Genomic DNA, 243,793 nt, shown 5'->3' with positions numbered 1-243,793 from the left:
CCGGCGCCCTGCTCACTGAGCCACAGGCACTGCCCTAAACCTAACCTTTAAATAGAAAAGGGGTAGCAAGTCCAGCAGCTCCCACCTGTGATCCCAGCACTTTGAGTGGCTGAGATGAAAGCATTACTTGAGGCCAGGAGTTCCAGACCAGCCTGGGCAACATAGCAAGACTTGGTCTTACAAAAAAAAAAAAAACATGGTGGAGCACTACTGGAATGAGGCAGGAAGATCACTTGAGCCTAGATGTTTGAGGTTGCTGTGAGCTATGGTACTCCAACCCGGGTGACAGAGCAAGACCCTGTCTCGGGGCGGGGGGGGGGGGGGAGGAGGGGGGAGGAGTAGCAGTAATTGAAAAAATTGAACCTGATCCTGAATCTAGGGACCAGGGCCTCTAGAGTATCAGTTAGGTTTGGGGGTATGATAAACTACATCAAAACTTAGTGGCTTAAAATAACACTGTTTTTCACAATTCTGTGCATCATTTGGGCAGACAGAATTAGTTCTTCTCATCTAGGTTGGCGTGGCAGATCCCCGAGGTCTGTAGGTAGCTCAGCTGGGGCTGGCCTCCCTTTCATACCTGGAGATTGACAGGCTGGCTGGTCAGGGAGAACATAGCTGGGGTGGCTTATCTCTGCTCCCTGTGACTGCTCATCCTCCAGCAGGCTCCTCCAGGCTTCACATGCTGTTCTCAGCACAGTGATCTCAGGGTACAAAGCAGAAGCAGGGGAGTGCAGCAAGCTTTTCCTGTCACTTTTGCTCTTGTCCCATTGGCCAAAGCAAGGTACATGGCTAAGCCTTGTGTGGAAGGTATTACCCAAGGATGTGGGTACAGAGAGGTATGAACAGAAGAAATTAAGGGACAGTGTTGCAAAAATCTACTGAATTAATTGGATTTCTCCTATCTCAGTTTTTACCAAAATGATAATACTTCTTGACCTCCTGCCTAGGGTTGAAAAAAGAATAAACGCATTTAACCCGCTACCTCCGGCATATGGGACCTGCGCCCTACTCCTTGAGCCACAGGCACCGCCCAGAATAAACGCATCGAAGAGATTACTGTATATCATTCAAGGAAGGACAACATAAATATTATTTATCTTACTTCAGTGTATTCATCAACCTTTTTCATGTCTCCTCCATAACATGGCTCATCTATCCATGGGGCAATTAGTAATCCCACTTTGTGGAAATTCCTATCAAAAGTAAGGATAAGAAAATTTTGATTTGTTTTCACAATTTTCACCTGTAAATAGGTACATTTTTATGGGCAGTGTGTAAGGATGCCCACTAGGTATTACCAGAACTGTTCAGCAGCAGAGACCCAGGAATGTCTAGTCACACAACTAACTTTTGCAAATGCCCCTTTATGTTACATTTCGCAGATACTTTTTTTTTTTTAGAGACAGAGTCTCACATTATTGCCCTAGGTAGAGTGCCGTGGCGTCACAGCTCACAGCAACCTCCAACTCCTGGGCTTAGGTGATTCTCTTGACTCAGCCTCCCAAGTAGCTGGGGCTATAGGTGCCTGTTACATGCCTGGCTATTTTTGTTGCAGTTTGGCCAGGGCTGGGTTCAAACCCACCACTCTTGGTACATGGGGCAGCACCCTACTCACTGAGCCACAGGCGCCGCACGACGTTTTGTAGATTCATTTTATTTCAAATAAACACTGTGCAGTTTGACCACTTAAAGTATCTAATCAGATAAAGAGAATGAGCAGAAGATTAGAGTATCTTTTCTCATTCCTTTTTTTTGTTGTTTATTATTATTATTTATTAATTTTTCGAAACAGAGTCTCACTTTGTCATGCTTGCTAGAGTGCTGTGGTGTCATAGTTCACAGCAAACTTGAATTCTTGGGCTCAAGCAATTCTCTTGCCTCAGCCTCCCAAGTAGCTGGGACTACAGGTGCCTGCCACAACGCTTGGCTATTTTTAGAGATGAGGTCTCACTCTGGCTCAGGCTGGTCTCGAACCTGTGAGCTCAGGTTGTCCACCCACCTTGGCCTCCCAGAGTGCTAGGATAACAGGCGTGAGCCACTGCTGTTTTGTTGTTTTTGGAGACAGGGTCTTACTCTGTTGCCCAGGCTAGAGTGCATAGCTCATGGCAACCTCAAACTCCTAGGCTCAGGCAACCCTCAGCCTCCTGAGTAGCTAGGACTACAGGTGCTGGCCTCAACACCCGGTTAATTTTTCTATTTTTAATAGAGGTAGAGTCTTGCTCTTGCTCAGGCTAGTCTCGAACTCCTGAGCTCAAATGATCCTCCCAAAGTGCTGGGATCACAAACATGAGCCACCATATGCCTGACCCTTATTCCTAGTTGCACGTTGCCTAGTATTAGTGGAGATAATATCATATATTTACACTTGATCCTACTGGAGCCGAGATTGGCCCAGAGCATTACTTCATCCTTTTTTTTTCTTTAGATACAGAGTCTCAAGCTGTCGCCCTGGGTAGAGTGCCGTGGCGTCACAGCTCACAGCAACCTCAAATTCTTGGGCTCAAGCGATTCTCTTGCCTCAGCCTCCCAAGTAGCTGGGATTATAGGCTCCCACCACAATGCCCAGCTAACATGACTTCATCCCTACTAGTGACTTCTTTTTCCTACATTTTGTGATCTCTATCATTTAATTTGATGAATAAACATTCATTGAGCATCGACTATGTTAAAAACTGAGCTAGAGATAGAGATACAGATGAAACACAGCTGTCGGCTCTCCTGGTGACAAACCACAAGGCAAATTTGACAGATAAGTGTGCTCGGAAGCACTGGGGAAGGAGTTATTTATACTCATGATCGTAACTATTTTAGAAACGTCATTCTGGCTTCTGGGTTCTGAAAAATGACAACCCAACAGGAGCTACTAGCTGTCTCAATCCAGGCCTGGGAGTGCTTCTAGAGGCACAGCAAATGGTTGGGTACCAGGGTATACATTTATGTGACTACAGACTACAGGGGACAAGGGAGAGTGCCACAGGTGGGAAAGCTTTTATCTTGGGGGTCAGGGTCTACTCTAACCCCACTGCAAGACAGAACAGAATCACTGGTCCTGCATGGACAGGAGATGGAGCCTGTGGTTACATCAGGTAGGCTTAATCCCAGGGGATAGAAAGGAAATCCTAGTGCAGACAGAGCCACCTTCCTTCTAAGAACTGCCACTACGGAAGGTCCTGGGCAATAGGATAAGAAGAAGTAACAGGTGTAAGGACATAAAAGGAAGTAGAAAAATTTACAGGTGTAAATAAAAAATTATTTACAGGTGATCTGACTGTCTACATAGAAAACCTCACTGACTTAATAGAAGAGCAACACTCAACCAGAAAACCTTATAGAAAATTTGATAACTTTCACAAAAGCAACAAAACTATGAAGTACCTAACAATCAGCTTAAAATAATTTTGAATTCAAAATAAATTTTTGCAGAAAAATGTAAACCTATTACAGGATTGAACATAAGATTTGAATAAGCCAAGAGATAGGTCATATCGGTAGACAAGACTATTGGACATGTAAAGATATCAATTCTCCTGAAATTAATCTAAAAAGTCAAGGCAAGTTCAATATACAAGTTTTTGAGAGAATGGAAATGTATACTCAACATTTATATGGAAGGAAAAAAAGTTCACAACTAGTTGAGTCAATTTTGAAAAAAGAGTAAAGAGGAATGACTTGCTCCCAGTATACTGCGGGAGTACGCAATGAAACACCCCGGGCTGTGCAGAAGCACGTTGGCAGAACAAGGGTGAGAGAGTATGCAGAAACGTACGTGTGCGTGTTTATGTGTGTGTGTGTACCTGCTGTATGCAAAACAAGCCAGTGGGGAAAGGAGGGGTTGCTTGGTAGACAGTATAGGGAAGCCTGGCTCACTGCACAGAGGAACATTAAGTTGGATCCCTCGCATCATAAACAAAGGTGAACTTCATATGAATTAAAGATGTAAATGGGCCAGGTGAGGTGGCTCACACCTGTAATCCTAGCCCTCTGGGAGGTCGAGGCAGGTGGATTGCCTGAGTTCATGAGTTCGAGATCAGCCTGAGCCAGAGTGAGATCTCATCTCTTAAAAATAGCCAGGTGTTGGGCGGCGCCTGTGGCTCAGTGAGTAGGGCGCCGGCCCCATATGCTGAGGGCGGCGGGTTCAAACCCAGCCCTGGCCAAACTGCAACAAAAAAATAGCCAGGCGTTGTGGCGGGCGCCTGTAGTCCCAGTTGCTCGGGAGGCTGAGGCAAGAGAATCGCGTAAGCCCAAGAGTTAGAGGTTGCTGTGAGCTGTGTGATGTCATGGCACTCTACCTGAGGGCAGTAGAGTGAGACTCTGTCTCTACCAAAAAAAAAAAAAAAATAGCCAGGTGTTGTGGCGGGTACCTGTAGTCCCAGCTACTTGGGAAGCTAAGGCAAGAGAATTGCTCGAGCCTAAGAGTTTGAGGTTGCTGTGAGCTGTGACACCATAGTACTCTGCCAAGGGAGACAAAGTAAGACTCTATCTCAAAAAAAAAAAAGATGTAAATGGGAAACACAACCCTATAAACATGTACACACACACAGACTCCCCCTATATCTCAATCAGAATATTTAGATTCTGACTTCCCTTAAAACAAGGGGAAGAATTTTGGGAGGGGGGTTGATAGAGGGAGGGTTAGTAGGGGGATCACACCTATAGAGCACACTGCAAGTACAAGTTGGATCTATCAGGTATAGAACACAAATGTCTTAATGCTGTAATTGGGTAAATGAGGTGAAGGCTATGTCGATTAGTAGGATGTAAGCACTCCAATTTGTACAAATAATCAACACATCGAATCCCATAATGGCATAAATGTATTTATGATCTATGTACAAATGACTTAATAAGAAAAAAAAGAAGATCTAAAAAGTACAACCATATTTCCCCCCAAAATTGATGGATTTGTTTTTTCTTTGCGGGGGTGTCTTTTCGTTTTTGCTTATTGAAGACAGAGTCTTGCTTGGTAGCCCTGGGTAGAATGCAGTGGCATCGTATAGCTCACAGCAATCCCAAACTCCTAGGATTAAGTGATCCCCTTGTCTCAGCTGCCAGAGTGGCCAGGAATACAGGCACACACTGTGGCACCCAGCTAGTTTTTCTATTTTTAGTAGAGATGAGGTCTCCTTCTTGTGCAGGCAGGTTTCAAACTTGAGCAATCCTCCCACCTTGGCCTCCCATAGTGTTAGGATAACAGGCATGATCCACATGTGGTGGACAAGATGGATTTGACTATGTCAAAATTAGTGATAATGATGGATATTGTTATCAAAATGAACTGATAGGTGACAGCCTGAGAAAAAATATTTGAGACTTTCAAACCATCAAGGGTTTATTACCTAGAAAAAAAAATTATCAGAAAAAAAATACAGTAGGAAAATGGGCAAGGATATCTAACTCACCAAAGAAAATCCATTAGTTCTGCCCAACCTCACTAATTATTAGATAGATGAAAATTCAAACAACAGCAAAATAGCTCTTTTTACCCCCGAGACGGGCAAAATTAACAAATTGGATAATACCAAACTCTGACAGATTGTAGGGAAACAAACAGGCAGAGAGCTGTTCTGGGGCTTGTCAATAACAAACAAAGCCAGACCCTAGTAAAGGCAGCCAGGACAGGTTTTATTCAGCCACTATTGCAATGGGGGAAAAGAGTACAGCATGAACTGAGCTCAATTTATTACCCATGTTAGACACTGTGCTTAAGCTGGGTATACTCCTTAGCTCCCTTACAACCCTATAAAGTAGGTACTGTTATTAGCTGTATTTTTGTTAATTAGGAAACTGAAGTTTACAGAAGTTAAGTACTTGCCCAAGGTCACAGAGTTTCTGATTCCTTAGCCCTAATATGTTAGATATTATGCCCCATAGGCCTAATTTTTATATAATTATCGAAGAATTCCATGAATGGGCTTATTATCTTCACTTTAGAAATGTAGAAAATGAGGCCCAGAGTACTTAAGTAAATGGTAAGGCTGGGATCCCAACTCAGTGCTGGTGCTCTTTCTGTGACCCCTTTCTGCACACCTCTCTAAACCAATGCTCCGACTATTTCTCACGCTGCTAATTCAAACTCTACCTATTGATGAAAAGAACATAAAGACATATATTCACCAATTGTAATGCAATGCACAGACCCTGTTTGGATCACAGTTCAAATAAATGGTTAACAAAACTACGTAGAGGACGATTAGGAAAACACGATATAAAAGGCATTATTATTGGGCGGCACCTGTGGCTCAGTGAGCAGGGCGCCGGCCCCCTATACCGAGGGTGGCGGGTTCAAACCCAGCCCCGGCCAAACTGCAACAAAAAAAATAGCCGGACGTTGTGGCGGGCACCTGTAGTCCCAGCTACTCGGGAGGCTGAGGCAGGAGAATCGCCTAAGCCCAGGAGTTGGAGGTTGCTGTGAGCTGTGTGACGCCACGGCACTCTACTGAGGGCAATAAAGTGAAACTCTGTCTCTACAAAAAAAAAAAAAGAAAAAAAGGCATTATTATTGATTTTTGTGTGTGATGGCAACATCCAGATTATGTTGAAATAGGATAGTCTTTTTTCTTTTTTCTTTTGAGACAGAGTCTCACTTTGTCGCCCTGGTAACCTGGTGTCATGGCTCACAGCAACCGCAGACTCCTGGGCTCAAGCCTGAGTAGCTGGGACTATAGGTGCCCACCACAATGCCTGGCTATTTTTAGAGACACAGTCTCGCTCTGGCTCAGGCTGGTCTCGAACTCGTGAGCTCAAGCGATCCACCCTCCTTGGCCTCCCAGAGTGCTAGGATTACAGGCATGAGCCACTGTGTCTGGCCCTTGGACAGTCCTTTTCAAAAGGGGAATTGCGTGCAGATGAAATAATACAGTGGTTCTCAAAGTGTGGCCACCAGACCAGCGACATCAGCATCACCTGGGAACTTGCTAGAAAAAAAAAATCCTCAGCCCCAGTCCAGACCTGCTGAATCAGAGACTCTGGGGGGTGGGCCCAGCAATCTGAATTTTAACCATCCCTCCACGGTCTGCCCGCTGAAGTTTAGAGCCACCAAAATAATGTGAATTATTTCAATTTGTTTCATAATAATTTGGGGGAGGGGTGACGGGTCTGTAGGGGTTCGTTATAACTGTATTGTTTACTTTTTTAATGTGCTTGGACGTTTCCTATAATAAAGAGTTTTTAAAACTCTTCAGTGTCACCTAACTCCTCTCTCGCTGCTCTCGTTCCACTTATTTGCCAGCTGTCCTCCATCAGAACTTCCTCCTGGCTTCAGAAACAGCCACTCTCCTAACTCTCCTGCCTTGTAACCTGCTCTTGCCCTCTCTCCTTGTCCTCTCTGCTAAAGTGGTCTTTTCTTTTGAGACGATTTTTGTTGCCCTCGGTAGAGTGGTGTCATAGCTCAGCAACTTCAAACTCCTGGGCTCAAGAGATCCTCTTGCCTCAGCCTCCTGAGTAGCGGGGACTATAGGCCCCTGCCACAACACCTGGCTATTTTTAGAGATGAGATGCTGCGCTAGCTCAGGCTGGTCTCCAACTCCTGAGCTCAAGCAGTTCACCAACCTCGGCCTCCCGGAGTGCTAGGACTACAGGTGTGAGCCACACATCTGTAAAAAGTTTTCAAACGACCCCTCTCATCCAGTCCCTGTTTCTCCCCCTCCGTGCTCTTTTCCCTGGCTTCCTCCAGTTCCTGTTCTCTCTATGGTTTGCAGAACCTGTTGTCCAAGGCCTTGCCGCTGCTTCTGTTGGTACTACTGACAGCTCCTTTTTTTCTCTCAGAAAACATTCCCCTCTTTCACTCTTTAAAAATTTAATTTGCTACATATTTGCCATTAAAAATATGCAAATAAAGCCGGGCGCTCTGGGAGGCTGAGGCGGTTGGATTGCCTGAGCTCATGGGTTGAAGACCAGCCTGAGCAAGAGCAAGACCCTGTCTCTAAAAATATCTAGGCACTGTGGCGGGTGTAGTCCCAGCTACTCGGGAGGCTGAGGCAAGAGAATCGCTTAAGCCCAAGAGTGTGAGGTTGCTGTGAACTCTTGGCACTCTACCGAGGACGACACAGTGAGACTCTGTCTCAAAAAAAAAGAAAAAAAAAAATCCTAACAATACAGAAATGGAACACGTGAAAATGTCACCTGTTTCTCGGGACACTATCTTCCTTGTGAACCTCCTAATGCTCTTGCCAGTCTCTCGGCAAGGTCTGACTTGATTCCTCGTCTGACGTCTGCCTTAGATCCCCTCGGGATAGTACTTACCATGTGGAACCGGAAGACCACAGCTCACTGAATCTTTAGGCTGAAGGATAAAGGATGTTACAGGGAGTGGAGTCAATGAAATAAAGCAGAAGAGAGAGAAGGGAGAGCCAGGAGTGAGTGGGAGGAGGGTAGTTGACAGAGCCTGGAAGTGAGACAGGAATTAAATGTCCAGATCTGATGACTTCCCCCAACCTTTTCCCTCAGTGAAGAATCTTTTGTCTTGGTTCTGGCTCTTGAGCTCTGTTAGGAGCTGTGAGATCTAGAAACTTCTTTAGAGAGACTATTGATGAAACACCATTCAGCATGCTGACTTAAAGACTTGTTGACATGCATGCACTGTGACTGCCTCTGCCCTTGGCTGTGAGCTTGGATCCATTCTAGAGGCCATACTTCCCCACGTGGCCAGCAAGATGGGTGCACTCACTTCCTCTGGTCCCAATCAAGTCATCAACACTGACTTCACAACAGTCTACCCATCGCCATATTTATCTGGATCTTTCAGAAAATATGTATCTTTGCTGCTCTTCTGGGACTTCCCCCACCATCTTGAGGCAGTCACTCAAGAAACATGACTCCTGTTTTAAATCATGAGTCTTGAAATTTGTCTTAAGAGTTTGTTGATGTTACAGTAAGACTATATAGAAATGTGGGGAAATGTTTATAATCCAATGTTATTTTTTATTGTTGTTGTTTGTTTTGAGACAGAGACTCACCATGTCGCCCTGGGTAGAGTGCGTGGCATAACAGCTCGCAGCAACCTCCAACTCTTGGGCTTAAGCAATTCTCTTGCCTCAGCCTCCTAAGTGGCTGGGACTACAGGGGCCTGCCACAACACCCGGCTATTTTTGGTTGTTGTTGTTGCAGTTGTCATTGTTGTTTAGTTGGCCTTGGCCGGTTAGGAACCTGCCAACCTCAGTGCATGTGGCTGGTGCTGTAACCCCTGTGCTATGGACCCTGAGCCCCAGTGTTATTTTTTTTTTAAGTAGTAAACAATATGGTATATTTTCTCCCTAGTCACCGGATAAAATTTTTTGTTGACATGGGCAAGAAGAATGGGACACGCAAGATTGAAGAGTTATTGTCCGGTAGGATGGATTATTGGGCCTTTTGTTTTCCTTTTAAAATTTTACTCTGAATAATTTTGTGTATAAAAATCATTTGGCCGCAATGTTTCCCTATTCCAGTTCAACATTTAAAGTTCTGTTTCCAGTCTTGGCCAGGCATGCTTTGCCCGGCATCAGACTCTCTGCATTGGATCTTTTTTTTTTTGTAGAGACAGAGTCTCACTTTATGGCCCTCGGTAGAGTGCCGTGGCCTCACACAGCTCACAGCAACCTCCAAATCCTGGGCTTAAGCGATTCTCTTGCCTCAGCCTCCCGAGTAGCTGGGACTACAGGCGCCCGCCACAACGCCCGGCTATTTTTTGGTTGCAGTTCAGCCGGGGCCGGGTTTGAACCCGCCACCCTCGGCATATGGGGCCGGCGCCTTACCGACTGAGCCACAGGCGCCGCCTCTGCATTGGATCTTTACAAACCCCCCATGTTGCTCTTCCCTGGTGGAGGCCCATGGAGTCATCGCTCCTTCCTCCCATTTTGTCTGGACAACAGCTACAAGATAGTACTGCTCTTTCTATAAGTTTTCTCTGCTCTCTTCCCCAGCTCTTAGCATTTCCCTTCTGCTGACAGCTAGGTATAGAAGACCTGTTGGGATGGGATTTCTCTCATTTATTATCTCTGAATTTATTACTTTCCTGTAAACTGGGTCTGTGTTGACTTGTTTTTCTTCTCTCAGAGGTAAAATGAACCCAGGAACTTACCTTATCACAGACAGGTCTTACGTCCCCACTAGAAACAAACAACTATAGTTTCAAGCACCGATAAACTTTGTAATTATGGACTATGATGTGCTTCCCGAACATTTCAAAAGAATTTTACCAATTTTCACTGGGTTTAAGTGACACAGTTCCTGTCATAAAAATGGAATGGCTGAGGTATTTCTCTTTCCCCATTACCCCCAGGGGAAATGGAATTTAAAGAGAGCCCAAGTCTCTGGGTGGTTCAAAGTTTCTGATTCTTTGAACATTTTGTAAGAACCCTAATTCTATCTTGCCATCCTTTCTACCACCTGCAAAATGCTGGCTAGTAGGAAAAATAGAGGTACGCAATATCAAAAACAAGTTTTACATATCTGTGTTAAAAACTGAGATGTCTGCATAGTCAAGTTATAAACATTGTCAAGTGAGCCCCAACCCTGATTTCAAGTGCGAGGGGCAGAAAGAAGTAATTCCCTAGCTCAGATTTTGTTCACTGGGCTTGTGAGCTTGTTATGGAGCTTCTCCTGGGGGAAGTGCCTTGAGTCTGCTAGCTGAGTTGCCTTGGCTGCCCACCTGTGTTGCTGGCCACTGGATACACCTGAACCCTTTCTAAGGCTCTGCAAAGAAGCTGGATCCAGGCCAGGGCTGGCCAGAGATTCAACTCAACTCAATTGGTCTATCTGGAAGCTCACCGGCTTTCATCTGTCAACACCACAAAGCCGGCAATGTTAACTGCTCCGGTTCTCAGCCCCACTGAGCTGTTTGTCAGGCACCGGAGCCTAAACAAGACGGCCCAGCTCAGTGTGCAAACTCCAGCTGGGAGAGAAGCCAGAAAGTCACGGTGTGGGCTCCTAGCACCCTCTATCCAGGGGAGACAAATGCAACCTGAAATGCAAGCAACTGGGGGTTGCTTCCCAGTTTTTTGAAAACACCTAAAATGAAGGGGTCAGTTCATAAATTCCTGAAATCGTAGAGAACTGAAGTGTCCAAGCAAGAGGAAATTACCAGCCTATTCCAATGGTATGTGGCATCTCTGAGTACAAGAATACCTCCTACCTCCAAAATTCCACTGACCAGGCATTTCCTGGGCAAAGTGATTCTAAGTCTACTTGCTTAGAAGGCATCTTCTCAACTTCAATAGTAAGACGATGTTTGTTATGGCCAAAGTTACGTTCTGTGAGAGAGAAACGTGTGGAATTATGGGGGAAAGCAATAGATATACTCTTTTGTCCCTGATAGTTCATGGAAGCTGGTGAGGTTGCCCAAACCAGGGTTGGAACTTTGGGAGAAAATAGCTCCCCCTCCTCACCTCAGCCAGTCAGGACCTTTCACAGAAGACAATTACTGTGTACTCAGAGCTCATTATGTGCCACCATGCTGAGGTCGGCACACGCCTGGCTTATTAGATTTATTCCTGCCTATCTTCCTTTGGGGGCATACTTACTCTGTGGCCCTCATCCCTTTAACCAGGAGGAAACTGAGACTCTGATAGGTTAAGTGATTTGTCAGGAGTCATACAGGGCAATCAGTGGTGGAGTTGAGTTTCAAAACCCAAGTTCACGCAATGCCAAAGCTCTTTCTCTATAGCATTCTGCCTATCTGACTGGGTAGAAGTTATCAGATTTGGTATCATTTGATGTTGGCACTTGTGAGCTTGTTGGAATGTGGCTTGTGAGTGCAAAGACAGGAGTGAGGGGGACAGTGCTTCAGATGGAGAACAAGAATAGGATATGGACCAAACCTCTAAGGTTAGAGGTGAGTAGATCCAACCAGCAGATGTGAAAAGAGGGATGGTTGTTAAGTGCCTTAAGCTAATATAGTCTAATGATATTAGTTAAGTGTCCTGATGTCAGGTAACCATGGTGTTCCAGGTAATTTACCTAAAAAGAAAAAAGAAGTAAAACTATTGCACTAAGGTTTACTTCACTTTTTTATGCATACAGGGCAGTAGTTCTCAACCTTCCTAATGCCTCCTAATGCTGTGACCCTTTAATACAGTTCCTCATGTTGTGGTGACCCCCAACCATAAAATTATTTTTGTTGCTACTTCATAACTGTAATTTTGTTACTGTTATGACTTGTAATGTAAATATCTGATATGCAGGATGTATTTTCATTGTTACACGGGGTCGCGACCCACAGGTTGAGAACCACTGATATAGGCTCTTGTGCAGGCTGGAGTGCAGTGGCATCATCATAGCTCACTACAGCCTCTAACTTCTGGGCTCAAGCAATCCTCCTGCCTCAGCCTCCAGAGTAGCTGAGACTACAAGTGTGCACCATCATGACTAGTTAATTTTTAAGTTTATTTAGAGACAAGATCTTGCTATTTCTTTCTTTCTTTCTTTTTGTTTTGGGACACAGTCTCACTTTCTCACACTTGGGAGAGTGCCATGGCTCATAGCTCATAGCAACCTTAAATTCTTGGGCTTAAGCAATTCTCTTGCCTCTGCCTTCCAAGTAGCTGAGACTACAGGCGTCTGTCACAACGCCCGGCTATTTTTTTTTTTTTTGTAGTTGTCATTGTTGTTTAGCAAGTCTAGACTTGGTTTGAACCTGCCTGTCCCAGTGTATGTGGCCAGCACCCTAACACTGAGCTATGGGTGCCGAGCCAAGGTCTTGCTATGTCCCAAGCAGGTCTCCAATTCCTGGGCTCAAGCAATCCTCCTGCCTTGGCTTCCCAAATGCTAGGATTACAAGTACAAGCCACTTAGGGCCCATTTCTTAGATTAGTAACCAAGGCTGGGATAAGACACACTTCCTCTCTTGTTTCAAGCACATTCTTAGGAGTGATATCTTACGTAGGTTAAGTGCTTTTTTCCACCACCACCCCAAGCACTTTCACATATATGGCCTTATCCCTTACCCAACCCTGTGTGCAGGTAGACATTCTAACTTCTAGATCAGAAAACAGAGGCATGCACAGGGTTGCTAAGTGAGGTCCCAGGGCTGGTTCCTGGCAGAGCAAGGAGTCTGGCATTCTTTCCCCCGTGCTTCAATGTTCTCCAGCTGATCCTGCCTGAAACTAAGCAGGGTAGCTCGGGTTCATACAGAGGTTATGACTCCATGCCATTGCTGTGAAGGTGAAGAAGCAGATGTGAATAGAATTACAAAACTGTATCTTGAAAGACTGGACACTTGTATCCGGATCGATGGGTCCATGCAAGTCTTAGCCTAGAGGTTCCCTCAGACACTGTGTAGTCAAAGATGAGGCTTGGCCTTTTCCTTCCTTTCTCCCCTCCTCCCCCTTCACCCCTTTCCTTGGTCAAAGCAGAGCTCATTAATATGACAAGGACCTATGTGGCAGGGTTCACGTTCTCCTCCTTTGCTGGAGAACCATGGCAATCAAAGCTCTGAGGTCTCCTTTTGCCAGATGCTTTCTGCACTGATCAGAGTGCAGGGTCCCTCAGTCATCCCATGGGGCTTGGAGAGGAGGACAGAGCCATCTCCTCTGCTGAGAATTACTTGACTGCCAGAACTGGCACAGTGTGCCTGTGATCAACAAATAAAGGATCACAGCATCTAGAAAACTGGAAAATCCACATCTCAGAGGAAGCCAGTAATAAAAAGTCCCCATCTAGGCATTTGTGCAACAGCCATGGAAAGAGTCTGTCTGGGGCTTCGAGAATCATCTGGGTTCTTTGTGAATTTGGGCTAGGAAAAGATTTAACTTCTCCATGCCTCAGATTCCTCATCTCTAAAATGGCAAGCTTAACCCTATCCCTACAGGTTGTTATAAGAATCAATTGCCTGGCAAATAGAAGGAGCTCAATAAATGTTAGTTTTTTTCCCAGTAGTCTTTTTTTAGATCTATATAAAGGTGTATTCCCAACTGAGTGATACTGTTTGAAGAGTCCATTAAGAAATAAAATTCCTTGTGGCTCACACCTGTAATCCCAGCACTCTGGGAGGCTGAGGTGGGCAGATCACCTGAGCTCACGAGTTCAAGACCAGCCTGAGCTACACCGAGACCCTGCCTCTAAAAATACCTGGGTATTGTGGCAGGTGCCTGTAATCCCAGCTACTCGGGAGTCTAAGGCAAGAGAATTGCTTGAGCCCAGGAGTATGAGGTTGCTGTGAGCTGTGATGCTACAGCACTCTACAGGGGGCAACCAAAGTGAGACTCTGTCTCAAAAGAATAAGAAATCAAAAAAATTAAAAAAAAAATCAAATTCCTGATACCCTAACCTTTATGCCAGAAAGGTGAAGAATTAGCTATGTCAGGGCAAATCCTACCAAATGGCACCAGGTTTGGGAAAGAAGAACCTGGTATGAGCTGTGCATTTCGAAGGCTTTATGAAGTCGTAGAATGTCATGCTCACACTGATGGTGTTTTCCTTCATGGCCCAGGACAAGAATGGGTCCCTTCTGGTTGTATATCGACCTTCCATTGCACTTACTATGATTATAATTATAAAGTTATTCGTGAAATTGTTTTATGTTTGTGTACTCTCCAAAAGCCTAGCACAGTTACTAGCACATAGAAGATGAATGAATGAACAAAAACATGTCCACTTGCCTTATCTCTTCCCAGCCATAAATCAGTTCTGTTGTGATCCGAGAGCTGGGATCACCACTTTCACTTTACAGAAGGACGCTTGTACCATTGTCAAGGTCATCCAGTGAGTAACTGGTAGAGCAGGCACTTCAGCTCAGATTTCCTGACACCAAATCCAGTTCTTTCCTGCCCTTTGACTCAGCAGCCTCACCCTCATGTCTATCCAGATGGTAATATTCCAGAGGAGCCCCGTTCCCTGCAGCTTCTGTCTGCATGTATCATTTGGTGGCCAGTTGCCACATTTGAAGGGTGGAAGACCCACTTTCCACCCTAACACATTGAGGAAGGGATTATTTATTGGCTGAAGTCAGTCCTGTCTGATGATGGCACAGCAAGCCCTTACATGTTCATCCACATAAGCCGCAGGAAGCAAGGGGAGGATTCTCAGATTTGGGGACTGTGTTGCATGTTGGGGGGACCCTTGACATTCCGCTTGAATACTTTTGGTCATTCCATCCATTTATATATTTTTTACCTCTCTGATTCCCTAACATTGATGATGATGATGATAATGATAATAAATTCACTCAAAGCACTTAAAGCATTTGGTTCTCAGTTTATATTCTCAGTTCCCTTTTAATTGCTATCCAGTCTTTACTCATTAACGAGGTTTCTACTGTAGACATGCAGTAACCATCTCAGCTTTCTTCTTTCCTTCTAGGAAGCACTTCACCATCTAGCCTTAGTGGTCTATTAAGTCCACCTTGCTTCCCCCCTCTCTAGGGATCCAGGGAGAACACTTAGAGGTATATGTTTAATGTAAAATTGAACTTATGTTTAGACAAGACCCAATGAAAAAACAACTGGTGTGGGAGTAACAAAATGTGTGTGTATGGCCCAGTGTCTCTTTCAGTAGTTGTGAGATGTGGGGCAAGTGATTTCACCTCCATGGGTTCAGTCCCTGCATCTTTGAACCTGCAGTGATTTTTTTCCCCAAGCTCTTGTGTTTCCAAGTTAGTCCATTTCATCTTGTAAACAGACTGCTCTTGATGACAAGTCAGAGCAAGAGAAACACTCTTTCACTACACCAGAGCTCACTCAAGGCTCTTTATAAGGCAGAAAATGTCATGCTTAAGCCTACTGTGGTCTGGAAATGCTTGTAACAAGATTGCTTTTTATAGTAACTTCCTTATGGAGACAAAATCCTCTATTAACCAACACAATAGTTGAGCTGATAGAGATAAAACCCCTTGCGACATGGTGGAGCACTCACTTCCTGGTGGATCTCAGCAGAGAAACTGCTGCATCCCTCCAAAACCTCCAAACCCACTGTGGACACCTGGCTTCATTGGTCACGAAGGCCAGCCTGAGAGTCTTCTTAGAATCAGCACAGATGTGAGATCAAAGAGGCCAAAAGAGGAAGGCATGATGGGCCAGGTCACCCACCCAGGAGTCGTGGAGCAGGGCTGGAGTAGGCACCCGTCAGCAGCCCACGTGGTCTAAGCAGTGTGTGCAGACGGCAGGGGGTAGGGTCTGGAGCAATGCAGAGATACTTGGAGCGCCTGAGGGAGTTGGAAGCAAAGACCCTCCAGTGGGAATAACGAGTGGCAGCAACAGAGAGGGCTAATTTAGGGAATATCACGGACACCAGGTTAATACGGTGTTTGACACAAGAACAGCCCATAAGCTCAAAAAAAACAAAGGTCAGATCCACACGTATATATAACTACATATGTGTATGCACATATATGAGAAAAGTAGACAGAAATGAGCACTAAATAGGTGATGGTGATAGGCACAATGCCCCGTATAGCATGTAGGGCAGCGGAAGGGTGTGATTCCTTTCCCCACCCAGGATAAGGGTCATAGCCAACACTCAAAGAACAAAAGACAGGTTAACAAGAGATAAGCATAATGAATTTATTTAAAGTTTTATATGACACAGGAAATGAAGACTCAAAGATGCAGGGAAAACTGTTTTTATGTTTAGGTCATGAAGAATGGACAGCCAGGTAGAAATGCAATTGGGCAAAAGGGTGTTATCTACTGGTAACAGATGGGGGTCCAGCAAGGCCTGTCTGCTCAGATTCTCCTGGGCCTCTCTTTGCAAAAGTCCTTCTTCCCAGATATAAAACAGGAATTCTCGGGAAAGAGGGTCTTCAAGAGAGAAGGGAGAGAGTGACCTTGCCAGGTTTTATGGTCTTTCTTAGGGGGGTCAGGGGTTCTAGTTTCTATGACCCACCTTGGGGAAGAGGAATTCTGGTTTCTATGTGGGCTTAGGGGAAGAAGAAGTGGGAATAGGATACAGGAGGATGGGGGAAGGCCAGAGAGACCTTGGCTCTGAAGCCTTTCCAGTGTCCTTCAGTTCAAAGCACTCAGCACACCAAGGTGCTGTACTTTGGGTTTTGTATTCTGAGCCTGGAAGAAGTGCCTGACACATGGTAGGTGCTCAGTAAATAATGTGAGTCCCTCTCTTCTGCCCCCACCCCAGAAGAGAGATTCTCCCCCAGCTTCCTAGTGAGGGAGGATTGACACTATGAACTAGCACCATCCTTGTCGACTAGTAGGGGAAATCCTAATAAACTGTTCTCATGCACCCACTGAGTGGTTTTCCTATTCTCAATTAATTTCTTTGCATCTAAACTTGGAAAGTAAGAACCTAATCAGGTGCGGTTTCCAGAAATCCTGACCAGCACTAACCCTGGTCGGCGCAGGCACACACTGGTTCCTGAAGGAGGTTTTCACCCATATGGCATTGTCCTTGGGAGGTTCTGAGTTGGGTCAGGGAAGAACCAGAGCCCGCCACTGAAGGGATCTCCAGATACACCCTTCCAATCCGGAGGAGGCAGGCGGCTCTCACCCAGGCCTGCCGGCAGCTCCCACGGAGACCAGGGTTCCAAGGTCCACCCCAGCCCTGCCCTGAGGAGCACCAGGGGCCATGGAGCGGGGCTCAAGTCAGGGCTACAACTCACCTCGGAACCGGGGCTCCAGCCCTCAGGAGGCAGGGCGTTCTTCCCCCTGCACGATGACATCATGTGTTTGGGGCTGAGTCGCTCCATAAAAGCGGCCGGGGGAGCCAGGAGCGGACGTGCTCGTCCCAGCACCGGCACGGGGCAGAGCGCACGCGGTGCCTGTGCGCGGCAGGACCGCCGAGATGGCCCGGAGCAGCCTGCACGGGGCCGCCATCCTCCTGCTGCTGATCTTAAAGGAGCAACCCGCCAGCCCAGCCTCACCGAACGGTAAAGTTCCTGCCTGCCTCTCTCCCCAACAGTTCCCAGCGCTCAGCCACACCTGGACAGAAGGATTTCCTGTGAGGCTCTTTGATGATAAACTCAAGTCATTAACCGAGGGAGCAGGGAAGGCGTTGTGCCAAGGAGCACTTTGGAAGAGCTCTTTTAGAAAGGATGCTTCTATTCATGGCTGGGGCGGGGAGATTCTTGTCTCTTCCTTCTAATGGGGCTTAGCTCAGAGAGGGGATGTTACCATACATGTTCTCTGAGCGCCCCCAGTTCTGGAGATGTAGCTTGGGAACTTGCTAACCAGGGAGGAGAAAGGAAACCAAGATTTAAAATACTGCACAAGTGAAAATGAAAATATTGATCCAGGTGCAAATAGCAGAGAAGTGACGGTGGCATTCTGAGTGGTGTAAGCACAGGGCAGGGATTGCTGTTGCCCAGTGCAGAACCCTCAGTGGTAAGTGCTTTTCCTCCGAGGAGAGACTCTTTACCATCCAGTCTTACCTCCAAGTCAGAGGGACGGTGCACTTCATCCTTAATCACTGCTTTTCTCCAGCCTCTCTGCTATGCTGAATGTACATGTGTGCACACACACATACTTTATTTCTGATTGTAATTAGGACACTTAACTCTGAAGAGTAGGAGGCTGAGGATGCTGAGTGGGTTGGCAGGAGGAGATGGTGCCGGGGACCTGAACTATGGGGCTGGTGCTGGATGGGGTCAGGCCGGTGAATTACTGTGAGCAGCAAAGTCTGGTCAATTCATCTTTCACAACAAGAAAAGGGTGCCAAGCTTTTGCCTGCCTCTCCCACAGCTGGGTGAGCACTTTTCCAGAGGAGTAGTAGGTGGTGATTTTTGTGAAGGCTGCCTGACTAACTGATCATGGGCTGCCACTCTTGACAGAGTTTGCTCCATGTGGTAGAGACATTCTCGTGGGTGCTACCGTTCCTGGAGCCAGGTTGGGTTGAAACAAAGACTGAAAGTGGTTATAATGGCTGAAAATTGATTCTTCCTGGCTAGGCAGTGACGGTGGGAAACCATTCCTGCTCTGTAGTAACAGCTCTGAGCCTCCTTCTCTCCTGGAGATCATCGTGCCCGTGGGGAAGGGCAGGGAGCCAACTGGAGGGGCTGTGGATTGCTCTTAATTAAATCTAGTCTCCTAGCTGGCATGGTGTGCTTGATGTTATCTCTCTCAGCTGGTGGGGGAAACAGAAGGTGGGTAGAAGAAAGGATTACATAAAAGTGAAAATTAATTTTTAAACTACAAACTCTGACATGTGTTCCCCTCTCAAGAAAGATGCTGAGACAGAAAGTTAAGACTACTCAGACAGAAGTTTCACTGGAAATCTCTTTAGTCCTAAGCACTCCAAGACACAAGAGATAAAACAGCCATTCATTAGCCCTTTTTCCAAAAGCTGGGTCCTCCCCTCACTCTGGGACAGCACCCTCCACGGCACCCCTTCCTCAGCTGTCCACTGTCCTCCCTCCCTCCCTTCTCCCCCTCTGTCCTTCCCAGCCCTCTAGGACCCCCCCCAACCACCTCTCTCTTCTCCTCTTACCTATTCCCAATTCTCCCAGTTTCGTGGAGGAAGCTTACAGTAAAAACCCCACTTTCATCCCTCCTGGGTAGCCAGTCTGCCTAATCCTAGATTCTCAGAACAGAGTTTTTATTCTGTTATTTCTCATATAGATTTTTGGGGCATTTTAACTGCCTCAGGGGACAAGGTCAAAGCAAAAATCACTGAGGTGTAGAATGTCAGTATTAACCCAAGGTTAAGGGTTGAGAGGGGTTAAGCTGAATAATGAGGTCAAAGTGTGGTCTGTCTTCTGCTTGGATCATTTAAACTCCTAGAAGTTGGCACTGGAGGATGTTCAAGAAAAATGTCTGAGGTTGGGGAGGGAGGGCATATAATAAGGTGAAGTTGAGCGTCTTCTGGAGAAAAAACCTTTGAACTCTTAGTTGCTGTGGCTGTTCCAGGGTGTGTTACAGTGAATTCTGTGGAGCCTTCTTTGCCCAAACCTGGTGTGGAGAACTGGGCGGTCTTGGGCTGCTCAGATGATGGTTACTCAAGGAAGGTTCTAGCACCCAGGTCAGGAAGCAGGTAGGGCCAGGAATTCTGACTTGTATCTTGATGAATACCATTTCCTCAGGGCATCCTCCCTTCCCAGTGCCAGCTGGGTCTGCAGGTTCTAACAGATGTCTGGCTGAGCCTCCCTAATCTCTCAGGTGGAACAGACGACCTTATTTGGGAAGGGGACTGTTCCCCACCACTAAGGTCTTGTTCCATTCAGGAAGCTACGGAGGCCGCTGTCTCACCTGCCTTGTGGGATCACTTTAATTCTGTTAAGACTTCTGTTCTTACAGGTAGAGGTAGGGAACCAGGAGGTGCCATCCTGAATAAAGCAAACACACACACACACTTTTAGAGAGTCTTCCTGAGGTTAGATTTGAGCTGACAATGCCCCAGGGTGAGCCCTGATGAACTCTTTTGACTCACCGGCCTCATCTTCATTTTGCAATGCTGCTTCTCCCCAGACCTCCAGCTCCTGAGCCCCTCCAGACATTGCCATTCATATCCAATGCACTAAGTCTGGAGAACCAAGCTGGCTTGCTCAGAAGAAGGAGGGCAGGAAAGGCTATTCTGGATGCTGCTACTAGGGGAAGTATCCTTAGCAAGCTTTGGAGAGGACAGCAGAAGTAAGGCAGGAAGGCATGATTTGAATGGGAGCAGGTGTAATGAACACTGCTGGCCAGGGCAGTAATGCTCAGACGTAGCAGATGCTTTTCTGATGGCCTCCAGGATTCCCGTCTGTTCCTCCCCAGGGGAAAAGTAAGAATGAACTGTCCTGTTACTTGTGGCATTTTACATGCTGGACCTCCAAGGGCTCTGCCCTGCTAAGTGGCAATAATCTCCTTATGTCTCTGAATCCATCTTTGTATTTTAATAGTGAATCTATCACAAAAAAACACTGGGAGAAAATGTCCAGAAAAGAGGTTTGGTATCTTCTATTGCTTGTTCCTAAGGTGATGCTTCATTACTTTTCACTAGTATTTCAGCTAAGAAGCCAGTAGGAAACTTGGGAGTCACTTATATAACTTTGGTTTCTCCATGGCTCTGAATGACTTCATACAATGGCTAATTCAGGGGAGGTTAATCTTAGAACTATTAACTCCTGTAGGGTCCGTCCGTAGCAGATTTCATGGGGTCTGTGTACCTTCTGAAATTAATTGTACATGACAAACTGTGTGTCTAAGCTTATGGGCATTTTTATAGAGAAAAGGCTTATAGTACTCATCAGATACTCTAGGACAGTGGTTCTCAACTTTCCTAATGCCGTAAGCCTTTAATACAGTTCCTCATGTTGTGGTGACCCCCAACCATAAAATTATTTTCATTGCTACTTCATAACTGTAATTTTGCTACTGTTATGAATTGTAATGTAAATATCTGATATGTGGGATGTATTTAGGCGACCTCTGTGAAAGGTCATTCGATCCCCAAAGGGGTCGAGACCCACAGGTTGAGAACTGCTGCTCTAGGGGGTCTGGATTCCTCACTCCACTACTCTAAAAATTAAGGAGACTCAACAATGCCCTAAGTTCATAGAAATAAGGTCAAATTAATGGTCAGGGTGAAGAGACTTTCCTTAGCAGGTACATGATATTGTGCAGGTCACTTCCCCTTCCCTCTCATTTCCTCACCTTTAAAAGGAGGAGATGGGCCGTGGGTGTGTGAAAGAGACCTACATATTTCTCTTACAGGATGGGATGCCAATAAATAATGCCTAAACCTAAATAACCAAGAGGGAACGACATAAGCATGTTTTATATCACACCATGAGAGGATCGTAGATGTGCCTTGAACATTTTTAAGATCATTAATTAAGCCGGGCACGGTGGCTCATGCCTGTAATCCTAGCACTCTGGGAGGCCAAGCTGGGTGCATTGCCTGAGCTCATGGCTTGGAGACCAGCCTGAGCCAGGCAAGACCCCATCTCTAAAAATAGCTGGGCCTTGTGGCAGGTGCCTGTAGTCTCAGGTACTTGGGAGGCTGAGGCAAGAGAATTGCTTGAGCCCCAAGAGTTTGAGGTTGCTGTGAGCTATGATGCCACAGCACTCTATTGAGAGCAACAAAGTAAGACTCTGCCTCAAAAAAGAAAAGAAAAGAAAAAAAAGATTATTAATTAAATTATTTTTAAAAGAAGTTCAAAGCACAGTAAGTATATATTTTTTACTTTTTTTTTTTATCACCATAATTTAAGTGTGCCCTAGAAGTTTAACTATAGGTTCAAGTGTAAGGTGAGACAAAAAGGTTGAAAACACTGTTTTATATTGATACAGAGATAATAATACCAAAAGAATCACATAAAAAGACTCAAGGTAGTTGCCCTAGGGAGCAGTAAATAATTAGGGAGTGTCAGGGGACTGATATTTTTGCTAAAAAACCTTGTAGAATCATCTGACTCTACCATGTGCAAGTATAATTTGATGAAAAGTACCAATTGCATTCAAAAATAAAACCAAAATTATTAAAAACACCAAGGCAAAGAAATGAAACAGAACAATAAAAAACATGAGATTAAACCAGTTTAAAAAAAGAAAAAAAGCAAACTCCACTTTTAGCTTTTACAGCCACCATTGACTTGGGTCGGAAATACCTAGTTGTGATAAGTGACCTGATTACGCATCAGTTAAGTTTTACTGCAAGCTAATTCCCAAGAGAGAAAGGGGATGTGAGAATCTTCCTTTTCTAGCTGTACCCTTGTGGGCCGGGAGCCATGGTGGCACCAGGAGGTGCTGGGAAGGAGGAATACAGTGGCACAGTTGTATAGGCCCCCCATCAGGCCCCCCCATCTCTGCCTCGGTCCCATGCAGAGATGAAGAGGAAGGTGTGCAGGCAGGTCACAAGAGCACAGCTCTGCAGCGACTTTTGAGAAAAACCTGTTTGATTGAGGAACGAAGGACCTTTACGCATGAAGGGTGGGGAAGTGGGAAGCAGTAGGTGACTTTTGACATATTTCTGGCAGGACTTCCCTACACTATCCTACTACCTCTGGAATCCTAAGTCAGATGAGGGTGTCAACTTCCTCAAAGAAAAACTTTTGCCCTATTGAGATTGGTTCTCTCCTCTTTATGTACCAATGTGAACTGTTCTCCAGGGTATGTTGCTAAGTGGGGAAAAGCCAGATGCAGAAGAGCTCCTCCAGCGCGCCCACCTTTGTTCATGCGAGGGAAAGGGGAGGTGACATACATGTAGGTGTGTGTAGTCACACTGTGAAAGGGCTCCCTCCCCGTCAGCTGCTAAACTAGTTGTGAGATGGAAGCGGGGAGAGAGGGAGAGAGGATGAGCTTCCATCTTATTTACTCTGACGACCTTTGGTTTTTGAGCCCCGAGAAATCATGACCTGTTCAGACACTAAAGCTCGGCCTCTCTGAGGTGCCTGGGAGGCATCTGTACAAGAAGCCTGTTCCAGATCCATGAGCTCTGGTGTGCACTGAGAAGCTGTGGTTCTGCCATAGACTCAGAAAAAGTTTCAATTTCTGTGCATCCACCTCCTTTTCAGTCTCATTCATTTCAGTCTAACATCTGTAGCGTTTTCCCTGACTCATTCAGTTCAGCAGTACTTATTCACTGTGTTTTGTTTTTTGCAGGATCCAAGTGGACCTATTTTGGTAAGTAGAGATTTCAAATACTTTTTTTTTTTTTTAAGGAGATAGTTGTATTTAATGAGAAACTCCCAAAACATTCTGCTCTGTGGAGGTTATTTAGTGGGGGTCAGAAGAGTAGGTCTTGTCTTGTTGAGTGAGGGAACAAAGGCAACGCCAGAGAGCTGGGTTTGTGCTCTGCGCTTTCCCCAGGCAGGCGGCCTGCTCCGTGCACCCCAACTGTGAGTCATCAGGCTTCCAGATTCCAGCAAGGATTTCTGCCAAAGCCCCAGTTACCTCCAGGCTGCAAGGGCCTAGGGCAGGAGAGAGCCTTTCTCCCTTTCAAGACATTTGTACCACAATAAACAAAGAATAAAGGGCTCCTTTCTGAAAGTTTGGCTCAGGCCCCAGAACTTAAGCTGTCAGCATGTCTGGAATTAACTTCTTGTTGCCATGTTTGTAAGCAAGTGATGAAGAGGTGATGGTTGGTCCTTAGGGAAAGATGGATGATTGTCCTAAATGGAGTGCTTCAAGTGTGCCTGATCCACACGGTTTCCACAGAACTGGGTCAAGAACATGCTTAGCCACCCCTGGTGACCTGCAAGATAAGCAGCTCAAAATGGGCTGAGTTGTAGTGGGTTGGAAATTTGGTCATTGTCAGGCATGAGACTGGAAAGCCAGGCACCTGGGTCCTCTGGCAAGTATAGGAATGTGAACAAATGTCTTGAGAGTCACAGAAGATGCATAAGATAGATTGTTCCAGAAAGCAGGAGGGTAGAACTGACTTCCCAGGCACAGGAGGCATTTGAAGCAAGTCAGGGACGTGACCAAAGTTAATGTCATGGGACATGTGGTGGTGACAGGTGGGGAAGTTGATTACTACAGTGGAAGCACAGTCTAGAGAGAGATCTGACCTTCATTTGCAATAGTTGGCCTGTGGATGTTCACTGGACTTGAAGGCACAGAGAAGTTGCTGAACTGACCGACCAGTTATGTGCATGGCACATTGCTGAGGAGGAGGGTAATTAGAACGGGAGGTGTGCTCTGTAGCTGGGAATTACAGCTCATAATTCAAAGCACAACTGAGTAGGCAGCAGTAACCAATAACAGACAAATGCTCCTCACTCCGCCTGCTCAGAGGAGGAGGAGAGTGCTAGGGCCGGATGGTCAGGGAAGGCCTCCTGGAGGAGGAGGGCATTCAGCTGGGTCTTGGAAGATGGGAAGGATTCAGAGGGAGCAGGAGGTAGCTGTTGGCCAAGGTGAAGATGGCATCCAGGAGTTAAGGCCAGAAAGAGCCGGGTGGTATTTGAGGAAAGCGTGTGGAGAAGGTTTTACAGGGGAGAGACAGGCTCTGGGGTAAGGCAGGGAGTAAATCTGTGCTTCCAGAAGAGCCACATGGTGGTAGGAGATAGGAGGGAGGCAGAAAGGTGTTGACCTTCATAGACACCCCATTGTGCGACTTCACTTCCAGTTCACAGTGACAGCAGTGAGTGGGAGGAAGGGCAAGGGACAGGATAAAGGAAGAATCAGAGTCAGGGCTGCAGGTCCCTTAGGCAGGTTCCTTGTGTGGGAGGTGACAGGCATGGAAAGAAACTGGCCCTGGGGTCCTGGGCCTTACTCTGACCAATTCCCAGTAAGCCCTTGAGCCCTCTGGGTCTCACATTCCCCATCTGCAACCTGGAGGAGAGGTTGTCTGGATGAGAGTTCCTCAAACTATGGTGTGGGGTCACCCATATCGTCGGCACCTGGAACACTTTCCAAACCAGATGTCTGGGCCTCAGCCTGTACCTGGGAGAGAAAGGGAGCCTGAAAATCCTGCATTTTTAATGCATTCCTCCAGTGATTCTTATGCACCCCCTTTTAGGGGACCACTGACCATGTGGTTCCCAAGATCTGCCTGGCCCCAGAGTCAGAGGCAGCTTGCCCACTCATCTACTGGCCTGTCAGGTGTAGTGGGAACACATATCAGGTTCGACAGGGCTCTCTGCCTCTCTTCTTACAGTCTTCCCTGGGGAGAATGAGATGGTCAAGGCAACAGAAAGACATTGTGTCAAGATGTGGGAGGATAATCTTAACTGCCACTCGGTCATGACGTGGTGTTCCCCGAGGGAGGACTTCTCTGTGCAGCCATACTGACCAACCAAGAAGCATTGCTTTCCTGACCAGGAGCTCTGACCACTAGCCCTCTGTCCCTCCCACCCTGCACATTTAGAGCAGCTCTTTGCTGAGGAAGCAGAGAGCAGAGTCTAATGGCACAGAGGCAAATCTAGTTTTGTATTAGTGAAATGGGCACACGTGATGTAGAGTCAGTCCTCAGAGGGGTCAAGGGGGGGAGGACAGAGGGAGGAGAGCTAAGGGGGCAAACAGGTCCAGGCTGGCAGGCGGCACCTAGTTCAGAGTCACGCAGGTAAACAGAGGGCCCGGCACAGGTGCTGGGAGGAGATGGTTTCCAAAAAGTAAGGGCTGCACCAAATGGGGCAAGTCCAGCCAAATGCCTCATGCTGGTTTTCCTGAGGTGCAGAAGTCAGCTTCTCCACGCACGTAGACACTGCTGAGTCATCCTGCTGCTGGGGCCTAGTGCTGCCTGGCGCACATGGTAGGACTTCTAGAAGTGCAAGGAAAGGGAATCGATCCCCGCCTCCATTGCTGAGTCAGCAGGCTGACCTCAGGGACGGCCCCCTGGAGAGAGGAGAACCATCTCATAGCTAAGACGGTGGGGGGGGGGGCAGCCCTGCCCCTCCAGCTCCTTCCAGCTGGCTGAAGCAGCAGCTGGGTATCTGCTGTGCTTAGACTCATGAGAGAGAGGATGGGGCAGCTGTGATGTGGGCCCTCCCTGCTGGAAATCAATCCTAGTCACTCATGTGAGCTAAGGAGACTTTCCAGCCTGATAAAGAAAATCTATGCTGCTAAAAGTTAGTATAGCGGATGCACTGGGGAGTGGGTGGGAGGCAGGAGTGACCGGAAGGAAGGATGATGAGGTCTCAGGTAGGTTTAGGTCTCTGATGTAAGTGCTGTGGCCTGTTTGTGACTATTCATCAAGCTACTTGTGGCACATACACTTTTCTGTATGTACGTGATATTCAATAAAAGAGTTGAAAATTCCAGGGTGGCGCCTGTGGCTCAGTGGGTAGGGTGCCGGCCCCATACTGAGGGTGGCAGGTTCAAATCCAGCCCCGGCCAAACTGCAACAAAAAATAGCCAGGCATTGTGGTGGGCGCCTGTAGTCCCAGCTACTCGGGAGGCTGAGGCAAGAGAATCGCCTAAACCCAGGAGCTGGAGGTTGTGGTGAGCTGTGTGACGCCACGGCACTCTACCAAGGATGATACAGTGAGACTCTGTCTCTATTAAAAAAAAAAAGAGTTAAAAATTCCAGCTGTCTTGGAAAGTCATCCCTTACCCTGACAGTTTTTTGTTTTTTTTTTTAGCCCTCCCCAAGGAAAACTAAAATAACTCCAGTGTGTTCAGAACAACAGAGCAACCAAAAAGAGTGTCTGTGTTGGAACTAGACCCAACAGCACATCATGTGAGCAGAGAATGGGTGTGGAGCTCCATCCCCAATGAGATCAGACATTAGTTTTTTGCTCCTTGATGGGAACTGGTTCAGAAATAGACAGATACCACTGTGCTTGAGCTCTGGGGCAAGCAAGACAAACCTTAAAGGAGATAGGATGGCAGGGGATGCCAAGCCCCCTCCTGGAGGGTTCACAGACTTCACCTCTCCCCAAGCCACAGTCCCACAGGGCATCCATGAGATCTGCCCCTTCGCCCTGGTTCAGGGAACTCTGGAATGGTGGTGGCTTGGCCCAGGGTAATGGGAGGCTGGACATAGCCATGGCTGGGCAGCCCTCAGCTCTGACGCTTTGACAATAGACTGTCCATCTTTTAATGAATTCCCTTTGGAAATTAGGATGGGGTCCTTCATTAGGAAAACCTCATTGCCACATCCCTCAGGCCTCCACCCGCCTTCTGTCCTACTTCTGCTGGAAAATTTTGTTGCTATAATGAACTTTTCCTCGGGCCCTGGACACCCTTTCCAATGCCTTCCCAAACACTAAGAACTAGAAATGGAACACAGGGAAGGAGGGTAGGAGACGAACTCTGTACTTTCTGTTCTTTAGCGGTGATAAAGGCCCTGTATGACTCACCCCTGACTTGCAAGATAAAAGGCAGGCTTTAGTTAGAGCTAACGGGGGAACATGAAAGGGGATTAGAGGGCACGTGCAGGAGGAGGCGGGTTTAACTAAGGAGCTCTCCAGTCTTCATCAAAGGCGGACGGGGTTGGCCAACTAGGAACACCCCAGCAACTTCTCCCTGCTCTCAGCTGCCATCCTGAGAACGAATAGCAGGAGAGAAGTACTTTTTTTTGCAGTTTCTGGCCAGGGCTGCGTTTGAACCCGCCACCTCCGGCATATGGGGCCGGTGCCCTACTCCTTTGAGCCACAGGTGCAGCCCAGTACTTTTTTTTTTTTAAGAGACAGAGTTTTAAGTTGTTGCCTTCGGTCGAGTGCTGTGGCATCGCAGCTCACAGCAACCTCAAACTCTTGGGCTTAAGCGATTCTCTTGCCTCAGCCTCCCAAGTACCTGGGACTACAGGTGCCCGTCACAATGCCCAGCTATTTTTTTGTTGTTGTTGTTGCAGTTGTCATTGTTGTTCTAGCTGGTCTAGACTGGGTTTGAACCTGCCAGCCTTGCTGTATGTGGCCAGCACTCTACCCACTGAGCTACTGGCACCGCCCAAGAAATACTCTTGGGAGAGTCAGAAAAGGCTTGACATGGTTTTCATACCAGGACACTGACTTCCCATCCCTGTGACCCAAGGATTTCCCTTGAGGCTGGTTATTCAACCTCCTCTCATTTATTAAATCTGTGCTGTAGTTCCAGTTACTTCTAATTGAAGTTGTGACATCCAGAGACTTTGGATCGGGAGTGGTCTGCCTGCTCATACTTATTTCTCATCTTTCCTGAGTTGCAGAGTTGGGGTTTGTATGTGCCCTAGAGGATCTTGGCCTGGAGCTGCCCAAATGTCTACATTTTACTGTTCACAACTGAGGGAAAAGATAGGGCGGCTAGTGTTAGTCCACAGGCGGTAAGGCAGAAAACGAGGAGGCAGGAGTGGAGAGTGTACGGACCTCTGAGGAAATCTCTGTTGGGCCACTCTGCGGCTGGCTGGCTTTAGGAAAGTAACTTAACCTCTCTGAGCCTCAGTTCCTCCCGCCAAGTGGGAGTGGTTCTCGAATCTGGTCCTAGCATTATCAGCGTCATGTGACTGTTAGAAATGCAAATTCTCAACCCCACCCCGGCCTACCTACTAATCAGGAGCTCCTGGGGGTGGGCCCAGCAATCTGTTTTAACAAGTCCTCAGGAGATTCTGGTGCACTCCAGTTTGAGAACCACTGCTCTGCTTCACAGGGTTGTCAGGATCAAATAAGGTGACACTTGGAATGAGGCTAACTTGGGACTGGCACGTAATCGGCTCTCACAAAGCTAAACCTCATTTCTTTCCATTTACCTCACAGAGCTACAGGGCAGATTAAATTAGCTAATATGTGTGTGTGTGGGGGGTCTTGTAAACTCTACAGCAGGGGTCCTCAAACTGCGGCCTGTGGGCCACATGAGGCGGTGTGATTGTATTTGTTCTCATTTTGTTTTTTTACTTCAATATAAGATATGTGCAGTGTGCATAGGAATTTATTCATAGTTTTTTTTTTTAAACTGTAGTCTGGCCCTCCAACAGTCTGAGGGACAGTGGCCCCCTGTTTAAAAAGTTTGAGGACACCTGCTCTACAGCACCAAACACATGAGATCCTATGACTGCTAGGAAAAGTTCTGCTTCACACTTTTCTGAATTGTGAGTTTTTACAGCCAGGAAATGCTCCTTTTATGTTCTGAATAACAAAGGGTATTTCCCTTTTGTGAAGGAAAGTGATTAAACACAGACTCCAAGCTCTTGTCCCTCACAGGCCAGAAGGTTCTTTCTAACCTTGTGCTTCAGACCAAGGAGAAGTCAGATCTAATCTCTCTGGTGCTTTCCTGGCTTCCAAGGACCAGTTATCTGGTTCCATGGTCATGGCCACCTGCACCATGTGCCTGAAGTCACCCAGAGAGCAGGCACATGCTCTGTTTCCCTGCCAGAGAAGGGAGGCTGAGCCTTGGCACGGAGACCTGAGGCTGGTAGTGCTCTGAGCTATATAAGCCTCGTGCAGGGCTTCTCCCCACTGGATGCAGGGTCAGGTCGAGTCCTGGAACAACGGAGTACACTGGCTGGCAGGAGAGGGCCCAGGAGGAGCATGCTGGTATTTACCTGTGTTCAAAATTGACCCTTCTGCTTCCTGTTGGTCTCCAGGCCTAGGCATTCTGGAGGCAGGTACAGCCTCTTTTCCAGCCTTATCAAAAGCCCTGGAAGCCCATTCCAGCACCAGGAGGGGAGGAGGAGCCACAGGCTTCCTGTGAACGCACTCAGTAGAAAGCTTTAGAGCACTGGTTCTCAACATCCTGCATATCAGATATTTACCTTACTATTCATAATAGTAATAAAGTTACAGTTATGAAGTAGTAACAAAAATAATGTTATGGTGGTTGGGGGTCACCACAACATGAGGAACTGTATTAAAGGGTCACGGCATTAGGAGGCATTAGGAAGGTTGAGAACCACTGCTTTAGAGTAAAAAAGCCTGAATCTAAAGCAGGTGTCTGAAGGTGACTCCAGGTAGGAACTAGAAAGTCTGGTTTTCCATGAGGAAGACAATAAATCAGAGAATGTTTCAGTAGGATCCCACAATCACAGAGGGAGCAAAGGCCCCTTTCCCAGCCTGCTACTCTCGCCCTCTGCAGAGCCAGCTATGGGTCCAGGGGCCATGCCACATGGCCAGGAAGGAGAGACAGCACGGGTTGCAGAAACCCATTTTTTTTGGTTCTAAGATGCCCACTTTCCCCACATTTCAGCATCTCTGAAATTGGGATATATCTTATAATCCATGGCATTGAGAAGCAATGGAATATGGTAGTTGTTCCACAAGTGCTGAGAAGCACCGTGTTGGGTGCTAAGAACTCACTGAAGGTACTGAAGGAGTAGTTCTAGCGATTGGGAAAACAGTGGAGGGAAAAAGGTATAAAAGTGATGACTAGTATGCACCCTGTCTGATATCACATACAGAAACAGTGGGGGGTGACATTCATAGGAGATCTTGAATTATAGCTTTTCCTACTTTCAGTCAATTTACAGTTCGTGTGTACTGTTTTGGTGGTGTTGGGTCAGTATTATGAGTATTTATAAACAAAGTAATTTGGGCACTGTTTTTTTTAATTTAATAAGTATTTCTTTAAGAATCAAGCTTTTCAGTTACCTGACAAGCATTTGATTTATGCCAAGCAGGAAGGGACAAACACTGGCGGCCACCTCCTTGTGTCTATAAAGATTGACTCAGAACTGGTATAATGCTAAATAAAATGGTTCATTTAGCTCTTCTCTAGATGATTTTGCAATCATTAACTTGCGACTAGATCAACTGCATGACTTCTGGGTGAAATGGATGAAATCCGTCCAGCTCTCATAAAGACGTCTGTTGATGGAGGGCACAAGGTTCATGCTATCTCCTCCTCTGGGGCATATGGCTCAGCAACTTCTCCTCAGTCCCCACAAGAATGAGATTTACTTATGGAAGGCCGCGATGACATTGGCAGGTGGGGCCAAGGTGGCACCTCCTTGGTATTCCATTTGGGGGGCATTCCCTGAAAAATGGAGAAAAGAGAAAAGGTGATTCTCAAGGTTGTGGAGTTTTTCAGGGAGCCTGAGGCAAATGGCTGTTTTCTCTTTTGGCTGCTTTGGCCACCAGGAAGCCCAGAGGCAAACAGATACTTCCAACTTGAATAAACGTCTATTATTTTATTTTATTTTTATTTATTTTTTTTTTTTTGTAGAGACAGAGTCTCACTGTACCACCCTCGGGTAGAGTACCGTGGCATTACACGGCTCACAGCAACCCCCAACTCTTGGGCGTACGCGATTCTCTTGCCTCAGCCTCCCGAATAGCTGGGACTACAGGCGCCCGCCACAACGCCCGGCTATTTTTTTGTTGCAGTTTGGCCGGGGCTGGGTTTGAACCCGCCACCCTCGGCATATGGGGCCGGCGCCCCAAACGTCTATTATTTTATGACCTGCACATCTAAAGAATCCCCTTTGGTGCTGCCCTTCTAGTTTGTGGATATTTTTTCCTGATCCTGAGCCAAAATGTTTTAACAAATAGATTTCTAGAATTTTTATCTAAAAGAGAACTTAGAATAGCGGTACCCTACATTTCCACTACTCTTTTATGTTGCTCCTCCCCTATCACCATGAATACCATGGTTTAAACAGTTTGTTTGTTTGTGTTTTAATTTAATTTTTATTTATTTTTTTGCAGTTTTGGCTGGGGCCAGGTTTGAACCTGCCACCCTCAGTATATGGGCCTGGTGCCCAGGCACCACCTAAACAGTTTGTTTTTAACAAGTTAATATAACAATGAAATAGTCAAATTTTTCCCACTTTTTATTAATCAAAGGCAGATGTAAAAATCAGTCAATGTTTTGAATTTGCCTGAGGTAATTGGCTCACATTCATTCCACAAATATTTATTGAGTGAATACTAAGTGCCAAGTCTTGGATTAAGGATATGGACAAGAACGATGCCAAGAAAATGATGAACAAGGCACAGTCCCAGCCAGAGTGGCACTGAGACTCTGGGGCGACAGCAAGTAGTCAGGGCCTTGTAATACAGAGGAGAGGGACCTCGCCCAGGGCTTGGGGAAGAAGATCAGAGGAGGCTTCTTGGGGGAGGTAATGTCCAAGCAGAGACCTGAAAGATGCATAAGAGCTAGCTGGGCAAAGGGCAGGGCATGAAAGGGCATTTGGGACAAAAGGACATCCTTTGCAATGATCAGCTAGGAAGCTGGAATGTTCTGGGATTACCAAGGACCTCACTGAGGAGGGAAGGGGCTGGGAGCCAGAACTTCAAGAGCTGAGCCAGCCAGTAAGGAGCCGGGAGCTCATTCTGGAGGCAGCACAGAACCTCTGGACATTCTAAGTAGGAAAGTGACACGTTCAGATTAGCATTTTAGAAGGATCTTCCTAGCTGTAAGGTGGAGAGTGGATTGCGTGTAAAAGACAGGAGGAAGGAAGAACAGAGGGATGGTGGGGAAGTGGAGGGGAATCTGACCCAAGGGAGGGGTGACAGGGGTCCTGACCTTTTAATTCATCCAAAAATGCAGACACCTAACATTGAAGTTGGCTAGTGTGGCCTGATTGTGGATGAGTGTCTACGCTGGGCTTCACAAAACAATCACACAGGCCCCCAAACCGCCATCATTGCCTAATGGGCCCTGCGTGGGGGAGGGGATGCTGATGTAGCCAAGGGATTAGCCAGCCCTGCCCCTGTTTACAAATGAGGTCAGGAAAACTCCAGAGTTGTCAAATGGCCCAAAAGAGTCTGACAGCAGAGCAAGAACTTGGGTCTCCTGGTTCCCACCTGATGTTCTTTCCAGGTCATTTGGCAGATGCTTATTTTAGGCCAAACATTGTGTGCCCTGCACTGCACGTCGTGCTATTGAGGAAATGCAGGGATTTTTAAAAAAGTAAATAACGTAGATTTGTCAGACACAGATTGTTCCAAATTGACTTGCTGTTCTTCCTCTCATCTGGATAAAAGGCTTAGCGGTTAAAGAAAACACAATAGACTTAATACTGTGGACACAGACAAATATTTGATACGGTTGTTGTGATGCGCTCATAGGAAATGTGGATCAAAGGCCAGTGTGGTTGCTAGGAAAAAAGGAAAAAGTGGAATCAAGTCATTGATGCCATTGGCAGTGCAAGGCTAGAAGGGTGTCAGGGCCTCTCTGGGGACAATCCTGGAAATACCTCTTAAGAAGAGGGTGGACAGCCGAAGGAGTGTGCTGATTAGAATTGGAAAGAACCACATTGGAAGGGAGAACATGGAGGAGAGAACATATGAATGAAGCAGCACGCCAGGAAAGAGTGTCAAGGTGGGCAGGCCTGGCCCGCGGGGACAGGACGGGGACAGTGAGCAACAATGGGAGAGCCCTGCCTGCAGAGACGGCTGGCAGGGGCGCACTCGCATGCCCACCTCTGTACGCTCTGTGCAGCTTCGTTCTCAGAGGCGTTTGTACCCACGTGCGCTCACACCCCCACCTCCCATCCAGTTCCCTCAGAGTGAGCCGCACCGCTGCTTTCCAAGGCACCTGCGTGTGCACTGACAGCTCAGGGCGTGTGGCTGTGCTTAGGTGGAGTCTTAAAGCAGTCCTTCTTGGCAGTTCCCTCAGAGTCTCCCACTCTTGATAAACCTCTTGCAGAGCGCTTACCTTGTCTATCAGCAAGAGTGTAGGGATGCTGCCATCACACAGCGGACTGCACGTGTGGGGATGTCTGGTCTGACAACGTGTTATGCCTGGGGGAAAAAACTGTGAACTGCAGGAATTGAACGCTTCTTTCCACATAACTGCCCCATCAAGCATGGGTACATCTTGGCTTAATAACCAACCCATTTGCTTTCCTTCAAAGGCTAATTTGTCAGATTGTCCCTGCCGAATTTTCCCCCCACGATGCTGATGTTTGAGCTCCAGCCTGCTGCAGGTGGAGCAGGGTCTCCAGGGGGAAACAAGGAGTGAACAGGGAGCCACTCTACTCTCAAGAAGGCAGGGCGTAACTATCTAGGAGGAAGGAGTGAGCGTGCATTGTGTGTGTGGCCACAGGCAGACAGAGGCACACAGCCCAGCCTGGAGAAGTGCTTGGGAAACATTTGTTGATGAACAGAGAAAGGATGGCTTTTTTTTTTAAAGCTCTGAGAGTCAGGGAGGGCACTAGGGAGAAGGTGACACTTGATCTGGGATACTAGGGTTTCAGAGGTGAAAGCAATCTGAAACAAGATGCCACATCGCCTATGCATAGCTTATTAGAAGTAAAAGGAGACACACCGGGAACCCTAGATTTATTTTCAGTGAAGTGAAAGGGAAGACATGCTCTAAAAGGTTGGAAACCAGCCCCTGAGTGGAAAAATCCAGACTGTTCCGCACAGGCTAGTCTGAGAACCAGCATGTGTGAGAGTCTAGAGCTGAGTCCAGGCACTCCTGTGCTATGATGCCGATTCCTTGTGGCAGCTACTTGGGTATTGCCACTTCCATTCTGTAAGTGAAGTCCAGAGACTCTAAGAATCATGCCCAAGGTCACACAGCTGGTAGGTGGCAGAGCTGTGATGGGCAGCTTGGTCGGGTGTCTCCAAAGCCCTTCTCACTGCTCTTCCTGACTCTCGAAAAGAAACAGAAGTAGCCCGGATGAAGGTCTTCAGATGTGAGAAGAACTCTCAAAAATCAAGTTTTCTAACTATAAGGGAAGATTTTAAATAACAGCCATTTGGGGTGGTGCCTGTGGCTCAGTGGGTAGGGCACTGGCCCCACATACCGAGGGTGGTGGGTTCAAACCCGGCTCTGGCCAAACTGCAACAAAAAAATAGCCAGGTGTTGTGGCGGGCGCCTGTAGTCCCAGCTACTTGGGAGGCCGAGGCAAGAGAATCACCTAAGCTTAGAAGTTGGAGGTTGCTGTGAGCTGTGACGCTACGGCACTCTACCTAAGGCAACAAAGTGAGACTCTGTCTCTAAAAAAAAATAAATAACAGCCAGAGTGCTATCTCAGACATCAGCTAGGACTTCAGAAAGGACTTCTTCATTGTGGAAGCTGTTCAGTGAAACACTGGGTTAATATCAGGTCAAAGTTCAGGGGCCAGCCTTCATTGTAGTTCAGGCTTCATCTGGGGAACTGTAGGAAGTTCCCATCTTTTATCAGATCCCCCCCTTTTGGTTATTCCCAGAGTCCCTAGGGAGTGTTTACAAAGTCACAGACCCTCCATTGCAGCTTCTCATCTGCAGCTCTGGACCATGCACAGAGCTTGTCTGCTGATCACCTCTTGCCACTGCCCGGGCTCTGGACTCCACAAGAGCATGGAGGGACTGTTGTAATGGGGAATTTGAATGGTCGTGATTCAGAGCTCAGCCTTGCTACTTATTGGCAGGATGACCACTGGCGGCTTTTGTTTGTTTTTCATTTTTATTTATTTATTTTTTGAGACGGAGTCTCAGTCTGTTGCCCAGGTTAGAGTGCCATGGAATCAGCCTCACTCAGAGCAACTTCAAACTCCTGGGTTCAAGCTATCCTCCTGCCTCAGCCTCCTGAGTAGCTAAGACTACAGGCGCCTGCCATAACACTCGGCTAATTGTTCCTATGTTGTCAGCTTCAAAATAATAGTTTATTCATTGATTTGCTTATTTTTTTCAACCAGTCTCTAATGATTCCCTTTGTGGGCTGGTCATGGGAACACGTGGGCTCACGGCAGATGTGTGGACATGTGGACAGGTGACTACAGTGGAGCAAATTAAGTTCTATGACAACATGTGGTGGTGTGGGACACAGAGTGGGATTAGTAACCTCAATTTGGGGTCAAGTATGGCTGTCAGCAAAGGCCTGGCTGAGGAGCTAACACTGAAAGACAAAGGAGCTAGCAGGACAAGGAAAGTGTTTATTTTTGTGCCTGGGTGGTGTATCTTTTAGGGATAAAGGATAGCATCCCATCACAAGTGACAAAGGACCTCAAAATCAGGTGACAGCATGTGGTGCAGTTAGAGAATCATATGGCAACAGCCTAGTATTTGCACTGCGGTGCTGGGAGACAGTTTTCCCTGGGTCTCTCAAGTTTCAGCACTTCTGTGAGCAGAGACACTGACAGTTTTACTCCAGGCTCATTTTTCAAGAATGTTTATGTAGCAAACAGCCTTGGGTGATAGTGATAGTGATAGTATCTTTGTCCCTCCAGGGCAAAGAACAGATTTGTTTGCTGTCAATATAATAAAGATAACGTCTCCTTCGGGGGCAAATGTTGGGCAGATTTGCTAGCCACCCTCTTTGAAAGATTAAAGTTTCCTAAACTTTGAGTTCCTTAGCCATGGTGCTGATCAGGTTGTTCCTGCTGGTGTCCCCTGGCCCTCATTATGTCCTTCTGTGGAATTGGAGCTTGGGAAACTGGTAAGAGGGTAGTTATGAAAGTTTCGAAATACACAAAAATCAAGAAACATAAAATCCACTTGAAAGGAAACAAAGGAAGCCCTCCCAGCAACACAAACAAGTTAAAACTTACATGGGTGAATCAGAAAGGACACTATTGGCTGTGTTTCTTGGAATTAAAATAATGGACCATATAACAGCCTGTCTCAAAACTTTCACAGTGACTTAAATGTTACTTTGGCTACTGTTATGACTATTAAATTATCCTTTGTCCCTGATCCAGGAGCCTTGTGTTTTCTGTTAATATCCATGAAACTATGGCAGACTAACTTGTTAGCCTTATGGGATTAAAATCTCCTGCCCTCCACAGTTTTTGGAAGGTGGTTAGTGGGGAAAGCAAACCCTGGAGAGGTGGATGTGATGACGAAGGTTGTGTATGCTGCACTACAGAGCTCAAGATTTGTCCTGGAGGCCTGATGAGTCACTTAAAAAGTTTCAGCAAAGAGCAGTCTGGATCTGGTGTGCATTGGTGTGGAGGGTAAAGGACTGGAGGGTGAGCTTGGATGAACAAGGCCAAGAAGCAATGGAGCTGTGGGTCTGGGTAAGGGCTGTGCTGGGGGAAAGAAGGAAACCAAGTTTAAGACAAACTTCACACTACTGATAGTGTTTTTTCTGATCCAGGACTCAATCTTGATAACCTACTACATTTATTTGTGGTATCTCTTTATTTTATTTTATTTTTTGAGACAGAGCCTCAAGCTATCACCCTGGGTAGAGTGCTGTGGCATCACAGCTCACAGCAACCTCCAACTTTGGGGTTTAAGCAATTTTCTTGCTTCAGCTTCCCAAGTAGCTGGGATTCCAGGCACCCACCACAACGCCCAGCTATTTTTTGGTTGTAGTTGTCATTGTTGTTTGGCAGGCCCGGGCCAGATTCAAACCCACCAGCTCTGGTGTATGTGGCTGGAACCTTAGCCGCTTGAGCTACAGGCGCCGAGTTTCAGGGGTCCTCAAACTTTTTAAACAGGGGGCCAATTCACTGTGCCTCAGACTATTGGAGGGCCGGACTATAGTTAAAAAAAAAAAAAAAACTATGAACAAATTCCTATGCACACCGCACATATCTTATTTTGAAGTACAAAAACAAAACGGGAACAAATAGAATCACACGGCCTCATGTGGCCCGCGGGCCGCAGTTTGAGGATCCCTGCACCTTTCATGCACTTGACATTTCTGAAGCACGTAGACTTTGTAGCGTTCGTTATAGCATATATAGAATGTCCTTGGGTTTGGGGTATTCTGAGGGTGTCTCCTGATGAGAATTAGAGTGAATGTTTGGGCGTGAATACCCAGAAGTAATGTGTCCTTCAGGGTGCATCACATCAGGACCCACATGACGTCTGTTGTCCTGTTTTTGGTGACAATTTTGATCATGTGGTTTGGTTGAGAGGATGTCTGATAGGTTTCTTTATGTTAATGTTGTATTTCCCTCTTTATAAATAATAAGCAATTAGGGGGAAGATCTTTTGAGACTGGGTATATAAATTTGAATATTGATTATATATTTGATAATGGTTATTATATTGTTAAATCTCCTGACTTTGGTAATTATATTGTGGTTATATTAGAAAGTATCCTTGTTCTCCTGAGATACACATCCAAGTATTTAAGTATGACAGGGCATGATGTTTATAGCTTTCTCCCAAATAGTTTAGAAATAATAACAACAGCATTATATGTAGAGAGGCAGAGGGAGAGAGAGAAGGCACAAGTGTGGCAAAATATGCTGGAGATTCTAGGTGAAGAGTATATGGAAATTCATTGTGCTATTGTTATAAATATTCTGTACATTTAAATTATTTTTTGAGATAAACACGTTTTTTAAAAAGCCACCTAAAGGGGCGGCACCTGTGGCTCAGTGAGCAGGGCGCCGGCCCCATATCCCGAGGGTGGTGGGTTCAAAGCCAGCCCCGGCCGAACTGCAACCAAAAAATAGCCGGGCGTTGTGGCGGGCGCCTGTAGTCCCAGCTGCTCAGAAGGCTGAGGCAGGAGAATCGTGGAAGCCCAAGAGCTGGAGGTTGCTGTGAGATGTGACGCTATGGCACTCTACCGAGGGCAGTAAAGTGAGACTCTGTCTCTACCAAAAAAAACAAAAAAAACAAAAAGCCACCTAAAAGGTAAAACTGTTAAGTCTCAGATGCCTGAAAGTGGGGGCTGAAGGAGAGGAAAGAGCCGATTGTGAGTCTCAGGTTTTTGGTGGGGGGGAGGTAGTAGCCCCATCTGAGAGAGAGCTTGGAAGGAGCTCTGCAGGGAGGGCAGGGGAAGAAAAGTTCATGAGTTTGGTTACTTAAAAAAAAATTATTTGTAGCTGGGCATCGTGGCGGGTGCCTGTAGTCCCAGCTACTTGGGATTCTGAGGTGGGAGGATTGCTTGAGCACAGGAGTTTGAGGTTGCTGTGAGCTGTGATGATGCCATAGCCTTCTCTTTACCCAGGATGACAGAGTGAGACTCTGTCTCAAAATTAAAAAAATTATTTGTCTGCCCATCTGACTCCCTTCCAGCCATGTCTGATTTCAGGGTCCCATCCAGTGGGGATGTCCAATAGGGCAAGTGGTCTGAGGCTCAGAGGAAATCTGAGCAGGGGGCAGAGCTGTTGTTGAAGCCCTGGGAGGGGACAGCATCATCCCAGGGAGGGTGTGTAAGGAGAAAGGGCCAAGGACAAGATCAGGGGGGCAGCTGGCCTTGAGAAGCAGCCACAGAGCGCTCAGAAGGGACAGGAAGAGAGGTGTCGGAAATGGGGGCAACGCGTCCAGGGTCAAGGGATGTAAGAAACACGAGAGAGACAGCTCTTGTGAGGACTCAGTGGATGTGGGTGTGGAAGTCAGGACACAGAGCAATGAGGTCTGCCTGGGATGTGAAGACTAGACCTGAATGCACCCTGACAATTCTTTTAAAATGCCCCACTGGGAAGATAAGAGCGAAGGAATCCAGAGCGACGCTGAAGTCCACAGCTGATAGTTAGCTCAAGGTCACCTTCAATTTAGATATCCAGATTTTCTCTGACCTCCTGTCTACACACCAAATCTAGTCATGACTTTTCACCCACAGCCACACACTCTGAACGAGGATGGGTGCTGGGAAGGCGGTGGGGAGGGGAGCCAGCAGGGTTGTCAGCGGGGGAGACAGGCGAACCGACCGTGAAAGCACCTGTGACTTCCAAGTCTCCAGCCTCTGCCCAGGTGTTCGTTCTCCCACGGGTTTCCTCTTAGAGCCAGGGAAAACACGACAGGCCTTTATGGTCATGATCATTTGGTTCTATCCACAGCTTATTTTCTAAAAGCCAACTAGGAGAGAAATACCGTTGTTTTATTTCAGTCAACAACTATGTTACACCAGAGAATCCATAGCAATTTAACAGAGTCAAATATTTAAACTACAATAAAATGCAACCCTATGAATAGCATAGTGACATAGTCATAGACTGGGATATTTTTCAGTCCTACAAAGGAATGAAGTTCTGATCTGTGCTCCAACATGGGTGAACCTTAAAGCGGTGCCACCTGAAAGAAGCCAGCCACAGAAGATCGCGTATTGTGTGATTCTGTGTATGTGAACTAGGAATTATCCAGAAGAGACAGATCCATACAGACAGAAAGTAGATTTGTGGTTACCAGGGGCTGGGGGGCGAGGGAGGGACAATGGGAAGTGGCTTCATAAATATGGGGTTTCCTTTTGGGGTGATGGAAATGTTCTAGAACTAAACAGGGGTCATGCTTGCACAACATTGTAATACACTAAATGTCCCTAATAGATTTTATAGTATGTGTATTTCACCACAATAAAAAATTAAGTGAAAAAAAGCAACTTTGCCCTGATACCCAGAGAGCAAAATGCTGCAGCAAGTCTCTACTTTGAATATGAGGATTACCTGGGTGGCTTTTAATTGATCTCATCTCAATTAAAATATCTTAGGGGCCAGGGACAAAGTTAGAAGATCTCAGAGATTCCAGTGTTCTCAGCCACCATTGAGAAATACTGCTCTAGCCCAGTGGTTCTCAAAGTGTGGTTGGCAGCCCAGCAGCATCAGCATCGCCTGGGATCTTATTAGAATGGAGACTAGACGGACACAGTGGCTTACAACCTGTAACTCCAGCGTTTCGGGAGGCCGAGGAGGGAGGATAGCTTGAAGCCAGGAGTTTGAGATCAGTTTGAGACCCTGTTTTACAGAAGAATAGAAAAATTAGTCAGAGGTGAGCCTATCGTTTCAGCTACTCGGGAGGCAGAGGCAGGAGGATGGCTTGAGCCCGGAAGTTCAAGGCTGCAGTGAGCTATGATGACACCACTGCACTCTAGCCCAGGAAATAGAGTGAAATCTTGTCTCAAAAAAAAAAAAAAGGTTTGGGGGCTCTATCCCCAAAGTACTGAATCAGAAACTCTGAGCGTGGGGCCTGGAAATCAGTGTTTTTAACAAGCCCTCCAGGAGATTATGTTGTGCAGTCAAGTCTGACAACCATTATTCTGAATCCAGACCAAGTAAAGGACAGAAAGCCAGTGAGTGTTTCCTGAGCACCTGCTGTGACTTTGTTTCTATAGTAGGTGTTGTGAGCATACAAAGGCCTATCCCAGCTCTCTGTAAGCTTCTGGTGGGTTTCCTTTCCTTGGAAAGGAAATTGTACATTCAGATGAGATGAGCCTTTTTATGCTGAATAATGTTCTAGTGTATGTCTACAACACATATCGTTTATCCATTCATCCATTGATGGACACGGGTCATTTTGGCTATTATAAATAATGCTGCCATGAACATGGGTCTGCAAGTACTACACAGCTCTCCGTGTTCCTGCTTTTTATTCTTTTTTTTTTTTTTGAGACAGAGTCTTACTATGTTGCCCTCAGTAGAGTGCTGTGCTGTCACAGCTCACAGCAACCTCAAACTCTTGGGCTTAAGTGATTCTCTTGCCACAGCCTCCTAAGTAGGTAGGACTACAGGCACCTTCTACAATGCCCAGCTATTTTTTTTTGGTTGCAGTTGTCATTGTTGTTTAGCTGGCCCGGGCCGGGTTCCAACCTGCCAGCCTACCACTGTAACCACTGTGCTACGGGTGCTGAGCCCCTGCTTTTGATTCTTTTGGGTATAGACCTAGGAGTAGAATTGCTGGATCATCTGATAATTCTATGTTTACCTTTCTGAGAAACTATTTCCACCAACGATGCATATTTAGGATGATAAAAAAGTTTACTTGTATATACAGTGAGTACCTATATATATATACACACACACTTTAATAAAGTAAAAAGCTATTAAAATTATAATACTCGATTACATTTCAATAACAAAAGATGAATACAAATCACATCGAGCCTCTTGTAATTGCAGAAGTCAAACAAGACTTGAGTATTACAAATTTAATAGTTTTTTTTTTCTTTCTTAAAATGTGTATACATTTTTTGGCACTCTCTGTATTTCATTACAGTTTACAAAATATTAAGGAAATGACATGAACCATGAAAAGAGGGTTGGAAAAGAAAGTTGTGTTTCTGATAGTTGATGCTGAATAAAAATCCCATCAACACCGTGTTTAATTACGAAAATGTTACACATGTAACAGTGCTTTAAAAAGATGGCTCTGAAAAAAAAAAAAAGAAAACAAAACCCAGGAGTTGGAGGTTGCTGTGAGCTGTGTGAGGCCACGGCACTCTACCCAGGGCCATAAAGTGAGACTGTCTCTACAAAAAAAAAAAAAAAAAAAGATGGCTCTGCAGTCCTTTCTATTCAGAGTCCTTTCTTGCCTGGGCCTGGAGCTGCCTATTTTGAATGCTGTTTTTAAGAAGGATAGAGCAGCATGTCTGGCAAGCCCTGTGGCTACAGGGCTTTGCTGTGGACTTAGCATTTTCACATCAAGCAGGATTCTTTTGTCGAGGAGTTAAAGAAGATCAAAGAAAATAACTTGTATTGCACCCTGACAGGTGACTCAGGCCTGGGGTTAGGTTGTTGGGACCTCAGCAGCTTGTTTAACTTGTTAGTGGTTGATTGGTGTTGCTTAGTCCTGGAATCCAGAAGCATTTGTTGAGCTCTTCCATGTGCCAGGATCTGGGTAGGAGTCAGTGAGACACAGATTGATAAGGTGACAGTCCAGGGCACAGGTTCTCAGCCCTCAGCGAGCAGCAGCGTCACCTGGCTTGTTCAACAGCAGATGTCAGGCGTCTGCAGAGTGTCTCGCCTCAGCCTCCCCGGAAGCTGAGACTACAGGCACCCGCCACAACGCCCAGCTATTTTTAGAGACAGGGTCTCCCTCTTGCTCAGGCTGGTCTTGAACTCGTGAGCTCAACCCCCCCACCTTGGCCTACCTGAGGGCTGGTATTACAGGCATGAGCCACCGCTCCCGGACTTGAGAATCTGCATTTCTAACAAGTTCCTCCATGATGACAATGATGCTTGTCTAGGACCACACTTTGAGAACCACTGGACTACTGGGGTAGGAAGACATAAAATATTATTTTGATGGGGTGCTGCAAGGAAAGGGACATGGAAAGGTCTCAATGGGAGCACAGAGGAGAGGGAAACACTTTGTCCTGCCCCAGGGGTGAGAGGGTGTTTCAGAGAGATGTGAAGCAGCTGAGTGGGTCTGTAGGATTCAGACATCTCAGCACTGCTAGAATAAGAAGGGAGCAGGCACAGAGAAGTCCAGAGAAGTGGGCAGAGCTTGTCCACAGCACACATGCTCTCATGCCTTTGGGGTCCTCAAACTGAGGCGGTGTGATTGTATTTGTTCCCGTTTTGTTTTTTTACTTCAAAATAAGATATGTGCAGTGTGCATAGGAATTTGTTCATAGTTTTTTTTTAAACTATAGTCTGGCCCTCCAACAGTGTGAGGGACAGTGAACTGGCCCCCTGTTCAAAAAGTTTGAGGACCCCTGGAAGGCATGAGAATGGGAGAGGGTAGCAGAGATGAAGGAAGAAAAGCAAACAGATTGTTGCCCATTTATGTTTAGTAGTCTGGAAACCCCACCTTTCTCCCTATAAAAACCTTCCCTGGACGTTGTGGCAGGCACCTGTAATCCCAGCTACTTGGGAGGCTGAGGCAAGAGAATTGCTTCAGCCCAAGAGTTGGAGGTTGCTGTGAGCTGTGATGCCTTGACACTCTACCAAGGGCGACATAGTGCGACTCTGTCTCAGGAAGAAAACAAAAACAAAACAAAAAAAGACCTTTCCTCTAGAAGGAACCTGACAGTGGCCTTGACAACAGTGTGTAAATAACTGTGGAGCCTTTCTGATCCACCTTGAGCTCCCGCCCAGCAATATTGGAGCAGTGTTATTGCCAGGGTGGAGGGGAAGGACTTCAGGGGGCTGGCAGAGAGCTGAGCCAGCAGGCCCAGCCTTATGGCTCACCCCTTCCCAGCTCTAGCATGACTGGCCACCAAGGGTACAGTTGGACCAGAAATGACGGCAGAAAAGGGTTTGTAGGGATTTTACCAACCCTACAAACAAAAATCGAAATAACAAAAAGTTTGACATAAAGTATGTGTTAAATTATCTTCATAAAACTTACCTTTTTATATTTGTCTATAATGTAAAACCCTGGGAAGAGTGGGCCTACTATGACAACTTCAAACTTTATAAGTCATAGGTAACCCTAACCCACTAGCCCTTGCTCACTATCCTGGGCCCATCTCTGATTCATTGGTAAATTACCAAAGGAAATGTTTCAATGACATTTGATTCCTTGCCCTCTGTTTGTACATAATAAAATCATAAGACCTTATTGTCAATTATTAACCCATACTGTTGCTCGCCTTCTGGGCAGGATCTTGGGCTGTATGGCTATGCCTCTCCACTGACTGGGCAGGAAACAGGCAGAGTCCAGCAGATTGTGGCCTTCTGCTTGGGGGTGTCTGAATCTGGTCAACTCTGTACTACTGAATGGCTGAACTTGCTGGATTTTTACGAGGAGACATATATCTTTTAATCAAGGTCAGAAGTCAACTGCCGGAGCTAGAAAAGTATTTTTAATGTGGTTTTAAAATGCAGCTTTTATATCCAAACACCATTCTGAGGATGTGGGGTTCTGAGATAGATTTACACAGGACATAAAGGATGGCTTCCCCTCTGAATAGGGTCCTTGTGGCTTAGCCGTGTTCTCTGTGGCTGTGCCCACAGGACCAGGACTGATGGGTGACCCCAGAGAGAGGTGGAGACCACCCCACTGGCAAGAAGACCTTTCTAACAGATGAAGGGATGCCCACAAGCAAGTGTCAAATGATTCTCACTCGGCCTTGGCATAGAGGAGGCCCCAGTCCTGGTGAGGAAGCCAGACTGTTACCAGGTTCTTCCTCAATCATGTATTCCTAAAATACACCAGCTCTCTGCTGCAGCAGGGCCTCTGAGCATGCAAGGGCCTCTATCTAGAATGCTATTCCTCAGGTTTTGCTCATGATTGGTTTCACCCATCCTTTAAATCTCAACTTTAATGGCACCTCCTCCAGGAAGCTTGCCTGTATCCACCACTCAGCAGGGATCCCTGTCAAACCCTTGCTTAATTCCACAGCACTGATTGTAGACTGAATTATTTTATTTGTATTTTGATTTACTTACTTGTAATGTATGATCAGTCTCTTACACTGGAATGTGAGATCCACAAGGACGAAGACTAGAATTGATTTATTCTCCATTATATCTTTAGCAACTTGTACAGTGCCTGACACAAACAAAGAATATTGGTTGAAGAAATGAATACATTAACTTCAAAATTAAATAGCGCTCCAAGAAAGAGAACATTTAGAGATTTTCCTCCTTCATTCAACATCTGAATACTTATGGTTACTGCAAATGTAATCTGGGTATTTAAATTTGGTGCACCATCTTTGATAAGGGTCATATACAGAGACATGCCAGGACTTGGTACATTTTTACTTGACCCTGGCTGGGCCAGCTATACAACAATGACAACTACAACAACACTAATAGCTGGACGTTGTGGCAGGCGCCTGTAATCCCAGCTACTTGGGAGGCTGAGGCCTCTTTACAAGGTCTTTACAAGACCTCCTTGTAAAGAAAACTTGGAGGGACTAACCAAAAGCTTTTATTGTGCTTAAATTTTGACTATTGGTTGAAAAAAAGGGTGTGTCACCATGTAAAATGTATAAATCTTGCCATTACAGTTTTATCTGTTGGGGCAAGTTTTGATCTGCCTGCATGTTGGTGGCCAATCCAGAGAGACCTGGCCGGAAGCCAGTGGCCCAGCCAGGGCTCCCCAGGCAGCCGCCTGTCCTAAGCATCCACACAGACACAGAGGGGAGTCCAACCCGGAGTACGACCACCAGAAAATGTCATGGCTCAAAGAGATCTGAGGGACCAACTTAAAAAGGCCCCCAAAGACCAACCGCAAAAATGCAACATCAATGAATACACATTTTTGTTGGTAGCAGTGATCTGTTAGACCTAGTCCACATCACAAAAGATATTTTTTTCATTACGATTTTTATTATCCTTGAGTACATAAGATGCAGTCTGAGGAATAGTAATTGCACTGTACCAGTAATTCCACACTCGTCTCCGAAGAACTCCACATGCTTTTACTATTACATGCTGTAATATATGTACCACTATATAAGTAATTACTTAACCTATAAATTGTTTTTACTTCTATACCATGTCTGCAAACGGGTTATACAGTAAATAAAATTATCCTTCATGGACTTCCATAAATTATTTGCCCCAGGCAATATTGAGTCTGTACATGTCCTGGCTAAATACACCTGTGCTGGAGAGAGATAAAAGGGGAACCATCAGTATAACCTGGCTTATTGTACCCTCAACGAATCCCCAACAAAAAAAGGGGGGGAACCATGAGATAAAAAGAAATACCTTTTCTACCAGTCACAATACATGGACCTTATTTGGACCCTGATTCAAACAAACAGTTCAAATAGATTTATGAGACAATCAGGGAAATTTGAGCAGTCATTGATATTGGATGACATTGGGGAATTATTGTTAATAGTCTTTAGATGTGAAAATGGTATTATGAATATTTTGAAAGAGTCCTTACCTTTAGTGATATATAAACATCAATAGATTTCCTTCTAAGTAATCCAGGGCAGGGGAATAGATAAAGCTAGACTAGTCACGAAAAGATGGGTACATGGGGCCATTATACTGTGTTCTTTGCTTTTGTGCCTGCTTTGAAATTTTCTGTAATTAAATTTTAAAATAAGATATAATGTGCATTAAGAAAATAGTCAAAGGTTAGTGTGTTTTTAGAAATCATATCAGCGTTTCCAGGCTCAGTGGTGAACTTTAGCTGCATAGCTGTCAGAATGGGAGAAATGGAGGCTGCCATCTTCCCATAGCAAATTCTTCTCTCTGATCACCGTGGCAGGGCTGCCGAGTGCCAGATTTCTGGCTGGATTTTTCACTATGTGGATTTTGTTTCAGGGAGGTTGCAGTGTTCTGCTCCGTGCCACTCAGCAAACATTTGAGTGCCTCGTTTAGCCCAGAACTGATTTTGACATCTGCTGGCAGCTCCCACCCTCTTCCCCACGGTCTTCCCGGGGCCACACTCCATTAATGAGCCCCTTTCTTCTGTATCCAACCTTCCTTCTCTACTCTCTTTTGCCATCTGTACAGAAATTAGCTGAAGTCTCGTCATTAAAAAACAAAACCCTTCTCATCACCCTCATCTTCCTATCGCCACTACACGCCATCTTTTCTCATCTGTTTATGGTGAAAGTTTTGAAATGGACTTAAGGAACTCCCCCTAAATCAATTCCTTAAGTGTTTATTAAATGCCACTAATAATTCAAGTCATCCCAGGGTCTTTGAAACTTGTAGATGGAATGCTAGTGTGGAACAGGTGTAATTGCTGGCCTGGGGCTAAAAGTCACAGGATGGGCAAATGATGATTCAAGTCACTGTGCTGTTGTGTGAACCCTGAGGGGGCTGGCCAAGAAGTGTGACCAGAGAAGAGAAAACACTGGAGTAGCTTTGGGAGGACATGGGCTGGACTCTGAAGAATGGATGAGATTTGAAAAGGTGGCATTTAGATAGGTTTTTAGCATGAGAACACTCATGAAGGTGGGTGGGAATAGCCTGTTCTGAGGATGGGGAGCCCAGCTGACCATGCGGTGGGCAGAGAGAGGATGAGGGCCTTTCAAGACAGTAACAGGTTGTGGCACTCCAGCGGCCATGGAAAATAAGTGGATTCTACTTTGTCTTGTTTTGGTGGGACAGGGCACATCAGGGAGAATGGGAGTGTACAGATAGGTGGTGAGGTTGTGCCAGCCAAGCCAGCCTACTAGGAGATGGGTTTGGTTACAGTAGGAGAGCCAGTCTGGTGGTGTAACAAGAAAGGCTGAGGCTGGCTGCTTGTGTGATGTGTCAAGGGTCTAACCTGGGGTGGAGGTGATGGTTGTGATGGAAACTTGGGACTCTGTGACCCACTGAGGGTGAAGGACAGATGGAGCCAAGTTGGCTGTGAGATTTTAAGCTCAGTTGTTCTCTGATGAGGCATCCAGTCATCAACCTGTAACCTAGATCAACTAATTTTAATATGTGGACCTTATTCAAATCCTCAATCTCAAAAACCATTGAAAAGCTGTATACACCTGTAATCCTAGCACCCTTGGAGGCTAAGGCAGGAGGATCCCTTGAACTCAGGAGTTCAAGACCAGCCTGAGCAAGATCGAGACACCCCCAACACCGAACTCCCTCTGCTTTACTAAAAAAAGTAGCCAGGCGTGATGGTGCATGCCTGTAGTCCCAGCTCCTGGGAAGGCTGAGGCAAGAGGATTGCTCAAGCCCAAGAGTTTGAAGTTGCTGTGAGCTATGACAATGCCATGGCACTTTACCAAGGGCAGCAGAGTAAGAATCTGTCTTAAAAAGAGAAACAAAAAAGTTGTAACATATTTGGAAAAAATGGAATTCTAACTGGATTTGATCATATTAAGGGATTGTTAGATTTTTAGTTGTGATAATTGTGGTTTTAAGAGTATTAGAGACACATCCTGAAATACGTACAGGTAGAAGATATCTGGATTTGTTTTTCCAAGTTATCCAGGTAGATGTGGGGAGAGAGTGGGCATGGTCTATGAAGCAGGACTGGCTGTGAATTGTAAACTGTCAAAACTGGATGATGTGGAGTTCCTTTCTCTCCTCTCTCTTCTATTGCATATGTTCAAAATTTTCCATAAAAGAATTCTGGTCCTTGGATAATGCAGGTCCTGCACCCCAGACCTCATAATTCTCAACTAAATATCACAAGAGACATTTCGAGCTTTGTAACAATAATCCCTTGTTACATTTCAAAACAGGAATTCTGCCCAGTTCTGCCTAGAGCAGGAAAATTCATGGACTGGAAAGAAATAATGCCTTGATTTTATTTGGAAAAACAAACTGTGAGAGGCACGTGATCCCCTTTGTTACGAGCATGGGAGGAATCCAGCCACCAAAAGAGGCAGAGTCGAAACTCAGAAGAGTGAAGGCAAATTTTTATGGTAGCTGGAAACACATGCTTATTTGAGAAAAAGCACTCCCAAGAGAGGTTTTCTGACACTGGTGCAGTTGGCATGAGTGTGGAAGCTGAGAATGAGTTGGAAAATTGCAGCCTGGGTGTAGCAGGCAGCATGAGGCCAGTGCTTTGTGGCCACAAGTCACACCCCATCCAGACAGAGACCGCAGGGACAGAAAGGAGCCCACTGCTGTCACCCCTGACATGGGTTGTCCTAGTGCCCACCCCCGTGGCTCTTCTGTCTCACACACATCACAAAGACAAAAGGCTGCTCTGACAGTGTTCCCAACTGTGCAAGAAGGGGACCAGCCATCACCTGCTGGGGGAGGGTCCCATGAGCTTCTCTGAAGCCATGTCCCTTAGCAGACCATCTCCAGGCTTCAGGGCAGAAACCAGATTTCTTTTCCAACAAGTGGCCCCAAACAGACCCCATTCTTGCACAGGTAAACTCGAAAGCTAGAAGGGTGCATTTGGAACTTAAGCAAGTGATCCCATCTTTCTTCTCTTTTCTGAGGGAAGAAAATATATGAGGAAATTAAGGTGTTCACCTACCCTGGAAAGGAGCAAGCACGAAACAGGTATTGAGAACCCAGCGCAGCAAGCGTGTGAGGGCTTGCTCTGTGCCAGGCGTGAGGGACGTGCAGGGGAGAACGAGCCAGGGTTCTCACCCTCAAGGAGAGTGTGGGGGAGGAAGGAAATGGGTGTGCAAAATCTCCCAGGTAAAATACTGCAGCAGAAGGACACAGAGGTCCCCTAACCCAAGCAAAGTAAGTGTTACGTAGCTGAAGTCAAACTTAGGGCAAATCGCTCAATCTGGATTATTCATCTATAAAATGAGGCGATTCTTGCCTTACTTAGCCTCTAGAGTTATATAATAAAGATGATGATGATTAAGAAGCAGCAGCAGGAGGAGAAATACAAAGGGCTTTTTTAGACTCTGCTGCCCAAAGAGCTTGTGGTTGGTGCCCAAGGACCAGCTCCCCTGGGACCATTCCCCAGACGGTCCCAGGAGCACCAGTGCCCTGAGCCCTCGTTCCTAAAGCAGCTCTTTACACACCTAGAGCTGCCCTAGCATGAGTAACCTCCAACTCATTCAAACTCAACTCATAAAAAGGGTGAAGGTGCTTAGTCCTAGTATTCTTACTACATTCCAGAGTTGAAGAGCCAGAAGGAATATTCCAGAACATAGTGTCCAACCCTCCCATTTTCATGAAGAGCACTGGAGGCTCCAGCAGGGAACATGAGCTGCTCCGGTCGTTCACTGAGTCAGGACGGAAATTCCCCAAGATCTCTGTTCTTTGGGGTCTCACATCCTTTGGGAAAATGTTTTTTAAATGCCTATTATGCAGGTGACCCTACTCACAACATGGGTTCAGGAGGTGAAAATGAGAGGTCCCCTGTCTTCAAGGAGCTCTTTCATTCTTTTTTTTTTTCTTTTTTTGAGACAGAGTCTCATTATGTCACCCTTGGTAGAGTACCGTTGTCACAGCTCACAGCAACCTCAAACTCTTGGGCTTAAGCGATTCTCCTGCCTCAGCCTCCCAAGTAGCTGGGACTACAGGCACCTGCCACAATGCCCACTATTTTTTTGTTGCAGCTGTCATTGTTGTTTAGCTGGCCCAGGCCAGGTTCGAACCCGCTACCCTCAGTTCATGTAGCTGGCTCCATAACCACTGTGCTATGGGCACTGAGCCAAATGTTTTGGAAAGGTGCCTTTGGGCTTCAGAGATACTGTTTTTTGTTTATTTGTTTGTTTTTTTTGAGACAGAGTCTCACTTTGTTGCCCGTGGTAGAGTACCACTGTGGAGTAACAGCTCACAGCAACTTCAGACTCTTGTGCTCAAGTGATTCTCTTGCCTCAGCCTCCTGAGTAGCTGGGACTACAGGCATCTGCCACAACTCCCAGCTATTTTTAGGGACGGGGGTCTCACTCTTACTCAGGCTGGTCTCCAAACTCATGAGCTCAGGCATTCCGCCCACCTTGGCCTCTCAGACTGCTGGGGTTATAGGCATGAGCCACCAGGCCCAGCCAGAGCTCTTTCTCCGATATCACTGAAGTGCCCTTTTTTTGTTTGGTTGGTTTTTTTGGAGACAGAGTCTCTCTTTGTCATCTTCCATAGAGTGCCACGGCGTCACAGCGCACAGCAAACTCAAACTCTTGGGCTGAAGAGATTCTCTTGTCTTAGCCTCCCAGGTAGCTGGGACTATAGGCACCTGCTACAAAGCCTGGCTATTTTTAGATATGAGGGTCTCACTCTGACTCTGGCTGGTCTCAAACTTGGGAGCTCAGGCAATCTACTTGCCTTGGCCTTCCGGAGTGTGAAGTTCAGAAAGGTTTCATGAAGTGCCCTCTTGAGGAAACCTTTCTGAACTTCCACTCTGGGAAAAGAAAGTCCTGCTAACCCAGTCTGTTTGGTCATGTGTGGAAGGAGAAATCTCACTGCTGCATCTCTTGACTTCCCGAGTTTTCCCATTCATGCCTGGCCGGGAGCTCCTTCCTCGCCCCCTCCTGCACGCCCAGCTCTCAGCCCAGGAAGGATTGTGAGCTCCAAAAAGGCAGCAGCCTCACTTGGGAAGTCTCATCTCTGTGTGACGCCTTTTCCTAACCCTTAGTGTTTATGTGAAGCCTCATAGTGGCTCTACTCTGGCTCTGCTGCCTCCCACCTGGTACTCCAGTTTGCCCCTGGGGTGCCTTCCAGGCCCAGCTTCCCCAGTCACCATGTCTGAGTCCAGCTTTTTGAGGCCTTGAAAATAAAAACAGAACAGCTCAGTGGAGACTCTGGCATGCACAAGTGGGAAAGCTGCTGTCCAGTGAAAGTTTGGACTAGAGATTCCTAAATCCCTTCATGCTCTAACATTTCTGAAAAGGCGTATCTAAAGATTGACAGCCCGAAACATTAGTAAGGTTTGCTGCGTGCGTGCGGACCCAGAGAAACGAAGCCTGCAACCAACTCCTCATAGCATTTTACGTGAATGTGGGTACCAAGTATTACTTCTGATTCTCCCCACACTCAGAGGAGGTCCCCTCATTAGAGCACAGGAGGCTTGGGATTCTGGGAGGCCAGTGTGAACACTTGCACTCCAGGGAAACAGCGCTGTTGTCTAAGGAAGGAGTCCCAGAAGAGGAGGTGCTCCTGCCCCTTTGCTCTGGTTAACACTCTTCCTGTGTCAAAATCCTTATGAATGGACCCCAGGGGCACAACCTGATCCTCAGCTCGAGTACAGCAGCAGAGCCAAACGGTTCTACCCTAACCAGCTGAAACATGCCAATGATTTGCTTTTCTGAAAATTTGCTTTTCTGCAAATCTGTTTAATTACGGTGGGAGATAATCTTTTAAACATAGATTTACATTCTTTAAAGACTTTTCCCTGTGGGAGTAGGAGAGTTTATCTGAACACTAGATGTTTATTTTTATCTCCAGAGCAGGGACTGCTATCTGGCAGTTAGCAAGGAGCTTGAGCCCTGGAGGATTCTTTTTTAAAACATCTGTTCCCCCTCCCTGAAGGGGTGTCAATTATATTGTAATAATTAGTTAGTAGTATTGTCATACGCCCCCCCCACCCTCGCTTATACCTTATACTTTGCTCTGTGATTCCAGGCCTATAATTACCTGACGTTTTCTTTTCCTTTTTTTTTTTTCTTTCTTTTTAGACAGAGTCTCACGATGTCACCCTCCGTAGAGTGCTGTGAAGTCACAGCTCACAGCAACCTCAAACTCTTGGGCTCAAGCGATTCTCTTGCTTCAGCCTCCCAGGTAGCTGGGACTACAGGCACCACCACAACGCCTGGCTATTTGGGGGTTGTAGTTGTCATTGTTGTTTGGCCAGGCCCGGGCTGGGTTACAACCTGCCAGATCCGGTGTATGTGGCTGGTGCCCTAGCCGCTGAGCCACAGGCACTGAGCCGATTACCTGATATTTTGTAAGCATCCCTATTAGGCCGGGTTCTATACATACTCCAGATGGAGGTGTCAAGAGACAATGTCCCCAGGAGTTTCCCATCAGGAGGATCATACTTGTAAACCCATTAGACTCAAAGACTTGTGTGGAGCTGTGATCAGCCAGACACTAATTTTTTCCTACATGGAGCACCTCAGAAGGATTCATGACATTCTTCACTACTAGAAAGCCTGCTGGGGCACATAGGGGCTCTGCTGTGTTCAACCTGGCAGCTCTGAGACCCAGAGAAATTCCTGGCTCCTAACAGGTGCTCCATAAGCAGATTCTAAGTGCTTAAAGCCAACAAAGTCTTCACGTGGAGAAGGGGTGTGCTGTTGTCAGCTAGAATGATGAACAAAATAAAATGGAGCCTGGGGGGCCCCACCTTGGGCACCGGCTGCTCTGATCCTTCTTCCCCTACATCACTCACGAGCAGGTGGTCTTGAGGTGTTTGCTGTACTGATTCTGTCGGCCTTGAAGATTTATCCCTGAGGATGAAGAAAAGAGGAGAAAAGGAGTAATTACATTAAACACAGAATTAGAAGGTAGGGGGAAACCCTTTGTGGAAAACCGACTAAATCTTGACCTTGAATCTCTCCTTCCAGGTCCTGACGGAGAGGAGAGCTGGTCCAGTAAGTACCCATCGTGTGGGGGCCTGCTGCAGTCCCCGATAGACCTGCACAGTGACATCTTCCAATACGATGCTAGCCTCGCACCCCTCGAGTTCCAAGGCTACAATGTGTCTGCCAACCAGGAGTTTCTCCTGACCAATAATGGCCATTCAGGTGAGGGAGAGACCTCAGAGGTCTGAGGGGTGTGTCTGAGCTTCCCTTGGCTCTCCACTTGCCCTTGCCATCTTGCAGGGCACTGTGGCACCAGGGGCCTTTGAGGGTTGAGAGAGGCCTGAACCACTCTCCCTAGGATGCTGAAGGCCCTGGGGGTGGTCCTGCCTGGGCAGCTTGTCTCTGAAGCAGCACATCTTTCAGATGGGGGGAGGAGACAGGCCTGAGCCCTGTGGTCCAGCTGTGCTACTGGAGTGAATTGCAGGCCATCATGAACTACTCAAGGGACTAGTTCAGTGGAGGCAGGGATACCCAGGGATATAAGTGGAGGCAGAGATACCCAGGCTTTGGAGTCAGGCAGACCTGGATTTGACTATTTATGAGCCATAAGAATCTGTGTAAGAACTTTAACCTCCTTGAGTTTCCATGTGGAAAATGGAGTTGATAGGTACTATGAAGACTTGAGATTATGTTGGAGTTGGGGTCTGGCACAGAGTAAAAACTTTATAAATAGAAATTAATATTGTTTTTGTTGTTATATAACAACAAAAAGTTGTCCTTGCTATATAAAGTTTGGAAAGTGACTCACTAGAAGTTCTATCATGGAAATGGAACTAGAGATCCATCCATTGGTCCAGCGTCAGTGTTCCTGGCATCATTTTCCAAGGGGAATCAAGATGGTGCTGGTGCCGCTGGAATAGCTGGGGACAGACATTTCCGGGGAAAGAGCCCAAGTTTTGACCTTCAGTCAGCCTCTCTGTCTGTGCTGCACCTTGCTGCATCCACTTGTCCGCCAGGTGGGCCCTGGCAGGGGCGGCCTGCTTCCCTGCTCTGTGGCTGCGCCCCCTGGCCAGGGCTCTGAAGGCTGCCCCCAACTCTCCGCAGTGAAACTGAACCTGGTCCCGGGCATGCACATCCAGGGCCTCCCGTCCCGCTACAGTGCCACGCAGCTCCACCTGCACTGGGGGAACCCAAGCAACCCCCAGGGCTCTGAACACACCGTCGGTGGGAGGCACTTCGCCGCAGAGGTGAGTGAGGCGGCCAGTCTATCAGAGGCTGTCTGGGCTGCCCGGCTGTGCTTGCCTGTCCCCCCTCCACCTGGAAGGTGAGCAGATAAGATCAGAGCCAGGGTGGGCTGCCTCCTAGCTCCACCCTGCCTCTGGCCCTGTCCCAGGCACAGAGGCTGCAGCTCGACGCAATATCCCGGTCCCTTTCTTCTCCTGAATATTCTGAGTTTGTCTCTCTCTCTTTTACTGAGCAACCCCGCTATCTCTTTTACTTGCTCCCAGGGTGGCAAGTGAGATGCCCCCTTTCTAGACGTGGTTCTCCTATCTGCACAGATAAAGACCTCATCACTGCTCACTCCTACTGGGGTCATCGCTCCCCCCAGCTCTCTAGTCTTTCTTCAAATGTCATTCTGTCTGCATATGTCTTTCCCATCCCACCTTTCCTTTCCCTCAGGATGGGTTTGTTTTAGAACATGGGAAATGGGTCCAGGGCCACCACTCTTCTACCTGGCCACAAGTCAAAGGATGACTGGCGTCATAATGTGCAGGGCATCACGGCAATCAGAGACTTGCTGAGGACAGCCCAGCATTGCATTGTGTTGCCCTGAGGGGCCAAACCAAAATGCCAAGAGAGGGTGAGCGGCAGGACGGAGTGTTGTTCATGTACAAGCCGAGGATGGGATGAGGTGGGGAGGGGGTAGGGGTGCTCCATTTCTGAGCTCCCACAGCTCTGAACTGGGGGTGTGGCTCTGAGTGTTTGCAGAGAAGTACAAGGATGTAAACACTGCTGACTGATCAGCCGGGGGAGCCAAACTAACCAAGGACGTGACCCATCTCCTCTGTTCATAACTGCTGAACTGCTTGATGTCTCGGGCTAACAAAGGTCTAGTTATAAATGTTCAGGCAATGGGACTCTGGCCAAATAAGATGGCACTGCCAGAGGCTCACCTGTTTCAGAGCAGGCCCTTCCCTGAAGCTCATGAACTGCAGTTTCTTCCAGGCTAATTGTAATGCGGAGGCTTCTTCCCCCATGGGGAACAAAGAAGGAGGTAGGTTATAGGTTGAGAGGGTTTATGCATTTAAAAAATACTTCTAGGCTGGGTGCGGTGGCTCACGTCTGTAATCCTAGCACTCTGGGAGGCAGAGGCAGGTGCATCACCTGAGCTCAGGAGTTCAGAGAGCAGCCTGAGCAACAGCAAGACCCTGTCTCTACTAAAAATAGAAAAACTAGCCAGGTGTGGTGTCCGGCACCTGTAGTCCCAGGTACTCAGTTGGCTGAGGCAAGAGGATTGCTCAAACCCAGGAGCTTGAGGTTGCTGTGAGCTATGATGCCACGGCATTCTGCCCAGGACAACAGAGTGAGACCCTGTCTAGGAAAAAAAAAAAATTAACATCAAAAATATTTCTAGTGATGGTATTTGCTGTTAAGCCACATCATCAGACCAAGGGTCTGGTTAAAATGGACCATAAATGCCAATACTATCAGGGTGACCCTGAAGTGGAGATTCTTTACGAAGAGTCCTTAAAAGTGTAGCAGTTCTTCTGAATGGGGTCGATAAGAAGACTGTATCTTAACCCCCTCAGCTAAGGAATCCCTGATCCAAGAATTCCCTGGTTTGGTCTTCATTTCTCTTGATTTAATCTGAGGCCACAAGCTCAAAGGTCAGCAGTAAAAAGGAATAAGGACCTAGGACCTGAGGGTTTTAGCTACACAGAGTTCAGATCTTTTTCTTAGAGCACTGCCAGGGCTAGATAGTGTGGGCAATGGGGCAGAGTAAGTCCTTTGGGGCGAAGATAGTGAAGCAGGTGCCCTGAAGAAGTCCTTAATAGAGGATCACCTACAAGAAGGAATGACTTGATATAATTTTTAAAAATTAGAAAAGCCATTTGAAAAGTTAAAAATGGGGACATTAAGCTGTATACAATGAAATATGCTTGAATTCTATTTATGAACACATGAGATGGGGAAAAATGAATAAGAAAAAAGGAAAATAGAAAATTTCAATAAACCATAGTCTCAAGAGCAAAGTATCAACAAAAATGCATGTGTCATATAGATAGATCTATGAATAAGGCTTTTTGAAGGCCAGGTGACACCTTTGGGATTAAAAATTAGGTTATACATTGTCAGAATTTGTCAAAACAATGGTCTTGATACGTACGTAGACTTGTAAACCCAGGGTTTCTCAGAAACTTCTTTTCCTTACCTTAATAATGACAAGTAATTTCCTCTTTGAAAAAACTGAGTTTAGAATTTTATTTTATAAAGAGGAAAGTCTATATTCATGAAGTAACATCCTTGTTTTGTAGCCTCTTAAAATATGGCTGATAAATCCTTTGTAAAGGATTTTGCTGTGGTATTTCTCCAGCTGAGGCATAAATCCACATCCTGTGCTGAATACAATTACAATCACGGCACAACTAGAGGTTTCGTGCCCCACCCCCACTGCTGCCAGATCAAATGCAGAGGGGCCAGAGCTGGGGCTGGACAAGTCACATGAAGCCATTTTGCCCTAGGCTCCAGAATAAGTAGGAAAAATCAGAATGGAGAAGTGCTCCAAGGTACCCAAGCTTTTTCGTGGCTAGTGTAAGAATTCCTTCGTTCATCCATTCATCCGCACCTGGTACCTTCCCAAGAACCTTATCAGACACTGGGGAGGCATTGCTTGAACAGGTTAGACCAGTCTGCCTTGGTGGAGTTTGCAGTTTAGAGGGGACTAGGACAAAGGAGGAGAGTGTCTGAGAGACCTTCTCTACCTCCCGGGCATGGAGGGGATGGGACCTGTCCTCCCAGCTGGACTCAAGTCTCCTGCAGAGGCAAAAGGTTCCAGGAGGCGCTCATCCCCTGATAGGCATCTTCTCTCCTGCACCAGCTGCACATTGTCCATTACAACTCAGACCTGTACCCCAATGCCAGCGCTGCCAGCGACCAGTCGGAAGGCCTTGCCGTGCTCGCAGTTCTCATTGAGGTAAGAGATGTTTGAAAGGTTTTCCCGTGAAATCTGAAGCGGGGGCGAGACTGGGATTTGACACATGTCTTGGGAATGAGCTGCTCCTGTCTCCAGTCTTGTCCTCAGAGCTGGGACGTCTCCCTGCATAGCTCCTCCTGTCTTATGGGGGTCATGCCACCCATCAGATGCCTGAACCCCTGACACAACTCCTGGCACACTCAAGCTCCAGCCCATATATTGGCCCTAAATGAATTCTTTCTTAAATCCCAGGAAACTGGAATGTCTTTTGATCGGCTTGAATTTTTTTTTCCTAAAGAGGCAGCATGTACCTCATTTCTCTACATGTTAACTTATGTGACTTGGCTTCTAGAACTCAAAGCTCCCCTAAGTTCTACCTGAGACAAATAGCTAATTGTGGCCTTTAGACTGTCACCTAGATCATCAGGAGCACATATTATCCCCTGTACCAGGACATGTGAGCCCGATGCCTTAAGCTGTAAACAGAATATCCTGAGATGCAAGGCAGGACCATTACACTAACTCCTAACAGCCCAGTGATCCATCATAACTGTTCTTAGTAAGGTGGCGCCTTCAGGGAGGGCCTCAACAGTGTGGCCGTGTACTCCCAGCTTTGCCCTTTCCATAGTGTCAATCCCGGGCAGCGCCTGTGGCTCAACGGAATAGGGCACTGGCTTCATATGCCGAAGGTGGCAGGTTCAAACCCAGCCCCAGCCAAAAACTGCAAAAAAAAAGAGAGAGTTTCACTATGTTCCCCTCAGTAGAGTGCCATGACATCCCATAGTGTCAATCCCAGCTCGATTTTCCTCTTCTGTCCCAGTTCAACCTCTCCGGTCTCTGTTGCAGATGGGCTCCTTCCATCCCTCCTATGACAAGATCTTCAGTCACCTTCAACATGTAAAGTACAAAGGTGAGCGGTCCTTGGATGCCTATTCATTGTCAGCTGGGGAAGGAAGCGGTCAACCCTGTGTAACTTTAAGAAGAACAAATGCGGTTGGTGTGGTGGCTCACGCCTGTAATCTTGGCACTCTGAGAGGCCCAGGTGGGTGAACTGCTTGAGCTCATAAGTTCGAGACCAACCTGAGCAGAGCGAGACCTCATCTCTAAAAAAAAAGCCAGGTGTTGTAGTGGGCGCCCATAGTCCCAGCTACTTGGGAGGCTGAGGCAAGAGCACCTCTTGAGTTCAAGAGTCAGAGCTGTGAGCTATGATGCCATGGCCCTCTATCAAGGGTGACAAAGTGAGATTTTTCCCTCAAAAAAAAAAAAAAAGGAAGAAGAAGAAAAATGAGAAAAGCAAGGGGTGGGTGCTATTTGTATTCAGCAGGTTAAAGGCACTGGGTTGGGTAGAATGGCCCTGAAAGGGGTTAGTCCAAATTTCTAGGCTCACTCACTGTGCTCAAGAGGAGTTCTGACGGCTCGGCACCTGTGGCTCATGCAGCTAAGGCGCCAGCCACATACACCTGAGCTGGCGGATTCAAATCCAGCCCAGGCCCACCAAACAACAATGATGGCTGCAACCAAAAAAATAGCCGGGCGTTGTGGCAGGTGCCTGTAGTCTCGGGTACTTGGGAGGTGGAGGCAGGAGAATCGCTTGAGCCCAGGAGTTGGAGGTTGCTGTGAGCTGTGATGCCACAGCACTCTACCCAGGGTGACAGCTTGAGGCTCTGTCTCAAAAAAAAAAAAAAAAAAAGAGGAGCTCTGCCCTAGGGAGGGAGGCTAACACTACGCCCACTCCCAATATGTCTCCCCAGGCCAAGAAGTGTCCGTCCCAGGCTTCAACATCGAAGAACTGCTCCCCGAGAGGCCTGCTGAGTACTACCGCTATAAGGGGTCCCTGACCACACCTCCCTGCTACCCCACCGTGACCTGGACAGTTTTCCGAAACCCTGTGCAAATTTCTCAGGAGCAGGTAACTGTTGTCCCTGACTCAGCCAGAGTCCACGTGGCACCTCAGTCCCTACCATAACCCATATCATGGTCAATGGCCTGACATCCTCACTTAGAGTTTCACTGGCAGCTATTCAAAACCTTTCCTGTTATCACAGGTTCCTGAAAGCACTGCAGAAATTTCAGGCTGAGCTTCAAAAGAAGAGCTAGCTAGTCAAGCTAGAAAATGAACACACACCTCGCAGGTCTTTTAAAAAGAGCTGGAAAGCTGCATTTGCTAATATGCCCTTCAGTGGCTAAATAGTATTCACCAGGCAGGAAAAAACCTGGTTCCTTTACAGGACTGAATGAAGGTAGAATCAGGTTAAATCACTGGGAAGCTGGGATTGCAGCAACGAGGATATGAGGGTCCCTGGCCTCAAGAAGCCCACAGCCTAGTGCACACTGGGGAACAAAATCCTTAGCAATCATCTCTAAGCTTCTTATTTCATAGGGAGTGGAAGTGAGGGGTAGAAGCTTATGGAACCGCCCTCTGGTTAATGACAGAGCCAAGACCCACAGTCAGGCCATCTGAGGTCCAATTGCTACTCATCCCTCTACACCACAGTCTAAATATGTGAGAAGAAAAATGGCTCCCCAGGAGATGGGGCCAGGGCCCCAACCCAGCTTCAGGAGTCCAGGACAGCCCTGATTGTTGCTCTTTCTCTTTACTATGATGTGGTGAATCAAGAGACGCAGTATCTGGGGAGGCGGCGACATCCTAACCAAGAGATTGCCTTGGAAACGGGTTTTATAATCCATCTGGGTGCCTGAAAATGTCATGGCACCCACAGTCAGGTGACCTGCAAAAACTCTTGCATCCCTGCTCTTATTCCTGCTGACACGACCATCAGAACACATCCTGGGCCCCTCTGATTTAGAATTGGGTTCCAAGTCACCTTCATGAGAGGACGGCAGTCTCCAGGAGAGGCTAAGGAGCCCTCCTTCAGCCTCGGTTCCCCTTCATGCCGGCAGATTCCAGGTGTAATCAGGAGCTAGCAGCACTGCCCTTCTGCAGAGCCTGGGGAGCTGGGCAGACAGACGCAGTGCTGCCTGGCACCCAGTCACCCACTGCTGTCTTAAAATCTCCCACCCAGCACCACAGGGACTGCTTCCAGAGGGAGGCCGGGCAAGGAGCATCACTCTGCCCTTGCGGGGGGGTTTGCTCTTCCCTTCAGCTGATGGCTCTGGAGACAGCTCTGTACTGCACAGGCCTGGACGACCCTTCCCCCAGAGAAATGATTGACAACTTCCGGCACGTGCAGAAGTTTGACGAGAGGTTGGTGTATATCTCCTTCCAACAAGGTGAGGCGATGCAATGTTTGTGAGGGGTGTGCTAAGATGTTGGGCTCTTTCGTGTGAAGTCCAGTTCAGGCACGGATGCCCTCAGGAGGTGGGTTAAGAACCCTGGCTGTCACTGGAACCAGGGAGCCTCCTGGGCGAGGCGTGGGACTTATTCAGGTCTACCCTCACTGCTCTCCCCTTCTCTGCATCTTTGCAGAAAAGCACAAGCCGGGGCCTCCAGGCACATGCACCAGAGCCCTCATTATGTCTGGAGTCTCCCGCAGATGGGTAAAGGATCTTGGGGTCTTCCCTGCTCTGGACAATAACCCCCATCTCCTGAGACCCACAATAGGGCCCTTTTCATGAGATCAGACTTCTAACTTCTCACTGGAGGCTTTCTTGGCATCTGGGGCTGTAGCCACCCCATCTGAGTTAGGCCTGGCCAGGTGATTCCTGCACCACCAACAGCTGCTCAGGGATGTTCTTTTGTTAGATGTAAAATAGTGGGCATAGGCCATGTCCATGGCCACAGAAGCTTGTAGTGGGATGGGGCTGGTGAGGCGTCCCTTCCTTTCTGTTGACTCTCCCTGGTGCCTGCATAAGCACAGGTACATTTGTTCCAAATTGAGCAAAGCTTCATAGCTTGGTTTATTCCTAATGCTGTGAGTTCTCAGTTCTTCCTTTTAAATCTGTAACCATAAGCCCCCAGAAGGACACTGACAGCTGTCCTTGCTTACATCAGTGCCTACCTCGGGACTGCTGGAAGCTGGCAGTCGAGGAGAGGATGAGGGAGCACTCTTGGGGCCTCCTGCACCCTTCTTCCAACCTCTGACTTCACTTTCTCACTGTAGGTTCTTGATTGGTTCCCAACTTGGGAATCTTGGGTGGTCAAAGTGTGGCAGTTCTGTAGAAGCTCCATTTCATGCCCTAACATGGCTTATGTAACAAACTGGGCCAGATGTTCATATATAAAAACAACCCTTAACCCACTTGTCAGAGAATCCACTCTCCTCATCCCACCTGGTGTGCTTTTTAAAAATTCCTTTCTTATTATATGAGATTATAACTATCAGCTGCTAAGCTTAATGGAACACACGAAGATTGTGTTTCAAGGTTCTTCCTAGAAAATTTTAGAAATGTGCCCTTCTGAATTGAGATGTACTTATGATCAGAATGATGTTCTGCTCTGTTGATTAAGAACTGCACCCAAGGGCAGCGCCTGTGGCTCAAAGGATTAGGGTGCCGGCCCCATATGCTGGAGGTGGTGGGTTCAAACCCAGCCCTGGCCAAAAACTGCAAAAAAAAAAAAAAAAAGAACTGCACCCAAATTTGTCTTTTGTTTTCTTCTATCCAGAGAAGAAAGCTACCTTAGTAGTTGAGATGATTTCCCTCTTTTCCCTAGTTACTCAGTCTGAAAATGGAATTGGTGAACATCAGCCTTCCTAAAAATGGAGAGCCTATATATCAGTTTCTTTTCTAGAAAATGACCTGAGTGCACAGAATTATCCCTTTGTAGCTATTCTGGACCCAACATTCTCTTTTCTCATTCTTCTAAATGGACAATATGGTATTGAAGGGCTAAGTGGAACTACTTCAACTCTTAAATAAAATAAAAACCATAAAAACTCTGCCAGGAGATAAGGGGCTTGGTCCACCTACATAGATTAGGTAGAATTTTGCTTGTGATTCAAAAACTTCGTTCTCTGCTCCGCTCCCTGGCTAGTCTGTGCTCATCCCAGGGAACAGGGTAACAGATATTCTTCCTGTAGTCAGGGGGCGTACGAGTTCAATGCCTTGCTTTGTTTTCTGCTGGCTGTAGGATGAGGACAAATCATGTCCCTTCTTCAGCTTTGGTTTCCTCAGCCATCAAAATGCCAGGTTGGACTCGGTGACCTGACCTCCTTTCAGTGCTAACATGTTTTGCTTCTAAGTGACACTAACAACTGCCAATCCCGACTTTACATTGCAGGAACAGAGTTTGAGGGCAGTTACAGAGGATCAGAAGAAACCGTGCAGCATCTTGAGTCTGACATCAAAAGTAACCCCCACTTGTAACAATGCACTGTGGCACTGGGAATAATTAGCCATCTTCTTAGACCAGCTCAGGTCTAAGCAGGTGCTTGTGGAGTGGGGAGTGCAGCCGGGTGTGTAGCAGAGCGCTTCGATAGATTCCTCTAGTCTGGCTGCGGGAGCCAGAAGGGCCTCTAGGCAGCAGCTGATAGACCAGCTCCTAGAGAGGAAGTCAAGGTCAAGGCCCAAATGCAGCTTTGCCACTGCCCCTCCTGCAAAGCTTCCCCAGAGGGGCTGCCTCGCCCAGGCTGGGCCCAGCTTTCTCCTTGGAGTGAGTCTCTGGCAATTCAAGGCAAACCTGTTCATTTGGAGGCTGATTATAGAAACTTGGCCAGAATTCTCCCCTTTTTACTTCCCCAAATAAGACATAGTCAACAAGGTTGTTCCCACTGAGCAAGGAGGAGGGAGCCCCAGACCTCTTCTGCACCTCACACCCAATAGAGATCAGGCCTCAGACTGTAAGATGCTGTTTCTGGTTTATGGTGGGAGACAATTTGTCAGGCTAACCCTTGAATGATTTTGGCTAACTTATTTGTAGACTTTTCCACTGAGGCACGTTTTAATTAATGGTTTGGTTTATTCGGGATTGTCTCTGTAAGTTAATAAGAACTATGAAGTCAGAAAATTTCTGCTACTAGGAAAGTAACGTTAAGGAAATCCTCTGGGAGAGAAAGTGCGTAGACTGGGACAGGGCCCGAGGGACAGTTGGGAACCATTTAACTTGATCCCACTATTTTCCTAGACTCTGCTTAGGAAAGGAGTACAGGTCTTGGTTTCTATGATCTAGGCTATAAGACAGCCCAGGGCAGAATTTCTCATCCTTGGCACTATTGACATTTTGAGCAGGATAATTCTTACTGTGGGGCTGTCCTATGCACTGTAGCATGGGCAGTGTCCTGGGTCTCTCTACCCACTAGCTGCCCACTGCCTTCCCAGCAGTGACAGCCAAAAACATCTCCAGGGGAGGAGAGGCAGAGTTTCCTGAGAAACACTGCCCGGGGGTATACAATGACTTTCTTAGGCCCAGAACTGATTTTTTTCCCCCACTCATACCATAGGATTCTAGAGTTTCGTATCACATGTGTATCCTGGGTTCTTTTATGGCCATCTTCCTTTAGAATTTAAGTATATATTCTTTTTTATAACATACGATTGGGTAAGGCTAAGAGAATTGGCATGAGAGAAAACTGCTCTCTTAGGAGAAGTAAACAATCCCTTAACAAGGGTCTGGAGGCCTCTGAAGTTGCAACTGTCTTCAGAGTCCCTCTTCCTTCTTGGTCTCCCTCCTTCCCACACGTTTTTCCTCTCTTCTATGTTACATTTCTTGTTGGTGTTGGTTAAAACGTCTACTACTCGATGGAAAGGTGAAAGTCATGCCAGGCACTTTTTTCAACTCTTAAAAAGTGCCTCTTCCCAGTGGCACAGGAGGGAGATTTGAGCCTCAGGAGGGAACAAGACTCATTGTCCTCCAGCTGGGATCCTGGGAGAGGGACACATGCAGGAACCAGCGGAGGTTTCATAGGAAGTCCGATGCTCTGAGTGGGAACGGGAAACACTGCAGGGGCCACAGCTTAGGGCTCTGGCCCAATTCCTGGTTCCTTTCGGTTTGACCTGTGCCTAGCCAGTGACACCAACGCAGGGTCCAGATGGTGATGGGTGACAGAGCAAGAGCCTATCAAAGCCAAATACTCACATTATCTAGTCTGATTTTCCAACATGTCAGGGTAAGGGAAACCTGAGGAACAAAAGGAAGCCAAGAAGTTTCTATAATCATGTCTTTAGTGGGCTTGCGCTGAGCAACTGCATGTCACCGCCGCAGAGCCCAGGGCCAGCTGAGGGGCACTCAGATGAGAGCGCTGGGTGGCTGGGTGGAGGGCAAATCTGTGGACAGCATGACTAGAACCTGCTTGACCCTAGTGTCCTGGGCAGTTGTATAAAACCTTAGCAGGGGCTGGGGTTAGGGGGAGGGGGTGCTGAGAGAGAGAAAGAGGGAGAAATATTACACAGCTAAGATGGCTAATTAACTTTCAGAGACTAGAATACATGTGTTGTGGTTATTTGACCTTGTGTTTCTTAAAGTTTCTATTTATAAATAAAAGCTATTGGAAGAGAATCATCAATTCTTCTAAAATATCCAAATGAGTAACCAGAGGAATCCCTAGACCTGGATCAGGGGACCAAACAGCCAGGCTCAGTGTCAAAGGTGCTTAGAAGTAAAGTCCTAGCACCTTCAATGTGCCATACGTTTCCTGAGCACAGCCTGAGTTATGTGTTCCGTGGGGGCAGAAAACCCCACTGCAGGTGTCATCCTGCTCCTAACCACAAGGCCCCGGCACAGAGCACACCGTGTTCAGGGACGACAGTGGGAAAAGGGGCCGGGCAGAAGGCTGGACCCACCTGGGGAGGGCCTTGCTCATCCTTCAATCATCTTCCCGGGGGGCCCCCATCCCCGCCCTCTGGGCCTCAGCCTCCCAAACCGCAGGCTTTCCCTAACGTTGTACTAACTAGTGTACACACAGACCCTGTATCTGGGAGGCCTCTCTCTCTCCTCTACCTGGAAGATTCTTTCCAGACCCAACTCTAATCAAATCCTCCCAGAAGTCTTCCCCATTCCCTGGGGTGACTTTCTGTCTCCAGAACCACATCTGCATCTCTGGTGTGGTTCTCAGCCCCTTATACACACAGGCCCCTTAAGGACAGGGATGATTGACATCTGACGCCTTTTCACGCTCATTATAATCCTGTCGAAAGAATTCCCCTGACCAGTCTCCTGTCTCGTCCCCTCACCAGCATCTTCTCTGCAGGGTGATTTACACATAAGCCTGGAAGATTGTCTAATTTTAGTTTTATTAAGTCATATTTCGCTCTGTTCTCAATTTGCTGACAGTGTTAAAGCCAACCCATTTGTTAAAAATTAAAGACCAGAACTTAGGTGTCAAGTGTTGAAGGTCTGAGACAAAGTCAACTAGAGATGCTTTTTTTGTGCTTTTTATTGCTCTTGATATGAATGAAAGGCCCCCATCCCACCACTCCTTCCTTCAGCACAGATAACCTGGGCTGCTGAAGGCAGCTCGGAGGAGTAAGCACCCCGTGTTGGTGTTGTAACCCACCTACTGCTACAGGGTGTGGGCCCCTCGGGGTCACGAGCCTCTCTGCTCTGTGGCTGTTTCCTGCAATCTGGAGGCAAAGCCCTCAGTCCCTCTCCTGGTTGTATAAAACCAGTTCCCTTGCAAAATCCGGTGATTTGGGGGCAGATTTCTTTGTAGGAATTATTTCTTTTTTAGGTTGCATAGTGTTAATAAGGAAAATTTCCCAGTTAAATATGTCCTCCAAAGATAGTTATGTTCTGTGACTACTGAGGGCACTTTCCTTGCTTTTCTTTTCTTTTTTTTTTTTGGTTTTTTGGCTGGGGCTGGGTTTGAACCCACCACCTCTGGCATATGGGACCGGCGCCCTACCCCTTGAGCCACAGGCGCCGCCCTACCTTGCTTTTCTTACCAAAGTGTTGTCCAAAGAGAATACTAGTATTGTAGTTACTTGACTCTCTGGCTTTTTTTTTTTTTGAGACAGAGTCTCAAACTCAGAGTCTCACTCTACTCTGAGTAGAGTGCCGTGGCGTCACAGCTCACAGCAACCTCAAACTTTTGGGCTTAAGCGATTCTCTTGCCTCGGCCTCCCAAGTAGCTGGGACTAAAGGCACCCACCACAACATCTGGCTATTTTTTGGTTGTAGTTGTCATTGTTGGGCCTGGGCTGGATTCGAACCCTACAGCTCCAGTGTATGTGGCTAGTGCCCTAGCCACTTGAGCTACAGGTGCTGAGTCGACTCTCTGACTTTTATTAAGTATAATAGGAGTTTTTACCATGTTGTTATTTACTTATTTTTGAAATAGGGTCTCTGTTGCCCAGGGTGGAGCATTAGTGACATTATCCTAACTCACTGCAACCCTGAGCTCCTGGGCTCGAGTGATCCTCCCTCTTCAAGCCTCCCAAGTAACTGGAACTATAACGGTGTGCCAGAATATCATGCACAGCTGATATTTTTTATAGAGATGGGGTCTCACTATGTTGCCCAGGCTGGTCTCAAACTCCTGGGCTCAAGTGATCCTCCGGACTTGGCCTTCCAAAGTGCTGGGATAACATGCTTGAGCCACCGTGTCTGGACAATTTTAGGTATTTGAACTATCAAACTACTGATAAACCTAAGTTCTCCTGGCCTCTTTTACTAGGGACTGCTCTCGGCTCCTATACTGCATGTTTATGAGGTTGGACAATTAAGTTGGTGAACTCCTCCTAGAAAAAGTGTAGATAATTCATTGCTCAATATCACTATGGTCACCTTCGAAGTACTCCCCTTGGGAAGCTATGCACCAATGCCAGAGCCTAGTCCACCCTCCAAAGCAACTTTGGAACTCATTTTCTGGAGTTGCCATCAGGATCTGTTATCTTATGAGGTCTGACAATGAGGTTCATGAACTGGTCCTAGAAAAATTGCTTTGAAAGGAGGACTAGGCCCTGATGTTGGTGCATAGCTTCCCAAGGGGAGTATTTCCAAGGTGACTGTACATAGCACTTTTCCTAGGATGAGACTGCAAACTTAATTTTCTGGCCTTGTATATGTTATCATTATGTAACATGCCATCTACCAATAATACTTTGAAAAGGAAATGACTGTGTTTCACAATCAGAGTTGCAAATAGAGCTAGAAAATTCTAGACTGTTGTTCTAGGAACCCCAAGATGTGTAAATGAGGTAGTCGTTCCTCCTGCTGCACTTTTCTGTGTTTACACTTGAGGCTTCAGAAGACCTCAAAACCATTAACCAGCTTCCCTTGGTCCAGCATGATGCCAGCAGAAGACGCAGCTCCATAACAGGTAGCAAGGCCCTTGTGGTGAACAGCTGGCCACCCTTCTCCAGGTGTCTGCACCTTCCTAGGTGAGGTGTGCAGCAGTTAAGTTCTGCTGTGTCTGTGTGATTTCCTCCTGTGTGTTTGCTGCCCCATTCCTGCTCCCCCTGGCCCACCCCTGGGCATGCTGTGGACAGCAGGCAGCTCCCCATGTCCCCCAAGTCTGCAGTGCACGCCCCTCCCAGCAGTCTGCTCAGGAGCCCTGCCATCCTGCTCCCATTCAGTGGCTCTCGTGGCCCACCCCTGTCAATGGTTCTGTCTTCATTTCTCCTGTTTGTCCCATCGTTCTTCCATGGGAACTGCCTGTCTTAGTCTCTGTGCAGAAATAAGCTGTTTCTCTGTTTAATTTTGCTGGCTCTGCACCATCTTTGATGCCTGTTCTCTCCCCCAGCCGAGCCTCCTGCTGGGAAACAGGCTTTGGCTTCTTTCTCAGGCTCTCGCTCTCCAGGAGCCCTGTGCCCCAGAAGTGTCGCTGACTTTCCCTTTAGTTAGCAGTGCTTAGGCATCTGCCTCCAGCAGGACCCCAGTCTGTCTCCGCAGAGAAGCCCTGCTTCCGTGATGGCTGGTGCCATCTCCACGGGCAGGGAAGATGAGCATCTTCCTGCCTTGGGCTTCAGAGGTGGGAGGACTACTAAGCAACACCCTTGCCGCCCTCCTGTTCCTTCATGGCTGTGACCTTGGCTTGCTCAGGCGTGCTGCTTTACTTTTGCTGCATCAAAGTCTTGGCTAAAAAGCCTCTGTCCCTGTCTCTGGGATTTTCCTCGTCTTCGTGGCTATTTGATCTTATTTCATGGTTTCCAAGCAGAGGCACTTTAGGCCCTGAAAATGGTCATCTAGGAGCAAAGAGTCCGGGAGACAGAAATGGATTGAGTTGTCCTTGGTCTGCAGGGCTGTAGCAGTCAGGAGCACTGCACAGTCGTGGGGAAGGCAGACTCTCCCTCCATAGAAGCCACAAGTGGGCCCTGTGCTCTGAGAAAGATCCCAGCCTGGGGTTCTTGCTGTCCACAAACTCTGCTCAGCTTCCTATAGCCATGACATGAAGGCTACCTCCCCCAGCCCTGGACTGGGGGGGCACCAGTGTGGTTCTCAGGATGTTTGAGGCAACTGTGGACTGTGAAAGACACGACTTCAGAAACTGTCCAGTTTAGAGACGACTTCAGAAACTGTCCAATTTAGACAGCTTCGCTGAGCAGTCAGACTCACTAGGAATAGTTTTCATGTGGTGAGAACTGTCGTGGCGCCACAAGCACCAGGGCTTTAGAAACGAGGAACAAAATGTATTTCATTAAAAGGCTTGTAAAAGAAACCAAGGTTTTAATTGACTAGGTTTGAATTTGCTTTTTTTTTTTTTTAAGATCCCAAGGAGCAAGTCTCTGGACACCTTTAAAAAACTACCAACAAACCCTAATACCAAGTCACACTGTGCAGAGGTCCCGGGCCATGCGGGAAACAGAGCAGGGGCTGTGCAAACCCCTGAAGCTCTCCCCAGCTGGAGACTCCTGTCCTGAGCGCCTGCCCCAGACACAGGCTTGTCCTTGTGCTCAGGTTATGAGAAGAGGCCCGAGGCAGGGAACGCAGCCAGAGGAGCCAGTCTCTCTGCCACCTGGGAGGCCTGAGCTGCTGGTGGCGGCCAACAGAGCAGGGAAAACAGTTCTTAGGGACAGTTCTTGTCCATGCCTGCTCTGCTTCCCCTTCCAGCAGCCCGGGACCACCTGGGGAAGCCAGACCAGGAATCCCCAGGGGCCAGCCTTGGCGCAGAGAGATTTTGCAGGGAAAGTGCAGAAGAAGACACAGCTGATGTGTCTTGGGCAATCAGCCAGACTCAGTCCACAGGACAGGAGAAGGGGTGGTGCTGAGAAAAACTTCACCCTGCAGCCTCAGGTCTGGTTTCCAGGGTGTCAAGTGTCCCAAGGCGAGTCCCTGGTTCTTTGCTGGTGTCTCACACTTTTGCAGTGCTCTCCCTGGGTCTCAGTCACCATGGTGGGCTCTGTGGGCAAGGCTGTTCTGTGTGTCAGGCTGGGTGGCCCCTATCTGCACATTTGTGGCTTACAGAACTGGTCTGGCTTCCCCAGGTAGACTATGGGAGAAGCCATAATCCTCTGGTTCCATGTGGCAAAAAAGGGAGGCTGGGCTGGTGGAGGAGTTTGTCTCGTAGGACCAAGCAAAAATAGAACCAAACCATGATGCCAGTCAGGGTGGTGAGGGTAGAAGTCTGGTGGAAGGCTGCTTGTTAAGGAAGAGGAGCAGGTCCCAGAGGAGTGCACAGTAGCCTGCCAAGTAGGCTCTGATTCTCCCTTCCTCACCTTCCTTCTGTGACCACATTGCATTAAACCCTGAGGTCTTGCCCTACTACCTAAGAGACTGCCATGATAAAAGGGCACTGGAAGGAGAGACCACTGTATAAATTTCCCAGGGGCAATCCCTCAACTCCGACTCTCCCTCAGTCACCCAAGCCAGACCTTCTGAACAGCCCCAGAACAAACCCCGTGCCACCAGCCACCCAAAATTACAGCATCTCTCAACACACCGTCAAATCTAGCATGGTTTGACTCTGGATTAATTTCCAATCTTTTCCTCCTCCCTTTTAAGTGGAAATCCTTACGGGCACAGGACTGAGTCTGGGTATGTGGCCAGCTGGCCGGCTGTGCATGCTCTAGCGGGGTGATCACTGTGATTCTGGGTGTGATCTGGGCCTGCGACACTCCTGGCCCATCCTCTCTGCTTCTCTGTGCTGTCACTCTGGCTCTTGATCCCCTCTTTGCTGTGAGTCTTACCCTCAAGTCACTTTCTGATTCAAAGATGAATTGCCAATCAAATGTTCCTAATCACTCTAGAGCAGGCGTCCTCAAACTGCGGCCCGCGGGCCACATGACGTGGTGTGAATTGTATTTGTTCCCGTTTTGTTTTTTACTTCAAAATAAGATATGTGCAGTGTGCATAGGAATTTGTTCATAGTTGTTTTTTTTAAACTACAGTCTGGCCCTCCAACAGTCTGAGGGACAGTGAATTGGCCCCCTGTTTAAAAAGTTTGAGGACGCCTGCTCTAGAGCATGTGTATATTCCAAGAGCCTAAGGCCTTCTGATTACCGTGGGAGGCCATTGCCTGAAAGCACACCAGAGCCCCATGTGGAGGTCAGGTGACTGGCCACGTGACCTCAGCAATGGGCTATTAGTTGTTTGGGACTGCTTAGCACTGTGTGATGGAAATGATAGAGACATCCCAATGGGCCTTAAATCCAGCAGGCAAGGATGGAATAAGATTTTATTCTGTAGCTCAGGGCTCATCAAAATGTGGTTCATGGGCCACGGGCATCAGCATGAGCTGGAAGTGTGTGGTGAAATGCAGATTCCTGGGCCCCATGCCAAAGAGATTGAATATGGGTCTCTGCGGGTTGGGCTCAAAAAAAAAAAAAAAAAACCCACTACATTGATTTTTGTGAAAGTTTGCCAGCTCCTGCTCGAAAACCACTAACTTTGCAAATGGCCCCCTTTAACTACTCAGCCAGTCCCACTAACCCAAAGACCAGAATCTAAGCGGAGATGGGGAAATTACACCTTTCTGTGATGATTATGTAGCTGGGATGTGATTTTACCTCCATGCGTGGGACGAGATGAGGGGAAGGGAGGCGTGTAATGTGTGCCCACTGCCTCCTCACCAGGCATCATCCTCTCCGTGGCCCTGGCTGTTGTTCTTGGCGTCTGTGTTATCCTGGCAGTGTCCATCTGGCTTTTCAGAAGGAAAAAGAGGTGAGTTGGTTTGGGTTCTAAGTGGGAATGGGTGGCTTATGTGTCCAGGGAAATTGGTCTGTCCGGGAAGGCATCCTCGCAGAATGAAGAGCCGGGTCACCCCAGCTGGCATTTACCCTACAAGTGCACTTCCCCAAACACCTGCGCCCCAGGCCTCTTTTCATGACACACTGGTTGTTCAAGGGTTATTGTGCTTGGATATGGAGTGTCGTGGGCCACCTGCTACTGCTACATGACCTTGGAGGAGTCTCTTGATTTGAGGATTTTACCTCAACAACAGCAGGAAGGCTGTGTCTTCTTACTAAGCTCTTTACCTCTGGGTTTTTTTCTATGAATCCAAAAATAAAGATGAAGAAAAACCTGATCTTTCACTCATGTTAGCTATTAATGCCCTTTGCACATATCATGTCTGGCTTTCCCTAAAACCTAATTTACTTTTTCCTGGTATGAAAAATAAAAAGGTTGCCAGGAACCCTGTTATGGAATGGAAGGTTTGAAATGTGCCTCTAGGGGGTGATAATGAGGCCTCCTTCAAATTGCAGGCCCACCATTGTCAGGTGTTAGGGAGAAGAGCTGGAAAATGGACAGGTTCCTTTTTGGATAATACTTTATAAGAGGTCATTCCCTCCCAAGATCAACAGAATTGGAGAGGAATCTGACTTCTAAACTTGCCTCATTTCATAGCCGAGTCAGGCTGCTCTCTGGGGCACACACTTCCTCTCTCCCCCCTCATTGACTAACAAGATTTGTGTGTTCTTGTTCTAGTAGCAAAAAAGGTGACAACAACAAAGGCGTCATTTACAAACCAGCCATCGAGAAGGAAACTGAGGTTCATGCCTGAGGTCCCTGGAACTCCCAGGCACATCCAGGGAAGGACCTTGCTTTGGACACTACATACTTTGGCTCTCTGGACACTCGAGACACCTCAAGGTGTTCTCTGGAGCTCAACCTGCAAATACCCCAGGCCTCAGGGACTCCCCAGCTGGGTGCCCCCTCACCCTGGCACCATGGCCACCCCCAGTGAGATCCATGGATGAGATGAGCTTTCAGACCAAGAGGCAGGAACTCTGAGCTGTTTGCTCTATTTGTGTGAGATTGTTCAGTTTCTGGATTCTGAGGTCACAAACCAAGCCACCTGCTGGTGGGCTGTTACTGATTGGAAAACTTTCATCCAGGACTTCACTCAAGCATACTCCCAAGTGTCCTAGAAATTCAGCTTATCCTCCAAGCTTTCAAACCAGAACGTGCAAATTCTGCTTAGGTTTTGCTCCTGAAACTCAAGTTCTTTCCTCAGGAGAAGGGTTGTCTCCCTCTGATTTCCTTCTGCTCTGACAAAACCTGACTTCATAACTCAGGGTAAAAATGAATTGAGACAGGAAAGGTCAAGAGTGAGAGAGAAAACAAGAGATACACCTTGTACTATATCAGGGGCACTTCCACAGCCCCATCCTCTGGGCTAGGGACGCTGAATAGGCCTTAGAGAAAGGCAATTTCAAGTTCCATTTCTTGGTGGGGATGAGAAGGAGGGAGTGGGAGAGAGAGAGAAAGAATGAGAAGATGTACGGTTGGGAAAAGTCTCACTTTGGAATCAGAATTGGAATTATGTGGTATTTATCTAGTCATAACGGGAGACGGACAGAATGACAGATTGTTAAGTCCCAACACAACTTCCTTTCAGGGGGGCCATTTGGTTATACACTCTACAGATTTCATAAATAATTAGGTCGTTACTATAAAACGTGGTTTTGCTCTCTCTTCCCCCCTAGAGTAGCTGTGAGCTCTGAGATGATCCAATCTGCTTTTGAATCTGGAGGAACTAGGCAGACAGAATGATTATAGAGCTTCATCTCTTTTGTCCAAATTTCATTTCTGCCACTTCTGCAGTATCCCTCTTGCCAAGCTGGATTTGAGACTTATTTACTGCTCTCTCTTTGAGGATGTCAAATTGTAGTTTAATTAAAACAAATTTTCAAGCTCTAAGAGCAGCCGGTCATCTGTGCAGAGGCTGGCATCATCACCATAGTAACCAAATGACACTAACGTACCCTTGTGTTCTCTCCCACAAGTCACACAGAGAGTTTCTGCAAAGGCTTAACTTCATTTCCTTCCTGTAGATGTGAAGGTCTCATGGAAATCAGTTACTTCCGTGACTAAGGAGCCTCTCCCCTAACCCCTAATAGCTGGCACCTTGCAGTTCATAGAGAACTTTGTAATTCACCATCTCATTGTGACAGCGTGGAATGTCCCCTTGAAGCCTACATTTCTTCGTATTTTTCTCCTTCTACTCCTCCCTCCCACTCTGAGAATTTTCTCTGCTATCACAAAATTTCATAATGATGGCAAGTCCTACGTCTTGGTAGCCAGTTTTGCTAGGCAAAGTCACAAGTGACCTAGTGGGGCTCAGATGTTGTGCATATAGACAAGTTTGTGGACGCGTGCACAAGCCCTTGGCGGTCTTGCAGCCTGGAGTGGCAGTCCAGTCTTGTCATTAGCATGCCTGATGTATAATTTAACAACAGCTCCAGGCCAAGCATCATGCATTACATGGTTTCTTGGCCTTGGTCCAAAATTGTCAATCAGAGACCAATATCAACCGCTCCAGAGCAGTAGAACTATTTTTCAAAACTCTGCATACCTTTTATGGATGAGTTTTGTGAGAGAACAGAGAGGCACAAGGGCTGTTCATAAAAAGGTGACTTACTTACTCAGCAGGCTGAGATGCGAGAGGGAGGTAGGAAGGCTGTGCCCACACCCACACTGCCAACCTCTTTGCTGATCCTTATGAGACGCCAGAGGATCCAGCTTTGGAACTGGGAACCTTCTTTCAGGTCCTCACTCATTCCAGTGACGCCAGCACCCCTGAGGGAAGCCAGCACTGTGGTCTGTGTGGCCTGGTGGCCTGGCACATTCTCCTCCCCTGCCAGAGGGGCAGGCGGGAATGATAAAACCAAGGCCCAAGGCTGCTGGGAAGGCCAAGTTCCTCTGGTCTCTCTCGGCCTCTCATGAGTCCCTTTGGTCCGTTTCTTTAATATCATCTGGTAAAAAAAATGGTAAAAATTCTGGATCTGTTTCTCTAGTAGATGTGCTGCATTGACTCTTTCAATCCCGTTTCAGGCTCAGACTCAGTTCCTCTCTCCTTCACTAACCTCTCTGAAGGCCTCCTGCCGGGCCCTTGGGAAGCATCCCTCAGTCCCTGTGCCTCGGACCGAAGGCCACTGTGATGATGGTCTGTTCAGCACTTCTGTATTTATTGTAAGAATGATTGTAATGAAGACACATGCTGTAAATATAAGAAATTATAAATAAAATGTTTTTCACATCCAACTGATTTTTTTTTTTTCTTTTTGAGGAGGAGGTGTGGTTAAAGCAAAAGCGCTTCATAGCAAAAACGCCCCTGTTATGGCTATACGTAACAAATCAGAACAAATGATAATGTAATTTGCACCTAGGTCTCAGAACCTGGCTCCAGAGGAAACTGCACTGAGGGACGTAATCACTCTACTGAGGATGGGGGCTGATGGCGCAGGATTGCACAGCTGCTTAGTTTGTGAGGCTGAGAAGTCTAGAGGAATCAGGGAAAGGAGGGATCTGAGCTGGGCCTTACAGAGTAAGTCATATTTGAGCAGATGGATGGAAAAAAGGTAGATGTTTCTTTTCTTTTTTTTTTTTTTGCTTCAGCTGTTGTTTATTGACATACAGGTAGGCTCTATAGCAACGTGCCCAGAGGCAGCTGCAGTAGAAGGGAAAATGGAAGAAAGTGAGGGTAGAATCATGTCTGCAGCAAAAGGTGAGCGGAGTGCAGGACAGAAGAGCACAGCGCACAAGGTGGGAGTAGGGGAGGCCATGGGACTGGGGAAGCAGGTAAGGGCCAGAGACTGCTTCAGCTGGAACCACTGCCCCATGCCCTAAGGCCCCTACTCTTGCTGGCTGTCTCCTGACCCCAGGCCAGGGCTGGGAGTTCTCTGGGCATCATTTTCCGCAGAAAGGAGAGGGAGCTGTTGCCCTCTTGCCATAGGCTCTGGGGGCTTGCAGTCTTGCATTCCTCCTTTGTCCCTTGCTTGGGCCACACGATGGGCAAGCCAGGCTCTGGGCTACCCTACCCGCGCAGGGTAAGGTAGATGTTTCTAACCAAAGGGATGTCAATATCGGGAACAGGTCCCATGTCTACTTTTCCTCCTGAAAATATTGTACCTAGTAGGTGGACAACCTCTCTTGGTTGCCTGTTACCTTATTTTGAATCCTTTTGCAAAACATGCTATTACCCTTCGTGTAATCTTTTGTCTAAATCCAGATTTCACATTCTGGTTGGCTAAAGAAGGCAGTCCTGTAATATTTACAAAAAAGTACCTTCATTGTTTGAATTATATAGAAAAGCATCCAATTTCACTTTAATTGTCTGAGGACCAAGATAGGTGAACAGTTCAAGGGTAATTTGGCTCCAGCAGGTGACACAGCAGTTAAGGCAGCTTTGGAACAGAAACACTGTAAGACCCTCCAGGGGGGTCAGTTCTCCCCTGACCCTCCAGGGGGGTCAGAACCCCCCTCAGTTCTCCCCTTTGGCATCCTTCCAGCTGTCATGGCCACATGCAGGCATAAAGGCCAGTAGGGAGTGAGACAGAGTTCCCAGGAACAGCCCATTCCTTAGACATGCTCCCATCCCACTGCAGGAACGCTTCCAGGAGCAGGCAGTGAGCATCTCTTCTCTGGCCATTGAAAAGGAAAATAAAAATCTCAGGACCCCCAAACTCATTTTACTGAAAGGAAAGTTAAACCTAGAGATACCTGATTCACCTAACACCCCCCATCCTTTTCTCAACCTTTATGTCAAAACATCGGTCAGACCCTCGCAGAAAGGCAAAGGCCTCATGCATCTCAGATAACTGCCCTCACAACTGTTCGTAAGTAAATTCTTTTCATTCATTCACCATTCACTTATATAGAAACAGGGTCTTGTCATGTTGCCCCTCCATTACATAATGACATGTCAATTGTAACTTCAGGTCTGCAACCTAAGTCTACCTCCTAAAGCTATAGTCTGTTAGATTTCACAATCACAAGCTTATCGTCCCAGGTGCAGAACAAGAGCAGGAGGAGATCTATCATTCCTTCTCCTACTCTGAGGAGTCTGCACTCCTCCTCTACTTTCTTTTCTTTTCAATGCTCACCTTATCACTGTGGTCCCCACTCCCAGGCCACTGACAGCCTGGGGCCTGTTAGAAGCCTGCCTGCAGCACTCCACCCCCTCTTCTTCCCAATGTCTCCCTTCATGGAAAAATAGTCTTCCATGAAACTCAGAAACTGGATGCACAGCAAGAGGAGCCGGAGGTGAGCGGTGGCCAATCCAGCTAAGCAGCTTCATCTGTATTTACGGCCACCAGCCTCTCCCCATGGCTGGCATCACCGCCTGAGTTCCCCCACCTGCTCTTCCCTCATCAGTGGAAACGTGTCTTCTGGGAAAACAGTCCCTGGTACCAAAATGGCTGAGGATTGCTGCCTTATCTTAGGTATAATGGAGATTTCCTGGGCACTAATTAAAGTCTCATAAAAATGTAACCATTGGCCTCACAGCCTATCCTTCTTTATGTGTATAGATCCTGAGACTCCTGAAAACCTCTTTGGAGGGCATAGGCCACATAGATGTTTCTCTGGACTTGTGTTTTTTCCAGATGTGCCCTTGAGCTCTAGCTCCATAAACCTCCACTGAGTGAGACTCTTGCCTCAGTCTCTAATTTGGGGTTAATTGAACTCCACATCCACAGTGTGGATGGTCAGGAAGGCATGGTGCTGACAGCCACAGTGTGGCATGGAGCACCCCAGTCTCCCTTTAGCTTGGCTATAACCTTATCATGATCCAGTTAAATCAACAATTGAGAGGCCATAGGCCAAAAGAAATGTCATAAAATACAATGCAAAGTACGTATTTTAAAAAAAGGTAAAAGAAATTAGTGACATTAATTCTAATTTATTTTATATAACCCAATAGGTCTAAAATGCTATAATTTTAGTGTGTGCTCAGTATTTTAATATGAGAAATTTTATCTGTAGTAAACCCTAGCAATCTGGTATGAATTTTATATTTACAGTGCATCTCAATTCAGATAAATTTTCCTTCTAAATATTTAAGCTGTATTTAGATTTCATAAATTTAGAGTTGAAAAAGATTCAAATACCCAAGTTGCTCCAAACACACTTGTCTCCCAAAGAACTGAATCAAGTATCACCTTTTTTTTTCTTTTTCAGTTTTTGGCCATGGCCAGGTTTGAACCTGCCATCCCCAGAATATGGGGCCGGTGCCCTACTCCTTGAGCCACGTTCCAAGTGGCCAGTGGGTGAGGAAGGGGGTAGATAGCCAGGGAGGGGAAAAGGGAGGGAATGGGACAGAAGGAAAACCAACCAGAAGGAGCAGAGCAGCAGACTTTAGATGGGTCCTCCTCTTCCTCTCCCTGCTTTTGCTGGGCTACAGGAACCTAGCCGCCTGGTTAGCTGCAGAAAGACCTCACTCAGCCATACCCCCCAACCCCAGGGTGCTAACCCTGTGTATGCGTGCACACAGACACATACGCACACCTGCCCACCTGCTCCCACCTCCCTGGATCCCTAAGGTCCATGCACCCGTCAAGATGCTTCTCTTCCGGAGCCCACCAGCCCTGAGGCACCTGGATCTGGCAAAACCGTGCATAGCTGGAACCCAAGTGGCTTGTGTCTTTAGCCCTGTCCATTCTCATGTTGTATAGGTGGCCTTGCTCCCACATGTTGGGAGAAGTCCCGTCCATGGGAGGACACGAGGGAACACTCTGGGCCGCCTGTTGGCAGTGGCACACCACCCGCCGGTCTGTGCAGGCCCTGTGGGTGGGTCACATCCGCAACACTGTCCACACTGTGGACAACTCGGCATGTGGTTCCCAGGCCCAGATCCAGCTGCCTCAGGGTGCAGGGGAGGTGTGAAGCCCCAATAACTCCAGGGGAGGGGTGGGGAGGAAAGGACAGTTCCCTGGGCTCCGCACATACCCCTTCATCAAGGAATGACTGGGCAGACATCCATAGGGGCCTAAGCACATGTTGTACTGAACAATTCACCATAAAAAATGATGGCAACGAGGGCAGCGTCTCACTATGACTGCAGGGCCACGAGGGATTCAGCAGTGTCTCCGGCTGTACTCCTGACTGCTTCAACGCACTGCCACTCTGTTAGCCCAGCCCAGGCAAAGGCCCCTGTCTTCTAAGGATCAAAGCAAGCTCCTGCTGCTGGGAGTTTTAGTGACAGCGCTGGAGCCACCTTCCACAGTTCCAGTGACACGGAAACACCTTTTTGTAATAGAATTGACCATGTAGTCAATCATGTAGTAGCCTCATAAAACCACACAGGCTAATGATTTCCAGAAAGTCAACAACAACTTCCTGTTTCCAGTTCTCTTGGTAGGATGATCCTGTGGCCTCTGCTCAGGAACAACTTCACCAAGGATTGCCAACCATGGGCAGAGGAGTCTGCGGAGGTCCCGAGATGTTACCTGCACCTCTCAGTTTAGCACACTAAATTCCCGAAGACAATTCCTTGAGCTTTCTCCTTTTCTAAGGCTGGGCTGGAAAGAAGGAATAAACACACAGAGACACGATCCTGTGTCTCTATAAAGCATGTATACCTAGTAAATACACATGCACACACACAGAATCAGGTACCCCGTAACCACCAGACAACTGAAATATATTCTAAGAAATGCCTGGTTAGGCAATTTTGTTATGAAAACATCACAGAGAGTACTCACATAAACCTAGATGTATACACCTAGGCTATAGGCCATCACTCCTCGGCTACAAATCTGCACAGCCTGTTACTATACTGAATCCCATAGGCAACTGTCACACAACGGTATTTGTGTATCTGAACATGTCTAAACCTAGGAAAGGCACAGTAAAAATACAGTATAAAAGATGATAAAAATGTAGGCCTGGAAGTTGCTCTGGGTCGGTGAGTAGGTGGGTGACTGGTGAGTGAGTGCGAAAGCCCTGGACATTACCGTGCGTACGGTAGACTTTATAAACACTGTACACTCAAACATTGAATATACACAAAAGGTTTTCTTTCTTCACGAATAAATTGGCCTTGCTGTATTTGTTTTTACTTTATCAATGTTAAAATTGTTTTACACTTTTTTTTTTTTACTCTTTTGTGATAATACTTAGCTTAAAACACACATTGAGCCAGGCGTGGTGGCTCACAGCTATAATCCCTGCACTTTGGAAGGCCACATTGGGAGGATTGCTTGAAGTCAGGAGTTCAAGACAAGTCTGGACAACATATTGAGACCCCATGAAAAAATTTTTAAATTTAGCCAGGTGTGGTGATGCATGCCTGTAGTCCCAGCCACTTGGCAGGCTGAGGCAGAGGGATGGCTTGAGCCCAGGAGTCTGAGGCTGCAGTGAGCTATGATCAGGCCACTTAACTGTGGTGTGGGCAACAGGATGAGACCCTATCTCAAAATACACACACACACTTAACTGTATAGATGCATACAAATATTATCTTCATATTCTTGTTCTATTAGCTTTTTTTCTATTTAAAAAATTGTTTTTACTTTTTAAACTTTTTTGCTGAAAACTGAGGCATGCACCCACACACACTAGCCTAGGCCTACACAGGGTCAGAATCATCAACATCAGTCCTTCCTCCTCGACATCTTTTCCTACTGAAAGGTCTCCAGGAGCAGTAACACACATGGAGCTATCATCTCCTATAACAGTAATGCCTTCTTCTGGAAGAACTCCTGAAGGACCTGCCTGAGGCTACCTTACGGTTAACTTTAATACGTGTGTGTGTGTATGGTCCTATATATATATAAAGCACACTCAAACGTAATAAAAAGTTTAGTAAATACATAAACCAGTAACATAGTCATTTATTATCATTATCATCTATTATGTTTTGCACATAAGGCATGGCTGTAATTTTATATGACTGCCTGCACAAGTTTGTTTACACCATTACTCATCCCAAACCCATGAGTAATGCATTACACTCTGACATAACTAAGGCTACAGCATTACAAAGTGATAGGAATTTTTGTAGCCCTAGTATAATCTTATGGGACCAAAGTATGTATTTGGTCCACTGTTGACTGAAATGTCATTATGTGGTGTAAGACTATATTCCATTTAATATGAAACATTCTAAAAAATGCAAACTATAGTCACAGAAAGTAGATCAGTTGTTGGTTAGAGAGGAGGGAGTGGGTAACAAAGGGATTATAAAGGTATAAAAGAAATGGCTGAGGAGATGAATATTTCACTGTCACCTTAGGATTTTTATCTTTAATTTTTTAGAGAGAGGATCTTGCTATGTTGCTCAGCCTCGAGGGCAATGGCTATCCACAGGAGCAATCACAGCATACTACAGCCTCAAACTGCTGGCTTCAAGTGGTCCTCCTGCCTCAGCCTCCTCAGTTGCTGGGATTACAGGTGCCTGGGTTTACAGGATTACTGGGCTTCTTGATCATCTTGATTATAATGCAGGTTTCTTCATATATGTCAAAACCATTCAAATCTTACACTGTAAATACATACCAGGTATCAATTATACCTCAATAAATGTTATTTTAAAGACATCCACCCCTCATATACACATGCAACCAAATTACACTTGGTCCCATCCTGGCATTTCCCTGAGAGCCTATCTCCTCCTGGTCCATCTAGAAGGAGAAGCCAGGCCAGGGCTGGCATAACACTCCCCTTGGACTTGCCCTGTGGGTAGGAGGGAGCCCAGGAAGGAGCGTGATTGCTATTCACATGGCAGCTATGACCTCTCAGTATTGTAAGTCAAAGTCATTACTTCTGCTTGAGTTCATCTGTGTCAAATATTAACCTTTAGTTACTTGCAATGAAGACAATAAACACAGGACCCATGGGTTCAAGGGCAGGCTGAGACCTACCATGTTGTGTTGGTGATGACAAGGTCACCTGGCCTTCTCTGGAAGCAACCGACTTTTCTGGTGAGGTAGGTAACATAACCAGGTAGTTCATCTGCTGAAACTAGTTTCCTTAACTACCTAGAGATCTCATGCATCTCAGAGTCTCTATTCAACCATTTGAAAAGCTCTCCTGAAGAGCACACATTCTTCCCACGGAGGACCATGCAGCTGCCAATGAGCACCACTCAGGAGCTTATCACTCCTTTCTAAGCACAGGGTGAAATCTGGATTCAGCTCCAGATTCAAAGTCATTTCCACTTGACTTTCCTCCTCATTCAAAGGCAAAGATCTAATGAACATCTACTGTCTACTAAACGCAGACCAGGTGGTGGGGAATCCAGCATAAGTTAGGCACAGCCCCTGAGTTCAGTGAGCTCAGTCACACGCAGGGAGACAAACAGAAGCCGCTGGCCGTAATATACAGAAGAACATTATATACAGAACGCTATGTGTCCAGCAGCAGATGAACAGCTAGAGAAGTTATGATATATCTGAAAAGGGGTTAATAATCGATAGTAAAAGTTACAAATTATTGACCCACAAAACATAGCCAATATCTCAGAAAATTATGTTGTCTGAAAGAAGCCAGATACAAAAGAGTGTTTCATGTTACTCCATGATATGAAGTTCAGGAAAAAAGCAAAACCTGATCTCGGGGGATAAAAGTGGGAACCAGCAGCTGCCTCTGTAGCGGGAGTTATGGGTAGGCTGAAGGGAACCCAGGAACGGCTACAGGACAACACATCCTTTCTTCCAACTGCAGCAGTGGTCCCAAGGGTGTACGCAGGGGGACACGTCCTCTCTCCCGACTGCTGCAGTGGTCACAGGTTGTACATAGGGGGACACGTCCTCTTTCCCGACTGCAGCAGTGGTCACACGGGTGTACTCAGGAGGACATGTCCTCTCCTGACTGCTGCGGTGGTCACACAAGTGTACGCAGGGGAACACATCCTCTCTCCCGACTGCTGCAGTGGTCACAGGGTGTACACAGAGGGACACGTCCTCTTTCCTGACTGCTGCAGTGGTCACATGGGTGTACTCAGGAGGACAGGTCCTCTCTCCCGACTGCTGCGGTGGTCACACGGGTGTACTCAGGGGAATACGTCCTCTCTCCCGACTGCTGCAGTGGTCACACTGGTGTACACATTCATCAAAACTCATCCAACCGAAAACTTTAAATCTGTGAAATTTATTGTAGCAAATTATTCTTTGGTTTTAAAAAGGGTATAAGGGATAACAGTGGAGAAAGCTATTTGCTTTTCTGAGTCTCCTCAGGAAAACTTCACAAAGGAAGTGAGAATTGAACAGGATCTTGAAGGAGGAATAGGATGTTTTTCAGTTGGTGCTAAAAGCAGGAAGTAAAAGGTGGAAGTGTGAGGGTCCATAGTGCGTCTACGTAAAGGAGGACTCTGGGATGTGAGGTTTGTTTGAGACAAGGTCTCATTCTGCCGCCCAGGCTGGAGTGCAGTGATGCAATCATAGGTCACTGGAGCCTCAGAGTCCCAGGCTCAAGCGATTCTCCTGCCTCAGCCTCCTGAGAACCTGATACTATAGGCATTAGCCACCATGCTCGCTAATTTTTATTTTTTTTGTAGAGATGGGGTCTCACTATGTTGCCCAGGCTGGTCTTCTTCAACTCCTGGGCTCAAGTGATCCTCCCACCTTGGCCTCCTAAAGTGGCAAGATTATAGGCACGAGCTACTAAGACTAGCCCTCTGCTTGGTTTCAGACACCACAAGAAACTTCTCTATACCAAACTGTTTCTGAATACACAGATATAAAACGGGCCTTATAAATTTAAATGAGATAAAGAATTTCTCTTCGAAAAAAATCTCTGTTCAGTATGAGAATGTACAGCCAAGTTTTATAAGAGACAAAAACTGCAGTAAAAGATACTGAACGATACACTATTTCATAGAAGAGGAAATGTGAAAAATGAGTCGTTTGCTAAATAATCTTTTTATTGTTCATGGAAAAATACAGGTTTAGAAAGGTCTATCGCAGTGTGTATTGACTTCAAGGTCTCATGCTGCAAGTATATGTCACAGTATAACTTACACACAATGTTACACAGAGACAATATCCACCTCTTCTAAATACTGACATTTAACAGAGGTAAACAAGAAATGTAAACATTGCAATCATAAACAAAATGCTCTAAGCAAAGTACTTCAAAATTGTTTTGCGTGACATCTACCTTGTCTTCCTGGAGTTAGGAAAGGTGGGGCCCAGAAAAGTTTAGCTAGGAAAAGGTCAACACCTTTAAGAAGCTCTTTCTAGGAAGCAGGCCACTGATGCCCGTGACAGGCTGCGACCCTAGCTGGTCAGCCAGCCAGGATTTGGGGTGACCCCGGGGCCCACGCTTACTGCTACGGCCTATCTGGGGCTGGGCAGAGGGGAGCAGCAGAGCACCAGGTAGGAGGAAGCTGCCGCCATGACTGCTTAGGAGGCAACCTCTCTACGGGTATGAACACCTACCATTCTGGCGTGAATCCACCACTCTCAGCAAACATGGAAACGTGCTTGAGAATAAAAATATTAACACTGGGACCCTAAGCCATTTTCTATGCAGTCTGCAAACAGTCATTACTAATTCCTTCCAACCATGTTTTCATTAAGATGCTCTTTAAAAAGAGGCGGCTGCTACTATACTGCCAGGCAGGCAGGCCAGGACAGAGGTAACCAAACTTCTCCAGGTACAACTAGTAATTCAAATAAAGACAGCTTACATTAGAGAACAAAATCAACATCATTCACTTGGCAACAACATTCACAATTCCAAGGCCAACTTCAACTATATCTGCATTTCTCTCCACAGAAGCCCTTGTGGGGAGGGCAGCACACAACAGCAAAACTGCTTCAACCTCTCCAGTGTCGTCAGGGCTCAAAAAGTTCATTTATATGTAACAGATGAAATACAATTTTTTTTTTTTTTACAATCAACACACAGCAACAGAGGAAGTCTACCCTTCCCCCCCGCCAGGCTTCCTAGGCATAAAGCAAAGCACGGCTATCAGAAACAAAAATGCCTAAGCTGACTAACAAGACTCACATTCTATGAGAAATCAGGGTTCCAAAATCCCTTCAATCACAGATAATAAAGAAATATTAAAGAATTAGCTCAATTAAGACAGCAGTCTCATCAAATATTCTTAAATTGTACAAGCGAGATTTTCTAATATCCAGCTTCTTTACTTAATATAAAACTATTGAGTGTATACAGAACATCCACAAAGCTCAATATTAATAATCTCAGATTATTCACACTCTACAGATGAGCAAATATTTTATCAGAATATCCACTTAAGAGATTTGTAAGTCAATATGTTTTTCTTATTGATCAAAGAACGTAATTTTTCAGTAAGAGTAAATCCAGTTCGATGAGCATCCTTTTGTCCTTGGCTCTGCACGGTAAATTTTACTGTTTAGTCTCCACATTCTTGACTTTTCCAGTTAAAAGCAAAAAGCTGGTAAGTTGCAAACTCCAATGGAAGAACTGATAATAGTGCTGAAATAAACTTTGGGGGAATGACGAACTGTTTATAGTCTTGCTGAAGCTATAATCCTCTTGAATCTCTAGCCTGAGCTAGCCCAGTATTTTAAACATGGGAGGACAGCACTGATATTGATAAAGGACTAGTTCATAGGTAAGGTTTTAGCCTCTGGAATGATTATGGCTACCTATAAAGACTGGCCACATTACTGTTTAAAGTACATCTATTGTTCTGCCCCACCATAACACTGTCAAAGCCACTCACCTGTCCTGTTGCTGTGGGGCTGTTCCTATCTCTTTTGAATGTTCTACTGCACACATAGGATTCACTGTGCTAACACTTAATTTATAAGTGATTTCCATTTCAAACTACCAGCTTTCAAAAAAACATCAACTGGGAACAATTTCTGGTTAGTAACTTAATGGCATTTCCTCTCTATAATGAAAATCAAAAGAGTTGTTTAGAAGCTGAATGAGTATCTTGGGTACTCCTATTAAGGGAATGCTAAATCTGCTATCAAAACCCAGGGACATTTACTAGACTTAAAGGTGTTATGAATTAGCATGAGATTTAGCAGTGTAAAATACAGTTTCAATTTTATACTGGGTAAAAGTGCCGTGTGGTATCACAGAATACCCTTTGGCTTGCTTTCCAGTGAATCCTGTCCTAGGGTACATGGCTCAGCTCCCTGCGGGTGCTCAGAGATAACACAATAAGCTTCACTTCTGGGAGGCGCCTGTGGCTCAGAGGAGTATGGTGCCAGCCCCATATGCCGGAGGTGGCAGGTTCAAACACAGTCCCGGCCAGTAACCAGCACTAAGATGGTGAAGACTGTGGCCAGTGGCCTTGGGGTAGAGCCCAGGGAAAGCTTTAAACAGGAAACAACTTACAGATGTTACACAAAAATTCTGCATTTCAGAATGCTTTCCCAATAATGTCAGAAAATAACTGTTTTTAGTTAAAGAAATGGACTCTACACTCAAAAACAATGCAATGCCTCATAAAGCAAAACCTAGGAATGAAAAAACTTCATTAATCATTATCTTACTTTGGCTAAATTATCAGAATAAGCCAGTAATAAATTGTATTTATTATTGCATTCAGAAGCAGTGCCTAACATGTTCTAAGACAGTACTAGTGAAGTACATGAAAACAGTCCACAGAGGTGATAGCCCTTTAGCCTTTTGTGACTTCAGAACTTAAAAAGACAAAGGCTAAATAGGATTCTACATTCAGATATTTACTAGCTCAGCACAAGCTGAGTTAGGAGACAGTTAAATACCAGATTCTCATTCACTTATGGTGTTCTCAGGAAGTTCCCATTTGGACACAAAAGCAATCTCAGCCTGGATGCACATCAGAATCACCTGAGCAGCTTTTAAAAATTACCAAATGCCCAGGCCAATGAAATCTGCAGGGCAGAGCCTGGAATCAGTATCCCCAGGAGAGTCTAACATGCATCCCTTTTGAGACCTGTTGCACAAAAGCCACGTGAATGGGATTCGTATCTAGAGAGTTTTGTGTTTTCTCAATTCCACCAGAAAAAGAAATTTTTAGAAAAAGGCACAGTTGTGCTTCCTCTAAATACAGTCTGCTGTTGGGAGGTGCAGGTTCCCGGAGGTTATCTGGAGCGCTGATTGTAAAGAAGAAAGTCCTTGTCTTGGCAGAGCAGGCAGAGTTTCAGGCTTCGGCAGCTGCCTCCAGCAACAAAGAACGCCCAGATGCCCATGAGCACCATGATTATATATGCCGACACCAGATTTATCCCATAATAAGGATTTATGAATGTCTGCAAAGGAAAAATACATCAGTTTGGGTAATAACAGCAAGTTTCTTTTCTTTTTCTTTTTTTTGGAGACAGAGTCTACCTATGTTGCCCTTGGTACAGTGCTATGGCATCACAGCTCACAGCAACCTCAAACTCTTGGGCTTAAGGGATTCTCTTGCCTCAGCCTTCCAAGTAGCTGGTACTAAAGGCAGCCACCACAATGCCCAGCTATTTTTTGTTGCAGTTGCCATTGTTGTTTAGCTGTCCTGGGTTGGGTTCGAACCCGCCACCTTCGGTGTATGTGGCTGGCGCTGTAACCACTGTGCTACAGGTGCCGAGCCACAGCAAGTTTCTTAAACATGTGGGATAACAAAAGATATAGAAAAATACAGAATATTTCAGTAGTTGGCGTGCTTCACCCAACACATGATGTATTTCATGTGTTATGGACCCACAAAGGCATGTAGAACTAAGCTAGTCAACAGGGACTGGCTGAGGTCCTATGCTTTGCTGTATTCAAATGGCAACCCTAGAAGATAGTCATTAGGCAGAGCCTAATGGACTACTCTCCAGAAGACACAAGTTGTATAATCTGGATCAGGTTTATATTCACTTCTGTCTTAACTGGCTTTTGAATTTGCAAGAGAGTAAGACAAGTCCAAAATTACTTTAGTGGCTGGGAGTGTTCACTCACGCCTGTCGTAGCACTCTGAGAGGTGGAGATGTGAGAATCGCTTAAATTCAGGAGTTCAAGAATAGCTAGAGCAAGAGCGAGACCCTGTTTCTACTAAAAACTGAAAAATCAGGGTGGTGCCTGTGGCTTAAAGGAGTAGGGCGCCGGCCCCATATGCCGGAGGTGGAGGGTTCAAACCCAGCTCCAGCCAAAAACTGCAAAAAAAAAAAAAAAAATCGAAAAATCAGCCAGGCATTGTGGTGAGTACCTGTAGTCCCAGCTACTCAGAAGGCTGGGGCAGGAGGATTGCTTGAATCCAGGAGTCTGAAGTTGCTGTGAGCTGGGCTGAGGCCATGGCACTCTAGCCTGGAGCAATAGAGACTCTGTCTCAAAACAAACAAACAAAACCCACCAAAATTACTTTAGTATGAATACTTAGTATTCAAGGAAACATGAAAGAATAGAATCTCTTTTTCAGCTGCCCAAATTGCTATGGGTTCCAAAAGTTTATACATTTAAAAAAACACTGATGGAATGAATGCTGAGAAATGCTGTGTTACGTGATAGTGAAGACCAAAGTTCCTGTTCTAGTGGAGTTTATATAATTATAATTGTGATGATGCTAGACAGGTGAAAACAAGGTGATCCCCTTAGGGTGGCAGGCCTTAAAAAAGTGGCATTTAAACTGAGACATTTAGGAGAAGTGGGCCAACTCTTGTGTGGACCAGTGAGAGGAACCAAAAGAGGGCAAAGAGCTTGGAGCAGGTGAGAACCCACAAAAAGTTGATACTGATGGAGCGGCACCTGTGGCTCAAAGGAGTAAGGCACCAGCCCCATATGCCGGAGGTGGTGGGTTCAAACCCAGCCCTGGCCAAAAACCGCAAAAAAAAAAAAAAAGTCTGGGTGGCACCTGTGGCTCAGTGAGCAGGGCGCCAACCCCATATACCGAGGGTGGTGAGTTCAAACCCAGCCCTGGCCAAACTGCAACAAAAAAATAGCCGGGCGTTGTGGCGGGCGCCTGTGGTCCCAGCTACTGGGGAGGCTGAGGCAAGAGAATCGCCTAAGCCCAGGAGCTGGAGGTTGCTGTGAACTGTGATGGCACAGCACTCTACCAGAGGCAATAAAGTGAGACTCTGTCTCTACAAAAAAAAAAAAAAAAAAAAAGTTGATACTAATGACATGTAGAGGGGGAGGGGCAGCACAGGAGATGGGGTCTGAGAGGAAGACCATGTGTTGGTAAGAAGAGCGGATTTTATTCTCAGGGCAACACATGTCCTAGAAGGGTTTTAGGTAGGGTACCTGAATGACTAGATTTTTTAAACTGTCGAGATTGGATAGAGCGGATGATATGAACTGACAAGACTTGCTGATGGGCAGAAGGGGAGGGAAAAGGAGAAGCCAAAAATGACTCTCATGTTTCTGGCTTTACCTAAATGGTGGTGCCACGGAATGAGATAACAAAAGCTCGAGGAAGACCAAGTTTGGAGTGATGAGTAGGAATCAAGTCCAAATAAGACACATTAACAGTTATATGACCATGAGCTTTCCAAAGGTGGATGTCAAATGAGCAGTTGGACACAGGGATCTGGGTTTAGAGGAGAGGCCTGGCTAGAAAAGCAAAGTAGGAGCACAGCCTGGAGACGGCACTTAAGGCCATGGCCATGAATACAATTACCCAGGGAGCTACTGTAGAGAGAAAGGAAAAGTGGAGACTGAGCCCTGAGAAATCCCATCATTTATTAATTACTAGAATAGTAAGAGCCAGTAAAGGGATCGGAGAAGGGAGCAAATAGTGAGGTAAGAGAAAATCAGCACAGTGTGATGAGGAAGGACAATGTTCCAAAGAGGGGCGCCCAACTCTTATGAAAGGCTGTGAAGATGGAGAAACAGCAATATCCGTCAGACCTGGAAAACGGAAGTCCTTCTGGCATTGACAAGTGCAGTCCCCCCACACCCTGAAACAGGGCTGCTGAGAACAAGCACGGTTTTAGAAGTGAGGCTGACTGGAAGCCAGGCTGGACTAGGAGTACGAGGGGTGAGGAAGTAGAGACAGGATGGTGGAGGTTACTCTTTGAGAAGTTTTGCTGTGATGGGAAAGAGAAAAGGCATGGCAGGAAGAGGAAAGGACGATAATGAAGAATTTAAGATATTAAGATAAGCTGATGAAGAGGGGGAAAGACTGGTGATGTGAGGCAGAGGGCAGAGCCAAAACAGGGACGTCCTCAAGCAGGAGGGAATGGCTTAGGTCCAGAGCCCAAGTGGAGGGACTGGCCTATGACAGGAGGGACCCTTCCTCTGTAGATGGGGATAAGTGCAAAAATGGTTCCTACCCAGCCCCAGCATCTACACCAAAAGGGAGGATTTCATCTTTGCTTATCAAGGGCTTCAAGGGCGTGTCTCCAAGGCCCCCACCATCTTCACCCCACCCACCCAGCTAAGGCACTGTACCTGACCTATCATCTCTCACCAGGGAAATGGGCTGATTTTATAGCAGCACCTTATGCAGAAAGTGGCCTGTTCTCAAGAGGCCTCAGTGAGCACAGCTGGTAGTAAGCATTTCTTGGATTCTTCTATACCTTAAAACTACTGAATTTCAATTTCTTGTTCAGAGTGCTAAGCTCTTCTGTATTTTATGTTAGCTTACTCCTTAAAAAAGCATTTTTTCTTTTAAAAAATTCTAAAAGCAATACATGACTGTTGCAGAAAATTAGAATATACAAGATAAATAAAACAAGTTTTAAAATTGAGATTTGGCTAGGTTAATATTTATTAAACAGAACACAAAAAGTGAAACCATAAAGAGAAACTGATTAGACTGCATTAAAATGAAAAACTTTTGTTCACTAAAAGACAACATTAAGACGATATAAAGACAGACCACATCATAGAAGTTATTTGTAATACATACATCTGACAAACTATTCTCTGACGGAAAATATAGAGAAATCACAAAGAAAAAGACAGATAAACCCGGTAAGTGGGCATAAGATTTGAACAGTCACTTCATAAAAGATTGATCCAAATGGACAATAAACATTGAAGATGTGCTCGATGTCATTAATCAGGGAAATGCAAATTAAAGTTTTAATGACACTATAAGCTATTGATTTGTATGTTTATGATACCACCACATACCCAGCAGTATAGCTAGCAGTAGCGAATTCCACACCAAGTGCTGGTGAGGTGGGGGAACTGCAACTCATAAATGAGTGCTGGGAGCGTAAGTTGATATGACCACTCTGAAAAACGGAGTGGTAAGAAGAGGCACACCCGGTGACCCAGCAATTCACACCTAGGCATATATCCAAGAGAAATGTGCACCCAGGGCTACACACTAGAATGTTCATAGCAGTATTATTCTCAATAGTTAAAACTAGAAACACCATAAAGGCCTCTCTGCTGTAGAATGAATAAATAACAGCACAGCCACACAGAATACTATAGACAGCACCAAATGAGCATGTCAGAATAGTGGAAAGATGAATCCCACAAACAGGGTGAGCAAAGGAGCCAGACACAGAGCAAATGCTACACAGTTTCATTTATGTCAAATACCAAGAGGCAGAGCCAAGCTGCTGTGTTAGTCTGAATCATGCTCACCCTGAGTAGGCCAGTGACCAGAGGCCCAGGAGCCGCATGGGGGCTGACGATATGTTGATTTTCACCTAGCTTACACAGGTGTGTTCACACTGAAAATTCATCAAGATGTATACCTATGTATACCCGTGTACTTTTCTGTATGTTATTTTAATAAAACAATTAATCATTCTCTGAAATCTGCTGTTGAGCATCAACTACTGTTAATATTTTGGTATAAAATCTTCTAAACTTTCTGGGTCCTTTTGTTATCACTAAAGAGAATGACATCAACTATTCAGTATAATTGACTATGTGCCAAGGACTGAGGATACAAAGATTGACAAGATAAGGCCCATATGTGAGGATCAACTGTAGTTAGAGAGAGATGTACAAACCATATTAAATAAAATATGCTAGCCATGGATAAGAATAAGAATAAGCAAGGTACAGTGTCTGAAACATCAACCTTCCCAGGCAGGAGTCCCATAGAATGAGCAGGGAAGACAAATCACCGTAGGTAGACAGCAGGGACAAAGGTGTGCCTATTGGGGACACCAGGTCAGTTTAGACACGACAGCAATGCTGTGAATTGTGGAGACTGTCAGAGGTAAGCTTTGCAGCAGGAAGAAACAGTAAGAGGCTTACGTCAAACAAGGAGGTGGATTTTACAGACATCTCTACAGCTGATTGCTCTCCTCAACACACCCGGCCTCCAGGATGCCCTGGACATCCTCCTGCCTCACTCACTGTTCCTTCTTTTCCCCAATTTCAATCTTGGAGCATCCAGGGGCTCAGTCCTTGGGTCTCTTCACTATTTACACCCACTCTTTATAATCATCATTTCTAGCCCAGGTGTCTGTCTTAGACTCCAAACTTTTCCATCCAACAGCTTACCTGCCATCTCCCCATAGGTGTCCAATAGGCACCTCCAAAGTACTGTGCCCAAAAGGGAACTCTCGGCCCTCCCTCACAAGCTTCCCTATCTCAGATGATGGTGACTCAGTCTGTCCAACTGCCTGTGCCAAAAACCTTGGCGACATCCTTGGTCCTGCTTGTTCTCTCACATATCTGTTAAGAACTGCTGCTGGCTCTACTTTCAAAAATATGTCCTGAATCTGGCCATTCCTCATCATCTCCACTGCTATCTCGCACGAGTCATCACATCCTTCCTTAAGGACTGGAATTTCTTCCTTCACAACTGTCTCATGTCAACACAGCAGAGTGAACCTTTCAAAACTTGAGTCAGGTCACATGTCTCTTCTCAAAGCTCGGATGACTCCTTTTTTTTTTTTTGAGTCAGAGTCTACGTGGCCCTTGGTAAAATGCTGTGGTGTCACAGCTTACAGCTCTTGGGCTCAAGTGATTCTCTTGCCTCAGCCTCCCATTTGCCGTCACAAGGCCCAGCTATTTTTTGTTGCAGTTGTCATTGCTGTTTTAGCTGGCCCAGGCTGGGTTCGAACCCGCTAACTTTGGTGTATGTGGCTGGCGCCATAACCACTGTGTTATGGGCGCTGAGCCTGACTCCTCATTTCACTGGGAGTAAAAGCCAAAGTCCTACATTACTCAGGTGTGGCCCTCACTTCCAAGCTACTTTCCTCCCACTGGCAACCCTTGTCAGTATCTCCCACTCAGCTCTCTTTTGCTCAGCTGCTCTGACCACCTGGTTTCCACAGGTATGCCACGCACACCCTTTACTCCTAGGTCCTTGGCACTGGCTGTTCGGCCACATGGCCAATTTCCACACTCCACTTCTTTGCTCAGATGTCACCTTTACAACAAAGCCTGCTCTGACCATCTAATTGTGAGATCCCCACCCCACACACGCTCTGAGTCCCAGTCGCTTGCTCTGCTTTTCTTTTTTTCCACAGCACCAATCACTTCCCAAGATACCATATAATTTCTTACTTATTATGTCTATTATTCATCACCTGCCTCTCCCCACTAGATTATAAAGGCCAGGAATCTTTGTTTTGTTCTTCTAGGACAGTGCCCGCACCACAGAAGGCACTCAATGTAATTATTTGTTGAATATATAGCCATTTGATCTATAAGAAGGGTGTTTGGATTTCTGATTATAAAAGCACTGTTACAGAACATTTGGAACGTGACAAAAAATGATAAAAAGAACCCACAATCCCAACACTCAGAGGTAAATGTTGTTAATATTTTGATCCATCCCCTTTCTAGTCTTTTTCCAACAAAGATTTGGCTTTAGATAGCTGCCATTCTATATTAAAAGTAACTTTAGTATCCTGCACCACTGAAAGGTTTTGGGGAGAGAGCCAAAAAGATTGCATTTTAGACAGATGAGAGGGCAGGAAGCCCAGTGTAAGAAAATGGCTGGAGAGGAGAGAAGTGTAAGGCAGCTCTCACTAGAAGGGAACTTTTCAGCATCAGGTAAGAGATGATGAGGTCTGCACAAGGCAGTAGAGGGGTAATTCTCATGTACATATATGAGAGATTATAATAAAAGTCAGACCCAAAGCATTAAATATTACTTTAAAAACAGATCTAATCAAGTTTAATTTGACTGGCATTATCATCGTGTCAGTGAGGAAGAGTGAAAAGGACGCTTTGGTTATGGATCAGAATGAGCAAAATCGGTTCAACACGTATGGAGATAATTTTAGAAATTTGCATCAAGTACTTAAAAAATACATTCATACCATTTAGGTTAATAATTCCAAGCTTTGGAATCTAAACAACATATGGAAAACATTTCATGTACAGCAATATTCAAGACAGCATTACAACACCCAAACAGGTGGAAGTGATCAAACAAGTTGTAATAATTTTTATGTAATGATACATAAAGCTATTAACTTTATATCATAAAGGATTTATAGTATCATGGAAATTGCTTCAAATGCGCTCCATAACATAAGCATAATGCAGGACTGTCTCATGTTTGACTACACCCATAAAAAAAGACACGTGAAAAAATATCTTTAATAAGACCCACCAAAAAAATTATTAGTAGCCTTTCTACAGTAAGACCTAGAGATGATCCATTCACTCACCTAAATGACATTTCTGAATTTCCTGATTTTCTCATGAGCACGTTTTTCATCTAGAGAAGATTCTACCATTTAGATAGATGGACCTGAGTTCCAGAAGCCAGTTTGAACATGGTGGCAACACTCACCTGGGCTGACACCAGCAGATGGGTCAGGAGAACTATAAGAAGGATGTACCAGTTTTTCTTCTCACAGCCATCAAAAAACACAATGCCCCAGAAGACATGCAGCAATATGATAACCAGCGTCATGAAAGCTGAAAGACAGCCAACCGTTAGTGCCCACTCACACAGACACCAGTGCCCACTCAGCACCCTGCCACTCACTGTCCCCGGCTCTCAAATCCGCTGTGCCGCAGAGTCCCTGCCTGACAGAAACGGGACTTGGACACATGCGTGCTCTAAGGGTAACTCGAAAAGCAACATTTCTGAGCAGGATCCACTCTGCAGCAGCTTCTCATCTGGAAAGTGAACTTGTTCAACAAAAAGTTGGCTTGGATCTGGCTCTCAAGTAATTTACCTGAGGAAGTCAATAAAATTGTTGGGATGTCTAACCAGCTTTTTCCCAACTAGCCTTCCACACTAAGAGAAATTTCAATTAAAAGGAGTATCTTCTGTTTAAACAAGCTTCCTCACTAAAGTGGAATTTCCCCTCAGATCTTTTTTTTTTTAAAGGCCAATATAAAATAAAATATTAAACTCATAATAATTATCTAAGTAATTCTTCTTAAGCAACTGGCATGAATTTGATCAGCACTAACAAACTGTGTGGTTTGTGTGTGTGTGTTCTGTGTGCTGGTTAACATTATTTAAAGTGGGCAAGCACCATATATTCTACAAGTTTTTAAATGGAAAAAACAAAAGGAATGTAGATTTCCCTTCTCAGCCACATAATCAGATGCCATTAATACCCACCTCACTGGCAAAAAATCAAGTCTGAAAACACTCTTTCAAACTGCTGGAAGACAATCCAGCATTACCAATTAACGTGGAAATTTGCATTCTCTGGTTCACTCTAGCAATTCCATAGCTAGTTTTATACTCTGAAACAATTAGTTCTCAAATTAATACATCAGCAGCACCTAGGAACATGTTAGAAATGCAAATTGTTGGGACCCCCTCTACACTTTCTGAATCAAAAACAACTTGGTGGGAGACCAGCAATCCATGTTTAAACAGCCCTGCAAGTGACTCAGATGCATGATTGATTTTCAGAACCACTGCTCCAGAGACAATCTTACACATCTGTATAAGGAGGTATATACAAGAATATTTATATTGGCGTTGTCTGGAATAATATGTCCGTCATTACCAGAATGGAAAATAAATCATGGTGTAGTCACACAATGGAATACTATACGATCTACAATATACATGATCTTAAGAATACAAAATTAAGTGGGGAACAAAATTCTTCATACTGTGAAAAATGCGTATCATTTAACTTATGTGAAGTAAAAAAACATGCAAAACTATTAAAAAGACATAATACCTGTTGGAGGAAAGAAAGCTCTTATAACTGGTAAAACAGTCATTTCAGTAAATGATGGTAAATATTTTAACTAAAGTAGAAGAGGAAGAGGCCATGGCCTCAAGGTTTAGACTAGACTAAACTAGAATGATGTATTTTAAACCCAGTGATGATCCTGGGTTTAAAGGATCAGGGTTTAAAGGGAAGCTTTCCCGCAGATGGACACCTGGTGATGGTGGCGAGTTTTTTTTGTTTGTTTTGAGGCAGGGTCTTGCTCTGTTGCCCAGGCTAGGGTGTAGTGACATAATCATCGCTCACTATAGCCTCCAACTCCCGGGTGCAGGCAATCTTTTCATGTGGCTGAGTCCATAAGCACATGACACCATACCTGGCTAATTCTTTTATTTGTTGTATAGACAGGGTCTCACTGTTGCCCAGCCTGGTAGTATGGTGTTAAACTTCTGTCCTACCTCAGCCTCCCAAAGTGTTAGGATTACACGTATGAGCCAATATGCCCAGTTGAGTTTTAAAGTTTCTCTATGTCAGAGAAGATCAAGGCAGAAACAGGCACAGATGTTCATTTGGCAGGAGAGCAAAGTCTTGCTCTGTTGCTCAGGCTGGAGTACAATGGTATAACGGCAGTTCATTGTAACCTTGAACTCCGAGGCTCGAGTAATCCTCCTGCCTCAGCCTCTTAAGTACCTAGAAACAATGATTATTTAAAAAAAAATGGGCCAGGTTGGTGCCCAGAGCTCAGTGATTAGGGCGCTGGCCATACGCACTGGGGCTGGTGGGTTTGAACCCAGCCAGGGCCTGCTGAAGAATAACAATAAAAAAAAAATAATAATAATAGCCAGGTGTTGTGGCGGGTGCCTGTAGTCCCAGCTACTTGGAAGGCTGAGGCAAGAGAATTCTTTAAGCCCAATTATTTGAGGTTGCTGTGAGCTGTGACACCACAGCACTCTACCGAGGGTGACATAGTGAGACTGTCTCAAAAAAAAAAAAAAAAAAAAAAAAAGTTAATTTATAACCCAGATTAATAAAAGAAGTTTCCATAATTTCTAATGTTTTAGAGCATTAGAAAGCTGAATATTCTAACTAGTACTATGTGTATCTGTTTATGCCACCTGGAGCTATCTACTGTGACAACAGACTTCCTCTTCTACTAATTTCTTATATCAAATTCTCTTGGTAGAGAATGTTTCAATATAACCTATTTCTAAGCAAAACATTTCAAGTGTTATCTTTAAGAGGCAGTATTTAGTATTTGGCTCTTCCATCCCTTCTGAATATACCCCAAGTTCTGTAGCACACAGATTCATAAGTACTCTTGTTTTCATACTTGTTGCCTTCCCTCATTCCTGATAACCACTTTTCTGTCCTTGCAAAAACAGTGGCCTAGGGTAGCAATTGATTCCAAGATGACGGAAGTTGCTGTCATCTGGCTTCCCTTCCCAAGGTCAGTGTATCTCTAACTAGGTCACAAAGAGCCAAGCACTGCTGCTGGGGGGTGGCAACCACAGATGGGAGATTCCCCAAGTCTTCCTGCCAAGGCTCAGCCCAGAGGCAGGATGTGAACACCAAAAGGCTTTCGATTTCTTTTTCTAAGTAATAGAAAGATCTAGCCAGGCTGCATAAAACTCTCTGGATTCTTGGGAGATCACCTATCACAAGTAGGAATCAGGGCCCAAAACTAAATTAATGCTTTTGAAAATGTTTTTCCCTGATGGAGATTTAACTTAAAATTTTTGCCTTAAAAAGTATAAAAGAATTTTGTGGCCTGTAAAGTGATTTTACTAATCAAATAACATTGTCCAAGACTTAAAAAATGTATTTTGAAACCATTTCATATTACATAGTGGTAAGAAAGGTGTGGTATTGTTCCTTCATACCAACAAGATCAAAAAAGAGATGTCCCCAAAGCAACTCAAATGAGAAGTGTTTAAACAGTATTTATCATTTCATATTTGTAAGAATAATGGAACACTCTCCTCAAATCAGCTCATTACCCCACAGAGTCAGTGTTAGGAGGTCCATTAGAAGTTGTCTGATCTAGTCCCCTACAAAATGCAAAAAAATCAATCCCACAGATCTACTTCAAATATTTCCAATTTAGGAGCTTATGGTATTAAACAGCCACTGTGATAGAGTCCCTACTCAAACCAAACCCTAATCTGCCTTCCGTTAACTGATTCTCAACTGGAGTGATTTTGCTGACTTTGGGGGGGATTTGTCAATGTATGTAGGCGTTTTTGTTTACCACGACTTAGTGTGGTAAGGGGAGTGCCTCTGAAATCTAATGCAGAGGCCAACAATGCTGTTAAACACTGTATGGTACAAAAGACAGCTCCTCAACAAAGAATTATCTGGGCCCAAATATCAGTGGTGCTGAAATTAAGAAATCATGCTTTTCACTCCTGCTTGTTGGTCCTAGGGAGGCTCTTTGAAGAAACACAACTCACCTTTTTTTTTCATATGTGGCACGTTAAAAAATATTTGAAATTCCCTGTATTAGCCCGCTACAGTCACAAAAATGCTGCACAACAAACCCTGTCAAAACTCACTGGCTGGAGCTGCTGTTGGACTGTGGAGTCCAAAGCAGTTGCTCACAGGAGCCTTGGGTATAACTGCATACTGGGGGATCCACTGTAAGGTGGCAGGCAGTGCATATGGGCTCTCAGGATTCTGTTACTTTCTACTAATGCTTCAGTGACTTCGTGAAATTAATTTCTATGTTTGTCTGTAGCCTGGAATATTTTCAGCACCATCAGATTTATCTTTATAAAAAAAACATTTACTTGGCTCAGCACTCATAGCACAGTGGTTATGGTGCCAGCCACATATACTGAGGCTGGCAGGTTTGAACCCGGCGCTGGGCAGCTAAACGACAACTGCAACAACAACAAAAAATAGCCGGGCGTTGTGCAGGCTACTTGGGAGGCTGAGGCAAGAGAATCGCTTAAGCCCCAGAGTTTGAGGTTGCTGTGAGCTGTGACGCCACAGCAGTCTACCCAGGACAACAGCTGGAAACTATCTCAAAGAAAAACAGACATTTACTCCAAATAAGCTCTCAAACTATTCCTGATGCCATTATAAACAAAACCAAGCACATAAGACCCTAGATGAAGATTTAAATGGAAATTGAAGGCAAGATTTGCAGTTGGATTGGATGTTATGAGAAAAATGGAAGAATTAAGAATCATTTTATGAAATAATTAGCCATAGTAACTGGAAGGATGGACCTGCCTCAACAGAGGTAAGGAAGAGTGCAGGGTGCACTACTTTAAAGATCTCATTCCACTGTCTTCTATCACCCAGAATTTCTGGTAAGAAGTCAGCAATATTTCAAATTGTTGTTCCACTGAGGTAAGGAGAAAGTGCCACTAGAGATGAAAGCAGCTTACTTCCTGAAACAGAAGACTCCAATCTCAAGAAAAATATTCAAGTATAAATCTTTGGTGAAGACTTTGGAATAATGAAAGAGGTAATAAAATCCAATAGCTCTAGCCATTAAAGTAAACCACAAGGTTGATTAATTTCTCAAAAGAACCAAGATTTCCAAACATTTATGCAGATAAGTCTGGTTCTGGGTAATCTGACTAAAACCTGTTCTAGGAATAGTGCTAGAAAACCGCACAGTATACCAATGAAACATGTTACAACATGAGCAATCCCCCTAGAAGCTGTGAGGCAGCAGCTCTGGTATGAACTTTAGTAGAGTTTTGGCAAGGCGAAGAGTGAACTGGTGCAGGAGGTCCCAGTAATGAAGAGCATCATCAGTGAGAAGCGGGCATGGAGAAGGTTGGTAAATGCTGGCATTCCCAGCACAGTTTCCCAATACAGCCGCGGAGCTGTGTGGGATCTCACTGAGGTTGCTGAGGAAGGCTAGCTGAAGCAATAAAGCTGAAAATAGGGTGATTTTCCCCCTTTCCAATTATAAATGTTGGATGTAATAGACAAAAAAAATTCCCATGGAGCTGAATGAAATGTGATATCATACTAGATGATGTGCTAGAAATGTGCCTTTTGTCTAAACGCAAATATCTTTACAAGGTAGTATCCTGTTCATTATGGCTATGAAAAAAAATCTCTGAAATTCATTGAAGAAAAAGAAACAAAACCTCCAAAACACCATAAATTAAAGGCAGCCATGGATAAAGAAAATAAAGATCATTTCACCCATGAAGAAATAAGACCTACAGAGAATGAAGAAGCAGAAGTCATCCAACTGCCTGAGCCAAAAGGTGGTCGGCAGAGGCCAGCCAGGCATCCATGGGAGGAAATAGACATCAGTGACTCGCGGTGGCCGGGAACACATCTAGATGAGCCATCAAGTCTTAGAGCCATAGCCCATGTCATTCTTTCAGCCAGAGACTACGAGCTGTCTATGCAGTGTGCCTAGGATATGCACACTTTATAATGTATCTCAGGCTACTAGAGCCTATGATAGGTCAAGGTTTAATGAAAGAACATTGCGAAAAGTACAATTTTCTATTCTGTTATTTGAGCAGCTTAAAGACTATTATTGATATGAAAAAAATAACAAAAAAATGATAAAATTGATATTTATAGCTAATTATGTCATAAACAGGCAGTTAACTGTGATAATTTATTGTGAGAAATTAAGATTCTAATGAATCCAGAAAAGTACACAATTGCAGATTAAGCTCTATCGTCAATAATTTTTTCCGTATCATTAAGAGATATTGTCTTTGCTATACGAGATATTTTCTTTACTACTTTGGAATCTGGTAATGTAGGTACTGAGATAGTCTTGCTTACAAAGAGCTTTCATTTAAAAGTCTAAATCTTTAACAAACTGTCACACTGTAGAGATTATTCTTGAAATATCATGAATAAAAATGTGAGGTGATGACCAAAAAACCTCACTAGATTACGGTAACAAGGATTTACTCCAATGCTTACAGGTCTAAAGACTGACTGCATGTTGGGTGATCAGGGCTGGGCTCGGCTCTGGTGCAGGCTGCTGGGTTGGGCTCTGGTTTGCTTTCTGGGTGTTCATTCAGGGGTCCCAGGTAAAGTGGGCATTAATTACCCAGGGCATATGACTAGAGTCCAAGAAGGCAGATCCAACCAAGCAGTGCTTTCTTTCTTTTTTTTTTTTTTTTGGAGACAGAGTCTCACTTTGTCACCCTCAGTAGAGTACCATAGCGTCACAGCTCACAGCAACCTCCAACTCCTGGACTTAGGTGATTCTCTTGTCTCAGCCTCCCGAGTAGCTGGGACTACAGGCGCCTGCCACAACACCTGGCTATTTTTTTTTTGTTGCAGTTTGGCAGGGTCCGGGTTTGAACCCGCCACCCTCGGTATATGGGGCTGGCCTCCTACCCACTGAGCCACAGGCACCACCCCAAGCAGTGCTTTCTAAGCCTCTGACTTACACAGATCAGCTAATTGGTCAGTTCAAGTCACATGACTAAACTCAAAGTCAAAGGGCAGGAAAATACATTCTGGTCACCAAGAGGCCATATAAGTACGTGGATGTATAATTTTATTATAGGAAATGACAAATTGGAACAAAAATCGAATCATCCATATTTCTTTATTTTTCTTCTTTATTCTCTTTCTTGAAATATATCCCATAGGACACAGCTTCTAGATCTTTCACTACATTTTTTTTTCTATACGAATTTTAGTTCTTCTCATTCCTCTTAAATCACATGCTCAGAACTGAATACAACACTCCCAATGTGGTCTGTTCCCTGTATTGATTTCACATAGTGAAATGTTTAGTGGCTAAAAAGTTGAAAACCTTGGGCGGCACCTGTGGCTCAGTCGGTAAGGCGCCCGCCCCATATATCGAGGGTGGCGGGTTCAAACCCGGCCCCAGCTGAACTGCAACCAAAAAATAGCTGGGCGTTGTGGTGGGCGCCTGTAGTCCCAGCTACTCGGGAGGCTGAGGCAAGAGAATCGCTTAAGCCCAGGAGTTGGAGGTTGCTGTGAGCTGTGTGATGCCATGGCACTCCAAGGGCCATAAAGTGAGACTCTATCTCTACAAAAAAAAAAAAAAAAAAAAGTTGAAAACCTTATCTAGATAAGGGTACTGCCTAGAAAACATAATAAAAATGAAAAGATTTGGGGAAGTACTAAAAACAAAATACAAGCTGTCTCTTTTTTACTGACTACTAGTTAAGACATTTTTTTCTTCTAAACCATGAGGGAGATAATTCAGAGTGATAAATTCAGATTCCACATAATATTAGAGAATTTACTCTCTATATAAATTGTTTTCTCAAGAACCAAATTCTCTAACTTAATAATATTCTTAGGCCATTTTAGAGTTTATAAAGTACTTAAATATATATTCTCTGAATTAATTCCATTTATTTCTTATCTCTGAGCTAGGCATTATTTTTGCTCTGCCGAAAGATCAGGAAATTGAAGGTTAGATGCAAGTATAATACTTCCGTTACCCGAAGAACAATGTCTTTCTTACCTCCATTCCTGCAGGGAAAAAAGAATTAACTTGCACCTACACATTACTTATAGATTATGCTTTTCTGTAACATAAAAACTTATAAACATACAGGCATCATACAATACATGTATCTTAATAACACAACTAACACAGATATACTACACATTGAGTCTCCCTTATCTGAAATGCTTGGAACCAGAGGTGTTTTGAATTTTAGAGTTTTTAGAATTTTGGAATATTTGCATATACGTAATGAGATGTCTTGGGGGACGGGAACCATGAAATTAACTTACGTTTCATATACTCTTCGTACATAGCATGAAGGTAACTTTATACATTACTTTTAATAATGTATAAAGTACATTTTGTTCATGAAATAAAGTTCATGAAATACATTACTTTTAATAATGTATAAAGCACATTCTGTTCATAAAATAAAGTTTTTCTGCATTTTGACTGCTGGTCATCATTTTGGTGTTTAAAGTTTTGGATTTTGGAGGATTTGGCGGGATTTGGGATTAGGAATACTCAAGCTGTAATTAGTGACCCTACATTCCTTATTTATTCTGATTTTTAGGCATCTGTGATGAAATATGTTAATATATTAAGTTACTTGGGGACAAAAGCTCGAATAAATGCTAATAACAGCAGTTACAAACAATATATAACACAAATGTAACACATACAAATTTGGGGGCATTATTTTTAAATGTAATAAAAATGAATTTCTTAAATTTTTAGCTCAAAGTCCCTGCTTCAAAGAATGATGTTATAACAATTCAGAAATTTGCACGTGATAAATCAGTTATTGTTCTTTTATTCTTTAGGTACATATTCACAGCATGGCCAGTCTGCCATCTTAACTTGGCCAAAAACATTAAGCTATCTTACTGAATATTGAATTTTTCCTTGAATTCATAGAAATTACAAATATAATCCCCAAATTGCTAGCAAATCTTACTTTCTTCCAAAAGAATCATTTTAAGTATCTTATGAAAACACACTAGGTCACTAAAAGGAATGAAATGAAGGGAATTAGCACCATCTAGTGAAAGAAGCTGGCAAAACTGGAGGATCAAAAGAAAACTGCTTCTGTGGCAGTATGCATAAAAGCTGCATAGGAGACGGTACAACACAGAGAACTGTAGCACTGACACTCCCTTATGATTATGTTTTATTACTTCATTTTGAACTCTAACCGAAATTATTTTTGTGATACAGTCTCATTCTGTTGCTATTGCTCAGGCTAGAGTGCTGTGACATCAGCCTAACTCACAGCAACCTCAAACTCCTGGGCTCAAGTGTGATTCTCCTGCCTCTGCCTCCCAAGTAGCTGAGACTACTACAGGCACAAGGCCTGGCTATTTTTTGGTTGCAGCTGTCATTGTTGTTTGGCAGGGCTGGGCTGGATTCGAACCCACCAGCTCATGTGTATGTGGATGGCGCCAAGCCAATTTTTCTACTGTTAGTAGAGACAGGGTCTCACTCTTGTTCAGGTTGGCCTCAAACTCTGACCTCAAGTGATGCTCCTGCCTCAGCCTCCTAGAGTGCTAGAATTATAGTCATGAGCCACTGTGCCCCATTCGAACACTAACAGACTTTAAGTATGAATACTGCATTTAGTTTTAAAACCTAATATTCAGTATAATCAATCATTAACAATTTGCCAGAAATATTTTCTCTTTTTTTTTTTGTAGAGACAGAGTTTCACTTTATCGCCCTTGCTAGAGTGCTGTGGCATCACACAGCTAACAGTAACCTCCAACTCATGGGCTTAGGCGATTCTCCTGCCTCAGCCTCCTGAGTAGCTGGGACTACAGGCGCCCGCCACAACGCCCGGCTATTTTTTTGTTGCAGTTGGGCTGGGGCCGGGTTTGAACCCGCCACCCTCGGTATATGGGGCCAGCGCCCTGTTCACTGAGCCACAGGTGCTGCCCAGCCAGAAATATTTTCATTATGAAATGTTTAAAAGGAAGACAATTTGGCCAGGCATGGTGGCTCACACCTGTAATCCAAGCACTCTGGAAGGTCCAGGCAAGAGTATCCCTTGAGCTCAGGAGTTCAAGACCAGCCTGAGCTAAACCCTGTATCTACTAAAAATAGAAAAATGAGCCAAGTGTCATGGTGGACACCTGTAGTCCCAGCTGCTTAGGAGTATGAGGCAGGAGGATAGCTTCAACCCAAGAGTTTGAGGTTGCTTTGAGCTAGGCTGACACCATGGCACTCTGGCCTGAGCAACAGAGTGAGACTGTATCTTAAAAAAAAAAAAAAAGAAAAAAAGAAAGAAAAAGAAAAGATAATTTGCATGACATCATTAAATAAGTATGATCTATTAATATACTTTCATGTCCTCTAGCTTGCAGCCAGATTTAAAGGGCCCTGACTTTATCCTGTAGACCTTGGAAAAAATTTTTGAAATGGAAAAGATTAGTTTGGTGGCTGCATACAGGGTAGATTCACATGGAAAGTGTGTCAGAGAAAGACTAGCCAGTTGGGGATGGATAGTGATAATCTAGACTAGCGATGCCAACACTTGAACAAAAATGGAAACAAAGGGGCGGTGCCTGTGGCTCAATGAGTAGGGCACTGGTCCCATATGCCGGAGGTGGCGGGTTCAAACCTAGCCCCGGCCAAAAACCAAAAAAAAAAATGGAAACAAAAGATATACTGAGAAAGGTAAATAAGTGTTCACTGGGCTTAGGATCACAACAACATGTAGAATGCCTCTAATCTACTGTAGTACTTTTTAAATAACTAGTCAGACCTTTTTATATCTTTTCCACTACTACTTTAAACTATCATTGAAACTATCTTATTCCTTCTACTAACGAAACTATCTTATTCCTTCTACTAACGCTTTTGCATGGATGTTAAACAATGAATGTGTTTGTGAGGTCACTAATTTCAATGGCATGACTATTGTGGAAATGACTAAAAATAATGGGTGTTTTCTTCCTATTTTTTAAAGAGTTTTCTTGTGGAATTTAGGAGAAATTCTCATGTAAATTATGTACATTAAAATATCTCAAATTTGTGATCACTGCATCACAATTTTTTGGCTGGTGGATGAAAAGGCGATTTGAAGTTGGTCCTTTTAGCTTAATCCTTAGATAAAAAGATTAACTCATCTATTATTCTGTTTTTCCTCACAATTCCAAGATTAAATTATACTGCCTATACCCCCAAAACACAACAAATTAATTAAACATTAGGGTTTACATCAAAGATAAATGTAAAATCATAAAAGCCAAAAAGAACACACATCCTTTAAAAATTCATTTTTTACTATTTCAACTGTACAGCAACATTGTTAATATCACGAAATAAAAATAAATTTAATGTAAGCCGAATTCTAAAGTTCTAAAACACCCTAGTCAAAATTTTTATTTTTCTAAGTGTTGCTTTGTAGTACCTAAGATTATTTTGTCTTCTTTTTTTTTTTTTTTGTAGAGACAGAGTCTCACTGTACCGCCCTCGGGTAGAGTGCCGTGGCCTCACACGGCTCACAGCAATCTCCATCTCTTGGGCTTACATGATTCTCCTGCCTCAGCCTCCCGAGCAGCTGGGACTACAGGCGCCCACCACAACGCCCGGCTATTTTTCGGTTGCAGTTTGGCCGCGGCTAGGTTTGAACCCACCACCCTCGGCATATGGGGCCGGCGCCTTACTCACTGAGCCATAGGCGCCGCCCAGATTATTTTGTCTTTAAAGGGCATGAAATAGGCATGATGTGTCAGACCTTGAAGCTAGTGGCCCTTGGTTGGCCCACCCCACGAGGCCACAGGAGCCAGCGAATTAGAACAGACTTGGCCTGGGCCTCACGCCCCCACCCCCCACCCCTTTCCAGGATCTGCTGAACAGGAGCTCCCAGTTCCAAAGGGCTCTGGAAGGCATCAGCTGCTCTGACCTCCTGAGCTGCCCTAAGTCTGCAATGCAGGTGGGCAGAGCTGAGCCTGCAGTGGCAGCAGGCCCCACAGCCCAGCCACAAGGCGACTCACGATTGATGACTTTGAAATCAGGGTCCTTTGGACAAGGGGAAATTTGGAAATGTGTACCTGGCTCAGCTCAAGGCAAGCCATTTTATTGTGGCCCTGAAGGTTCTTTTCAAGTCACAGATAGAGAAAGAAGGACTGGAGCACCAGCTGCACAGGGAAATTGAAATCCAGGTGCATCTGCAGTAAGGACTGTCTCAGCATGAGACTCCCATCCTAGGTTTTTATTCATTCACCTGTTTGCCTCTGACATCTGAACCCAGAGTTTGGTAGAATAAAGTTCTATATCCCCTGCTCATAGTATCCCCGAGAATTCACTACATGATATAAATCTCTGTCAGGCACCCAAATCTTAATACCTGTTCCCTGTTCTCCCTTCACTCACTCCCAAATTGAGCTGTTATTAATCTGGTCCCGGCACAGTTTGCCACTTGTGTGACCAATCACTGATAATAGACCCCATAATTTGCTGGGCCTCAAGGAGAACCATGACCTTTCCTCCATCCTTCCTTCAGACACCCCAATATCCTATGCTGTACAATTACTTCCATGATGCTTGCTGTGTGTATCTGATTCTGGAATATGCTCCAAGGGGTAAACTGTATAAGGACCTGCAGAAAAACCACACATTTGATGAGCAGCGAACAGCCACAATAACGGAGGAGTTGGCAGATGCCCTGACTTACTGCCATGACAAGAAAGTGATTCACAGGGATATTAAGCCAGAAAACCTGCTTCTGGGTTTCAGGGGCGAGGTGAAGATTGAAGATTTTGGCTGGTTCATGCACACCCCCTTTCTGAGGAGAAAGACAATATGTGGAACACTTGACTACTTGCCCCCAGAAATGGTTGAGGGGAGAACATATGATAAAAAGGTGGATCTGTGGTGCATTGGGGTGCTCTGCTATGAGCTACTGGTGGGAAATCCACCTTTTGAGAGCGCCTCCTACAATGAGACCTACAGGCACATCCTCAAGGTAGATGTGAGGTTCCCCCAAACAATGCCTTTGGGGGCCCAGGACTCGATCTCCAAGCTTCTCTGATATAAGCCCCAGGTGTGGCTGCCCCTGGCCCAGGTCCTGGAGCACTCTTGGGTCCAGGCCCATTCTCAGAGGGTGCTGCCTCTCTGTGCTCAGATGGCTTCCTGAGCCCTGTCTGCCTTTGTTCCTTTGTTTGTTTAGGGAGCTATCCTGGCTCTACTACCTCATCTATCTTGTTTCTTCTAAGGTGCTAATTAATAAAAGCTGAATAATTTTGAAAAAAAAAAAAAAAAAAAGCGGGCAGCACCTGTGGCTCAGTGGGTAGGGCGCTGGCCCCATATACTGAGGGTGGCGGGTTCAAACCTGGCCCCAACCAAACTGCAACAAAAAAATAGCTGGGTGTTGTGGTGAGCACCTATAGTCCCAGCTACTCAGGAGGCTGAGGCAAAAGAATCACCTAAGAGAATCACCACAGCACTCTACTGAGGGCGATAAAGTAAGACTCTATCTCTAAAAAAGAAAAAAAAAAAAGGCATGAAATAAGTTTCCATTCACTGGAATTCCTAAGCCACTAAATTTCAATAAACATGATCATTAAGACCAGAAGCCTGAACATTCACAGCTACGAGACACATACCTGAATTAAGGAAGAACTGAGGAGAGTCTCCATGAATGCCCACTGTGCCTGGTCCCAAGGAGTCAGACAGGGTATTCACAAAGGAAAACACACCGCTCATGATTCCAAAGCCCAAGCCAGAAACTAAAGAGGATGAAAAACATTGTTAAAACCTTTTCTTGCAAAGATTTCTCTGCAAATCAAATTTCCAAGGAGTAGCTAAGACTATTTTGTTGGAGGATAAAGGGTGCATATGCTGTTGCTGAAGAGTAGCTGACTCTAGAAAGGCCCATGCTTGGCCACATGATGAATGGAGATGAGCAAAGGCAATGAATGGCAGAAAGCAGCAGAGACATTAAAAAGAGAAAAAGATCTGAAAAGGTATAGAAGAAACAGGTGTGACAGAGGAAGACAGGCTACTGAAGCTCTGGCTTTAGTTTAGCTTAAAACTGGAATTGAGCGTAAGGAGAACTATGTATTCCCAGGCCAAACTTGGGAACTTGGGTCCAATCTGTACATGTAATTCTGAAAAAATAACACGCAGGGTTATTAACTGCATTAATATGAAGAATCCTTATAGAACAGTCAAAGTTATGTAAACATCCAGAGAAGGCAATAAGTACATCGCTTAGAAAATCTTAGTTAACTAGAACAAATATATGTTAGAAACCTAACTTTCAGCTGGGTGCAGTGGGTCATGCCTATAATCCCAGCACTGTCGGAGGCTGAGGAGGGAGAATTGCTTGAGCTCAGGAGTTGGAGACTTGCCTGAGCGAGAGTGAGACTGACTCCTAAAAAAATGGAAAAACCCAGCCAGCGCCCCAGTGAGCACCTGTAATCCCAGCGGCTTTCAGAGGCTGAGGCGGCAGGATACCCACAGGCTGAGTCTGAGGTTGCAGTCAGCTATGACACCACTGCACTCTGCTCAGGGCATAGGGTGGGACTCTGTCTCAATGATGACAGCAACAACAAAAAAAGCAAAGAAATAAAAATAAAAAATAAGGAAAATAAAAGAAAAACAAAACTCTAACTTTCAAACCTGGTTAATACTTAATGGACATACAGATAAGGGTCATGTGTAATAACTTTCCTTTACATAAGGAACCCAGAGAACTGGAATAAGAACGTACACCAATAGGCCAAAGCAATAATAAAATACAATTTGAAATCTAAAAAGATACAAAAGATAAAAATGACTTTTATGCCAAATTCTAATTTTTTTCTTATGACACCAGGCAGTTCTAACTTACCATAGGCCAGTAACTGCATAGATGGTACTGTCTCACCTGGGTTTATAGTCTTCAAACCTTCATTGGCTTTTCTAAAATAAAACCACACATATAATTAAGGGAAGAAAAGAAAAGCAGTATATCGAAGCAGTATATTGGGAAAGTACACAAGATACTGCAAATCCAGACACTTGAGGCTTTGGATCAGGTAATATTATACTCTAAATCTAGAATTAATATAAACAAAACCCAGAAAATTTCCAACTAACATTTGCCATTATATGACTTCCACATAAAAGAAAAATAAAGGAAAAATATTAAGTAAACAAGCCATCATGAATTGAGTTTAATAAGAAAAAAACAAATATTTTCAAGTACTTTCTGAGCTTAGTAAATATTTAATTATCTTATGATATCTACCACTCTGAATTTTTCTTTCTCTTCCCAAAGTACTATATATTCACACCTTGTTTTATCTTCTACTGGGACCATGCTTACTCTGCCACTCTCCCTTATAACTCCACTCCACAGAACCTAAATTGAACTCATACCTCAAAATCTAGTCCAGACAGCAATTTGTTAAAGAAGGTGCTGGTCTTGTGGCTCAGCCTATAACCCTAACACTCTGGGAGGCTGAGGCGGGTGGATTGCCTGAGCTCACAGGTTTGAGACCAGTCTGAGCAAGAGCGAGACCTCGGCTCTAAAAATAGCCGGACATTGTGGCAGGTGCCTGTAGTTCCAGCTACTCAGGAGGCTAAGGCAAGAGAATTGCTTGAGCCCAGGAGTTTGAGGTTGCTGTGAGCTACAATGTCATAGCACTCTATTGAAGGCAACAAAGTGAGACAGAGTGGAAAAAGAGGATTGCTTGAGCCCAGGAGTTTGAGGTTGCTGTGAGCTATGATGCCGTAGCACTCTACTGAGGGTGACAAAGTGAAACTCTGTCTCGAAAAAAAAAAAGAAGGTGCCTTTACCGATACTTAGTAATCACTGATCTCTCCTTAACCTTAAATCCTATAAGGTTAATGAACTGAACTCTCATGTGGGTACTCAATCATATTATCTTTTGATTCTCAAATATTTTACATATTCGTTTTATATCCCCAATTAGGCTTCAGAGATAAAGTGCTACCCTCAGAATAGGAGATGAGTACTTGAATGAAAGGATAGAACAGTGCTCAACAAGAAATGATCTCTGGAGTGACACTAGCCAGTTCACAAATTTACCATGAGACCCTAGCCCCCATGCAGATGTGTTAGGAATGCTAGGGGTGGCTAGTCAGTTCCACTACCATCACTATTACCAATCTTGTTAGAAAGAAAATCCTGCAAAATTGTAAGATCCTGACTCAAAGAATATTTGAATTGTATTTACTATAAAGTATAGCTATTAAGGCACTAAAAGAATTGAAACACCTTAGAATGATTTTTTTTTCAACAAGTTTTGAAATAAAAGATTTAGATTAACTCTAAGAATAGGCAAATTAACCAGGACATATTTCTTACCTGGGCACTGTGTTATTTTAAATTTCGGGGTTGCATATTCATTAGAGTTGGCTTATTCATTACATAAATATAAATACCATTGATTACATTAAATTAAAGCAATGTAGAATTCAACCAAGATAATAATAAGAGTAATGAAAGATGTCCTTTATTTTTCTAGACTCTAAAGAAACAATTTGCCATTTTGATGCTCTCCACTTGAAAGCATTATTGGTACTAAGTACACATGCCAGAAATTTAAGTGACGATCTTCTCTCTCTGAAGCAGTAACCAACTAAAATGTCCAATTTTCCTAAGTAAAATAAACTTACTATGATAGTGATGTTGTTTAAGGATAATTAAAGCTTATGAAACACATAAAATAGTAATAATCTCCATCAAAAAATATGTCAATACAGTAGAATCAAATTCTGGAGGATTTTGTTGTATATAAATTGCTCAGTAATAAAAGGAAGTAATAAATACAAGAATAGAAGATTTTAGTTATTTGTTACAGTAAAATACTGCTATCACAAATATATTAAATACATAATTTCAGAAGTTTAAGAAACTTTCCTCATTGATGTTACAGGAGTTTGTGGGAGGAAAGGTTATGACATTATAACATTAGGAAGTGAGAAAGTACAAAACATCAGTTTTTATGTTTACTTCTGTTTTACTGAACTGGAAAATTCTTTGTTTGCATTTATTATTGTGTTTCTGAGAACAAAAAGAACCTCAATTTTTAAAATATAAACTTTGAAAAACTACTTTGTTTTTTTCTTTCTTGAATGGGCATGTAAGAAAGGGAGAGTATCCAGGAATATGCATACAAATTAAATATACTATGTTAGGAATTTTTTAAAATAGATATGCCTCCTTAAAAATTATAGCAATGGTTATCTTAACATTTTTCTATAAATGGATGATTTTCTAAAATTACAAAATATTTATGGTAAGACAAAATTAAATTATAAGTTTTAATCCAAACAGAAAAAACTCTGCTTTAGGCAACATGTAGGAGTTTCAAGCAATGCAGAGTTGCCTACACTGTTTTACGCAACTTACAGTTATGTTTTAGGCAACTTAACTCAAATTCTCAAAGAAAATTACAGTAGGAAGGGCTACCACTTGCAGCTACATGCCAATTTCTCATTATGCAAGGTTTTTCCAGGCAGAAAGTTACTATTCATTCATGATGAAGTGTCTGTTCCCAAGTCCTGATCCACGAAATAAATTTATTGTTAGACTCTATGACAGATATTTTTATTCAATTCTATGCATTTATAAAAACTGGTCCAAGTCCTCAGCATTTTAATCTTGGCACCAAATTCAGGTAGCAAAAATTTGGTTAAGGTAAAACTTTATTATTATTTTTTTGAGACAGAGTCTCACTCTGTTGTCCCTGGCTGCAGGGTCTTGGCATCAGGCTAGCCCATAGCAACATCAAACTCCTGGGTTCAAGCAATCCCCCTGCCTCAGTCTCCGAAGTAGCTGGGACTACAGGTGCCAACAATAATACCTGGCTATAAGGCAGAACTTTAAACTTACAAGTTCAAAACCTACTTTGGCAGTGGAGATAAACAATTTTTTTTTTTTAAAGAGAGAGGGTCTTTTAGAAAAACTAACTGGACACTGTTGCTCACACCTGTATTTCCAACTACTTGGGAGGCTGAAGCAATGAGGAAAGAGGACTGCTTGAGCCTAAGAATTTGAGGTTGCTGTGAACTATGATGCCATAGCATTCTACCCAGGGCAACAGAGTGAGACTGTCTTTAAAAAAAAAAAAAAAAAAAAAGAGGGTCTCACTTTGTCACTCAGGATGGAGTACAGTGAATGTGATCACAGCTACTAGAACCTCAAACTTATGGGCTCAAGCAATCCTCTTGCCTCCACCTTTCAAGCAGCTAGGGCTATAGGCGTACAACACCATGCCCAGCTACTTTTTTTATTTTTTGTAGAAATGGGATCTTGCTATTTTGCTCAGGCTGGTCTGGAACTCTTGGCCTCAAGTGATCCTCCCACCTCAGCTTCCCAAAGTGCTGGGATTACAACGATAAGCCACTGTGCCAAGCCTAAATAAAATATTGATTAAACCAAAGTCCCTATATTTAAATGTAGTATAGCATAAAGAATAATTTAAATGTATCCACATAAATGTTAGTCATAAATAAAGTATAAGTTTTCAAACTTGTTTTAACATAACTGCGTAACACCCAACATTTCTAAAATTTGCTAGGAAAATTTGAATATTCTAAAGGCTTGTCAAAGATGCATTCTGCAAATGCTAACAGAGGTACCGTTATATAGGTTTGTCCTACCAGCTATATGAAAATATCCAAAGGTTCATTTCAGAGAACCAAACATGGTTTTCCCAGAAGGTCAAAGAGGCTTCTCTGAACTTCCTAGCATGAGAGCCTACAGACTGACAACCATAATTCCTTCCTCACATGGCTCTACTCCCTTCCTATCCTCATTAAAACTGCGGACCCATAGTCACCTTACAGTCCTTTGGAGCCAAAGGCTAGTGCCAAGAAAAGGTAGCCATTTCAAGGGGAAACCACCAAGAAACAAGGCAGTAAAGAACAGGAGACATCCACTTAATCACTCCAGATAAGTCAGGTATCAGAATATCCAAGTCTTAAGGGGTTATTAAACCCATGTCCTAACTGGTACTCTGTATTAGAAATCATATACTTTTAAACATGAGAACCATTGCATGAAAATGCAAAATGAACATGAGCCAACAATGTTGCTGACGTGAAAACCCAGTGCAATCTGAGGCTAAGCTATTAAGGATATTGTGGCCTGTTAGGGCACTACTCAGATCACACTAGAATACCGTGCTGGGCTCTGCGCAGAAGCTAGGCACTGACAAAAAGGGACACGTCTCCTGGCAAAAAAAGTACAGACTCTGCTTGTGGAAAGGTTTGGAAGCCACAACTATGCCTTCTGGGGTCCAGGTGAAGAAATGAGGAATGTTTAGGAACATACTGACAAACATGTGACAGATTTTCATTTACCTCATAAGGGGACGGAGGTCAGAAAAAGGAAGATTTTGATTACCTTAACAATATTCTACAGTTAAAATTACAGTCACAGAATGGTAGTTAACTAACACATACCAGAAATATTTAACCACAGCTAGATGTCCATGTTAGGGATGTCACATTCCTGCAGAAACTGCAATGTTACAACCTTGATATTTGTTGCTCTTTAATATTTTCAGGGATTAATAGGAATTTCATTTTTAAACCTTTCCTATGACTTTTGCTTCTAAGTAATAGCTTCCTGGTTTTCAATTTGTAATTCCATTAGAAAACAGAATTCAGTATCTGCTATTATAAGCAAGAAACAAAAAAGGCTAGCATATTACCAAGTACTATCAGAAGCCTATGAAAAAAATGTATTAAAGTTCTGTCTTGGTTATCTATAAAATTCAGGAAGAACCTTAATTTTCCTATATGCAGAAATGAAAAAGGATGGCACATTTATTACTCTAAGTCCTACTACATAATTGAAGCAAACTTCTTGACTGATTGAAAGAAAATACAGTTCAAACTATGTTTCAAATTGAGGTCCTCAAGGGTCCTATAGAAGACCTCTTTCTGGCACAAAAAGAAACCTAAGACTTTTTTTTTTAAGTATTTTTTAATTATAGATTTGACACTACAGAAAATATTACAAAATGAACTCCCACATTCCCCTAAAACAGTCAAAATAATGGAAGGCATGATTTCCAAAAAAATTCTTTATCTTAGGTGGTGGCAAAGAGAAGCACATATAAATTCTAAGCTAGAATGGTTTCTGTCATTTGTTGCAGTGACTATCTCCCTCGCTTATTTTTCTCTGTGACACTTACGTTCTAATATATGGTACAATTCTTGTTCATTCATTTCTGTCTCTTCCCACATGAGGCCAGAGACTTTTTAAATTGCTGATGCATCCCCACCTAGGATAGGTCTGGCATTGCATAAATTCTTTTTTTTTTTTTTTTTTTGGTAGTTTTTGGCCGGGACTGAGTTTGCACCCATCATCTCTGGTATACAGGGCCGGCACCCTACTCCTTTGAGCCACAGATGCCACCCATAAATTCTTAATTATTGTTTCAAGGAAGTAAGTGATGGAGGGAGAAATGTCCACAAGTTAAAAGAATATGCAATATTTTCAACCTGGAAATGTTTTAATCTCTTTGTTTAGAACTATGTAGAAAAGCATGGATCCTCAAAATATCATATTATATTTAGGTTTCAAATGACCAAATCATATCTCAGAATCTAAGCGAGGAGAAAAGGTAATACAAACATTTAACTTACTTTAAAAGTCTATAATATGCAAACCGGAACAGTTCTTGGATAAAGACTGAGACCAGCACACCAAAGATCAGCAGATATTTCTGTATTGGTTCCTCTCTGCTCTCAGTAATGGCTCTTGCTACGAACCAAACAAGGGATGAAAACAGTAGAGACACCAACCAGAAGAAAGCTCTGAAAAATAGGGAGAAAAAAGTTACAAGTGAACATAAGTACAAGATTAGTAAAGATTTAAAAGTGAAAAACCCCTGCTTGAGAAGGAACAGATTTCCTGACTTTTTGATAAGGAAAAAAAAGTCCTCCTAAATGATGCTTCGGATCAGCCGTTCTTCATCAATGGTACATTTCCCCATTGGCCTCCTGGTTTTCAATTTGTAATTCCATGATGAAAACAGAATTAAATATCTGCTATTAAAAGCAAGAAATAAAGAAGGCTAGCATATTACCAAGAATTCTCAGAAGCCTATGAAAAAAAGGTATTAAAAGTTCTGTCTTGGTTATTATCTATGAAATTCATGAAGAACTTTAATTTTCCTATATGCAGAACTACAAACATGTAGTTTAAGAGGAATGTGATATTTTCCAACAAAATTACTCTTCTTTAATGACTAATTCCTTATCTGCCAAGAACTGTATAGCTGTAAACGTAGTTAATCGCCACTCCTCCTACATCAATGCTTTACCTATCAATGTGCCAAAACAATAAAATACACAACCTGAGACTACCGTAATTTTCATATCCTTAAAACCTAACAGAGGCTTGGTGCCTGTAGCTCAGCAGCTAGGGCACCAACCACGTACGCAGGAGCTGGCAGGTTCGAATCCAGCCCAGGCCTGCTGAACAACAACTGCAACCAAAGAATGGCTGGGCGTTGTGGCAGGTGCCGGTAGTCCCAGCTACTTGGGAGGCTGAGGCAGGAGAATGGCTTAAGCCCAAGGGTTTGAGGTTGCTGTGAGCTGTGATGCCACAGCACTCTTACCCAGGGTGACAGCTTGAGACTGTCTCAAAAAACAAAAACAAAAAAACCTACCAGATGTGATGGATTTAATGGTCAAATAATTGCAAAAAATAATAATTGTGTATCTTTCCCCCAAAAAAAGTCTACATCCCTATTAATGCAGGGATTGGTATAAAATCAAGAAATTGAAAACCAGTGCTCTGACCTAGATCAGAGTCTTACAACACTCCTGTGGATTCCAATGATTATATAGCAAGTTTTACAAACCTTTACCTTAAATCTCTATTGTTTTAAAAATGACATGTGATGCAGCATTTTCTTTTTTTATTTTTTTGTAGAGACAGAGTCTCACTGTACCGCCCTCGGGTAGAGTGCCGTGGCGTCACACGGCTCACAGCAACCTCTAACTCTTGGGCTTACGCGATTCTCCTGCCTCAGCCTCCCGAGCAGCTGGGACTACAGGCGCCCGCCACAACGCCCGGCTATTTTATTTGATGCAGCATTTTCAATACAGTGGTGGGAGATAAAGTAGCTCGGAAAAGTGGGAACTACTGGCCTCATCTGGTGTAAAGAGACTCATGGGGGTAGGGGGGTCGTGGCATGTCCACCCAGTAAGAAGCTGCCAGAAGGTGAAAACTGGGGTCATGACTGACCACACTGGCCACCAGACATCGGTATTTGTTAAGCTCCTAGGTGAAGATGCACACCTGCTTGAAAAGGTGTTCGCCCTTCGCTGCACACCTGAATCATCTAAAAGTAGCTTTAAAAGAAACCTGTAGACCCTCTGATGATACTGATCTGGAGTGGGGGGCGGTAGACATCAGCATGTTTTAAAGCACCTGGCCCCCCGGTAATTCTAATTGGGAGAGGGCAAGAGAAATGCTATCCTAGACTAACGATTCTTAACCCTTTTTTGATTTCAGATGCTTCTGAGAATCTGAGGGAAATCAGGGACTCCCTCTCCAGAAAAACGAAGGATGTATTAGGAAGTTATCTATAATTTTGTCATACAACTTCGGCAGCTCCACAGCTAAATCCCACCCCGGGACCCTGGGCAAAAGCCCTCAGAAGCCAAGCCCCGGGCTCTGACCCACAGTGCGAGCTCCCTCCTGGGGGTCTCCGTTCTCCCCTCTCAAACGTCCACCCGAACAAACACCCAACACTGTCGAGCCGTTTGGTCGCGGTACCCCCAGCGGGGGAGGGAGCCCCGGCGTCAGGGTTTCCCGGCGCACCCGCCTCACCCAGCGATGAGGAAGATGATGCGCAACGACTCGTTGGCGATGGTGAAGACGTAAAGGGCGAGCGCAGGCCCGAAGGCAATGAAGGCACAGCCGAAGAACACTGCCGCCGTCATGGCGACCGCGGAAGCCGGCCCGGGGGCCCTCAGGCGACGCGAGAAGCTCCCGGCGCAGTCGAGGCGGGGCGGGGCTCTGGGCAGTGAGCGCAGCGTGGGGTGGGGCGGGAAGGGCGGGAAGGGGAGGGGCTTGCGGCCGGGAGCGCCGGGCGTGGTGGGGCGGGGCTCGAGGCAGGGGAGGCGGGGCGCAACGGGACGGAGCTCTAGATTGGAAGCGCGTACCTAGGCAGGTCCCTCCGAGCCGCAGAGGAAGCTCTGGACATGTGGGGCCGCCTGCGCGGTGCCGCTACCCCTGATATCCAGGTGAGGCTAGGGCCTAAGCCATAGCTCCTACCATCAGAGGCACACTTTGAGCTATCACCAGTGCTGGCCTTGAGGTGGATAAGAGGAGGGGAAGTCCCCATGTTACCTTGAAGCCGCTTGCACCGAGAACGGGGAACGATTCCAGGTCAGCTACAGAAGAACTACGGTTTGGAGGCAGGATTTCTTTTGAAATAAAAGAATCTTTTTTAAAGCATATTTTTTTCAGTTTGCAATCCTTTTTCTCCCTCCAGAAATAAAAAGGGGGGGGGGGGGAAGCCCCACGTTTTCCATTTGCATAGTTGCAAGAACTTCTTGCTCTATCAATGTATAAAATGTAGGCTGGGATAGCAATGACCCAAGCATTACCCAGAATCGGTAAAATAATGAAACAGTAGTGGAGGAAACTGACCTTCCTAGGGTTGTTTGGGGCTTTATTATTTTTTTTTTTTTTGTAGAGACAGAGTCTCACTTTATGGCCCTCTGTAGAGTGCCGTGGCCTCATACAGCTCACAGCAACCTCCAACTCCTGGGCTTAAGCGATTCTCCTGCCTCAGCCTCCCGAGCAGCTGGGACTACAGGCGCCCGCCACAACGCCCGGCTATTTTTTGGTTGCAGTTTGGCCGGGGCTGGATTTGAACCCGCCACCCTCGGTATATGGGGCCGGCGCCTTACTGACTGAGCCACAGGCGCCGCCCTGTTTGGGGCTTTATTATTTTTTCCCGAAAAAAAATTTTTAAAAAAAAAGTTGTTTTTGAAGGCACTCTGGCCACCCTATAGCAGCAGTTACTTCGCCCCACTTCAGGCCATTTATTTAATAACTCCATCATTAGTCTTCCCCGTTAAAATGTAACTTTGCTTTCTTCTTTGTTGTTTCCTCAGCACTTAGGAGCAGCTCACTATCTCTGTTTAATGAATGAAATAATTTAAAACGCGGAACTTATTAACATCTACTATTTAAATTAACATTTTCTGAGAAGTTTAAAAATTACAATTGCAAGATTAAGTTCCCTGACTATGGCTCCATCCCTGTAGCTCAGCAGCTAGGGCGCCAGCCACATACACCGGAGCTGGAGGGTTGGAACCCAGCCCGGGCCTGCCAAACAACAACTACAAAAAAATAAAATAAAAATAGCCGGGCATTGTGGCGGGCACCTGTAGTCCCAGCTACTTAGGAGACTGAGGCAAGAGAATCTCTTAAGCCCAAGAGTGTGAGGTTGCTGTGAGCTGTGATGCTATGGCTCTCTATGGAGGGCGACATAGTGAGACTCTGTCTCAACAAAACAAAAGAAAAAGACAAAGTTCCCTGACCATTTACATCTAAGATAGATTTTTTTCCCTGTGTTGGATGGGCATAATAATAATAATGCTTACCTCCTGAGTTATTTTGAGGAGTTTGCCTGGCACAAGTAAATGCTCTGTTATTAGCCATCAATGGGGTGGCACCTGTGGCTCAACAGGGTAGGGTGCCGGCCCCATATGCCAGAGGGTGGTGGGTTCAAACCCAGCCCTGGCCAAAAAAAAAAAAAAAGCATTAGCCACCCCTACTCATTCTTTAATATATCCATCATGAATATAACTGTCAGCAATCCACATAGAAAAGACAAACACCAGTAGACAAAAGTTGCAACCTGAAGGGAGATGTTTTGCATTTCACTTCTGAAAATGGCCCTTCAAATACCACACATATTTAGTTCTTATAAAACATCACCTTTGCCTATTAAAAACAGTCACATATACTTTCCACTTACTCTCACAGTTGAAAAACGGGAAGGCGTTTTTCAGCTACAGGCACTGAGCCATAGTCAGGGAACTTAAAGCATGTGAAATATAATGAGTCTGCCCCCCTCACCCCCATCTGTGAAGACATTTTTAACTGATATCTGTTTGGAGCAAAAGAGAGGAAAGCAGCTAGAAAACTGGCAGAATCACCAATAAAATAGTCACCTTTAGCTCTTATGGTTCTTTACTAGAAAAACTTCCTTCAAGCTTTCACTGAATATTAGTATCATTTTACATTTATATAAAGCATTGCTGATTCAAAAGCACTTTTACACTGATTTTAACAATCCTGTTTACAAGTGAGTAATTTGAGGCTAAGTAGTGTTATTATTGAGTCCGTAAGCTTTTATGAACTTACTATTAGTTTCCCTTAAAGACTTGAAAACATAAGGCACTAAAATGATGTTGGGTAAAAGGTGATTGTGGGGAAGGGACAGGTACTCTCTATGGATACTGTTCAATGAAGGTACATGAGCTTTGTGTTCTGGTAGTGTTGACAGATTTATATTTATTCAGCTGTTTATTCATTCATTCAAAATATCTTATAAGTATCAGGCACAATGCTGGGCCCTGGGAATATACCAGTGAAGCAGATGTGTTGCTGTCCCCCTGGAGCATATAGTCCAGTGGGAAATGCCGTACTGTGGGAATATACAAGAAGGGGGAAGGGCACCCAATCCAAAAGCATGAGGTTTTGCTAAAGAAGATAATACCTACTCATTCTTAAGGCATCAGCTTAGGAGTTAGCAAAGGTAGGCTGCAGAGCAGAAATGAAAAGATGAGTGGAAAGTTCTCAAAGTGAAAGAAAGTAGGGCATCTCTGAGGGGCAGAGAGAATAGTTCAGGATTGCCTGAGTGTGAGGAGAGGAAGGAGAGACAAGACTGGAAAGGCTAACAGGAGCCAGATCCCAAAAAGCGTCCCTTGCAAGCAGTTTTATGAACTTTAGAGTTTACTCAAAGTCATGCATTTTAACCAGTGACATAATCAGATCTGCTGTGCAAAGATATGAAAAATGGGATTCCAGACAGGGGGTCCTTGGCATAATGCAGCATGAAATGACAGTGGCCCAAATAAGGGAATTAGCAGGAATCTGGCAGGAAGCGGACAAAGAGAGATTCAGGGATGATGCAAACAGATTTAATGACTAATGAACTACGTGGGGTGAGAGAGGGGGACAAGGATGATGACTTCTAGAGGTTTTTGGCTCAAGTGGTTGCTGTGGAGACAGGAGGAGGAGAGAGTAGGGGAAAATAGATATGATAATGGGCACTATTTTGGATGCCCTGAGATTGAGATGCTTGAGAATACTCCAAAGGGAGTTGTTCAGTAGGCAAAGAGACCAGGACCGACCTGGATTGAAAACCTAGAATCGTGGCCGGGTGCGGTGACTCACACCTGTAATCCTAGCACTCTGGGAGGTGGGTGAATCTCTTGAGCTCAAGAGTTCAAGACAGGCCTGAGCAAGAGTGAGACACCCATCTGTACTAAAAAAAAAAAGGGCAGGGGGAGAAAAAGCAGAAAGAAAACCTAGAATTGAGACTCTTTATAACACCTGTAGCCTTCAGGGTGGGTAGTATTGCTTCCTTAAGAAACAGTAAAGCTAGAACAGGGCCTATGCCAGAACTCCGACACTTTGAGATATGAGAAGTGAAATACGGAAACCACTGGATTTAGCCATGAGATCATTAGTGACCCTAACAGAGGGGTAAAAGCCAGTGCACAAAGTGTTCTCCAGTGAATTTGTGGTGAAAGAAAAAGAGGAAAGGGGAGAGATTTAGCTTTGGAAAAGAGACAGGACACCATCTGGAAGAAGATGTGAGATTAAAGGATCCATGGGAACACCCAGTCCAGTTTCCTTAGTAACAAGTGATGTAACTTGATCCTGCTGAGATCCGGTAGGACAGAGTGAGGCTATTGGCCCTGTAGGAGTAAAGCTGAGGACCTATCTGCTCGGGAGGCTGAGGCAAGAGAATCGCTTAAGCCCAGGAGTTGGAGGTTGCTGTGAGCTGTGTAAGGCCACGGCACTCTACCGAGGGCCATAAAGTGAGACTCTGTCTCTACAAAAAAAAAAAAGTAAAGCTGAGGACCTAGATTTTATTAAGCGCTGTTTGGGTTGATGACGCAGTATGAGAGTCTTAAGGAAATAACACTAAAAAATAATTACATATTCTTAGAATTAATTCATCTTAGCTTGCAAATAATATTCACTACTAAATTTTTTTAAAGGCCATGCAAAAGGAAGAAATCATAAGAGAGAACAAGGAGGGAAAAATTGGTCATAAGAAATCAGATGGTGGACTTTACCTAACAAATGCAATCAGTATAACCTGGCTTATTGTACTCTCAATGAATCCCCAACAATAAAAAAAAAAAGGAAATCAGGTGGTTATGGCATCGACCACATACACCAAGGCTGGTGGGTTTGAACCTGCCCCAGGCCTGCTAAACAACGACAACTGCAACAACAACCAAAAAATAATAGCCGGGCGTTGTGGCAGGCACCTATAGTCCCAGCTACTTGGGAGGCTGAGGCAAGAGAATCGCTTAAGCCCAAGAGTTTGACATTGTTGTGAGCTGTGTGACGCCATGGCACTCTACCAAGGGTGACATAATGAGACTCTGGTATAAAAAAAAAAAAAAGGAAAGAAAAGAAATCAGATAAACTATTACTTAACTACCTAGTTTCTTCTAAGTACCCATGGTCATCATGCCAAAAAGCTGATTCAATTTGTATCCCAAATTTATAAACCATAAAAAGAAATGGCTTCATTCAGAAATGGCTTCATTGAGACATCACAGAAACAAATTACATGAAGATAGAACAGGAAATGATCTGTATGAGAGAAACTACCAGTGTTTCATAGGATTTTAGAGATGGGGAAGGACTCAGGGAATGGATATATATATAAAGAGCAAACAGATGAGGAAATAAGCCTAGAAAATGACTACTTCATTAGCAACAGAACCAACCCAGAACCTGGAAGTCTTGATTTCTAGCTCAGGCCTCCTTCTAGATCCAACTGGCTCAATTGAGACATTGTTGTTTTTTTTTTTTTGAGACAGAGCCTCAAGCTGTCACCCTGGGTAGAGTGCTCTGGCATCACAGCTCACAGCAACCTCCAACTCCTGGGCTCAAGGGATTCTCCTGCCTCCACCTCCCAAGTAGCTGGGACTACAGGTGCCCACCACAACGCCTGGCTATTTTTTGGTTGCAGCCGTCATTGTTGTTTGGCGGGCCCGGGCTGGATTTAAATCCTCCAGCTCAGGTGTATGTGGCTGGCACCTTAGCACTTGAGCCACAGGCACCGAGTCAAGAGACATTGTTATTTTTGATCATTTATTGAATACTGTAGCTACCTATACAAAATACTTATTTTCTCTAAAATTTATTTCAATATTTACTCCTAAGGAACAAAAACTTAGTTCACCTAGAAATTCAGCAGTTGCTATTTTTCTTTAATTTTATTGTCAAACTGCTTTTACCTTGGAAGGATAAATATACATATTTACTCATTTTAATTTATTATTTATTTATTTTGCTTGCTTTGGGGCATTCTCTTATATCCCTGGAATTAATAGTGGAAAGTCTAAATCTTGAGGGCGGGAAACATGAAGGGGCAAAGAGGGTTTACTCATTAGCTGGGCGTTATGTTGGGGGCCTGTAGTCCCAGCTACTCAGGAGGCTGAGGCAAAAGAATCACTTGAGCCCAAGAGTTTGAGGTTGCTGTGAGCTATGATGCCACAGCACTCTACCCATGGTGACAGAGTGAGATTCTGTCTCAAGGAAAAAAAAAACAGAGGGTTTACTCAAGTTTTCACTACTTACCCAGTTCCAGGTGATTTATCTTAGTAAATATAAATTCTTTTGTATTTAATAGTAGTATGGTAAGGGCTAGAATAAAGACCAGATAATGAAGCTTTTCATTTTTTGCTGCACTTACTGAGGCATTTATGGATTTATTTCAAATCTTTCTTTAAATTAAAAAGTAAATGAAGAACAAAACTTCTAAATTACACTTGGCTGCTAAATTAGGTGTAGCTTTCTTCAGCAGCATGTTAATTGCTGTGACTACTGAACTTTACTGATTCTTTCAACATTTATTAAATACCTACTAGGTGCCAGACCCCTTAATGGGTATGGTGGACACAAAAACTAAACATGTGGTTCCCACCCTTTAGAACAGTGGTTCCCAACCTTCCTAATGCCACAACCCTTTAATACAGTTCCTCGTGTCGTGGTGAGCCCCAACCATCAAATTATTTTCGTTGCTACTTCGTAATTGTAATTTTGCTACTGTTATGAATCGTCATGTAAATACCTGATATGCAGGATGGTCTTAGGTGACCCCTGTGAAAGGGTCTTTTGACCCCCCCAAGGGGTCATGACCCACGGGTTGAGAACCGCTGCTTTAGAAGCTTAGCGTGTCCTTAGCAGAGAAAGAAAGTAAACAGATAACTGAAATCCAGAGTGGGAAACAACACTTTGGGAATATACTAGAGGATGGTAACTAGGGATGGTTTGTGGCTAAAATCTTCCCAGAGAAACCGTTACTGAGTCTTAAAAGGTAAGTGGAAGCCAGTCATATAAAGAGGCAGAAAGTCAGCAGAAGGCACAACATGGGCAAAGGAATAAAAAAGTGTGACGTGCCAGGCACAGTGGCTCACGCCTATAATCCTAGCACTTGGTAGGCTGAGGCGGGTGGATTGCCTGAACTTACAGGTCCAAAACCAGCCTGAGCCAGAGTGCGACCTGCCTCTTAAAAAAAAGCCAGGCATTGTGATGAGCGCCTGTAGTCTCAGCTACTTGGGAGGCTGAGGCAAGAGAATCACTTGAGCCCAAGAATTTGAGGTTGTGGTGAGCTATGACACTACCGCACTCTACCAAGGGTGACAAAGTGAGACTCTGTCTCAAAAGAAAAAAAAAAAGCATGCCGTGTTTGTGTTTGGGGAACTGGCATGGTTCAAAGGAAGGGTATGAGGTAAGGTGTGACTGGAAAGAAAGATGTGGGGATGGCAAAGGGCTTTTTTTGCCAGGCAAATAAGTTGAGGTTTTCTGCCAAGGTTATGAAGTACCACTCAAGCGTTACATGTAGCCATGACAGAGTTAAGAGTCAAGTTAGAAAAATGTCTGCACTGTGAAAATTGGACTGGAGGAAAACAAGATTAGAGGCCGAGAGATTGCTTAGGAGATGTTTACAATGATTTAGGCAGAAGCAGGGGAGACCTTAACAGGACGGTGGCATAGTGACGAAGGAGGTAGGACCTGTTAGACTTAGAGGCTGACTAACTGAGGACCTAGAGAGAGGATGGTACTATGTATTATGATGGAGAAATAACAGGATTCCCCCCTGGGAATGGGGGTTGCCAGGGAGGTGGGAAAGTTAGGGTCGAGCTTGGGTTGCAGACATGTGTTTGATGTATTCTAGCAGATACATGTCCCCCCAAGGGGACATGTCCAGTAGGCAGATGAACTTTTACGTCTGGCCCTCTGGAAACACATTGGAAATCTTTACCAGCTTCCTACTGCTGCTGTGTGAAACTGCCACAAACTTTGTGGATTAATGTAGCACAAACCTATTCTCTTACAGTTACGGAAGCTATAAGTGCAAAACGAGTCTTACTGGGTTAAAAATCAAGGGATCAGGGTGGTTCCTTCTGGAGGCTTTAAAGGAAACTCATTTTCCTTCCTTTTTCCAAGACTGCCCCACCTTGGCTCATAGCCCTGCATCACGACACATTTTCTTCCTCTGCCCCCATCACCACCTGGCTTTTTTCTCACCCTACCATGTTCCTCTCCTGGGGACCCCATGATTATTATGGGATCATGCAGGATAATCTCCCATCCCATAATCCTTGATCCCATCTGCAAAGTACCTTTTGCCATATAAAGTACCATTCACAGGTTTCAGTAATTAGGATATGGACACCCTCGGGCAGGTTTATTCAGCCTTTCCACAGAAGTTAGGGGCATTTAAAGAGACATGAAAAGAGATGAAATTATGCCGGAAAAGTGGGAATCAGAATACTGTCAGAAGCCAAGGGAAGAGAACATTTCTGAGTGGGGAGAGAGATTCTGGTCAAATGCTGCCAAGAAGACAGCAGAGATTAAGGACTGGAGATTGCCCACTACTTTAGCAACTAGGCCATGGTTAAGTGCAGAGTCAGCAAAGTAGTGGGGGAGCAGGCTGAACTGGGGTAGGTTAAATAAATGGAAAGTGGAAAAGCGAAGGTGGATAGTAAGAGTAGGCAACTCTCAGAAAAGCTAACAGTAAGAGGAAGAAGAAGAAGAGCAGCAGGTGAGAGAGGAAAAGGAGTCTACGGTTTGGGAGGGTGGGGCGAGAGCTGTGAGATCCTTGCAGAGTGGCCTAGGGGTGGGAGGCCAAATCCAGGGAAGAGGCAGAGAGAGCTCACGGTAGGAGGAATGCCTCTGCTACCAACAGGAGGGAGCCAAGGACAAAGGAAACTACAGATCAGGGAGGGAGAGGAACGCTCGAGACTGATGCTATTCTCCGTGAGGTGGGAGATAAGATATCTATGAAGAGGAGAGAAGTAGGAAGCTTAAGAATAGCAAAAGTCTGAAATGGCTGTGGGATGAACGGGAAAGGTTGAGGCTGGGAACACGTACAGGCAAAGTGGGAGAAGGTTAACAGGGTCAGCACCATAAACTAAGTGAAAACAAAACAACAGAAACTAAATTTGCAGGGACTAAGAAGGGAAGGATGATCAATTTAAGGCTATAGGTTCTACAAGAGAATAACTTCAGTGTATTCTAAACTAAGGATAAGCAGGGCATCTGGACATTTTTCTAGGTCTTTAAATAACTCTGGGTCAGATATAAAGTTTGCTAATGTATCTCAAGTCTACCATGGTTTGAATCATCTACCTTATCAAATTTACAAAACCATTTTTAAAATGTGCAATCCATTTCAGAGAGTCATGAGTATTTTCATTATGTAGTTTTTATTTTAGACGAACATTATTGTAAATAAAAAAAGTTCACCTGGAATAAAATCCACTTTTTAAAAAACAAAAACAAAAACACAGCATCAGTATCAGTACACAGTTAATGAACTGGCTTAAACAAGATTAAACACATGACAGGTCCACTTTATCTGCAGGAGCTTTTCACATCAAGCCATTGGAGCAAAAATAAAGTATGTTTAAATTACGATAATTCTATGGAAAAACTAGATATTCTCCATTAGGGGCATGATTTTTGTCAAATAGTTTAAGGTATTTTGCATTAAAGGAACTGCAGTGTCAGCTGCAAACAAAATAAAATCCATCTGTAAGGCCTATAATAATTAAATTCACATTTTCAAAAAAGGTAAGAAAATGAAATGAGTTCTATTAGTTCTTGGCAGCAAGAAATGCAGTTGAGTATGGCACATGCATTTCAAGAAATGAAGTAAATCTGAAAATATTTGTTTGCTAATTTTCATTTCTGTACATTTCAATTTAGATTTTTTTCATACTGAATATCACATTAATTTTATTAGTCTAAAAGAAAGATCGACTCTACTCTAAACTTATGCTAGAATGTGAAATTTTATTAACCTATCCTGCCCTTCCAGGTCCCTCTACATGTCAAGGGATTTCACTTTTAGATATTCCCTTCTTCCACCCCCACTCACCCATCCCCTTCCCCCCATGTAACAAGAATGAAAAAGGAATGTGTTTTCTGTTTAAAAAATAAATTCTAAAAAACCTGATTGCAGAAATGAGTGCTTAAAATTTGAGATGAGTAAACCAACACATTGAAATGTGGTTTTAAATTTTTAAGCTTAGAAGCTCTTTTTTTTAAAGATTAAGAACTAAACTTGCAAAGGAATCTAAGTCATGAATTTGAAAAGAATGCTTAAATGTATCACTTACTGATCACAGGGAAAAATTTATAAGCCTTAATACAGACTCTCAGCATTCAGAACCTGTAAAATGGAGTTATAATCTCTTACTTAGAAACTTCTGTAAAAATGTATCTATATTGCACAGCTAAATTTATTAATGAAAACAAGGAGATAATACTTTTTTTTACTCTACTGGATATGACGTGTATGTTCTATTCTAAACTAAGATATCTTCTATCTTTCTCTAAGATACCTTCAGCTCAAAACAAAACATATGATCTAAATTTTGTTGGATGGTTAAAGGCTGGCTCACCGTTTTCTACCAGGTATTAGAATACTAGTTAGCTAAATGAGGTATAATTAAAAAATAGTCCTTCAAAGTAAAGAGTATAGTCTTCTGAAAATTTATAACAAAGACTGCACAAAATGTTCATGTAAGTAGTAAGAAACCCTGTAGCACCTACTAACTGATGCACAGGTGGATTATTTTATCATAATCTGCCTGAAGTAAAATATAGCTAAAATAAGTTCCCAGTGAAACATTTTACAATCAACTGACTCACATGCTACTTAGTTACAGCACATTTTCACTGTCTGATACCCTCAGTCTATTTGAAAAGGTCTAGTCCAATCACTGTCAAAAATTAGCACATTGATAATAAAGTGCAGCCGTTGCACCATTAAACTGCTGCAAAACTCTTCATGTACCTTATCCATAAGACTACAAAAATGTTCACAAAAAAACTAGATTTCTCAGTTTCAGCAGGAAACAGACAATGATCTGTCACTAAATTCATCTACAGATAGAAAAAATAATGCACTATATGTACATTATTAAGCAAAGTGGAATATTTATTGGGTCATTTTACCATGCAGAAAGTGAATTTCCTATGGTTTTAGCTCAATTTATATACAATTTAGCAAAGCTAAATGTAAGAAAATAGCAAGGACAATTTATTTTTATATAACAGAGCATATACTCCCAATTTGCCGCTACTTCAAAGAGCACTTTTAGACTCATCTAACTTTTTTACAGGCTCTTTCAAAGGGAAGTTCATGGAGACTAGTTATTAACCCATATAAGACAAAAGAAGAGAGGAAACAGAACAAAAGCAAAGCATTCTGTTAAATAAAAAAGCTAACCACAGAATATGTCAGTTTTGGTTTGCAGACAACCCCTGAGATATAAACCAAAGTGTTAAGACACCAAATAGTCAGAGGTAAATTACTAAGAGAATTACATTCATACATGGTGTCATAGCACTTGCCTTTTAGAAAGTACTTTATTACCATCCAGAAAGCTTAACTGCTTGGAATTTTTTCAGAAAATTAGTGAGAACAAGATATTTCTAAGAAGTTATTTTTTTCTTTTTGAAAAATGTATATAACTTTGAAGACAGTAGATTTATAATCAAGTTTCAATCATGGAATCACTATCCTGGGACAGCAATGGGTAAGTATAAAATTATTAAGAAGGCTAACATTTGTCAACAGTAAGTTTGGCAGATTCATCAAAAACAGCTCTGGCATATCTGCAGCTGCTAAATTGTTCCTAAGTGTTCTAACAAGTAGTAAAGGTTGGCTGGTCCGAGTATTCTAAGGACATATCTTAATTTGAAGCAGAATTCTCTGTGGTAGGTAACAAGCAATCCATTTAGATTTCCATCTCCTGTTCTAAACTATCAAGCATGATAGCAGCCTTTGCGAAGCAAATTAGGCATAAGAGGAAGAATAAGTAATAGAAGTCATTCCCCTGACCACCTCTGTCTTATTGCCTTCTGTGTTATGGCACTGAGGGCTAGAGTAAAAGCAATGACATAGTGATCTGAATTTGGCACATAAGTTAACACCAAATACGTTTATTTCTTACACGATGGTTTCATCTATAAAATGTATACCAGTACCAGTGTTTGGTGAGAAAGGCAACTAAGCTTTTGGTTGGCTTTGGCACAAAGGACTAGACTAAGTTCCGTAACAATGAACCTAAACAGATGGAAATGGGTTCTACAACATTCAAAAATGGATGTTTTAAAACTGAAACCTTGATCACATTTTCCTAATGAAAAGGCAAGACTTTTCCTAGAAGCTGTGCTAGGTCTAATTACTTTCATTAAAAAAATACTTATTCAAATAAAAACAGTACCAAAAATCATTATTTTTACCAATACCAAGAACTATCTATTACATTTATATCAACAAGTTATTCTCCCTATAGGTAAGCTTTCTGCAAACTAAAATCTAAATCTAACTTTTGTTAACTTTTGCAGACAGGGCTTATGGTCTGCAAAATTGGGAATTACAACTAAACCAGCAAGCTGAGGGATGAAACTTAAGAAAAAAAAAAAATACTTTACATATCCTTATGTGACAGAGCCACAGTTAGATGCTGAAATAAAACCCTAAACGGTACATTTTTCTGCCTACATGAAATTTCAGCTGAAGAAGTACACAAATAGAAATATGACAATGCTCAAATATGTTATTAGTTTTAGATAAGTGAATAATTACAACAAGTCAAACATGAGACAGAACAGCAAATACAAACCCCAGGAAAAGTGAGATTATGGTGATTTCCAAAAAGTTTTCAGAGATTAGGCAAAGGTTATCAATTTATAGTGATTCATCCAGCCACTCAGACGCTCATAAAAAGGTTTAAAAATGAGGCAAAGCTCTTAATGATCTGAAGAAATAAAGCAACTATTACCTCTGAGGAATAGATGGGCTTTTTACCAAATTTTAAAATGAATTTAATGATTCTTATTTAAGAAAATCTCAAATCAAAGCATTTACATAAATGCTTTCAAGGCAGTAGCATTCTGATCTCTTTTAAACATCCCCAAATGTACAAATTTGTCTAGAACTTTATGACACAGAAGTGTGCAAATATACGGCTAAGATTGTGCTGTAATAGGCTACCACTGATGTGCAAAGTGAAAAAGAAAGATAGCAGCTTCTGCAAAAGGCAATAAAACAATGAAAAAACAAGTTAGGTCCTGCGTGTGTCTCCACTTCATCGCTTCCATGTTTGAAAAAAAAGGAGCCTGTTCTTTTGCTAGGCCATGTGGCTGGAACCCACGTGGCGTTCTGTGTTGAGAGGTCTAAGTTGAACGGTGCTCTCAGCAGCAGCCCAGTGGTGTGATTCTGAGGCTGGGTGACCTGTGCTTTCAGAGAAGCAGGAAAAGGCCTTCTAGACGTGCTGCAGTCTCTCAGAAAGAGTTCATCAAAGTAATGAACAGCGGAAGAAACTGGTCTTCTTTGATCGGTTTTCTGTTATTTTCACTGGTCCACCTGCCCCAGCTGAATTGCTGTCATTCTAAAAAACAGAAGATAAAGTTACCAAGGAAATGGTGGCTTGATCCCAGTTATCTAAAAAATAAAAATCATTAAACCATGTGAAATATGTATTCAGTGAAATGTGTATTTCACTAGAGTATTTTATTAGAAAAAGAACTACTTAAGCACCAATGTCTTTTTCTTTGGAAATGTGGATTAAAAAGAGAAAAATGTCCTCAGGATAGCACTTTTATATCAATAATATATTAGATAGGAAGCTCCTATTTCTAGTTCAAAGAAATTATAACCAATGAAGTATAAAGTTTCAAAGATAATAATGGAAACAATGTTAAAATACTGGTACAGACAATCCTGATAGGAGAGCTGATAATATAAGGCTTACTGTTATATTCAGGACTCAGGTTAAAACAAATGTTCAAGATTGTCCTAAGGATTCATCATTTGAGATAGTTTCCAATTTAAGCAAACTTTAGCAACTTCAGTACCATAATTATATAGATATAAATATATGTCCCATAAATTATCTAAGAAAACTGAACTAGATAACTTTATGGCAAAAATCTAATTTGTGCCATTATTATTGTCATTATTCTTTATTTTTTTGTTGGAAACAGAGTCTTATTCTGTTGCCCTGGGTAGAGTACCATGGTGTCATAGTTCACAGCAACCTCAAACTCTTGGGCTAAAGTGATCCCCTTGCCTCAGCCCCCAGGGTAGCTGGGACTACAGGCACCGCCACACCGGGCTACTTTTTCTATTTTTAGTAGTGACAGGGTCTTGCTTTGCTCAGGCTAGTCTTAAACTCCTGAGCTTAAGCAATCCAATTGCCTTGGCTTCTCAAAAATGTTAGGATTACAGGCATAAGCCCTATTTTCATTATTCGGGTCAACATTCAATTAAAGACCACCTGAAGAGACAGATGAAAGAACGGCAACAGCTGTTGTTCAGAACTAAGAATCCTAAACAAACTCAAATTTTAAGAATCAGTGTTCAACCAAATAAATATCTGAGTCAAGAAAAAAATGAATTTAATGTGAATAAATATTAATCAAGTCTATCCTTTTCATCAAATGTAAAATAAAAACAGATGATATTAAAAAAACAGCATAATACAAATAAAAATTGTAAGATACAAACCATTTTTCTGTTGAGTTTTGTCATTATATCTCGTGCAAGGGTAAAAAACGCCTATAGGTAAAACAAAAATTTTCTTTATTATATATTCGCAATATATTTTAATATAGAAATACTGAATTTTCATTATTCCATCAAATATATTACTCCAAAGTTTTAAAATGAGAAAATAACAACTGTAATCATAGTATGCATATGAATGTTATATGCTTTTTCAACTGTGTCATAAACATTTTCCTAAGTTATCAAACTGTCATTCCTTCCTTCATCAAATATTTCCTTCATGTTATATCTGACACATGTTCCTAATGTAACACATGTTGAGTTATGAGTAGATTCCTCAGTATACTGAGAACAGGGCAGAGACTCTGCCTAAGCCACTCCACAGCCCCAGAGCAGGGCACAGTGTCTAGTCTAGGACCTTCTGAATGTCTGTTTAATGAGTAAATGAGTGATTATATATTATCCTATAGCTCTAAAATCTGTCTTCACAAAAATCTCTACTTTTTACTTCTGATCTCCTCTTTCAAATTGCTCTCACACACACTGATGTATAATCTTCCATGACTTCACATCCCAATATCCCAATAGTTCCTGGAGCTCAGCTATCAATAAATTCCCCTCCATGAAAATCAGTTCAATGGAAGCAAGATAAATCTGAGTAATCTCAGTGATACTTTATCCACAGTGTCTCTTGACGCTAACCAAATATTATTTAAACCCATCATTACTTAATTTTGTTTCTATAGAGCCAAGAACTATTAAACCGTCTTTAGTTGTCTCCTTGTTAAATTCACTGTTATCAACCTCTGTGCACTCAACCACTTTTTTTTTTTTTTTTTTGAGACAGAGTCTCACTATGTCATCCTCGGTAGAGTGCCATGGCCTCGCAGCTGACAGCAATCTCAACCTCTTGGGCTTAAGCGATTCTCTTGCCTCAGCCTCCCAAGCAGCTGGGACTACAGGCGCCCACCACAAGGCCCAGCTATTTTTTGATGCAATTGTCATTGTTGGTTAGCTGGCTTGGGCCAGGTTCAAACCTGCCAACTTCGGTGTATGTGGCTGGTGCCGTAACCACTGTGCTACGGGCACCGAACCCACACCCAACCACTCTTGATCTTCAAAAACTGCTCAGGAAAAGGACTATTTCCAGGGACTGTAACAAACTGGTCAACATAAAGAACTAGGCCTGCTGCACTGACATGTACATGTGGTGCGTATCTGGTCTATGGAAATCAGGTCAATGGTAAGGAGGTGGTCAATGCAGGGAGATGGTCAACTATGGAGCATCTACTGCCTTATTACTCATTGTCAGTGCCTCACTGTCCTGCCGGCCACCTATGAGTCTAAATAAGCCCTTCTCAGTTTTCTGAGGCTAACTGTACTAATTTAACGCTCTGGAAAAATGGCTGACATTTGTATAACACCTGACTAGAGTAAGCAGCTCAGCAACTTTCTCCTTCCGTAACTCATGTTCTCTCTAAGCCATAGCTATGAGCAAGGTGCGGGTGCTAACAGAGACTTAGCCTGCTCCGAACCAGTCTCATGTCAGGAGGGTGAGCAAGCTTTTCTCCTGTCTCTACCATTCAAGCCAACTTAAGAGGTTCCCTCTTTCTGATGGGGTAAAATCCTTCGTGGCAAGCAGAGAGAAGCATTATTCTGCTGAACTAAGTTTGTGTCAATAAATAAGTAGTGATTTCCTGTTTCCTAACACCCATTAGCCAACCTGATAAAAGGACTGTTAGTTAACTTCAAACAAAGAAAAAGTTCAGATCTCAGTGTCCATTGGCTAATAAAGTTATTTAAATTTTTAGCCATCATGTTATGATAAATAGTGAGTAGCCTAAGAAATTAAATGTTTATGAGACCACCCGTATTATTAAGTAAATTATACATATTAACTCATATTACATGTATTGTCCTTATGATCAGTTTAATACATGCTTTTTAAAATATTTAAATATTTCATTTAGAAATGAAAATATCATCAACAATTCTGCCTTTGTGAAGAAAACCTATTCTTAGATGACTTTGATTTGGTTTTCATTAACAGTTTACTTAATGAAAATTTATTAAAGCTACTCTCTGATAAACATAATTTCTTACTTCTACTAAATGCCATTGTGTTAAAATGTATTGTGTTTACCCTACTTCAAATTTGTATACTAAGGGAATCAGTTCAGTAGCAGTTTAATTCTCTGGAGAGAGTACAGACATGTAAGCAACTTAACTCTTTTGTTACAGGCTACTGTAGGATGACTTGAATGATAACAAACGAGCTGAGGACACAGCTTGCTCTGCTAATCAGGATTTCCAGCTTCCCACACAAAGGGCAAAACTGAACTTAAATTGAACTTCTAATCTTCTGTTCAGCAAATCTTTTTTTTTTTTTTTTTTGTAGAGACAGAGTCTCACTTTATGGCCCTCGGTGGAGTGCCGTGGGCTCACACAGCTCACAGCAACCTCCAACTCCTGGGGCTTAAGCGATTCTCTTGCCTCAGCCTCCCGAGTAGCTGGGACTACAGGCGCCTGCCACAACGCCCGGCTATTTTTTGGTTGCAGTTTGGCCAGGGCCGGGTTTGAACCCACCACCCTCGGTATATGGGGCTGGCGCCTTACCGACTGAGCCACAGGCGCCGCCCTGTTTAGCAAATCTTAATTGAGCAATTTAATATAACCCATGTGGAGGCTGGATGATAGAAATTCCACAACCATAGTCCACACAAAAGTCAGAAGCACAAAGTGGGAGGTGGGTCAACTAAAAGCATTCACTAGATCAGAAAAATACCCAGGCTTTGACAGCTGCTTGAACACAGGAACTTCGGCTCTGGTGCCACTACATAACAAGTCACCACATGTCTCCTTCTTACCTCTTCTACATTTGTACTGGATTTTGCACTTGTCTCCAAGAATTTAATTCCATAGTCAATTGCTAGCTGAAAGGCAAACAGAAACATTGAAATTCAGTGAAAATTGCTTGAATGTATGAAGCATTTATATTTTTTAGGCTTTTCAAAGGTAGTATCTATTTTAGAACTCTAAATGGCTCTCAGATGTCTTTGTTTTCTTCTATTGTATTTGGAATTTAATAATTTAACTTATAAGAAAAATGGCACAACTTCCATTTAAAAAACAATTTAAGTACTCTTTTTTTCTATTATACTTTCAGTTCTCTAATACATGGTATATGTACAAGAAAAACTATGCAATAGTTGGGTGAAATTTTACCCTTACAATTAAGTTGGGATAATTTGCTCCTTTTATCTGCTCCAAAAGTACAATTCTCCAGGTTACTCTATTGACTTATAATTGCTTTTAATAAATTCATCCGTAGTAGAACAAAAGCTTAAATACTGAAGTACTCTTGCTTTGATTTCTTCTGACTGAGATAAACTGTGAACTCTTTCATATTTCCATCTATCCCCAAAAGAGTTCCTAGTTCGTTTACAGCACTAAGATTAAGTTTGCAGTTAGATTGAAAAACGAAACACATTCTGCATATAGTATTCAAAAAAAGGCTAAAGCTTAAAATTCTAAAAAAATTCTAAGACTTAAAAAGTGAAGCCAATATAGAAAATACCACAGAAGCAGTAAGGTACACAGACTGAATTTTTAGTTAGTTTGTTTTGTTTTGTTTTTTTGCAGTTTTTAAAGACCAGGGCTGGGTTTGAACGTGCCACCTACGGCATATGGGGTCGGAGCCCTACTCCTTTGAGCCACAGAAGACGCCCAACTGAATGTTTTTGCGTTAGTGGACACAAAAGACAGAAATGTCTATAAATGACATCCATATTTATTCATAACGATCTAAATCTAATGTGTAGCAAGTAGTAGTTTCTTAGGGGGAAAAAATGAATTGGAAAATGATTACTATTGAAACTTCATCTATAACTTTTTTTTTTTTTCAAAGACAGTACATTGCTTTAACTTCAAAACTGAGAATTTTCATACAATCTGAAGTCTAAGGAGCAGGAATCTAGAAAGGACCAGTTTGTACCTCCCAGAAAACATGAGCAAATTCTTTAGGAATGAGTCATGACCATACAGCTTATGGAGCTAGATCATGAATACTAATTCACAGCATTCAAGTATGGATTACCACTCTTTGTTGTTGATACCCAATTTTAAAGGATTCAAGCATAGATATGTTTAAAGTTAAATCAATAATTAAATAGTACTAAGAAAAAAGAAGTTTCATGTGAGCAAATTCCAACTTCTATCCATTCAGTTCAAATTTACCTTCTCTCCTCGTTCTTTTGACACTTGTCTTTTGTCATTCATATCACATTTGTTACCCAGGATCATTCTTTCAACATCTGAGGAGGCATGCTGCAGAGAGAAAATAATTTGCCATAAAACGGCCTGAGAAAAATCCGTTATTCAATAGACAAATCTTAGCCTATCTTTCACATCTAGGAATTTAATAGTAAGACAAACAATCTTTCAGTTAACACAGGCCTGATTCAGAGAAAAGTTTACAGAAGGGAGGAGGGCAAAGTTACAGCATGACAGCCTTCACAGAGCCCTACAAACCTTTTCCCCCAGAGGGCTCAGTCACTCTCACGTTAGTCTTTGCACACAAGCAAACAGAAATAAAACTAATGATTATCTAACAACGAAACTTCCAAATATTTGTCTGACTCCAAAGAAGGAAAAAAACTTGGTACTGAGTGACCCAGTGGAGAAAGTGTTCTGGATTCTAAATTATTGGAAAGTAAATTCATGTGAGTTTATAAATGTGTATGAAATTATTCTAGAGTCAGATTTTGTTTTTTTCCTGAAATGTCAAAGACATAAAAATAATTAAATACCAATGCTCTTTGAACTAAAACAAATTTCAAATATCTGAGAGCAAATATCTGAAGGGTAAAAAGTTACCAGAGTAAAAATGAAAGCAGATATAGTAAAAATAAGATGGAGTCTTTCCGGCTGGGGCAGACATGACACAGCTGATCTGGTCAGTTTAAGTGCTACCTGAACTTCACCTCCTCACCCCCATCTCTCCCATTCTTACTGTTTTGTAAATTTAGCCTAAATATGCCTCTCTTGAACAGTTTAGGTGGATTGTTTTAGGAGATTAACTTTTGAATTGGAATGTTATTTTGGATCAAAATTATACTGATTATTGTTTACTGTGGATCATGGGTTCGGCTGATTACTGTATAAGTAAAGGGTTAATACGAACCTGTGAGTTCACTTTGAACTCAAATGTTGGAAATGAAAGAACATAACAGTCTTGGAGAGGCTACTGTCACTGTTCCCCAGAATCCCAGCCTTCTGACAAAGTTTGGTGGACCTATCCTCACCTCTGCATATTGGCCAACAGTGACAGCCAGCCGGACCGTCTTCCTCTGGTAACAAAAATATATTTTGCTAGTCAAACAGCATGGTGGAATAGCTAAAACCTGGGAGTCAGAAGGTTTAATCCCGGCTTTCTTTCTTTCTTTTTTTGAGACAGTGTCTCACTCTGTTGCCCAGGCTAGAGTGTCATGGCCTCAGCGTAATTCACACTCGAAGTCCTGGATTCTAAGGGCCCATCAAAACACCCAACTAATTTTTCTATTTTTAGTAGAGATGGGGTCTTGCTCAGGGTGGTCTCTAACTCTGGCTCTCTTTTTTAAAGGCTGTTTGAGCAAAGGCAAGTCACTCTGGACTGAGTTCCTTCCTGTATAAAATGGGGACTTGGGTGAAATTTGCACTGAGTTTAAAATTCTATGAAATTGCTCGACTGCCCGCCCTCCCCACCCCTATAGTGGTCAGGGTGGCAGTAGCAGAGATCCAGGCCTTTACGGAGGCCCAACCTGCCCAGGCCTCCGTCGCACAGCCCCACCAGCCCTCAGAGAGACGGCAGCCCGTTAGAGGCTGCCAGTAGGACTCTTCTCCAGCACCACCCTTTCCTCTCTCTGCATACCTCTTCAATGTTTCTTATCCAGTTTTTAATATTGTCAAAGGATTTTTCATTTGTGATGTCATAGACCAGCATAATTCCCTAGAAGAGGAAAACAATCCTTATTTAGTACCTTATATAAAGTGGGTATATAATGTCAGTGTTCTCTTACCCTCTAGAAACCTTTTGTTGTCCTCTTTTGTCTTCAAAAAGGGGTTCATAGTAAGTTTGAAAAGTATAGAGAAATAAAAATCAGTAGATAAATTCTTCCATTGTCTCACCATGTAAATAAATAAAAACTCGGTTAACATTTTCACTGTTAACCTTTAATGAATTCGTGATTGTGGTAAAGGTGATACTCCCTTTCTGCCTGACCTAACATGATAACAATCGGCACCAACTGGAGCACAGTGTTTAAGTTAAAACAGAGATAACATTGAGAGTAAGAGGTAATCATTTCCAGTGTGCACCTGTTTATTCCAAGTAGAAACTGTCTTGCTTCTTGCTCCTCTAAGATCGAAACCACACAGCTTTAAAATTATTCTTTATATAAGCTGATCAAAATGTCACTCTTTATCTAAATAAACCACAGACACTTAAAATAGAAGGCATTTGCCATACTGGTTTAATGAAATGTTGGATTTCTAAAGACCCCATGTCTGGTATTTCTTAAAGGTTTACTTTTCAAATGTTTCAACTAACACCGATAGGCTAACTATTCAAAAATCCTATATCCCCAGACCATACTCTGTACTAAGAGCTAAATCCACTCACCTGTCCATCCGTTCATTATACATTTAGTGAGCACCTGCTGTGAGTATGATACTATACTAGGTGCTACCAGCAATAAACAAGCTAGTAAAGCTCCCTTCCTCTTGTGGATGGCTAGCAGAGAAAACAATGAATTGATAACTATAAAATTAATTATGACTTTGATAATTGCTGTGTAGGAGCACAGGGAGATCTGAGCACATATCCCTGGGTTGTATCTAATCTGGTTCAGAGGCTGAAGTGGTCAGGGAAGGCTTCCTTAAGAAAATGACAATAAAATTAGAGCCAAGGCCTAAGAACAGAGCAGACAAACTAGGCAAAGAGGTTGGGACCGGAGTGAAGAGGGGGAAGCCTACAGTGCCTGGCAAACAGCAGAAACATTATAAATTATAAATATCCTGCTGACATTGAAGATCCAGAGCCCACTGGACTGAGCAAAAGGAAATCATCATCACAAGGGCACACAGATGTAATGAAAGAAGGGCACAAGATGTGCCGTAGAGACCACTGTTTGGACCCTGGCTGCTAGATTCACCTGTCGTAACTGCAGACCCAACTAAGTAAAATGTAAGACCGTCTTCTCTCCTCTGAACCTTCTACTCCTCCTTGTATTATCATTGTGGTGAAGGGCAATACAACCCAGCCAGCCCACCCAAGCAAACATATGGGAGTTATCTTCCTCCCCTCCACGGACAGTCGCTAAGTATTCCTCAGTACTTCCAGAATCTGACCCTTCCTCGAACACACGCACGGCCTTACTTAGATTTTCATCAATTATCCTTTAGCAGGATTACTATCATAACCGTTCATTGGTTTCCATGCTTTCATTCTTAACCTCTTATTTATTTATTTATTTATTTTTTGTAGAGACAGAGTCTCACTTTATGGCCCTCGGTAAAGTGCTGTGGCCTCACACAGCTCACAGCAACCTCCAACTCCTGGGCCCAAGCGATTCTCTTGCCTCAGCCTCCCGAGTAGCTGGGACTACAGGCGCCCACCACAACGCCCGGCTATTTTTTGGTTGCAGTTTGGCCGGGGCTGGGTTTGAACCCGCCACCCTCGGTATATGGGGCCGGCGCCCTACCGACTGAGCTACAGGCGCCGCCCCTCTTATTTATTTTTTTTATCGAGCATATGAGTGCTATGGCATGTCTTACCTTTTATTTATTTTTTTCAAATAAGTATGCTATCTTTTCGGGGGGGAGTTATGCACACCTCAGGCATTTATCATTCTTTGTGTTGGCAACATTTTAATTCTATTTTTTTTTTTGCAGTTTTGGCCAGGGCTGGGTTTGAACCCACCACCTCCGGCATATGGGGCCAGCACCCTACTCCTTTGAGCCACAGGCGCCACCCTCAATTCCATTCTTTTAGTTATTTTAAAGTATACCTTAACTTCTTATTGTAGATTTTTTTTTTTAGAGACAAAGTCTTACTTTGTTGCCCTCGGTAGAGTGCTGTGGCACCACAGCTCACAGCTCTTTGGCTTATGCAATTCTCTTGCCTCTGCCTCCCGAGTAGCTGGGACCACAGGCACCCACCACAAAGCCCAGCTATTTTTTTTTTTTTGCAGTTTGGCCATGGCCCAGTTTGAACCCGCCAGGCTCGGTACATAGGGCCAGCACCCCACTCACTGAGCCACAGGCACTGCCCTTCTTATTGTAGATTATAGCCACTTTGTGGAATGTTGTGCTATGGAAATACTGTCTTAACATCTTCTGATCCATTTTCCATAGAGGAACAAAAGCTATTACTTCAATGTTCCAAATCCTTTACTATCTTTCCAATACACAAAATTAAATAAAAAATTCCTTGATATGGTAGGCAAAGTCCTTCAGGGTCTGGCTTCCAATTTTGTAAGTAAATATAAAATATGAATGTAAATAAATATAAATCATAGAAAATGCACATGTGTAAAGACAAAAGAATTCAGGAAATAAAATATTAACAGACAGTGTCTCTGAGTGGTGGGATTTGGGTGATTTCCTGAGATTTTCAAAAATTTTTATACTCTCTGAATCCTTTTGGAAACCAGAAAAAATACATTATTGTTTAAATGACAAGCAATATTCTCCTCCATCCTTCCTCCTCCCTACCTCAAATGCAAATGCCTTACTCTGAGCATACATTCTAAAGGACATTTTACAATTGCCTCATTATACACTGGAGAACTAAAAATGGTTCAAACGGGAAATTATATCTTATGTATACTTTACTACAATAAAAAAATCAAAGTGGATTTTAAATAGTTCTTGATTCAAAGTGTTTGGCTGCCTATATTATTAAAATCAACCACATAACCGCCACCGCACCACCTATCCTTTGGGCTGTATGAACCACCTCGATTATTTGCATGGCATAGCACTGTGAAATTTCACTTCACTTGGTTAGCACAGAAAGTGTGAACACAGTGTGGTGTTACGAGAACAGGCTCTGAAGTCAGAGGCTTCTAGTTTGAGCTCCAACACGTATTAACTAGAAGACCCTGGAGACGTTACTTTATTCCTCAGCTTCCATTTCCTCATTTGTAAAACAAGGACCACACAGCTTCTAGGCTGGATTATTTTGAGGGTCGACTGAGATATTATTTTTAAACTACTTAACCTAGAACACAGGACATAGCTCAGACTCAATAAATGACAGTTAATACTAATTTATATCTTTTTTTGGTTTCAATACTTGAAATCAGTTGACTACTGCCTATGTTTGTAAGCTAACTGATATTATGAATCATTTGGAAATACAAATTTAAGTGTATCAGTTAAAACTTTCTATGTCTGCTATGTAGCAATAAAAAAGAACAAAATTCTGTCATTTGTGGTACTGTGGATGAGCTTAGAGGACATTATGTTAAGTGAAATAAGGCTGGCACAGAAAGATAAATACCACATGTTCTCACTCATATGTGGAAGCTAAAAAAGTGTATCTCATATAAGTAGTGAGTAGAATGGTGGCTAGTAGAGGCTGGAAAGGGGAGGGCTGTGAGAGGGAGAGCCAGAAGTCAGTTAATGGTTACAAAATTACAGCCAGACAGGAGTAAGTTCTACTGTTCTATAGCACTCTAGCATGACTACAGTTAACAACAGTTTATTACATATTTTAAAATAGCTAGAAGAGAGAATTTTGAATGTTACACAAAGAAGTTGCTTGAGGTGATGGATATGCTAGTACCCTGATATGATCATTACACATTGTATACATATATCAAAATATCATACTATACCCCATACAATTATTATGTATCAATTAAAAATAATAGTAATAACAAAAGAAAGAATTTAAAAAAATTTATATATCTACAATAAGAATAGCTTCCTAAAAAATAAAAAATGGTGTTGATCGGGCAGCACCTGTGGCTCAGTCGGTAAGGTGCCGGCCCCATATACTGAGGGTGGCGGGTTCAAACCCGGCCCCGGCAGAACTACAACAAAAAAATAGCCGGGTGTTGTAGCAGGCGCCTGTAGTCCCAGCTACCTGGGAGGCTGAAGCAAGAGAATTGCTTAAGCCCAGGAGTTGGAGGTTGCTGTGAGCTGTGCGATGCCATGGCACTCTACCTAGGGCCATAAAGTGAAACTCTGTCTCTACAAAAAAAAAAAAAAAAAAAGTCCCTGTTGTAGTCATTCCCCTTACCCAGGAGGTGTGCCATGTACCCTGTATTTGTTCAGATATGGTCCCTCCCCCCCGCCCCCCACCTCAAAGCCTGATCATTCATCAGGATTGCTGCTATGCTGTGAATGTTTCTCAAGTATTTGAAACAGACCAAAGAATTCTGCCATGGTGGAGACTCCAGTACAATGCTTGTTGACAAGTTGCATATTTAAACCAACCAAACTAAAGCTGCCATAATCAACACTTGCTGAAAATGGTACACCCCAATGCGGACACGATGGCCCCGTATCCCACAGGAATAGATGACCTGAGAGATCCAAGACTGGAGTAGAGCAGGACTTCCTGAAGGTGTACCTGAGATGGTTTCTAGGTCTGAAATTGTGCACGGAGTCACCCCTTCAGCAAGTATGCATGGAGCGTCTACGTGTCAGACACTGGCAGTGTGGAAGGCAGAACAGAAGAGACAAAAATCCCTAGCTTCAAAATGGAAAGCCAATGCCATCTAGAAGAGTAACTGTTTCTAATGATCTGAAGTAATATAAGGAAAGACTGGCAGTAGATAAATGAAAAAGATAGACAATCCTCAAACCGCAATTCAATAACACATCCCAGTGAAACCGAAACATTTAATCCTACATTCTTAGTGTTGCTCCGCATCCTCTAGTGAAAATGAGCATGCAGATGGTGCCAACACATCACTCCCAGACAATAACAAATGGTCAATAGAAAGGCTTGTGTGTCCAAGATGCCTCTACTCAGAATTACCTGTAAATTATTCTAGATCATCCCTGTGATAATATTCTTTTTATTCCTAAAATCATTGCTGGGGGAAACAAACAAATAAATGTTCTCCTGGCACATGAAATAAGTCTCTTTCCTTTGATTCCAATCTAAGCAAATAGAGAGCAGCTGGCAGCTATCTTTATTAAAATGATGATCTTTCATAATTTTAAAAGCACTATAGGGTAGAATGTGGTGAACCTATACAAATACAATGGTTGGTGGTAAAGCTTTAAGAAGGAATTTCTAATCTTTTTGAGGGGATGAATTACATCTTCCTGGAGGTAAGGGGACAGCTATGACCTCTTTGGTTCTGTCACTCCAGCATCACTCCCAGGAGTACAAGTCTTTTAAACAATGAACTGGGTATGATGACAGCTGGTATCCTGCAAGATACCAGGTTAGGCTTCATCGTCTCAACTGTTCAGCTTTCAGAGACTCTCTGAGCATACTGGGTTTCATCATAATCCAAGGTTCCAACCTGTGCTTGCCTTAGGCATAAAGGACAGAGATACAGCCTTGGTCTGGGCCTGGCATTTTAGGCATGGTTCATTACAGATGTGCTTCCAGGCTGCCTTATTCACCACTGTACTCCCAGGAGCACACAGGACCTGCCCAGAGCCAATAAGCAACAGTGAATAGAGGAAGCCTCTCAAGATGGAAAATAACCACATGATGAAGTTATGATAACAAGGATAAGGCCAAGAAGCAGCAAACAAGGATGTGGTAGTTGAGATTCACTAGATTCTAAGCCTCAAAGAGTCACACCTAACCAGCTATGTTATGGCCAGCTGCCAGGACCCTCACCCAGGAGATTCCAGAGAGATGAGCCATGAGCAGTGCGTGTTGCAGAAATGGTTGAAGGATGAGAGTGCAAGAAAGGAATGCCTTGTCACAGGGCTTGGGGTTTGCTAAGATTGCCATATGGTGTTAATAAAGGAAAAGTCATAAAAATATACAATTACCTCAAGGTGCAGATGAGTTCTAGAACATCTATAAGCCAATTACCTGATTATTATTATGAAGACCAATGGCAAAGTATATAGTTATTAAACACAAAACATAACCAAAGAACCCTTTAAATGTTTGGTTGTCAAAAAATTGATTTTTCCCCATTGTACCACACTCCAGCTTGAATCTTATAATCTTGGCAAATAAATATGCATGTTTTTCTTCCACCTGAAGAGTTATAAAACCCTTAAACACACTCACCATGGCTCCTCTGTAGTACGCAGTCGTGATTGTTCGGAATCTCTCTTGACCTGCTGTGTCCCTAAAATTTGAAACAAAGGAAAATGGTTTTAAAAGCCATCACCCGCATCGCCAAGGAGAAACCCTAAGCTGGAGGAGACACATTATAATACAACACAATATTATAATTCTGGTTTGTTCACAGTGCAGGAGTCATAGGGGACAGGAGAATGAGACATTAGGGGAGTCACTGCACATCTGAGAGCTGGAGGTGGTGGTGGCCACAGGAGCCTGTCAGGAGCTCACAATGACTTGGGTAAAAAGCTTGAATCTTAATGATAAAAGGAGGAACAGGAAAATATATGAGCCCTGCTAGGAATTGTTATGTTATATTAGTCAAACACACGTGGGAGGGAATAGAGAATAGTTCTAAATCCTTGGACTCTGAGAGGTAGTTATAATCCTTTTGGTAAGTACTTAGTGATTAAGGCATTTTGCTTTCTTGACTGAACATGTGATTTCTGTACAAAGCAAACAATTGAGCTGGACTTACTACTGTGTATATTCTGCTCAGTAGAACACAATAAATGGATCTCTTCAAGAACTTTTTCATCTATGGAGCCCATGATTTCATGGGAACCTGGAGCTCAGTGCATAATTCTTGATGTTTCCAAAGACTTTTAAATAAGAACAACATCTCAAAATTACATAAACTTATATATATTGCTTTTTAGCTGATGGCATAACATTAAAATACATCCTGAAAAATACAAAAGTTCCTAATTATATTTATAGAAATAATCCTATAAAGGAAGTCACATTTCCTTGATATTTGGGAAAATCAGTATTCTCAAATTTGCCACTTACAGACAGAATTATTTTACTTTCTGCACTACTAAAATGAACTAAATTGAACAATTTAATTGCACAAGAGAAAGAGGCATTTATGGAAAAATATTAGAAATATAGCAAATACTAAACCCTAACAAAAGATGAAGGCCTAAGGGAAATACAGTAAATTAAAAACAATAAATACCTTACCATTTATGTATATTCTACAAATAACGTTTTCACAGAGCACTCACATGATGTCCACCACAGCTCAGAGTTTGTGTGTGTTTGTCTGTGTGTGTGGCAGGGAGAGAGGAGGTTACCATCATCCTCATTCTATAGACAAGGAAACAGGCTCAGAGGGTGTATGTTCCCAGATCTGCCACTAAACAGCTCATACTCTTGAAAGAGACAAGCATCCTAGGTTTCAGCCGGCCAGTGCAGGGCCAGGCCTCACACAAAGCCATCTTATTCTGTCACTGTCTCACTGAGAAGGATTAAATATATGGGGCACTTGTTTGGTATACAGCAAATAGATCACAGGGAGAATAGAAGCCAAGCACCTTTGAGGAGACTCAAACAAACACACTGCTAATCTAGAACCAGCTTTATGGTGAAGATGGAGAAGAAATCCCACCACACTAAACAGAGGTTGTGAGGAATGAATGGAGACAATTTTGCTGCTATGAGTAATGATGACTAGACAGGGCCATGATGTTTTGGCTACTCTATATTAAGTTCTAATGAGCTATGGTCACCCACGGGCTCCCAGAACACACTTCTTATTGCTATGATCAGGACTGTTAGCACAGAATCAAAAATTCTCTTTGCTTCCCTCTTCAAACTTTTTTTTTTATTTTGGTGAGACAGAGTCTCACTTTATGGCCCTCAGTAGAGTGCCGTGGCATCACACAGCTCACAGCAACCTCCAACTCCTGGGCTTAAGCGATTCTCTTGCCTCAGCCTCCCGAGTACCTGGGACTACAGGTGCCCGCCACAACGCCCGGCTATTTTTTGGTTGCAGTTCAGCTGGGGCCGGGTTTGAACCTGCCACCCTTGGTATATGGGGCCGGCGCCTTACCGACTGAGCCACAGGCGCCGCCCAACTTTTTTTTTTTTTTTTGAGATCAAAGTCTTACTATATCACCCTTGGTAGAGTGCTGTGGCGTCACAGCTCACAGCAACCTCAGACTCTTGGGCTTAAACGATTCTCTTGCTTCAGCCTCCCAAGTAGTTGGGACTACAGGTGCCCAATACAACACCTGGCTATTTTTTGGTTGTAGATGTCATTGCTGTCTGGCAGGCCAGGACTGGATTCAAACCCATCAGGTCTGGTGTATGTGGCTGGTGCCCTCGCCACTGAGCAACAGGTGCCAAGCTTCCAAACATTTTTTAAATTGTCTTTAAAATATCTGGCTTCTTGCTAAGCGCCAAGGACGAAAAGGGCAGCCTGTGATAACCTTCACAATGTTTTCTGATACATACTGGGAACTCTTTGAAGCTGACCATGATGTTCCAGGAGATTTTGGGTAGCTGTCCCAGCTTTATCACTGACCCAGACATACACCCTCAGATGGACTTCACCACTCTAAGTCCTAGTATCCTGCTCTATGAAAGAAGGGCTGGGGGATTTCAATGAAATATTCTCATCCTCTACCTACTCTGAGACTCAAAGAAGAAAAAGAGCCTGAGAAAAAGCTGATAGTGTAGTGCTTTTTTTTGAGACAGTGTCTTACTTTGTAGTCCTCCATAGAGTGCTGTAGCATCCTAGCTCACAGCAAATTCAAACTTTTGGGCTCAAGCAATCCTCTTGCCTCAGCCTCCCAAGTAGCTGGGAATACAGGCGCCTGCCACAATGCTCAGCTATTTTTTAGAGACTTGCTGTTCAGCTCAGGCTGGGCTTAAACTCATGAGCTCAAGCAATCCACCTGCTTTGGCCTCCCAAAGTGCTGAGATTACAGGCATGCGTCACCGTACTTGGCCTTGATGTTATTATATTACTTTACTAGTCAGTCCTCTTTCTTAATCTAAGCTGCTCTAAACTCTATGCTTTGCTACTGCTGTTATCATTACAAATTAGGTCACCAAGCATCACCAAAACCTTCCTCAAGGTTCTAAATCTACATGGCTCCAAAGCAAGCCACCATACTGAAAGAAATTAAGCCAGCTTCTAGGAGGTTAAAAAAAAAATGAAGAAGAGCTTTTAAGTTCAAATAAAAAATATTCAACCTAGCAATTTTGGAAGAGGCATATTTATTCATCATAGTTGAAACAAATTCTTTAGGAACTTAGCAGCTAGAGTAGAGTGATTATAAGGAGATCTTTGCCTTGCATATTTCAATATGAAATTTTGAAAGTTGGGAGATATACTATTGACAATAATTTGTGCTCCTTCAAAATTACTATCTTGAAGCCTAATCCTCAATGTGATGGCATTAGGACCAGAAGCTTTTGGGAGCTAATTAAGTCATGAAGGCCCTCATGAATGGGATTAGTGCCCTTGTAAGAGATGTCAGAGACATGATCTCTCTCTGGGTCACATGAAGACACACATGAGACAGCTGTCTATAGGCCCTCACTAGACACTGGCTCTGCTGGCAGCTTGATCTTGGACTTCCCAGCTTCCAGAACTGTGAGAAATAAATGTTTATTGTTTTAGACACCCAGTCTATGGTATTTTTGTTATAGCAGCAGTGACAGTGTAATACAATAAGGAATACATATTTGGTCTTTGCCCTGGTTCTTGGCACACAGCTCCTAAAATCCTTGCAATAAGTTTCTTCTTATGTGATAAGATATCTGGTGGCTAGGGCTCCTGAATAGTATCAGGATGGCGGACTGGTTGCCAGAAGAAACAACCAAGTGATTAGAGGTTGAAACTTCAGTCCGACCACCTAACCTCTATGTAAGGGAGAGAGGCTGAAGGTTGAACTGATCACTAATGGCCAATAATATAATCTTTCATGCCAACATAATGAAGCTTCCATAAAAACCCAAAAGAGGCTGGATGCAGTGGCTCATGACTACAATCTTAGCTCTCTGGAAGGCCAACGCAGGAAAATTGCTTGAGGCCAAGAGTTCCAGATCAGCCTGAGAAACCTTGTCTCTACCAAAAAAAAAAAAAAAGAGAGAGAGAAAGAAAAAATAGCAAAGCATGGTGGCATGCACCTGTAGTCCTAGCTACTCAGGAGTCTGAGGCAGGTGGATCACTTGAACCCAGGAGTCTGAGGCCACAGTGAGCTATAATGATGCTATTACACTCTAGCCAGGGCAACAGAGTGAGACCCCATCTCAAAAACAAAATAAAACCCAAAGGACTGGATTCAGAAAGCTTCCAGATAGTAAGAAAGTGCTTAGATTGTGCAGTACCCCCCTCCTACGTGGAAGAGAGCATGGAAGTTTTACATCCCTGCCCACAGGCCTTTCCCTGTGTATCTCTTCCATCTGACCATTCATCTGTCTCTTTTGTAATATCTTTTATAATAAATGGGTAAACATAAGTAAAGTGCTTCTCAGAGTTCTGTGAGATGCTCTAGAAAAGCAATGGAACCTGAGGACAGGGTCACTGGAACCCTAATTTATCGCTAGTTGGTCAGTATAGGTTACAACCTACTACAGGTTGAATGTCCCCAATCCAAAAATCTGAAATCCAAAATGCTCCAAATCCAGAAGTTTTTGAGCACCAACATGACACACAAGTGGAAAATTCCAAACCTGACTTCATGTGATGGGTTACAGTCAAAATACAGACATATAACACAGATTATTTAAAATATTTTGCTAAAAATACTTTATAAAATTACCTTCATGGTATTTGTATCAGGTATGTATGAAACATAAATGAATTTCATGTTTAGACTTCGGTCCTATCACCAAGATATCTTATATGTGCATGCAAATATTCCAAAATCTGTAAAAGTCCAAAATCCCAACACGTCTGTTCCCCAGCATTTTGGATAAGGGATACTCAAACTATACTTGAGATTGGTATCTGAAATAGAGACAGGCTTATGGGACCTAGCCCTCAACCTTATGGGATCTAATGCTACCTCCAGGCAGACAGTATTAAGAATTGAGTTCAATTATACGACACCCAGTCGGTTTTTACCAGAGAATTGCTTGGTGAGGAGGTGGGGGGACTCAATACTCATCTGTTGTCAGAAGTGTTATGCTGACTGTGTAAGAGAAAAAAAGTGGTATTGTTTTTTTTTAATATCTTACAGAGCAGCACAAAGATGTGACTTTTTTCTCCCATTATTTCCTAGTCCAATAGTCTTCATTTTTCCATTCAATGAGAAGAAATATGCAACTAAACTATAAAATATCAGAGATGGGGGCAATTCCAATGTCATCAATCCACCAATTTACAAATAAGGACAAGGGAAGTAACTGGCCCAAAGCCCTCCCTTTATAGGCATCATGGCCAGAACTTAGACGTGTACTCCCCGCTCAGGCTTCCTACTACTTGACCACTTTGATTTATCTGATTTCAAAGCTTCAACAACTGTGACGAAATAATTTACACTCTTTAGAATTTAGTTTCCTCTCCCCAAAATGAGAGTTTTCAAAGAATGAGCTGTCAGAGCTCTTTTGGCTCCAAGAGTTAGTACTATGCCTCATTTCCCTACTCTTGGTGGAGTTACCTTTGGGGGATACTCAATACCGACCCATTTCCCCCTGACTCTGACAAAGAAAATATGTTTTACCCAGCCAGGGCCTGCTAAACAACAATGACAACAATAACAAAACAATAGCTGGGCGTTGTGGCAGGCGCCTGTAGTCCCAGCTACTGGGAGGCTGAGGCAAGAGAATCATTTAAGCCCAAGAGTTTGAGATTGCTGTGAGCTGTGACACCATGGCATTCTAGTGAGGGCGACATAATAAAACTCTGTCTCCAAAAAACAAAAGAAAACATGTTTTAGCTGTCATAAAATGCCTCTAACTTACTACAATTCACATTTTAATTCTCACTTTCAACTCTCAATGACAGTAAAAACTCTGTGTATATGTGTGGAGTTTTTTTTTCTTTTTTTACTTACCATATCTGAAGCTTAATTTTCTTTCCATCTAGTTCTATTGTTCTGATTTTAAAATCAATGCCTGCCAGAAAAAACAAGAAAGATATGCTAAGTTTCTTCAAATGTAATTTCTTCAGATATAATTGAAGTCTTATTAGGAAGAAGACAAAGATTTCTATTGAAAAAAAGCTCTCCAACGCACTGGAAAATGTGAACCCAGAGAGGGAGTGAATGGTATGTTTCCTCTGAATACAGGCTGAAGAAAGGAATGCTAATTACTCGGCAAAGAATTCCCACACATGTTAAATGCAACGTATTATACGCCTCATTATTCTGACACAAATGGATCACATCCTGCAAAATTCTGTAATTTAGATGGATGGAGAACATGCCATATTTTCTGCTTTCTGAAGTACATATAAACAATGCTTCCTACCCCTCACCCCATCCTTTCCTAAAGAAGACTGTGGGGCATCTTTAAAATATCTCCCTCCAGCTCCCTTCATTTGTTTCTTCAGAATTTGCAAATGACTGAAGAAGAAGAAAAAAGGACTCACACCCCAAACCCAGCCTATTTGATAGGAGGATAGGGAAAGCCAGTATATCTAGTTTATACAGTCAGCAAGTGTTTCATGTACATTTTTAATAAATGATCCCACATACAACTAACTAGACCTGAAATAGAATATATTTTCACCCTGGCTGCACTTAGGAGTCACTAAGTGCTAGGGTTTGAATGTCTCTTCCAAAACTCATACTGAAATTTCATTGCCATTCTGACAGTATTAAAAGGTGGGACCAGGGTGGCGCCTGTGGCTTAGTGGGTAGGGCACCGGCTCCATATACCGAGGGTGGCAGGTTCAAACCCAGCCCTGGCGAAATTGCAACAAAAAAATAGCCGGGCAACTGTAGTCCCAGCTACTCAGGAGGCTGAGGCAAGAGAATTGCCTAAGCCCAGGAGTTGGAGGTTGCTGTGAGTTGTGACACTATAGCACTCTACTGAGGGCGACAAAGTGAGACTCTGTCTCAAAAAAAAAAAAAAAGAAGCACCCAGCAGCAGGGCCTGACAACTAGCATGTGACAATTATTTAGGACTCTGGTACTTCACAAGTTCAACCTCTCTCATACCTATTTCTCCTTACTATAGTAGTTCAATACTTATTATTTATCAATTTCAACTACAAGAAACCACAAAGCCCTTGACAAATAACAGCATGTTCTATCACATAATCAGGGATAAGCTTTCTGAAGGGAACAGTTAGTGAATACAACTCAGGTGCAATTTGCTAAATCCTCATTATCTGGCAACTTAGTGTGTTTTTCTATTTTCCTTTTTTCTTTTGCATTCTATACAAAGTCTCTTAAAGTGGTTTCCAAAACATTTCAAGAGGGCCAGAAGTGGTGGCTTATGCCTATAATCCTAGCACTCTGACAGGCCGAGAAAGGTGGATCGCCTGAGCTCTGGAGTTTGAGACCAGCCTGAGAGCAAGAGCCAAGACTCCATCTCTTAAAAAAATAAAAATATAGCTGGGCATTGTGGGGGGCTCCTGTAGTCCCAGATACTCAGGAGGCTGAGGCAAGAGGATCTCTTGAGCTCAGGAGTCTGTGGTTGCTGTGAGCTATGACACCATGGCTCTCAATCCCAGGGCAACTGAGTGAGACTCTGTCTCCAAAAAAAAAAAACAAAATTATTTATCATCCTGCTTTAGCATCATTTACTGCTTGCATCTCACAGAATTCATTGTTGCCATCATCCATTTAAGACTTAATAATAATAAAGACTTAAGAGATATTGATTTTAATTGTGATTTATGTTTTTTTTTCCCTCCAAATCCAGTGTAACAAAGACCCTCCAGAGGCAGGGCACAGTCATTCACGACTGTAATCCTAGTACTCTGGGAGGCCTAGGTGAGAGGATTGCTTGGGGTCAGGAGTTCAAGACCAGTTTGAGCAAGAGTGAGACCCTGTCTCCACTTAAAAAAAAAAAAAGAAGGGGGCGGCGTCTGTGGCTCAGTCGGTAAGGCGCCGGCCCCATATACCGAAGGTGACGGGTTCAAACCCGGCCCCGGCCAAACTGCAACCAAAAAATAGCTGGGCGTTGTGGCGGGTGCCTGTAGTCCCAGCTACTCGGGAGGCTGAGGCAACAGAATCGCTTAAGCCCAGGAGTTGGAGGTTGCTGTGAGCTGTGTGAGGCCACGGCACTCTACCGAGGGCCATAAAGTGAGACTCTATCTCTACAAAAAAAAAAAAAGAAGGAAAAACCAGCTGGCCATGGTGGCACATGTCTATAGTCCCAGCTACTCAAGAGGCTGAGGCAAAGGATCTCTTTTTGGGGGGAGGAGACAGAGTCTTACTCCATTGCCCTGGGGTTGAGTGCCATGGCATCATAGCTCAGAGCAACTTCAAACTCTTAGGCTCAAATGATTCTCTTGCCTCAGCCTCCCTAATAGATGGGACTACAGGTGCCCGCCACAATGCCCAGCTATATTTTAAAGACAAGTCTGGCTCTTGCTCAGGCTGGTCTTGAACTCCTGAGCTCAAGCAACCTGCCTCGGCCTCCCAGAGTGCTGGGATTATAGGCGTGAGCCACCATGCCCAGCCCACAAGAGGATCTCTTGGGCCCACGAGTTTGAAGTTGCTGTGAGTTATGATGATGCTGTCTCAAAAAAAGAAAGAAAAAGAAAGATCCCCTAGGAATCCTCCTCTGTCCTTTATCTCCTTCTGTCCTGGAATCAAGAACAATGTCCAGTACCTGGTAGGTACTCAATAAATGTTTCTTTATATAAATGTTTTAAAAAAAATCATAACTTTCCAAATGTATAGAAACAAACAAGAATGGAGGTTGGCGGAGCTGGAAGGAAGAGTGAAGGGAAGTTGTTTAATGGGTGAGTTTCAGATTTATAAGTGAAAAGTAAATGAAATAGTTCTGGAGATCAGTTACACAAAAATGTGATGAACTGTACATTTCAAAATTGGGTAAGAAGTACAGAGAATCCTCAAAGATCTCAAATTAGATCTCCCATTTGACCCCCAAATCCCACAACTAGACATCTACCCAGAAGAAAATAAATCATTTTATCATAAGGATACTTGCACTAGATTGTTTATTGCAGCTCAATTTACAATTGCCAAAATGTGGAAACAACCTAAATGCCCATCAACTCAGGAATGGATTAACAAATTGTGGTACATGCACACCATGGAATACTATTCAGCTATAAAAAAGATGGTGACTTCACATCTTTTGTAATATCCTGATGGAGGTGAAACACATTCTTCTTAGTATCACAAGAAGTATCACAAGAATGGAAAAGCAATTATCCAATGTACTCAATACTAATATGAAGCCAGTAGATGATCTGATGCATGCCCACATAGGAGAAAAACTCATTTCAGTTCAAGTTGGGGGAGAGGTAACAAGACAGGGGCCGGAGGAGGGGGTTGGGGTGCTCTCACTGCATGGGCACGAGGTGGGGGTGTTTGGCACATTTTTTGTGCGGGGGACATAACCACAAGAGGGACTCTATCTAACAAATTCAAATATTTTGACCTGATTGTTTGTACCCTCACATTAACCTGAAATAAATTTACTTTTCAATAAATAAATAACTAAAATTGGGTAAGATGGAAACTTTGTGTTTCTTATTACAATAAAAAGGGGGAAAATGACTTTCAAAACGCCTACTGAACATATGAAAAATAACTCAATTCCAACATTTCATCATTTAATAATTCAATCACATTTTAAATAAAAGATGATGTGTATCAAAACATCTGTTCAAATGAATTCTTTCCTTATTCTTATTCTGGTTTATTATAATGGTAACGCCTGTTTTTTCAAGGTACTTTACCAACTTCATTCAACAAAGCCATTTTGAGGGTCCCTTAAAGTCTCCCGCTCCATTCAGTTAATACATTTTGAAAACTTTGCACTCACCTAGCCCTTTGGGGTTGTCTGTGCTTGTTAAATAATGACCTTTCAGTTATTCAAGGAAGTTCTAAAAGATGGTGATACTTAGAAGCAAAGGTCTTCAACTTTTCTAAGGTTTGTAGACTGTGGTATTTAGCTTAAGCTGCTGTCAAGAGCCAAGTGACAGACAAGGGCTGTGGAGTGCAGTCCAAGTAGCACTATACAGGAAAATTAAAAAAAGAAAAAGCAAGCAGGACCTAAAATAGGTTAACATTTCTAGAAAGTAAGAATTGCATTAAAAGTGGGGGGAAATCATTTATATTATTACAGAAAAGCACTGAACTATAGGTTAGGTTCTGTCATTAACAACTTTTATACACATTAAGTTAAGTGCTCTGAACGTCTGTATCCTCATTCATAAAAAAGGTGGAGAGGATCTAATTAGATAAATTACATAATGTGGGTGAGTGCTTTGGGAACTCTGAAATTCCTTATGAACCTACAAGATTACACATTCAGATTCTATTATCCTACGGCTCTTGTCACTTCATGCATGGATTACTTATAATAGCTTCCCAGGATACTGTGCCAACAGCTCTCCCTGGTCTAATTACCCTGCGTGCCACTTCTAGAATAACTTTCAACAATCCCTGTGTCTCGTTGCTGCACTATTTAGGAAGCCAGGGATCCAACCTCTGCAAACTGGCAATCCAGCCCTTCCCACCGGATGCACCTTTCTCCTGACACTGCAACCCTCAGAGTTCTGTTTCTCTCGGTGGACTCCCCCCTCCTTCCTTCCCTTCTGCCTCACCGCAGCCTTCTCTGAGGAGCCCGCTCTACCCAAGCAGTTCTTTCTCCTCTCGCCTCAGCTCTCTACTCAGCCGTGTCTGTCTCTACCTCAAGGCTTGGCTTTGCACAGTCATTTAATCTTGTATTATTTGGTTTTATTAATATTGCTCTGTAACCGCTTGCTCAAATCAAGCAAGGGCCCCGCTTCTCTTTGCCAGTTAGGTTGTGCACAGAAACAAGTATGTAGTAGGTAGTAAATTAAAGGTTAAATACTCTGACATAAATTAAGTAAAGGCTCAATGCTAGTGTCAAGATGGCTTAAAAAACCCTGGAAACTTAGTTTTTTTAATATACTGTAGTAACAATTGTTAAGATGCTGAGAAATCTTAATTCCAGTAAGAAAATGAAGATACAATACAATTAATTTGACAATAATACCAGGAGAAACATACAGTGGATTAACATTCACTTTAAAATTTAAAGTAAAGGTAATTTCCTGAGGCTACTCCAGGGATTAAAAGAATAGTTAGCTATAAAATGATAATATAAATACATCAGGATGCTTTCATTTGGCAAACAACAGAAACCTCAATCAAACCTCAGTAGCTGTAAGGTACTTTGTTGACTTACATAACAAGCCCAGTGGCGAGTTGGTGTTCAGAGAAGGCTCAGTCTAGCATTCTGGCTCATTTTTCTGTACCTCCCTTGGCTTTGCCCTCCTGGGAGTATCAATTTTACCTTCTGACTGACAGCAGTTCCTGACCACAACAGCAATACTGAGAAATAAAAGAGATCATCTTTCTCTGCCTCTCTCTTTTTTTTTTTTTCTCTGAGACAGTCTCAGTCTGTCGCCCTCAGTTGAGTGCCATAGCATCACAGCTCACAGCAACCTCAAACTCTTGGGCTTAAGCGATTCTCTTGTCTCAGCCTCCCAAGTAGCTGGGACTACAGGAGCCTGCCACAATGCCTGCTTTTTTTTGTGGCAGTTGTCATGTTCAGCTGGTCTGGGCTGGTTTCGAACCCACCAGCCTCAGTGTACATAACCACTGTGCTACGGACACCGAGCCTCACTGCCTCTCTCTTAAAGTGAAAATGTTTCCCCAAAGCCTCCGATGATTCTTCCTTCATGTCTCATTTCTGGACTTATAACCACATGAATGTCATATCCTGGCATTCATGGCTCAGTTCCCGAACAAATCACTGGTATGGAGAGTTACCAAGATTGGATTAATCTATCCCCAAACTTAGATTAATGGAGGCCCATCCCTGGAGCTGGGTCCCCTAATCCATAGGCCTGCTAAAAACAGTAGAAAGGTTGCAAAGCCTGGAGGAATGAATCACAATATTCTCTACAGCAGGGATTTTCAACCCGTGTGCTGCAGCACCCTGGTGTGCAGTGAGAAGATCTTAGGTGTGCCGAGAAAATTTCTAAAGAATGTTAATTAAATTATTTTCGGAAGAAGTTCAAAGCACAGTAAGTATATATTTTTTTAGTCTTTTTTTTTATTAACATAATTTAAGTGTGCCTAGGAAGTTTATAGGTTCAAGTGTGCTTTGAGATTAAAAAAGGATGAAAAACACTGCTCTACAGTAACACTCAAATCTAATTAATAAAATTTTATATTCACGGATATCTGAAATTGACAAATGATAATAGTTGTCATTACTACACTGTCATGTGTCATGACCATTATTACATTTAATGATAAACTGCCGTACTTCTTTGCAGGTGATTTTGTCTAGTGGTCAGCCAATAACTAGAAAAAGGAGGGGGGGGGGAGGGCAATCAGCAACACAAGTAAGTAGCTGTCCACAGCATCTCTGTACTAAACCATGATTGTAGTTGCTGGGAGAGTCCTGAGCCCACAATTCTAAAGACCTACTTTATCCCCTTAGCTCCAGGTGACTAAAGACTGAAAAGGAGAGGACTGTCATACCAACAGCAGCAGGAACCACAGCTTGTCCTGGCAGCAAGGAAGCAACTTTTTTTTTTTTAATTTAAAAGGACTAGATAATCTCCAAAAAACCACAGCTTCTGAAGGGTATTAGAGTTAAGGTTAAAAAGCCTTTCATATTTCAATAACCTTTTAAAGAGCATCGTGTTTTGGCAACACAGAATAAAATAATTCATGTTCAAAATGACCACCCTGGACACACGAGCAATCCACAACATACCAGGAGGTGAGCAGCCTACCAAGCTGGCCACACAACCCAACATGTAAGTTCAAGAGATAAAATTCCATGTTGTTCAAATATGCCCCAACATTAATATTTTTTTTTTTGAGACAGAGCCTTAAGCTGTCACCCTGGGTAGAGTGCTGTGGCATCACAGTTCACAGCAACCTCCAAATCCTGGGCTCAAGCCTGACTCTGCCTCCCAAGTAGCTGGGACTACAGGCACTCGCCACAATGCCCGGCTATTTTTTGGTTGCAGTTGTCATTGTTGTTTGGCAGGCTGGGCTGGATTCAAACCCGCCAGCTCAGATATATGTGGCTGGCGCCTTAGCCACTTGAGCCACAGGCGCCGAGCCTCAACATTAATTTTTTGATAGTTTTAAAGTAGTCCCAGTTTCCTCATAAATATTTATCTGTCAATAAAATAGGAAATCTAAATTGTAAAAAAACATTTTGAAGGCATTGAAAGCCATTTTCATTTTGAATTTAAACACATTCTCTCTCTCCCTGTCTCTCTAATAGATGTTTATTTTTGATGAATTGATTCTTATGCTAAATGGTTGCTCATAACTGATATATATACAGGGTGGCCATTAAGTTCTTATACTATTTTAAATTGCACAGGGACTTTATGGCTGCCCTGTATCATACACTGTAAGGAGTATGAAACAAGTATGAAAGAGAATCATAGACTTATAGACTTGGGAAAGTACCTTAGAGATCATTAGTTTAACCCTCCCTTTATGGCTAAAAAAATCGAAGCCCAGAAAGATGCAGCAGTTTACCCAGGTACACAAAGACTTATACAAAAAGGAGTTAAAATTAAATTTTGGCATTTAAAGATCAGCCCTTCCTGAAGAGACACGCCAAGAATGTCCAAGTCTCACTAGGAAGCTGTTCTTTACGGGTCTTTATATTAAGAGTATAAACACCAGCAACGACTGAAATGCCCACCAATAGGAGAATGCCCTGGTATACAAGGGAAAGAATACTCTGGGGCAGTAAGAAGCCTCCGTATCAACAAGGAAGAATTTTAAAAAAGCATGTTAAGGGAAAATAACAAGTTGCAGAAATACAGAGTCAAATCATTTCTGAAAAAATATAAAAAATGTCAAAACAATAGTATTTATCATTTGTGTATATGTAATCAAAGTATAAAACATGCACACGAGTGATTATTAACAAATTAAGGACAATTGTTACCCCTGGACAGAAATGGAAGAAGAAAGATTCACAGGGGCCTTCAACTAGCACCCTCATTCGCTACAAGATGAAGAAGGCCTGTGAGTCCTTGGTGACTGGTAGAGGGAGAGGTGGCAGTGCCTGCTTTTTCCTAACTAAGTCTCCTAAGGTACCTTTCATCTCTGAATTTTGGTTTGATTTTTCTACTATTAATGAATGCTTGCTTCCATATGTCAGTTTTCCACATAACTAACACCGGATCAAGTTCAGTTGGATCAAGTTCAGAAAGTGAGGGACGTGACAGGGACCTGGGGAAGCTAGGACTGCTGGCTACTCTGATTTGAAGAAGGAGGTTCGGGGACATTTCCTTGACACTCCTTAAGGAATAAAAGCTTCTTGGGAGTGACACTCTGCAGGAGGAACACAGATGTTCTCAATTTCCTTTCAAAAGAAGAAAGAGGACAGCCACCCCTCCCCTTGGGGTGGGAGGCACAGGAGGGGAGGCTCTGTCCTGCACCTCTGAGGGGAAGGCAAAGTGGTACTTGGGGTCTCCACATTGTTCAGGGTGACCCAGAAGGCTGGGTCAGATACCTGGCAGTGAGGCACTGGTGAGGGATACAGAGTGAGCACTTACCTGAAACACTATTTATTAGGTATTTCTCAGAAACCAGTGGTATGGTGGAAGGCAGCTGGAGGGAAGGGGTTGGCCAACAGAACAGACAGAAGAAAACTTTGAACCTGGCTGAAGTCCACAGTTAACAGACTTAACAGGAGCTGGAATGAGTGGTATTGGGCTATCTTTCATTCTACAAATGAGACATAATTTAACATGGAGAATGAATGGATTGACAAAACTCTTTTATACTAAAGTCACATTAGTTAGTCAACAGAGGATAATACACAAGTTTTTCTGTTTCAAGAGAATAAGGAGGTTGCCCCTGGGTTTATGAATGGGTGAAAAGATACCATGGCTGGAGTGTGGGAAAGAGTACTTTTCCTGGCCTTTGGAAATCTCTTTCTCTCGGGCCAGTGAGTTCCCCTGACCTTCAGCATAAGCTGTGAGTTGATGCATTGTGGCCTGTGGGGGCTGTAGCTTAGAACACACCCGGCTCTCTCTTCTATCTCGTGTACTTTCTTGGGTCACTTGGGGGAAGTCTGTTGCCTGGCCCAGAAAAATCAGGGTGGATAAACATTAGGGACCTACAATGGAGGTTTTCTACACCTGGTTCCCACTAAGTTCTTTAAAAGTTCTATTTGACTGAAGTCATAAGAACCATTAAAAAAAAAAAAAATCAGATTTCTGCATCATTCAGCCTTTCAGTGAATGCTAGCAATGCAAGATTTCAATACTGGGTGTACTCACAGCATTGCGCATATTTCTACACGGGTTATCCATCCCCTTTGACCCGCTTCAAGAAGCAGAAGTTTAACATTCTGCTTTTACAATGAAAAAGGCAAAAATGTACTTTGTTTCAAAAGTACATTTGGAAACATCTGTGATCCCAGGCTATCTGAATGTGGTTGTCTATTTACATTTCAGAGATCTTCCAGAAATAGATAAAAATGTTTCCAAATATTGAAGTCCACTTTAAAGAAATGCTACATTTACTTCCTTACTCAAGATTTTTATTTATTAACAATGAAGATAGTTCTTCATTGGAATATCTCCCCGATTTTCAAAGTTTCTTTGACAACCACATTTTGCTCCTGTTTTTTATTGTGTGGGCTTTTAAACATAGAGATTAATGAAATTTCAGAGTAGCTGATTTTAGGATAATTAGTTGAACTCTGTAATTAGAAAAATGGATTAATGAAATAGGAAAATATGAGTCATAAACTAAAGCTTTAAGGTATTTTTTTTTTAAAGGACTTGTATGTGTAAAATACAAGTCCTTGTATGTGTAGAAATAAAATTAAGAATGTTAGATTAAAAGAAAGGAGTTTAAGGCATTTTTTCTTTTATAAATACAGATTATATGTTAGAAAGCTATTTTCACCCAAGTACCAATTTTGCTGGATATATTCAGAACTATTAAACTTTTTATTTACTTATATTAAAATTTATAATGTTTTCTTGTTTGAAAATTAGGAAGTCTAGAAAGAAAAACGTATTAGAAGCAAGATTAGTCCTAGCATTTTGGGAGGTTAAAGCTGGGATTACTTGAAGCTGGGAGTTAGAGACCAGCCTGAACAACATAGTGCGACCTTATCTCTACAAAAAGTAAAAAAAATTAGCTGAGGGCTGGACATGGTGGCTCAGCCTGTAATCCTAGCACTCTAGAAGACTGAGGCAGGTGGATCACTTGAGCTCCAGAGTTTGAGATCAGCCTGAGCAAGAATGAGACCCTAAAAATGAAAAATTTTTTCTCTACTAAAAATGAAAAAATTAGCCAGGCATTGTAGCATACACCTGTAGTCCTAGCTACTTGGGAGGCTGAAGCAGGAGGATGGCCTAAACCCAGGAGTTTAAGTTGCTGTGAGCTACGCTGATGCCCAAGGCACTCTAGCCCAGGCAAAAGAATGAGAACCTCTCTCAAAAAAGCAAGTTCAGAGGATATTTTAACAATGGTGTAAAATGATCACTGTCAGCCGAATATGTTTATGTTAGCTATGTTAAGTCTAATAGAGAAAAAGTGGGAATCTTTTCTAAAGAAGGACTAATAAATGGTCCTTTAAAAAGACATGTGACATGCTAAAAACGATGAACCGGAATTTTCAGATTTCTTGGTTCTTCTATTCTCTGAATAGGAAGTGGCAAATCAAATGTCCTTTCTGTATAAATTGACAATGACACATATTACCACTTCCGGCTGAAAAAACTGCCCAGCTTTTACACTGTTTTTCAATATTCTACTTGTTACTGAATTAAATTCAAATCTTGGTATTCTTCATATGACCACTGGATCCATAAAATCTAAACATACCAAAATAAAGATAACAAACTCAAACTAATTCAAGAAATTAGAAAGAATTTATTAGTTTTTCATTGAGCCATTTACATTCATGACAGATACAAAAATAGCATGGTTAACAATTCTAGTTATAAGTAATGAGTATATCTGAGAGTCTCAAAGGGCTTTAATCTATAAGATTAAAATATAATGATCTAATTAAACCTTAAAATATTTTTGGAAATGAAGGGGAAAAATAAATAATTATATATCAAATGATAACCACCAAATTTGAATTGCAAATAAAAGGTTTCTAAGTGCTAAAACTATAAAATGTCAAGAAAGACAGAAAAGGCACAAGGGTACATGTGAAACTTACTAAATGTAGAATATAAATATCTTAACATAATAACTAAGAAAAAGCCAAGAAGGCTATGCTAACCAATTTGATGAAAATATTTCAAATTGTATATCAATCCAGTGTATGGTGCCCCATGATTGCATTAATGTACACAACTATGATTTAATAAAAAAAAAAAAGAAAGAAAGACAGAAAAGGCAAACACATTGTAATAACACAGCAACCACTCAGATAAAGTATGCAGAAACAACTAGGAAACACTGAGAATTTTTTTGTTCCGTTTTGTTTTTTGAGACAGAGTCTCACTTTGTTTGCCCTTGGTGGAGTGCCGTGGCATCATAGTTCACAGCAACCTCAAACTCCTGAGCTCAAGTGATTTTCCTATCTCAACATCCCAAGTACCTGGGACTACAGGCGCCCAGCACAATGCCCAGCTATTTTCAGGGATGAAGTCTCACTCTGGCTCAGACTGGTCTCAAACCTGTGAGTTCAGGCAATCCACCTGCCTCGGCCTCCCAGAGTGCTAGGATTACAGGCATGAGCCATTGCCCCTGGCCTAAAACACTGAGAATTTTAAATCTGATTAAAGAGCTAGCAGAGATTACCCAGCATTCACCTCAACATTTGAAACTGGCCAAATGAATGCATGACAAGCCTCCGTTGCAAATCTTGCACTTTGAAAAGGAAATGTGTTTTAAGTGTTACTCAATCTGGAAGTAGCAAAGAGCTTTACAATGTTGAAATGTGCATTTTAGAAATTCTCACTGAACAGATGTTTTTCTTTCAACAAAATCTCTTTTCATGGAGGCACCCGTGGCTCACTGGGTAGAGTGCCGGCCACATAAATCGAGGCTGGTGGGTTCAAACCTGACCTGGGCCAGCTAAAGCAACAATGACAATTGCAGCAGCAATGACAATAAAAAATAGCCATGCATTGTGCCGGGCGCCTGTAGTCCCAGCTACCTGGGAGGTTGAGGCAAGAGAATCACTGAAGTCCAGGAGTTGGAGGTTGCTGTGAGCTGTAACATCATGGCACTCTACCAAGGGCGACATAGTGAGATTCTGTCTCAAAAAAAAAAAAGAATAAAAATTCAGAATGCCTCTGAAATTTCCATTTGTTTCCCCACTAGTAATTTGTGATCATCTCAAGAACTAAACTGTTCCAAAACAAAACCAATTGCATCTCCTCTTCTCTATTCATTGTTTCCGAGAAAGTATACCCTTTTTGCAGGAAAACTCCTCTAGCATGAATCACTATTACTTTCCTAAACCTCAAATTTCCTTATTTGAATATTGCAACTCAGAGTCAGATCTGTTTTATTTAAGAGTGAAGGAAATACTCTGTAGTCATTCAAAAAATGAAGATTTCATAATTGCTAAGTCATGGAAGAAGCCTAAGTGCCCACTGACTCACGAATTGATTAATAAATTGTGGTATATATACACCATGGAATATTATGCAGCCTTGAAAAAAGATGGAGACTTTACCTCTTTCATGTTTACATGGATGGAGCTGGAACATATTCTTCTTAGCAAAGTATCTCAAGAATGGAAGAAAAGTATCCAATGTACTCAGCCCTACTGTGAAACCAATTTATAGCTTTCATATGAAAGCTACAATTCAATTATACCCCAAGAAGAAGGGGAAAGAGGAGAGGGAGGGTAGGGTAGGGGGAGGATGGGTAGAGGGAGCGTGTTTGGTGAGACCACACCTATGGTACATTTTACAAGGATACATGTTAAATTTACTAAGTATAGAGTATAAATGGCTGAACACAATAACTAAGAAAATGTGGCGAAGGCTATGTTAACCAGTTTGATGAAAACATTTCAAATGGTATATAAAACCAACACATTGTACCCCATGATTGCATTAATGTACACAGCTATGATTTAATAAAAGAAAGAAAGAAAGAAAGAAAGAAAGAAAGAAAGAAAGAAAGAAAGAAAGAAAGAAAGAAAGAAAGAAAGAAAGAAAGAAAGAAAGAAAGAAAGATTGATTTAGAAAAAGCTGTTTCCTGATTTTAAACATTATTGCTATGGGGAAAACATATTGCCATATTACTGGAATTGTCACTGGAAAATATTACAACTACATTCTAATGATATTGCACCAAAAATGCAATGAACTGATTCTTTGGATCTTCCTAGTATTGACCATGTATCATATTTTCCACTCATTTAGAGGTAAGAAAAGCAAAAAGGAAAACAAAATTACAAAGTAATACAAGTAAAAACACAACATAGTACAACTAACTAAAAACAGTATCTTTTTTGAGTTCTTAAAAAGGGAAAGTAAAAACATTATTTTCCATGTAATAGCATCAGATAGCAACAAGGGTTAAAATAAACTTTAGCTATAATTTTATTATTTTCCAGGAAAATTCCCAAGTAGCTTTGTTTAGAAAGATTCCAGCTTATATTGGTACAAAATGTAAAATTCAGTAATCTTTGCCATCTAGTTAATACAAATCAATGATTTGGGGGTGAAAGGGAGATTATGTACCAAATTACTGGAGGCAAAAGCCAAGAACTAAAGTCATACTCTCTCTCCCTGCAGGCCCACTTTTTCCCTCCCTCTCAGGCTCTTCTCCCACTCACTTTTCTCTGGATGAAAGGAAAGTGAGCAGAAATTATAAAACAGACAAATATAACTTCAAATTTCTAGTGCTCTGAATCTAGTTAGCAACAGCCTTTTCCTGATCAAAACCAATATCAATGCTACGAAAATACAGTAAAATCAAGCAGCACCTAAAACTCACTGCAGCCAGTGTGACAGACCAATGATTAATAAGCTGTTGCTAATGACTAAGGTTAAAACAGACAGAGAATATGCAAGTAAAAGGAGACAAAAATCAACAAAAACAGGACAAACAGCACATAATTTGCCCAGTCAAAAATGAAAAACTACCAATGATTGCATTCTCTGGATTTGTAAGCACAATCCCGTATGATACAAAAGTCAAAGTTGGCACTCTATAACCTTCACACACATAGTAACACCTCCAATTATACATATCCACGTATGCAGCCATTCACCTTAAAATAATTAAGACATTTTCCTAACTTTATAGGGTACTAAAGGATTCTGTCCTCTACTATTTCTTTGGCTTGGCTTTTAAAACAGAATACAGTGTTACAAGGGGGCTGGTAAATCCAAGATAATATCTAACCTATTTTTCAGACTTAAGGACACAGTCTGGACGAATGAAGGAGCTAGAACATTTCATTTTGTCTCTTTGTCCCCCACCTAATCGCCACTTTAAACTTAAATACACAAAGAATAGGTAAGAACTATATTCAAAGCATAAAACAAGTGGGTGGTCAAAATACACTAAAGCACACTTCATATTCAATAATTATTCTCCCTACTTCCAGATCCCAATATTTAAGAAAGAAGGGATGGCAGGCAAGAGAAAGAAAAACCTAAAGGACATTCATAATTGACTGTTTTTAAAAAGCCATCCTGATAGTTTAATGGTCTGGAGAATCACCCAGTACCATGTATAATTTTTAAAAAATTGACCGAAAATTTATTTTGAATTATATTTTATCAGCTTATTTATAAAACCAAATTCAAAGTAGAACATCCTATTGAAGGCCCTCTTCTCCCATGCCCCCTCTCAATAACTAAGGAGGAGCCTTCAGGCATTAGAACAAGAAACAGTTTTCACCTACTTATTTACAATCTTGGACAGGAGAATTGCCTTGGACGTAAGATAATTACGTTTCCCTTTATTCACTTCTTCCAAAATTGACAGTTCTTTCCAAATTCTGGAGAAGTTCATTGAGGATCACTGAATGTCTGTGATCACCTTCCTCAAACAAGTTTTTCAAAGTTACAGAATATGCTTTTTAAACAAGTCACCATCAGACAGTTGCCCAACTGACAGGCATATAAGACGGAAAGTCTCTAGCCTGATCTGAAGCCTGGAGGGAAATGGCTCTTATTTCAACAACAGGGAATGAGCAATCAGGAGTGATGTCTTTTCTTAGGCAAGTACAGACATACTTCCTGGAAAATAGCTTTGCCCCTCTCCCCCAGCCCTTACTTCCTAGTGCTGGAGTAGCCATGGAACACTTTGTGTTTGGTTTACCACAAAGGAATATTTTCAAATCTATTAAAAGTGATCCTTGAACACTATCAAGATTATACTGAAACCTGGAAAATATTTATATGTTACAGAATAAAGTACACTATGTCTACAAATATGTAGAAACATATGTGCCTATGGAAAGCAACATGTAAAATAATAAACTAGTTATGTTAGTGTAAGCACAGGGTGGCCATAAAGTTCCTGACGCTATTTTAAATTGCACATGAACTTTATGGCCATCCTGTATGTTAACATGAGATGAATTTTCAAAATTACATAATACTATTTTCATTTACTTGTATATTATCTTTGCATTAAGTACTTTCGAAGAAAATACTATACATGTGACAGTGGAAATAGTACTCACTACAAGTAAACTTCAAATTCTGGATTATAGAAGCTTTTGGGGGGTGCCCTTATAAAATCTTAGCATTGAGTATAATGTTGTTTTCTATGAGGAAAAAAAAAAAACAACAACACAAAGAGGCACAGCAAAGAACCAGTTCACATCGTCCAGCTGAGGGGCTGGTCTAATAGGGACTGCAATCACTATCTACCAAACAACACAGACAGATTTGCCCCTCTTCCCCAGTGCTACAGTTCTACTTTATTTGCTGTCACTTGTAAGAGATGTGTGGGAAACCAAGGCAGGGATAAGGAAATGTGCACTTGCTTTCCCACGGTGCGCTGGGTGGCATCTGTAGAAATGAACCCAGAAGGAGAGGCATGATCTGCAGATTTCATTTTTCCATGATGTTTCATCCCTAATTAACATAGATAATTCTGAGTTTGCCATACTATAATTTATTAACCATGTTCAATTAATCTAATGAAAAACAAGGAGAGGGCAACAGGGCAAGCTTTAATAAAATAAACTCACTGGATTTTAAAACTGCTTAGCTGAGGATCATGGCGAATTCCCACACAAAGGGCAAAAGTCGTGTTGATGAATAATTTGCTTTGTTGTATTTTTAATGTATTTTTCTACTCATAAAGTCTCATGTTACAGTGGAGTCAAAAACAGAACAAAACAGCAGATATACATGGATTTTTTTAAAAGTAAATTCAAGGGTGCAGAGAATGGAGAATTCTGGGTTCTTGGGTATGCAGGGCACAGATAGAGCCAGAATGTTTCCATATACATATAAACAGCCGAGGGGAAAAAACAAACAACTAACCTCAACTAAACTAAATTGAACATCAAGTTGAAAAATCTACCTCTGGAAAAAAAAAAAAAAAAAAAAGAAAAATCTACCTCTGCAACTGAAAAGATGGTGTTTTACAATGTTAAATTCATTTACCAGTGTTAGACTGATCCAGAAGTACTTTTGCAGCATCCGAACTGTACCCTTAAATTACCAGAACAACAAAAACAGAACTGTTCACTCACATGATCGTTTTACAGACACACCATAATTTTAAGGATGTCCTCAGGCAAGCCTGGGCCAGGATTTCCAAATCTAGTGGTCACAATTTTATTTTTTCTTAGTCCAGGAAATGCATACAAATGTGATGCAAAGTTAAGAAACATGAAACACAATGACTATGTATCTTTAACCTCAAATGGTGTGTCAGCAGGATGAGGAGTATGAAGCAAAATGTCACTGGCCATTTGGGAACAGAACAGATCACAACCATTGGCCTGCAGTTCTTTGCATGAATTTCTGAGTGAGAGAAGGAAGCAGAAAAAAGGTACATATTCAGAAAAACGAATATTTCACCTATTTTGGATGAGCGATATGCCTTTGCAGGGCTCAAAGTTAAAGGCTGTGAAGTCCATGTTTGGAGAGTCTAACACTGAAGTCAGAGAAGAGGCAAATTTGGCCTCTTTTCAGATTTTCCAACCAATCCCCCAGCCTATGTGTGAGTATAATCCATTTTTCAAATCATGGAACAGAAAACTGATGGACAGAGGCTGCTTCATTTTAGCTACATAACAGGTACAGACAAAGAGTGCCCAACCACATATGATAAATACAGTAAAGTTTAGCCTAGTTAAATGTAAGTCATACTTAATAGAAATCAAGTTGAGTAATGAAAGAGCAAATTTCAATATTTTGTTTGACAAGGATTAACGGGCACCACCATGAACCTGATACTACTGTACTATTATTAAGCAGCAAGGAATACAAAGATGAAAAATTATGGGAGCTCCTAGGCTAGCAGTCATTAAAATCTCATAATGTGAGAAACATCCTACTCTACACTTACGAATTTTGTTAAAGATAATATTCTTTCCTTTAAAGACCAGTCAAGTATAGTAGTGAGAAGGGGGCAGAGAGTTGAACAGAGTTCAGTCTGTACCTGATTGAAACATCAAGTGAAATAACTCCAGGCCTGCTTTTTTATTTTTTCTGCCTTGTCACTGAGGCAGAAGTATAGTGGCTCCATTATAGATCACTGAGACTTCAAGTTCCTGGGCTCAAACAACCTGCCTCAGCCTTCCAAGTAGATGGGACAATAGGCATGAGCCACCACACCTAGCAGCACAGCCATCTTACAAAGAAATTCTTATTTCTAGATTTTTTTTGTTGTTGTTGCAGTTTGGCCGGGGCTGGGTTTGAACCTGCCACCCTCGGCATATGGGGCCGGCGCCCTACTCACTGAGCCACAGGCGTAGATTTGATCATCCTGGCACTTTTCAAACTAGAAAAGACTATTCAGATAGGTCTGTATTGAATCACACTGAATCTCTTTCCCAGGGCAAGGCTCAAAATAAAGCATGTTTATGAGATGGGATAATAAGTAATTTTCTTCTCATATGACCAAAATCCACCCCATGTTTGCCTACGTGGAACGATGAAGGTGTGAGTGTACAGGGACTGTAACAGTCAAATTGCCCCAGGAACCATACTGTTGGTGCTACAATTAAGCTAGGAAGAACTAAAAAAGTCTGGGATACCTGCAGTATTACCAGTGGTCCAATGTGCTTGGCCATTTGAAGGATACCTACCATTTAGGCTGGGCACAGTGGCTCATACCTGTAATCCTAGCACTCTGGGAGGTGGAGTTGGGTGGATTGCTTGAGCTCAGGAGTTCAAGACCAGGGTGAGCAAGAGTAAGATCCCGTCTCTACTAAAAATAGAACAACTAACCGGGTGGGATGGCACATGCCTGTAGTCCCAGCTACTTGGGAAGCTGAGGCAAGAGGATCACTTGAGCCCAACAGTTTGAGGTTGCTTAAGCTAAGACACCACGGAACTCTACCTAGGGTGACAGAGTGAGACTATTTCAAAAAACCAAATAAACAAACAAAAAGGATACCGTTTAAATGCACATAAATATCTTCAAACATGAGATGTATGTAACTTTCTTCTATCTAGTTGTAGTCGCAACTTCCAATGGGTTAGAAACTATGTTAGAAACAACTACAAATGCTAAAAAAAAAAAAAAAAAATTAAAGTATGACCAGCTGGTAAACTGTTCTGTAACATCACTTGAGGCTCCCTTTGTTTTGACCATCACAGACAACCCCAAATATATAGATTTAATGGGAGTTATAAGTATCTCTACTCAGAGATAATGAATGACTCCCCTAAGGCCATGGTGCCATAGCAACAGGACTAAGATTCTACCAGGGATCCAGTGATTCCAAATCTAATACTCTGACCACTGTATCACACCACTACATTAGGAGATATTTTGTGGAATAATAAGATGGGTTGTTTTAAATCTATTTCTAAGGCTTCACTATAGAAAAAACAACATAAAAGACAAAAGAGAAACTCATTTGGGGGGAACTATGTTTCAGGGTCTAATCAGGAAAAAGAGATCATTTCAACCACAGCTGTGTGTCACTTGACGACTGGAAATGTCCTGAGAAATGCATCACTACGCAATTTCATCTTTGTGTGAACATTATAGAGTGTACTTACACAAAGCTGGATGGTACAGGCTACCACACACCTACGCTACACGGCATATAGCCGACTACACCTCAGCTACCAACCTGGATAGCACATACTGTACTGAATACTGCACACAGTTATAACACAATGGCAAGTATCGGTGTATCTAAACATACCTAAACATAGAAAAAGTAGAGTATAAAAGATAAAAAATGGTAACACTTACACAGAGCACTTCCCATGAATGGAGCTTACAGGACTAAATGTTGCTCTGGGTAAGTCGGTGAGTGAGTGGTAAGTGAACGTGAAGGACTCTAAGACATTATTACTGTATGCTACTGAGGACTCTATACACTTAGGCTACACTAAATTCATTAATATTAAAAAATAAAGTAACTGCAGTTATAACATCACTGTAGTTATAACATCACTAGGTGATACAAATTTCTCAACTCCATTATAATCATATGGGAGTACCACTGTATATCTGGTCCATCAATGACCAAAATGTTTTTATGTGGCTCATGAGCATAACTGTATTTACAATAGAAGGGATTTTTTTTTTTTTTTTGAGATAGAGTCACGCTCTGTCTCCCTGGCTAGAGTGCAGTAGCATCATCATAGCTCACTGCAATCTCAAATTCCTGGGTTCAACTGAGCCTATTGCCTCAGCTATGCAAGTAGCTGGGACGATAGATATATGCCCTGGTGCCCAGCTAATTTTTTCTACCAGGGGTGCAAAAAAGTATATATAGATTTTAAGAGGTGTTGTCTATGTACTGCTTTTGAAGTTGAATTGAATTGTGGTAGCAATGCATAATATGATGTTTACTCAAAAGATGGCACTAATCAAATGAATGCTAGCATCACCACACAATGGGCAGGACAGTCAAAGAAAATGGCAGAAGTATGGTTATCATTCCAGGAGCACAAGACCATTTTGAAAAAGTATTTGAAATTCGAGAACATTGTGGAAGTACAAGGACGATGAAGGTGTGAGTATGCAACAGAACCTCCAACACAGCTAACAACTGCTTGCAATCAGGGTAAGTTTCAGAAGTCCGGCTTCCTCTGCAAGGGTGTTGGAACAATTTATAAGCTTGGCACAGGAATTTCCCTAACAGTGAGCACGTGAGACAGGAGTTAGCAGAACAAGCATGCAATGCATTCTTAAAGCATCTAAATGGGAGGGTTTTATCCCAGATTCTTACATGCACTGAGATGTGAATCTAATGAGAATTTGCTGGGACAATGGATAGGACGAAGAGATGGAGTTGAATTTCCCTCTTGTTCTCCTGACTTAACACCTCTTGACTTCTACCTATGGGGGAACTTAAAGGATACAGTGTACTGTAGAAAGACACTGGCATTACTTCAGAAAGAAATTGAAATGGAATAAACAGATACACTGGCGTTACTTCAGAAAGAAATTAAAATGGAATGTGCAGCAATATAAGTGGACACTTTGGTCAATGTTGCTCAAGCAGTAGTTTACCACAATCAGTGTCTGGACTAGTGGTCCACTGATTGTGGACCACTTAGAGCACCTCTTGCAATTGCAGAAGTCAAATGTAACTTGTATTCATCTTTTGTTATCAGTATATAGAGTATTAAAATTTTAATGTAGTTTTATTTTCCTTTCTTAAAATATGTATACATGTTTTTGGCAACCCCCTGGATTTTTAATACAGAAGGGGTCTCACTGGTCAGGCTGGTCTTGATCTGCTGATCTCAAGCACTCCTCTCGTTTAGGCTTCTCAGAATGCTAGGATTATAGGTGTGAGCCACTGCACACAGCCAACAGAAAGAATTTAATAGAGGCAATTGACTACACAAGCCATGAAGATGCTGCAAGGCAAGTTTGGGATGCAAGGTTCAACAATACCAGAAGCCACTACCACTCTTAAACTGGAGAAACTGTATACTACTGTGGACTCTATACACAGAAGGAAATGATATTATGGGAGCTGGAGGCCTAAGGTTACCGTACAAGAACCATGGTGGGCCTGTCCAGAGGAAGCTGGAGCCACATAGAAACAGCCTCTGTTGGAAAAGCCGCCTGACGCAAAAAGGAAGAAGAAATACCCTGGTTGCTCCCTATCTCCTCTGAAGCACTATCCTGCCAGAGTCTCTGAAAAGATGAATCCAGTCTGAAGTCAGCCAACCCAGGAGCCTGGGCAAGCGAAGGAGGAATGTATCTGAGGGAAAACTGACCAAGGACTATAGTTAGTTAACTCTCAGCTGCAAAAATCAAATTGTATAACTATTATAAGCCTCTGAGATTTAGAAGTTGTAAAACAGAAAATGCTGACTGATATACACCTCCACAAACATCAAATAGGTGAATAAAATAAGCAGACAAATTGAAATAAATGGAGCATCAAAAAGCGAAATCAGAGGTGGGGCATGGTAGCTCATGCCTGTAATCCTAGCATTCTGGGTGGCTGAGGTGGGAGGATACCTTGAACTCAGAAGTTGGAGACAAGCCTGAGTCAGAGTGAGACCTTGTCTCTCCTAAAAATACAAAAATTAGCCAGGTGTTGTCCCAGGAGCCTGAGATCCCACCTACTTGGGAGGCTGAGGAAGGAGGATTGCTTGAACCCAGGGGTTTGCGATGCAGTGACATATAATACCACTGCATTCTAACAAGACTTTGTCTCAAAAAGAAAAAAAAAATGAAATCACCAATAGTTACTTTCAATTATCAATTAGAGAAAAGTAACTTCACCATTAATCTGTGAGCCTGGGTGGAGGGCAAGCACATATACAGACCCCCAGCCATGCACTGGTCCTGAAGTCCATTTAGGAGAAGTCCATTCCTAGACTTTTCTAGGAATATAGCAGGATCCCCAGCTAGAGGTGGAAAGTAGCCCTGGCTAGGACTGTTCTCAGCTGCGCAATCAACTGGGCAGTTCAGGACAGGATGACCTGGTAAACTGGGAGTGTCATATGCTGGCAAGGCAGGAACCAGGCCTTCTAAAAAGGAAGTCTGTCAGTGAGTCAGCAATGTTACCAAGCCCTAAGCCCTAACACAGCTCAAGGGTAACCACTGACATGGCGACTGTAAATTTTTTGATTACATCTTTTAAAAAATTGTTTGGTTTAGAGACAAGGTCTTGCTCTGCTGACCAGGCTGGAGTGCAGCGGTACCATCATAGTTCACTGTGGTCTGGGATTACTGGGCTCAAGTGATCATCTCACCTCAGTCTCCCAAGTAGCCAGGACTATAGGCACACAGGACCACATTAGGCTAAATTAAAACCTTTTTTTTTTTTTGTAGAGACAGGGTCTCATTATGATCCTCCCACCTCAGCCTTTTGTATAGCTGAGACTCAGGCATGTGCCACAAGGCCCAGCTGCTTTTTGCTTATAATATTTCTGTCGCAGTACTAGCTTCCATGACAATACTCACTGTACAGCCTCATTAGTGATTTCTATCAGTCACCTTAAAATACACGGCCCGCCCAATATATCCAACCCTTTTTTTCACAGTTCCTCAGCACACAACCTCAGAAATGCCTTCTTCTTGTCCTACTGTGTGGTATTCCCTGACATTAAGCATTTTCCAGGATTCCCCTGTTGTCTGGAACATTCTCTACCCTTTCCATATGAGTTTTGAGAGTAGTTCAAGACTCAGAAATTCTACCTCCTCTGTCCTCCAGATACCCCAGCCAACTCTGTGCACTCTTACCCTAAACTGCAAAATATAGAATAAATATCATTAGAGATGGCATTTCATTATTTTTGTTGTTTCATGTAAGCTTTACCTTCTCAATTACACTTTTTTTTTTTTTTTTTTGAGACAGAGTCTCAGTCTGTGCCCTGGGTAGAGTGCCATGGTATCATAGCTTACAGCAATCTCAATGGGCTTGGGCTTGAGCAATCCTCTTACCTCAGACTTCTGAGCAGCTAGGACTACAGGCACCTGCCACAACACCCAGCTAGTTTAGTAGAGATGGGGGTCTCACTCTGGCTCAGCTGGCCTCCAACTCCTGCACTCAAGCAATCCACCCTCCTCAGCCTCCCAGAGTGCTAGGATTACAGGTGTGAGCCACCACACCTGGCTCTCAATTATACTTTTTAAATTAAAAAAAAAAAAAAATTTTTTTTTAAATTTCAGAAATTACAGGGCCTAATTATGCTTGGGCATAATTAGAACCTAGCAGTGTACACAGCTGACCATGTGCCTCAAACAAATGTTTAAAAGGATGAAAGAAAGACAAGCTCTTTAGAAGCAGGGCCTCACCTTTCACTTACAGTACTTTCTTTGGAACTTCACTCCAGTGCCAAGTGAGTAATCAGCACTCAATAAGTAGTTCTTGACATTGATTAATTACTTTGGAATACAATCAGGTTTACATATCTCCACAGTGATCCTACTAGAATGCATATTCTTCTTCTCTTTTTTTATTTTTGGTGACAGAGTCTCACTCTGTAACCTAGGCTAGAGTGCAATGGTGTCAATATAGCTTACTACAACCTCAGATTCCTAGGCTCAAGCAATCTACCTGCCCCAGCCTTTATTTTTTGTAGAGACAGGATCTTGCTATGTTGCTCGGGCTGGGCTCAAACTACTGGCCTTAAGAGATCCTCCTGCCTCAGCCTCCCAAAGTGCAGGGATTATAGGCTTGAGCCACTGTGCCCAATCACAAGGGTGCTAATTTAAAGCATAGAACTCCTAGTCTCACAACTAAAGTTTTTAATTCAATAGGCCCAGGATAGAGCTTCAATAATTCCATTTTTCTTATGTGATTCTGAAATAAGTAGTCTGATGACCATGAAGAAATACAGATCTAAGGTTTAAAAAAATTTTTTTTCTGAATATATACTTTGTAGAGAATTGGAAAACACAAGAGAAAAAATGTGAAGAAAAAAATCCCCCTATAGTCCCACCACTCCAACACAGCTACTGCTTGATCAGTACAATGACTTCTAGTATACATATGGTTATCTACAGTTTTCTTCGTGCTGTATGTATTGTCTATAATAGTGAATGCCTAATTTAATATTATAATATAAGAACTTTGCTCAAGTCATTAAAAACTGCCTAGATAGGGCGGCGCCTGTGGCTCAGTGAGTAGGGCACCGGCCCCATATGCCGAGGGTGGCGGGTTCAAACCCAGCCCTGGCCAAACTGCAACAAAAAAATAGCCGGGCGTTATGGCAGGCGCCTGTAGTCCCAGCTACTCGGGAGGCTGAGGCAAGAGAATCGCGTAAGCCCAAGAGTTAGAGGTTGCTGTGAGCCGTGTGACGCCACGGCACTCTACCGAGGGCGGTACAGTGAGACTCTGTCTCTCTACCGAGGGCGGTACAGTGAGACTCTGTCTCTACAAAAAAAAAAAAAAACTGCCTAGATATAAAATACTTACTTTGTTCTCAAGATTTTGAAGGCATTTTTCCATGGTCATTTAATGTACAGTGTTGTTAATGAAAAGTCTAACACTAGATTTCTGATTGCTTTATAGGTGACTTTTATTTTAACCTCTGAAAACTTAGCAGATGTTATCTATAATGTTTGATACTTTGAAATGTCATCAGCCTATGTTATACAAATAAAAATTAACTTACAAAATTAGAGGGGTGAAAAGAATAAAAATAAAGTAGATGATTTCATTTTAGAATGAAGAAAAGAACAATGCAGTCTCATCTAGAGAAATAGAATTGAACAAAAAGTTCTGGTACCGGGCGGCACCAGTGGCTCAGCGGGTAGGGCGCCGGCCCCATATGCCGAGGGTGGCGGGTTCAAACCCAGCCCCGGCCAAACTGCAACAAAAAAAAAATAGCCGGTCGTTGTGGCGGGCGCCTGTAGTCCCAGCTACTTGGGAGGCTGAGTCAAGAGAATTGCCTAAGTCCAAGGATTTGGAGGTTGCTGTGATTTGTGTGACGCCACGGCACTCTCCCGAGGGCGATAAGGTGAGACACTGTCTCTACAAAAAAAAAAAAAAAAAAGAAAAGAAAAAAAAAATAAAGTTCTGGTACCACTGCCGCAATCTGTACCCTTCAAATCACATGTTAATTGAGACAGACTTAGAGATTTGGGTGGCTTTTAAAAATCCAACACAATGATTGCTTGAGCTCACGAGCTTGAGACCAGCCTGAGCAAAAGGAAGACCCAATCTCTGCTAAGAAATAGGAAAACTGGGTGGCGCCTGTGGCTCAAAGGAATAGGGCGCTGGCCCCATATATTGGAGGCTGTTCAAACCCAGCCCCGGCCAAAAAACTGCAAAAAAAAAAAAGAAAGAAAGAAAAGAAAAAGAAATAGGAAAACTGAGGCAAGAGGATCATTTGAGCCCAAGTTGGAGGTTGCTGTGAGCTATGACAGCACAGCACTCTACCCAGGGCAAAAGCTTGAGACTGTCTCAAAAAAAGAAAAAAATCCAACATAATGAAATAAATACTAATTCTGTAATTACATAAGGCAGACTAATACGAGTAAGCACTAGCACTAGCGGAGAAAAGAACTGGATATGTCGTGTTGGTTAGAAAGTTTTACTCTCTTCAGAAACCATACTTCTCTTAACACTTGGACAATAATCACAAAACCACATACTGCAGGAGTTTCTATGCTATGTGGGAACTTCTGCCATTGCTCCAACAACTAGAATGGTTTCCAGGGTCCATGCAGAAAGAGTGAGAAGCAGGAAACCAAAAAGGAAGAGAGACAATAGGCTCATTACCCAAGAGACCCTACAAAAGCACAGCCAGTCAAGCCAACAGCCAAAGCCCCTCATCAATAATGGTTCAACAGTTAAAGGGCCTGGTTTTCTTTCACGTAAAAAAAGGGATTTGTCTGATCAAATACAGCCTCCATAGAATTGGTTTTTTAAAAAATGACACAAGCTTCAGAGGCAAACTGACCCCACAGCAGTAGCTTTCTAACTTTTTCCATCCACAGTTAAGAAATACTTTTGTATAACAACACATTTCACATCCATGCGTACTTACATAACTGAAACAAAAGTTTCAAAATAGCACTTGGCCCTTATTCCTTGTTACTCCTATACAGGCGGTGGATTCTGTACTCTCTTTTTTAATTTTCTTCTTGTCTATTCTCTTCCTCTCCATTTAAAAAAAAAAAAAAAGTTGGTCTGGACAGACTAAATTGACCTAATGACCCAATAAAGGGTTACAACCTACAGTGAAAAACACTGGCCTAAAAAACATTCTAGAAATCACCAAAGGTCACATGTTCTTTCTTTTTTTTCTTTCACATCCACTGCTGTAAGGAAAGGCCAGTCTAGTTTCACTTTTTAATGAGAGAGAGAAAAAAATGACAATTTTGGGGTCTTACATATACTAGGCACTAAAATATTTGTTAAATTTAAGAGGCCATTTTTGTCCCCTACTTTGTGGGTAAAGGAATATAGAAAGGAAAAGGGAATCTAAGACTTAAAAGAGAAAAGGATAATTCCAATAATGGAAATACTCCATGGGCAACATGCTGAATATTTTGAGCATGACATCGCCAGGAGTTCTGCTTCCTCTATCATCTGAGAAGCTTTGATCCATCATCTGAAGGCCAAGAAGTGAAAGAGAGAAAGGCCCATCCCAAAAGGGCAGAAGACTTCAACAGAGTTCGGTAATCTACCCTATTTCAAATGGGACCATACCCTTTAAATGAGAGAATTATTGCAAAATTAATTTAAATCAATCCAGAATGTCTAAAGCACAAATTGTACAAAGAATAAAATATAGCCAAACAAAATGAGCACTAGAAGATTAGAAAATCCTATATAATAGAGTCAAATAATTTCTCTCTAGATCAGTGATTTTCAACCGGCGTGCTGTGTATAGTGGTGTGCCATGACAGGATCTTAGGTGTGTCTTGAAAACTTTTAAAGATCATTAATTATTTTCGAAAGAAGTTCAAAGCACAGGAAGTATATTCTTTTTTTTCTTTTTTTTTTTTTTGAGACGGAGTCTCAAGCTGTCATGCTGGGTAGAGTGCGGTGGGGTAATAGCTCACAGCAACCTTCAATTCCAGCTCAAGCTATCTTCTTGCCTCAGTTTTTCTCTATTTTTAGTAGAGACAGGGTCTTGCTTTTGCTCAGGCTGGTCTCAAACTCATGAGCTCAAGCAATCCACCCACCTCAGCCTCCCAGAGTGCTACAATTACAGGCGTGAGCCACCATGCCTGGCCTTAATCTTTTTTTTTTTTTAATCAACATAATTTAAGTATGCTTTGGAAGTTTAACTATAGGTTCAAGTGTGCTGTGAGATAAAAGATTGAAAAACACTGCTCTAGATGCTGTCCTGAGACATCCCACATAACAGACAATGATGCTGACAGCTATAATGGGATAGGCTAGCATTAATAAAAACAGCTATCACTTCTCAAGAGCCCACTTAGTGCTGGGCACCATGCTAGCTACTTAATATACCCAGAAAGTGACAGGAGTGGGATAATGAACTTGACTATAACACTTTAAACTTTCATCTCCCAGTGGCACATTTCTTTTCCAACCTAAGGGGTATGTTCACAAAAATAAAGAACAGATAGCCCAATGTACAAACATGTAGAGTAATAGGAAGGAAGGAAAAGAGGAATCGGTCCTTTTAAGTAAGAAAGACAAATTACTTCAGAAAACAACAGCTTCCCTTAGTTTGGAACCTAAGCTTTAGCTCTATAGCCCTAAGAATTTATTTTAATAGCAGTTATTACTATGCGAACTCTGTATTGTCAACTAAGGAAAAGAATCTTGCCAGTACAAAGAATTTCAAAGTGAGAGTCTGCTTTTTATCCAAATATTTGATACAGATACTAGATTGCACAAATACAGCAATCTACTTTTCCCTCTCCTAAAAATCTATCTTTATCAAATTTTATTTTAACTTGTTCAGCTTTTTAAACTTTTCTCAAATTAAAAAAAAGTAAAATTAGAAGAATCAAATATTAATGAAGACAATGCTTGAATTATACATTGGGGAATCACTAATTTGCACACTGAGCATCTTTACTGAATGAAACTCCTCTCAAGCTTGGGAAATCACTCAGAGGTATTCAAAATCATTAGCCCTTTAATCTTTCATTGGTTTTGAATGGCCATAAATGGCTCTCCAAACTTGATCAAGGATCTGGAATTGTTACACAGAGTACCACTAAACAATAATCTTAGCTAAGGCATTCTCATTGACCCCAAAACATGGTACTTAGTGAAATAAATGATCCCCTTAAATGTACAAATTGCTGTTGGAATAAACATTGGAAAAGATTAGAACATTCCAACATAAAATCCCCATACTTTAATTTTTTTTTAATTAAAGAACCTTTACTTTTACGTTCTTTACCAAATAAAATCATCACATAGAACAACTTCAACTCTACTATAAAACTTACTCTTCTCACCAATGGGCTTCCATGTGTGTACCATCTCTTCATCAGTCTCTTGGGGTGTATCTGTATTCCTTTTATCTGGTTATAAATGGAGAGCCTACTTATTCTTTTTAAACATGAAGGGAACTACCATGATCCCAGATAATAAAGGAAATGGGGTGGCACCTGTGGCTCAAAGGAGTAGGGCGCCGACCCCCACATGCCAGAGGTGGTGGGTTCAAACCCAGCCCTGGCCAAAAACTGCAAAAAAAGAGGGGGTGTGTGGGAATGACAGAAGATTAGATTCAATAGAATGAGGAGAAACAGAGATGTAATCAACCCAAGTGCAATTAGTTAGAGTCCAACTTCTCTCAGGGAAAAGTCCCCCACTGCGGTGCAGGAAAGACAATTGCATTGACCATCTCGTGAGTAAAGAAGGAAGAATACTTTATAGGTCAAAACTTTTAAATCAGTGACAACATTTAAAAGTTGGTCTGTAACATTTATGTGGACTTCTTTTTTTGAGCCAAAGTCTCACTTTCTTGCCCCCAGTAGAGTGTCTGGGTGTCACAGCTTACAGCAACCTCAAACTCTTGGGCTCAAGCAATTCTCTTGCCTCATATGAAAATTTATAGGAGGCAAGGGAATTGCTTGCCTCAGTAGCTGGGACTACAGGTGCCTACCACAATGCATGGCTTTTTTTAGTGACAGGGTCTCCCTCTTGCTCAGGCTGGTCTCAAACTTGTGAGCTCAAGCAATCCACCCACCTTGGCCTCCCAGAGTGCTGGGATTATAGGTGTGAACCACTGCGCCCAACCTTATATGGACTTCAATATAGAGAAGTCAGAGTAGAATATACAGGATGGACATAAAGTTCATGTTCAGTTTACTATGTTAAACTATTTTAAATTGCATGTGAACTTTAGTCTCACCCTTGTATATATATATATGAAAAAATTAAAGGGAATAGCAACACATCATATAGTGCTAAGATGCTCACTTTCACATGGACTCTTGGATAGCATAAAATTTTAAAGGCAAATATAATATGGTTCCTCTGTATCTTCTGCCGACTTCCACTTCAATTTCCCATGAAAAATAAAGGGTTGTAAAAATAAGACTGAGTTGACTATTCTAACCCGGGATAAAATTATGAGGTCCTAGGGCATTTTTCAAAATAAACTAGAAAGAACTTTTCTTTTGATAGCTTGTTTTACGAGTAGCAAAGTATATTACACAGGGACTCTCAACTCCTTAGTAGCCTGCAAAGAAACACAATATGACAAAGATACAGCATTAAAATCAGTTAAATTTTTATATAAGCATAAAAACTACTTCCTACTCTTTACAAACTTATTGGCCAAACTTCATATGTTTGAAAACCAAGCAGTTAAGTGAAAAATTCCAAGACAAGTTTTAAAACACTTTAATCAGCAGAACAGAAGTATACAAGTGAATTTTAAAATAAAATCAATGCATCAGTGAGTAAGATGTAACAGGGAAATACTCACACCTCACAGGGAGGCTGTGATCAGAGGGAGGAGGCAAAGCTCTAGAACACAGGGTAGAGGAGGGATAGGGATAGGGAGGAAGGGCCCAGGAATGAACTATCAGGAGTGAAGTCTTCAGCTTATAGATTCCCAAGGTGGTATGGTACAAATATGGTATTTAGTCACAAATGGCAACAATAGATATCTCCTGTGCCTGGAACAAGAAAGGAGCACAAAGTTGGTAGAGAGAAGGAAGCCACTTCTGTTTTGCTCTTGAGAACTGATAGAGAGATGAGAATAAATGAAAACTGTAGTTGGAAAGAACTGATGTAAGAATTTCCTATAACCAGAGAAAGATCGTTTTGTTTTGGATTTTTTTGGTAGTGTCCACATTACAACTTCAATCTACAACTTAAGCTTTCAGCCTTATTATTATTATTATTTTTAGAGACTATAGGCTCCTGACTCTATGACAATGAGGTGGAAGGTATGAGGATCAGGGAGCTCCAGATACCCTGTTCTTTTTTTTTTTTTTGGAGACAAGAGTCTCACTTTGTGGCCCTCAGTAGAGTACCGTGGTGTCACAGCTCACAGCAACCACAGACTTTTAGGCTTAAGCGATTCTCTCGTCTCACCTCCCCAGTAGCTGGGACTATAGATTCCCGCAACAATGCCCAACTATTTTTTTTTAATTTTTTTAGAGACAGGGTCTTGCTCTAGCTCAGGCTGGTCTGTAACTCCTGAGCTCAGGCCTCCCAGAGTGCTAGGATTACAGGTGTGAGCCACTGCGCCCAGCCTATCCTATTCAATTTTAAAGACCTTAGTAAATAACAAAAATGAACAAAAATGCTGTATGTATAGTCCATAGAAAATATTTTTTCTTATTTCTTTGTAGTTTTAAAATTAGTAGTAAAAGCCAAGAAACAAGAATTAGCGAACACAGAAATTCACAACACAAGGGTTACATAAGAAAAGAGAAATGAATTGCTACTGAAATTGAAGGCGGAGGAATCCACCCTGGTTCTGGTTCATCCACTGTGAGATGCAAAAGCCTCCTCAAATGTTAGAAACTCAGCACACCCGTTTCTAAAGAATTCAACACCGCTAGTGAAATCCTTTTTAAACTGAAATTAAGCTCTTGGATAACTGCATTAGACCCTTTACTGTCCACACTGTAGCCCCTTGAAAAGAATGATCAATTTGAAATTTAAATCTGGAGATTTCTACATTTTACAAAGTTGGTAGAGCGAAGGAAGCCATTTCTGTTTTGTTCTTGAGAACTGATAGAGAGATGAGAATAAATGAAAACTGTAGTTGAAAAGAACTGATGTAAGAATTTCCTATAACCAGAGAAAGATCGTTTTGTTTTGGATTTTTTTGGTAGTGTCCACATTACAACTTAAATCTACAACTTAAGCTTTCAGCATTATTATTATTATTATTATTATTATTATTATTTTTAGAGACAGTTTTACTTTGCTGCCCGTGGTAGAGTGCTGTGGCATCACAGCTCACAGCAACCTCCAGCTCTTGGACTTAGGCGATTCTCTTGCCTCAGCCTCCAAAGTAGCTGGGACTACAGACACCCGCCACAACACTCAGCTATTTTTTGTTGCAGTTTGGCCAGGGCCGGGTTTGAACCCACCACCCTTGGTATATGGGGCCAGTGCCCTACTCACTGAGCCACAGGCACTGCCCAGCATTATTTTAAAATGAAAGCTACATCATCTGTACTCATAAATACACAGTCTGCTAAATTTAAGAGGCACATATTCCAGTCTTAGGCATAAGTAGAGTACTAAACGGACTTGAACAAAAAATTCTTTATGTAGCACAGTGGATTTTCTGAGCATCTGGCACTATATGAAGGACCAGGATATAGTAAGCCCCCTCCATCGACCACCTAAGTCATATTATGATTGCTCTCCTAAGCTAACCTCTGCCATCCTCCCCACTTCCCCTTCCCACACATATTCACCTGTGTTTTGTTGTTTTTGTTGTTGTTGTTGTTGTTTTGAGACAGAGCCTCAAGCTGTCGCCTTGGGTAGAGTGCCATGGTGTCACGGATCACAGCAACCTCAAACTCTTAGGCTTAAGCAATTCTCTTGCCTCAGCCTCCTGAGTAGCCAGGACTACAGGCATTCACCACAATACCTGGCTATTTTGCTGCTGTTGTTGCAGTTCTCATTGTTGTTTTAGCTGGCCTGGGCCAGGTTTGAACCGCCAGCCTCAGTGTATGTGGCCAGTGCCCTATCCACTGAGCTACGGGCACCACCCTCCACCTGTTCTTGGAAGTTAAATAGTGACTAGAAGACATTCATCCTAAATGGATTTTATTTGAAGAAGAAAGGAATTATCTTATCTAGTATAACTTAGTTGAAATTTTAGGTACCAGCAGGGAAGCAGAAATAGGAAAATTAACTTTATTTGTGTATAAGTTGAAATTGTCCCTAGTTTTGAAAACAGAATAATCAGAACTTAGAGATTTCCCTTTTGATTCCAAAGAGGAGGGAAGAAGAAAAAGAAAGACAAGAGAAGAGGGCAGAAGAGAGGGAGGCATGGAGGACTTAGACACTAAAACATGCTTTAGGTTTCTGCCAAGGTCCTATAAAAAAACTAACACAAACCTCATAGTTAACTACTGACATTGGCATGTGCTTTTAATTATATTCTGAAAATGTGCAAGCAGGCAAGGCAAAATTATATCATGGCTCTCATTTACATTTATCATTCCCTCACTCTGGGAATATATAATCACATATAGACATCTGGGGATGATTATATATGAAGACAGGCCTTTCAAGATCAAGTTTAAGAGTTCTAATGTCTTTCTATTCACATAATAATCATAAGGCAACCAACGAGAGCTGTTTTAGGGAATAGGGAAATATTTGGGGAAGTCCAAAGGCTATCTCCTTACCACGTCTGAAACTTTTACAGTAATTTCCTTTACTCTCTCCACCCCCCACATTAAAGTTCAGTGGTGACGCTTCCTTTACCTTACCTAGTTAGACACACCACTTTCCTTTGTAAGAATTATGTATTTTTTTCCCTTTGAATCAAAAGTGATACCAAATTATTGTTACTATATCTGGGTTTGTTTGTTTGTTTGTTTTCTGAGCCAGTTTCACTCTGTTGCCCCAGGCTAGAGGGCCATGGAGCCAGCCCAGCTCAGGGCAATCTCCTGGGTTTAAGCGATTCTCCTGCCTCAACATTCCAAGTAATTGGGACTACAGCCGCTTGCAACAATGCCTAGCTAGTTTTTCTATTTTCCGTAGACATGAGGTCTCACTCTTGCTCAGGCTGGTCTCAAACTGCTGAGCTCTAGGGACCCTCCTGCCTCAGCCTTCCAGAGTGCTGGGATTACAGGCAGGAGGTGCTGCCGCTGGCTTTATCACTACATCTTGACTTTTCTGATCCCCAATCAGAATTTCTTCTACTTACTGAATGTGACATTTTCACTGCAAAAAAAATTCAAGCAAAATGGGGTTAGACTAGAATGAATATGACTCACAGATGAACATGAACTGAAACAGAAAACGTGCTAGTGAAATCCCTCCCTTAACAACTTTACCTTATAAACTATAAACATGGTAACCTATCCAAGAACTGGGGTATCAAGTTCTCGTTGCTGTTTGTATTTTGCCTTGAACTAGTTCAGCAGGCTTTGCTTGCCTTTCCCCAAGGATGCTTCTAAACCGACTCAGAAGGAAGGACTGCAATGCTTTGTGCAGGAAGATGGGGCTCTGAATGATCAACTAGGGGCACTTCCCCTGCAGGAATGATCGATAGGAGACATACTGGTTAGTCCGCGTGTGACAGTACTAACAAAAATGTGGTGCTCACTTAGCAAAAAGCTCAGCCAAACCATGACTGCATTTAACTGGAAGATAATTTTGAACTCTACCATGCTCACTTTTATTTCTAACAAGACACATTTAAAGGAAGTATTTACTAGATACAATACCAAGAAGCTTTATAAAGGAAATTTTAAACCAAGGCTCTCTCTAAAGTCTTGCTTAAACTTTCTTTCCTACTCAAATGGCCATCAAAGTTAAGTATATAATAGGATTATATAAGCCTATCAATGAGAGCTATGGGGAGTATACACAGTTATAAAATCCCAGTAAACGAGACAAGAACCCTCTGACTTCCTAACAAGGAAAGGGACAATAATTCACTCAATATGGCTATGGTTGGGTGCCCGTAGCTCAGTGGTTAGGGTGCCAACCACATGTTCTGGGGCTGGTGGGTTCAAACCCTGCTAAACAAACAAAAAAAAAAAAAGAAAGAAAGAAAGAAATATATATATATATATATATTTATGGCTATGGTTTCAGAACATCTGTGAAATATTTCCCCATAATCTCAGTAATTTCTATACTTTTAATGTACAAACGATATTCTATTATTTGTTCCTTTGTCAACAAAGAATAGTTAGGCCGAGGAAGCCAAAAGATATTTTAACACAAAATACTTGAGCTAATAAAAGCAGAGTCGATTTTTGACTTTTATTTAGGCTTTTGCAGATAAAATACATATGCCAAACCACAGACTCCTCCAAACTCTTTTCCTTTTTATCTTTTGATACAGCAAGGGCTCTGATGGGTCTCTTTATGTAGTGGTATCTTTTTGGCAGAAGAGGTTTCCTCAGGTTGAATTGAGCCCTGGCTCTTCAAAGGCTAATCAGAACCACACCACCTCGTATGGAGAGGCACGCTGCTAGAAAATGCCTGTGGTGTAATGTTAAACCTTCATCACTTCAAGAGACAATTCAATTTCTCTTTTCTATTTGCATACCAGTCACTCATAACAAAAACCAGCCTGCAGCCGGGAAAAACGCCACGAACTGCCCACATCTGCAACCACCGCCACTGCCTTCACCACTCACCACCACCCCAGCTCAAACCACCCCCCTTATCAATAGAAAAGAGAAGAAGGAAGAGGGATTCCTTGTAGGGTCTTCCATGTAAGAAACGTTGCCACACTCCCCAAGTCCAAGACGATCTCGGTACTTCAGAGGGGAAGAGTTGAAAAATGCTCCACAGAGGGTCAGGAGCCTGGACATGTAAGGTATGCAGACAGCGCTGAAGTTTGCCTCGTCCACGAATCAGGAGGCCTGACTGCGACACTGCCTGTCTCCCACCCAGGTTTGCTTTCACACAATTCAAAGTCAGTGACAAAAGGTTGGAGGGCGTGAGCAGAGGTACGAAGAAAAATCGAATTCATTAAGAAAACTTTTTAAATGAAGAATAAAAGTGGCAGGCCTGCATGCAGCACAAAGATGGCTTTCTCAAAGACACGGAGAAAGCCTCATTGTCTACATCGGGCCAGTGTTCACGGGGCACTGACAGCTCCAGAGAAGGCCAAAGACAAAGAAATTGCAGCCTATTACCTGGGGAAAAAGAAGATTTCCAGGGCTTCTTCAGTGAAAATGAAATCAAAATCAACTTTTCAATAAAGTGTTCACAGGAGAATGCCAAATGAAACATTAAGATTTCTCAACTTTACTACCACACTCACGGCAGGCCTGAATCCCACTCTGAGATGTCTAGAGTTGCAGGTGAAGATTATTTTGCCTTTAAAAGATAAATGGGCAATCATTCCTAACATGTTTCAGTAAGCAACAGTAATTTTAATTTCAGAATCATCATGGGAAAAAATTCTAAGCTAGTACCTTTAAAGGGCCCCTTCCCCAAAAGATAAGAGTTTGACTTCATCAAATTATTTTATCAGTACCATCCTGACATTTCTGCAGCACCAAATGTGTACTAAGTGCAGTGTTTGGTAATGCAAAGAACACAGAGATGTTAAAACAAGTTTTTGTCCAAAAGAAATTTATCGTGGGAGTGGGGAGTTGGGGAAGTAGAGAAAGAAGATGGTTCTACTTATTATATCGGAGGAACACGGTGAGTGCCATGCAAAAGGCACTAAAGCGTGCGAAGCACCCCTGACGGAAAGGAAAGCATCTGGGGAGGCAGGGGCAGGCTCTGCTACAGCCTCATAAGGAGAGTGACAAACGAGAAGCACCAGCCATTCTGGGGAACGCAGTGACTCCTAGACTTCTTCCTCTTCTTTCTTTTTTTTTTTTTTGATTCCTAGACTTCTTAATTTCATAAATTAATAAAATTCCCAGGGAGGGGGGAAAAGTGGTGGTAAAAGAAGCTGAAAGCTAGGAACTGTGTATTCAAAAAATTTGCTTGGGGAGACAATTGAGCTGGAAATGGTCTGTTTTTCCCTCAGGGAAACAAAATAGCAAGAATTCTATGATAATAAGTTTTTTTATTTTCCAAATGCTAGTGAGATAATGACCATTATAACCAGCATTTTATAAGGAACATTTTAATTCCAAAAATGTAGAAAACATATTATCTTAGAGACTGAAAATGGCATTTTTTTCCTCATGTAAGGGCCACTAGTAACTTTACACTGAACAGATGAAAATGTGGCCACAACCCACCCAGCACAGGTTTCGGGTCCCTGGTTAGAGTTTAGTACTCCGGCAGGGAACAGAGGGAGATACAGCTGCAGCCACACTAGGGGAGTTTGGAGTAATAGGTTGAAGATGACGTATTTGTTTGGGAAAAGTAAAACAAAACTGTTAAGAGGAGGGATAAGGGATTAATATTCTATGATAATCAGAGCTATGCTCTAAAAACGAATTGGCTCTGAGTGTGTAGGATGGAATGGGGGGAGGGAGATGCTGCCCAAGTGAGACTGGAAGTGCTCAAGCCACTTAGAAGGACATTGAAAAGTCTGGGTGAGAGGTGTGGAGGGCCTAAACTAGGCTAGTGGAAGAAGGAATGGAAAGGACTTGGCAACAAAATGTATATAGGGCCTGAGGAAAAGGGAGAGAGGTGAAGATGACTTCCAGATTTTGAACCTAGATAACTGGGAGAAAACACAGCAGTGTTAACAGACACATGAAAATTCATGAAAGGCATTAAATAAGAGGAATGAATTCATTGTGATATGAGAGGGAGGCATCTGAGAGGCTGGGGATATAAGGAAACACAAAGTTGGGAAGTCATGCACGGAAGGGGGCCAGCTTACCTCCGTCAGCACCGGGGATTTCTGATTGCTTACAACATGCCAAGCACTGCTCTAAGGGGTAGGGATACAATGAAGAACCACAGCAGGTCTGGTACCTGCACTCATGGAGTTTATAATCTGGCAGGAGAGATGGGCTTTAATGCAATGATCACACAGATGGGTGTAATTACAAATTGTATTAAAGTGTCTAATTTCCAAAAGAGAAAAAAATGAAAACAGAGAACAGACACCAGGAAATGACTTTCATTAAAAGGGAAAATGAGACTACTAATGGAAACAGAAGGCACAATTAGGAGAGTAGGAAGGATACTGGAGCAGACAATTCCTGGAAGCTGATGAAGATGGAGTTCCAAGGAGCAGATAATAAACAGTGCCAAGCGCTGCTGAGAGTCCACAGAGACTGAAGACTGAGGAAGGGTCACTGGCCTGTTGTTCAATGAGGAGGCCATGATGCCTTGAGTGCAGTAGTGAAGGGGAGGAGCAGGATTTCCAGGGTAACGAGTGAGGAGAAGGTAGAAAGTACAAGTGACAAGACTTCTCTCAAGAAGTTAAACAACAGGGCGGCGCCTGTGGCTCAAGGAGTAGGGCGCTGGTCCCATATGCCGGAGGTGGCGGGTTCAAACCTAGCCCCAGCCAAAAACCAAAAAAAAAAAAAAAACAAAGAAGAAGTTAAACAACGAAGGAATGGAGACGGGGAGACCGGTGACTTGAGCTTATAGAATCTCCTTATTAGAAGGGGGAAAATTTCAACCAACTAGAAAGCACAGCAGAAGGGGGCCAGCAGACAATGAGAGAGAGAAAGAGAAGTAAGAAGATCTAGATGAGATGAGGATTGCTAGAGCTGGGTCCTGGGAGAATGAGAAGCTCTTACATCAAGAACATCCACCAACAGGTTAGCACTGGCTCCCGAGAGAGAGAAGGGCAAAGAAAATGAGAGGAGGTGAAAATACCCTGAAATTAGACAAGGTAAGAAAGAATGGTGAGGCCGGGTGCAATGGCTCACGTCTGTAATCCCAGCACTCTGGGAGGCCGAGGTGGGCGGATTGCCTGAGCTTATGAGTTTGGAACCAGCCTGAGCCAGAGCGAGACCCCATCTCTAAAAATAGCCGGGCATTGTGTTGGGCGCCTGAGGATGAGGCAAGAGAATCTCTTGTGCCCAAGAGTCTGAACTTGCTGTGAGCCGTGACACCAAGGCTCTCTACCAGGGGCAACAAAGTGAGACTGTCTCAAAAAAAAAAAAAAAAGAAAGAAAAGAAAAGATGGTGAGGAAGCACTTGTTAGGAGGTGGGAGGGGGTCTTTTCAGGAACATGAGAGTGATGTCATCTCAGTGATGTGCAAACAGCTGGGAATTAAAGAGACTGTCATTAGCTGTCAAGTGTTAATCACTCAACATTTACCAAGAGCCTTCTAAATGCAGCAACAGCGCATCTTGCTGGGCTCAAATGAAGTCAGCAGGCATTTATTACTACAGATAAATACCCAGGGAAAACAAGAAACAGGTTGATTTTCTTGCTTTCACATCTAAAAAAAGACACAGGCAGTAACAGGTGATAATTATACATGTTTTGAAGCTTATATATGTGTTAATGAATGAGATATCACTATTGCAGGAGCTGAAGATCCACTCCTCAGATGGAAATATGCGGTGTTAGCTTATTTATTCCACAAACAGGTTCTGTGTGCCTGTCAGGTCAAGGAACCCTGAAGAGGCAAGTCATGGTTCCTGTCCTTCAGGAGGTTCCACTCCAGGCCTGACAGCGCCTGCTCTTTCCACCATTTTGGCACATCACTGCTTGGTACTATGTGCTAACTGACATCGCTGTCACAAATTTTTGAGCTTCACTAGAAAGTAAAACTCTCTCCACCCGAACATTTAGCAAGATACTTTTCTGATACACCAGACTTTTACAGAGTGAACAGACCAGAGAGTTCCATGGCATGGTTTTTCAATGCTGTTAAACTCCAAAATGAACTCTCTTAAAACCACTGCAGTTTTCTTTTTTATTTTTTTTTTTTAAATCATAGCTGTGTACATTAATGTGATCATGGGGCACCATAGACCGTTTGACACATTTTCATCACACTGATTAACATAGCCTTCCTGGCATTTTCTTAGTTATTGTGCTAAGACATTTACATTCCACATTTACTAAGTCAAATGTGTCACTTCTCTGGATATAACCCTTTCAACTATAGTCAGAATAAAGTCTATACTTCTTACACCAACCACCCTTCATGTTGTCCCTATCAAATCTTATACCATGCTTGCACGTATATTTTTTTATGATAAAAACATTTTTAAACTCTCGCCTCACCTTCCTGGTCCAAAGCAAGTACTATACAAAACCAAACCCAATTTGGGCTTTATGCCTACCATGTATACGTAATTATTATTTACTTAAATATCACAAGAGGGAAGTGTGAAACAGGAAAAAAATCATGTTTTATGCTCACACTGACACATTAATTTTCCTGATGATATAGTTTAATGATTGAAAAGAAATTAACATAATAGCATATATTGATATTGTAAAATGATTAATAATTTTTTTGAAATTAAAGTATCAGTACCTTGATTATTAGGTAAAAAAATCTATTAACTAACTTTCAAGTTGGATAATTTACTCCATTAAAATCAGCCCCGGTGTTTCAAGATTTAATGTATTGCTCAAATTCATGTATGCAGACAAACTCATTAAAATTCAGGAGACTTCACTTAGAAACTCACTGCACTTAAAATTCAGGGCCCTAACAGAGGGCATTGAGCTAGAATATTTAAACTGAAACACTTATCCCTTCTAGACAGGGCATTCTACACTGTTTTTGTTGTTGTTGTTGTTTATGTTTTCACCCCAAGTAGGAATTGCAAATGCCCTAAGAGTATGCAGCAGTTGGAAGGCCAGGAAGAACTCACTTCCTGTGTTACACTGACAGACTGCGCTGGAGGTCAAGGGCTGCTTTGCAACACCGCCTTACCTCTTTATACCAGCTGATAGAAGGAACAATCACCTTCACTCTGGGAATGAGCTTAAAGATAAATATTTCTACTTCTAGCTTTATAAAACACATAATCCTAAACTTTCTTAAGAACTAATTTCTTTTTTTTGTTTGTTTGTTTTTTTGCTGTTTTTGGCCAGGGCTGGGTTTGAACCCGCCACCTCTGGCATATGGGGCCGGCGCCCTACTCCTTAAGAACTAATTTCTATGGCTTGGCGCCCGTAGCACAGTGGTTACAGCACCAGCCACATACATGAGGCTGGAGGGTTTGAGCCCGGCCCAGACCAGCTAAGCAACAATGACAAATGCAACAAAAAATAGCCGGGCGTTGTAGCAGGCGCCTGTAGTCCCAGCTACTTGGGAGGCTGAGGCAAGAGAATTGCTTAAGCCCTCCTAGACTTTGAAGTTGCTGTGAGCTGTAACGCCACACTCTACCCAGGGTGACATAGCTAGACTCTGTCTCAAAAAAAAAAAAAAAAAAGAACTAATTTGTAGAAAATTGAAGCACATCCCAGTAAGTAACTAAAATGTTTCCATTTGTATTTATGAAACTCATTCTACCAGGTGCTGCTTCCTAAATTACCTCTGTGAAACATGAAACCCTCGCCTGGGGGTTTACTGAGCCTGACTGTAAATTACTGTCTAAATGACTTCACACAACTGCCTCACAGCAAACCTCTCCAGAGAAGAGGATCTGAGACCATGCTGGCTAGAGAACCTAGGTCATCCAGCTGGTAAGGAGTGGCCTACGGTTCACCCTAGACCACACCACCTCCCCAAAGATAATGAATCTTTTTTTTTTTTTTTTTTTTAAGACAAGAGTCTTACTTTGTCATCCTTGGTAGAGTGCTATGGTGTCATAGTTCACAGCAACCTCAGTCTCTTGGGCTCAAGCAAGTCTCTTGCCTTAGCCTCCCGAATAGCTGGGACTACAGGCACCTGCCACAACACCAGGCTAGTTTTTTAGAGATGGGGTCTTCTCTAGCTCAGGCTGGTCTCAAAATCCTAAGCTCAAGCAATCCACCCACCTCAGCATTCCAGAGTGATAGGATTATAGGTGTGAGCCACTGAATCCAGCAATAATGAATCTTATAAAAAAAAAAATTACTGAGTACAGTAAGAGCAGAAAAAACCATAGTGATTAGAAACATAGACTCTGGAACCAGACCACCTAGGTTCAAATGAGGGCTGGTTCTACCATTTACTAGCTGTATGACACTGAGAAGTTACTTAACCATTCTGTGCCTCAACTACCTCATTTGGAAAATAGGAATAAGAACAAAACTAAGATGCTGATATGAGAATTAAATGGGTCAATCATGAATAATGTTAATTCCTAAAATAGTAATTGGTATACAATAAGCACTCAATGAACATTAGCTCTTATTAAAAGCAAATACTGTCTAGGCATGGTGGTTCATGCCTATAATCCTAGCACTCTGGGAGGCCAAAGTAGGAAAATTGCTTGAGGCCAGGAATTCCAGACTAGCCTGAGCAAGAGCAAGACCCCAAAATTAGTCATGGTGGTATGTGCCTGTAGCCTTCCATCTACTTGGGAGGCCGAGGCAGGAGGATCTCTTAAGCCGGATTGTATGAGGTTACAATCGGCTATGATGATACCACTGCCCTCAAGCCTGGGTGAAAAAGCAAGACCGTATCTCAAAAGGAAAAAAAAGTGCTCTAACAATGAAGTCTCCAAGGATTACCAAGGATCTTATAGCCGTCCGGACCTATCCTCTGTGAACAGGAAACTCATTCATGCACATTCGCACTCACACTCCCCTTTTATGGGGCTTCCCATGTGCTGACCATATTATACACATAATAATGCACTTAATTCTCAAAATTTAAAATCCTGCAGGGGAGTTACTATCCTTCTTTTAACACTACAGGAAACGGTTAAACAATTTGCCAAATGCTCTCAAATAGAATCGGGAATTGAACTTTGGAGTTTCTGTCTGAAAAGCCAAGTTCTTTGATCTACACCATTACTTTGGGTTCTTAAGTCTACTTTTTCCTTCTTGTCAGTAAGTCCATTGGTTATCACTTAGGGTCAGAGTTTTGAAAGGGACTTAGAGTGTATCTAGCACAACAATCTCTCTTTTTTTATGGTTTTTGGCTGGGGCTGGGTTTGAACCCACCACCTCCAGCATACGGGGCCAATGCCCTACTCCTTTGAGCCAGAGGCGCTGCCCCCAACATTCTCTTTTTATACACGAAGAAACAGAAGCCCAGGAAATTTACTGCTGACTTGCCTGAGGTCATAGAATGAATGTCATTTCCACAGTACCACTCTACGACCTGCTCCTCTCAGATGCTGGGAGCCTGCCTCGAGGAAGCCCCAAGTCCTGCTTCTATTCTTTTAGGGACAGAGAGAAACTAATGACCACTAAATAAAACAAGAATACAAAGGCTAAGTGAGGACCCAGAGACTCAAGTCCATAAGTTTTAGCAAGTGGATTTTGTTAAATCAAGTTTAGCTGCTCAGTCTTCTCTGCTTTCTGGCTCAAGGTGGCATTATGGAGATTTAGAGTAACAAACAAATCAGGTGTTAGTCTAGTCTACGATGCCACTGTGTGTCCAAGGAAAACTTCGCCCAAAAGGGTTTTCACAAACTAAAGGTAGAGTAGATATAATTTCACCCTCAACAAAAGAACTAATATGAGGTTTAAATTTGCCAAAGGAAGGAAGCTCACAATTAAGGTAGCTGTTCCTATCACACACTATAGCTAAGGCCAAAAACATAAAATCATAAAAAACCAACAGTCCCCAGTGCAGAGATAATGCTGAGATTACAGATATAATTAGTTTCCTTCTCACAAAAACAGTCAGGTTGTTTATTAAACTCTGTCCCTCCTACCTCTATTCTGCTGTGCACATATTTGATTGCTTCCTAAGGGACTAGGTAAGAGGTCAGGAGACAACCCCAAACCACAACTCCAGTGTCCTCAGGGGGGCCGACAGGCAACTCCACACATGTTTACATTAGCTGTTACTGGGACTTGTCCAAGGAGAGGTTGATTTCATCTTCTCACTCAACACACTTTTTACAGACCACTGAAGAGAACTGGTCCTACAGCTAAACACTTAACACACGAAGTCCTATGGAAAACTCAGCACCCATTCTAAGAGAAGCAGATTGTTGTGGACAGAGTGTCTTCCAGAACTGAAGTGGGCAGCTACTATCTTGGCTCCTCTGTCTACTTACTTGACTGATTAAATCAATCACCCTCTTGAACTTTAGATAATCTCTTTTCATCTTATGATTTTGTAAAGGCACAAGTATAGGGAAGGGGCAACTGATGTTGTCTTTTATTTTTGGAAAGTTTTTGTTTGTTTGGGGAGCAAACAGGGGCTCATTTTGCACTTTGCTGCCCAGGTATGAGAGCAGCGGCACAATCATAGCTCCCAACAACTTCAAAATCCCAGGCGCAAGTGAACCTCCTGCCTCAGCCTCCCAAGTAGGGAGGCACGCATCACCATGCCTGACTAATATTTCTACCTTTTAAGAGATAAGAACTTGCCGTGTTGCTCAGGCTAGTCTTAAACTCCTGATCTTAAGTAATACCCACCTTGGTCTCCCAAAGTGCTAGGATTACAGGCTTGAGCTACAGAGCCTGGCTTGATGGGGTCTTCTAACCCATGTAAGTCTCCCCACATAAGATCCTTCAGAGGCTCCCTACTGCTCCCAGCATAAAGTTCAGACTCTTGAACAAGGTTTAGAGGCTCTTCACTGTCTTTTCTCTAACTACTCTTCAACTTTACCTCTTGTCACATTCCCACTTCATCTGAGGCTTCAGCTAAACAAGATGTCTGAACATCTCCAGAGGGCTGTGCAGTCTCTCCCATCTGCAGGAGCACCCGGCCTTGAGAACCCTCCCTCCTTACTCTTTTTTCATTCTCCCTAACTAATTCCCCCTTCATGCTCTGACTTGAGATATAATTCCCTCCTAGAAGTTTTCTCCAACTTCTCCTCTGCACATTTTCATAACATTTTATATTTCTTTGTAGATCTTTTCATTGTTGTGTTAAATTTGCCTGGACATTCAACTTTTTCCCCTCTCCAAATTCTACACACTATAAATAATGCGTTATTGACTGAGTGAATTTAGTGAAAATGATAATGACACTGTCTGGCATGAGTAGTTGACTGACTAATCACTATGGTTCCCCCACTCAACTACACAGGTAATGAGGAGAGGGTTTTTGGAGATCTATTTCAAATCTCATCCCGCCTCCAGTTGCACATGGTTAATCAAGGCCCAGAAATGTGCTTAGATCCTAAATCTCCCAGTACAGTTTCTTCCTTTCCTCCCCCAAAATGATGTCTACATCTAGATCATACGCCGAACCATCAGTGTCTTTTCATGGCAAGAGAATCGAAGGCAGATGAGGTGTAAGACAAAAGAGACTTGAAATCAGAAAAGGAATGTCCCATGTCAGGCTCCATGAGACCTCTGGATCTCAGGCCTATCATCTATGAAATGGAAATTTAGCACCAGCAAAAGGCTTTCTATTACTTCAAATTATTTTTCGCGTACTTCACCATGTTTTATGGGAAGAAAACGAGAATATTTGAAAACACTTTATCCAGGGTAATCCAGCCATTTTCTCTCTGCCACACATTGGAAGAATAAGAGTTGGTCTTGGGTCACACAGTAAAACAGAAACACTAACTAAAGCTGATTAGCAAAAAAAAGGGTCCGCACATACTTTTTGCAATATCCTACACCACAGATAAGCAAAAAAAGTCCTCACAAAATCAGCAAGTGACCTGCAGAAGCCCCTACTTATAAATCACTTCCCAAAGAAATAGTCTTACAACTTTCAAGTAGTTATTTTTCTGGTGACATTTAGCTTTACTACTCAAGCCACAACATTTTTAAGGACAGTATTCAAAACCATTAGGCAGGCTCAGTGCCTGTAGCTCAGTGGCTAGGGTGATAGCTACATACAACGGGGCTGGCAGGTTCGAATCCGGCCTGGGCCTGCCAAACAACAATGACAACTACAACCAAAAAAATAGCTGGGCGTTGTGGCAGGCCCCTGTAGTCCCAGCTACTTGGGAGGCTGAGGCAAGAGAATTGCTTAAGCCCTAGAGTTTGAGGTTGCTGTGAGCTGTGACACCACAGCACTCTACCAAGGATGACAGCTTGAGACTCTGTCTCAAAAAAAAAAAAAGTCAGAACCATTAGGCAGTCTCTTTACTACAATAAAAATTTTACCCAATTTACCAGATGAACATAGGCTTGTTTGAATTAACTAACACTACTTCTTCCTTCTGTCTACGTCATCAAAATACTAGTGTCCACTGGTGCAAAGAACCCTAGCCCACAATCATTAACCAATGAACAAAAAGAACAAACCCTTTTTCTTTACAGACACTGATTTCATAGACTCACAGAAAGCTGCAGCCAGAAGAGACTCTGAAGACCAGGGAAGCCTGAACTCCCTTTCACACTGAGAAAACAGGCCAGTCTCAAGTCTTCTAGAGGGGCTGGTGCCATGAGTGACTGGAAACACGCGCCAATTGTTTTTCACAGTACTATTTGATTTTTTTTTTTTTTTTGTAGAGACAGAGTCTCACTTTATGGCCCTTGGTAGAGTGCCGTGGCATCACACAGCTCACAGCAACCTCCAGCTCCTGGGCTTAAGCGATTCTCTTGCCTCAGCCTCCCGAGTAGCTGGGACTACAGGCGCCCGCCACAGCACCCGGCTATTTTTTTGTTGCAGTTTGGCTGGGGCTGGCTTTGAATCCACCACCCTCGGCATATGGGGCCGGTGCCCTACTCACTGAGACACAGGCGCCGCCCCAACTATTTGCTTTATTTTACAACAATTAAAAGATGATTCTAACAAAAAAATGTGATAAATCATATAATGAGGTCACAACATAAACTTAAAATGTAATGTTTATCAGTTGAAGACTGAAAGATCAAGACAGAAACATACCTCTGATGAGACATTATATATGCATGTTTTTAAACTTAATTACGATGAAATTTTGTGTGTAAACAAATTATTTTACCTTTCCCACAAAATTTTCATGCTTCTATATGGTTGCAAAATTTCAAAATGATAAAGTTGACAAAATAGGAAATGCAACAGCTCAAATTATTTTGTTTGTGGACAGTACCCTGGTCTGTGCATCACTGTCCATTATTGGCTATGACTGAGATGATTACCAATTTTGTATTATCTAGTTCTAAACAATATAAGAGAGTAATAGCAGTCCAAGGTCACTACTAATTCTAACTCATCCCATAATTCACTGCAACTGCTAACAAAACAAGACAGACTGAACAAGTAGCGAAAGAAACTGATGTTGTTTTCTTTTTTTTTTTTTTTTTGTGGTTTTTGGCCGGGGTGGGTTTGAACCCACCACCTCCGGCACATGGGACCGGCGCCCTACTCCTTGAGCCACAGGTGCCGCCCAGAAACTGATGTTGTTTTCATTCTTCTCTTCCCAACTCAATCTTCTCTCCCCCAGCCTTGGTTTGAGGGAGGTGCTGATGGACAATGAAATAAGAACTTGGTCTCAGTCATTCCAAAAAGGGAACAGGTAACTCAGAATAAAGAATGGTTTTCCAAGCTGTATCAAGATTTTATTCAGAGATCTTTAGACGAGAAAACATAAAAAATTCCTTATTGGCTTGGCACCTGTAGCCCAGCAGCTAGGGCGCCAGCCTCATACACCGGAGCTGGCAGGTTCGAATCCAGCCAGGGCCTGCCAAACAACAATAACAGCTACAACAAAAAAATAGCCAGGTGTTGTTGTGGGTGCCTGTAGTCCCAGCTACTTGGGAGGCTGAGGCAAGAGAAGCGCTTAAGCCCAAGAGTTGGAGGCTTCTGTGACGCCATGGCACTCTACCCATGGTGACAGCTTGAGGCTCTGTCTCAAAAAAAAAAAAAAAAAAATCTTTATTGAAAACCATAAACAGCTATCCCATCTAGATGGATAAGCTATAAACAAATTACAGTAGGGTTAGTCACTACATCTCATAATCCAATCTCTTTTTCCTTACAGTGGATTTTGTGTATTTGTGTGTACATATGTATGTATGAGGAGATTAGAGGGTATTTTGCAATATCTATTTCAGACAAAAAAATTGCATAGAAAAAAACATAATTCAACTTTTAGATCACCCTGTATTCCACATCGGAACCTGATCATCCATCTGCAGAGTTTGTCCTTCCACCTTATACATCAGGAAAGTAACTATGATTCATGGTCATAATTACTGCCAAGTTTTTTGCCAAAACATGCAAAATTACAATGTGATACAGGAAGCTATGCCAACACAAGGCCATGAAACGCTATTGCTTACTAGCTCTGTGGTTGGATTTCAGCATGATGAGGTGCGACTCCTACCTGAAATCCTGCAATGCTGTCACAAGACTACAAGTACCACTGTTGTCCAGACTATTTTAGTGATAGCAAGCCTAAAATTGACGAACATAATGACATGAATTAAAATTCTGGGCTGAGGAAGATGAGAGCCCCCTGGAAAATTTCCAAAGGTTCAGCAACAGGTAAATACCAGAGCAGTTAATTAAACAGACTAAATGCTACAGGTAGAACAGCAAGAAAACACTTCATAGCTAACAGGGCTGCTGTGGAGAGCTGTTTCCACCACTTTCTATAGCTTCCCAAAGGAAGCCCCAAGAAAGACAATCCAATGTCTACTTCCTTTCAGGTCCCTTTTTTTTTTTTTTTTTTACCTCTTGTATGTGTTTATGAGAGGCTAGACAGGTGGGGACTTTCAGGTTCTTACTAATTCAACTTAAAACAAGAAAAATCCCAAAACACAAAACTGAACATAGGAAAAGGACATATTTACAGACATAATATAACCACGATATTATTCACTAATATTGTTAATACTAACATTTAGCCATACATGATGGATAGTAAAGAGTTACCTATTCACTTTGTAAAACAGCAAACGTGTAGGAAGTTGCCACCTTCCTCTCCCTCCATTGTCCTTGGCAGACATTAGAAATCCATGGCAGCCTCAGCCTTGCTGAGCTCAGACAGGACCTGAGAACTCTGCAGAGCACAGCCTTCCAGGCAGCCACTACCAGTCATCAGTACTGACATTTTTCATCCCTGCTTTGTGTATTCCTCAACATATCATGCCAAAATATTGGGTCTTTAAAGAAAACCACTTTGTGACAGTTTCAAGACTAAAGTAAACCTTTCCTTTAGTCTACTGGATAAAGTGGTAATTTTTTTTTCCTGTAGTAAGGGAAGAAAACATAACCATAAACATTACTTTTCCTCTAGACATATGCTGTTCTAGTGAGCTACACAAGAAGTCTGTACAAAAATGTTTACATAAATGTTTTTAAAAAATAGAATTTGGCTTTATTCACCCCAAATGCCAATTCAGTTCCAATCCACTCCCTACCCTGTCACTCAATCGAGTGCCAGGCGGAACACAGACACAAATACAGCTCCATCTGCTAATTAAAAATGGGCATGAAACTGTTAACAGGCATCTGTTGCATTGTTTGAAGCTAATGGGCAGAGACAAAGCTGAAATGGTTCTTCTAATGCAAACCCAGTGATTTCACTCATTTTCTATTTGGTATTTATGTTAGTGGGGGGTTGGAAGCAGGGTGTTAAAACGGCTTATTATGGAGACTGAAAGATGAGTGAAGTATCTCTGATATTCTAAAACAACCTTTAAAAACTGATTATAAAAAGATATAGTGTTTTGTACTGGGGGAAGTACCATTTTTGTGTTAAGAATTCAAATTAAACATGCTTAATCTTAACTCAGATTATCATCTAATGCTGTAATAATATGAAAGATAGTAACAAGTTCATGCAATGCTTTACAGCTCATATAGTGTTTTCACAATTCATCCATCTATATTCATTCACCCAGGTGAGTAGTCATTTAATACAGGACTTGGAAAATTAAAATCTAAGACTTGATTCTACCTTAGGGAACTAACAGCAACCTTCAAAGGCTAGCACAGTATCATTACGCTTTATTATAGCTAAAGGTCCTAGGATAACTGCTTCACCAAACACCACAAAGCTAAGAACAATAGATGCCCATTTCTCTTCTTAAGTCAGCATGCCACATCTCTAACACCAAACATGAGCTAGGGCACTTCATTTGCTTAGAAAATAAAAATAATTTAAGGCTTTTTTGTGCAAAGCCCAGCTCTAATAAAAGATGGGTTTTAAAGTACTGTAACTGCCCATCCTTGCCCATCATGCCCGCTTTGCAAACCAGCTTACAAGCCTCATGGAGCTCCCAGACCTGTGTGTTTGGCTTTTACTGCAACAGCTCTCACACTGTCTCTTGTTGGTTTTGATTTTTATGAATTGTCCATAAATTTAAGTTTTTACAAGAAATTTTCAGCAAATCTGGAAATACATGATGATTTTCCAGCATGGCAATAGTAAAGCTGCAGCTGAAAAGCAGCCATTCGCTTAGGTAATAAAGATATTTTCTAGTTTCCCAGTGTCCACATCACACCCTACAGCCCCCCTTTCTAGGCCCACTTCCCCATTCATGGTTCCTATCTGACCAATGTGAGTTTGCTCTCCCTGACATAGGCAGTAACAGTGAAATCTTAGCTGAGTTTCCCTTTTTACATTTCCATGGCTACTTGCATTTCAGAAGCTCAGTGATATCATGCTCTATGACATTACTCAGCACCTAAAATCTATTTCCCTATCCCCACTTCATCCCTCTTCTCATCCAGCTATGAAAACTCTTCCTGCAAAATTTTCCCTGCAAAATTTTCCCAAGTAACAATTCTAACACACACAGGAGAGCTGATCCCCAGAAGAGAGCTGAGCACAGGCAAGTAGAGAGACCTACACCAGAGCCAGTCTCAGGCCATGCCCGCAGTTCCCTGTCTTCCACTTTAGGGCTCCCATGGTTCTTTTTCAGATTCAGTTATCAGACTCAATTCAAAAATCAACTAGTAAATTTTTCCTTGTCTTCAAAGACTAGACTTATTTCCCTGTAAAACAATATCCAAACCTATTTCTCTCCAGCTTTCTCAGTGGATCCAAACAATTTTGCTGCTGTTGCCAAGAGACCCTCCTCCCCGACTTGAGGCCTGCAGAACAGCTGGTGAAGCTCTTCGTTAAAGTACACTTATTCTTAAGACAGATCCATATTCGTAACCAAGACTCAGTTTCCCCATACTCATCCTGAATTTGTAGAAAGGATTTTTCATTCCCTAGCACATTTTTTGAGGAGATGAGCTTAACCCTTTAAGAGCAAGTATTAAATTCTACTTCTATGAAGTAGTGTTGCCATCAAAGCTATCACCTAGATGGGAAGTCTACTGACAGCTTAGAAAGAACACAGTGACATTAAAATACAGCTTTATGTACAAAATGTTCAATTTGTTCAATTTGAATTTACATGTTTCTTGCATATTTTGGTTTCTGAAGTTGAAACCAAAGAAAACAACTCTGAAAATGAAAATCAACTTGCTCCACATATCTGAATTACGCTTTGCCAAATGTTGATATCATCTTGGAAAAAATGTAAATATGACAAAGTTTGCCTTTCAGCCAATAAGTCTTGATAAAAGCTTTGAAATACTATCAATCAAAACTAGTTTTTAATTTTAAACAAGGGTCAAACTTTTCCTACAAAGGAAGAGTTAGCAAACATTTAGTTTTATGGGGCACATATGGTCTCTGTTGCATATTCTTCATTGCTTTGGTTTATTTTCTAATAAGCTTTTTTAAAAATGTAAAAACCATGTTTAGCTTGTGAGCTGCACAAAAACAGGCTGCAAGCCACATCTGGTCCGTGAGCTGTATGTAGTGTACGAAGCCCTGATTTTAAGGAAAACAAAACCAAGAAAAATATACAATATTACAGAATTACAGAAACACCTAAAAGTGCGCTGAAGAGATTAAGCTGCAACAATGACCAAATGCCGCTATTAATATGATTTCATTAGTTATTTTGCACATGGAAGAGATTTTAACGACAGGAAATACTTTGATATCCTAACCTAAAACTACAGACACAGAAAGAAAGGGCAAAGGACAGCTATGTGCTAAGTTATCCCAATAGGACTCTGAGTCATTATATCAACATTTACTATTTCCCTGAACAGACTTGGCTAACAAAGTGAAACATCTTAACTTTGCTCACATAAAGACATTTGTGCAAAATTTAATTCTCCCTGGACAAGGTGGTGACTTGAATTTATTGAGATGATCACATTGATCAGAAATAGCAACCGCTCAATGATGAAAAATGACCTAAACTTAGATTTGGTATTTCACCAGATCTGCTACAATCAGCTATGTGATTTTGAAGGTATCAATAAACTCATTTTCTCATTTATAAAACTGGCACAGGGGAATAAAGTAGGTAATTTCTATGACTCTTTCTGCTGTTAAAGTATCACTATACTAAATAACGAAACCACTCAGGAAATACCTAACAGGAAGAAGGGGGCAGGGCAGAGGAGAGATGGCAAAAGGAAGACGCTCAGATTATCCTGTTAGAGGACAGAGCTGGGTTATCTCTTTTTGATCTGCAAGCATCTTGTTCAACTAGAGCTATTTCAAGATGTCAGTATGTCTTCATATCAATATTAAAATACATCTACATCCCATAGGAAATATAATATATAATTAACTGTATTATCATTCCTAGTTGTTTTAATGTTATATTTCAGAAGCAGTCAATTAAATGTTAATTATGAATAAGGACTGGGGGCAGTGGTTCATAGCTATAATCCTCCCACTTTGGGAGGCTGAAGTGGGAGGGAGGATTTCTTATGGCCAGGAGTGAGTTTGAGGACCTGTTTGAGTTGGCTGGGTGTGGTGGCTCATGACTGTAATCCTAGCACTCTGGGAGGCCATAGTGGGAGGATTGATTGAGCTCAGGAGTTTGAAACCAGCCTGAGCAACAGTAACACCCCCCTCTACTAAAAATAGAAAAATTGATGGAGGGTACCTGTAATCCCAGCTACTTGGGAGGCTAAGGCAGGAGGATCACTTGAGCCCAGGAGTTTGAGGTTGCTGTGAGCTAGGCTGCTACCAAGGCCCTCTAACCTGGGCATCAGGGTGAGATTTTGTCTCAGAATAATAATAATAAAACAAAATAAAATAAAATAAAAAGAACCTGCTTGAGCAAGACCCCATCTACACAAAAAACAGAAAAATTAGGCGGGTGTGGCAGCACGTACCTGTACTCCCACCTACTCAGGAGACTAAAGTGGGAGGATTTCTTAAGCCCAGGAGTTTGAGGTTGCAGTAAGCTAAGATGTTGCCATTACACACTAGCCTAGGGCAAAAGAGTGAGATCCTGACTCCAAAAAAACCGAAGTATGATTATGTAAGGATTTTTTTTTTTTGAGACAGTCTCAGTATGTCGCCCTCAGTAGAGTGCTGTGGCATCACAGCTCACAGCAACCTCAAACTCTTGGGCTTAAGCAATTCTCTTGCCTCAGCCTCCCGAGTAGCTGGGACTACAGGTACCCACCACAATACCTGGTTATTTTTTTTGGTTGCAGTTGTCACTGCTGTTTAGCAGGACCAGGCCAGGCTCAAACCCGCCAGCCTTGGTGTATGTGCCTGGCACCCTACTCACTGAGCTATGGGCAGCAAGCCTATGTAAGGATTTTTTTGTTGTTGTTTTTATCTACACAAAAAATTTCAAACATTTGAGCTAAAAGACTAGTTGGTCCTATGCAGTGGACCAATTATTTCAAATGGATAAAACATCCCTACTCCACTGTTAACAAATATTATCTGACTGATATACTAGAAGATCCCCAGTAAGTCAGATGAAAGAAAAACTTACCACCCCCCAAAACAGAGAAATTAGATAACCCAGGATATCAGAGAAGATAGCAAAATCTTTAAGAAGTAAGAACAAAGTATCAGGTGGTGCCTATGGTTCAAGGAATAAAAAATACAAACAAAAATATACCGGAAGTGGCGGGTTCAAACCTGGCTCTGGCCAAAAACTGCAAAAAAAAAAAAGAAGAACAAAGTATCTGTGAAACAACTATATCTGGAATCAAAATGACTGTCTCTTTCCTTTCGTGATGCAGAAACCCTATCGAAACAGTGTGTAAAATGGCAGATTCCCATTTTTAAAACTACTAAAACCTTGACAAAGCAAAATCAAGACTTAAAATATGTCTTCATGGGAAGAAACAGACGTGCATATCTACCAACACACACACATATCCAAACCCTAAGAGTTAAGAAATGGAGCTTTCCTGTGATGTCGAGCTTATCTTTTGTCAGCAAGGCTGCGGTGGACCTTGTGAAAACCTAACCAGAAAAGCCAAAGAATGCATACATCTAGGTACTGTAAGAAACAGAGATGCCTGGGGAGGAGATGGGCCATCAACTGTCACCTCCACAATTTCACATCACCTGGGGATTGGGCGAAGGGTTTGGGAGGAGTGGCTGTTAGAGATGTGAACACCACAGTCTATGTCTGCAGTCAGTAAAGAGTCTGTGGAACTTTTCAGTAGAATGGTCTTATTAACATTCATGTCATTTGCCCAGCTTAATTTCAACTGTAAAGCATTAAGTTTCAGGTATATAAATTCTGCTGCTGTTTGAAGTCAGGGTGCTACCAACTTCCTGTGAGAGCCCGGGGGCTAAATAAGAGGCCTGGGATTTCCCCTCCTCCACATCAACTGAAGACACAGTTCACAGCTTCTTTTTACCACATCCACCACACAGAACATACAATGACCAAGAACTCGCCTGCGATTCACCCCCATTTAATGTCTACCACCTATTCTGAACTGTTTCAGGACACTGGTTTTCATGCCTTAATAGCAGCAAGCCTCCAAAGAACCTCATTTCGATCATTTTTAAAGATCCACTCAAGAAAGAGTCTCATCCTTCAGAATGAAAAGTAACATTTAAAAGCTACTACTTTAAAAGGAAATGAAATGTGAGATGAAACTAAGGGAAAAAGAGAAAGCTAATTAAAAAATACAAATAAGCTAAAGTCATCCAAGAAGGTTAATAGTGAATATTAGTGAGATTCACTCATTTTCAAGGCAGGGTATATTTCTGGGCGAGTCACATATAGAATGGACAAAAGGCCACCCACTCAACTTGTTAGAAATTATCCGACAGATAAGCCCCACATGAACAAAAGCTCTTTGGGGTCCTCAATTCTGTACTATGGTATTCATTCAGCAATGAAAAAGAGTTATTCAAAATTTTGAAGTTAGTACCACCAGTGTCAAAAATTAATGCCCTTTAGTTACTGTACCAGCTCCCACCAAATCTCTTAGGAATATACCGTACTTGAGAGATGACATTTAAAATCTGCTTCCTCAGAAAAGAAAAAGTCCCACTCAAGACAGACTGCCAAGAACTTGCAACTCAAAATTCCCTAAGCCCAGATACCATAATACCCAGGAGGTTTCAGATCATTCGATCTCTATGAAAGAGGATTGAACAAATAAACCATAGCCTTTTCTAATACTTAAAGAGTGTTCTGTACTCAAATATTAATTTTTATTTATTTTTATTTTTTTTGCAGGTTTTGGCCAGGGCCGGGTTTGAACCCACCTGGGTATATGGGGCCGGCACCCTACTCCTTTGAGCCACAGGCGCCGCCCAAATATTATTTTTTAAAAAGATATATTATCCAGAAAATACACAAATGCTTAAACACACGTAGTACCAAAGCACTAGTTCTCTATTATTTCCCAACCCAGAAATATGCTGTAAGAACCATTTGAAAGATGCCTAAATAAGTTACTAGCAGCAGCCAGAAACATCACCCAGACAAGCAAAAGCTTATATTCTTAAAGCACTTAATTAACTGCAACTATTTAACAAGGGAAATGATGTTAAGGTCACTTATAAGGCACCTTAAAATCAGTGTTGGCTCTTCACTTTGTGGTTAGAGATCTTGTTACCTGTATACAAAAAGTAGGAAGGACTGTTCCCAGTCAAGATTAGAAAAAAACTTGAATCGATTGAAAGTGATTGGGAGTTATATCATATGTTGTGATTCATTTAACAAGTAGTGACTGGAAGCAAAGCAAAATATAAAGGGATGCAGGAAGGATGTGAGACCAATTACTTGGCCAAGTTATTAAACATTCAAGGCCCCAAATTTAAAATATTGAGAAATGTTGCTTCTCAGGAGATGACAGTGAAGGGGTAAACTGTATTTTCTTGACCACATCATTCCCAAAAGTCACCAACTCCCTTAACGTCCATTGACATTCATGGAACAAATAAAGGCTACATAGACATTATTCCATTATTAGTCACTTTTGCTTTCTCCTGCACTTGATCCAAAGGAAGTAAAGAGGGAATAGAACCAGTGCTCCCAGTTACAGGAACAAGTCCTGCACCCCGCTACTTTTCCATTTCCTCTCCCTTTTAGTCTTCTCTGTCTTCTTTGCTCAACCTCTCCTCATTGTATATGCTGCTTCCTCTTTTCCAGTCTGCCGCACACCCAGCTCTCCCTTACTTTCTCCACCAAGTATCCTCATTCCGCCCTCTGGTTCTCTGAACTCTTCTCCCACCTGCAATCTTCTGCCCCTACTACAGCATCTCTGCCCAGACCTCTTGCGGCCAGTGAACCCTCATTCCTTACCTCCTGATCACTCCTTCCCCTCAATTCCCCTCCGATCGCCTGCTTCTCGCCTCTCTTATCCCTTGTGTCCTCTGTCCCTCTCCCTATTATCTCTCCATTCCCACAACCCTTCATTTTCCCCCTTCACATTTCCTTCCTCTTTCCTGCCTTTTAATCCAGTTTCATACTCACTAGCCCCTTCTCTCTCTCCATGAGATTTCCTGTTTCCCCCTCACTTTGTCCTTCTAGACCCCTCCCTGTTAGCCCCGAAACCCTCTCGTTTTCCCAATGCCCCTAGTCCTTGTTCCTCCGGTCCCCTTCCCGTTCCTTTACCCCCAAGTTCCCCCTTCACCCCCAGCCTTACGTCGGTCCCTGCCCGCCCCTCTCCCTCACGCCTTCGCCTCTCACTGCCCTCGCCGCTCTGCAGTCCCCGGGGTCTCCTCTCTCCGGCTCCCAAGCGCGCCCCCGCCCCTCTCCACGGTCCCCTCGTACCCGCCCCCCAATTCTCACTCCCCGCGTCCCGGGCCGCAGCGCCTCCCTCACCGATGGTGGAAATGAAGGTGGTGTTGAAGGCGTCCTCTGAGAAGCGGAACAGGAGGCAGGTCTTGCCCACTCCCGAGTCGCCGATCAGCAGCAGCTTGAACAGATAATCGTACGTCTTCGCCATCTTCTCGCTCCGGCCCTCTGACCGGAGAGCTAGAGGCGGCGGCGGAGAGAGGCGGGGAGGGGGCCGCGGGCGAGGGGGCGTGCCCGCCAATCCGCCGCCGCTCGCCCCGCCCTCTCCCCGCCCCTCCTCCTGGAGTCGGCCTGCGCGCCCCGCCCCGTACAGCCAATCCGTGGGGACTTCGTCATCACCGCCCGCACCCCCGGGGTTTAATGGGACTTGTAGTTCCTTGGGGAGCCTCGGGCGTGCCCGGCACGGACTGTCCAGGCGGTCCCGGCATATGAAGGATCGGCTCTGCGCGGGATGACCCAGTGCATGAGGAGTTCCCACCCAAGCTGGGAAGGGAGAAACCGTTTCGAATTCTGCTCGTTGAGCCGCTGGAACTTAACTTCGTCGTTTCTTTGTGTGCAGGCGCCTTTCAAATCAAGGACCTCGGAATCAGAGTCCAGTAGTTTCCGCACCTCTTCCACCGAGTCGGAGTAGAGATGCTTTCTTTCCTTGGCGCTGCCCTGTTGCAGCCTGCGGGTTATCTGCAAAGTGTATCACCCAGCTTCTCCGGTTCTAAGCACCATCTCTAAGCTCCCTCCCGCAGCCCCTCAGTCACAGAACTGGAAAAGAATGATTATAGGTGCTAACTTGAACCCCGCCCATGCCCCTTTCTTCGCCGCACACAGACCAGCGCAAAATAGGAGTAGAGCATCTGCTATACTGACCCTGTCCCCCAGAGGATGGATTAAAACAATCTAGGAAGGCTTGTGCCACAGGCCTGTAAAATCGCTAGCATCCTATGAGGCGGGAACTATGGCCTTGGGAATTAAGGGAATGAGACTTGTGTTGAGTCTTGTCTCTGCTGCTTAAACACTGTCGCGCAGGCACTGTATCTCTGTTTTCTCATCTGTAAAATGGATATAAAAACAAGCTATTTCTTAGGGTTGTAGTGAAAATTAAATGAGATACCGAATGTGAAAGCGCTTTGAAAACCGTAAGGTGCTGCTGTGTTAGTGGTGATGGCTGTATTCATTAATGTTCAGTAGACTCTCAATGGGTGACAAACGAGGAGGGGAAACAGCATTCTGTTCTATTCAACTTAATCCTTTGTTATTTATTGTCTTATACTAATTCTTTATCTTGTGAATGTATTGTTCAGTCCACTTTCATACACTATGGCAGAAACCCAACGAGATAAGCTGGTTAATGTAATGTGGAAGCGCATATGCTAAGGAGGCTTGGGACCAGGAGCTCCGTCCTACCAGGCCTGCCTCTCATCTCATCTTACCCCTTTGCTGCTTTAATTTCTAATTTGTCAAACACCGATAGATAAACCCCACATGAACAAAAGCTCTTTGGGGTCCTCAATTCTTAAGAGAATAAAAGAGTCTTAAAATATTTGAGAACCACTGGCTCAGATATTTACCTTAGATATAAGAAATCACCTTCTGGAGGGTTCAAGATTATTAAGGGAACCAGTAGACTCAACCTTTTGTGGAATAAGAAAAAATTTCGACAGTTGAACAGGACAGCAGGCTTTTCTAAGACACATCTTGGGTGCCTTGTGACTTCACATACAATGCCACCAATATTCTATTCTTAGTCCAATGGGGGCAGAAGACTTAGTTGGTCCTAGTATTGACCTTCACTTTCTGTGTGTATGGAAGATGAAATGCATCATCATTAAGGCACACTTGCATACAGTACCCAGAGTTCTGTTGCTGCTGCTTACTGAACATCTAATTCCTAGAGCTCACTTGATGGGCATAAAGCTCTAATGAGGTCTAAATCACAGAATATGCCCCCTAATGAGAGGAGATTATACCCTCTGGCACAGGCTGATTCTCCTTGCCCACACCAGTCTTCGGGCAAGTTTCTGTACTTGGCTTCAGCCAAGGTCTGAACAAGTGTGGACATATCCTTCCTATGCCTTCATCCCTGAAAGAAAGAGGGGGAAAATTTTCAAAGACCAGTGGAATTTTCTTTCTTTTAAAAAATTTTTTCTTATTAAAACAACTTTCAGTCCCACCATCTGCAACTATGGCCATTTTCTTCCTGAATTAATAAGAATAAGCTGATATGGTAAAGAACTTACGTTCAAAAGAGAAGCTAGAGTTGGGAATTTTAAAGTCCCTAAATTTCCTTAGGGAAATTTTATTAATTGATGGGAATTTAAAAAAAAAATTTTTGTCTTATTTTCACTTCCCCAGTTTTTCTCCATATTGGGACTTTTTAGCTGGTAAGTTTGTGCACCATTCTTGAACCACTGAAAGATTTTTGATATATTGACAATACTTTGAGAAGAATCAGATTTTTTTCTTTTACGCATTATTTTCATGTTTATGCAGCAATATGTAATTTAGAGTAGTAGTAACTGAGTACTATGGAGTCAAGGCATTTTGCCCAAAGGTCTAGACATACAGTATATTTATAGAGCTGAGGGTACCATGTTGCTGGTGGCCATTGTTCCTTCTTTCTCCAAGTGGTACCAGCAGACTATTCTTCTTTCTAAATATCCATGTTACAGGTGGGGTGTGGTGGCTCACACCTGTAATCCTGGCACTTTGGGAGGCTGAGGCAGGAAGATCCCTTCAGGTCAGGAGTTTGAGACCAGCCTGAGCAAGAGTGAGATCCCATCTCTAGTAAAAATAGAAAAACTAGCCAGGCGTTGTGGCTGACACCTGTAATCCTAGCTACTTGGGAAACTGAGGCAAGAGGATCGCTTGAACCCAGGAGTGTGAATCTGTGAGTGAACCCAGGAGTGTGAGTCTTACTCTGTCTCAAAATAGTAATATTAATAATAAATATCCATGTTACAGTGCTCTGAGTCAACCACACTAATGCTTTATATCAGTTGCCTAAACCCATCCTGGAAATGCCACATCACCACAGAACACTAGGCAGGCCAGAATATTGAACTGGGTTTAGTGAATGTTTAATGATGCCTTCTTAGAGTTGACAGTGTACATCACAGTTTGACTACAGATACCTAGGTGTCCAAGATATTTACCCTTTATAGATTTTATCAGGCTAATACTCTTTTCTTCCCACTTTTGGAAAGCCATTCTTCCCCTACCAGTGGCTGTAAATCATGGTAGTTTACTCCTCCAGACATGGAGGTGGGCATGTGACCCAGGCTGGGTCAGTCACAGTCCTTTCCTATGACCATTCTAATGTGGTGAGGTGAGGTCTGCTTCATATGAAGTCTATGTGAGCTGTAGGCTGGTTTTGAATATAGCTTCAGTTCATTGTCCTATATTCTCTTGTTCCTGCCCTCCTCTGTGTTTACTTCGTCTTCAGCCTGGCTTTTCTCATGGTAGCAGGCAAGATAGTCTCATGTTGCACAATTCCAAGGGCATTATTCACTTTTCACAGGTCAACCTCCTCACCTAGAATCTACAAACATAATCTTGAGGGTCTGTGTGTTCTCCATGCAAATTTTTAAAATAATTTAAAAATTATATATTTATTTATTTATTTATTTATTTTGAGACAGTCTCACTTTGTCACCCTCTGTAGAGTACTGTAGTGTCATAGCTCACAGCAACCTCAAACACCTGGGCTTAAACGATTCTCTTGCCTCAGCCTCCCAAGTAGCTGGGATTACAAGTGCCCACCACAATGCCCAGCTATTTTTTAGAGACGGGGGTCTCGCTCTTGCTCAGGCTCATCTCAAACCTGTGAACTCAGGCAATCCACCTGCCTCAGCCTCCCAAGTGCTGGGTTTATAGGCGTGAGCCACTGCACCCAGCCAATTTAAAAATTTTTAAACTAGGCGTGGCGCCCATAGCACAATGGTTACAGCACCAGCCACATACACCAAGGCTGGCGGGTTTGAACCCAGCCCAGGCCAGCTAAGCAACCATGACAACTGCAACAAATAGCCAGGTGTTGTGGTGGGTGCCTGTAGACCCAGCTACTTGGGAGGCTGACGCAAGAGAATCGCTTAAGCCCAGGAGTTGGAGGTTGCTGTGAGCTGTGACGCGACAACACTCTACTTAGGGTGACATAGTGAGAGTCTGTCTCAAAAAAAAAAAAATTTTTTTTTAAACTGGTTTAAATTGCTCAATGACATTGGAGCATATGAAATATTACCTTTCAGCTGAGGGCAGTGGCTCACACCTCTAACACCAAGAGTTTGGAAAGCTGAGGCAGGAGAATTGCTTGAGACCAGGAATTGAAGACCAGCCCGAATAACACAGCAAGTCTCCTCTCTACAAAAAAAAAAGAAAAATAAGACAGGTTCTGTGGTGCTTGCCTGTAGTCTCAGCTTCTCAGGAGGCTGAGGTGGGAGGATCACATGAGCCCAAGAATTTGAGGTTGCAGTGAGCCATAATGATGCCACTGCACTCTAGCCAGGGCAACAGAGGAAGATGCTGTCTCAAGAAAAAAGAATGGAAGGAAGAAAAGAAGAGAGAGGAGAAGAAAAGAAAGGAGAGGAGGAAGAAAGGGAAGAAGGAAAGAAAAAAACGAAAGGAAAGTAACCTTTCTTAATTGCTTAGACGAAATTAAATTTGGCTTAGACCTCTGCTTATTAAGGGCTGGCAAAACTGGTATCAGTCATTATTGGAACTTTTCTTACCCTTGAGTGTACCCTGCAAGAAGCCAAGACATAAGATGGTCCCAAAAAATTAAAGGCAAAGCAGCCCCTTGCCATCAGCCTACACCCAGCAGTGTTGATGTTTCTGCCCAACCTCTCTTGGGTTCTGGCCCTCTGCCATCTGTTCAGCACAGCTGTCCCGGTGGGCTACAAAGATGTCCTTTATGGTCATTATCTTCACTGACTGATGACTCAGCTGTTGAATAAGTTCTCTTTCTGCTTTTTAATAGTCTGTGTACTTCTTTGTCTTCTCCCTTAAAACCTGAGCTCTTTTAGGAAAGAGACATCACTAATTTGCTGAATCCCCGGCATGCTTAGCATGATGCTTTACACACAGTAGGGACTCAATTAAGCTGTTGAAATGAATGAATGAAGATCCGTCATGCCAACAGTCTGGCTAATTTGAAAACATCTGGGACACCTTTAGTTTGTTACTTGCTGTAGATGAGTCTTAGGTATTCCGGGGCTTCGCCAATCCCTTTCTATTTGTACTCTACCCTGCATTTCTATGTTATCCATTTTATAAGCATACTGTTCATTGTTGTGTTTAAGAAATCAGTATGATTACATATTATTTTTACAGTTTGTCAAGATCACATTGAATGATAAGCCCTTAAAAATACCAATTTCTCTTATCACCTGTGTGTCATTCAAAAACATGCTATTTGTTTAGTGATAATCCAGTGTATAATTCTATAATTATTGTCATCGGAGAGGGACAAACTGAAGTCTTTCCACTCACTGATATTTCCTGAGCAATCACTGGATGAATAATGTCCACTCAAACATTCATTAAGTGCATACCATGAAACCAGCTCAGCAAGGCCACCTGGAGGATACAAAGAGATCTATCATGTGGTCCCTGCCCTTAGTTTGCTGCCATTTAATTGAGGAGAGAGCCCATAAGTAAAAAGTTCAATGGTAACGTGAGGCAGATATGTGGCATGTCCACGTACTGCATTTATTCTGATGAGTCAAGCGCTCATTCTGGTTGGCTGGCTTTTAATTCGGTTTGGTGAGGCACCCATTCTGATTGATTGGGTGTCCATCCATTCTGATTGGTCAGGCTTCCAATCTGATTGGTCAAATGCTCATATTTTGCATGTTACCACTGGATACAAAGGTTAAATAAAAATGAGGTGATAAGGGCAGCACCTGTGGCTCAAAGGAATAGGGTGCTGGCCCCATATGCCAGAGGTGGCGGGTTCAAGCCCAGCCTCAGCCCCCCCCAAAAAAATACACTAACAAAAAAAAAGGTGATAATACCAAAAAAAATGCTACATGAAAGTATAGTATCTGCTTAATTAAGAAGTCTCTACAAACCTAGCTTCTTACAACAAAGTCAGGATGTAAAAGAGATGGGAGGACATTGTGCATCCCTCAACCCTGGATTAAGAACATGACAGAATGGGAGGCTATCTTGGCATAGACCCCTACAGACAGGCAAGGGCCAAGTCTAATGCTCATATAAAGGCAAAATTCTTTTTCTTGGGAGTCAAGGGTAGATATCTAATCACCTAGAATAGACAGGCCAACCAAATTGCAACTATTCCGGTGGTTCCATTTCTGGATGGGTCTAACTATACACAGAGGAGGTGCAGCTTTGCATGTGTGGAGAGTAAGGTTCAATATTTTACTACACTAAAGGGTGGCTTGGAAGGAATCCATTCTAATACCTCCCTTATGTCTTTTTCTGACAATAAAATGTCACTTTTTCTGACAGTAAAATGCACTCATTTTATTAACCTAGGCATGGCTATTTTGTAGAATTTTGCAGGAGGTACTATGCATTTTGGGTAGAGCTTCTTGTAAACTTGAGTTATTAAAGAAGGTCTTTTGGGGCCAACTTTTAAAATGGACTCTCATCCAATAGCAAAGTCAAGATATACTGAAACTCACAATCAGCATCAGAAGAGACACTGGGTGCTTATGGTAGTAAATAACAGAACACTAAATGACTGAACAATGTTTATTTAAATAATAAAAATACTTAATCATATACTAAAAGAATCAGATATAGATCTAGTGACAGGTGAGGCTTAGTGCAGCAGCTCGAATGACAGGCCTAGGACCTGGTTTCTCCCTCTTTGTTTCTCAGCATTGCTTCCTCAAAGTAGCACTTATTTTATTCATCAGGTCAGCCCCATCGTGGTTGCAAAATGTCTTCCTGAAATTCCTAGGGCTCCTTCTACATTCAAACAATGTGGTCTTGCTTCCACGTTCAAACAAAGCAAAATGCAGAGAATCCTCTTCTCCAAGAGTTCAAATAAGTGCCCTGAAATTGAGTCCCATGGGCTTTGACTAACCTTCCCTGAACCAATCCAGGCCCAAGAGTGGCCTTGGTTAATTGGTTTAAGTTGACCTGGATCTGGATATGGCATCTGTCTCACCAAAATACAGGGTTCTGTCAGAAATCAAGAAGATTGGGCAAGAGGATTGCATGAGACCATGAGTTCAAGACCAGCCTGAACAACACAGCAAGACCCCATCTCTACAAAAAATAAAAAAATTAGCTGGGGTGGCAGTGCGAGCCTATAATCCCTGCTACTCAGGAGACCGAGGCAGGAGGACCTCCTACAGACCAGGAGTTCAAGGCTATAGTGCTATGATTGTGCTACTGCACTCTAGCCCAGTCACCAAAGACAGACTGTCTCTGAAAAGAAAAAGAATGCAGGGTGTGGTGATACATGCCTGTAATCCTAGCATTTCAGGAGGCTGAGGCAGGAGGATCACTTGAGGTTAGGCGTTTGAGAAGACTGGACAAGGCTTGGGAACCAACAAATGAACACTATCACCTGTGTTTAAGAGTCAAACACACATGGATATTTGTGTCAAGTACTACTAAATGATTGGTTTTGTTGGAATTTCTGGAGTAACTATGGAGCTCAATCTAGGAAAATTCTGACTTGTCATTCTCTTAAATAGATGGATTGATGTTTAATGGGGAAGAAGGAAACGTGGCCTTCTTGAGGAGAGAATGTGTGGCCCAAATTCAGAATTAACATAGGCTTTTGCCTACCTGGCTCCTTTTCTGCCCTATTTCAGCAATTAGCTAAGGTTAAAGCTCGTGTTAAAAAAACTTTGCAGCCTCAAACTTTCTAATTTTTCTATCAGGGTTTGACAAATCTGCCCTGGGACTTTATAATGTAAAAAGCACTGGACTAAGCATCAGATGACCTTGGTTCTATTTCCAGCTCTGTCACTACCTAGCTCTGTGACCTTAAATAAGTACATCCTTTCTATGCCTCAACTCCTCATCTGTAAAATGAGGGGGGCTGGATTAGATAACCCAGTTCCAGCTGTAAAATCCGTCCGGCTCTTAAATCCAGGCTTCTACAGCAAATGCCCTGAGATCTGGGCATTTTTGTCTTACAGACATTGGTCTCCCAAGACACCCAAACACCCTTGTGAATTGAGAGGATTTATCAGCAGCCTCAGAGGCCTTGCAGGTCCCATGCAGGCTACGAAGGGTGTGGTGCTGGGAAAGGAGCCCAAAGATACCCAGTTCCCTGTTCTAAATAGCATTCAGTTCACCCTTATGACTCAGTTTTTGGCACTTCTCTCTTTCCAAGGAGTGCAAAGTTTCAGTCCTTTCTGAGATGGCAACAACAATTTATCAAGTCACCAAAGACTTATTGGGCTGTCAAATTTGCGGGTTAAGAGAAAAATAAAATTCTGCTTTGTATTTGAGCCAAATACAATCAGATTCCTGCCTATAATTTCTTCTTCACATGGATAATACTTTCTTGAGTAACTTTAAGCAGACTTTGTTTTTTAAGACAGAGTCTCACTATGTCACCCTTGGTAGAGTGCATCACAGCTGTGGCATCACAGCTCACAGCAACCTCTAACTCTTGGGCTTAAGCAATTCTCTTGCCTCAGCCTCCCAAGTAGCTGGGACTACAGGTGCCTATCACAACACCCAGCTATTTTTTTTTGTTGTTGTTGTTGCAGTTGTCATTGTTGTTTAGCTGGCCTGGGCCGGGTTTGAACCTGCCAGCCTTAGTGTATATGGCTGGTGCTGTAACCACTGTGCTGTGGGTGCCGAGCCAGCAGACTTTTTTAAATAATTTTTTCCCCTAGACTCAGGGTCACACTACATTGCCCAGGGTGGAGTTCAGGGACTCTCAAAGCGTGGTCATAGTCCATTCATAGTTTTGAACTCTGGGCTTAAGCATTCCTTCTACCCCAGACTCCGGTGTAGCTAGGACTAAAGGCACATGCCACCATGCCTGGCTCCTCCTCCTTTTTTTTTTTTTTTTTCTAATTTAACAGCAGCAAGGGCTGATGAACAAAGTTAATTGAGGAGCATGTTGAATTGCTCCAGCAGTTATCATAAAACATTCTATCTCTTGATGAAATTCTGTGCTCTCACTATTCAGACAGAAGTCAATATTCAATATGATATCAAGCAGAACTCTTTGATTACTGTTTTTTTAAGATTACAGTTATAAATGATGATGACAGCCTAATAGAATGCTAAAGAAATAACACTGAATAGGTGATTCCTTTGGGCCGAGATGAATATTCAGATTAAGAAAAGCTGTTGATGAAATCCCAAGCACATAGTCATTTCCCACTTATTACTTTCTAAAACTCGAGTAACTTTACAGGCTAATTAGGCCCGTTTGGGGATTACCATAACATTTTATTTCTGCAATGAATGGTATCATTGGGGGTTTAATATTTATTGAGGCTTTTATGAAACAGAGAGTTTTCCATATGTCTCTAGAGCAAAACATTTGTGTTCGCCATCTGTTACTCAAGAGTAGTTTTGTAGAAAAAGAATGCAAATCATTTGCTTCTTTAATTACTTTGGGGCTAAGCTATATGCTATAGTTGGAACTGTAGAATACCCAGTTCACTGCTGGGAGAATACTGTTGTTTACTTAGTCACAAACTTAAAAGAATTTGTTACAAACAAAGCGTGTGAGAATAAATTGAAGCCTAACATTATTTGTGTCTGTTTTACTTGAGGCCAAGACCACTAAAAGAGGTGTGAGACAGTTTTCAAGCTGGTGTAAAGGAGACACTATCTAGGAGACTGGGCTTTCAGGTCAGTATGGCTAGGATCCATTCTCTTTTCCTGTTCCTTACACCAGAGGAATTTATGACTCATACTTAAAAAATAAAAATCAAAGGATCGGGCGGCGCCTGTGGCTCAAGGAGTAGGGCGCCGGTCCCATATGCCAGAGGAGGTGGTGGGTTCAAACCCAGCCCCAGCCAAAAAAAAAAAAAAAAAAATCAAAGGATCTCCTTGAGCTCAGTACCAAAAAAAGGTAATTTACTCTTCATCGCCAGGAGCAAATTACCTGGGCTTTGCGCTCAGTACTTCTTGCCTTCCCTCCCCTCTTGTCACTGGCTTCTTGAATTGTGGGTAGAAACACTTCCACCCGCCTGCAGATAGACAGCATTAGAAAATACAGTAACCAGTATTGAAGCCAGTTTTGCTTAATCAGAAGTAACTTCAACCAATGATGCTTAACCAAAGATGGAAACTGTGGAGCTTAGCAATTACCTGTAGATTTCAACTGCTGATGCTTTCTCTAGTTCTGCTCACAGTAAAATTTTATTCATCAGGGCTACTAGAATACAGAATGCAAGAAACTGACAAATAAAAGGGACTTAGTCTGCCACTAGCTGTGAGGTCCCTGACAGGATAGTTAACTTCAACAGACCTTGACTTCTCTAAGACTCTTTTCGGCTTTAAGAGGTTATAAACCAGGGGTGTCCAACCTGCAGTCCATGGACCCCAGCTGATTTTGTGAGGACTTTTTTTGTTTGTCTTTGGTGTCAGATATCACAAAAAGTATACAAGGATCTTTTTTTGCTAATCAGCTTTTGTTAGTGTTGGTGTATTTACTGCGTGACCCAAGACAACTTTTATTCTTCCAATGAGTGCCAGAGAAAATAAACCAATGACTATAGAGACTGTTCATTCCCATGTTTCTCCAAGTCTGTACCTCAAAACACTAAGTGAATCAGCAGATGCTAGCAGGTAGCACTAGAGGAAAGGGTTTAATGGTGAAAGCCTTGTGAGGAATGCTGCCATCATATTGCTTTGTCCGTACAGTTTCTCAGACCTTTAAGATGCTGCGACTCCCCCCACCAGGGTGTGGCACACTGCTTTCTCCGTACTCCTTGGTGAAGCACCATATGAGACCTGTGTTTTGCAGAATGTTGAGAAACTCTGATTTAATCTAAGACCTTAGTTTTAGATTAAAAAGATACTGAATTGCAAAGTCCTACAGTCAAGTTGAAGATCAGCATGTTTACAGGATGCTGCCAGGAAGGGACACAGCATCCATTACCAGAGTTCCTGACAAACTGTACTGAGAACTCCTGTCCCTGCCTCCAGGGTTGGTTCTGGGTCCCAGGGCAGGGCTCCTTGCTACCACTCCCCAGAAAGATCAGCAAGGGGGCGTTGTGAGGGCTGTTTCCTCCCTCGAGTCCTGGGTGACTGGCAGACATTGTACTAAACTGAAATGAAAATCACCTTACATGTGTATTTACTGAGCATTCTGAAAGTGCAAAAAACTAAATTCTTAAATGAACATTCTCTATGCTGAGTTTTTGAGAAAAAGACGAACATCAAGTAATTAAGCTAACATAGGCGTATTTTCTTTTGTATTGTTCTGTATTTTGAGTGATTTATAGGACAGGCTAGAGGGTCACATCACACGCAGGCTAATTTCCTGTGCTGACATTTAAAGTGCTATAAAATGATCTGTACAACGAAATGTTTTTAGAGATGAATTATTTAAATTTCTTCAGGGCAAGAATTATATTCACATTGTATCCCTCATGACTAATACAGGGCTTTGCATATATCAAGAACGTAGTAACAAATATGTTTGCATTAAGTAGTAAATTATAATCTCATGCTTGGGCGTTATTAAAATTAAATAATGGTAATAATACACTAACAGCATTAATGGTATCAAAACAAAGATAGATTCCTTGACCCATCATGATCAGGGACCATGAATTCTGGTTAAGGCTTATAAAAAAAAAAATTTAATACTCATTTGTAATTTTCTGGTTTCATAAACAATTGCGCTATTGATGGGGTAATTCTTTTACACGTGGTCATTTCTGTGTTTGACTTTTAAACACATGCACGTAGAAATTGGAATGAGTTGGTGGCTATCAAATCCTATCTTCCAGTTCCTGCAGAATTCCCCTTTCGACCACTTAACCAGTAGTTAAACATCCCCAGAGATAACACTTATTACAACAACCCTAAAGAAATGTGCAGTTCCAGATAACCTTCTGAGTCATCTTAGAAGAATTAAGTCATGTTGGTAAATTATAGTTTCTATTCTATATTTTCATTTACTTAATAAAAACTTGTTTAGCAACTACCATATATAAAGCAACTTGATACATGCTATAAAGGGAATAGAGATAATATGGATATAGATCACCCTGGTGTTACAGGAGAGGGTGGGGCACGCCCACATGTAGTTACAGTGCTAGGCAGAACTGTGATATACTGGTGATGTGCTCTTGTACCACAGTTCTTTCAAAACTAGTTTATACTTCTTTCACAACTGGTAGTCTATAATTGAGCGGATTACCCAGTGTGTTAGAAAATTGCATTCTCTAACTAGTCTGGATAAATGGAAAGTTACATCAGGTTTTACTAGCAGTTATCAGCATCACTCAAGAGCCATGCTTCTCTTTAGATGGCAGGGCAAGGCCATCCTAGCAAGGTTCTGCTGACCAGCCTTGAGTCACTTCCATTAGAGACATGAATTGCCTTAGCTGGAGAGGCAAGGAGGATGAATCACAATGACATGGGTACCTGAGCTGTGCTGGGGGAATTTTCAGGGATGCTTCTAGGAAGTTGGATACTTGTGCAGGCTGTGACACAGTAGTAGACAGGCCAAGCTGTATTCAACTGACAACCAGAAGTAGGGTCAGCAGGGGTACACGAATTGTCCCTGGCTTTGCAGAGTGGCTCTATCTGAACAAATAATGGATCTGTGGGGAGGGGGTTATAGAGAGATGAGGAGGTGTACCTGTTCAAACCCCCTAAGTGACCACAACCTAAGGGTGCCAACCAACTTTTTAATTCTGATTTGGGCTGTATTTTTATCTCCATATTAAAAGCAAAATAATTTAAAGGACCAACCTTGAAAGATCATTATGAATGTGCCCTTCATTTATCAGAAACAATGCTATTGGAAAAAGTTGGATTGCCAGGGGTGTCCAACCTACGCTTTGCAGGCTGCATGTGGATTCTGTGAAGACTGTATTGCTTACCAATGGTGGTGATGGAGATTATGAAAATTACGCATGGACCTTTGTTGTTGTTGTCGTTCATTAGCTTTCATCAGTATTTGTGGATTTATTTAATGTGTGGCCCACAACAACTCTTCTTCCAATGTGGTGCAGAGAAACTGAAAGGTTGGACACCCCTGGACCTTTTGTGAACTAAGAATCTAGAATTCAAAGCTGTTAACATTGAAACACATGACAACTTAGGCATGATGGTGCACACCTGTAGTCCCAACTACTCTGGAGGCTGAGGCAGGAGGACCGCTTGACACTTGAGCCCAGGAGTTTGAGGTTGCAGGAAACTAAGATAGTGCCACTATGCTCCAGCCTGGATGACAGAGAAAGATGCTGTTTCAAAAATAAATAAATAAAAAAGAAATACATAACAACAATAAATTAGCATAAAAATAAACATTGTACATATTTCCTTATTTGTATCTTTTGCTTTGAGAATTCAGTGATAAAAACTTTTTACATGTGGACACACCAGACATGACAATTAAGTCTGTGAACTTGCCACCATGTGTTGGCAGCACTGTGCATACACCTCGATAAAGTTTCATAACCTTGATAAATCCGTGTCTCACTGCCGTGTTGGTGTCGATGTGTGGTGGTGTCTTGCTGAGTGGGGTTCATTATTGCTGTTGCATGTTTTCGTGTGCTGTTGCAAGAATCTCAGAGCTGGAATCAAAGCAATGAACAAACATTAAATTTCTTGTTAAACGTGGCAAGACTGGGAGTGAAATTATGGATATGTTAGTCCAAGTTTATGGGGATCATTCTATGAAAAAAACAGCAGTGTACAAATGGATTAAACATTTTTCTCAGGGGACAGAGAGCATTACTGATGAAGAGAGGTTAGGGAGGTCAGTAATGAGCAGAACTGATGAAAACATTGCAAAAATTCATTGAATTGTGAGTCAGAATTGTCAGCGGACTGTGAGAAGCATAGAAGACCATGTAAACATTGATAGAGAAACAGAAAAATCTTCACAGAAAATCTTGGCATGAGACAGGTATGTACAAAAATGGTCCTAAAGGAGCTCACCGATGGACAAAAGGAAAGGAGAGTCAAACTTTATCAAGATCTTTGGAAAAGGCAAGACGATGTTTCGGCAGTGTCACCACTGCTGATGACACATGGGTATACAGATGGGACCGTGAAACGAAGCCTCAAAGTGCACAGTACAAGTCAGCTAATGCTCCGCAACCAAAAAAGTTCTGTCTGTCCAAATCTAGTCAAAATGATGCTGCTAATCTTCTTCAATATTAGAGGGACTGTTCATTATGAATTTGTACCAACTGGACAAATCATTAACCAAGTTTACTATTTGGCAGTGGAACAGTAACTGTGTGAAAAAATTATACAAAAACGACCTGAACTTGGGGCCGACAACTCATGACTCTTACATCACAACAATCTCCCAGCTCACAGGACACTGTCTGTGAGGCAAATTTTAGTCAATAAATAACTAACTGTATTGGAACACCCTCCCTACACACCTGATCTGGCCCCCAATGACTTTTTTCTTTACTCAAAGAGAAAGGAAATATTGAAAGGAAGCCATTTTGATGGTAGTCAGGATATCAAGGGTAATAATACAATGACAGCTCTGATGGCCACTTCAGAAAAAGATTTCCAAAGTTGCCTTGAAGGGAGGACTAAATGGCAGCATGGGTGCCTACTTCCCTAAGGGGAGTACTTCCAAGGAGACCTCAGTGACATTCAGCAGTGAGGTGGGTAACACTTCTTCTAGGATGAATCCACAAACTTAATTGTCACACCTGGTATTTTCCTAGCATTAAATGCTATAAATCATTAATTCCAACAAAATTGAGATATGTGTTAATAATAAGGAAGCTCATAATTTTATAATTTATTTGTACATCAAGCCAGGACTGGGATCATGACCCTAATTCTGAGGAAAATAACGCAGACAGAGGATTTGTGCTGTCCCACAGCTCCTCACAACCTTGGATGACCCAAGGACCCCCACAAAGAGCCATGCCCAGTGTCCAGGGAGTCATGATTCTCTTCTTCCTCCCACTTGGTCCATTTTGGGGAGGCACCAACAGGGGCACTCACTCTAGGATCACCCCTTACAGTTTTGATATCTGTTTTTGTTATGAGAGCCAAACCTCACCAGTAATTTAATTACATGGTCGTTCATGTGTTTGCTGCTCTAATACCTACTGGAGATCATGCCTATTTTGGCTTATTTATAATTTGGGCAGATATGATTTGCTATTTTGTCTTAGCAAGAGGGGCCCCTGCCCTGGGGCCTACTATTTAGAGGGCCTTACCTTTGTTCTCTTTTGGTCAGTTCTCTCCTCTGGGGAAGGAGTTCACAGGCTAGGTGGAGTTCCTTACCTAAGCCACGTCCCTCTTTAGGCTGTGTTCTAGGTACCCAGAGCTCGGAATTCCCTGCCTTGATTCCAGGATTGGTGTGGGACTCTTCCCTGATCGGTCCTTTTGAGACAGACTGTACAATTGGGTGTGGCACTATAGGCCCATATGGCAGCTACAAAGAAGTGGAGTTATGGCCAGAACTTGGACATGTGGGATGAGGGGTATATCATGTGTGTGTGAGGCCCCTTCATGACATGAGCTGGGCCTGTGGGTGGGAAAGAAAGACTTCAGTCTGGGCTGGGACTCCCTCCCTGAAACACTATGGTTTGATGGGGCGCTCTTAGGAGCTGGAATGTTCTAACTTCAAACTGATTTTCTGTGTTATTATAAATGTGCATCTGTCAAGATAAAAAACCAGGTTTCTAGCTTTGACTATAATTCTTCAATATTTAGACAAAGGGGCTTTCACTTTCACTCCTACCCCAAATCCCACAAAACGTGGGACTGGGCCTGCTCTTGGAATAGGTTTGATTTTAAGTTTGTTTAAAATTCTAATATAATGGATCTGGTGATATAAAGGGGGTTAAGTGTGGGTAATGGGTGGGCCACCAGGTCAAATGTAGCATTGCTGCCAAGCAACCTTCCAGCTATGTCCCAGGGTCCTGCTCCTGCTCCCTGACTGGACAGGAGAAGTGTGTGTGTGTGTGTGTGTGTGTGTGTTTAACATGCACTGAGAGCCAGAAAAATATGACACGGCCGCTTTCAAATAATCCAAACCCTACACTGATGGCTCTGTTGCAGACTGCTGCCGCTCTGCCAAGCTCCTCTTCCCAGCTGATTTCCTTAAACTGCTTGGTGTTAGGAGCTGAGCACTTTGAAGGACTCTTCTAGGCGAAGAAGAATGAACCAGAAGAGACTCAGAGCAGGCTTCCCTGATTGAACACCACTTCACTTCAGCAAATCCCCAAGCCTTTCTCTGTGTTCTGTCAGCTGTAAAATGAGCAGACCTATTCAGCCTGGGCTCAGAGGGCAACGAGTGGCAGGTTTAATTAATGATGACTGTGACGGGCTTTGTAATGTAAAGCTGCACATAAATGAAAAGGAGATTTCAGGCTATTTTATCCAAAGTTAGCTAAGTTGGGAGTGCATCCTGGTGCTATGGTTAAGCCTCTAAGCCCTGTTCACAGACTGCTGCAGCCTTGAGGGGTGCAGAAAGGCAGAGTCGGGCTCACATTACCTGAACAGAAAGCAGGGCTTGGTAATGGGAGCAGAGGACAGAGCGAGTAATTAGCGTCGTCTCAGATGTCTGGATGGCAGGCAGTACCAAGATGCCCTGAGTCCAGCTGGTGGCAGGTGACAAGCTGGTTTCTGCAATCAAAGTACAAAGAACAAGGTGTATCCATTTATTCCTAGGACTATTCTAGAGAGATCCTTGAGTTCCAAAGTGTCACATGGAGAGCAGATCTCTTTCTGAACATCTCCCCTGCCTCAGCTTGGTGGCTGACAGCTTGCGATAGCAGTATTTGCTTTAAGGGCAATGTTTACTGAGAACAGACAACAGGGGTCAGGTCATCCATCTAGCGTCTGTTTTTCCTTTAAAGTCTGCATCTTACTCATAGGGGCTTCCTTCCATGGTTCAATTAAAGACATGGCTATATGATTTACCAGAAGTCACATTGGTCCTGCTGAGAATTATACCTGGGAATTGTTTATGACTCTGACTAACATGGGATTTCTGTCCTCTCACACAGTTCATCTTACAATATTCGTATACAGCACATCGTAACTTTTATAGACTTAATGGACATGACTGCTCCTTCCATTAATCTCTTGGAACCTTACGTTTCTAGGATGGTATATTATATTCAGTGTTATATTATAACCATGCTCATTATAAGCCTCTTCATTAGTTTTAGATGACCTTGAGCTCCTTGAAAACCCCAAGAAGGTCTTAATCATTTTTACATTGCCCTCAAGATCAGTGCCATCCAAGTCAGTTCAGAAGTTTACAGAGATTAAAAAAAAAAAACAATTCTTGTTCAAATACACTAGAAATAAGGAGACCTACTAAGTTGTGGAAATGACAGAAAGGTCTAATGTCCACTAGGGAGCTTCATCTTCAGAATTTTAAAAAATTCTTGGTGGGAGAGCTAAATATATATTAGTTAATATCATAGGTCTTCAGTTTCAGCCAGACTTAGGTATATACATTGGTTCTGCAAGTTATTGTTCATGAGATCTGGGGAATGGTACTTAACGATCTCCGTGCCTTTATTCCTGTACCTGTGGAATGGGGATCATCATACTGATACCGGAATTTCACTCTTCAGTAGGTCCTTGGTCTTGGGGATTCGAAGAATGAACTCATGGATCACAGATCAGCGGTAAGATAGGATTTTTATTGGAAGTTAGAAAGGAATACAGAAGAAGTAAAAAGCACCAGAGCTTCTGGAAGGGTGATAGAACTAGCACTAACTGGGGAGTCTCTATGCGGGCTCTTTTATCTAGGGGTATCAGGTCTTGAGAATTAAATTTGGCCAGGACTTGACAAATAGAAACATGTTTTCAATGTTAATGAGTGTTATTGACAAAGGAATGAATGCAGTCCCTCCAGCTCAGGGCAAAAAGTCAGGGTGTTCCCTTCATGAACTTGCTTAACCTAGGAAAATTGGGGTACCCTGTCTCACCTTGAATGGGGGGGACCCCTGTATCAATACTATCTACCTGATAAGGAGGTTGTGAAGATTAAATGAAATAATCCATGTGACTTGCTTAGCACAGTTCCTGGCACAGACTAAGTGCTCAGATACCATCAGTACCACCACCACCATCACCTAAAAGCCTCTCAGAACCTAAGAATACCATAGCCTTTGGATTTAACAACTTGCCCTAGAGTTCCCTTAATGCCACCTTATAAATAAGAAGGAGGAACCCACTTAATTCAGAACCTCCAGATTTTCTGCTTCTCACTTCTAATTTCAGATTTTATGAAATTAAAATTTATCAAAGCCGGACAAGTCACAGGGTAAGCTAACTGTGTCCTCTGAACTACTTAAACAGGGTTCCTTAAAGCCTTCAGCTAGACACAGGATTTGCCCCTGAACGGGGCAGGGCTAAAACTTCTGATGAGTGTCAGATGCCCGGGCATTGTTCAGCCACTTGAAGAAGTGTGAAGAAAGTTGTTCTCATTCAGACACATTGTAAGGGCTGTTTAAAAAGGCACTTTGCAAGTGAACTACTTGTGTATTACCCATAATAATGCTGTTAGTTGTAAGCTATATTGTCAGGCACATGTAGATCCTTATAAACCAGCTCAGTCCCCATGTACTTGGTATGTCTTTAGTTTAAAGTGCTCCCCCTTCAACATGTGGTTCCCCCCTCAACATGTGGTCCCCAGATTTGATTATTCCACGTGAAAAGAAAATGGCTTTATTATAGACATTCATTACCAATTTTCAGAAGTTTATGCACAAAATGTTTTCAGTTAACAAACTATGTCCAATTAATGTTCAGTGTTTCAGGGAGAAGGCAGAGCCACAGGGAGACAGCCTGAAGGGGGAACTTAGAGCCAGCAGCTGCCAGAGGGACAGAGACATTGTTTGGAGGGAGTAGACACCTGGAGAGGCTTCTGTTCAGTCTGGACCTCCTTTCCTAACAGCTTCCCCCAACCCCAGCCCCTGCCCCAGGGGTAGGGCCCACTGTCACCCCAAGTGCTTCTGCTGCTCTGGCCACAGATGATGGGGGCAGACACTCCTAACCCAAGGGAGACACCATATTCTCCCTCCAGGTCACCTGAAATTGGGACACAGGCCTTTGGTCAGTCACAATTGGCCCTGGAACTAGGACAGCATGTAAGAGGGGACTGGTGTGGCCATTCTCACTGCGTACCCTGGGAAGCAGAGAAAACCAGGCTGTGAGGAGAAGAGACTGAAACAGAGTCAGGGAGAAAGAGATGAGAAACCAGGTCACCCCCAAAAGAAAAAGGGAGGTGGCAAGAGCAGAGCTGTCTCCACTCCCAGTGGCCTCTCAGGGCTTTGTTCCCATCTTGTGAAGCCCGGCTGCCCTTCCTGCCCTGGCCCATGTCCAGTATACTCTTCATTTTAGCTCAGGCAAGTGTGAGAGGTCTCTGTTACTTCAAACCCAAATAGCCTTGGCTAAGTCAGTGGGCTGGCAGAGAAAGAGGCTAAGCTAGGGGTTCTGACTATGCAGAAAGGGGCTGCCTGTTTATGCCCACCTGGTGGTCTCATCACATCAACCTATCAAAATCACACATGCACACAGGCAATTTTTGCTGATGAGATTAAATGCAGATAAGATTAGATGCAACAGATTCATGGTTATCCCACAAACAATGTCTTAGACACCTCCTCACGTAGTAAAGAAGATGGTTCACCCAGTATTTTGTCTAACATTGAATATTTCCACAGGGGTATGTGTACTCACAGCTGACGCTGGTTGTATGTCTTGCAGCAACAAAACAAAACAGGATGGGCACTGGTCTCACCAATTCCTTTAATAATTGGTCAGTCCCAGCGGGGACATCTGACACTCATCTGAAGTTTTAGCCCTCCCCCTTTTGGAGGGCAACTCCTGTGTCTAGCTGAGGGCTTTAAGGAAGCCTGTTTAAGTAGATCAGAGGACATAGTTAGGTTACCCTGTGACTTGTCCTGCTTGGTTCTGGCTTCTGGGCTTCTGCCTTCATCCTGTGATTGAGTCTCAGTTCTGATTCCCTGCTATAGCTCCTAAATCCTTAATTCTCCAGATTTTAGCCCCTGCGTCCGTCACCCGACCAGGTCACTGATCCCTTCCACATCAGTACTCTTATTTGCTTACACCTGTTCTTCCTGGGTAATGCACAGGCTAAGCTGAGACCTGGCACCTACCCTTGTCCTACCTGACCCACACTGCCATTCTGAGCCCCTCACGCTCTTCAACACTTCCCTCCTACTCCATCACCGCCGATTTCACTTGCTGATAACCACATTTGCTTTCTTATGGGTTATCCACCTTTTGGTGCTTGCTGATCTTTCTACTCTTAACACTCTCTAAGCTACAATATCACCTGTTACTGTCCTAAGGGTCCACATGGTCCCAAAGCTCTACCTGCCTGGCAGACCACTGCAACTGGGCACCAATCACAATGCCTTGCATGCAGCAGTGTGACAAAGAGGCATTGTGTTACCAGGGAATGAGAATGACAGGAGCGTCGGCATCTTAGCAGATGTGGGTTCAAATCCTTACTCTTCCACTTGAACAAGTTTCTTAATTTCTCTAGAATCCAAGAAGGATTGTTGAAAGGATTGTATGAGATAATGGGCCTTGTGTAATCTAGCAGGTGTTTAATAAAATACACCTGTCTCTCTTTCCTGTACTTAGATTTTTCTAACAGCTTTATTGAGTTATAATTTACATACCACATAATCCACCAATTTAAAAAGCACAATTCAATTTTTTTTTTTTTTTTGAGATACAGTCTATGCTGCCCTCAGTAGAGTGCTGCAGCATCACAGCTCAAACTCCTGGGCTTAAGGGATTCACTTCCCTCAGCCTCCCAAGTAGCTGGGAGTACATGCACCTGCCACAATGCCTGGCTTTTTTTTATTTTGTTGCTGTTGCCATTGTTTAGCTGGCCCAGGCCAGGTTTGAACCCGCCAGCCTCGGTGTATATGGCTGGCACCATAACCATCGTGCTATGGGCGCCGAGACCAATTCAGTGGTTTTTAAGGATATTCACTGCACTTAGATGCCATAAAATACAATTATAGCATGAAGGGTATGAGGTCTAATAACGATTTTTAAAAGACTTTGGATTTTAGTCAGCTAGAAGTTTATATAAATCACTAGTGTGGTATCATTGCATCATTATTCTGAGCTGGAAGTATGTTCCATCATTGGGCCTATTTTTAAGAGAAATAGGGGCAAATTGGAGGATGTCTAGAACAATGTGATAAGAGTGATGAGAAAATGCAAATATTGTTTGTAGCAGCCAGTGATACTCATCCCGGAGAAAGAAAGCCTTGGAGGAGATGAAACAGCATTGTCAGCCAGCTCTAGGGCTGTTCCTAGCCGGAAAGTCTATGTTTTATATATTGCTGTGTTATTAACAAGTCAGAAAGCAATGCCTTATACAGCTCTTACTCTGAGTACCCTGTTGAAATTATCAAAGTAGTTCAACTCTTCCTTGTTCGAGGCCGGTTGTTCAGTTTGTGGATTAGTCTAGTGCCCCTTTCCCACCCCCTATTTTTCATTTCTGCTTCCTACTTTTTGATCACAGGATAGAGATTAGGAAGCCTCAAGCCATCAATATGGATATTATATTAGCGGTTCTGATTATGAATGATGGAAATATTCCAAAAATAAGATTTAGGTGTTCCCTGATCAGGAGATTGTGTTCATCCTCCCAACTAGCTATAAAGTGATTTGACCTTAGTAGGTTAAAGTTGGCCATGATAGGAATATTTCCACGATAGAAATTAGCAAACACTCTTCATCAGCACACATACTCCCCACTCCCTGCCATCCCCACACTTATTGATCAGTGCCCTGCTACTTCAGAGTCGGTGCTACCCAATGACTGCAGCGTCGTCACTACTCCAAGTAATAATAGGCCTTCCACTAGACTGCTGGGCCATGTGTCTCTATGAAAAACTATGTTACCAGTCAATGGTATTTAACGTTCATGTAAGGCAATTTGAAATTTAAGTAGTTTAATTTAGTTAACTAGTTTCGGATAAGTAGAATATTCAGGAGAAAATATTTAGGGAAGACTAGACTCACTCTCAGCTGCTTTCTAGGTCACATATCTTTTCTTTAGGAAAACTCAGAAGAGCCATGGTCTGTATGTTGTTTAAGGCACCCCTTATGCATAGCTACATGTGGAGTGGCTGTGTACCAGATTACAAGACAACACCAGGACAAAGGTCTCCTGGAAACTGAAAGATAAAGCTCTCTGCTAGCCACCGCTCATCACACACACACACACACACACACACACACACACACACACACACACACACGTGGCTCCTTGTGCCACCTGTTGGATTGTGAAAGAACAATTTCTTAGCTTTTGAGATGAAGGTAAAAGACTCCAGCAAGCATTTTTTGCAGAGGGAAAATATTCATAACCTTCCTTAAGGCAGAACTGTTGTAAAGACATACATTTTATAAGTTGTTGTGAGGGAAACCACCATCCGCCAAGGATTCCCCGAGCAAACTGATTAGGAATTCCAGTTGGTGGAATGCTGGAATTCCTGTAGTGGTATACTGTGTGCTATCTCATTTTATCTTCATATAACCTTATGAAACAGGTGGAGAAACAATTTGTTAAGGAAAACCATTATTACAATTAAGTTCTAGGAAACAGGATTTACATTGCTTACTGCTTTGCATACAGCAGACATTCCATAAATAGTTGAATACGTTTTTTAATGTGAATAGAGTACCGTTTTTCTTAATACTTTGAGCCCTTTAACCTATTAGCTTTTTAATCAGCTTTTGTCTAATGGAAAAACAGAATGCTTTTCATTTATTTTGCTTGTACATACCTCCGAGGGAAGAAGCAGAGCTCCCTGCAGTACCTCATTAACTCCACAATGACTTGGAATTATTTTCCTAATTTTAGAAACAAGTTAACTGAGGCTTAGCCAGAATTCAGTGCTCTTTTGGTCTATTCATTACACGAAGTTGAGACACAGGAATGATCAAAGGCATGCATCCAGAAGGATCAAGTGAAGTTATGACAAGAAGCAAGGATTCTGGATAAACAGAATGGTTAGTCCTCAAAGAACAGAGGTCAAGTTGGTTGTGTGTGTGTGTTTTTTTTTTTTTTTGAGACAGAGTCTCACTCTGTCACTCTTAGTAGAGTGCTGTGGCATCACAGCTCACAGCAACCTCAAACTCTTGGGCTTAAGAGATCCTCTTGCCTCTGCTTCCTGAGTAGCTGAGACTATAGGCACCCACCACAATGCCCAGCTATTTTTAGTAGAGACGGGGTCTCGCTCTTGCTCAGGTTGATCTTGAATTCCTGTGCTGAGGTGATCCACCTGCCGGGGCTACGGTGCCCCGCCAAGTCGGCTGTGTTGAATCTGACACTTAATCCACATATTCTTGGAGTGCCTGTCATGCGCTGCACTGGACCCCGTGGAGATGAGACCCAATCCTGATCTTCAAGAAGCCTATGGACTTTCAGAGCAGACAGAAACAGGGAAAGTGAATTATCAGTATAAAAGCATTGAAGAAAAAGAAAGAAAAGCCACACAAGACAGCAGTGATTATGGAGAAGTGATTAATGTAGGTAATAAGTTCAGAAAAGGGAGAGATTATATTTGCATAAATTTATGCTGGCCTCAGCATCTTTATAAAATGTCTTTGCTATGAGCCGGGATGTAATAATAAAGTTTGAGAAAGCACCTTGCCTTGAGAAAGAGTAGCTCACTTTTTTTTCTGTGGAGTCTCAGGCAGAGTGTTTCTGGAGGAAGCAATAGCTGGGGAACTGAGGGGAAGGCCACAGGCCTGATCATCAAGGCAGACTGGGCAGGTGCTGAGAAATCTCATCTGGCTACCAAGCTTGGATATTTTGAAATATAAATTAATGATTTTTTTTTTCCTCTCAGTATTTCCCCCTTTTTCCCTTTAATAAGCTGTAGGATCCTGTAATTCTTTCTGGGCTTTGCTTTTACAAATTCTAAGCTCTCCAGAGAATTTATAGCAGTGATTTTCAACCCTGGCTGCTCATAGAATCACCTGGGGAGTTTGAAAAAACTACTGCCACCTGGGTTCCACGCCCAGTACTCTGATTTAATTGACCTGGGCTGCTCCTTTGGTGATTTCTAACCTGCAACCATGTTTGAATATTACTGACTTAAAGGGTTCCTAAGTATGACAATCTTGGAGAAGAAGTGAGGTGTTTTCTTGCTTCAATCTAGAGACATATCCTTAATCTGCTACCTTATAGTAGCAAGAATCTGGGTTCTGGCTTCCCGACAGCCCTAGTGGGGAGGTGGGAAGACTCCAGAAAGAATGGCAGTGTGGTGTATCTGGGCCTGTGCTTCTCATACAGGGACGTGCATATGAATCACTATTGTGAAGACACAGATTTTAACTCAGTAGATCTAGGGTTGAGCCTGAGAATCTGTATTTCCTAAACGTTTGTAGTTGATATCAATGTTGTTGGTCCACAAAGTGGTGAGGATCTACACACTAGGACTATAAGCCATCTCCCCGAAGAGTCCCGTATCCATCTCAGGAATAGAACAGGAGGAGCAGACGGATGCGGTGGCTCATCACTATAATCCTAGCACTCTAGGAGGCCAAGGTGGGTAGATCACTTGAGCTCGGGAGTTCAAGACCAGCCTGAGCAAGAATGAGATCTCTTCTCTACTCAAAATATAAAAACCAGCTGGGCATCGTGGTGGGCACCTGCAGTCCCAACTACTCAGGAGGCTGAGACAAGAGATTGCTTGAATCCAGGAGTTTGAGGTTGCGGTGAGCTATGATGCCACAGCATTTATCCAGGGCATAAAGTGAGACTCTGTCTCAAGAAAAACAAACAAACAAAACAACAACAACAACAACAAAAAAAACAAAACAGGAGGAGCCACATAACCTGTCAACCCTGAAGGTTCCCACATGCAGGGATAATGGACATTTCTGCAGTGACCTAGTTTGATTGATGACTGAGGAGCAAATGGACCCCAAGTGTATAGCCTTCCAGGCTAAAAGGGGAGCACGTTCTGGCAGGGCAACCTTCTGTCAGGGTCCTGGCAGATCATAGATGGCCCACTCCAACGGATGACTGAAGAGAGTTGCACGAAGGGACTATTTACCAGGTTGAAGCAGGAATAATGGAAACCAACAAAGGATTGCAAGTCACCACTCTTCACATGGAAAGGCCAAAAGGGGAGGAGGTGGGAGACTTGGGAAAGGGACACCTAAAGCACCTATTGCCTTCAGAGAGCAGCCACTTGAGAGAAAAGGCCCATCAAGGGGAATAAATGTTCCAACACGGCTCTTTGGCCCTCTGACTTCCTGCTGATGTCTCCCATTTGCCCAACTCATCTAGAAACCAGAGGTCAAGGGAACCCAGTTGATGTAGCCCATAAAAATCAGCCTCCTGGAGCACAGAGCATAGTGACGGATGGAAAGCAGGTCTTTGGAGGGGGGACATATACAGAAAACCCAGCATGGTCCCCAGCAATTAGGTGGAATGTTCTGCCAGCTCAGCCTAGTGGGGCTCAGCCCCAGTTAGGAACAAGGTTGTTATGGAAAAATAAAGAAAAATAAAGAAAATCAACTATGGGAGCCTAAGGTGGGAGGATTGCTTGAGGCCAGGAGTTTGAGATCAGCCTGAGCAAGAGGGAGACCCCATTTCTATAAATGATCCAAAAAATTAGCTGAGTGTAGTGGTGGGCCCTTATAGTCCTAGCATCTCGGAAGGCTGAGGGAGGAGGATGAGTTGAGTCTTGGAGTTTGATGCTGTAGTGAGCTATGATTATTGCCAGACCAAGGAGTCTATCTGCCTGTCACCCAAGCCAATCAACAGAGAAATGGATGAGAGGTAACAGTTTCATTTTTATTTACAGAAAAGCCAGGGATTCTGGAGAACAGCGAGGTTATCTCTTCAAAGAACTGTTCAGCCCCTTCTTTCCCTTTGTTATTTTTTTAGTCCCACAGTAAAAGTAAACATCAGCAATGTTATGACTCATCATAGCCTATGTTAAACAGATTCCTCCTCATAGGGTACAAAGTTACACAATATCTTCCTATCTTAAAGTGGTTATATCTTCAAAGCATTTCTATTCTATTAGGCAACACTTCACTGGGTGCACAGAGTGCCCTGGGTCCTTGACCTATACCATGGAGTCCAGTCCCCCAACTTATCTATGACAGGAGGCCTTGGAAGTGAGTCAACAATCTCCAAATGTTGTCATATAGGCTCATCCAGCCTTGTTAGGGCCAGCAGCTCCTTGGATGAAATGGCCATGCAGGTAAACAGTGGCTGGTAAGAGAGTTACATGAAGGGACTATTGACCACGTTGAGGAAGGACTAATGGAAACCAACAAAGTAAGATGATAGTGAGATAAGGAAAGGAAAGGGAACATAAGGGGAGGGAAGGGGAAGAAACCACACCAGAGTTTGCTTCTAAGAGTCTTACCCCTTACTGATGGGAGCTTACCTGAGAGTGTCAGCATCCTCATGAACTAACAATGGATTGCAACCATTACAGTCGGCACTTTGGGGACAATGGCCATGATCCTGTTGGAGAACTGGTATGCAGGAGAGAGGCAGACTTTCAGGAGCTGCTTCTGATTTCAGGAGTGTTATGAGTATGAGCCACAAGCACTTTGATACCTGCCAACATGTGGACAGTAGAAGGAAGAGAAAAAGAATGCAGCCTTATAGTTTGCAGATTTCTCTGAGCTTCTCAGAAAAATATTAGAAAGGCAGAGGTATGAAAAGTTATCTTTAGAGCCCCCACCTCATGCTCTGAATTTCCTAAAAACAAAACAAAACTAAACCTCCTAGATCATCTTTCTGGGAAAAGAAAGGCACAGGCCTGAAGAACTTTGGCCAGAGGAAAGGTAGGGATCTGATTTATTTAGAACAACCCCTGGGTGCCTGAAATTTAGCACCAGTTGGGTTTCTGGCTTAACCTGTCTGAACACCTGTGAGTTTTCCCAGGGTCTGAAGTTGGTAAAGGGAGAGGAAGTAGAGATGGCCACACACTACTGAGGTGAAGGGAGCCGGGTACCAAATGTGAGCTTTCAGTGGCACCTTCTCAGACCTGGCCCGATAGAACAGCTGCAGAGTTCTCAGAGGAGTAAATAGAATTTTGACTGGTACTTCACAGCTCTTTGCAAAGCAGGTGGGAGCCTTTTGCAGGATCCTCGAAGGGAGGCTGCCCAAGCAGAGGGTCTCTGCATGCCCCTTCATCTGCCATTAGTGCAGGGGCCTGAGGACATTTTAGGAGAAATTGAGATTTGGAGAGGAATCAGAGTTATATGGAGACTCCAGGTCTTCTTGACTTTGGTAGTTTTATTTCTCATGCTGCCTCTGAGTGAGGTTTTGACACTGTGAATTGAAGCTCTACTCAGGTTTGAACATTAGAAATTGTTCCGAGACCTACTACATATTAAATGCCAAAATAAATTCCAGGTTATTTAAAGGTTAAAGAATAAGGATCACAACAAAAGAATTAGACGAGAGCATAGCAAATATTTGGTTGAGCCTAAGGTGATCAAGTCCTGTCTAAGCACAATAGCAAAAAGAAAGGGATAGATTTGAAATATGTATGTATGTGTATGCATGGGAATATATAATATATAAAATTCCTGTATTGGGCCGCGCCTGTGGCTCAGTGAGTAGGGCGCCGGCCCCATATGCCGAGGGTGGCGGGTTCAAACCGAGCCCCAGCCAAATTGCAACAAAAAAAGTAGCCGGGCGTTGTGGCAGGCGCCTGTAGTCTCAGCTGCTTGGGAGGCTGAGGCAAGAGAATCGCGTAAGCTCAAGAGTTAGAGGTTGCTGTGAGCTGTGTGATGCCACGGCACTCTACCTGAGGGCGGTATGTGAGACTCTGTCTCTACAAAAAAAAAAAAAACACAACAAAATAAAATTCCTGTATGATTAAAAATCATCAAAAATAAAATTAAAATTAATAAGAAACAAGTTGGAAAAATATTTATAACATACTATATGATCAATGGTTAATATCCTTAATACAGGAGGATAAAAAAGTAGGTGACTATTCCAATAGAAAAGTGCTAATGACCAATAAATACATGAAAAATATTAATTAAAACAACAGTAAAATATGATAAAATCCTACTTTAAAATAATAGTTTTTTGGGCGGTGCCTGTGGCTCAGTGAATAGGGCGCCGGCCCCATATACCCAGGGTGGCAGGATTGAGCCTGGCCTGGCCAAACTGCAACAACAACAACAACAACAACAAAAATAACCGGGCATTGTGGCCGGCACCTATAGTCTCAGCTACTTGGGAGGCTGAGGCAAGAGAATCACCTAAGCCCAGGAGCTGGAGGTTGTTGTGAGCTGTGATGCCATCGCACTCTATCAAGGGCAATAAAGTAAGACAGTCTCTAAAAATAATAATAAATTAATAATAATAGTTTTTCTGGACTGAGATAGGAAAACATAATATTCAGTACTGTCAAGGGTGCAAAGAAGGGGGGATGGGATATTTAATCATTTTACATCTGGGATGTAAATTGGTTTTGCTTTTTTGGTAACTTGGCAGAGTTAAACCTTAAAATGTGCATAACTTTTGACACAGCAATCCTCCTTTAAGAATTTATCCTAAGGAAACAACCAAGAATGTACCCTAACCTAATCTACAACAATGTTTACCATGGTGTTAGTAGTGAAGAATCGGGAGGACAGAGTATTGAATATTAGGATTTGACAGAGTTGTGTGGTGGGCACTTGGGCTTCACAATTGTATTTCTATTGTTGATGTAACAAATGGCCATAAAACTAATGGCTTATAACACTTCTTTCTTATCTTACAGTTCTGTATTTCAGAAGTCTGACCCATACAATTGAGGTGTTGGCAGGATTGTATTTCTCAGGTCTTCAAAGCCAACAACACAGCATCTCTCAGACCTTCTTCTTTCATTGCATCTTGTTCTCTGACCTTCTGTCTTCTTCTTCCCCTTGTGAGGACCCTTGTGATTACATTGAGCTTACCAAAATAATCCAGGATAATCTTCCTAGATTACAGTCAGCTAATTAGCAACCTTAATTCCACTTGCCAAGTAACTACAGGTCCTGGGGATTAGGACATTGATATCTTCAGGGGCCATTATTCTGCCCATACAATTGTAGTATCCTAAATATTTATCAGCATGAAAATAGTATTTATTAATATTAATATATTAAATATCAAACATTAAAAAGCCTAAGCCCATGTCCAATTTAGTATTTTATTAGGTATTTAGTATTTTATTTAGTATTTGGCTAAAATGAGGATATTAGGATAGATGCTATGTGTCCATTAACAATCATAATGTAGGAAAATACATAGTAACAGAGAGCAATACTCATTAATGACATAGTAAGAGGAAGGAGAAAACTCAAGTCCAAAAAAGATTGTGTGCAAAATGATCCCAATTCTGTAAAACCAAAACCTAAAGTAAACTATGTGCAAGTGAGTAAAAAATGTTTAGAAGGACATAGGTCAAAAGTTAGCGACGTCTATCTCTGGATGGTAATTTAAATTTTCTTCTATTGTCCTGCATTTTTCAAGACGTATTATTATACACGTACTCTTTTTGCCGAGAGAAACAGAAGATAATTAAGAACATCTAGTTAGGATAACGTTCTGGTCAAGGGTCTCCCTGGCTTCACGGGTCTTGGCCATGCATGCTCACCCCGATCAGCGGCACCCACCACTTTCTCAGGCCCCACTTAATGGCTCCGGAAAGTACACGTAATCCTCGCAGGGCAGGAAAGAGCCTCGAACGAAACACAGTCGCGAATCCCCGCTCTTTAAAAACTTTTTCAGGACAAAGCAAACCTGTGGCACAGCCTCACCACGCAAAGCACTCAGAAACTGCAACTTGGAGGGGGAATCCACGAGGATACGAGCCTCTTTTATAACCGCGATGGCACGTGTTAGTGGCTAATCATATTGTTTTTAGTACACAAAAGAACAGGGAACAGTCGCTTCGCCCCGTGAGCCCCTCAGCAGAGCTAACCGAGGGCGGCCGGGCGTGGGGTGAGCGGCCCGCCGGCTTCCAGGAGGGACCGCAGCGGGGATCTGTCGCCCCGGGCTAAGCCCAAGGCGGCTCTGCAGGCCGCCACCCAACTCCGGAGGCTGGCGCAGCCGGAGACCCTCTCCGAGAAGTCCATCAGGTTCACCGGGTTTGGGAGCCTGGGATGGGCCGACCGTCGACCGGGACCGCAGACCCGGCCGGAGAGTTCCCACCACCGAGAGGAACGCCTAGAGCGGACAGGCCCGCCCGCCGCTCCTCCCGCCTCCTCTATCCCGGAAGTTGATACCGAGCGCCAGCTCGCGTGCTGCTCGCTAGTGTGGTTTGAGAGGTGCGGACCATCTGGCCTTGGGGAGCGATCAAGATGCCTGTGAGTTGTTGGCTTCGGCCTCCGGGTTTGTTTCGGGCTTCTCTGTCTGTCGAAGGGTGCAGAGGCGGCTCCCCAGGCCTGCGGTGCTCCCTGCCGAGCGTGGCGAGGCGGCTGGGATCGCGCAGCTTCCTCCCGGGTGGCGGGCATGTACTGACTTGCCCGGGCAGCGCGGCGTGGCCGGCCTGGCATGGGCGTGGGCTGCGGTTTGGACTCGGTGGCTCCAGGGAAACAGCTCCCTGGAAAACTTAGTTTATCGTGGGCGCCCGCGAGGCTGCGATCTTTGGGGTCCTGCTCGCTTCTTTCTGTAGTATATAAATACCATCAAGGATCGTCACACCGCAGCCTCTAAAGTTGGTATCAGATCAGATGTTGACTCCTGGCGTTGGCGCTCTCTCTGGTCTCCTTTAGCAATTTCGACTCTCGAGTCCAGGGTCCGAGTTACGTTCTTAGAGCCGCAGTTTTGTTTTCACAGAAGACTGTTACTCCGCCGAGTAAAGAAGGAAGGGGTTAGCTAAGCTTACCGTATGTTTCCTGATCGTCATAAAGGGACTTGGCGAACGCAAGCATTATTACAAAGTATTAGTCAAAGTTATTAACAGACTTTAAAAAGTAACTAACATCTGACATGTTGTTCTGCAGAAGTACGCCCGTTATTCCTACTTTTTTGTATGTATATTTCACGCATGTTAAATCTGCCAGCATTATGATTTAACTGTAGTAGTAATAATTTGTTTGTTTTATTCAGTTGGCAAGAGATTTACTACATCCGTCCTTGGAAGAGGAAAAGAAAAAACATAAAAAGAAACGGCTAGTTCAAAGTCCAAACTCTTATTTTATGGATGTAAAATGTCCGGGTAAGATTTCAAATCTTAATTCCTTTCTAAGGAAAATTTCTGTAAGGATTGTTAATGGGGTGTGTATATTTAGAAACATTAGGGCTCTCTGTTGAATTGGAACTGTAAGGGACATTTTCTTTTTTAACTTTCTTTCTTTTTTTTTTTTCTGAGACAGTCTCACTCAGTCGCCCTTGGTAGAGTGCCCTGGCGTCACATCTCACAGCAACCTCAAACTCTTGGGCTTAAGGGATTCTCTTGCCTCAGCCTCCCAGGAGCTGGGACTATAGGTGCCCACCATAACACTCGGCTATTTTTAGAGAGGGGGTCTAGCTCTTGCTCAGGCTGGTCTGTAACCTGTAAGCTCAAGGCAGTCCACCTGCCTCGGCGTCCCAAAGTGCTAAAATTACAGGTGTAGGAACATTTTCTTAATAGATACACTCAAATCATTTTAGAAAAGGGGGGAGTTAGGTGAAAATGGGCACCAAAGGGAATATGCTTTTTTACTTACTAAGTCTTTAAGTTCAGATAAGTTTTCTGTTTCATTATATAATGAAAAGTCTGTTGATTCTTCATTCTAAAGCTGTGCTGCCCAGTATGGTGGCCATTAGCCATAAGTGGCCCTGAGCAACTTGAAATGTGGATAGTAAAAATGGAGATGTTCTTTCAGTGCAAAATACATACTGGATTTTGAAGATGTAACATGAAATAAAAACCGTATTAATTTATGTTGAAACGATAATTTGGAAATAGTAAGTTCAATAAAAACATTAATTTCACTTAAATTTTGTATGGCTCACTGCCCATTACTCAGTGAGTAGGGCACTGACCACCATACACAGACTGGCAGGTTTGAGCCAGCCTGGGCCTGCTAAACAACAATGACAACTGCATCCAAAAATAGCCAGACATCGTGGCTCATGCCTGTAGTCCCAGCTACTTGGGAGGCTGAGGCAAGACAATTGCTTAAGCCCAAGAGTTTGAGGTTGCTGTGAGCTGTGATGTCACAACACTCTACTGAGGGTGACATAGTGACACAGTCTCCAAAAAAAAAAACAAAAACTTTTTTTATGTAGAAAAGTTTGTTACATATGTGGCTTGCTATTACACAACATACATTTTTTTTTGTAGAGACAGAGTCTCACTTTATGGCCCTTGGTAGAGTACCGTGGCCTCACACAGCTCACAGCAACCTCCAACTCCTGGGCTTAAGCCATTCTCTTGCCTCAGCCCCCTGAGTAGCTGGGACTACAGGCGCCCGCCACAGCGCCCGGCTATTTTTTGGATGCAGTTTGGCCGGGGCCGGGTTTGAACCGGTCACCCTCGGTATATGGGGCCGGCGCCTTACCGACTGAGCCACAGGCGCCGCCCTACACAACATATATTTCTATATATCAGTAGAAGTATGTTGAACAGGTACTCTATTTTCTTCTGCTTTTTGACTTTTAATATTTCCCCCCTTCTCCCCTTTTAGGTTGCTACAAGATTACCACAGTTTTCAGCCATGCTCAGACAGTGGTTCTTTGTGTGGGTTGTTCAACAGTCTTGTGCCAACCTACAGGAGGAAAGGCCAGACTTACAGAAGGTATGTCAATTGGCATTTTCTAACCAAAGATGAAATTTTAGGATTATGTCTCCTGTCTTTACTAAAATAGTTGAAAGAAATTTTGAATTCATTATAACCAAAATAATTTTTACATTTCATTTTGTGTTCTTTCAATATGGAAGGTTCTATGGGTAAATTTAAACTTTTTTTTTTTTTTTTTGAGGCAGAGTTTCACTATGTCACCCTTGGTAGAGTGCCATGGCATCACAGCTCACAGCAACCTTAAACTTTTGGGCTTAAGCAGTTCTCTGCCTCAGCCTCCCAAGTAGCTGGGACTACAAGTGCCCACCACAACGCCTGGCTATTTTTTGTTGCAATTGTCATTATTGTTTAGCTGGCTTGGCCTGGGTTCAAACCTGACAGCCTACGTGTATGTGGGCGAGCTGATAAATTTAAACTCTTGACAGCCATTATTTTCTTTTTTTTTTTGTAGAGACAGAGTCTCACTTTATGGCCCTCGGTAGAGTGCCGTGGCCTCACACAGCTCACAGCAACCTCCAACTACTGGGCTTAAGCCATTCTCCTGCCTCAGCCTCCCGAGTAGCTGGGACTACAGGCACCCGCCACAACACCCGGCTATTTTTTTTTTGGTTGCAGTTTGGCCGGGGCTGGGTTTGAACCCGCCACCCTCGGTATATGGGGCCAGCGCCTTACCAACTGAACCACAGGCGCCGCCCAACAGCCATTATTTTCTTAATTTCCCAGTTCTTTCGTGCTCATTCACTTAATTTGTTTAACTTGGAATAAATTCAAAATAAATCAGAATGGAAGGAAAAGAATAACTGCATATAATAAGACACAAGGATTTTTAAAACTATAGAATTTTAAAATTTCTTCTGTAAAATTTTGTTTCACGTGCATTTGGTACATGTGACTTAAGACAGTTTTTTATTATTGCTGGCTAAGCTACACATAGCTAAGGTATAAATTAAAATGCCAGAGATTTTATTTTAATGAGCAACTAATTAATGCTTAATGTAAAAATCAAATTTTAATTCCTCTTTCACTTTAGTGCCATAAGAAATAAAATTTGCCACAGCGATACTTGTAGATTTACAGTTTCATGGTGATACTTGAAATTTTGCTTGTGATATTTTGGGGTGCTGTAAATTCCATGCTCTCACTGGAAGAGTTACAAGTTACAAGTGGATTGGCAGCAAACCTAAGATCTATTTAGTGTGACTTGGTGAGATGTAAGTAAGAAGTCAGCATATATTTTAAAAGTAGTATTGCTCTTAAAGTGTACTTATAAGATTTCTGAAACTTAATGTCATATCATGATTTGGGGAATTTCTGCCCATATACTGACAGATGGCTTAAAGAGTACATCTGTATTTGGTACATTAGTATCCAGAGATACTAATCAAAATTATTTTCTTGGGAAAATTATTCAGAGTAGTTCCTAAAAATTAAGAGAGCGTCTACTGACAGCTTGCATAAGACATTTTTACCTGTTGAATTCAAGCCGGTGGTCTTAAATAGACATAAAGCATTTGAGAAACAAAAATGATAGTTATAGTTGTATCAGAATGAATTACTGTATAAAAGGATAAATGCATGCAAGAATATTTCTAAATTTGTTTTATTGACATTTAATAAAAAATTAATAATACTAAAAAGTATGTTTTGTCACTCTGGTAAAATTATACCAAAGATAGAATGGACTTCGGTTTAATATGCTCTTCTGATTCCTTTGCAGGGTGTTCATTTAGAAGAAAGCAACATTAATGATCTACACAACTTTCTGAATTTGTGTTATCTCACAGGAAGCCTTATCATAAGTTCAGTAATTCTAGTTAATCTACCAAGAGAATGAAATTTGGTTTTATAAGGAATACAACAGCAATCTCCTATTTTGATGTCAATTTTTCAATAAAGTTTTGATTATGGGCAAATCCTTTTCTTTGTTCTTTTTTAAGTGCGTGTGAGAATGCCATACATTTATGATATAGCGTGTGCGAGAGTTCGGTTTAAACATTTTAAAAATGTATTCTGATTAGTTTGTGTCTCATTTCAAGAGTAGAACCCCTAGATATTTGATTTTCAGTTCTTTTCCAAACTGCTATGAATGGGACTAAATGATTGTTAATTCTAAATGTAGTTTTGCTATGGTAACCATGGAAACACTTAGAGATGTACCTACTTAATGCAGTAACAATCACAGTGAAATGCCTTGGATTTATGTAGTCCTACTATACTACTGTATATTCAGGACAGTAACTGCCACCTGGAGTCCGAGTTATTGGAAGCTCCTTTTTGGGGTAGAAAATTTGATAGGAGAAATCAGGAGTAGTGTGATTTACTACTAAAAGTCCTGATTGGGGATAGTAGATGGTGCTGAAGTCTCCGCTGTACATATGTATTGAGTGGCTTTGGTAATTCATTGTCATTTTCGTAGTTTACAAAGTGACCCTTGGGGAGCTGGGAAGGGAAGTGTTATCTTTTCTAGCTACTTTGTGACTCCTCATTGGACTAGAAAGATAGTCCAATTTCTGTTCTGCTTACATTTGATTTGTTACCTTAAGACAGACACTTAGGAAAGACATTTCCTATCAGCAGGTATTCCTACCTATATGCCCCCAATCTGAGTGAAGAATTATTGGAAGTTTGGGGTGTATATAACACGGGGAAATTGATGACCCAGAGGTTCTCAGGTCTGGTTTAAGGCATCTTTAGAGTCTTAGTAATTTTTTCACATTGTCTCTTAGCCAAAACAGTAAGTCGTTAGGTTCTAATAACTTTAGTAGCCATCTGAAAATTGTAAGGACAAAAGTGATGTGATAATTTCTATCTCATTCTTAAATCACAATAGTTACTCATGGAAAATGGATGCTTTTGGGGCTCTGCACAATGATGTCCCAAAATTGGGGTCAGATTGGACACCATTGTCCAGTTTAGGAATGCTGGCTATAAGGAGAGCCAGTGGGGAATCGTAGCTTGTTTTTTTTTCTTTTTTTGGGACAGAGTCTCACACTTGCCCAGGCTACAGTGCCATGGTATCAGGTCTAGGTCACAGCAATCTCAAACTCCAGGCCTTAAGCCATCTTCCTGCATCAGCCTCCTGAATAGCTACGACAATAGGCACCTGCCACAATGTCCAGCCAATTTTTCTATTTTTGGTACAGATGGGGGTCTCACTCTTGCTCAGGCTGGTCTCAAATTCCTAAGCTCATAGGATCCTCCCATCTGAGCATCCCAGAGTGCTAAGATTACAGCCTGTGAGCCACTGCATCCTGCCAATAGCTTTAGATACAGAAGGAATGGGCCAGCGTGGTGGCTGGGCTAATCTTAGCACTCTGGGAGGCCAAGGAGGGTGGATAGCTTGAGCTTGTTTCAGCAGTATTATTGGGTTTGAAAAATGCTAAATAGAAAGCCAGGCAAGATGGCTCACGCCTGTAATTCCAGCACTCTGGGAGGCTGAGGAGGGTGGATCTCTTGAGCTCATGAATTCAAGACCAGCCTGAGCAAGAGTGAGACTCCATCTTTAAAAAATAGCTGGGCGTTGTGGCGGGCTCCTGTAGTCCCAGCTACTGGGAGGCTGAGGCAAGAGAATCACTTAAGCCCAAGAATTTGAGGTTGCTGTGAGCTGTGACACCACAGCACTCTACATGCACAAGAAAGTAAGACTATCTCCAAAAAAAATGCTAAATGGGACACTAAAACTTCCCCAAACTTCAGAGTCGGCCATGCATATTATTATTTGCTGAATATTATTTATATTGACTTCATTTTTTAAAGTAAAAAATTTAGGAAACCTTAAATGGAAAAACTAGTTACATAAAGATAGCTAAAATACAATGAAATTCTTGGCTTCTGACCCGACTAAATGACAATGGTTTTGGTTGCCCTGTAAATCATCTGACAAAGTTTTAGTTCTTTTTTTTTTTTTTTTTTTTTTTAGAGTTAATTCAGATAGCAAAAAATTCAACCCTTTACAATGTAAAATGCAGCACTTTTTAATATATTCACAAGCTTGGGCAACTATCACCACTGTCTAATCCTAGGCCATTTCGTCACCCCCCAAAGAAACTCCATACACGTTATTATTGACTCACCATTCTTCTTGCAGCCGTTGGCAACCGTGAATCTACTGGCTCACACCTGTCATCTCAGCACTTTGGGAGGCTGAGGTAGGAGGATTGCTTGAGCCTAGGAGTATAAAGTCTCAGTGACCTATGATAGACTGCACCACTGCACTCCAGCCTGGATTGTAAACAAAACAAAACGAATGAATATACAATAACATTTTGTTTGGTAGACATTTGCATTGTTTTCACTTTTTGGCGACTATGAATAATGCTGTATGGACATATATTTTAAATTCTCTTGGGTATATAGCAGAGTGAAATTGCTGTGTCTTAAGAGTAATTCTGTTTAACTTTTCTAGTTTAACTTTTTGAAGAGTCGCCTGTTGCACCGTTTTACATTCCTACCAGCAATGCAGAAAGCAATGCAGGAATTACAGGCGTGAGCCACCTTGCCCGGCTCATCTCTACATCCTCTCTAACACTTGCTATTGTCTTTTTAATTATAGCCATCTTAGAGTGTGGCTGCAAATCATATCGAAAGCACAAAACTGCACTGTGGTTTTGATTTGTATTTCCCTAATGATATTGACCATCTTTTTATATGTTTATTGGCCATTGGTACATCTTTTTTAGAGCACTGTCTATTCAGATCCTTTGCCCATTTTTTTTAAGTCTCACTTTGTTGCCCTCAGTAGCGTGCTGTTGTGTCATAGCTCACAGCAACCTCAAATTCTTGGGTTCAAGCAATTCTCTTGCCTCAGTCTCCCAAGTAGCTGGGACTACAGGTGCCCACCACAATGCCTGGCTATTTGTAGAGATGGGTCTCACTCGTGTTCAGGTTGGTCTTGAACTCCTGAGTTTAGGCAATCTTCCCGCTTCGGCCTCCTAGAATGCGGGGATTATGGGCATGAGCCACCGTGCCTGACCTCTTTATATATTTACATGCAAATATTTTCTTCCATTCTGTGGGTTGTCTTTTTACCTTTTGTTCTTTGAAACACAAACATTTAATTTTTATGAAGTCCAATATATCTATATTTTTCCTTGGTTGCTTATATTTTTTGTGTCATATCTAAGAAACCATTACCTAATCCAAGGTCATGAAAATACATGCCTTCTTTTTTTCTTCTAAGAGTTTTGTAGTTTAGTTTTTAATCCATTTTAAATTAATTTTTGCATATTCTTCGAGGCAGAGGTCCAACATCCTCTAATTCTTTTTATTTATTTTTATTTTTTGCAGAGACAAGAGTCTTACTATGTTACCCAGACTGGTCTTACAG

General features: G+C 42.9%; 4 protein-coding genes, 1 long non-coding RNA gene and 1 pseudogene across 13 annotated transcripts; 3 read left to right on the top strand and 3 right to left on the bottom strand.

Annotated features, from left to right (window-relative positions):
* The first annotated feature begins 17,533 nt into the window (after positions 1–17,533).
* On the top strand, positions 17,534–74,308 carry CA12 (carbonic anhydrase 12). 5 transcript variants are annotated; one of them, XM_053594934.1, is made up of 11 exons: positions 17,534–17,791; positions 23,442–23,462; positions 53,527–53,706; positions 54,589–54,731; positions 57,584–57,679; positions 58,526–58,589; positions 59,431–59,588; positions 60,784–60,910; positions 70,455–70,487; positions 71,525–71,612; positions 72,381–74,308. In XM_053594934.1, the coding sequence occupies exons 1-11, from the start codon at positions 17,707–17,709 to the stop codon at positions 72,451–72,453; spliced, it is 1,068 nt and encodes a 355-aa protein (XP_053450909.1). In that variant the 5' UTR covers positions 17,534–17,706; the 3' UTR covers positions 72,454–74,308. The 5 variants fall into 5 exon arrangements, with proteins under 5 accessions (XP_053450909.1, XP_053450908.1, XP_053450912.1 ...); XM_053594933.1 differs by having other exon boundaries at positions 72,378–74,308; XM_053594937.1 differs by having other exon boundaries at positions 71,525–71,616.
* Positions 74,309–86,560: 12,252 nt separating this feature from the next.
* APH1B (aph-1 homolog B, gamma-secretase subunit) lies at positions 86,561–117,020 on the bottom strand. 2 transcript variants are annotated; one of them, XM_053594415.1, is made up of 6 exons: positions 116,827–117,020; positions 114,630–114,800; positions 108,853–108,923; positions 107,624–107,746; positions 94,234–94,361; positions 86,561–86,857 (listed from the first exon to the last, which is right to left on the bottom strand). In XM_053594415.1, exons 1-6 carry the CDS (start codon positions 116,937–116,939, stop codon positions 86,690–86,692), a joined length of 774 nt encoding a protein of 257 aa, XP_053450390.1. In that variant the 5' UTR covers positions 116,940–117,020; the 3' UTR covers positions 86,561–86,689. The 2 variants fall into 2 exon arrangements, with proteins under 2 accessions (XP_053450390.1, XP_053450391.1); XM_053594416.1 differs by lacking the exon at positions 94,234–94,361.
* LOC128587911 (aurora kinase C-like) lies at positions 106,205–107,551 on the top strand (annotated as a pseudogene).
* Positions 117,021–125,963: 8,943 nt separating the features above from the next.
* RAB8B (RAB8B, member RAS oncogene family) lies at positions 125,964–205,872 on the bottom strand. Its single transcript, XM_053594418.1, has 8 exons — positions 205,609–205,872; positions 149,405–149,465; positions 143,556–143,616; positions 137,208–137,285; positions 135,536–135,625; positions 134,167–134,232; positions 131,300–131,350; positions 125,964–130,181 (listed from the first exon to the last, which is right to left on the bottom strand). The coding sequence occupies exons 1-8, from the start codon at positions 205,730–205,732 to the stop codon at positions 130,089–130,091; spliced, it is 624 nt and encodes a 207-aa protein (XP_053450393.1). The 5' UTR covers positions 205,733–205,872; the 3' UTR covers positions 125,964–130,088.
* Positions 205,873–209,672: 3,800 nt separating this feature from the next.
* On the bottom strand, positions 209,673–222,910 carry LOC128587914 (uncharacterized). The gene is made up of 3 exons (XR_008380659.1): positions 222,188–222,910; positions 218,824–218,928; positions 209,673–209,931 (listed from the first exon to the last, which is right to left on the bottom strand). It is a non-coding gene; the product is annotated as an uncharacterized LOC128587914 (long non-coding RNA).
* RPS27L (ribosomal protein S27 like) lies at positions 220,154–240,380 on the top strand. 4 transcript variants are annotated; one of them, XM_053594420.1, is made up of 5 exons: positions 220,209–220,337; positions 235,469–236,046; positions 236,792–236,900; positions 238,354–238,464; positions 240,185–240,380. In XM_053594420.1, the coding sequence occupies exons 2-5, from the start codon at positions 236,041–236,043 to the stop codon at positions 240,211–240,213; spliced, it is 255 nt and encodes an 84-aa protein (XP_053450395.1). In that variant the 5' UTR covers positions 220,209–220,337; positions 235,469–236,040; the 3' UTR covers positions 240,214–240,380. The 4 variants fall into 4 exon arrangements, with proteins under 4 accessions (XP_053450394.1, XP_053450395.1, XP_053450396.1 ...); XM_053594421.1 differs by lacking the exon at positions 220,209–220,337 and adding an exon at positions 221,050–221,159; XM_053594419.1 differs by lacking the exon at positions 235,469–236,046 and having other exon boundaries at positions 220,154–220,337.
* The last annotated feature ends 3,413 nt before the right edge of the window (positions 240,381–243,793 follow it).

The sequence above is a fragment of the Nycticebus coucang genome, chromosome 6 (assembly GCF_027406575.1).
Source record: "Nycticebus coucang isolate mNycCou1 chromosome 6, mNycCou1.pri, whole genome shotgun sequence".
NCBI lineage: Eukaryota > Metazoa > Chordata > Mammalia > Primates > Lorisidae > Nycticebus > Nycticebus coucang.
The sequence above is the reverse complement of the archived record's forward strand: the minus strand, read 5'-3'. Positions and strand labels throughout refer to the sequence as shown.

What these genes read in the sequence shown, in the direction of transcription:
- CA12 (XM_053594933.1), top strand. Translation starts at nt 17,707, where the DNA reads ATGGCCCGGAGCAGCCTGCACGGGGCCGCCATCCTCCTGCTGCTGATC. An exon ending in GACCAATAATGGCCATTCAG is followed by an intron (nt 53,707 to 54,588) that starts GTGAGGGAGAGA and finishes AACTCTCCGCAG; the next exon opens with TGAAACTGAACCTGGTCCCG. An exon ending in TCAACATGTAAAGTACAAAG is followed by an intron (nt 58,590 to 59,430) that starts GTGAGCGGTCCT and finishes ATGTCTCCCCAG; the next exon opens with GCCAAGAAGTGTCCGTCCCA.
- APH1B (XM_053594415.1), bottom strand. Translation starts at nt 116,939, where the DNA reads ATGACGGCGGCAGTGTTCTTCGGCTGTGCCTTCATTGCCTTCGGGCCT. An exon ending in ATCATCTTCCTCATCGCTGG is followed by an intron (nt 114,801 to 116,826) that starts GTGAGGCGGGTG and finishes CCTATTTTTCAG; the next exon opens with AGCTTTCTTCTGGTTGGTGT. An exon ending in TATGCAGTTACTGGCCTATG is followed by an intron (nt 107,747 to 108,852) that starts GTAAGTTAGAAC and finishes CATCCTCTTTAG; the next exon opens with TTTCTGGCTTGGGCTTTGGA.
- RAB8B (XM_053594418.1), bottom strand. Translation starts at nt 205,732, where the DNA reads ATGGCGAAGACGTACGATTATCTGTTCAAGCTGCTGCTGATCGGCGAC. An exon ending in CAAAAGAACGAGGAGAGAAG is followed by an intron (nt 134,233 to 135,535) that starts GTAAATTTGAAC and finishes TTTGCCTTTCAG; the next exon opens with CTAGCAATTGACTATGGAAT. An exon ending in CCAGTACAAATGTAGAAGAG is followed by an intron (nt 131,351 to 134,166) that starts GTAAGAAGGAGA and finishes TTTTACCTATAG; the next exon opens with GCGTTTTTTACCCTTGCACG.
- RPS27L (XM_053594419.1), top strand. Translation starts at nt 220,275, where the DNA reads ATGGGTGCCTACTTCCCTAAGGGGAGTACTTCCAAGGAGACCTCAGTG. An exon ending in CAGTGACATTCAGCAGTGAG is followed by an intron (nt 220,338 to 236,791) that starts GTGGGTAACACT and finishes TGTTTTATTCAG; the next exon opens with TTGGCAAGAGATTTACTACA. An exon ending in AAAGGCCAGACTTACAGAAG is followed by an intron (nt 238,465 to 240,184) that starts GTATGTCAATTG and finishes ATTCCTTTGCAG; the next exon opens with GGTGTTCATTTAGAAGAAAG.